This window comes from Gavia stellata, chromosome 5 (genome assembly GCF_030936135.1).
Source record: "Gavia stellata isolate bGavSte3 chromosome 5, bGavSte3.hap2, whole genome shotgun sequence".
Taxonomy (NCBI): domain Eukaryota; kingdom Metazoa; phylum Chordata; class Aves; order Gaviiformes; family Gaviidae; genus Gavia; species Gavia stellata.
The window spans coordinates 29607831-29880591 of NC_082598.1; the positions used below are offsets into that span (position 1 = coordinate 29607831).

General features: G+C 38.5%; 5 protein-coding genes across 6 annotated transcripts; 4 read left to right on the plus strand and 1 right to left on the minus strand.

The window, feature by feature from the left end:
• The first annotated feature begins 508 nt into the window (after positions 1-508).
• SLAIN2 (SLAIN motif family member 2) lies at positions 509-37553 on the plus strand. Of its 2 annotated transcripts, XM_059817675.1 has the most exons (9): positions 509-864; positions 10278-10426; positions 16202-16366; positions 17816-17977; positions 19227-19586; positions 21949-22086; positions 27161-27238; positions 33058-33376; positions 34917-37553. In XM_059817675.1, the coding sequence occupies exons 1-9, from the start codon at positions 509-511 to the stop codon at positions 34981-34983; spliced, it is 1794 nt and encodes a 597-aa protein (XP_059673658.1). In that variant the 3' UTR covers positions 34984-37553. The 2 variants fall into 2 exon arrangements, with proteins under 2 accessions (XP_059673658.1, XP_059673659.1); XM_059817676.1 differs by lacking the exon at positions 27161-27238.
• A 15143-nt stretch (positions 37554-52696) lies between these two features.
• On the plus strand, positions 52697-54925 carry SLC10A4 (solute carrier family 10 member 4). The gene is made up of 3 exons (XM_059818147.1): positions 52697-53097; positions 53478-53688; positions 54410-54925. The coding sequence occupies exons 1-3, from the start codon at positions 52712-52714 to the stop codon at positions 54923-54925; spliced, it is 1113 nt and encodes a 370-aa protein (XP_059674130.1). The 5' UTR covers positions 52697-52711.
• A 634-nt stretch (positions 54926-55559) lies between these two features.
• ZAR1 (zygote arrest 1) lies at positions 55560-56987 on the plus strand. The gene is made up of 4 exons (XM_059818110.1): positions 55560-56438; positions 56515-56607; positions 56695-56769; positions 56844-56987. The coding sequence occupies exons 1-4, from the start codon at positions 55611-55613 to the stop codon at positions 56985-56987; spliced, it is 1140 nt and encodes a 379-aa protein (XP_059674093.1). The 5' UTR covers positions 55560-55610.
• A 3077-nt stretch (positions 56988-60064) lies between these two features.
• FRYL (FRY like transcription coactivator) lies at positions 60065-221605 on the minus strand. Its single transcript, XM_059818101.1, has 62 exons — positions 221592-221605; positions 163159-163358; positions 155919-155972; positions 149407-149546; positions 148869-148965; positions 146333-146412; positions 145762-145842; positions 145118-145286; positions 143934-144026; positions 140831-140929; positions 139230-139331; positions 132968-133071; positions 132224-132332; positions 131160-131246; positions 130321-130492; positions 129476-129608; positions 129122-129229; positions 127589-127826; positions 126759-126944; positions 126575-126661; positions 125533-125801; positions 124924-125119; positions 123906-124030; positions 121042-121099; positions 119958-120049; positions 118205-118377; positions 117567-117727; positions 116921-117031; positions 115871-116025; positions 115550-115649; positions 114216-114384; positions 113213-113472; positions 112155-112295; positions 110144-110312; positions 108743-108827; positions 106919-107031; positions 104542-104692; positions 104081-104184; positions 103350-103535; positions 101446-101650; positions 100353-100474; positions 99686-99876; positions 98885-98979; positions 97023-97630; positions 96292-96389; positions 94900-95070; positions 93746-93886; positions 91405-91602; positions 89990-90151; positions 89634-89708; positions 87910-88086; positions 84996-85199; positions 83946-84116; positions 80358-80611; positions 78002-78209; positions 75967-76116; positions 72851-72949; positions 68142-68210; positions 64784-64801; positions 63729-63839; positions 62159-62355; positions 60065-61788 (listed from the first exon to the last, which is right to left on the minus strand). The coding sequence occupies exons 2-62, from the start codon at positions 163276-163278 to the stop codon at positions 61530-61532; spliced, it is 9060 nt and encodes a 3019-aa protein (XP_059674084.1). The 5' UTR covers positions 163279-163358; positions 221592-221605; the 3' UTR covers positions 60065-61529.
• Positions 221606-242115: 20510 nt separating this feature from the next.
• OCIAD1 (OCIA domain containing 1) lies at positions 242116-259444 on the plus strand. Its single transcript, XM_059817696.1, has 8 exons — positions 242116-242180; positions 242999-243083; positions 246822-246875; positions 247341-247388; positions 251611-251740; positions 253941-254146; positions 255526-255675; positions 258509-259444. Exons 1-8 carry the CDS (start codon positions 242130-242132, stop codon positions 258544-258546), a joined length of 762 nt encoding a protein of 253 aa, XP_059673679.1. The 5' UTR covers positions 242116-242129; the 3' UTR covers positions 258547-259444.
• The last annotated feature ends 13317 nt before the right edge of the window (positions 259445-272761 follow it).

Below are 272761 nucleotides of genomic sequence, written 5' to 3' on the forward strand. Positions count from 1 at the left end.
TACCCCGGGGTTTCCCGTACAACTCCTGGGTGGGACCTGCAGCCCCCAAGAGACGGGACGGGAGGCCAGGCCAGGCCCGGCTGTTCCCTCAGGAGAGCCCCCCCGGTGAGGCAGGGCCTCCGCCTGACAGGGCCGCGAAGAGGCGACCGACGGCGCCGCAGGTCCGGCAGCCGCCCCAACGGCCCCAACCGCCGCAGGAATCCCACCCGCGGCAACGTCACCCCCCCCCAACAGAGGGAAAACCGAGAGCGAGCGGTGACGCTTCCGGGTTACGCGCATGAGGTCAGGGCGGTGGGCGGGGCCGGGGTTGGTGGTAAGATGGCGGCGTGGGCCGGATGTGCGTCCTCCTCCACCCGCCGGCGCCGCTGAGGAGGCAGTGGCAGCAGCGCCCGTGGACCGCCCCGCCCCGCCGCCCCACAGCCCTCCCCCGCCGCGGGCCGCCCGGCCATGTAGACGGGGCGGCGCGGCCGCCCTTCCCCGCGCAGCCGCCTCTCTGCCGGCGGGCGCCATGGAGGACGTCGGCTCGGGCGTGAACGCGGACGCGGAGGTGCGGAAGCTGCAGGAGCTGGTGAAGAAGCTGGAGAAGCAGAACGAGCAGCTCCGCAGCCGCCACGGCGCCCTGCCCGCCGCCCCCGCCAGCCCCAAGCGCCTCCTGGGCGGCGGGCCCTCCCCGTCGCCCCCCGCCGCCTCCCCGCCCGACGGCCGCTGCCTCAGCCCCAGGGCCGCCGCCCGGCGGCCGCCCCCCGAGGAGCCCGGCGGCGGCGCGGCCGGCGAGGAGGGCAACGGCCTCCTGGACGACGCGGCGCTGCTCAGGCCGGAGGAGCTGGAGCGGTTGGCCGGCTGCGAGGAGGACGAGACCGGCTGGTGAGGAGGCGGTCGGGGTGGGGATGAGGTGGGGGCGCCCCTCTCCGCCGTCGCCGGGAGGCGGGGAGGGCACCGTCCTCCCCTTACCCCGCCGTCCCCGGGAGGAAAGGGCCGTTTCCAGACGCGTGCTTGGTGTCGGAGGTGGTCTCGGGGCTTTGTGTAGGGAGGCAGCCTCGCCCTCTGGGCCCGGGTGAAGGGATTAGCTCTCCAAGATGTACCGAAGCCTGCAGGGGAAGGGTGTTTTGGTTTCTGCACATCACATCGCACCTCCCTGGAGGCCTGCAGCTCTGTGCTTTTGTTCGGCCGCGGTGAGAGTGTTACAGCGGGTCACCTGGAGACCGGAGCAGGCTCCAGTTCTGCCGCAAAATCAGTTGTCAGTGTTTTCAGAAGTTCAGAAGGTGTGGAGGTGTTGAGAAACTTGTGGAAAATTTCTGGGGTAGTGCAGAACTAGCCCACAGGTACTGCTATACTTTCTTCAAACGTGCATCGAACGTGTTTTAAGCCTTGATTTCTTTCAGCTGTGAAGGCAGCAAGCGTAGCAATATTTCTTCATCTCATTAATGTGTTGTCCTTAGGTGTTTACATTTATTGCTAACAATGTAGGACCACGGTTTACCTTAGGTGGTTCCTCTCTTTTTAAATGGACTGCTTATCCTGCTGCTCCAGCAGAAACACCTGCAGTTGGCGGTTCACCTTGTCTTTATTACACTTGGATGAGCTTCTACTGAGAATCAGGAAGGTTTGCTCTCTCTTAACATCATGCTGTTCTCCAGCTGTCTTTTTGAAGTTTCCTATGACACTAGTTGAGGAGCAGTATTGGAGCTGCAGGAGAGATAGCGGGGAGGAGCACAGTGTCAACAGAGAAACACAAGGGAAGCATGTACAGAGAGGAAAAGTAACAAAAGCAGGCTAACTTGGGTCAGAACTGGTCGTAGGTTCATCTACAAAGGTCTTTTTTGGGAGCTAACATGCAGACAAATTTAAAAAAACAAACAAAAATGCCTTTCAGAGTTAAAAACACTTTTAAAAACACTGGAATGATTCCATGCATGAGCAATGTTATAGTTCCTCAGGGAGGAGACAATGTGTGCGCTTCCTCGGAGAAGTCACTTGCCTGACATCCAGCCTGATCCACTGGAGAAGTATGAGAGCATAAGTTTATTCTCATCCAACACGAGCTTACTAAATTAACACAAGTCGTCATCTTCCAGATGATGAGTCTGTGCAAGGCAGCTACTCTTTGTTTCTCAGTTTATGCTTTGTAATCTACTGGTTTATAGCATTTGAGGGAAGTAGAATATACTAAATTTGCACAGTAAGTTTGGAGTGGGATGGCCAAATTTGTAAATGTCATGAATTCTAGTGACAATAGATGCCTGGAAAAGAGCAATTGTTAAAATTTACTTACTGTTGTACATATCAAGAAATATGGCTACGTAATTAAAAAAAAAATTGTCTTTTCATGCTATAGTTTAATATGCACATAATGGTAAATGCGGTTTGGCTGGATTGACTGATGGTTTTTTTTCCCAAATTGTTCTGTAAAAATAGATATCAAACTCCTGGAACTTCTGAACACCGTGTAATTCAACTGTTGAGGCACTAAATACTCTAAAACCATTTTTTTTTCCTAATTAAAGTAGGATGACTTTGTATTTGTGCATTTGATGAATGGAGGTTGTTGCTCTAAATGAAGTTGGAAATTTTCAGAGGGCTAGTGGAGCAATCAAAAAAGAAACAACCATGTGAAAATAGGAGGGATGATGTGTGTAAGTGGATTTCTCTTAAACTGTTTCATAAAGATCCTGCTCTTAAGGCCCTGTTATGTTGAGGTTGCTCAAAAAGTAATTGAATCAACTGAAAGAGTGAATGTACTCAGTGAAATTTAAGCCTCATGTGAATTCTTTCAGGTTCAGATGGATTTGGATCACTACTGCTTAACCCAAAATCCTACCTAAACTATGGGATTATACCACTGTAGAAATCAAAGACCACTCACCAGCTGAGGAGACCTCATGTGGAAACAAACTAAACTTAAATCACAGTTTGTGCATAGAAAATGGATTCATCTTGCCTGTTTTGATTGTCTACAGAGAGAAGCCTAGATTTGTCTTTACTGTTGATTTCAGAATGACCTTTCTGTGGGAGATAATAGATAATGAAGGATGCTGGTTATCTGTGTTCTCTCTGCTTTGTGTAATAAGGGCATTTTTTTCAGTCCATGTATTTATATACCCCATTATGAAATTGTCCACAGCTTTGTAATGGCAGAAGAAATAGTTTTCTTCGCTGCTAAAATTACATTGTTTTACATTTAATGCTTACATGACATTAGGGCATGTGAAGTTTGGCTATGAATTTAAGGTGGAACAGTTGATATTGTGTCTGAAATTGATACTGGAATGTGTGGGTTTTTTTTAAATCTACATTTTTTAGTTGATTAGCTCATTTTTAGGTTTTAATTCTTTAAATGCTTTTAGGACACAGGACAGAAGTGTAAAGTGAAAAATGTAAGGAGAAGGTTGAGCTAGCCTAAATTACAAACAAGTGAAAAGAACTTTGATACTGCTGCTTTAGTAGCAGCATTAGCTATTAAAACAGCATTACAGTATTAGTGAGCTTTGGGATTGTTTATATTTTTGCTTATTTGTTGTTCTTTGCTGTGGTTAGTTAAATCCAGACACGTTTTCTTTTAAACAGTTTAGCACATGAGACAATCTTCAAATCATATGGTAAATTACTAAAAATATTTCAGTGAATTTAGATTGAGTTTCTTGGCCATATGCTTCTGAGTCCTTGTTAACATGCTGAAACTTTCTTCCTAATAGGGTACTGAAGGTTGCAAATAGGCACCATGTGCACATGCAGACAGTACTGAGCTGTACCTAGTCCCATGGAGACTTTGCTTTAGGCCTGCTAATTACTTCCTCAAGAAGTTACCAGTGACTTTGGTAATATGTTCTATGGGTGTTCCTATTTAGCTGTTATTGAACCAGATTGGACCAAATTTGAATTTTTTCAAATTTCAATCTGAACAGGTCTTTTTTATTTATTAGTTAAAAAGGCAAAACAGCAGGAAGGGGGACCGGAGTGCAAAAATCTTCAGAGAGACAGGACGCAGTATACAACTCCTTGCCTGACTTGCTGGGTAAGGTTGGGTGTGAATGTGTAGCACATTCGAGACAACTTGGTAACAGTACATAAGGTGGCTTGCTATGCTTCTTTTTAAAAGTGGGCTGTCTCAAGTTTATTGCAGGATAAGTGTGCACACGTGGGCAATTACTGTAGATTAGTTAATGGGCTGTGAATCCACTGTAACTTGCTTTGTGGTAACTTGTTACATGGTCACTTACCTAAGCTTTCTGAGAAGCTTTCTTTTAAATGTGAGTAAAACATACAGTGCTTTTTGCTTCAAAATTTATATGCAGTATGTGCATAAGAGTATAGAGCTTGCTGTGTATCCATTTTGTATGTATAATTGCTCAGCAAACTTCAGAACAGTTGTGTCCTCTTTAAATGACAGTGCTATAAAAGCCAGCCTAGCACTTATCCATGTTTTCATGTCACTGCAATCTAAAGTCTCCTTAGTAGGGCTGAAATAGCTAACAGCTGACAGACTTCATTTACAAAGAAAAGGCAGTTACTGTGTGTTTATAAGTAAAATTATTGGTGGGTTGTTTATATTAACCTTAATAATTCAAGGTAATATTTTCAGTGTTTTTGAAGACTGCAGATTGGTTGTGTATCCTGTTTAGTTAAAATGGAAGGCAAGTACTTTTACTATTATACGCACCCTCATTCAGCAGCTATTTCTATTAAATTGACACCTATTTTTAATAGTTTACACTTCCATTCTAGCCATCCATTACAGTTAATTGGCTAAGTGGCTGTTCTGAGATACAGAGGATAAAAACATGATTGTCACCTGTAATGATTGTCTTTTGTCTCATATTGCTTAACATCCCTTGAGCAGTAACTGGAACCCTAAAGTTTGCCATAGTGAGCTAGTAAAGTGTAGGATGAGTGTTTTAGGATAGAGCTGCACCTGAAATGCTGCACCAGCATTTGACATTACATTGCAGCATTTCCTGTTCAACTGCTAAAATTTCATTGTATTAATGTGGTTTAGGCCTCTTGGAAACCGGACAGGTTCTGATCAATTCCTGCTCTGTGACCTACGTAAAAGAGAAATTGATGCTTTTCATTTTGTGGCAGATTAAATGTCAGTCTGATTTAAAGTTGTTGTTTTTTAACCAAATTCAGATAATGTCTTCTCAAACTAGGAAGATGATGTGAAGAGAAGCATGTGGGAGAACTGAGGATTACAGAATTTACCAGTTTATCAAGTGAAACAACTGGTAACTTCAAATAATATTCCATTTGACTAATGTCTTTGAGATATCCATGTTTGTTGTGAAACAGATGTTTGAGGACTGGAGGAAGAATCCTGAGGAAGAACTTTTTTCCATTTCTAACTTCTTGTGTGATATTTGTGACTTATAAAGGTGCTTGATATTTGGATATCATGAAAGCTTCGATACGCATTTCCTTTATTGTCTTAATGGTATTCCTGAAATTAACTTCATAATCGTGTCTTGTTTAGGCATGATTCACATTTCTACTTCTTGTAGGTGTTGGTAGAGGTCTCAAGCCTAGTCATTAAGCAAAATTTTATTTTGGAACACATTTAATAGGACACAGAACTTCTCAACTTTTCTCTATTCCATGTAAGTATCAATGTTAGAGCATATATGCTCTAACAAATTCTTTCTGAAAAGCTTCTCAAACAGTGGACAGTTGTACAGAGTTTGTGTGACAGTTCTAGGGAAGCTACATAATGGTATTAGAGGAGTCTTCCAAGCTTTTGAAGGCCCCATTTCTTGTTCTACAACATCCCTTTCAGACAGCAACATGTTCTTTTGAGATGAGGAAATGAATAATGGCTATAATTTCCAGCAGCTAGCCGGGGTACAGCTAACTATCTTTAATTGTTGGTGACAGGAAGGTGGTTGTGTTCCCAATTGCACTTTGCAACCTCTCTGAATACTCTCAATTCTATTTGAAAATTGCATCATGTAGTTGAGATGTGCTGCTTTAATATGAAGGTTTAATGAGATTGTCAAAGCATTTCTGTAGTATTCATATCCTTATTTTTGAGAGACGTGGAGTTTGCTGTAACTCATGCATCTCTCAGAACTAGAAGCATTCAGTTAAGTACACCAACAAATCAGTAATTACAGGCTGAGCCATGTGTCTCAGTCAGTTACAACTGCAGGATAGGAACTTTGCACGGGTGGGGGAAGAGGAAAGAGGAAATCTGTGGGCCAGATATGTGCAGGCATGTCACTTAGTTTTTGGATTTTTTTTTTCTTTACAACCAGAGATTCTCTTCAGATCTTACCTGTAGCTGTTTATTCAAAACCCATCTTTAAATTTAAACTTATTTAAATTGCTCCAGATAGGATCTCCTGAAAGTTTTGGATTAGTCTAAAAGAGTTTAGATTGACACTGTGTTCTAAATAATCTATTTCCAAGACTGTCCAGTATTATTGTCTTCTGATGTATTTGTTTTTAGTAGATTTTCCTTGTGGGATTTCCTACCTGTATTTTAGGGGAATTTCTTAATGATCTAGCCTTGGATTTCTATTTTTTTCTTCACATCTTTTCTTCAGGTTGCTTTCCGGATTCTGCTTTTGTCTGCAATGTTTTGTCTGCTCTCTTGTTTCATTGCTTCTATTGTACCTGCCAATTTTCCCTTAAAGTGAATGTGGCTAAAATAAACGAGCTTTAACTCTCATTCCTTCCACTTGCCACCATCTTTCTAATTCAGATCTGTGACTTCATGTTCATCTGCACGTTTTTACTTCCACTCTTGTACTGGAGCAGTAGAAGGATTTTGGTACAAAAAGACTCCTCCTTTCTTCCTGGTTAGAATCTTGGCTTCTGGTTTCATGCCTGTGGCAGCTAGCCTCTTGTATTTTAATGCACTGGGAGGTGTTCCTCAGGTGAGGTTAACCCTATGTAGGTATTCCATTCCTACATCAATGTCCTGTCCTCTTTCTTCAAAGTCTTTTCCGACTCAGCTGTGTCCCAGCGCAGCATGCTTTGGCTTGGCTCATTCTGCTGATGTTATCATACAAGCTTGTAGTGACAGTAGTATTGCTGCAAAAGCTCTACCCTTTTTCTGCTGCATCTTCCTGGAACTAATCAGTAGAGCCTCTGGCTGCTGTAAACTTCAGATTGGCGCTGCTGTGGCATAGGTGACTAGTGACAGCTGAAGGAGGGAAATACTATTGTGTGCAGCAGAATCATAGTGTCTGGGCTTCATGATGTTTCAAAACAGATCTACACTCCTTATGATACACTGTTTTCTTTTACTTGACCTTGTGTCACTGAATTGTGGAGTCTTTAGTCTCTTGTGGAGAAATTGGAGTGGAGGTTTCTGGTGTGTTGACATTTGTATTATGGTTGGTAACTGTAAGCTGTCAGCTTCCTCAGTCGTTTTCAGCTTCCTGTTTTGAGAGGGTGATTTAGTAGTATTTAAAGTTGTATGAAGTCCTACTGGTAAGCTTCAATCTTGAAGTTGCTGTGCTGCCAATCAGTGCTGTTGCGTTGCTGCAGAATGCATTAACAGGTCCAAATGGGGATGGATCTCTTCTGGAGAGCTCTTCAGCTAAGGCAGACCTGTATCTATTGGGCCAAACAGTAGTTTGACAAAGATCACTTAGCTGTATGAAGTTATTTGTACATGCTTCATAGCATCCTTCCTGTTCTTTTCCCCTTCCTGCTGTAGGGGAGAGAGGAAGAGGTGGTAGAAGCATCACTCCAATCCTTAGCCTTGCCCTTGGTCTTTTTTTTTTAATCCAAATTGGGCAAGGCAAATAGAATTACATCAGTTTTTTGAAACTTGAGATTGGCTGTTCTTTGTCAGATGGAGAATTAAGATCACTGCTTTATAATAATGAGACTTCATAGTTGTACGATGCGCAAGAAACTATCCTGAAAGAGTCATTGTATATCGCATCGATGCACATGTGTTTGTCATGAGGTAGTGGAGTTGCATGAAATATGTATATTCTAAAGTTCTGTCTTTTCTTGAAATGTAAGGTGTGAAACAAAGGCTGTTAAAGGAAAAACAATTGGCTGGAAAGTGGTAGGAGAATCTGCAATATGTGTTTGGTTAGAAAGGGAGGTGGAAAAGTAGGAGCTGCGTGGGCCTGGATTGCTTCAATAAATAAACTATTTGTGAAACAAAGGCAACAACTGGAAACTGCAGAAAAGAATGTGTTGGAACTTAAAATACCAGGTGCCATTTTGATTAGAGTAGTCTTGTAGGTTTGTTGAAGATATCAGTTTTGTGTGTCTTTCAAAGAGAACATACACTTTACTTTCCTGCCTGTTACACTGGGTATTACTGTAAACACTTCAAATGTGCATGGAACTTCTCAAACACAGCAAGGCATGTCAGCTACCCAGAGAGCTAAGAGTGAGCCTAGCCTGTACAGCACAAATGTTGGCTTTGTTGCCTTTGACATTTCTTTGTATTGTGTAAACATACCTTAGGATAGGGAAGAGTACAAGCAAACAAATGCTAAAAAAGACAGTACATTCAAAGTGTGAGAGAGCTAGTAAATGCCAAATGTTGCTTTTAACAATATGCAGGTAATAGCATAAAGTACAGCATTTTTTGTAATTGTTTACGTAGAACTGTAAAAATCAAGCAACTCTTGTGCTTTCCAAGGATCTTTGGGGATATAAGTGTGATGGGCTCTTAGCTTTTCTTGTGGGAAGAGTGCTTGTAAGGATTCCTACAAAATCAAATTTAATAACTAACATGAATACTCGCCAGAGTGTAAGCCACATGGACTATAGTATGTAGCAGTGGCTATTTGAGTTGTTAGAAATGGCTTCATTTTTTGTTTAAAAACCTGGCAGCTGATTAAAAAATCCCCTCTCCTGCATTTGCGAACGTAGGTTTTTTTGATTTCAGTGTTTGAGGGAAGAGTGTTTCAGAGCATGCTCTAAACAAGATGATCAGTGTTTTGGGTGAGATATTAGTGGTGGTTTTATAAACGTGCTTCTTGGGAAGCTTTTGTAAGAAGTGATCTTAAGGGTAGTAATTAAAACAAACAAACAAAAATAAAAAAAACCAAACAACTTCTAAAGCTGTTTATAAAACAAACTGAGTTCAAATTCCAGAATTACAGAGAAAGCATCAGCTAATAATCTCGTAATAGAGCTGTGGGAAATAACTTCTGTGTTGCTGATGTCATTGGCATAAAGGAAAGAAGAATTTTTGCTCTCTTTTGTATGGAAGCATGGCTGATTATGGTTGTACACCACACACTGTAACTTAGGAACATTTGACAGCCTATTCACTTGGAGTAGGAAGTCTGTCATTACTTTTAGAAGAAACACTCATTTAACCGTTTCTGCATATGCATAAGCTCTAGTTAGAGCTGCAGATCTTGTAGTTCACTGTTGTCTTATGCTAAAGCACATTTCCAAGTTTGGTTCTAGTCCAAAGATAAGGCTTAAAAACCCCAACTTAAAGTGTGCGATTGGTTATGACTTTTCCTTTAATCTGTTTGTTGAGGGAAGAGAAGTTTTCAGCTAAATTTCTAGAGCCTTTAAACTGGAGTACTTCTTTCTTCAGTCATGGAATGCTGATGTTAAAATAAATGAATGGAGATGCTGATGGGCAAAGGCCTCAGTATGTCCTGCAAAACAATATGGTCTCATTGTTTCTACTCTCCTATGTGCATTATCTCTTGTTCCTTGTTTTTAATGCTTGACTGTATACCCCTTAGGACAGATATAGTCCCTTTGTTCTGTATTCAAAGGAAAACTAAAGGATCAGGTGCTAGGATACAAATGATAAGTAAAAATCAAATGTTTATTGTTCAAGGATACTGAAATAGTAGATGTGTTCTGTGGCTTTAGCACTGTTCCTTGGCTATTAAGATGCTTATCACTTGCTACTTCTTTGTGTTTAGGAAAACAACAGTTGCATATTGCATAGTGCTTTATTTCCTTCTTTCAGGTGAATGTTATTTAAATCTGAAAAGATCAATCCTGATTTCTATGTTTGTGTCATAGTGAAATTGTCCATATACCTAATGTGTCTGAAAAGTGAAGACATTTTTGTTTCTGGCAGATCAGTTGGTATATCCCAGTGTAGCAATATAGGCATCATTTCTTGCCAGAATTCCTTGGGTAGCCGTATATACAGTATTATACTGTACCCAAATTGTTAATTTCAAGGTAAAGCTTATGCTTTCTTTATGTTTTGGGAATGTATTATAGATACACTATAAAAATAGAAATAGCATAGTATGTGGTACTTTGTTACATGCCTGATCTTATGCTCATTTTGTCTGTCTTCATAGATTTTTTTTTTTTCTCCTTTTCAGGTTATATACGTCCCCAAAGAAGAAACTGACTCCAGTGCAAAAATGTGTCAGTCCATTAGTTTGGTGCAGGCAGGTATTGGATTACCCAAGTCCTGACATTGAATGTGCTAAAAAGTCACTGATCCACAGGCTGGAACAGACAATGTCAAGTGAGTTCCTTCATGCTAACACCACTGGGTTGTGCCTATTTATTCTGAAACAGTCAGAATTAGCTGATAAATAGTTGTGAGAGAAGAGGGGGAGATCCAACAGTTACTTCTGTGTGAAGCTTTCATTATGGTTTGCAAACATTAGTTCATTCTACTCATTTTCTGGACTGTATGAATAAAATGAAAGGAAGCATTAGACAATGAATCATGATTTCAGAGTTTTATACTACCCGCATAGTTACAATTTGGTCAGAAGTTTTCAGGAAGAAACAATGTCCTTGGCTTGGAGGTTTTCTTATTTCAAAGTAGAAGCCTGTGTTAAACTATCGTAATTGTTAGGTGCTTGTCAGTATATTAACACGGAACTTAGTTTTCTCCTAGATGAGCTATTTTATTTCATCTCAGGAAATGGACGCTGAAGTTCTTTGGGGAAGTAATATTGATTTATTTTCCTCCCACCCCCTGGTAACTTAAGATCTTGTCACAGATTAAAAAAATCCAGAGTTCGTGATTATTCCTTGATACAAATGAGTTGGTTATATTCAAAACTGGAGAAGGACTGAGCATTTGGCCTTGTGAGGATGAAAGCCTATATTCTCCACCCTTTTATTCCCAGCCTTTTTGATGTCAAACTGGCAGCAAAACACTGAAGGTCTATTTAGAATTCTCTGTCCATCTGGTTTCTTGCTTTATTTTAATTTCTTTGTTACGGCCTATTTTTATTTTTTAAAAGTTATGCTGAGACATAACTTGCTTGCTCTTAATATCTGTTTTCTTCCTGTGTTTCCATATTTTTGCAGTCTTGTGGTATGTGTGATCTATCTTTTTTTCTTTAACTGTTATCTTCAGGAATTAGCAGAATGGCTGGACTTGAGCTAAGAATATGTGAACACAGTTCCAGGAGGTTCCCAGCTACCAGCTCCCTTACATGGTTATACAGAAATTTTGTGCTGAGTTTATTGGACTGTAACTTTTCTCCCCTCCTTGGATTCTTTTCTGGATCAATTCAGTGTTTATTCTGGTTTGTACTAAAACAGTTCATAATAAAATTTGAAAACATTGCTGGTAGATCCCATGAAAAGTCCATTTCTTATAAAAATTGTGGGCATAATGGTGAAAGTGCATTCAGTATGAGTCACCTTTGATCTTTCCCTATTTCTTGTGCTTTGCGTATGCTGCCTTGACGAATGTCTATTAACAATTTTCCTGAACAGTTAACATATATGGCTTGCTACAGGCAAAGACGCAAATTCTGAACAACGAAAAGTACCCAGATCACAGGGATTTATGAACGATGATACAAGTTTGGGAATTTGAATACTACTGAATATTTAGGACTGGATAGCAGTTCTGTTAAGTATGAACATTTCTGTTCATGGTTTAACTTCTTTTCAGAACTGAGTAGAAATCTTCCAGAAATACCCCAAATTCTGTTACCCTTAGGGTATCTTTAAAAATTCAGTCATAGTTGAAGCAGAGTGGCAGGAAGCTTCCCTGTGAAATGGATGAACTTGGAAGTTTGATCATTCAAATGATGTGTCCAGGCAACTTTACCTCTTTTTTTTTCCATAGACCTGAGAATCTGCCTCTGGCACTGATACTTGCAAGAATACCGCAATTCGTCTGTAGTGCTAATAGGGAAAAATATTAGCGGTGGGAGAGATGGGCACTAGTACTGCTGGTTGGAGCAGATTGCATGGAAAAATGAATTTGTAACAAAAAAGAAAATTGTCCTTTAGAGTAACCAGCCTACTTACAGACATAGGGTATCAGGAAGCTCCACTTGAGAAGGCAAGTAGTGCTGCTTATAACCTTGTATGTGTTTCCTACCCCACAACTTCTGGAATGTCTTGTGACTTGTATTTTACATAGTATTTCTACCTTGTGGACCCATCACTTAACCTATTAGTAGTTACTGGTTCAGTTTATCAATTTCAGTTCCAGTGTCTGTGGATAAGGCTTGTCATACTACTGTTACTTTCTTTCCTGAATCCTTGTTGATGTTTCTTTTGCCTTGACTATTTTCTCTTTGTCAGTTGCTGTTGTTATGTCTTTCTAATCTAGTATCTTTTTGCTGTTTCTCAGTCTCAAATGCACTCTTGTATTCCACATTTTCCTCTTCCTTCTTATAAAGCAATTTTTTCTATTGCATGATAATAAAGGAGGGAAGAGCGGCTTTCAGCTCCACACTGCTGTGGGCAGTTACTGAGAACGCAGGATGCACAGTGCCTTGTTGCTAGTTAGTTCAGGTTTACAATTGCAGAGCAAGTCCTGCTCAGTGTTGGAAGCATGTTCAAGCTAGAGGGAACCTTAGGTATATTCTGCTGAAAAGATCTCTCTTAGCCATGCCTCAGGTCTCTGGTCCAAAGTGCAAGAGTGCATTTCATGTTGGCTGGAAATCATGGCTTTCCACCACATGGTGGTCTAAAATCGTATGGGGGTAGAGCACATCAAGAAAGCAACTGCAGGAACAGAGAAATACTAGGCGGAAGAATTTCTGGAAGCGATGCTTTCTTAAGACATAGTTACACAGAATTAGAAAAGAGTAACTTTGGTCATATTGCAATTTTTACTGAGGCAGCATTTTTATTTAAATATTTGAAATCAAACGCATGATCAGTATAGCTGGTAGGAGAACTGGGTGGCTGTATGTGTAAAAACTGTCGTATTTTCCATGCTGAGTGAGTTTGACTTTCAGTTAAGCATTGCACTTGTTAAAAACCAACCGTTATTTAGCTAGCTTTGGTCTCAGTGATAGACTTTGCTAAAGATGGGTTTCAATTACTTTGGGAACTGCTAGAATAGATTTGTCACTTAATCATAACAAAAATAATTATCAGGTATCTAGCATTTGGAAAAATTGGACCTGATTCATACAGTAGATCTGTATCACCTAAGCATGAGTTTTCTGCACTCGAATTTTTCTATTCCTATTTTCTAGAGCAAAAGAGAGATTCAAGACCAATTTAACCAAATGTTGACTAAAATAAATTAGATGCTGCATACTGTTTCTGAATGTTATAAAAGAAAATTTACATTAAAATGAAAATGTTGATCATTAACCCTCCCTTCTGGTCTTTTGAAAGCTAATGTGTAATCTTTTGTAAGCTAATGTTTCATCTAAGATAGCATCATTTTAATGTTAAAGTGAGTTATTTATCTTAACTAATGTTGTCTGACACTCTTAATAAAGGCCATATCTCTAGTTGTTGTAAAAATAGTAATGTCTTTCTAAGTTACAGAAATCCCTGTTGGAAAAACTTTAGGAATTCTAGGCCAGAAAAATGGTTTGAATCCAGCTTTTTTTCTGGGGAAAAATACAGAGCTGGGGAAGGTAGAAGTTCACATTAGCTAGGACGGAAACTTGCTGTGCCATATAAAGTTTCATCATGTACCAGAGCATACTTTTTATATGTAACAAAAGTATGCTTTCTTTCATCTCAAGAAATCTGTATGTGATCAAATATTTTTGTATTGTTATGGATATGTACGAAGAGCCTGTTTTGAAGGTTATACAGTAGTACAATGGTTTTCTAATTTGTGGTTAATACTTGTCTGTGTGATGAAGTATGAAATAACTGTTGTGCAGACTTACATTTTTAGGGGGGGGTTTACTGTCATTTTCGGCAAGAGATGAAAAATAAATTTTTTTGGCATGAGAACGAAGAGTCAGTTCGAATAGATGCTTTGGCGTTCCTATGTGAATGCCAGAAGAACTTGCTGTCAAAGGAGTTGTCTCATCAGAGTCAACCAGAATACAACCGGCTCATAATTATTGGTTTTGTTAACTGAGTTTTGTAATAAAATGGAGATTTCCCTTCTGAAACTCTCAAAATAAAGTGGCAATACCTCAAGAATACTAGAATTAATTGAATTCACTAATTGCCGAAATTAGTGCATATCATATTATCGTATCATATTAGTGCATATCACTTGCAGTGAAAGCTGGAGTATAAACTTTCCATCCTCTATCTGTAACTGTCTTTTCACTCTAATTAAAAACACTACTAATATTAAGTGGTTTAGACACCAGAGAGAATCTTTACATGAGGTGCAATTTAAGTAATCTGCTGCAAAGTCAACTTTAATTTCTGCTGCTTCTGCCTCTGTGCTGCATTCTGCCGTCCATTTGGTTGGATGATACGGTTTTTTGGGCGTTGTAGAAACTAATTCACTGATGCAATCAGTTAAAATACTCCAGATGTTTTTAACTTAAATCCACTTCAGTAGGCTAGATGATAGTGCAGCCCCACCATTGCTTGTACTGAACAACTGAGGAGGTGGTGACCAAGAGCAAAGTGGGATGGGAGGAGGAGCTGAAGCAGGCTTTGCTGCTGAAAGCAGCATTTTATGCATCTGTTGTCTCTTTTGGCTTCTTGTAATGTAAAAAAAAAAAATCTTACACTGAATAAAAGGATTTTTAGTAAACAAATTAATGCCAAGTTGTCTGGCACAGTAGAATAGAGTTCAATTCCTTTTTTTTGTCCACTACTATCAGTAGCCTAATTATTACTGCACTAATTGAAGTCCTTTTTCAGTAATAGAAATATCACGCAATATTCTTTGAATAGCTTAATTTCTGCTTTTTTTAAGAACCCCTTGAGTGTATTGCCATACATTTGCCAGGCCTATTCTTGTCAGTTTGCAATATATATGCATAGTTTCAATACTGTCATGCCTTGAAGAGCGTTTAGTTTCTAGCAGCTAGGTAGGCTGCAACTTAATCTAATCTAGATTTACATACTGTAAAGTTTGAATCTCTAGCTTTCAGTTTAATGTTTTGCAGTTTAATTTGTTCTTTATTAAAACACGATTCTATTTGGCACAAAATACTTTCAGCAATGAAGGAACTGATTTTACCAGAAGTGACCAAATTTCCTTTGGTTCCCACTTCCCCCATTGAAGTTCCATTTTCTATTATATTAAAATGTAACTTTCTGAATAAAATAGTCATTTAAGTAACTATACAAATCATATACTTGGCAACTAGGGGAATTGCAGTATCATACTGAAAATGTTTGCCGGTGATCAAAATTCATCTGAAAATACTTCAGCATTGAAATATTTACAATAAATAGCAAAGGAAAGTACACAATTTTAGATCTTATCTTGTATCTGGGGTTGAAGCCCATGGACATAAAAATCCCAAAGCATTAGAACAGGAGGTATACAGAAGGGAATAATGCTACAGTCAATCTGCTTTATTGTGCCCAGTAGGTTTATGGAACCCAGAAATATAAACAGAAGCATTTGCCATCCTTAATGGTTTTTCATTTTAGTGTATGGTTTGGGGAATTTTGTAGGTGGTATTGCTTAGTTCTGTGGCGCCAGTCTTGGTGTTACTGTTGAAATATTGTGTGATCTAGACAGGTCTGTAAATTCTGGAGAACTAGACTTCATGGTGTGCTCTGGTTTGTATGCAGTTGTGCATAGGATGTATGTTACTGTAGCTTAGCTACTACTGTCTTTTGAGTTACTTCCCTCCTCCTTCCCAATGCTTACGTTGAACATCTTGAAGACATCAGTTGTAGTGTTCTTAGATCTGATTTTTATAAGGAAAATATTTGTTGCCCTCTTGTCTTGCCCTCTTGTCCCACTCCTTCCATAGTATGTGTATCTAGGAGATGAATAAATCAGTTAAAAAATTCCCGGTGACTGAAATGTTCTACTTGAATTGTATAGTATTAAATCATACTGAAGATATCATGTAGTATTGTATTAATTTTTCACTGGTTCTTTCAGTATAATTTGTCACTTTCCTCCTCTTTCATACAGCTCTAAAGAGACAGAGTTTGTACAGCAGTCCTTTCAGTGCAGTCGGTTACGCAAGCTCCTATAGTCCAAATACTAGTAGCCCCTACAGCAGTGGTTTCAACTCTCCCTCCTCAACACCAGTGAAATCTGCTTTAGTGAAACAGCTCATACCTCCTGGTACTTCAGGTAAGCGTGTCTGTGAGTGTCTGGTCTCTCCCTTTCCTCTGCCTCCTCTTCCTTTCAAAAACTTGTGCTTAAATAGATTACATTTGCATTGAACTAGAGTAAGAAAGACATCAAAAATTTGTCATTCTTTTGTAGGGTGTTTGCATCATGCAGTATTTAAGCTTTTTAGGAAAGACTTTTTTACAGACTTTTCAGCATGAGATACATTTAAAGTGTTTTCTCTGGATGTCCCTGTCCCTAAGATCACTGATGCATATTAGCAATTAGACCAAAACATGTAGCATTTATCCTGTGGAGTCCCAACATATGTAAGTGGCTTCTAGAATTGGCCCTGTAATTGCCTGGGATGTAAGTTGCATAGTAGGTGTTTGAAGGTTAGGTGTTGGTAGTTGTAAAGTCTTTGCAACTACCCTATTACTTACTAACTGAAACGTTTGGTATGCAATGTATCCATCAGTACCTCTGAGACACGAACAATATAATCTAAGAGCATGTATTTTAATTAAAGGCATTCCTTGGAGCTTTGCAGTCATCAATGTAAACACTAACTTCTGGCAATGTTTTCTGCCTTTATTCTGTACCATAGACACTTTGATTGCATCAGAAGAATTGATGCCTGGAACATATCTCTACTCTGAAGTCAGAATGTTGGCTTGTTATATATACTTTAACTCAAATTAGCTTGGAGGGAAGATGAAAAAATATTGCGTTGACAATCAAACTCTCTAGTTTGCTGTCGACCTGTAAAGAGAAGTCTGCACTGCAGTATATTCACCAGGGCCATTACCCAGGTTTTGTTTTATTCTATGTAGCTCTGCTCTGCATTGTGTGCTACAATGCTGTTACTGCCTGCAGGCCAGAAAGATGAAATGTAACTGGCAATGAGGTGTCAGCCAGAAGGCAGTGAACGGGAAGAGTTTTTCTGGTATGTTATAGTTTAGCAAAGGTGTGTACATAAAACAGGTAGTATTTCCAGATAAACTGTTATTTTAAGCATTCCAAACTGAATCAATATTCATTGGATCTGTAAGTCATCATTGTCAAGAAAGATACAGTCAAACTTACGTCTTACAAGGCAGTGTGCAGAGATAAGAATTAAGGCACAAATGGAAGAGATATGCAGTTCCTCTTTCTGCAAGAGCTGTGCAAACTTCAGAGCAGTTGAAACTTGGTACACATAGACCCGATTATATGTCATGAATTTGTTTTGCTGTCATTATAATGATTTTATAAACTTGCTCATTTTTAGAAGGTAATAGCTAAGCTCTGCTTGTGTAAATTATATTTTCAGCCTAATTTCGCAATCAAATGTTTGAAATGGTCTGTCAGACTCAATGTCTCGGTTGTAATCTGTTTTCAGATTGGTGGTTCTTCTACTAGGAAAGGAAATACAGCTTGCCTTTGTAACCTTTTTTAAACATTTCCTATTGCTTTATTTTCTTTATATAGGTCATCTTAAAAGTTCAGCAGATAGAAATCCTCCGCTAAGTCCACAGTCCTCTCTGGACAGTGAATTAAGTGCATCAGAGATGGATGAAGACTCTATTGGGTCTAATTACAAGCTAAATGATGTTACAGATGTGCAAATTTTAGCACGAATGCAGGAAGAAAGTAAGTGTTTTCCATCCTGAAAACAAAGTGGAACAGTTGATTTTTTTAATTTTTTTTTTTATTGAAAGCAGTAGTACTTGCTTAGCAGGAATGGAAAAGGGGTGTAGATTCTACTATGGATGTACAAATGTAGTCTCCTGAGAAGGCTGGCTAAGGACTTCTGCCTGCGGGATAAGGAAAGGCAGTTGCTGAGCAGAAGTGTTTTCTATCAACAGTGGACAAAAGAAGTGCTAGAGAGAGTATGAATTTGTAGCATGTAGTATATGCTAAAAGGATCGTCGTTAGACTGGACTACTGCCAGCCACCAGTCTTGGGAGGTATGTGCCTTCCTGTTGTAATCCAGTCTTGTTGACATCAGTGCTTAAACCATGATTTAAATCGCCAAAATGTAAAGTCAATATGGCAACGAATAGTGAAGAAAGGCACCTATGTAGATGTCTCCCTTTTATTATAGGTTTAGTTGAGATTGCCTGTCTTTTTGTCCCTCTGAGACTGCAGAAAGTGGTAGTAATTTCAGTTGTCTAACTTAGTGGTCTTCAGACTTTTCTATTGCGTACCCCTGTCAGTGGAAAAAAAAAACCCAAACCCTCAAATATATGTATATTTTTTTATAAATTATATACATGTACTACTCATATTACAAACACAGACATACACAAATGTACACAAAAATAGAAATGTAAAAAGGTTGAAATAAAGATGAAATAAATGCTATTTTTAAAATACTGTTTCATTAGTAGTACAAAATTTTCTTCCTGCATACTAGTGGATTGTTTTGCATACCCCCTGGGGTGCATGCACCCCACTTTGGAGATCACAGGTCTAACAACTCTGGTTTCTCTAGAGGTAGCTTATCATATAGCTTTTTCGTTACATTTACCAATACATTGCAAGAGACATTTCACTGTGGCTGCTATAATTGTTATAGGATGTTACATGATACCAAAATTAAGGTGTAGCCTGTGTTGCTAGTATCCAGCCTGGGAGAGGAGATGAACAAGTAGACAGAACACCTATATTTATGATTGCTGTAGTAGAAAAAGGAATGAGTTCACCTACTTATTTCAAGACATTATCAGCTGGTAGATAACCTTTTTGATACTAATCTGGAATTAATTTAATGCCTCAAATAAAAGGAGTTAAGGTGAGCCAAATACGACTTCGAGCACTGGGTAGATATTTGTATGCACTGTCTCTAGTTTGAATCATTTGTGGGCTGGAAGCAAATAAACAATGTTATTGTTGCCAGGCCTCCGGCAAGAGTATGCAGCAACTGCTTCTCGGCGTAGTTCTGGTTCTTCTTGCAATTCTACAAGGCGAGGCACGTTCAGTGATCAGGAGCTCGATACGCAAAGTTTAGAAGATGAAGAAGATGGCACACATCATACAGTGCACCCTGCTGTTAACAGGTTCTCACCATCACCTCGCAGTTCTCCCTGGCCTTCACCAAAACAATCGCCAAGGAATTCACCTCGCTCCCGATCACCTGCTCGAAGTATAGAATACAGTAGAGTGTCACCTCAACCTATGATTAGCCGTTTACAGCAACCTCGTCTTTCGCTTCAAGGCCATCCTACAGATTTGCAGACTAGTAATGTCAAAAGTGAAGGTAAAAAGCTCTGTCTCAAATTCATTACACAAGTAGTTGTGTAGTTCCTGTAAAGGATTTTGCCCAGTGTGTAGTGCTAAAACTATATGCCTGTGTAACACCACGGTTTAATCTCAAGAGTTGTTGAAGAAAAAGCAGAGCAAGCAAATCTTAAGTTCTTCTGGGGAACCCTTACAGTCAGAAAAGTTGATAGGCTTGTATTTATTTTAGAAGTTATCTAGTCACTCTGGGTGTAATTGAGTTTTGTGGTGACTGAGTTCTATCTTTGGCAGGCAAATGCACTATAATAAAGCAGAGCCCAAGGGAAACTATCATTCACCAGTAGGGTTATGCCTTGCAGATGACAGAATAAAATGTAGAGAAAGTGTGGTCAAATAAGAGTAACATGGCAATTTATGCATGCCTGTAACGTGTGAGATAGCTGAATGCTTGCTTCTGGCAGTGCAGGACTCTGAACTCTTTGAGCATGAACACAGGCTTAAAAATATTAGTACTTAAGTCATGCCTTTGTTGGATACTCAAAGCTGTGCAAACTGCTGTGTAATAAAAAATAAAGCTTGCATTAGACCTGACACGATTATACTATATTGGCATAGAACAAAATACTGTATCCTGATACGATTTTCCTTCTTGAATGTACTTTTTCATGGTAGCAATCTGGCAGAAATTCCTTTAATTGGGCTGAAATTTTACAAACGTATTCCTGTTTTAACAAATGTAGTTGTTATCTGGCAAATAAAAAAATTAAAAATAATATACATTTAGATATTAAGAATTCACCTTATTTTTTAATCTTTCAGGTAAGCTGGATGCAAAGTGTCTGCAGTAGAGATGATGTAGAAATGGTTTTTTCAACAGTTTATTTTCTGGGTGTGTTTTCCCCCTAATATAGCAAAGAGGTCTATGCCACTTACAGAATTTCATTGACTAAGACATTTTAGAATTTTAATGAGGAAAATCAGTATGCTAGGCTAGAGCTTTTGGGGAAGGCGATCCTGCAAGTTTGATTAGCTATTCAAGAACATCTTTGGAAGGGTTAGCTTAAGTCTCATCTAGTAATAGTAGTTTGGGGAAGTTTATGAAAATGTATATGAAAATGTACAATACAAAAGCTAATCAATTATATTGTGGCTTAGTTGAGAATTCCTTTCCCGTTCTTTTCCAGGGTTTCATGAAAGTCTTAATTCATGCTAGATGAGTTACAACAAAAATATCCATGACAGGCAAGGTACCAAAACCTGGTATCCCACATACCAGAGGGATCAAAATAAAGTGTGCGATCATGTGTTTCTGAAACACTTCTAAGGAATTCTCTTGCAGTGTTTTTTGTGCAGTTGAATGTTGCTTGGATATTCAGAGTTGATATAGCAGCAGCTGAAAAAAGTAGTTTGGGATTTTTTTTCTCTCAAATGATGAGAGGGAAATTTGGTTGACAGGGTTCAGCAACGTACCAACTGCAATGCAAACTACTAAGTGCAGAAAGTACATTAGTAGGAATATTCAGCCTATGAAGACTCTTACTTTTGTTTTCATCTTCAGTGCTTGTGCATGGTTAGCGTACTTCTTTCCTGCATGCCTTTTACAGAATCAGGTTGGCCACTCATCCTGACAAGGCATCTACGGTCCTCTATCCGAAGTATGTCAGCAACCCAGCTCTGCATGGGTTGGAGATACACAGAATGTCGTTAGACTTGAGAGATATTTAATGGCATCTTTTTGTATTCTGTGAGTGGTAGTATAAATATTAGAAGACCCTTGAAGAACCGGTATTAGCTGAATAGATAGTCAAGTCACATGTGAAAGATGAAGCATAACTGGATACTTCAATAATTTTTAATGCTGTGTGCGAAGAGTTTCTTTCCAAGTGGGTGGTTGTTGTTTGTTGGATAATGTGCTGATATGGGACTGGGTAGTCTCAAAAATTGACTCAAAAAATTACTATGTGTTTTTAATCTTCAGGCAAGCATTCTATATTATAAATAACTTTCTAGGTAAAGACTTCAAAAAGTGTGCAAAACTGCAAATTAGGTTTGCCTATTCAATTTCCGTAACGGTAGAACAAAACCCAGAGAATCATAATCCAGATATGTTTCAATTTCAAAACATGCTATGCTTGACTTTTTTCACCACAGGTGAAAAATGTACATTCTTTTTTATGTAAGTATTTTGTATGTGATAGATCTGAGAATAATATAGAACTTTAATTCAAGATAATGGAAGAACTGTAATGTAACAAAATACGCTTTTAAATTGCGGTGTAGTTTTATATGGCTAACATTTTGTATAACTTAGATTTGGGGTTCATAACCTGAACTTTGTTCAGCATCAGACTAGTGTGGTATCTCTGTATTGTTTCATACAGAAAAACTAAGGCGTAGTCTTCCAAACCTGTCCAGGACATCTAACATCCAAGCTGAGTCTGTGAAAAACAGCAGAAGTGACTCAAACTTCCAAGTGCCAAATGGAGGAATACCTCGCATTCAACCTCAAGCCTCAGCCAGTAAGTACCTTTAATGACACTTCAGTGTATATTTCAGAATTGATGGGACTCAGCGGTCTTCCAGTTTCGTGGCAAAGAGAAACATTGCATGTCATACTGGAGATGCTAATCTTGATTTTTAATCACACCTGTGTGAAAATCTGCTTTTTTGGTACACGAAATCTCGTACTGAGTATATTCAGAGAATTCCTGATCTCTTATTAAGATATTGTTCATAGTTTCCTAACAGCATATGTAGAAGTACTATAGTATAAATACAGTAGTGTTACACATTTCACAAACCATTTATTTTTTGTGATTTATAGAAGGTATAATGCTTTGTGTTGAATTTTATTTTCAGACTACTATTTTTAAACTTACTAGACTATGAAAATACTTACCTAGATTATGTTTATTGCTTTTTTTAAACAGCGAAACCTGATCTGAAATAATTCATACAAGTTTAACCCTTGTTTGCAGTTTATTTTCTTCTTTTGTTTTGTCACCTGGAAATTGCATATTCAGTTGCAGATTTTATTTACTTTAAGTGTCAGTATTTTTCAGAAAATGTTTGGATGAACCTGTGTCCTGTGAAACAAATTAGCCCATTGCTGGGCTAATGGCTGCTAGTTTGTCCAAAAGTGAACCGCTGATGTGAGAACACTGCTAATCTCACAAGTCTCTTAGAAACGGTGACCTTAAAGAAGCCAAAGCAAATGAAACTTAAATATTCACTGCTTCTTTATATGTCAATATTGACAGTTCCTGTTGTTTAAATGTTTCCTGACCATTTTATTTTAAAACAGGTTTCAGAATTAATAACCTTGTGTGACATTTTCAAGGGAAGAACACATTATGAATATTATATGTAGAGCTTTGAACTATAAAAGTTCTATGATAAAAGTTCATCAATAATCTAAATATTTGGTGGGAAATGTAAGAGAATATTTTTTTTTTACCCATTGAACAGTAAAGGCATACTGGCATACCTAGTTGGCCTTGTTAACTAGTCCTTTCAAAACAGTGTGTTAATGCAACCAAATACAGTTAAATACAGAATAAGGAATACAGACCATGACAATGACTACAAGGTTTCTATCTTTGTAGTGACTCAGACCAGATGTAAGGGTTGTGTGGACAGTCAGTCCCAGGTGTGTAATACTGTAGCCAAAGAAGTTAATGTGACCTTGTGATTGTTCATATTGGTTACCCCCTCATCCTTTCACCTTGCCCCCTTCTTCCACTCTTCACAAATGCTCAGAAGGTGGGATTTACAACTGAAAGGGCATGTGTGTAGTTCAAATGCAGGACTGTTATCTGTTAGGCAGGCTTATCAAACTATAAAGCACTTGGAGCAGTTGTACAGCAGCTCTCCAACTGTTATTTTTGTGATGGGAAGAAGAATCAAAATTACCTGAAAGAAAATGAAGGAAAAAATATTTTTAGTAAAAATATGTACAGATTTTATTTGGTGTTTTAAAATTGAGTGATCTGGGAAGGGAAGAGCACAGAGGGCAGCTTAGTTGGCTAGAAGGCTATTTCCAGTATTAAAAGTATATTCACAGTGAAACTTTATGGAAAGATCAGACAACAGAAGTCACTAAATATTGAATATTGAGGGTTACTTCATTGCAGGAGCCAAAGTAGTGTGACTTACGTTTATACATGTATAATTTCTTTCAACTTGTGGATGGATTGAGGATCACAGAAATTATTAGGTAAACTTGCTTCCCTTTCATGGGAATCTTTCCCCAAATGTGAACCACTCTAGACCAACTTACAGTTAAGTGTAAGTTAAGTATCATTAATAAAGCCCAGATTCCTAGCTTTTACAGTTTCCCTGCTCTTACAGATGTTTGTCAGAGTCTTGCTATTGACAATCGTAAAACGGTTTGTGTATGAAGTCAATGAGTAAGTATATTTGCTTAGTCTGGATTAAAAAAATTTCTGCAAAACTGTACATTGTATAAAAATTTCCAGAATTGTGTCCTTTTATTGTATACTTTTTGTTTTGTTGGTTTTATATTTTGTCACCTTGCACAAAGCACTGTTAAATTGCAGCAAATTTTTGTTTCCCTTTGGCAATGACTTCTGGGTCTTGGGATTCAAAGCTTCCTCATATACCTGCTAGTTTTGCATGAGCTTACCTTTGCAAGGATGCTGGCTTGCCACCCGAGGTCACTACTTTTCTCCTTGTCAAAGATCTGCTGTTCATAATTTACTTGCACATTCGCTGTGGCTGCAATACTGAACTTGCTATGGTTGCTGGCACTCAAAAATGAGTTAGGAATCCAGTAAGTTTCTGAAAAGACAATTCCTGTTATGGTTACATAGCCAAATTGTACATGCTTGCTTAAAAAGTAGAGGGAAGATACTTATAATATGTTTAGAGGTACAACTGTAAAACATGAAAATACTTGGCATTTTAAGCTTTAGCTGTAAAGTGGTGAAAAATCCAAATTCTTTTTGAAAAGAGATTGAGATTGAGTGAGTTAAATAGTAGCTGTAACTATTAGAATCTTCATGTACATCTGTTTCTCCATGCTGTTATGCAGAAAGTACTTTTTTATATGAAAGCTATTAAATATTTTACCTTGAAACACTGGAAGATACAGTAATACTTGTGTTCTCCGAGGAATAGGTCTCTTCTAGCCTTTAAAGTGTTAGAATGACGGGAAGTCTCTGTATTTGCATCCTACACCACATAGATTGTGAAAAGCTGTAGAACTTCTAGGGTGGCTTCCACATAGGAGCTACGTGCTTTCTAGTGGATTGTGTGTGTGATACTTTTGTACTTACCTGGCACTATTAGCATATGAATGTTAAATATAATACTTTTTCAAAGAGCTAAACTGTAGATCTGTAGATTTTTCAAACTATCAGTAAAGTAACTAGTCTGCTTGCCAAGATCCAGCTGCTTGGCATGGTCAGAGTAAAAGAAGAAAGTGTATGTTTTGAGGAAAAAGAGTATTTCAATTCAGTTGATGAGAAGTAAACCTAACTACATGTATTCAGAATGCACCATTTGTGACAGGTGATGTAATAGCATACAGAGCACTTCAAGAGCAGCAAATAGTGTGGATAAGCATGTGCTCCGTGCTTATCTCAGACTGCATGTTTCCTCAGCATTGCTCAAATTGCAATGTCTGAAGTTCTTTTCAGTGATTCAGCGCATAGAATTGTTTAGCTATTGATTCTCCGTTTCCTGGAGTCTCCATTGAGAAGGAAGGAATTTGAGATACATATTTTTTAAATCCTTTCCTTATCATCCCACATCCCTGACTTACTTGCAAGTAGTGTAAATAATGATGGAGGAAGAAACTTAGTGCCATGTGCAGTAGCATATTTAAATCTAACTGAACAAATTAGGGCAAACTAAATTCAAGATCATAAATATGAAGGAAGAAGCTATTCTTGATTTTCTGTGGTATAACAAAACCACTGATTCAGTAAAAAATGGTGTAATGGAACACTTGTGGACAGAAACACTCTGGCCAGTGTTCTCCCTCAGTAAATTCCTAGGAATTGTGCTCATTTTTAAACATCTTACTGTGCTTAATTGGCTGTTTATGGGTATGCCTTAAAAAAAGTTTATAGCAAGACCACGTGCCAGAAGTTGAATAAGAATTGTGTAGTGCCACATGCTTTTTTGCATTAGATTCTAGTTGGTAGAAGGAATCGAAATTGTTATTATTCTTAATAGCCACAGGCAGCATTTTATCATGTTTATAAACACTTTAATTCCTTTTTGCTGTTTCTTGAAAATGACAGGTTTTAGTTAGTTATTAAGACGAAAATGAATAGACCACCTAGTCAATTTTCAGAATGAAGGTAAAACACATGATGAACTTCTTTCATAATTCACAAAATACTGTGAATTTTGCACTTGACTGAAGGATAGGAAAGGTGATGGCAATGATTATATGCTATCAAGTTTAGAAAAGGATTAACTAATATTATTAGGATTCTAAATGCTCTTTTCCTACCTTCTTTATAGTGATATTCACCAATTGGTGAAAGGATTACTGAGCTTCCTTACTCCGAGTCAGGATCTTTATGCACAGCTGTTCCCCCATCTTTCTTCCTTCTCACTATGGAAATAAGCCTTGCTAATGCAATCATTTTTATGCTGATACAAAGCTCCATACGCTGGGCTGGGGTGAGCAGAGGTGTTTATTCATACATTATCATTTTAAGAAGCCTTTGTAGGCAAAGCTTTATTTCATTGACTACTTTCCTCTTCCCCCCTCCCTGCCCTTAAATATGTTGCAGTGAAAATACGCTGAGTCGATGCGTTCCTTCTGGCAATAGGTAATTCTCTCCTTGCCAAGATTCTGCAGTTCTTGGGACATTGGCTTCTCTCTTGGTAACTGGTAGGTAGTGAGGTCATTTCAAGGCAGTATCAGTCCTTGAACATTACTAGAAAAAAGGCAGGACATTGGAGCAATAAAAACCAATTTTTGTCATGCTGTCTACATGCTGGCAGATGATAATTCTTAGTGTTATGTCTTTTGTTTTAAGTTCGAGTCCTCTTGCATACCTTTTTAGGGGGAAAAAAACCTAGACATCTCTCAGAATGACTTATGTTTGCTAAACTGAAAAATACAATTTTTTCATACTATGATCGCATTTAGACAAAGATTTATGCTTTTGTGTAGTGTTAGAATATTTTTTTTGAAAACTCCTTTAAAATGAAAAGTTTTAGTCTTGCTAGGTCGAATATGACAGTTTAATTTTCATCTTTGTCTCTAATCTTGCACTCATATTGCTGTAGCATGTTTGCTAGGTGGCTTGTTCTCCCTTTGGTGTATTAATTTTTTTTGCCTTTTGGGCTTTTTGCCCTGCAAGAAGCTTTACTCTTACAGAATCTGCGCGTTTTGCACTGCAAAATTTCTGACATGCTCCTCTGTAACTCTTTGCCATTAAGAGCAAGCACCATTTTAAAAAAACCCATCACTTTCAGAGTCATAACAGCTTTTTGAGTGTTTTACTCACTCTGTTCCTTGATGCTTCACAAGTGGATGCAATTCTGAAATTCCCAGTAAATTTAGTTTTCTTATCTTAGACAAATATAACACTTCTTGTTTTTCAACAGCTCTGCAAAGGCAGAAAAATTTGCCTCGTGCTGCCTTCAAAACCAAACAGTTTCTTCAAACTCCATCAACAAAAGGAGGTAATTAACGTACAACCTCTTACCAAGCTCCAGCAAATATCAGATAATTTTTCACCTGCATTAAATCTCTCACATTCTAGATTAATAAAATTGCTGTTGCATGTCAAAATTAACCAAGTGGTCCTTGCCGTATCAAAGTATATAACATTTTGGTCTAATCATTAAAAATACATCCCTGCATCATGTAGGAAAAAAAGTATTAAATTGGATTTTGAGAAAAAAATCTAAGGGTTGGTGAATTCTAGCATTAATCAGGAAATCTGGATTAGAAAAGTAGACTCTTGAATCTATATTTATTAGGGCTACATTTGGATAGGATTTTTAATTGTAAAATACTGTTTTTTAAAACAAATGGTAAAAAAATTTTTGTGGAAAAAAATATGCAGGCAAGTGAAAATATCATCCTTTTGTGCTGGAAACAAAAGCTACCGAGTTTATCCTTGAAAACATGAGCACAGAATGTCAACTCGTTTTGTGCATACATGTGCATGTGCTTGCACTTTCTCTTTTCCTCTCAAAACTAGAAGATTAAGCCCAACATACAGTAATTTAGATTTTTATTTTTTTCTCAAGGAATTAGAGACTATTGTATATAATAGTCCAGATTGCTAACAGCTGAAGTTGGCTTCTTTTTGAGAAGAAAATTAAATATATTGTCTCTAATCCAATTAGACATGTTTTAACTGATTTTTAATTTTGGCAGCCTTGTATGTGACACTGCCTCAATTTCACTACTAAGACAAAACAAGTTCATGATTTTGGTTTTAAGCATAGTTGGTCCTGTTGTCTGTTACAGTCTAGAAGATCTCACTAGAAGGTCGTATTTCACTTGAGACCAATTCATAAGCTCTATATATGCTAGAATCCTTTAAGGATGGTAAGAGTCCTTCATGCAGATACTCAGGGTCGCTGACAAAATGCATGTGTTTCTCTCAGTGGTTTAACAATGCTAACTTCTTTCAGTCAACTTCGTTCCATGCAGAAAGTTTTAGCAAAGCATAATGACTTTGAAACAGATTCACATGGCTTAATAGGAGGTCTCTAACAGTCTTTGTAATATTTCATACCAAATGGAGAAAAGTTCTCTCAATGTTCTGCTTTGGCATAAGACCACCATCTCAATTCCTCTGCAAAGCTTTCCGTGCTATCTTTCCAGTTGGCTATGCTTTCATCTTCATCTGGATGTCTAGAACACATACTAGGTCAACGGTCTTTTAGTTTATATTATTCGTAAAATTTTATTAAACCCTAGAGACTGAGGAACCAAGCACATTGCACTGCCAGTTGTGTATTCCAATTTATAGTTGCTGTCACGCCTCACTGCAAATAAGGACCCAACATGTCCTTTTCAGTTATTTGCTATTTTACAGTCCTTGATGTGTTGATTTTCTTGCTTCTGAGCTGAGATTCTCATGAGTATAGAAGTGTTATGCAGTAATGAAACAAGACTTCTGTTTCAAAAGAATAAACAACTATGAGCAACAATTGGTTTTAGTTTCTTAAAATAGTGTTCATTACACAGCTTGACACCTTTCACACACAGATGCTGGCTTTTTTCCTACCATTTTGTGTAAAACAGTTCAAAATACATTCAAATAACTAACTCTTTACCTCATTGTGACACTTTGTTAAGGGTTATACAGCAATCCAGTATCAGTCAGATCGTAGAATCATAGAATGGTTTGGGTCATCTAGTCCAACCCCCCTGCAGTGATCAGGGACACCTTCAAATAGATCAGGTTGCTCAGAGCCCCATCCAACTTAACCTTGAATGTTTACAGGGATGGGGCATCTACCACGTCTCTGGGCAACCTGTTCCAGTGTTTCACCACCCTCATGGTGAAGAATTTCTTCCTAATATCTAGTCTGAATCTATCTTCTTTTACTTTAATACCACTACCCCTTGTCCTATCGCTACAGGCCCTACTAAAAATTCTGTACCCATCTTTCTTATAAGCCCCCTTTTAAGTAGTGAAAGGCTGTGATAAGGTCTCCCCAGAGTCTTCTCTCCTCCAGGCTGAACAAGCCCAGCTCTCTCAGCCTGTGCTCGTAGGAGAGGTGTTCCATCCCTCTGATAATTTTTGTGGCCCTCCTCTGGACTTGCTCCAATAGGTTGATGTCTGTCTTGTACTGAGATGACAGAATAGTTTATTGATTCCCATTGTTTTACCTCATCTGTTCTTTCATATCAGTCTGAATCATGTCATCACAATGGTTATGATTTATCAACTGCACCAGAATTGATTCTGGTTTCAAGTCAGTGTGCAGCAGCTGGCTGTGGGGTGCAAGCCAGGTAAGGTTGTATCACAGAATCACTAAGGTTGGAAAAGACCTGTAAGATCATCAAGTCCAACCATCAACCAACACCACCATGCCCACTAAACCATGTCCCACAACGCCACGTTCACATGTTCCTTGAATACCTAGGGATGGTGACTCCACCACTTCCCTGGGCAGTTTATTCCAGTGGCTCACCACTCTCTCAGTAAAGGAATTTTTCCTAATACCCAGTCTAAACCTCCCCTGATGCAACTTGAGGCTGTTTCCTCTTGTCCTGTCACTCATCACTTGGGAGAAGAGACCAACACCCACCTCTCTGCAACCCCCTTTCAGGTAATTGTAGAGAGCGATGAGGTCTCCCCCTCAGCCTTCTCTTCTCCAGACTCAACAACCCCAGTTCCCTCAGCCGCTCCTCATAAGACTTGTGCTCCAGATCCCTCACCAGCTTCGCCGCCCTTCTCTGGACACACTCCAGCACCTCAATGTCCTTCTTGCAGCGAGGGGCCCAAAACTGAACACAGTACTCGAGGTGCGGCCTCACCAGCGCCAAGTACAGGGGCACGATCACCTCCCTACTCCTGCTGGCCACACTGTTTCTGATACAGGCCAGGATGCCGTTGGCCTTCTTGGCCACCTGGGCACACTGCTGGCTCATATTCAGCTGGCTGTCAATCAACACCCCCAGGTCCTTTTCCTCCAGGCAGCTTTCCAGCCACTCGTCCCCAAGCCTGTAGTGTTGCGTGGGGTTGTTGTGACCCAAGTGCAGGACCCGGCACTCCTACTTTGCCAGGTGGGGACCTCTTGCTCCTTGCTCAGAATCCAGGACAGAATCTAGAGAGGGTGAGAAGTCTAAATGTTGTGTTTGCAGTGTGCCATTTATTTTATTGTTGCCAGATGTTTTAACTGTAGTCGGTTCTAGTTGTTTAGTTTCTAAGGAGGTGGAGTTGCATAAAGTTGTTTAGCACTACCCTTGGGCGTTTATGTGTTTTTATTAAACATGGATCAGCGCAATACTGCCCATGGGTATACAATTATCAATTAGACTTTGACTAAGGCAGTACCTCTCTCTTTGTGATCCTGTCTTACAAATAGGCCAAACTGAGTTTTATTAAATATTCAAAATTGCTCTAAGATAAAATTATTAGGTAGTTTGCCAGAGATTGCATCATGTGGACTGCTTTGGAGATCATGGCACATTGGAAGACAATTCATTCCTTTATGTACAAGAATGAATACAGCTCTCAGCAATGTCTGCAATGCTGTGCTGACAGGAAACGTTTTATGAATTGTCAGCTCAGATGGGAAGCATGGTAAAATATGGTCAACAGAAAACTGGAGAGAATGGAGAGGACTAATTTACTGGATGCTTACTTTCACTGGGAATGTGACAAGCTTTCTTCAGTTACAACTCTTCGTTGCTTATATTCTGTACCTAAAAACCTTTTCCCTGTTATGCCTCTAAGAGGCCCAAAGCTGTATTCAGATTTTATACACTGGCATTGCTCTGTTGGTCAGTTGCTAATGTGATACTGTATTTGTGTTCCAAGCAAGTGTTGTAATGAGAAGTGTAGTGATAAAAGCTCCCTATGTTTACACTGTAGAATAACTTGGAAATTCTGCAGATTCGATTGCACCAATGTTACACACAATGTCACATTTTAAAAACTTTTAATGTGTAATCTATTTTAGACCTAGGAGCACTTCACTGCTCTTCTTGTCCAGTCATTCTGCTGCTAATGCCTTCCTTAATCCATCCTCTGGCTTGATGCCAAGGTTTTTATTTTAAGGGGGTTGGTTTATTCTCTTTGCTACTTACCAACTGTCATGTATTGTTGACATCTCTGCCACCTTTTTTGTCAGCTTTTCCCATGAGTGGCTTCACGCTGTGTTTGATATCGCTATCGGAATAAAGGCCCTCTTGGATAATCCAGAAAGGAATCAAATCCACTTCACATATGCAATGAGGCACCTATTAATCTTCCTAGACATCCCCTATAAGGAATGGCTGCAAAATACAATCTGAAAGCTACCACTTCCTCTGTACCCCATTTAGGATGTCATTACTCATCCCTTCTCTCATTTCTCATGATCTTAGTGGATCTACCTTGTAAGATGATAATAAGAGCTATGTGAAGGACCATCTTTATGTACAACATCTGTCAAAGGGGACTCAACTTTGGTCTCTGTGTAAAAAAAACCAAACCAAAAAAACCCACACCACCACCACAAAACCCCCAAAAACCACAAAACAAAAAACCTAAATGTTTATTTAGTGGAGGAAAGAATAGTTCATGCAAATCCACTAAATGTAAATGTGACTTTGTTTTACTTTCCTGATTATCGACTGTTACTGACTGACCCTAATCAGTTTGAAAAGCTGATGAAATTCCATTTAATTGTTAAGATGATGGATTAGTTTAAGTATTCTGTTTAGTGATACATTATGCATATTTTGAAAATATTTCTCATACTCATGAAGGTTTGGCATTATCAAAGAACTGTTGAATATTCTTTTTGTCAGTATTTTTGCTGTGAGGATCAGTTGTCATTCACTGCTAGCTGTCTATTAAAATTCAGAAGTAATTCCTGAGTATATAATAAATAAGAATTCTTGCTGTTGCATTAATAGCATTTAGTATTAATAGCATTCAGCTTTTAGTAAAATAGATATCGTACAAAAATAAATTTAGTGGAGTACATTTGCATGTGCACCTTGTTGCACAGACAATGTGCTGTACTGTAAGTCTAAGCCTCTGAATGTATTTTCACTGGCTTATTAACTTTTCCAGAAAGGACTTGATGAAAGACCTATATTTTACATACTAACTCAGATACAGAGTACTTGAATTCAGATCTTAGTTATACTGATGATTTAGATAATGTTTGTGAAAAGAGGAAGGCTATGAATTGTTACAGTTGTCTGGTTTAAGTTTCACAGCAGCACCTTAATCTTGTTTGTGTTGGGGGTTGGCTGACCCTATCTTCTGGCCACCCCCCTGCCGTCAGCCAATAAATCTGGGATGTGACCATATCTTTAGGTTAATTCTAGTTCAATGGATTTAGTTAAAAAGAAGAGCATAAAAGAAACATTAAGATGCTCTGTGCTCAGAATTTCATCATTGAAAGCTAATAGACGCTTTGAATCTATTTAAAGACTGTATCACACCAGAATCCTGTATTCTTCAACGTGTTCTTTCAGGGATGGGAGTTAGGTTCACATGTTTCTGAAGCAGCTAAATTTCTTAACAAACATGTTCTCTTCTATTTCTTTTGACTTGATACAATGGTTAGAGCCTTACTAGTATTACTTATAAATCCAGATAAATATTTGTAGTAAGCAAATGGGGCATTAGAGTTATGATATCAAAAACACATGACAAAGAGGACATCTGAATTCCTGTTTCTCATTGCTGCTTGATTGGCTGTATTCATAATACATTCCATATTGTTTGAATTTTCACATAAAGTAATTTCCTGTTTTTAATTTCAGTTGTACTGTAACTTAAGCTTGAAAGTAACTTCTGTATTTTATTTTCCAGTACCTTCTTCAAGTAAATTCCGCTCACCTGCAGCACCGTCTCCCCTAGCTCTCCGACAACCAGTGAAAGCATTTAGTAACCATGGACCCGGTTCAGTTGCTTCTCCAGAAGCCACACAGCTGACGCACAGTAGTTCTTCACCAGGCCCTCTTGCAGCCCAGAGTTCAGGCTTGCCAAGCCCTGCCAGCAGTATTAACAGTACTACTCTTACCAGACCGGCAGGAACAGCAGGGATGAGGAGCAGTTTGCCCAGACCAAGTGCCCCTTCTACGGGGGGCATCCCAGTGCCTCGTAGCAAACTTGCACAGCCTGTTCGCAGGTGAGTATGTGACAGGCAGTCTTAGTCTGAAGTTTTCATAATTTATTTTGTACATTGTGTATTTGTACTGCAATTCTTATTTTGGTCTCAAGGTATTTAGACTGGAAATGGAGACCTCCACATGAAGTATTTGCCTGTTTTTCCAAAATAGATTTGAAGCAAAATCAAGAGAAAAATTAGAGAGTGAAGGTGAAAGAGTGAAAGTGAAATGAATAATGAAAGATAGAGAACCAAGTAAATAAAGTGTCTTAGTCTGGGCTGAGAAGGCAATAAGAATTTGACTGCATGTAGTAAAAAGTTATCACAATATAGCGTCAAGTGAAAATTCATTTGTACCACTGAGTAACGTGTTCTGAAGTCAGAACTATTGCAGTGCCTTTTGTAATCCATATAGCAAGCAGTGGTACCATGGTGAGAACAGTATCTCTCCTTGGGCAGCTGGAAACTTTAGGAAGGAAGATGCATGAGGACAGAGGAGGCATCCATAGCATTTGCTAAATTTAATGTAAAAATAAATGCAGTTAATCCACAGGACAAAACAGAATTTTCAGCTCAAACATAACCTCTGTGCTAGCACCCAGCTGTAGAAGTTGCTTAATGTCAGAATGCTTTGGAAAACAACAACAAGAGAGACTAAATATTAACTGGAAAAGCTACATGGACAATTTGTTGACAGGAGAATCAGAAGGAAGCGATGCATAATTTAGAACATGTGCTTTTAATGCTCTGCTAATGTGGATTTTCACTGAAGGTGTCAAGTGGAAGCCAGCTGATGTAAAGAAGCAGTCATTCATGTGGAATATTAAGAATCCCCTTCAACATAGAGGATAAACAGTTGGTCTTTAGTACTGTAGAAAAGATGAAACAGCCATAAATGGCAAAGTGAAGGAATTCTGTTCTGCAATGAGTGCTGGGCAGGGGAATGACAAGTGACTGTCACAGTATTGACTGTTTTGCACTCCGAGTCTGCACTGTCAGCAGTATGAAACTTGACATAATAAAAAGCAGTTGGTTTTGACAGGAAGTTCTTAAGAGTAGCGAGGTGTGGTTGTCGAAATCACAACTTGTCTTGTAGAAAAGGGTTTCACTTATTAAACTTATACAGCTTTTTTGAAAGTTTATGTACATAATGCAGTATCTGTACACAATACAATAATGAAGTATCTATGAACATCAAGATTTTGATGTAAGCAAAACGTAATACTCTAAACAAGGATTTCCCTTTTTATACATCACTGAAAAAAAAATGGCCTTTTTCAGATGGCAGCAGATTAAGTTTGTATTCTCACAGAGTATAATAGCAAAAAGTTTTCTGTCTATTTATGCAGATGTTTTTCTGACATGGTAGTTGCCAAATAAAACACATAGAACCTGAAACTGAAAATACTTTGGGGTTTATCTTAAGTAAACTATATTGCAGAGAAGAAAATGAGTGAAGTGTTTATTTCAATTATTTGTAAAATGTTTAAATTCTTATGTATCATAGATAGAGACTTCAGCAGTTACGTATGAAACTGAAAAATATCTCATTTTATTTTAGATCGTTACCCACTCCCAAAAGCTATGGCAACGTGAAAGACGAGAGTTGGAAAGATGGCTGCTACTGAACTGCAAAGCTTAATACAAAGTTCCAGCGCTCATGGATGCTTCCTCACCAGGCTAAAAGACAGCTTGATTATACAAACTGTTCAGATGTGACTTTTGGGATTTGTAAAAATTCCAGACCTCTCTGTCTAATTAGCACAAACTGGCAGAGATTATAAAGCAGCACTTTAATGACATCTAACATCAGATGTTTGGTGATCATACAATCACTTCTACATTAAATTGCTATCAGTTCTGGGGTTTTTTCTTGCTTGCTAAAAATGTATCAATATGAGCATTTATGACAGTGGCCAACGTCTGGGCAAAAACCTAATGAATGCCAAAGAAATGCCCATCTTGAAAAACAGCAAGTATAACAGCCAATTTACATTGTCCAAAACTTCATTTTCAGCCTGTTTTAATTCAGCAGAAAGAATGGTGAATGTGTACTATTGAAACAAGACTGCATTAATCAGAGCTAATACTCTGATTGCAGACTGCTACAGTGCTAGCAAAACATTGCTTTTAACAATTGTATAAGATTCTCATTGTGGAAAGTGGTACGTAAATCCTTCAGAAAGAATGAGAAGTTACTCTGGAGGATTAGGCAGAACAGTAAGTAGTAGCCATGACTTTTATTAACATTAAAGGTTTGAATGTAGCAGATGCACACAAATGCAATAGTATAGATTGCATCTTTCCTATGTTGATTTATCAGCTTTACATGCTCTAATATATTTGATTGCCAAAAGGGCTTAGTATCAGTTGTACAATCTTTCTAACCTTAAAATTCCTGGCTCAGGAAAGATGGCCTTTGCTATTGTAGCCACGTTTTTATCACATGGCTTGCTATTTGGGAAGAACTTTTTTTTAAAGCAGGTTTCCTTAAAAAAGAAAGAGCAAATCATAATGTTCATTTGTTCTAATACCATACCACTATGCTTGCAGCCTGGAGCAACTGTAAATGCTGATAGTTAAGGAGAAGGAAACACAACTATGCACTTGTAACATACAAATTTTAAGGTAATGAGTTGACTCTTGATGCCAAATGATACTCATTTAGGTAATGTTCCATGGTATGAGGGAGTTTTCTGTATCCTATTTTTTTACTTTCATCCATTTCTTAAATTGGTTTATTTTAAATTGTAAATATTTTTACAGAAGATACTGCCCATGTAAGTGTGTTTAAATACGTACTTTGCCTTACATATGTGTATCTTACATTACTGGTAACAGAGTATGAAACCTGCTATGTCTGTTTACAAGCTATTAAATTTCTCTGGTGGCTCTGACTTATTCTAACACATTTTGCTCAGAACAACGCATTCATATAACTAGCATTTGAACCATTGTTTTCTGTTTTGGAAGACATCATGCAAACGTGTAACTAAAGTTGTATTGGGTGGGACTAGTTAAATGGAAGGGATTTTGTTTGAAGCTTTTTCAGTATTTTGGATGTAGAGTTGATGAAATAAGAGAATGTGAATGGTATATCCTTTGTGCAATGACCAACGAACACTACAAGTTGGATTGGACGGTAGGTAGCCTTCAACCCCATTAGTATCTGAGTTTGGAACTGCTGGTGTATTTTGACTCCTACCACTAAGAGGATAACTAACCCTGAAATTCCAGCACTTGAATTTTATGCCAGCATTAACATATTCCTGGATAAAAAGCCATGCAATACTACTTGACTTGGAAGAAGCCAAATAGGAAGGAGCGGAGACTTAATTTGCAGCTCTAATTACTCAAGCAAACTTTGGGTTGATGAATGGCTTCACACTCCAGACCAAGATCTGTGCTGAGACTTTGAAGTCAGGGTATCAAATATATTGTAATTCAGTAAGATCTCAGCAGGGGTAGAGAAACTACCTTGCACCAGTAGCCCAGTACGTACCACTAATCTAGCTTTGTGTCATTTGCTGGCACAGATAATGGATGTTGGTATCTTATGTCACTATTAAGCAGAAGAGAGGACTAGATCAAATGCGCATATTCTCACTAAAGCCTGAATTTTAATATTTCAGCATCTTACAAAGCAATGCTGCAGTCTTCATTGAAAAAAGGTGAATTTTAATTGGTGAATTTTATCAAACACTTAATTGAATTTTAAATTTTGAAAGTCAGTTTAAATGATGATACTGGGTGGGGGTTTTACCGTGGCTGCATCAAACTGTTGTGTACCTTTCCTTAAGTTAAGTAATTCATCACTTGGGTAAGTTCAGCTTCACTTTTATAAGGTTTCTTTTCTCTGCTGTTCTCCCCCTGAAATACAGCGAACAACTTCCTGAAAAGACAAACTGTCTGTTTACTAGAAAGCCTTTGTGCATTACCAGTTTATTGATATCAGGAAATCATGGGGCTCTGTGTTTAGAGATTTACTGCAGAAGTGTGGAAATACGGATTTGACAAACTAGTGCCTATGATTTACTTAACTTATGTTTCATATAGTAGTAAGGGTTTTATGAATGTGGATTACTTTTTGTGCCAACAGCTCGGAATTGTTGTATGTGTGTAGGCAGAAGGACTTGTTCTGCTTCCAAAGTTATTTAATTTTTTTGTGTTTGAATGTTTTTGTAAGTGTTAAAAGTGTAAAAAAAAAATAAATATATAAAATATTCTTACCACAAAATACTTCTGGATCATTATTTTTATAACAAATTGTTTTTAAAAGCTTTTAGAAATTTAGAGGGTATTGTTTTAAGGCTTTTTTTGGTTGGTAGGGTTGTTTTTCAAGAGCCATATTCACTTTTCCAGAAGTTACCAATATCAGCTTCTGCTCCCTGTAATTCATGAAGTGAGTACAACACTGTACTTGGGTGACATCTGTGATTTCATTGACAGACTGAGATAGACTTGTGTTGTGCCTCTGCTCTGGAAGGACGATGCATAATTCAGAGTTATGTGAAAAACTGTATTTTGAATTTTCATCCACAGTCATTTGTTTGTGCAATTCTAAGTACATAATCTGCCTTTCATTTTTACAGGATTTGTGCCCACCTCAAACCACCACATGAAACAAATTTTTCATTTTGAAGAATCTGGAATTTATGCAGAAAATTGAGCAACATGAAACTGTATTTAGTAAGCCTTCTTTGAATTGTTAAGTACATGTTTTATCTAACTCATATATGAATGCCTCTATCTTTTGGCTCACATACAAGCAAGAGGTTTGTTTCAAACTTGGTACTTCTGTAATCTGCATTTTGCTACAAAGCAACATACCCAATAGTAATGTGAATGCATCTTTTTCTTCATATTAATAAAGTTAAGCTAGGTTTACTTCTATTTGGTGGCCACTTAATATTAAATCTGTTTAACAAAATTCAACCTGTGAAGCTTACTATTAATTGTTTATCCCAGCATAGTCCCCTATCTTGTAGTTAAGCCAGTAGATTAAAATGTTTCCCCCTAGTTAGCTGACCTACTTATGTAGACCTGGCTTCACACCTACCGCTTCTAAAATGCAATCCACTCCCCCTTCCCTCATTGCTTTTTAGACCAGCAGTCAAGCACCATTTGCCCCACACCCCTTCAGGAAAATAGAGCAGTGTCGAAACTAGAGGCCATTAATAGCCTTTCCCGTGTCTCTTTTAGTAGGTTTCTGTAACACACTCTTCTATATTAAACTATCGTTTATATTTAGCATTATCCTCTTGCAAGACTCAAGATAGGAAATACTGTTTCTACAGTTCTCATTTTGAGCGAAGGTATGACAATCCTTTGTTTTTTGGTATAGAAGTGCTAGGCCATGTTGTATGCAATAGTGTGTTACCCTCTAGGAGTCTTGATTGCAATGGTGAAGAAAAATAAGCGATGAACATGTAAGGAGGTAGAAGGTTGAAGCTGCTTATGCTGCTGAAGTCTTGGGGTGGCTGCAGAGCACGCAATTTTGATCATTTAAAGCTAACCTTTTAATAGAAGTATTTCTGAGAAAAACAAATGTGGGAAACTTAAATATAACAGCAGTATGTCTTTAGTTCTCCCTCTCTTGATCTGTAAGAACAGGAGTAATCTTGAGATTTATTTTTTTTATTTTTTACTTTTTAAGTGAAACAGGTGTGATGTGAGGTTGCTTTGACTTAAAAGTAGGTGGGGTTTTTGGTTTTTGACTTGCGTATTGGCCATTCTGTTGTACAAGGCCGACACGTACAGACAGTCTATCTGTAGAAGTCTTGTTTCAGGAAGATGAGGCTGGATTCAGGCGCTTTCTGGAGTATCCAGGTTTTACGCACAACATTGCAGTAAGGAAGATGCTCTCTGCTCAAAGAGTTGAAGAACTGAAAGAAGCAGATTCCATTAGACTCGCTTTCCACAGGATTGTTTTATAATGGTATTTTCAGCCCTGGTGTGTCATACAGCTGTACTGTATGTACATGATAAGCTCTGTTGCAACTACATTAAGCACTTACAGGACACAAAACATAACTGTAGTGATTAAACTAATTTGCAGATCTTCAGCAGGATTCAAAGGAACAGGTAGCTAAAATGATTCCTTACCAGCAAAGTTATTTTTCAACTTGATGCATCATCCACACCTGTTACAAACAGTGATTTACAGAAAAAAAAAATTACTAGCTTTGAAAGCTGGAAAGCCTGAGATTGTCTGTGCGGTGTGGCACTCTCATTTAAGACAAAAGCGGACTAGAACTTGCGCAAGACTGAGACTCAACAAAAGAAGATACTTCTATTGTAAGCTGAGTTGCTATCATCAACATAAACATAGGTAATCATGTAACTCCCTTTTCTTTTGGAAAATTATTTTAATACCTTACAACGATAAAGCTTAAAAGAGAATGGACTGTGATGCCTTCTCCCCCAGAGTGTTCAGCCCTCCTTGCTGCTTTTAAATTATCCCTGAAAGCTTACTTGTGTTGTCAGCTACAGCAACTGAGATTCAAAAAATAAGCCTATTAGGGATGAGTGGTACATGCCTTACTGAGAAGGTGACTGTGCAGTCCAGCCCCAGTGTTACCTGACTTTCGGTCATCCTGCACAGCATGCAGAATACAAACTATGAATTCTTCTTTTCTGCTCTTTTCCATTCTCTTTGACATGATTTTCTTGAGACTGTAGCCAAATTGCAACTTCTCAGAGCAGGGCTGTTAGAGGCTGTTTAAAAACCTTACTAGTACAAACAACATGGTTCGATGTCAGAGAAAGTACTCCCCCCACCCAGCACATGGTCTCAAAAAGCCTGACGTCAGCTCAATTTCAAAGTCAATTTGGGAGATACTCAGCGTAATATATTTTTCAAGCTTTCTTACAGCTATGTCCATTGATAAAACTGAAATCAATGGAATCAATTCTTATGTGAACGATAGCTCATTTCTGAAGACACCAGTATTTCTCATTCTGACATAGCTATTTTCTTGCTAAAAATATTTGGTTCAATTAGTCAAGTAGTACACTTTTCTGTCGGTTTCTACATAAGCTTGCTTTCCTGCATTCAAGGAAAAAGCATTAAAAGAGCAATTCAACTAGTTTCTCTCTTTAAGAAGGACAGTTAATGTCTTCAAAAACACTGAAGTGGTCCATGTTAGGCTTTGGGGTTTGTTTGCATGAAAACTCTCTATACAGTAACAGGAACATGAATAAGGACACTCATGTCCTGTGTTGTTCCCGCCTCTGTCCTGCCCAAGAAAAAAAGGTGCTTATTAATATGGGAGTAGGTCAGCAATGACTTGACTTGGTACTCCCCATGACCTTAGCTGCTTAAAGCCACGTAGGTGAACAAGAAGTGGTGTCTGGGTTGTGACGTGCTGGTGGTGGGAGTGTGGTCAGGGGGATGGGGATGCTGGGGTTTCCCCGGCCCTGAGCTCTTCCCAGGCATCCTGCTTTGGCCACAGACAGAAACAGGCTGCTGGGCTGGACCAGGAGCCCCCTGCTCTAACCCCAACTTCACTGCACTTGCACTCACTCCCAGCAGTCTCCCATATTTGTCTCAAGGCACTCTTCCTAAGTTTTTTGTTTCCCTTCAGATATTATCAGCAAACGAATCTGTACAACCCATTACCTGACTGGTCCTTATTCACCTCCATTTCATTCAGCAGGGTTAATACTGCTGTATCATTTCACAGCTGCTGCTGCTCTCTCTGGGCTTCAGATGGGTGCCAAAATGCTGACGGCAGAAAGCGATGCTGGATCAAGCTCAGGATTACAAGGAGTTTGGTTTGCATCCTGTTCAGGGCTGAGGGTGAGGCCAGCTGCACTGCTGGCTGATCGAACCTGGTACATACCGAGCTGAAGGAGCACTATGTAATCGTTCTTCTTCAAGGAGAGCTGTTTGTCTTAGTGAAGATTAGCATGACAGGAGTATCTTGTGCCATCTTAAATATATCTTCGTCACTATCCTCCTTTAGAAATGAAATTTTATTGAAGCACATGCTGCCATTTTGAGTCCCCTTTCAAAGAAAAGGGAAGTGGGGGGGGGAGATCAGACAAACCCTTTGCTTGTCATGCTCTGCCTCAGCTCCTGTCTTAACCTCGAATTTCTCAGCTCCACAGTCGTCCATTTACCCTACATTTACTCAACCAAACACTGAGCCCAGAGCAAGGTTGTATTGTTTCTGTTCATCCACTCCCCGCTGGGCTAATGCAGGCACATAAAACCACTGTTAATGCTGCTTCAACTGACTTGTCTTCAAAGGAGTTATGAAAACCTTGTCCTGATTCTCGTCCTTTTAAAGCCATGCCTGGATATTGGTGACAGCAACGTGGCATCACCACCATCACTCAGCCTCAGGAAAGCAGCCTGGAGCAGCCTCCTCCATCCATGATCCATCCATCCATCTGCCTTGCTGGCAGAAACTGGCAGCTCCTGAGCCACACGATGCCCCTGCCTGCACAGGCAGCACAGGCAGCACGGTCACAGCTGCTACCCCGAAACGCCTTGCTGAGGGTGCAGCCATAGCAGCCATTGCTAACATGATGCACCTCGCCGCCCAGGTTGCTGGTGCAGAACTAGCGCTGCTGATTCAGTGCCCACAGCCCTCCTGAATACCTGTGGGATGAAAAAAAAATTCATTATGGTGCAGGACGGGGCTACAGGAGACCCTCCTTCAGTTCGCTGCTCTGTCACACACTTTCAAGGACACCTCATTTATTTTCTTGAGGCTCAGTTCATCATCACTGAAATAAGTACCAGTCTTCATAACTCATGTGCTGGGAGCGAGGGGCAGGTGCGCTGCTATTTAGAGAAAGGGTCAACCAGTCAGTTCATATCTTGTCTGATGCAGCGGGGTGAGTTAAGAACAGAAATTTGGTCCACCTCAGTTTATGAGCCCAAATGTCAGGGAGCAGATAATGTCTGTTGTAAATGTCAGAGTGGAGGGATTTTTCTTTTCCCTTTAAAAAAAACCCAACAAATATTTAGTTACTGTATTTGTGCTGCCATTCACACAGGCTCAGCTCCACTGAGCATGAATGGTATTGCCCGGGTACACAAACGTACTATGGGAATATTAAAAGAGACTTGCTTAATGGCATGGGTCTGGTAAGGAACCCAAGCCCAGCTCAGCCCTCTCCTTCAGCAGTAAAGCCGTTTTGGTAGCACAAGGCTTTGCTAAGGGCTGGCAAATTCAGGCTACTTTCTCCTGAGCAGAACACAGGGTTTTCATCAATATCTGGTGGGCTTCTCACCGTTAGGATTTATCTCCACATGACAATTTGCCCCGGGCAGTGAAATACAGCCCTCTGCAGGCACTGGCACCCCTCCAGCCATCAGTGCCAGCCTTCCTGCCCAGTGGCCCACTGTCAGTAGAAGAAATGGAAAACTCCTTTTCCAAAAACACCTTGCAACTTACTGCTCAAGGCTGGCTACCGTATAGTAGGCTCTACTGAGTTCTAACCCTTATTTTCCCAGCTTGACAGAGGTGCCATGTCAGTTTAGGGCTCCTTTACCTGGCTGAGTGACTCAATGGTAGAACTGAAGTACAAAAAATAAGGGGTTCAGAATCACAGAATCACAGAATCACTAAGGTTGGAAAAGACCTGTAAGATCATCAAGTCCAACTGTCAAACACCACCATACCCATTAAACCATGTCCCACGGTGCCTCGTCCACACATTCTCAGCTCAAACCACATACCCTCTGCAGCACCTTGGCTCAGCCCACCTCTCCCACTCCTCACCCAGCCCATTCTTCTCTGCTGCCCCCCCAAGTCCCTCAAGGTTGTTTCATTAGCAGATTCTTTCTATCAGTGTGCTCCCACTTTTGGTGTCCTCCTCACTATGAAGATAATTAAATAACATTAATTACCAAAGCAAATCACTGACATCTGCCTAACAGGAATCTCTTTTCAAAATCCAAAACAACAGGTAGGTTACATTTACAGTGCATTTACACACTCTTTTTAGCCCTTCTCTTTCATTGCCTTTTGTGCTTTTTTACTCATAAATATTGCTGGGTTTTCTTTTTTTTTTGCTCTCCACTTCCTTCCGAGGACTCTCCAGACACTAGAGGGAGGTCTTGCTTTCTCTGTGCTTTTCAGTCCAAAGTTCGGTCTAGTTCAGCTTCAATTCACCACATCGTCCTGAACTTACACTAAATTGTCCATAAGCTCCTGAATTAATTTAACAGCTGCATTTATGCCAGGAAAGCCCCAGTCCGAGGGAAGACGAAGCTGTGCACAGCTGGCCATAAAAACCACCTCACATACAGGTATGTGACTTTATCTAAACCAGAAGACATAAAATTCAGCATATCTTTCCTGCACGTCACCTTCCATTTTTAGAGGGGTGACTGAGCCAATGACAGTTTTGATATTTTAATCTTCCTGTCTAGATTTTATGGTTTAGGACTTTTATTTTTCATACATATCACAGAGTCTGAAATATCCCTGTTAGACTTTACTCAGTGTCAGGTGGATTTAAACCTCCTGAAATGTTTAAGGTTTGCTATTTTCCCACCGGCTGGGTTTTTCCAACTAAATGTGTATCATCACACAGCACTATCTGAGCACTGCGGGACGTAAAAAGGCTTGTATTGAGCTACTCACAGCTGGCGTGGATTACACAAGACATACCCCTCTCTTCTCTCCATGACAGGTCCACCTGCAGTTAACACAGCACTCGAGTACAGCCGACCTCCAGAGCAGCTCCTCTGAGCAACCTAAGTGGAGCAATGAACCACCAACTCCCACCACCACTGGCACGACTGTGAAATTACGGGGGTAGGAATTACGGGGGTAGGAGCCTGTGTCACACAGAGACTGCCTCAGCCCTGGGGCAACAGCAGTGACTGCAAACTGATGCTTTACTACTCTGCAACAGGGAGGATGGACCAGTCACCTTTTCTGCAGAGCCTGGCTTCTCAGGGCTTCCAGGTTTGGGCATCTGATCCAAGAAATCCACTGGGCAGAGCTCAGCTGCAACCTGCATTTTCGCACAAGCAACAGTGGAATTTGCATTTGGTATATTAGTGCTCAGTACATTGGTTGCCCAACTGCTCTTACTGTTCGTTATGCCCTTAAAATTGAATTTTTGGTTACTTAAGGTCTTTCTGAAATCCACCCCTTAGTTCTCGGATAATAGCTTTCATTGTCTAGTAAAGGTTGAGATCACTGCCAAAAATCTCTTGAATTTGAAAAGGAGGGGGATGCGAACAGTGAGTGCCGGCATGCTGCGGGGACAGGTGAAGGGACAAAAGTGCTTGGACATCTGCGCTGTGCCACTGACGCAAAGGGTTTAATGAAGTCCTTGCAATGAAATCCCCCTGCTTGGTTATTGCTGCTTGCTGGAGGAGAGCATCAAGTTGTTCTGGAGCCTTTCTGGGAGCAGAATTCATACATGTCTGTAGAGACTAGAAAGTGGTTGCTCATGGCTTATGGCGTGTCCTGCGGAGGGTTTCGGCAATACCACTCAAATACTTCAAGAAACTACAAGTGGAAATCGATTCTGTGGATGTTTAGCAGTTACAGAGACACAGAGATTTTTTTTTTGTGATGAAGGGATCACGCTGTACATGCTTACTCCTCGGGAGTAAGGTACCTGCTGGAGGTCAGTGCACTTGTCTCCAGTGTGCAGCTTTGCCACTATTTCCAGTGTGATCTCAAGCAAATGAATTAATCTCAATGTATTACTTCTCCGGCTGCATATGAGCAAGATAATGTAAAGATCCTGCACTTGATAACCAGGTCTTTGAGGAATGGGGACGGACCCAAACCCCTCCCTAGCTGGTTTTGCCTAGCACCTAGCATTTTGGGACCTGTTTTTCCTTGGGGTTCTTGGTGCCAGTTTGAAGCAATATGCTTTGCGAGAAGGTGTTTCTGTATTTCCACGGGAAGTGCCAACTCCGTTACTTCCCTCTCCATCCCAGGATCCTGTCCTGCGCGGGGCTCCCTTGCCTGGAGGGGTTTGGGCAGGATTTATTTGGGTGGACTTCCGTTCTGGGCCTGGGATTACTGCACAGTACCGCTCGCACCTGGGTGGAAACGCTGAGCACTGGTACCTTACACACCTCTTTGGGTAGCTACTCTTACGGTCCCGGTTTGCATCGACTTCATCAGCAAGACTGTCCTACTGATAATTACTCAGCATTTAGGCTACCCATGTATACATGGGGAAAATCTATTTCAAATATTTTATTTAGAAATTATAAGTAAAAAAGTGTATATGTAATAAATGTTATATATTTGATACATGGAAAAAATTCAGTAAGATTTCTAATCTTTTGCTTTCTGATATTATCATGGACTGAGCAGAGGTAAGGAGCTCTTAAGGTGGCTGTTTTGTACATGTTCATTTCGACCTTTTTGTTTCTTGAATTCTTTCGCCCTGAAATAAAGGACTGAGGGCTTTTTATTCCTTCTTCCGACATTCCAACCTTAAACAGCTTTGTCCAAAGCCCGTTATCTGGCAGGCAGCACGCAAGATGCTGCCAGCTTAATAAAATTTGCAAGCAGTTCAGGCTGCAGACTTCAGTTCTGGGCTGTGAACCCCTCTTGACGTTTCCAGCTTCGCCAGACCCCCCCGATCCCCACGTGCTGCCAGCAGCTCGACCGCAAGCGCAGTTACGTCACAGAGAGACGTGAAGTTTCATCGATACCGGCAAGAGTCACCGCAGAGGACAAAGCTTCACACACGCCAGCATCCTTCTGGCTTCACACCCGGCATTTCTGCTTACACACCCCAAAAAGGAAATAAAAGGTCTTGTTGGCTAAGACATTCACGCTTTCGTCTTCCTGGCAAATCAACAGGTATACAAAACCCCAGGCATGTCTTCCTCAGCTGCAGCACCATGCAAATTCTACTGATACCATAGGTTCAAAATTCAGAAGATTTTTTAGGTTATTAAAAAATGTCCTACCTTACTTTATCATGGTTTTAAAAGTGCACATAACAGAGTGTGTCAAGGCTATTTTCATGGGATTAATATACAACATTATCTCAGACAAGTATTAAGAGATTCCTATTGTGTTTGAGATTTATTTCTTCCCATTTGTCTGAGATTTCTTTGTAGACAGGTTGAGATTTCATTTAGGTAATAGTGCATCTATTTTGGAGGGCTTGTGTATTTGTTGATCAGCGTTACTGATACTCATTTTTGTTACTGTGCAAAAATTTGGCAGCAGGACGAAGAACATTTTTATTCTATGTTTGTACAGTTTCTAACACAAAACAGTCTTAGTCCACATCTAGGCACCTTAGATACAGCGATACAAATGACAACTGAGTGCGAAGATTTTTTTTGCGTAACCTGAGATAGAGTATCGATGCTTCCCCAAGGGGCTTACCATCAACATCCCTTTTAATATGGAGAAAGCTTTGGCGAGAGAGGGATGTAATTTGTCTTTCGGGTGTCTTTGTTCCAATTAAGTTAATACTCTATAAAGCAAATGCTGCTGTAGGTATTATTAAATTTATTTCTGCATTTTTGACATTTAAACTATTCTGTGGGACAATAGAGTCTCAGTGTCATTTACTCTGATCTGACATTTTTTTGCAAAACCCAAAATATTATAGATTTTATAGGCACACAACCACATTTGTGTGATCTACCTCCATATTACCTCCCTTGATTTATGTCCCTAACCCTGACCAGGTTCCTGCATAGGAAATTAAGAGGGGGCTGGAAGCCTCAATGGGCAATGGAAGCCAATAAACCCAGCTGGATCTGGGCCTGCGACTGCACATGCATCCTAAAGCCCCACCATTTGGCAGATTGTGCACATCCCGTTTTTAGTGTGCTCTCTGGCCTCAGTGACACCGCTGTCCCCTCACAGCCATCAGGGTCCCCCGCACCTTCCCCCCGCTCCCACAGATGCTGAACGGGCTGTTTGCAGCACTTGCGGGGAGGTAAATCAGAGCTGCAACGTTGAAGACGTGCCTGTCTCTGAGGTACGACTAAAACCGCTTGCCTGCGAGAGCTCGTGTGAGGCGAGACCTGCGCCCGCGGTGCAGAGTGCCATTTGATTTTTAAAACCGAGTCCAGTGCCTTCAGAGGCAGCCTCATCTCACCTCCTGTCCCTGCCTGGCTGGAGAGAATGCTAATTTTGGCTCTTCTGGACCAAGGCATGCATTAGTCATCAGGTCATTTATTTTATTATAAGTTTTCATCTAATCCCGATAATACTCCAACTCCAGAAAAAGATCACATGGCAACAAAAGGGAACAGCGTCTGAGGCAGAATTAATTCTTATTTGAATTTGGGTAAAGGTATCTCACATAAAGGCATATAATTGCTCAAAGAAAAAACTGCTGCTAGTAATTGTTTTACAGTTGTAGGGTTACAACTGCCTCAACAAATGACTGTCAGCAATCAATTTACAAAATTACTCTTCAATGATCCCCTGATTCCGTCTCCTTTCAGGGACCAGAAGCCTTTTTCTAATGGGATGGGTGGCAACAGATCTCTTCACCTCCTTTTTAAAAGGCGGATCATGCAGCCTTAAACACTTAGCTCTAATTATGAATTATTGGAACATTGCGACCCGAGTCGTGATGCACTTACTTGTTGATTAATGGTCTTCAGACATCTTAAAAATAAACATGGGGGAACACCATGTCTAATGGGAGGGTTTTATTATAATACTTTCTCCCCTTGACTGCTAACCCAGAGCTTCAGTGAAAGGATCTGTTTGTCCCCAGTCACTCAGAGAGTCTGAACAGATAGCAGGGACACAAAGGAGTCAGTGCAGCCGAGTAATGAGGAGGCTTACGCTGTTGCCCTTCCGCACCACTTCAATCTAATAAAAGCTTGGAGGCTGTGAGCTGCAGAGCACTGCTCCCAATGGAGGCATAAATAGAGAGTATTTATATATGGACCGAAACAGGCATCATTTGGAAGAGGAATCGGAGGGATAAGGGGACAGGACTCCCAAGAACGGAGAAATCACAAAGGCAGCAGGGAAGAGGAGAGGCAGACGCAGCACAGTGGAGGAGGGAGGAGGAGGAGGGTGCCTGGATGCCTTTGCCACCTGGGCCAAGGGGAAGGGAAGGGTGATTTGGTGGGATCCTGCCTGTAGAGGAGAAAACAGGGATGCAGCGGGGACTCCTGCCGAGGAGGGGAGGAAGAGACACGTGTCTAATTTTCCCCACCCTGAAATTCAAACCCTGGTTTTGGTCGAGGCCGCTGGCTGTGGGATAAAAGATGCTGATTATTTTGGAGATTTACCAAGCAGGATCGAGCTGTGGTGCCGTGCTAAGGACAGGACAGAGGGGAGTTTAAGAAAAGCTTGGGACGAGGCGTGACAGGGCTGTGATGGGGCTAGATGTCATGTTGAAGAGTAGCAGAGAACCCTGGGAGGCAGGGAAGGCAGGTCTGTCCCGGCCCTTCCGCACTACGGACGGCTGTGGGAGCGATGAACTAACGGGAAACCCACAGCTCTTGCATGTTCTCCACCTACGTCGTCCAACTGCACTCTGCCTTTGTGCGAAACGCAAGCAGTTTTCTGTCCCAGCCTCTTTAGTAGCACCACTGCTTAAAGGTGCTGACCGACAGCTTTCCATCCTCCAGGACTATCCTCTGGAGGCCTCTCTTCCTCTGCAAATACCCAGCACAGCTCCACAAATCAGCCCGCGTGGACATGCAGAGAGGCGAAGCATGACTTATGGGTGGATGACGCCATCCCGTAGCAGCTGAGCTCCGCCGCTTCCCCCAGACCTGGGCACAGCACATAATGAGGCAGGGCAGGAGGAGCAGGGAGCTGAAATGGATACCGAGCTGAAACAGGAAGAGCGGGAAAAGAGGGGTGCCCGCCCTTTCCTTTCTCCCCCCACCCCATCGTCCTGCTCTTACGTAGTGCTCATAAACACAGCACGCATGCGCCTGAAGTGCAGCGCGGTTGGGATTTAGGTTTCCAAGTCCAAGACTATGATTTACCTGTGCCTGCCTCATCCATAACCTGCTTGGGATTTGCAAGCCAACCCTTCTTGCCTGAGGCCCCTAAGCCTGCGGAGCGACAGGCGTAACAGCTGCGCACACCGCACCTCCTCTTGTTGCCCCAAATTCAGCACAGCGCACGACACCCACAGTGACTTCCCTTGGGGGACGCTGAAGGGACCTCACTACATATATGCAATGATTGCAATTTTGTAATAATGCTGGGCTACGCCAGATGCTTTTAGTCTCTGGCAGGAGAAGCAAGTGATTCAAACTGCATCTCCACACAACGTGCTGGAGCAGTCACTAGCTGCATGAACAGCAAGGTTGCTTTGCTCATTTCTTACAGGACTGTCAAAATTCCTTACAAGCCTATCCTCTATTTTTCACCTTTGTTTCCCGTTAAATAAAGGGAAGGCACAAAAATTCCTGTTATAAAGGAGCAAACACAATTCCTAACATTTGAAGCACTTCTGCTACTCCAGAGCGGTTTATAGCACAGGTGCTCTCCTATGGAAATCAAACCCCTCCTAAGAATAATGTAAGGCAATATTATTTATAAGTTACAAATTACAACAAGCTCGTATTTCAAGGAGTCCTTTCCCTCCCTCTTCTTGCTCTCTCTATGTCTTACCGTCTCGCCCATTTTTCAGCAGAAGGACTAATGAGGAATAATTTGAGAATGATATACGATCGGTTTTATTTGCCAAGTCTTTGTATACCCAAATAGTCAATCTGTTGCTTCCAATAATAGCAAGGCAGGCAGTATGAGTTCTCCCGCCTTCCACAAAAGAAAACATAGAAGGAATTAGCCACTGATTTAGATACACTGTGGTGTGCACTACGTGTGAGCCGGCCGCCTCACAGCCAGATGCTGCAAAACTACTTAGCATCACTCCAGACTCCAGACTGTACCTTAATGATGACATATTGTGAAAGCCTGCAGCAAGTTAAAGAGACAAAAACCATGCTCAGCGGCAGATACAACATTTTTTCGCTCTACATGCTGGATGTGAAAATATGCTGGGTGCCGCCCTCAGAGACGGGACCTGCTGGATGGACAATAAGTGAAGCACATCAGCTGGGGTCAGACTTGGCCTTCCCTGAAGTCAGCAGTACTGCTCTTGTTTAAACCAAGAGTTAAGTTTGAATTTCAGCTGATAAATTTTAAGAAAAGCCTCAAGAGGTCTTGATTTGTTACGACGCGTTCACAACATTTTCCCGTTAGAAACGCTGTAGGTCAGCGTCCCTTGAAACTGAAGTTTACGGTGACTGGGTGGGCTCTGAAACAGGACGCATCCGCTTCACTGTGTCTAGGTTTACTGTACTGCTCCTATAACTGCCTATATGATAACTTATACGTTATGACACAAAAATATCTTCCCACGACCAGCCCTGTTCCAGCGGGGAGTTTGGGGAGTGACACTCGGAGATAAAACAGGAGGCCTGGCCTGTGCCCTTCACACCTGCTCGATAAGCAGCTGCCTTGTGCTCTCCGCAGCTGACCCAGCCTGGGCCTGCCCACGATGATCCCTTCCTGGTCCCGCCGCAGGGAAACCGCATGGGCATTACTTACAAACCAGGGAGGGTATGATAAGGAAATGACCTGCATGTCGGGAAGCCAAATATTGGCTATATGAAGGGTGGGATACGATATGGCAGTGGTAAGACTTTAAGAAGCACAATAAATACACCGCAAGCACTTTTCTGCATACGCAGACCTGAAAAAAAAGTCCAGAGGATGCTCTTGACTCAGAAAGCCAACCAGACCCCATGCTCCCCTAGCCTAGCAGCACAGAGCCCAAAAATATGAATGAACTAAAGCAATCCGGATCCTATTTGGTTGTTCAGCTCTGATGACTCATCTTCCCTGTGCTCTCCTCAAGCTAATGACAAGGAAACAAACGCAGGCAGAACAATATTAAACTTGGCATAATTTTGGCAAAGTGGCCACGACCGGGACTTCGTCACTAGGTACTACTTGCACTTCTTGTGCTGCCTGTGCCCCAAGTAAGAATTAAAGGTTTCATAAGCAAATAGTCTGTTTTTTCTCGAGTCACCAATAATTTCTGCTCGAAACCTGGGGCAGCCTAAAATTTTACCCAAATAAATTTTTGAGAAGCTTCCTGTCCAATGGAGCTTAAGGCAAGCAGTTGGTCAGGGCAGCTCCTATGGGCTCTCTCCTTAAATTCAGTGCATCCTCCTTGAGCTGCGACCCGAGATGCTCCACACAGAGCAGAGCAGCAGGCTCAGGGTGGAAGCCACGGGGCAGCCCCTGGGGATGCTGCGCGCTGAGCTAGCTGCTCCCAGCCAGGAGTGGTGATGCGAGGCAGAGGCTGCGAACCCTCTAAATCCTCTGGGTTAAAGAAGAAAAGACGGTTACGCTCCTGAGCCACGGCCAGTAGTGGTGCCAACCACACAGAGTAAGAGTCACCAATGTCCATTCTGCGCTTGGAGGCTGCCCTCCTCCCTCGGGAGCTCCTGCCCTTGTGACCCCAGCCTGGCAGCCCATAATTAACATGAGAAAATTAAATGATTAGTACGAAATAGGGGAAGCGTAACTGTTTTAAGCACAGTTTTATGACTGACGACACTATAATCACTCTCGGATGTGATTTTTGGGTGATGGACAACATTTCTTACCCTGGTTTGAATACTCGTGCGCCTGCGAGCTTGTCTGCTTCCTCCACCTGCATTGACTGCCCTATAAAGGTACTGCCCCTCCTGACAAGCTTCTGGGACCCCACCAGCAGAAAGCGGTGCCTCCCCGAACTCCTGAAAGAGCTGTTCATGCTTCCTCACCCATTCCTGCAGCCTTCACGGCAGCCAGCAATTTGCCTGGAAGCGGAACGAGCTTGGCTGCCCCCCAGCAGAGGGGGACTGACGCTGCCCACCCACATCGGGCGACATTGCGACGCCGATGGCCTTTTTGGTGCTGACGCCGAAGTAAATCCCCCGATAGCACAGCTCCTCTGCTGGAACAGCCGGGCCCTGCCCCGGCCCTCGGGAGGACGCCGGCGGCTGTGCCCGCCGCAGCAGCGGGCTGCCGGGGGTTGCAGCGGGGAGGGGGGTCCGGACACGAGCCCCCGCCGCCGCCTGCGCTTCCCTCCGCCGGGGCCGGGCGGCGCTGGCGGCCGGGCGCTGCCCGCCGTCGAGGCGGCGGCGAGACGCCGCCCACGCCGGGGGTGGCCCCCCGTGGGTCCGGGGACGCGCGGGCGGCGCCCGCAGCAGACGGCCGGGGCGCAGCGGCGGACCGCGGCCGCGGCACATCGGCAGCGCCCCGCCCGGCTGAGGCGGGCCGGGATGCGGGCTCGGCCGGCCGCCGGGGCACGCCGCCTCCGCACCCTGCACTGACGCGGCCCCCCGCCGCCCGCTCCCTCCTCCGGGGCTCGGCGGGGAGCCGGCGGCTCCCGGGGGCCGCGCAGCCCATGGCCGGCTCCGCGCAGCCCCCGGCGGCGGCGGGGGGAGGCGGCCCCGACGGCGGGTCGCTGGTGGGGGGCGGCGAGGCTTTCGGGGACCGCTCCCTCAGCCAGGGCTTGAGCGTGCTGGTGGGGCTGGCGCTCTGCGTGACCATGCTGGGGCTGGGCTGCGCCGTGGAGCTGGGGCAGCTGGGCCAGCAGCTGCGGCGGCCCGTGGGGCTGCTGCTGGCGCTGCTGGGGCAGTTCGTGGCCATGCCGCTGCTGGCCTTCCTCCTCGCCCTCATCTTCGCCCTGGACGAGGTGGCGGCCGTGGCCGTGCTGCTGTGCGGCTGCTGCCCCGGGGGCAATCTCTCCAACCTCATGTCGGTGCTTGTCGACGGGGACATGAACCTCAGGTAGGCGCCCCGCTCCGCCTCACCTACAGCCGGCCGGGGGCTGCGGCGGCCCCGGGACGCGGGGCGGGGGGCTTTGCTGGGCACCTCCCGGCGCTGGGGCCGGGCCGGCCACGGCGCGGCTGGAAGCCCCCCCAGCGCTGCTCTCTTGCCTCTCCCGCGGCGGGCGGGTCTTACACGGCACCCCGACACACGCCTCCTGCCCCGTCCCTAAGAAGCCTGCCTGCCCGCGCCCCGGCCGGGGCGGGGAAGGGGGGGCTTTTGCCGTGAGAAGCGCCCCGGCCGGCTGCAGGGCCCCCTTCCCGCGGGGGCTGCGGCTTCCCGGGGCTGCCCCCCGGCCAGCCGGGCGGTGACGCGGTGTCTCTTTGGTTCCCCCGCCGCAGCATTATCATGACGGCCTCCTCCACGCTGCTGGCCCTCTTCCTGATGCCCCTCTGCCTCTGGGTCTACAGCCGCCACTGGATCAACACGGCCCTGGTGCAGCTGCTGCCCCTGGGGGCGGTGAGCCTGACGCTGGGCAGCACCCTGCTGCCCATCGGCCTCGGGGTGCTCATCCGCTACCGGCACCCCCGCGCCGCCGACCTTCTGGTTAAGGTAGGCACGGCCCCGCGACGGGGGGCGGCCGTGGGGGCTGCCCGAGGACGGGGCCGGGGGGGGGGGGTGTGCTCCGACGGCGGGTCCGTGGGGGCAGCTACGGGACCATCTGGGAAAGGGAACGAGATGTGGGGAAGCAGTAACCTTTCTGGTCCCTCCGAACCGATGGTGGCTTCACACAGGCATATTCCACCACTTAGGTGGAATATAAGGATGTACAGTCTTGACGTAGAACGGTGGGACAGGGATGGAAAGCGCGGGGAAGGGCAGGTCACCCCCCAGTGCAGGGGAAGGAGCGTGGTGCAGTGCTGCACGTGGGGGGCAGCCTGGGCCCTGGAGCAGAGGCATTCCCGGCATCCTGGTCTCTCCCCACTCCCACTACACCCAGGGCTAGCAAAACCAACCCGCAGGCATGGCGACGCTTCCATAAAACGCGCAAACAAATCAGCTTAATTACAAAAGGAAAAGCGAGGCACAAGCCCTGGCTCTCTAGTTTCACAGCCAGTCACCCCAAAGCAAAATGATGGAGAGCAACCTCAGCCCCTTCCTTTCCCAGGACATGATCAAACACCCCCAAAGTCCTGAGCCAGGAGCAAACCCAGGAAGGGCAGCGCAACCGCAGTTCGCAATTTAGACTCTACCAAGCCTCTACCTGCTATGATTATCCTTTCAAACTAATAACCCCCGTGTTGTTTATCAATGTCTGTTAATCTGTTGCCAGATTTCCCTGTGGTCCCTCTTGGTGACTCTGGTGATCCTGTTCATCCTGACTGGGACCATGCTAGGCCCAGATCTGATGGCACATATTCCTGCGTCTGTCTACGCCATTGCAGTGCTAATGCCTCTAGCGGGATATGCCTTGGGATATGGCTTAGCCACGCTCTTTAAAATGCCCCCACACTGCAGGAGAACAGTGTCTTTGGAAACAGGGTGCCAAAACGTCCAGCTCTGCACCGCCATCCTAAAACTCACCTTCCCTCCGGAGCTCATAGGGAGCATGTACATGTTTCCCTTGCTTTACGCGCTTTTTCAGTCGGCAGAAGCGGGACTCTTTGTGCTGGTATACAAGATGTGTGGGAGAGACAGCTACAAACAAGATACGCTCGGTGAAGAAGAAGACACAGATATTTCCTACAAGAAACTGAAGGAAGAGGAGGTGGCCGATACTTCCTACGGCACAGTGACCACAGGGGAGCACAACTCCATTCAGATGGAGCCGACACAGACGGCGCTTTAGGCGAGATAAGGAGGCAACACCCGGGGACGTGTGTTGTGTGTTGTGCTTTGTGCTTGCAACCAGGCTGGGGCTGCCCGGCCTCCACCATTTCTCCAGCCGCTTCCATTGTACAAGGTGATGTAAGTTTGTTACCGTGATAGTTGTATTTCCTCAAAAATACTTACGAAAAAAACTTAAAAAACAAAGGAAAAAGTATCACTGTGATGCAAATAACCATACGTCTTCAGGCAAGGAGGCTCCAGCCCACCTGAGTGCAGCAGGAATGGGTACGAGGAAGGAGACCAGCGTTTTGCAGCGGCGAAGCCAACGCGATGCTGTGCCAGTGCCAGTTGCCAGAACGGGCAAACCACCTTGCGCGCATGTATCTCCGTGCCTCCCACCCGCTGTAAAAGCATTGTGCTCGTTGTTCTCACCACAAATACATGGCGAAGCTGAACCAAACCCGTGTTCCCCCTTGATTAATCCCGCGGGGGCAATTAACCCCTGACTGACCAGGGGAGCTGTGCTGGGGGGTGGTGGGGGACGCCCTCCCCGAGGCCCCGCACCAGGCGGGGATGGGAAGGGGCCGCGAAGGCCGGCGCCCGTCGGGGGCGGGGGGAAGCCCGGCCCCGGCCCCGGCCCCGGTCCCGCCCCGCCCCGGGGGTATTTAAGGCCGCCCCCCGGCGGCTGCCCCGGGGCCGGTGCGATGGCTGAGGAGGCGATGGAGAGCTACCTGTATGCCGCCTACCACCCCTACTCCTACCGCTACCCGCCGCCCAAGGGCAAAGGCGGGGCGGCGGGCGGCTGGCGGCCGCGGGGCGGTGGCTACTTCTCGGGCTACGGGGAGGCGGCGGCGGCCGCCGAGTACTTCGACAACTACCAGCGGGCACAGCTGAAGGCCATCCTCTCCCAGGTCAACCCCAACCTGACGCCGCGGCTCCGCAAGGCCAACACCAAGGAGGTGGGCGTCCAGGTCAACCCGCGGCAGGACGCCTCCGTGCAGTGCTCCCTCGGGCCCCGCACGCTGCTGCGCCGCCGCCCCGGCCCCCCCGCTGGGCCGCGGCCCCGCGAGCCGGAGCAGGAGCAGGGCAGCCCCGCCACCACCAGCACCCGCGCCGTGCGCTTCCCCCGCACCATCGCCGTCTACTCGCCCATGGCGTCCCGCAGACTCACCGCCTTCCTGGAGGAGCCGGAGCCGCAGCCGGAGCGGCGGCCGCAGCAGGAGGGGGCGGCGGCCGTCGAGGAGGAGCCGGCCGCGCTGCGGGAGCAGCGGGAGGCGGAGGCGGCCGCCGTGCGGGCGAGCTGGGAGAAGCCCCCCGAGGCCGGCGCCGAGCCGCTGGGGCAGCGCCCGGCCGAGCCGCTGGGGCAGCGCCCGGCCGCCACCCCGGAGCCGCCGGCGGCGGGGCCGGAGGAGAGCCGGGAGGAGAGCCGGGAGGAGGAGGCGGCGGCGGCGGCAGCAGCAGCGCGGGCAGAGCCGCCAGCTGCCCCCCAGAAGCGGGAGCCGGCGGCGGGCAAGACCCGCCTGCGCTTCCAGGTGAGGGGCGGCCAGGGGGGAGCAGAGCGGGGCCCGGCAGGCGCCTGCCCCGTCGAGTAACGGTTGTCCCCGGCAGTTCCTGGAGCAGAAGTACGGCTACTACCACTGCAAGGACTGCAACATCCGCTGGGAGAGCGCATACGTCTGGTGCGTCCAGGGCACCAACAAGGTAGGGTGGGCTCGGATCATCCCGGCCCGGCGCGCCCCCAGCCCCGCTCGCCGCCCCCCCCCCCGCTCACCCCGGCCTCCCCCCCAGGTCTATTTCCGGCAGTTCTGCCGGACCTGCCAGAAGTCCTACAACCCGTACCGCGTGGAGGACATCACCTGCCAGGTAAGGGACCCCCGGCCCGGCCCGGCCCGGCCCGGCCTCGGCCCGCGCCCGCCGACCGCCGCCTTCTCCCCCAGAGCTGCAAGCAGACGAGGTGCACCTGCCCCGTGAAGATGCGCCACGTGGATCCCAAGAGGCCCCACCGCCAGGACCTCTGTGGGAGGTGCAAAGGGAAACGCCTCTCCTGCGATAGCACATTCAGTTTCAAATACATCATCTGAGTGGGATGGGGGGTTTTGTTTTTGTTTAGGGCTCTTCTAGAAAACTGCGAGTAGAGCAGATTTTTTTGTTGTTATTGTTTGAAGGTACTTAGTGAAGTAGCTAGGAAAGCATGCAAATAAAAGTATTGCAAAGCACGCTCAAATGATCGGGTGGGTTTGTGCCCGGCTCAGAGGGTGCATGTTGCAACTTCTGTAACTTGCATAAGGGGAGAGCCCGCAAATACTCTTTTGTAAATCAGTGATGGTCTTGGCAGCAACTGACTCAGGACCTGGTAGAATCTCAGGTGGGAAAGGATGTTTGTTACTGCTCCTACCCTTGAACTAATCAAAATTTGAAGTTAACATCAAATTGACATCTACAGTAGGTGTAGAGCGTCATTCATGAACAAAACTAATAGTATTCACTTGGTGTGCACACTTCTATTCCATGTAGAAAATCTCCTGCACCTGCTCTTCATCACTAGAAAATGACTGAGAAATGCTATGTAAAAACTAGGTCACTTCTGCTGGTACAGCTGGTCTGCATTTAGCTAAGCTGGTGTTCTTGTCTTGTAGACTAAAGCCAAAGAAAGCTCGAGGTTGATGTATCTTCAGGGACAGTTCTCACAAACTGCTGGGGAAGGGAGTCACTCATGTTATGGTCTCTTGGTAAATGAGTTGCCCATCTTCACTTTCACAAGGTGATCAAGAGAAGTGATACTTCAAAGGCTTGAAGTAAGATACTGCATCTGCCTGGCCTCCTCTTGTACCTGCAGGTGATGTGATGCACAAAGAGCTGTGCACTTAGTGACTTACACTTGAAGAGTTTCATCTAGTTATGGTTTACCTGTCAGCCGTTGGGGAAGGATCAAACTCCCACACCCTTCTGGGATTGGGTTTGCAACTAGGAATTGTACTTCTAGTGTTGGGTGGTAGTGGTAGAACCAGCGTGGTTACTCACAGATGATGCTGTCCAAGGCCTATTGGTGCTGTCAGTGGTAATGGCCTCTGTAGGGACACCACACTTTGGCAAAGTGATACAAGCTGACTCCGAGACTACAGCATCACCATCTGAGCAGGTTCACAAGCTATAAAACCTCCACCCCACTAGTCCACCCTGTAGCCAAGAATAAACTTAGAGGAAAACATACATTTTTGAGAACGCCAGTCTGTTAACTTTGAAACTGAGCATAATAATGCACAAAGCCTTTTGCAGAACTCTTGAGGTAGCTTCTAGTTGGAAAGACTGATTTATCTTGGCTATAACAAACTTATCTACACCTGTACCCAGCTTGAGACCACTCTATTAAAGACTAGAGGGGAACCAGTCTGAGCCCATGCTGTATAAGAGCTTCAGTGCCAGGTGGTCTTGCATGTCTAAACAGAAGCTAGTGTATGGCAGGGTAGGCGAACATTGTTCTTTGTATCAACAGATGCCCATTTAGAGGGGCAGTGAGTGTTAATTCTGTAGGCTTAACTCATCTTGCTGTAGATTCCTGCTTTATTTTAACATGCCCCTTGAACTTGCTGCAGTAACTAAGGCTTAATGCCTCAGCACCAATTTACTGCCAAGTAATTTTATTTTGCTCCATTCATTATTATAGCAGCATGAAGCATTCCGGGAACAAGTAGACCTGCCAACCCCAGAATGAAGTACTGTTTTATTTCATGCTTCCACCTCAAGCATTTTTTTCCCCTGTATCACAGTAAAAAGAAATATCCCTTGCTTTACCAGCTCACTCAAAGACTTTCACAGGAAGTTCCATCCTTACTCTGTTCAACTTGAAAAGTACAACTGCAGCTGAGAAGTTTTCTGTTGTAGATGAGTGTGCCTTGTGCTCACCTGTAGTTACACTAATGAGCAGAGGGAAGCCTCCAGCTTGAGGAGGAACAGTCCGGGCTGTCAGTGCAGCCATGTGCCTGGTCTGCCTCAGCTTGCAGCTGCAACTGTGATCTGGGATGTCTTTATTTATGAGTGTATTTCCCTCTAAAGATGTTCTTCAACTATCTTTTTCCTGTTTGCCTTCCCTATTCTAATGGCTGTAGTCTGGTCCCAATGGATGCAGTGTGGGAGACTGACTGTGCACCTTGGTAATGAGTTTGAGAACTTAAGCTCTCTGCCTTGTCAGTATGAAGTCATATGGCGACTTACAGCAGTATGAGCAGTTGAGTGCTTCCTATTTACACAGATGTCCTCAGAAGCATTGCTTTGAGGATTACTTGCTGTGAATATGGTGACTCTTACACAGTTATCAGTAATAGCCCAAAGTGAAATTTAGTCCAGCTTAGGGCTGTCATCCCCACTAACTACAGTAAAAGCAGCAGTTGCTTCTGTTTGATAAGGTGTAGAACAGGCCTGGCTGATCTGAACTGTATGGCATATTTCAACAGCAAACAAGCAGTTGATGAAGGCTCCCATTGGCAGGTAGCAGCAAAGAGCCAGCCCTGCTTTCATCAGCTACTACAAGGTTTTGAGGTGTGGGGGGCCATGGGCAGCGATACTAAACAAGCTTTCCTTCATCCTGTAGCATTCCTCAGTTCTGTAGGAGCTCTACATGTCATTTCTCTTACATAAGTATTCAGTGCTTTTACTGCTCTATGCCAAAGCACAGTTCTGTATCCTTTTCCATTTTACTGCTCTGTCACTTCCTTGACAGCATACACTGTGTATCTGTTTAGCTAAAGTATTTAAACTCTAGCTTGTAAAAATACACAAAATGACAGATACAATGTCTTTTATTTTTACAAAAAAAGCTGGTAAAAGATGATGTAAATAAAAGTGTAATGCGCCACTAAATAAAACTACTTATCCCCAGTAAATACTTATTAAATAATTAAGAACACCACCTACAGAACCACAAAACCATCAAAATAATTCAATTTTATCAGGGACAGAGGAAAAAATACAGTGATTATGGATGTGCCTTGACCAGTTACAGAGCTTGTTAGGATAACATAACTACTGTCAGCAGTCCAACAGTGTGCACAGTGCCTTCAGTTAATGCATTTCAGCATAATTACATTTCTAGTGGGGTCCATTTCCCCCAAAAAGGCAGAGCTAAGAATTTCAATTCTACATTCTAAACTCTGGAATTAGAGCCCATTAAAAAAAAAAAAAAAAAAATCACAGTGGGTGAAATACGTATATAAAAATACTGGGTGTTCCTTTTCCTTTGAAATCACAGGAATCATGGGACTACTTTTTTTTTTTTTTTTTTTTTTTTTTTTTTTTACAAAATCTATTGGTTTCAACAGAATCCAGTTTGGTTTATGCTACAGACTTTGACACTGAACTATGAGTATATTGCCTGTTTTGCATGTTTTGGTAGTCAGTCTTTTTTTTCTATATATTCCCGATTCCTTAGGCTTAAATTGAGTCATGAAGATGCATGTACGTGCATTCAAACTCTTAGAACCCTGCAGACTACTCAGACTGCAAGTAATGTATGTGACTACCAATAGAGAGAACCCCCCCTTCCCCTCATAGCTTTATACACCTACTGTCTTAACAGTGCATTGCACAAATTTACAAGAAAAATACTGGTTTTGCACTATACAGATTCTAGAATATATACAGAATAAAATAAGTTAACTTCTAATGAGAATTGCTGATGGGCAGCATATATCTTTAATATACATTTTAAAGTCTCTGCAGGCAGCTACTTTTTGGTTAGTTGTTATCAATATTTGTAACATAAGCACTGATCAGAGAACTGAGCAGCATTCCAATAAAGTTAACAGATATATTATTTCTTTTAGAAACACTGGGAAATCCCAGTTTAAAATATTATTAAATGTCCTAACATTTACACACTATGAGGATTAGATCTAATAAAATAAATTTTCTTCAAAAATAATCTTGCAGCTCTTTTAAGCATGCTCTGAGACCTTATTTAACAATCATCCATACCTTCAAAAAACAACTGTCACATAGCCATACATTCTAACTCACACACATCATTTCCTTGTTACAGACAACAAAAGTAAATAAAACATTGAGAAGTCAATGGTTTTTGCAGTCATAAGTCATTCTACTCATGTTTGACCACACATTCTTCATGACATTGCAAAGTGTCTCATTAGGTATTAGTTGATGATTATAACTACTACTGCTGGAAAGCCAGGAAGCCTTGCAGGTCTTCAGCCAAAATAAATCATCCTTGATTTTAGCCTCATCCCACCTGCGATATTGATTCAACCTTTAGAGGCTGTTACTGCAAACACCATTTATAGTTCTGTTACAACAGAAAATAATGCATATGTATGCATTACATTTAAGCCCTTTTCCTTTCATGTAGTTTTTATACATAAATTTAATAAAAAAATACTACTGCCACACAGCTACTGTGTAGAAAGAGCAGTCAAGTCAGATGTTCACTTCAATTTTCAGATTTTTACTTTTGATGAAACAGTTTCTTGCTGTGATGAAACTGTGTTGGTTGTCAGGATTGCTGGAGGGGTTTTTTTGTTTGTTTGTTGTTGTTTTTTTTTTTTTTTAAATGAAAGGTGCTCAATAATAGTCTGAAGCGTCTTCATGATCAGTTCTTTTCTAACGACAACTGTTCAGAATCCAGCATGCGCAAGATTTATTCCGGGTTTGATTTTCCCTAGAAGCTGATAGGATTGCACCATGCGTAGAGACTCTCGAATTTCTAGATTAAGTTCCATCAGCTTTGAGCTGGCCTCAGACATATCTTGGTTGGAGCCTACTACTGCGAAGCTACCAGTTTGACCAAGCGTCTGATGACGGAAATATATGTGCAGCAATGTTTGAACTGGGTCATCTTCAGAACTGCCAAAGATGTCGTGGGGCCAAATAGATCTGTAAACACACAATTTGGATTTAAACATTAAAAAAAATAAATTTAAGTGTTTAAATATTCTTGTTCTTTAAACAGACATTTGAACAGAAGACACGCAAATGCAAGAGAAATGTTTTTTCTGTAGAGTCCTTATAGTTAACTATCATTTTCTCAGAGATAAATTCTGAAGAACAAGTACTACCAGAATTGCTTTTTTTTAAATTGCAAAATGCATACGAACAAGCTGTAATGAGACAACAGTGCTTGTCCTTTTCAATAAGGACATCTAGCAAGAGCTGGAAAAATCCTGGAATAGTGCCTATCCCTATCTTTAAATTAAAAAGGCCCATTAGCACACTCAGGCCTGAAAGCAATCTTTGTAACGCTTACCTGAAAGCCTTGACCTGTGCTACAGCTGACACAAACTCCTTGTTTCTCAGGGTTTCAATGAGAGAGTGAATAGCCGTTTCTGTGCTAGCTTGGGAAGCCTCTGCAATTTCAGTTTCTTCGATGCCACTGTCGGATGCAGCCTCAGCCTCTTTCAGACAGCTCTCCAAAAGAGCGAGTTCTTCAGACATGTTTATGACCTAAAACACATGTAGAAGTGAGCTTTTCTAGTTTAAATGTATTTTCACCCAAATTAATTTTCAGCAGATCAGGCTTACGTTTTTCCTCCTCTTTGCAATCATAAATGAGAGGCAGAAAAAGCACATCCAAATATTTGCTGCATTTGCTTAACTATACAGCTAATTTAATGGCCCAAGTGTGCATGTCAGGTATTTGGGCTTTTCCCTGATGAAGTTTCCATCTTAGTTCGCTCTTTTCAAATTTGTTTCAAAAAATAGATATTTCTCCCCACATCACTTAAGAAGAATTAAACACTTTGGAAAAGTACAGCAGCAATTGTGTTATTACAAGGAGAACATAGATATGAAGAAAAATATCTGGAAGACTGGTAACCAAGCAAAATAACTGTAGTGCAGCCCGTGTGTATAATACTATCTTTGGCTTTAGCTCCAGTGTACGAGTAAAAGACAAGGCTATCGGTCAAAATACGATTCTACATCTGACTAACTTAAGCAAGAAGTGGGACTGGTGTGATGCTGACCTTCTACAACATTCTCCAGATGGAAATGTACTCACTTATTTGCAGCCTCTACAAAAATCTGGAAATCTAAGTGAGGAACATGCATAATTTTTTCCTAAGCTACTCAAAAACCAAAGACTTTCACCCCACTTTTTCATTTTCCTCCCTACTATACCAAGCAAGACCAGGCCTATTTTTTTTCCTGCTACCTCTATTTATTGCATTACAGACCTAGGGGAGAACTTTCAGAAGACATTATTAATAGCATAACACATTCATATTAACTCATTTAACATCACATATGTACCACAAGTGCACAGCTGAAGGACACATTTTACTCCCTGAAGTTAGTACAACTAAAAATCAGGCACAAGATGTCTAAAACACATTACTAACTGCACTTAGGATGGGGACTAAAGTTGCCGAGTAATTGAATGGTGGCTGAAGTGGCACAGTTATAGAAATCAGCTGGTAGCAAGTGACAGTGTTTGCAATAGCAAACATTGGGGTGATGGAAAGGGGCTTCATCACAGAATTCTGTTGATTGGAGTTGATGTGCCTTGATTGTAGCTTGATTAGAATACACCAGGAGTGCTGCTGAAATATTTAAAATCCTCATCACTGGACTCCCTGTATTGCTGTTTATTTAAGAGCTTTCAAGCTGCACAAAAATTAACACAGATAATTGAACATCGCAGAAAATTCTCATGAGCTCTACTTAAATCTTTTATTAATTGGCTATAAAACAGCTGGTACCCTCCCTTCAGTTTCTAAAATGATGTCCCACTGACAAAGATGTTATCAAGATGTATTTTAAATGGTTTGGCTTTAAAATGTCAACAATTAGTAGCTAAATGGCATGGTTTTCATTACCTCTGCTTCTTTTTTGATTGTTTTTACTTGGCTGATAAGTTTGCAATAGGCTTGGAACAGAAGCAGCAACTGGAAATGCAACTTGTACAGCCTCCGACACAACTCCAGCTCCTACAAATGTAAACAACATTATTATATTCAGGAAGTGCAGAACATCTACTATCCAATACAAGAGACAATAAATGACAACTTCTTCAGTATAGAATGTGCAAAATTAAAAGTAGTTACTTGGTTACTGAAGAAAATGCCAAAAAGATTTAGAAGCTAATGTAGCAGGAAGCTAATGAAAAGCAGATGAAAGCTTCATTCAGTTCTAGATTTACAGGTAGCCTCTCTCACATAGGTTTAAATTTACTTTTTAATAAGAAGTTACATTTCCAAGAAGAGTTGGGATGTTAAAGTGATTCAAAAGGCATTTTGAAATGTCATGTTCCAAGACAGAGTTTCATAGATCACTTACTTTTATTGTTGATATTTTACTGTTTTAAATTCAAGATCTAATACCCAAAAGAAGCAGTTGTGGTCTGTAAGTATGGAATCTTTCATAACCATTAATATAAATATGTAAGCACAGTATATAACCTGGCCCTTCGCTTACAACTGCCTGATGGAGTAAGAGGAGAATAATTCCATTCTTGGAGGCAAGAATAATGTTTCCTTTGTAAAAGGTAGCTCTGATTCTATTTTAGAAAATACCACATGATATATTCTTAATGAGATGAAACAGCAACATTAACTTATGCACTGTCTTGCTTCCAATTTTATGCCTCTAAAACACTAGTCAAAGTGCAGACAGTATTAATACTGCTTTACATACAGACATAAAAGCTAGTGCTAATAGAATAATCTTCTATAACATTTTACTAACTACAGGATCCTATTATCTACAAAGGGCCAACAGTTCAATGGGTTAGATGATGCAAAATTGAAGCACACAGCATTTTTGTAACAGTCTACGACGAGACATCACTATGTCACGAATGGACGAGACAGATGGAGTCCAGTTTGGTGACTGGCATGGTTAAGTATTTGATAAATTAAGAATCGTCACTTACTGCTAGAATTTCCATTTGCTAAGCAAGAAGATGAGCAGGTCATAAAAATACAAAGAAAGAAAAAAAGATCAAGAATTAGTGTAGGAAATTATTTTAATCAGGGTAAAAGGTGTCCCAGGTAAAATGGAGGAAGAAATACAAGTAACATGCTCCAAATATACCCTGAATGGAAAAAATTAACAGACTGAATTTGAAGTGAAATTACTTGCTGCTATAACTAATGATAGATAGCATTGGCTTTATTGTCCCACAACATGAGTAACATACTTCACTTACAACCCTGTCTGGTCTTCATACATTGTGTAGTCTTAAAGGTATGCAGATTTAAGGAAAGCAAAACCAAGGACACTTAAGTCTGAACATCATCTTGTTCTGTACCACTATAGTTTAAGCAAAAATAATTCCTTTTAAAATTTGAGATGTAATGTTAACTTTTCTGAATCAGTTTAGAAAAATCTTGGTTTTGCTGAACTCAATTCTCAACACCTCATTGTGAGATTTCTGTAATTTAATTGCACTTGTTTTTTACAAGCTACTTCAGAAAAACGTTTGAGAAAGAGGGTCAGGGAGAGAAATCATCAGAAAATATATTTGTCAGACTAGGGACAGGAACTTCATTTCTGTGATTTGTACAGTGCTAAACATACTGATAGCATTTAAGCAAGTACAATGGTCATAGTAAACATGAAGATGCAACTGAGGTCTGATTCCAACTGGCAGAAGCAGTTGAGCTTTACTAAGCACATAATCATACACTATGTGGGTAAGTTATACACTATGTACTTAACAGGCTATAAACAACATTGCATGCTTTTGTTCTGTACTCTGTGCTATCATATACATAGCACAATTATTATATAAGCAAAAAATTCTGATGCACAGAACACTGCGAAGAGGTAAGATCTTTAACTGCCCAAGTTGACAAGAATCCTATGACTCACTTTAATGACGTACAGAGAATCAGACTTTGAGGAATGGCATTTTTTGACATTAAGTTCCAGTGTTCTTTAAGCCAAGTCTCAGTATTACAGTAAGCCATAAATAATCCCTCTCCCCCAAAATCACACCTTGATAGCTATTCTAAAAATTCAAGAGAGGATTTCTTTTAAAACTGGCTTTTTACTGCTTCAGTGTCTTTCACATACTTGCTCACTTGAGAAATAATCTGATTTTTCTACCTGCCAGTCCTGTACAAACAGTCTAGCCAGAGTCCAGATGCATTCTTTCAAGCTTGCGTGTAAGTATTAACAGCAAAAATCCAATAATTAGATTTACTTGCAAGTCTGCTGGCAATGCACAAGCCAGAACAGAATTCATCTCACTCTTCCTTAGCTGTATTGACCACAGTGTTAAAAATTAGTAAGAAAATCTTATTTGTGTTAGTGAATGAAAAATATATGTTGAATGAAGCAGCCCTGTTTTCCTGAGCAAGACAACACATATATTTTTAGCATTAACTGGTTGACGGGATAGACTTATCAGCCTCACACTCCATTTACAAGGACTTCTGAAACAATGATCTTACACTTGGTAACTTCTCAATCTCCTTCAAGTCACTATAAGCTTCTGTGAATAATTCAGAAGTTTTGTAAATTGTGTATATTTATGAAGCAGGATAACAGGACTCTGCTTCCTCAATGGATAGTACACATTAAAATTATTTTTAACTGAACCTGCAAGGAGCACATAAAGAAAAAATTGCCAGCATGCCTTGCAGGCTAGGATTGAAAACCAAAATCAGAACAGGTCCCCACAAATAATCAATGTGAATGGACACATAACTCCTTTTCAGAGGGGATCTTCAAACCCTGCAGAAACAGGGAAGAACAGACAAAACTGCCTCACTTGGAATCCTGCGTTCTCTCCATACAAGCTAAATGCAAGCCTGCATGTGGCTTTCCCTCCATTTCTTCATTTCCCTAGCTGTACAGTGGGAACAGTAACATTTATCTTCATGGTAAGAACGGTTATATTCTAACAGTTAAATGGTAGAACAGTTTCTTGGTGTATATAAACATTCTAAAAAAAGCAGCATTTATGTATTTTAGTCCATAGTATTAATATATAGAACATATAATGTATTGTAATAGTAAATGTTGTTACATATTTCTAAACACGTACCAGTCAGTATACGAAGATGTAAACCAAGTGTAAAATACACTAAACACTGTGTTCATGGGCAAAGCAAAAATCCTTGCAAATGGTAGCATATTATTTTGCTGTATTACCTATGCTTATCCACATTAAATATTTTTTTAAAATGTGCAACTTTGATGCAATATAAAAATCAACAGTATATTATCACACATTTCACTACTCTAAAAGTTCAGGCGCGTTTTGTGATTGAATTAAAAAAACCATACATATATATATATGAGAGCAAATGAAAACTGTATAAAAGAAGAAACAGTCCATGCACACAGTAGACATTTCTGTTGCTGAACGCTACATTTTCAACAGCAGAAACATGACCAAGTGCATCCATGAATAGAGTTCGATTGAATAAATGGAATAAAATTCCTCCTTTTTCAGCTTGGATTTGGGATTTTTGTCAAAATGTCATTCTGAAAAGGTAAGTTAATCTGCTACTTGCAATTCTACTTTTTTACATCTTTCACTGTTCTTATTACAGGATTCTAGATGGCAGATTCCTTGTACCTAACTAATGATGGTTTTTGGGTTTGCTTTTTTATCTACAGTGTCAATATTACGCAGCTATTGTTTAAAAAAAAAAAAGTCCTAGTCTACTTGGGGAAAAGCTATCACCTACTAGAGCAATTAGTAATATTAAACATGGATGACTGCCATGCAAATACATACAAAATATTGAACTAATATTAATAGGTTACTTCACCTATTGTTGTTAGATGATATTTTGACAGAAGTGTTTCATGAGATTTTTACCATACTGCTACTTTACTCCCTGTTGCTTCCCACCCAAATAATGGCTCCAGAAAGGTCATATGTATTTATATAGTACTAATTATATTAAATTCAGTAGAGATTTTTGGCTAGACAGTTTGTCTGAGCATATAAGCAGAATGCTAATCTTTTTTCTTCTAGAAACAGCTGCAGAAAAGCAGACTTGCTGGTACACAGATGTTATCTAGTCTGCTTATCTACTGAGTGTTATTAAGTCTAGAACCCAAGATGGGTTGCCAACTTTTATTAAAAAGAGCCCTTTTTATTAGACTGCTACTTCATAAGAATCTGAGTTTCCAAAAGATAGTATGATAACTGAAATGAAAAGCTATTCATACATTTTTAATCTCTCTGCAAATATTGGAATTTTTGTGCAATAGATACAAAGATGTTTTTTAATCTCATACCCAGAGTCTCCCAAATGACGTTCACCTACCTGGGCATCTGTGTTAGTGCCATGGATACCATCATCAGTACCAAATGTTCTTTTGCAGTCTTCTAGCCACTGCAAAATAAATATAAACAAGATTAATCGTCTTCTGAAACAGAGCACACTGAAGACTGCTAAAACTGCGTAAGACACTTCATCAAGTCTTGCATGTTCTCAGATTACGTAAGAAATTGTGATACAAAGTCAATTGTTTACCAATGTTATTTCCACTAATGATTTCCACTCTGATATATCACTTTGTAGTTTTTATGGTGTCCCTTCCGTTGTAAATTTCCTGTAGCCTTCATTACCCCAGATGGGGAAGGTACACTTTAGCATAAATACTAATCTGTGATTGAATTTGGGTACTGTTATAGAGAGACATGTGGGAGGGTGGAAGCAGAAAAATCCCTTTCATTAAATGAGATCATATCTTCTCTTTACTTGCTGCACAAGGTTTACACCAACATGATCTCTCAGCATTTAAAATATAGCACTAAATCAAATTAGATAGTAAGAGTAAGCCTGTTATATTTCTTGGGACTACTTTAGAAACGGAAGGAAATAGAACTCTCCTGTGTAACTAGATGCAAGTGCAGGTTTACTGGATGAAAAGAAAAAAAATAAATTCTTTAATGGGAGTTTAGCATCACCTCCAGTTCATACAAGCCAGGGAGATGAAGTATTCTCACATTACACAATGCAAACATGCAGTTTCCACTCTCTTTCATGAATACAGAGATGTTCCTATGGCAGACAACAAGGTTATTAATTTCAGTGTGTAATCTCTTCTAGCTTTAACCAATCGTGCAAATTTAAAAGTGTTACTATAAAACATTTGCAGAATCAAACATGCTCTTATTGGACAATATGATCTGATCATCTCATTGACACAGTGCCCAGTGTATTTTTCTGTACAGTGCAAACAACTGCAAGCATGAGGTAATTTGGGTATTACTGAAATGGGAATGCGTCATGTTGAGATAAAGTGCAGATTATCTTCTGAAATTAAGAACAGGCTCTATACATCCAAGGAAGAATAATTTAGCATACTGTGTGCATGATATCTGGAGTCTCACAGGAAATCTTAGTGACCTTTTTCTAACCTTTGTCTGATGCAAGAAAAAGAAAAATATGATTTCCCATCTGCTCAATTTAATAACGGTTACTTAGTGAATTAACTAGGCCTCTGTGCTTATCAAGAGGAGAGATGGAATTCTCTAAACACCGTGGTGTCAGTTTCAATTAGTGACATGGATACCAATGTACACAACAAATCTCATTTTTCTTTTTATCTGACAGCATCCATCGGTAACAGTGGAATAGGTTTGCACTGGAACAAACAGCATCAGCAATTGGGAAGCTAGTATTTATTTTCACACACTGCCCTTTTAAGATCTTTTTTAAATCTTAAAACCAGTCTGAATAAAGGGTGTGCCTGGAATGTTATGATTTACATAAAATCTTGTATTTTCTATTACATTTATCTGATTCAGTATCTTTGTCCCTAATACACACATGAAGTCAAAGCAGTTTCCTTGCAAGGAAATAAAACAGTAGCTCCAAAAAGGTGACAAAATTTATTTGCTGAGAATTTTTACAGAATATATGTTCAGCATGGAAGAAAGACCTAAATTTTCTCTTTGGGAACACCAATAGATTGTGTGACAAAATAATCTTCTTTATATGTTTGCCTTACATCAATTTATGTTTTCCCCATATATCTCCTACAAAGATATAGGATGAAAAGCATTACTGAAAGCATAATATAGGGAAGTCTGTGGTTGGTCTTGATCATTGCACAGGTTGGTTTGCCAGATTAACCCCAAACCAGACATCCCAAACCACCCCCTATACCATAGGTACCTTTCTCTCTCTTATCTCAGTGCATAGGTAAGAGTTTCAAGCAACTGCAGCCCAAGCCTCTTACTTTTTAAATTCGATTCATGTGAATGCCAGTACAATACACAGCACTGATGGTGACAAACATCATCTATTAGGCTAAAGGTTAAACAACATTTTTTCATTAAAGAAATCAATGTACAGAATTTTCCAGTGGTTGATTCTAGAGGATACCAGATTAACATGAAAATTATATTTATTTCAATATCTGTTAATTTATATTTGCTTTATTATACAATAGCCCAACCAGCTTAGTTTGATCACTTTTCCACATGTTTATATGAAAAAAGCAGGATCGGAAATTCAGATTTGACTTGAGGAATTCTCTTTCAATCATTCCCTATACTCTGTTTAATAGGACAGAGAAAGAAAACCAGTAAAACATATCTGAGAAGTCGTTTCAGAAGGTTCTTAGTCTACACATAATATATAATACACACACACAAAAAAAATTGAGGACCAACAGCTGAAGAAATACTTTTAAAAAAAGTTTCAGAAAAATAAATTAGCTGATATAATTAGTCATTACTTATAAATTAAAATGCTAAATAAAAAATAATGCACTAAATTAGCTAAAATGCATGCTATCAAGAGTCAGAAATGATTGGTCAAAGCTACACATTTCTTCCTCCTCAGTACTACTTCCTTCTATTTATAAATGATTAAATAAAAATAAAACCCTGGCAAAACGCTCTCAGTTACTTCAGAACAATTCCTTTCATCCTGTGACTCTTTTTCCTGCCCCAGTCACTCACAAATCCAGCGGCAGAAGACAGGCTGACCACAGAAACATGTTACTGGACACCCTTTTGACAGCTGCACTATAGAAAAACAACACTCTTTCACTATGATATAATGACAGAGGCCATCAAACTGATACTCATATTCCTTTATCAAGTAAAATAAAATACAAACAAGCTCTTAATATCCATCATGGATTTATGTCGATATGATACGTGGCAGTGCAAAGTTAGCTAAAAATACATTAAGTGAATTCATGGTCATCTGACAGGGACACAAATTTAACTCATCATACTTGGACAAATCAACCCAACAATACCGTTTGTTATTGCTATGATAAACTGTAGGCTAAATGAGTTTATATAAGGAGAATTCCTTGATGTTTGGATAGCCACCATTCTAAGCACACAGACACCCCCACTCCCCCGCTTCCTGTCTGACCCTGGGGCAAATCAGTTAGCCTCTCTGTGCCTCAGTGTTGCTCTCTAAAATGAGGAATAAAATACATTATTTTCTCATAGGAATGATGACAGCATTACGCATTGCAGATTGTCAGACATTAAATAGTACATTGAGCAAGGTAATCTTAGTGATTAGATGAGCACTTTGTTTCTGATTAAGCCTAAATGGTAAAATGTAGCTCATTATATTAGACCTCACGAGTTAGTTTACAAATAAATCATTATTGCCACACAGCAGGGCAAAAAATGCAGCAACTCTTTAGCAGAAATGCTGGCTTGGATCCTAGAAACAGTTTATCTACATTAACAGTGCTGTGCAGCATACTTTAGCATTGGTTTTGAGGAAACTGCATTTCTTTTGAGATCCTTTCCACAAAGAAGTGGATGTCTATTCTATTCAACAGATGAGCTGCCAGCAATCTTTGCAAGGCAGAGGCCATCATTTCCTAATAAACTCAGCATGATGAAGAAACATGGAGCCACTTGTGCTGCAAAATACAGCTCTGCCAAGATGTCATGGCTTGAATTCTGGTTCTGTTTCTCATCACTCAAACTTGCCTATATGGCCATTGTCATGACCTCACAGGCTGCTGAGATCAGTAAAAAGTTCCTTCAAATGCATATTTAATTTTCCTAGGAATCACCTTCTCTCTACAACAAAAGCCCCATGTATTCTCTCTCTCGCTGTACCTGCGAAACTGATTGTAGATCCATGTTTTCTTTTGGCTCTTGAAATAGAAATCTTACCTATTTCAGTTTTCTGAAGTTACTATCTTCCTTCCAGAACGTCACACAAAGGTTCACAAAAACAAATATACATACCCTTGTTACAGAAATTTTCAACTTTTAAAATTTGTGTTTCTTTGCAAAAAGGATATAACCACTAACATATACCATGAAAACTAAACTGTATTACTCTAAATAACTGACATAAACATCAGTCTCAATGGGATCCAGTTGCAGGATGAGATAACTAAATTTATGTGTCTATGTATATGACACAGCTGTTTAAGCCCCCATTACAGTCAGTGGAGATCCAGTCAACAAAAAGAAGTCTAAAGACTTATACAGCTGAGCAACAAGTCAGTGTCTACATTAGGATAAAACACATTGCTTTCTTGATTTCTTTTATTGTATTAACTTGATCCTTGAATACTATGGGTGTTAAGGCACTTAATTCACATATAGATAGTTATCTGTAAATGTCTTAATCTGGAGGTGAATCCCACCCTTCTAGTCTAATAAAATAAGCCAGAACGTTCATAAAGAAAAAATTACCATAATTTATTGATATTAATGTTAAAAATATGTGAACATTTTTTAAAAAGGATTTTTAAATTAGGAATGCGCTCTTCCCAATGCTACTGCATTTGTGCAATGTTACATATTCAATTTCAGAAATATGTGCAACAAAAATTAATTACATATAAGAAAAACCTCAGGTTCAGATTATACATATAGAATAGTAGTAAGAAAAGGAAACAGGATTTTATTTCAGAATTTTTTTTCCACAGTTTACTTTTAGATACCACTGTTGAGAGATAAAGACCTGCAACATTTTCTTGATGAGTAGGTTCTAATATTTTTTGTTCTGAAATACGAGAGACTCACCTGTTCTGCTGCCTCTCTTTTGACATTATAGGTATCCAAATGTTCTTGGAGTTCTAGAACACTGAACTTCAATGTTTCTAGCAGGCCACAAGACATTAGCTGGAAGAAAAAAGCAATCACCTTTGCAAGTCATGTAACATCTGACTATAATCCACATAGTCTAATATCTAAATTATATAATATGAAATTCCAAGTCCACATTTGGAAAAACAATCAAATTAGAATTAGTTGGGTACAGATCATATGTGACACCTTTGAGTTAGTAAACTAACACATGTTGCTGTATCAGTTAAATCAGTGAACAACAGTTTTGATGCCAAAATAAGAAGGGCAGTACCTAGTTAACATCTGAAAGAGAGGTTTCAAGGGGATTTTTAGATCTTTCAAAAAGAAAAACAATATTTGATATACACACAGCTAGTGTAAATAGAATAGCCTGCAGCAGGAAAAAAGGTACTGCTAGATTGCTCCTGTAGCAACCTAAGGAGTGTCCAGTGAGGGTTACTTGCCCTTCTCAATATGCAAACTATACCATCAGCAAAGGCTTCAGTCTGTAGGAACCAGGAACTGTCAAAGCAGGAACTGTTGGATATTTGAAGAATTTTCCACCATTAATGACACTGCGTTTTAGTTTCAAAATCTCTTTTTCCCTCAGGGGCTGCTACCTCAGCTTTGCTCCACAATATTTCTCCCTGTAGTTTTATTTCCACTTAGGTTTTTCTTATTAATCCTTCTCCTGTCACTTCCTGTAACAATCATGCCTCTAACATGATGCTTCCTCCCTCACACTGGTCACTCCTTGCACCCATTAAAAGCTCTGTACTTCTGTCCATTCCTTGTTACCTGGTACCTCTTGGTCAGCTTGAAAGTGCAAGCGCAAGACTGTGATCACAAAATTGTGGCACGGAGAGTCACAGTATCCCACGTTACTCAGGCAGGGGTGGGAATGATGCTTACGTGTTTTTCCAAGTGCATCAAGATTATTAATCTACCACTGTATTAAGACACTGCTACTCCCAACCTCTATGTCCACATCAACCAAGAAGAAAGTTATGGCTCTGTGGCACGATTCCACTCTGCACTCAATGTGTGCAGTAACACCGAAGTGCAAAGAAGTCAGTGGGCATCTTGTATCAGCAGTAGGCCATGAGCCACTCCCAAGTCGCATGTGAACCCGTGCTTTGACGCAAGAGGGCATCTTTCTGCGGAAAACGGCTTTCTGAATGAATCAAAGGCCAAATTTGAATCAAATGCCAATCTTGTACACATGAGTAGACACCACAAAACCCAAGATATGTGCATGAACGTTATTTTGGATTAGCCATTCTTTGTTAGTGAGAAGTAATTTGATAAACAAGTAGGATAATTTCAATTAAATTATTTGGAGAGGCAAGATTTATCTACACAGTATTTGCCAACGTAACAACACTAATGTATGTACGTACATACATATGCACGTACACATAAACACAAGTCTGTATGCTTGTGTGCATATATATTTATTATTCCTTTTTTATATTTGTATTTTTTTATATATATATTTACTTACTTGTTTTTTAAAACACCTATGCTGTTCTAGCTAGACACTACTAGTGTAACACTTCTTGTAGCTTCTTATCCCAAACAAATTTCTTCTTTTGGTTAATTTCTACTGCTTTTAAAGTGGCATAAGTTAAACAAAAAATATTACACATGGTTCCCTTGAAACACACTCTCCATATCATGCCTTTTTAGTCCCCATAGTCTAAAGTGAGAGTGTAAGAGCAGAGTTGCTCCTTAGCACCAAGGGAAAAAAGAACAGGTCAGGAGAAGAGCCTCACACTATGTCAAGGCCAAAGATCCATCTATCTCAGTCCCCCATCTGAGAACGTCTAACAGCAGTTGCTTAAGGAAGGGCAAAACGGGGCATGCATGTGGTGATCCACTTGCTCCAGAATGCTTTCTTGGCCTCTGTCAACATGTTGTTCTGCATACTCAAAAACCTATACATGGCTATTTCTTTCATGAATCTCTTCAGATGCTTTTTGAAAACATGAACAGACACTAAAAAAGGACAGGGTTTCATAGTTTGATTATATATCACATGAAGGATCACCTATCTTTGGTTCTGTATGTTTTGTAAGTCAGTGCTAGCTTAATTTGATCACCCTTAACATCAAGTAAGACTATACAATAATTTCTATCATTTTTCCATAATAATCAAGACATCTATGGACAGATTTCTCTCCTAAAGGGCTGAAAAATCCTAGCCTGCATACTCCTATCTTATATGGACGCCACGCCACGCATTTCATAATCCTTGTGATCTTTCTTGGAACCTCTTCCAGTTCAACTGTATTTTCTCTGAGAGCAGGGGACCAGAAACGCCCCCAAAATTCAGGATGTAAGTGTATCGGAGATATGTACATTAGCTCAATAATGTTTTCTGTTCTGCTGTCTCTTTTCTTAATTACTCTACCACAGCTTTTTTTGACTGCTGCTGAACACTGAGCTGACTTCTCTCATTAATATTTATTATAACGCAAGACTTCGACGTGCATAACAACAAACAATTGAAAGCCTTCATTGTATATTTGTAACTAAAATGTTTTTCTCATGCATTGTTGAATATATACATAAACAATACAATTTAAAAAGACAAAGTTCTGCTAGATAAGTAGTCTTCCTTTTTCTTCTTTATGCAAAGAATATAGAATAAACATGAACAAGCAGGGAAGGTAAAGAATAGCAAGGGAATTTAAGTGATATCTAGTATCAGGAAGTTCCCTCATTGTTCATTGTTACAGCTGGAGATTATTTTTTGAGAAAATGCCGTTCTCACTTGTGTTTTCAAATGTTTATGATAACATAGTGGCCACCTAACATTTTAATTCCTTTCTGATTTCAATTATAAAAAGCATCTTTTTTTACATCCCAAAATTATTCAGATGTTTCAATTAGTGACGTTAGAGAGTAACCTTTTAAAAGGCAAAAATAATTAACACATTTTATTCAATCATTTGAAAATCTTCCCAAGCATTGCTATTTTCCAAATGTTAAAACATCATTTTATGTTACATAAAAATGTTTAAGCAGACAGATATCTATTTCAACATGCAAGTTTATAAGATTTTTACCGTTTCCGCATCCACAAAGACTGTTGGACATTCTGAACATAACATCATCACTTCCAGAGAACTTTTAAATTTCGTTCCAATGCGCTGCAGACTTTCGCCAAGAAAGCTGACTGAATCATTTGTTATAGATACAAACTTTTTTTGAATGGTCTAGAAATCAAATCAGAAAAACATTTATTTTACATTGCATTTTACCACTCCTCCTCTGGCTTTTTAGATTAAGGATTTCAGGGCAAATTTCCATCATGACAGCATATATTTTTGTCATTAAATTACAAACTAATACATAACTTGCTCTGAATATTTATGTAAAACTAGCTCCAGAAAATGCAATCAATCAATAAATAAAACCAGCCTGTATCTATGAAGACAATTACTCCTTTCAGATCTAGGCTGTTAGCATCAGTATAGTTGGATGACTATTTGTCTTTACGCAGTATAGATAGTCGTTCGATCCATTTTCAAGTGTTTGTGTTGCAGAAAATTATACACAGAGATTTACGAGCCCAGAATACAATCTGTGTGGCACAATCTGTGTCCAAAACTGCCACCTGCAGGGTTTCTACCTTCTTCAAAAATCAGTCCTATGTTTATCATGTTCAATTATGGAGACTGTCAGCTTGGCCTAATACAACACTGCACTTTGCCACCTATTATTTCATAAATCCTAGAAAGTTATACGTAGAATAAAACTATAGAAAGATGATATTTACAGCTGCAAAGTTAAACACGGTGTAGGAGCCGGAAGGCAAAATGGAAAGGTCCAGCCAAACAAGGCCTCCAGGGTCTCATTAATCATTTTAACCCTCCTCTGTACCCAGTAACAAGTCCTCAGGAACACTTCTTTGCTCAGGCTCGAGCCGTGGATTGCTATTGCCCCTTTTCCCAGGGTATCCACCTTTCCAGCTGATTGAGGGCTATCCTGTCAAGCCAAAAAAGTTTCACCTCTTTTTCTAGCTCCCTCTTTAATCAACACAAGAGAATACGAACTCCTGTTTTCCCACTTTCAGGAAATGAATGAATATGTGAAAAGCAACCGCAGCTAAGCTTTGGTATAATACAGAGAAACTAAACCCCGATGTTTAAATGAAGCAAAAAAACCAGTAACAGTAATTGCACAGTGCTGTGGCAAAATACTTAGTTCAACTGAAAATGGAAAACGGGTATAGAAGCACAAATGAGTTATTCCATGGATAAGGTAGAGTATGAATTCTTCCTGTGTAAGTTACTTCATGGTACTAACCCTAAACCTGCCCATACATACAGGATAAAATGCATGCTAGTGTGGTAAAAAAAGTGAGGCTTTCACTGAGAAATGTATTATGATAAACCAAACAACAGGCAAAATTAATATTGGAGATATAAGAAAGGGTTGGAGTCATAAGGTCTTAGTTTGTAGTACTGAATCTGCTCTTAACTCATTTGGCACGTTGCCTGTAAATAAAATGGATTAATTGTGTTCCTCCTATCCCATAAGAAGTTGCAAAGAATAATGTACGTCCAAGTGGTACCACTTTGAAAATGTAAAAAATATCCATCCCCTGCATACAGGGAGGAGGGAGCCAGAAAAATTAAGCCATAGGCATTTTGTGTTGGATACCAGATCTATGAGGTAAATATAGTTAGAGAGGCATTTGAAACTTGCTGCTTTAGTGGATGTCCTGGTGTTTCAATTACTTCTTTGCAGAAAAAACCCCTTTTCTCACAAGACAGATGCAAGATAAATTCATTAATGTTTGTCATGCTGTGATCCCATAATAATGAATTCCACAGAAAACCCACAAGGAAGACATTAATTCTGTAATCAGCACAGAACCTGGGTGACGTTCAGAAAATAAAAGAAGGGACACAACCTGAACTAAGAGCTTACAAGAAACACTGAACTAGTTTTTTTGAGCTGTTCTGCTTTTGATTTGCTTTCTAAGGCTTCTTGCTACCATAATCTTGCAGCTTTTGCAGTTACGGAGGGGAAAATAGTTTTGAAAGCAGGAGGAAACGATTTCAGACAAACAACCACGCACTGCAATTCACTGACCTGAAACAATCTTGAGAAGACGTGAAATGTATAGACAGCACAAGATCCATCTGTATCTGACAGCATTTGATTGACGTGGCAGCGCCAGGCTTGCTCTTCATCATCGTATGCCACTGGTTGGAAAGCTGCCAATATGGCTGAAAGAAATGGTGAGGGAGGTGGGGAAGTTTGCACTTCGGGGAAACCATCCTGTTCTTCTTCATCTTGGCTATGAATAAGAAACAACAGAAATTAACTCCTCAGTACATTTTTCAGGAAAAACCCCTTCATTTTGGTAAGAAGAAAAAATAAGAATTTGGGCTTCAGAGTAGTGTTTTGTAAAATAAATAATCAATCAACTAAGGTAACTATGAGAACCAAGAAAAGAGTGAAAAAACCAAAACCTTTTGCTACTGCAATATAAAAATTGCTTATACTCTCAAATACCTCCAAAGTTTATTAAAACTTGTTATTTCTACGCATATCTATGGACAAAGCTCCATCTGTAGGTTATATATAGCTATATACAGCACTATTTATATACACCACTCAGGAACTAGTATTTTTTTCTTGCCCCCAATAACTGAGTTAACATTCAATTCTTCAAATTTTTATTTATCTAAACATGGTTCACCAATATCTATAACAAATTTTAGCTTTCCTTAAAAGGAACACAAGAGCTCATTTAGCAGTGTAATACTACTTTACAATGTCTTAAGTAACATCGTAAAGTGAATGGAGGCATTGGAACACTTTCATTTTTATGGGCAATCAATTTAATGGGTCTTTGTTCAAAAAGCATTCTGCAGCCATACTTTCCAGGAGGCACCAAACATTCAATAAAAATATTAAACTATAAATTAATCAATGCTACTACTTACCATCATTAACTTAATTGTTAAAATTTTTTGTACGACAAGGAATGATATGTTTTGACAGCTCTTCTTGTATAATTGTACTTAGGCAGCAAAAATATGTGGGAGGATTCCACTTACAATTTATTAAAATAATTTGTTAAACACATACTGTTTTTCTCTGTAACAACCACCTCATTCACAGTGGCACCAAGTATGTCTTAAACAAGAAGTGTGGGTGCTGTTTTTAGGTACATTCATTTTAGTAGCACAAAGCTCAAAAGCTAACATGCTATTCTTTTGAATACTATCTATAAGCAAAGCTTCAAAAATATTTTTAGGTATTTTCTAACTAGTGTATCAACCCTATAAATAATCACCTGTCGTTCTTCAAACGAGAGCTATGGGGTTTTTTGTTTGTTTGCTTAGTATAAATAAACTAAAACCTTAAGAGATTTTTCCATTGCACATTAGGAAATAAACTGCTATTAACTGGTACCAGCCTTTAATTCTTGCAAAGCATATTGCAGTGGGTTGTGTATGGGATTACAAGATTCAATTTCTTTGTCTCAGTAGAACCTTCTCAAATGACTTGGTCTTTTACAGCTCTTGTGTCCTTTTCTGTAAAAGGCTCTTTAAATGATCTCTCTGACAGAATATACACTAAATCTATGTTCTTATATACACTGAGTCTACGTATTATTCAGCCTAAATTTCTAAACAAATTTTAAGTATGAACAATTTGAGATATTTTTGTTTGTTTTGGTTTGGGTTTTTTTGTTTGTGTTTTTATTTGTTTGTTTGGGGTTTTTTGGTCTGTTTTCCCTTCTCCTTAGACTGTTACCTTAAATGGACTTAGGGTTTCACTTTAAATATGACTCAACCAGCTAGGACTAACTATAACTTTTCCTCTCAATAGTTATTTTTGCTCTCCATATTAAAAAATGGAAAACTGTTATTTTACTTTAAAATGTCTTACAAATATACAAGAGACTGATTAACCTTAACACTGAAAATAAAACTTGGGCAAATTCAAAGACAAACTGGCCCATCTCCTACAGGAGCTTTGATTAAAAAAAAAAAAATTAACATTTTTTTCCTGTCTTTGGGTGCCAAAATAGGTTCTGCCGTAATTCAGAGCAGTTCAAGGGCTTTTCCATATTATACTGCTTGCAGCTGGTGGCTGCCAAGAAAATGCTCCAAAATACCCTCTGACCTCTTTTCACATTTCTGTCCTATTGATGGTGATGAAATGTGCTAGATTTCTTTTATTCAAGAATTATCATCTTTTTCTGCATGGCTGTTTTCCCTGTACCAGAAATAACTGCTGAGCAAAGTGGTGAGTTTATTTGCTATAACAGGCAAAACCAAATCGGCCATTATTTCAGATATGCAAAACATCATTTTAGATACTTGTATTACGGGATTCATGGAAAATCCCACACAATAAGAAAGCCTACTTTGTTTGATTCATGCCCTGATAAAATGTAATTTCTGTTACTTAGAACCAATATTAATCTTACCTAGACAAACCAGAGAAGTCAGCTTCTTCTTCTTCACATCTCTCATCTAGCTCTTTCAAAGCAAGAGTGACATCCTCTTCACAGATAGATTCAGAATAACTCTCAGGAGCTGCTGCCTCTGCCAGTTCTGGGGTCTCTTCCAACTCAAGAGATTCATGACAGACCAGACAGTCTTGTTGTTCTTGTAGTAGATATGACCCAGTGTCTTCACTGGCAGTGCTAACCTGTTCATCCCTTACTGCTGAACTGCATTCCTGTGAATCAAACATGCTTTTATTATCAGGGCTTATGTATTCTTATCAGTTTTTATTATGGTAAAGTAACAGAGTTATAAAAACTTGTTTACAAGTATCCATTTATACTTAAATCATTCAGCTCTTTGGATTGTTCACACAGTTTTACTCAAGCAAAGACAGGCAGTCTATTTGTAATGTTTATAACTTCTGGTTAATGTTAGTATCCTAGAACATGACATTATTTATAGCAATTTCTCAAATACACTCAATTAAATCTGTTAAGAGAACACTCCCAGAAAAATATCTGCAAACAGCCTCAAACATATTTAGATTACAACAAACACAATCAAGACTTTCATATTTTACTTTTCTAGGTAAGGACCAAAATGACTGCCTCATGCTTGTCTTTGGGGTCTGGAACCAGTACAGAACATTTCTTCTCCTTTCCACTCTCCATTTTAACAAGTTTCTAAAGCATAACTGAGCAACAGTGTAACAGATGAACAATGGAAAAAGGACATTCCACTGTTTTTATTATTTTGCCATTACTGTTAATATGGGGAGCTTTAAGGGTTTGACCCTGAATCTCTAAATGTAGGCTTTCAATCACTGGCAATTACAAAGAGACGATGATTAAATCAGGTAGGCAGTATTAGAATGACCCTTTCTCTCTTCCCTCTTCCTCCATTAGCGTTGCTGCACTCATTAACATTGCTATATTGAACAGAGGAATTGAGATTTAGTTCATTTACGATGAATCCATTCGAAACCTTTTACTGGATTTTTCTGTGGAATAAAAATAACACTTTCTTGTACTTGCTATTTCCTAAAGGCACAAATTATCACACATTTTCATTCTTAGTATGGTGGTCTTGGCATATCCAAGACTGGTCAACAAACCTTTAGACAGCTTCTAAGCATACACATCAGTCTAAACAGATCCTCTGACAGATAAATAACTGTACACATATTAGAAAAGACAATTCAGCTTTAAACAGAATGATATAATTTTCTTTCACAGTGATCCTAACCTTATCTCACTTTGACTATGGTACTCTGCAATGTGGCAATGCTGTCATTTGACACAGCTAGTGACCTCACTTCTAATGCCTCTTTTGTAAAAGTTAAATCTGGAATTTTATTGCACGGAACAGCCATTTTGTCACACTGAGCAGCTAAGGCACATGGGAATGCAAGACACTTCGACATTAGAAACATTTTGATAACTGGCACTTCGCAGGCAATGAAATGCCTGTGTTGAAAGAGTTATAAAGTATATGAGCACAGGAAAAAACAACTACACTATGCTACGAGTTGTGCAGTGTAACAATTCAGGACAAAATTAGTTTTAGTGGCTTAACAAATTTTTCTGAGTTGATAGTGTGCATATTTTCAAGCTCATTCTGTTAAGAGGCATAAAGCCGACTCTTCCTTTTAGCAACAAAATCCAACTAGATAGCTAACTCTTGCAGAGAGATAACTTTGAGTGTTTGAACTGTGCTTGAAAGAAGCATATGTATTTGAATCCCATACTCTAACAAGCACAAAATAAACCTTGAACACATCACATTTAGCAATTGCATTTATATGCATTTGCAGTCTTTTTATTTTTTTTTTGATATTGCAATTTTTTCTGGATGCTGCTCAGTCATGAAATTATTTTACAGCCCAGTTTAAATGTTTTTAATATTTTTAATCACATTGGTGCTTTCTTTGTGTGAATGTTTTCACCTGGATTATTAGAAGTATAGTGATTTTATGAAGGGAGCTGCAGAAGAACAATGAATCCAAATATAAAGGCAGTCCCAGAAAGAACTACGAAAATGTAAAAATGAATTACAGCTGAGACTGTACCCAATCGAACAACAGAGAAGATGAAAGTTCTACCGTGGTGAATTTCATTCTATAAAATCCCAGCTTATATATCACTTCTCCCTTTTGAAATCTTAACATAAAACATCTATCCTATGTGGAAAAAAAAATCATCCAAATCAGTGTTCTTCCTCACCCAAAATTCTACTGGAACAAAAATGCATGTTGTAGACAAGCAGATGAAGTGCTAACAGAACAGTTTGTTTGACAATCTACGCACAGGTGCTCTACAAAAGTTGAGACAATTTATCAATTCCAATATAACCAAACACTTTTTTAAAAAAAGCATATAGATAATCATAATGGGAAAATATGAAAAATGTGAGAAAAAGCTGTTTTATAAAAGTCACAATATTACACTTTTAGAAGGTGAGAATTTTATCCCAGGAAACCAGTCACCCATACTTTCCTTTTGTTGTACTCTGTCTTTGTTCTTACAGTTATCTTCATTAAATGTTAGCTAGGTGAGTGGTTTGCCTGTTAATAAGGGTGATTTTTCTATGTAGCAAACAGGAAGACTAGAGCCTTTGTTCAGAAACTCCAGTCACTTCAACCTGTCAGTTGACTGTTGAAACCAAGTAGGCTGAAGACTCATTCTTAAGTGTAAACCATGCACTGGTTATTCAAATACACACAGGAATAGCTTAATTTTCTGGAAAACTCAATAAAACTACATTCTGTTAAAGATGGGATTAGCAATGCTTATCCAAATAAAAATAAGATTGCCCGTAGCATCAATAATTTTAACTGAAGAGGTAGAAAGTCCACCTAAACCAAGCCACTTCAAATTCAAGAAAAAACCCAGCATATTGAGGTTTTAGCTACAACTGCTAAATATTGTAGGAATTGTAGCAGATGAGAGTTTTATTTTAAATGAGGTTTTTAATTTTAAATTATGCAGATAATTTTAAAAACCAAGAAACTGAAGTACTCACAGATTTGCAGGCAGCCATTAGCTTGAAATCTGTCTCAGTCCACACAGGCCTTTCCAAAAAAGTATATCACTAGCATCTGTTGTCCTTTTTAAAGGATTATTTAATGGAACCAACTGCTAACACAGCTGGCCTGAGGTTTTATTCCCATATAGCACCAATCACATTAACCCAAAGAAAGCAAATAAAAAAAAGGGGGGGGAGGGAATAAAAAAGTATTTGAAAGAAAATGTTGCTCAGGAAGAATTTCAACCATATCAGGTAAAAGCATCTTGAATATTAGCCTATTTTCATTCTGCACCATGAAATGATCATCATCCGCCCTTCAAGAATATTTTTAACCTGTGGTAAGTTCCCTCAGTCCAGCCCAAGTAGTTTTCATACTGAGGGAACATTTTGTAAGAACATTCCAACAGGTTAGAAATATTTAAAGCAAATCAAATAATCAGTGTAACAGATGAAAATTCAGTTGAAAAGAAAGCCAAAGTTGCTACTAAACACTAGAAGGAGCCCAAATCAGCCATGCACCAGCCCACATTTCTCCCCACCTCAGGCAGCTGGTTGCTAGAGTTATCTAGAGAAGAAGCCTCCAAACTTGGAGTCTCAGTTCTGATTTGAAGCACCTCTTCTGTTCCCACACTGCTAGTGGAATCTTGAGACTGAAGTGATAAACCAGCATGATCTGATATTGTTTCCTCTATGGCAGAATCGCTGTTTAACTAAGACAGAAAAGAAAGAAACATGAAATTCTTCATAGTTTATCGAACATATAAATTAAAGGGAAAAAACACATTAGTTTTGAAATAGGCTGTTTCAGTATGGTTAGCCATTTGAATTTATTTACATATTATGAGTTTAACAGCTTTACACTAAAACCATTACAAGCATCACTGCAACAATGAACTCTGAAGAGAAGTTTGAAATTATCCTTGGTATCCAGAAAATTATTTCCTTTCTTGTTCTTAAAGGTCTTTGGCACTGGTGAAATGCTAGACCGAAAACACTGAAGAGCAGAGCTCTTTGTTATGGGCAACATTAAAACAAACTTTGCCTAAAGTCTGAAAAGCAGCATGCTATCCCTGCTGCTCCCCACCCAGTCTATTTTTTCCTAATTTCATGTATGTAATGCAGAGAGACTTCTGAGTGGCCAGCATTCTTGATTTTTCTCAGTTATATGTACATGTGGTTCAAAATTCATAATTAAATTAGCAATTTCAGTGGTTAAACACAACTGAGGCTCCCATGGGATCACTTACTGCTCTTGTTCTTTTTTAGTATTTTGGGGTTTTTTTTGAAGCTAGGAATCCACAAAGACACACTTTATATATAACATATGCAGTTTTGCACTTATATTTAAACAAATATAGTAAGTATAAAGACACTGAAAAAATGAATGTTGTACTAGAATTATAAACCTGCTACGTACCACCAGTCAGTGGTGGTACCCTTCATTGATGTTGTTATGAAAAAGAAGCTTAGCCACATTAATTTAGTTCCTCTCTAGTTCACTAAGGCTGAAAGTGTGAGCCGTACTTATCCATTAAAAGTGCAAGTGAAAGCTGAAATTCTCAGATTCTTTTCACAGAAGAATAACCTACCATCTGCGAACGAGACAGTATCTGACTTGCAGTCAGGGCTGCTTCTTCTTCTGAAGACTCATCAGTGTCTTCCTGGTTGGTCAAATTCAAGCTGGGTGTGCTACCAGAGTACTGACATTCTTGAAGAGACGGTGTGTCTCCTTTGTCAATACTGTCAAGAGAGCGCCTACGAACACCCCAGTTGAAGTTGTCCATGCTTTCACCCTGTAATAAAAAAAGTTTGCACACATATGTATGTACGAATTTCAACATAATAAAATTAATACACAAATGCAACACAGAAAACACAAGTAGTGAATTAATTATGAACAGAGTTTCAATCAGCCCTTTAATTTTATTAAAATTTTAAATACCTTGTTAAATGATGTTTGTAGATAAATTAAAATATATGGCAAATGAAGTCAAAATCTTTTGAATAACTTCTTGGAAAGTAAGTCAATATATAATCTAGAACTATATCAGTATCAATTTTATATATCTGACTAGAAAGTACAAACACACCACAGACAACAACAGATGAACAAGCCAGGACACCAGGCTGCAACTTACCTGCAGCTCCTGGTTAGCAAAAAGGAAAACACATATAATTAGAAAGAACGAGGACAAACACTTAAAGATACTCTAGAACCAGGGAAAAATGTTTTATTACATAAGATTTGCCAACAGTAAAAGACTGATTCAAGCTCTGGAAAAAAGCTTTAGTCAAAAAGCTAGGATTTAAAATAATTTCTCTTTCTAATGGGAGATTGATTAAAAAAATAAACAAACTGAAGACAAAACAGTAAAACCAGCATGCTTATGATACATTTTCTCTAGCTTAACATGTAAAGCAACTGTTTCAACAAACATTAGATGAAATTCTTTAACTAACAGACATGAATCTAACCTGACCACATCCAACCGACAAAGCACCATCAACGTTAATTATATACAGGTTGTAGAAAAAATGACGTCTTCATTAACTGTTTTACCAGCTACTTTGTGTCAGTTTTATGAAATACACCCAAAACACCAATAGCTGGATCCTTTCTGTTTGCACGTTTTGAAGCTGGGAAACTTGGGTTTCAAACATCCAACACGCTAAATGAAATCCGTATCTTGAAAACACTATTGTTTTAATTCACAAATACAGTAACGGTCTTTGATTTTCTCAAGCACTTTGTCAAACTTCAACAATTCATCTCAGCAGGATGGAAAACCTGATCAGTTCACTTCGCTAGTCTACAGACAGTTACTAAAATACCACATCTAGCCCCAAATGTGCAAGTATGGGTTTGAAAACTGCTCTAACAGAGTGAGTATCTCTTGTGGTGACTTAGGAGATCATCATGACGCATTAAATAAGCAAAGCAAGCTAAACATTTTGTAGTCTCTTGCTCTCTTAGTGATTTGTTTTGCTCCAAAAAAGGTGAAAAGTTATGGCAAAGCAAAAGAATCCCAACTACAACCAAGAATACTACTGTGGGCTGAAGCACTTAAATTTATTCTGAATATTACTCAGATTTTAATGTAAAAGCCCCAGTTCATAGTGTTGACATTTAATTATTAGCAACAAAGAACATTCTATATTTTTGGTGCAAAACTAGGCAGCTCTTATATCAAGTGCACAATTTATATGTAATGCCCTAAATTTGTATAATTCTGTGCTGCTGCTTTTTTTTTTTTGCAAGCATAGGACTACACATTGCATATAGGCAAGTAATGAGAAAGAAACTGTCTTTTCTTCATTATGATCTGCTATTAAAATAATACAGAAAATGAAGTTAAATGTTAACTTGGTTTGGCAAAGTTTTCAATTTTTGGCAACCTACCTGCAAAGCCCCATCAAGTATTAAAATAATGTTTTACTACTACTGAGCCTTGATTCTGAACTGTTTGACTACTTGCATTCAATACAGGAAATTTTATCTGTATAGCGTGTGGTCACATATATGCAACAGACCATAATGAACCTGTATTTTTCCTAGAAGATGCAAATATTGGCTGAAGTGAAGCAATACACAGGAAGCATGAAGAAAGTAAGATAAAAACTGAAGTATTAGGGGAAAAAAAGCAAGATTTTTTAAAAAGGGCTAGATTAATCAGGAGAAGAACAATCTTAGTGTTTAGATAGGCAGATATTCTTCTTAGTAGATTGTTGACTCACAACCTGCAAGGGTCTCCATTACTAATTCAGTATTTTATACAGACTGTAACAAAAGCACTGAAAGAAACCACAAAGCATTTGATTTCTTCTCCCCAGTCCTTTTACAGTCATACTTTTAAGCTTCAGCAAATTCTGGTCTAAAGCCTTTTATTTATCCCAATCAATCGTTAAGAGAATCTTTACTTTTTCTTGATATTTAATTTTGTTTTACCCTCTCCTCTCTCCTTTTTGATAGGAGAAGTGGAGGAAATGTAAGAACTGCAATCAACCACATATAATGTAAAAGTCAATGCAAGCAATTATGGCGACTAAGTCAATCGTATATAATGAGACAGTATATCATACAGTTTGTAAGTTTGAAAGCTATTCTTCATGTTTTCAAAATGCAGAAACATATCAGGAACAAAGATTATGCCATTTTCTTAACATATTGTTCCATAATTAAGTTTTCTACTGCATGACACCCAGGTGTTCATCCTGTCATTGGCTTACACTGTCATATCACTTCACTTGCAGATTAAGTCACTTACCCCTCCAAAAAAAATCCCAACTCTCCCCCAAAAAACACCCGACAATTTGCAACAACTTAACACTGCAAAGTTTGTGACACAGGTTTCTTTGTCAAGCAAGTTAAGTTCAATCATGTCATAAATTCTTCCCAATTGGACTAGTTAGAAGAGCTGCCAATTCCTTAGAATTGCACCAACATAACCTAATTTTTAAAATGTTCTCAAATGGAAAGACACAGAAGAAATCCCAAGGTCTCACCTCTGCATCTTCCAATTCAACATCTAAAAAGTCAAAGTCTTTAAAAACTCCAAATTGTTGTTCACTGGTATTGTCTTCTACAGCCACTTCCTCCTCTTGAATTACTTCTTCTGTTGTTGAAATAAGGCTAGTTTGTTGATCTCCAACTTCCAAGTCTTCATTAGAAGAAAACACAACCTGCAGATATGGGTAAAAATAGAAATAAAAACTTCCAATTTCTGTAACTCCAGAAGTCAGCTATCCTGCTTCCCGCAATTTAATGGCATTAGTGTCAGTTAGCGTACCACTATCACGGTAATACTAGGGCAAGCGCAGACTGCAATTTGTTTCAAGACTAGTTGGATTTTAAACTACATCTTTAAACTAGTGATACCAATCTCTCCTTACTGTAACTGAGAGCTGCAAAGGTACAAATAACGAGAAAAATATATCCCTGAACCTCAATTTTCATAACCACAATATTAGTCAAACTTAAGAACAGAAAATCCACCATAATCATCATACACATGACACAGGCCATATCATTTTCAACTACCAATTTCTGTGGAAGGACTGTATACCTTTAAAAAGGCATCCAGTGCTGGCTTCCAGTGATGATAATCCTCACAAATTACAATTTGCTGTTTATTTCCATTTGAATTTTTTAAAATATCTTCAGTTTCAGCTTTCAGGCATCTAATTTTATTTATTTTAACCTCCTCCACTAGATTAAAGATCCACCTCCCATCAATATTTTTCTGCAGCTAAGAACTTCTACGTCACAATAAAAAACTAGATTCTAGATGATAACTGAGGTAGGCTACTTACTTTATTTTAAAAGCTCTTAATGTCATCACCACCATTAACCTTAGTATGCCAACGGGGGTCTTTTCTGTGCCATACACAGAAGTAACACCATCAGCTTATTTTTACTCAATAGTTAAGACTATTGTTCCTACTAATACCCATGTTAGTTTGAAGGTATGTGATCCATTGGTCATTTTCAATGGATCCTATGGCATTTTCAATACAGCATCAACACCCTTGTGGCCCTCAGCCACCACTGCCACTTCTCGCTAAAGCGCCTCTTATTTATAATGGACTAGATAGAGATTTACTCAGAACAGGAGAGACCTAGTTCAAGCCCCTCTTCTAGGCAAGACAATTAAAATTCATGTGCAGCCTCAAACATACAACACGCTATTTTCTGGAGTGACAGTGTAGTCCTGGCTCTTCTGTGAAGAATGTAAAATGCTGACAAAAAATATTAAGTATTAGTCTGATCAATGGAGCTTCTTAGTAGTCAAGTAATTTAATTTGGAGACTAAAGATTTGAGTTCCAATCCAAAGACTTCAAAAAAATCTTGTTTTGATAACCACATAAGATAAAAATTAAGAATTAATCCTAGTAATTTATCTTTGCTTTAAAACATGTAGTCCTCCACCTATAAAACTGACCTAAATTCATTGAGATGGCTACATTAGTTTTGGCTGAATTTAAATAATGCTTTGAAACCTGTCCAGTAAAAAACGGTGCCCACTAGACTTGGACTTCTTGAGGAATAATAGTAATTCATTACTTATGAGTCCATCTCTTTTTAATTCTTTGATTGGATTTGTGAATGACTGAACCAAAATGAGTTTGTCAAAACCCACTCTTCATAACTTCACAATACCTGAAAACGCAATAGCATTCCAGCACTACTGGAATTTAAAAACCAAAACAAACCACCATCACCACTTACTGAAGGATTCTTGGGAAGACCTGATTCTGGACCACACAAAGAAAGCACGTTCATTAGCTTCTCCCTCGTTCTTCTCTGAAAAATATACCAAAGAAAATCACATAGCAAGGCATCTGCTGGAGGTCCAGGTAAAAATGTAAAAAGTCTGCATTTTTAACTAGTCATCTCGCATGCTGACATCTCTGAAAAGATTCTTACCATTTTTTCTTTTCACCAGTATTAGCTTTTAGTTTATGCTAATTATTTATTGTTTTCCTAAGACACAATATAGATGTCAAATTACATTTCAACAATTTTTTTTATACATTCATAAACAGCAATTAATATATTTATAATGTGCTTGAGACACAACGTACCTGAGATAGTTGTGGTCTCTTCCAGCTGACAGGAACTAATGCATTTGAATTGGAGCCCGATGAAGTGGAAGAAGTGCTCCGGGTGACAGCGATGACTTTTGGCTTCCCATTTCTACCAGCTGCACTGTGTTGATCACCATACTTATTCCCAATAATTGGTGTCTATCAAAGACAATAAATACTTTCTTAAAATTCACATGCATATTAATAAAGACTACACATTTGATTTCAGAACTTAGTATTATATAAAATGTAGGAGGGTTTGTCTGTTTGTTTGTTTGTAAGCACTGTATGAAGCCCATGCCTAATCCACTGAGCATGGGTACACTGGCAAATACAAAGCTGAACACTTCTACTCTATGCAGCAGACTGCCATTCTGCTGACTTGTGGTTTTTTGAATTATGCAAGTTTTATGCTGATGATCCAGTTATATTTTTTAAACATGCTTTAAAAACAACTGTCTTCTAAGTTTAAAAGATGCAAAGCTTCTCTATGGAATCATTCACAGACATGAACAAATTGTTTTCACAGACCAGCAACTGCACTAACACACACAATTCTGAAAACCAAAGATCAAATTCAGCCCTTTTGACAGCAAATGCTACTCCAGTGAACTCTGGGGGAATTCTTGTCTCTCAGTTATCTGCATGCACTGAAATTACCAGTAAGGAATTAACTTACCAATTTAAGTAATGCTCTTAAGACGTCTATATCTCCAGTTATTGTCTAGGGTCAGCTTCAACCAGCAGCCCTTAGTTTTGATTACTTCTAAAATTTCTACAATTTTCACATCCCTATATTACACTGCAGTCATTTGGCTATGCTCCCCTTTTCAGACATGGAATGAGTATCAGCTGTATTAATACATAATTTTCAGTTCTAATGAACCGTAATTGGGGGTAGGGGGTGTTGGTTTTAACTACAGGAGGGTTTTTCTCCAGTTGTGTCCACCTCACACTGAGGTTTCTATATTCTGTATCCTACTCCCTCCTCTAAATTTTCTCTCCCTTCCAAAGTCATGCCAAAACTGCAATACAGGGTTTTAATCCTCTCAGTCCTTGAATGCACAACCCTTCATTTGATGAAAGCCTGGAATTTTCAGCTGCAAGCAGCAGCCAGCTGCATTAGCCTGCTCTCTGACACAGCTGAAGTATCTTTGAGAATAATCCTATTGACATTTAGTAATTAACTCTCCAGACATTCAAAGGGGGAAAAAGGCAAAAACACAACATAAAAGAATTCAAAGTTTATCTTTCAGTATGACTCTAATTATATGTATGTAAAACTTCAACATCTGCCATTCTTGAAAATGATACTTATTTTAAAATGTATAAATGCAGAAGGCTAACAGAAAACAAATCTGAGTTTGCAACAGAAAGTAATTATTGCATTGTAATTTAAATATCATAATTACCTCTGATATATCAAAATGAAAATCTAAGGTCTTCCCTGGTAGCTCCTTGGAGACATTGTTAAAAATTTTTGTGAAAGATATTTCAGGAGAACCTATGTCACCTCCATAAGACTTTGGAATATCATTAGGTACAACAAGGCTTGCTGATCGAGACACCACCAGTTTCAAAATATTAAGGGCTTCCTTCCAATATGGACTCTAAAGAGAACATGCAAAAATCACAAAACAATCACTTCAAACAAGACAGTAATTTTTAATGTACAGTAGGATTTTGCACTGATTCATTTGAAGATTCCCAAAACCAAAAGCTCTAATCTTCTACACGCGGCTGCAAAGTGCAAGCACAGGTGAGCAGCTTTGGACCTTGAAATGCCAGGAAGGCAGCAGCAAGGCACCAGGTCATCCCACAGCGGGCTGTCAGGTCCAGTCAGGTTCACTAGCTCCAGGTCACAGTGCCAGCCACACCAGGTCCTGTACCACGTCCCTCACTCCCTGTGTTTACACTATGGTTTTTACCATTGTCTGAAGTATCTGCCCTTCATGCCAGTGAAGATAAAAATTGATAGCATTTAAAAGCAAAACAACTTTCACCTCCGGCATCTTTCATTATTTTACACTTATGGGCAGAGTACACCAAATTTGAAACAGAAAAAATATTTTGTGCTTTATATTTCCTCATGCATTTCGAAGATCTTAAAAAAAAAAAAAAGGCAAAAACATTTACAAGGTTTTTATATAGTATCAAACCGATGGAGTGCTTAAAAAAGCCAGGGCAAAAGTATGAGAACATAACAGGCAAAGCCTGAGTTAAGTGCACTTTCCTTAAAAAGGTGATTAAGGTAATGTAAATAATTCAGCAGTTTCAACTACAGAGATTGTGGACTGGATCACAGAAGAGACCAAAAGCAGCACCTTGGGAGGGGTAAGATTTATACTCCTGAAAATGTTACGATTCTACCTGAAACTTAAATCTTCCAGTTTTTGAAATCTGCAGGATGTCTGGTTGTTTTTTCGTTTGTTTGTTTTTAATTAGGATGCCATGTTTGTTAAAATATTTTTTTAATTGTATTAAAAAAATAAACACCACTTTCAATGCTCTAAGTAGTATATGCTTCTGTCTATGTAATGAGAGCCTTCAACAAACTCCTGAATTTCTATCCATTATAAAAATAAAAAAGTAGTCTCAAACTTGAAGCATCCTGTAGCAACTTACATTTATTAAGATGCATTGCGATTGCAGAGGACAAAAAAAAAATCAGCTTAGTAGCACCACATTTAAACAAGGCATGTTCATTTATGATCTCTTCTTTTGTCATCTATCGTAACATGTTTTACTGTATCAAAAATATATAGGCTTCTCTGGCATATTTTTTGCGAGTACCATTATTTTGATAGCTAACATCTTCCAATTAAGATTACATTCCATGGTAGTGTGGGCTTGCATAGAAGGCTCAGAGAAAGGTTAGAATTGAAGCAAGCAGCCGTCAGGCCATGAAAACTATAGTTATGCTAATCATTCCATGTTGCCTAATGCACTCTGACAGGAGCACAATATCTAAAGTACATATCCATCAATAACAAAACATCCAGGAACACTACTTTTCCTGGTTAATTATGATTAAACCATTTGACTGAAATACATTTGGCTGTAATGGAATTCATGAAAAAGAAAAGGGGGGGGGGGAGGGAGGCGGGGGAAGAAGAGAATGTTGTACACTGAAATGGTTTTACGCTCCAGGCCTTTTCATAAAAATCTTCAAGCAAGATGCTAGACCTTCTTTCGCAAAATAGATTTTCAGTAAATTGTGTTCCAAGTACAAAGGATCAAATTACCTAGGGCAAAACACTATTGTTCATCTTTTGGGGACTTTCTTTAATAAAAAATGCACTTGAATTCATTAAGATGCACCTTAATGTTCCTCACAGATACATTAGTGAAAGTGATTTAAACATGCATTTGACTGTAAAACTTCCTTTTGAAAACATATACACTTAAATAAAACATTTGCACAGTATTTAGCAGTAAACTTTTCCTTATATTTTAATAGTTCAAGGATCATCTGCTATAACTACCTATGCAGAGTTGCCCACATCCATAACTAGAAGCATATTCATCCAGGTAACTTTTCCCACAAGACGTAAATCAAATTGGACAAATATATAAGCATATAATGAATTAAGTGCATAGAACAAAAAATAGAATACTATGGAATCTGACTTTGAACAACTCTTTTTTTTTAACTGAAATAAATTCATTCTCAAAAAAAAAAAATCGAAGTGTAATCTCACTACCACTTTTATGGTAAGTAGAAAGGCTTTTATAGTTTTTCAGAGTACCTACCTGAACATATTTACCAATAACTTTTATGATTTCCAAATTAAACTGCTTCACTGGTGCTGTGGATAGGTCAATATGACTCAGAAGACTGTAAATGAGCTGCAGTAATGACTGTTGCATACTCGATAACCCTTTCTCTAACAGCTAAAAAAAAAGTTTAAAAAAATACAGAATTTATTTAGGGCCTTTAATGGTAGCAAAAAGTGAAAACAAACATTAAAATACAGTTAACTTCCATACATATTTATTTTTCCTTTCAAGAAACTTAAGTGTACCACTTCATGTTTTTCGAAATTTTATTTTAGCATAAAAAAATAATGTAATGCAACAGAACAATGTTCTCCAGCCTAAATCAGATTGTTCCCTGAATTTTGACATGTTAGCACAGATCTAAAACACCTAATAATAAAATACTTCTCACTAAATAAAAGCATTCATACAAACTCAAAATCTCAAAGCTGCATGAAAAAAGTTACACCTACACCTTAGAGAAGGCTAGTATACACAAGCTTACAAACAAAATAAGTACGTATAAATTCATTCATGAAAAGGATAATAATATTTAAAAAAAAAAAATCTTCATCAATTTGAAGTGATATACTTCAAGGACAAGCTCTACCAAACTTTTCACACGAGGTACTTTTTCAAAGGTAGTAACAGTTTTCCTGTATGAATGGCTGGCAGAACCATATACTGAATTCTATAATTTAAATGATCTTTGATTATATACTGTGCAATACTTGCAAATTGAACTTTGAAATTAGTTTTTAGGTTGTGATAAGGCCACCTTTAAATGCATATATGGCTAAAAACCATCTCTTAAAATTTGCACCAAGTATATTTTGCTAAAGCCAAGACAGTGTGCACATTTTATTCATGTAGAGCAGAATATAAATATCTATTACAAAACACTACTATCATAAAAAGGGATATTTTATTAGAGGGATTAGTATTTCAACGCACATTTAAATTGTTGCACTCCAAAATGGTAGCAGTCATCCCTTTTCTATATCCTAGAACATTTTATTATTATTCTCCCATTATGGAAGATGTGCTTTCTTCCCCCCAATATTCAGAATCACAAAAAATTGGCAATGAGTAAATATAATGTTGATCACAGATTGTCAACATGAGATACACTTTTATTGAAAACTTACCTCTGCAAGATAAGTTACAAGGTTAAATGTGGCATCTGAGAAAGAGTCATGCAAGTATCTACACACCACATTAATCCAGTTAGAACAGTCTCTGGAATAGCTGTGTGTACTATATAAACTCATCATATGAGCCAGATTGGCAAGAGTTGGTGATTTCTCCTCTGCACAAACCTGAAAAGCAAAAAGCCTATTTAATTGTATTAGAAATGACAAATTTTTAAGCTAAGCATTCACAAATCATTATGAAGTCTTCCCAGATTTCACTCTATTTTCCAATAACTGAAATCAAACTAGTCGTACAAGCAACATCTACAGTTTCTGTTGAATTTTGGAGCCTGGCAATTCACTAAAAAACTAGTAGAGAGAATTAGTTAAGAGGCTTGAGTTGCTTTTTCAAATAAATAAATAAATGCATCAGGTGTAAATAACAAAAATTTAGCTCCATGTTCCTGAATGGGCAACTGCACTCAATAGGCATTCATAAGCCTTGACCTGTCTTTCCTTTTTCTTTTAAGCCTAGACCAGCCCTTGCCTACCAGCTTTACATTTATCAGAGCTACAAGGGCTTGGCAGTAGTACCTGCAATAGCGGTACTGTGGCACCCATGCTCCAAGTTTATCTGCTACTCATATCAAATGTACTTTAACTAGCTCCCCTAGCTAGTAGTGCATGTATTTAAGGGACAACAGTAATTTTTGGATTTGCATCAGGCATGTAGTCCTTCCAGGTGGCCTGCACACAGTTAAGTGATTTACATTATCACAGTTTGGGAAGCCAGAGGGCTATGACTACATCTCCTACGATAGACAGCACTTTCTTATTCCCCTTTCCACATTCTTCCTTAAAATGCAGGCTGTCAGGGCAGCGTACCACCAGCCTGGCTGGAGACTGTTGGTGTGTACCATGTACTGCTTTAACGGACACTACAGTTCAGAAATATTCCAAGGTTAATCACTGTGTACAAGTAACAGAAAGAACATAGTACCTTTTCTTCTCTACCTACCAGTCCAAAAGGTAAGGATCACCTCCTTACCCTAAGTAAATTAGAAAGTGTGCTTAAAAATTGATTAAGTTTATATTTAAAATTACAAGCTGCAAAATCAGACAAGTAAGAAAAAGTAACTGATATCATTAATAAGTAAATTTGTTCTTTACATCTAAAGTTTATAGAATAAGCAAAATGTGTTTTTTCATTGACAAAAGGAAACTCAGGGGTTGATATGAGGACCAACTATATAAATCAGGACTGGATCACATCTTTAAGATACAACATTTTATAGTTATTTCTATGGGACTATTAGAATCACGTGAAAGTACTGCAAAAGTGAGCAGAAAAATACAGCAATGCAGGTAATAAACTCCTGGATACTCCCCAAGCATCATTGTACATACCTTTGCTATCCTGTCCGCTGTTTCTTTACAGAACTGAGTTGGGTTATCAAAATGTTGGATCAGATGAGGAAGTAGGCACAAGATGTTTAGAGGAAATCCTGAACACATACACAAACACAGTTATGTGAGACTTAATGATTTTAATATGACTTAATTTGATGTGGAGTTATGTGAGCATGTAACAGCTTTCTGGTATTTAATAAACCTGAAAGCATGATACACATACGTTCATACAGATATATAAATTTTATATGCACACATGTACCTAAGTGTTTGTGTATTTAGAAGTTATATAAATGTGTCTGTGTATAGGTATAAATATGCATAAGATGAAAATAAAATCATCACCGGTCCAATTAAGCAAAACTATCATGAAACTGAACAGCTTTAGGCAGTATAGTCACATTGTTTCAAAAATGTGCAAATGTTTGAAAAAGTACTAATTGAGCTACTTAGCACAGTATCATGAAAGCTAATACATGCGCTCTTAAAACTTGCAAGTAAGTTTAAAGTTAATAGTCAATATACAAAGTTTTTGTGCAGTATTTCTTGGCAGATAATCATAGTCTGTAATGTATTCCCACTATCTAGCACTGCAGTATTGACAACTGCAAAAAGCATTTAACTGAAGGGTGTTTTTTAAAGGCAAATGCATAATCACTACTGATTTTGATTACACTTAATTTGATGAAAAAGTAAATTTTCATTACATATACAGTTACTGAAGATACCTGCTAACTGAGAAGGATCCACTAAAGCATGCCTGGAAATTGTGATGAGTTTACTGAGGAGATGAACTGTCATTTCTTGTGTGGATGCTGAAGTAAAGCCTTTTAGGAAAAGCTGCTGAAGGCCAGGAAAGTTATTCCATTTCAGTTTATTCTGCACCTTTTCTATCTTTTCCCGACTCTCTGATTTATCCAGAGGCAAGTGAATTAGAAGCTTGTTGAGTAGCTTGAGAGCCAAAAGGTATTCATACTCATAATCTGACTCTAGCAACGAAGCCGCAATCCAAAATATGGTGGCCATCAAGTTGACAGGGTCAGTAGTGGGCTGCACATCATACATCCCTCCCTCTCTCAGGGAGGAAAGGCTTCTAGTCCTTGCCAAACTTCCACCATGATTTATCCTTCCATCCATTATATCCAGTGTGTTGCTCCGTCGACGGTCGCCTCTCCGCTCACTGATTAAATTCAGTCTCAAAGAATTACTCCTTGTATTACTGTAGTATCCCAAACAACTGCCACTATTAATGGGACTTGTGCTTAGATTTATCTGTCCAGTGCTTTTCCTATTAGCTGCATACTTGTTTCCCATTACAGAATCATGATATGAGGCTCTAAAATAAGAATCAAGATTACATGTTATTCTATGCAAAATACTTCAGTAACATACAGTTTAGAAAAAGGGAAGAAAGAAAAAAGATTTGACAGTAATCACATATATACACACAGTGAATACTCCGCTTCATCATTGGAAGAGAATTATAATATATAGAAATTCTGTATTTTCATATATTACTAAAATATCCTTACAGCATAAGGACAAGACTGTAGCATCCCATTATGTCTGCTACCAAATGTATTTGTTACAATCCCAGAATAGCAAAATAATTATGTAACAATTGAATAAAATCAGGAAAATTAGCCTATAGCATGTAAAAGATTATCTGCAAATGAAGATCTAGCATTCCAACTTACTTACAGATGTGATAAAGGTAGAGAAATGAATGAATTAATAAATGAAATTATTTACTTATTACCTTATATTTATCTGAAGTATCTGACCTAGAAAAACCAACACCTTCCAGTTCTGATACTGAGAAATTGAAGATATTCCTAGAAATCTCAACATTTTCAAAAACTTTGCCATGAAGTCAAACAAATAAAGATGTCTGTACATTTAGGGATGTTTTTCAGTTTGACAAAAAGTCATTGAGCTAACCGCTCAGACTGTAATGAGACACACAAATGACTCAGACTGTTCAATTACACTTCTCTCATATACGGACAACAAATCTGAGGCCTAAGACAGTAGCATTTGCTGTAACTGGAGAAAGTTCTTCTGTATTAACACTGGAATAAATGTATTTATTGCAGTACAGGAGTTTTCATCTGTGAACCTTAAATTATCCAAAATTATATTTTAAAGATCGGTGCCATTACCTTCATTATACATACGGGGAAAAAATAAGACCCCAAAAAAATTACACTATTAATCAAGGTCAGTAGGGCCTGATTAAAAAAAAAAGTTCTAAATGCACTCAGAGCCTTGATTTTTGAGAAATTTCAGAAGAATTGACAACATTTCAGAATTGAGGAACACCTTGAACACCCTTTTCTTTTTTAAAAATTGGACCCAAGAGGGTAAGTTGGAAAGTTAGCAGAGATTTCTTTTCAGAAAAATCTAGATTCTTCTGAATTTTGCTTGAGGCGGAATGATAAAAACATAAAATAGCAAGCAATTTTGCTATTAGGATACAACTATTCTGCAAAGACAACAAGAAATTATTTCATTACCTTTGTAATACAGATCTTTAATAATTCAAATGTATAAAAATGTGTAATGTAGCTTGACTAATAAAAGAACTTACTGAGAAAGGGCAGAAAGCAGATCATAATGCTTCATGGTTTCAGCCAACGTATCAATAGCAGACTCTAAGGTCAGCAGCAGTTCTATGACAAAACCCTGGGGAAAGCCACAGGTCATTATAAATTATGCAATACGCACAGGGAAGATCACAGAAAATCTACTGAGTAGTGATATAAAAATATAAAATCAGTATCAGTAACTAAATTATTATTTCATGCTTCAATTAGAACACAACCCTGATGAGACAGGTCAAATTAGCAGTATAGATTCACGACAGGAAAGAACTTCAATTTATTTTTAAATATTCACAAAATTCATTCTGGTTTGCATTATTTTAAGGACGGACTTAAGGATGGAGTCATTTAGACTCTCATTTTGCAATGTTAAAAGATTACATCTACTTCTTTAGATGTACAATGACACTAAGTTGGATGGTTGTTAACACTTTATCAAGTTAAGTTCTTAATAAAAGAAAACCTAAATTATTTTTTATATGGCTGATCTCAGGATTCTCTATGAAAGAGAAGGTGTTTTCAGGAAACAGATGTATCAAACTCTCTGAAAGTTCCTACTGCTGTAGAAGAGAATGTGCAACAGCTCATCTTTTCATCATTTCATTAGGTGAAAATTCAGGAAGTGTCACGATTAAAACTGTTTTGATATTTGAAATATCTTTATTTAAAAATAAAAAGCAACTGAATCAAAAATGCTTTTAAATTTTACTGTCATTAAAATAATAATGTAAGTATGTCATTTAGGCAAACTTAGCTTTCTAATAAACTGGGGGGAAAATTTCAAATACCTGAGCTTCTTCTCCTGCATCTCCAACAGTTTCTACTAGTCTGGAGAGAACATCAGAAAGTGTAGATGCAGTAAGAGGCTGCTTCAGAGCCCTGAAAATCTGAAAGGATCTCCCAGCATAATGCCGAGAGGAGCACGAAAGCGCAGTTTGCAAAGCAACTTCACTGAGACGGTGTTCCAATTGAAATCCTCCTACAAAAGCAAATAAATACTCAAGCAACACAATGCTTTATAAAAACCAAACCCACTTGAATTTAATAAAGAGTAAGTTACCAAAGTAATTCCTAACTTTAAAATACTATAATCTTCTACATTTTTTTCAAGCCGTATTACTCTCAAAAATCTTCCCAGGCATATGAACTTGTATTCCATAATACTTAACACTGGAGAAACTTGCAGAGAATAAAACATTTATGATTTGAATAGTAAGTGTCCACAATAAATTAATAAGATATTTTATCTAATTCCTAAAAGATTATATTTAAATCTGTTGTAACAGAAACATGAACTGAAGTGTGCTATGCACAAGAAAAATCTATTATTTATAAGTAGTAAGTGGTCACCTAGAGTGATTTTCTAGATTATCTCTAAACTTACAAGCATTAAAAAAAATTCATTTTGAACATTCTGTCACACATCTATCACACATCGACTGTTTTCTAACATACCTGAGCTAGACTGTTTAAATATAGAGACCACATGCTTTAAAAACACAGTTAACTGTTCAGCACTCTTTATATTAGGGTTCTTGGCCGAAACATCTTCATGATTCCAAAGTGGCCCTCTTTTCCTAAAAATATAAAAATAGAGTAAACATAGCAGAATATAAAACATAGCCTTTGTCATCAATATTACTTAAATGTTAATTTAAACTTAAGGTTAACTGCAAAAGAATCTACTACCTACTGCATAAAAGAAACCATTTAGAACTGCAGACACAAATTGGAAAGAAGTTTGACAACTGTCCAATAATGTACAACAATATGCAAGAAGTTAAGACAAGGTGAAAAGCAATATCAGACCCAACTGAAATAACAGCACAAGTTTAGGAAGATATGTTCTCTGTTAGATAATATTTAGTTATCTAACAAAGAACCAGTACAACTAACACCATTAGACACTTCTTAAAACAACCTCCTTTCTTCCCATTTTTTTCAGAGCAATACACCCCACTATTCTAAATTTAGGCTGATGTAAAGGGTTTCTTCTTGTTGGCATAATTAATCAAAAGCTTTGAGAAACAAGTGGGATTTCAGATTTACCCAATCTTGAAAGCTTTATATAAACTATCACACCAACTGCACAAGTGTTGCTTGTTTTACAGATGTTTTTTGCCACTAATTCATATTTTCTGAATAGCCAGCTCTCTACTATTAGGCAATCTGTAAACTCCACACAAATTGTGTGGCTCCCTAAACGTCTTTATATACTCCAGCCCTAATCCGTCAGTATAGGAATCCTTTAGATGGAAAAGGGAACTCTATAATAAACTGTGTGGCAAGCAAAGATAACAGACCTGTGCAGAACATGGCAAAAGACCTTTAAACACTCAGGACATGAAAGCAGAGGCAAAATTCTCTGAAATTGTTGGAAAGATAGAGTTGTTCCTAAGCTATATCACATAAAAACACTTCAGGATTAAACTGTCTCTTATTGGTGATAAAACAGAGACAAAATTAGACAAAAAGACGCTAAATAGTAAGGGTTTTGCCCTATTTCCACAAAAAACATGTCTTGACAAAATGAAAATTGAAATCTTACCTTGAGGTAATAAATTCTATGAGAGTTTTCACTTTTTCATCCTGCTCTACTGAAATGTCAACCTCATTGAGGATTGTGGTGTGCAGATGAGAAATGGCAGCACTTGTATTTCCTAAACTGATGCTAGAAGAGGTAGAACTTGAACTAAGCCCTGAGTCTGTCATTGGGGAGGGCTGGTAATCAGGTATAAAATCATGAACACCTGCTGAAATAAAAACAAGATTATTATGAGCTGTTGACTGTTAATATTAAATATATAAAAAGAAAAAATAGCCCTCTAAAAATCAATAATTTAGCAAATGTAATGAGAATAATTTCATGGATGCAATAATTTCAAGGAAATCAACAAGTCTGACATATGCAAAGTCTTTACATGACTGGACCCTTAATAAGGAACTGCTAGATACCTTTTTAAAACCACTATATTATGCTTGATTTTGTATTGGTAATACAGTGAAATAACTTCATTGGTCTCTGAGGCATCTCATCTTAGTAAGTTGAGACAAATGATATAAACTACCTCCTAATAATATGCAGAAAATCTTTTTTAAGCTCAGTCCCAGTGTAACTGACAGCATTTTAAACCAGTGCACACTAAGTATTAACTAGTGAATCAATTTTAAGTAGAGCCTCTCTGGCTGCACAGTTTCTCTAAAGTTAACTTAATTTGGCTGCTGTAAGATTTTTCTCTCCATGTAAAAAATTATGTGGCAATAAAATACAACTGTGATAACTCCTCACATTACACCTACATCTACCTACAAGGTGCTAGGAGAAAGTAAACCTGCAAGGAAAAGAGAGTCATGAATCTTTTACTGTAACAACTGTACATAAGTTTGAGACTTACTGACATCTACCACAAATTTTCACTCTACAGAGCTGGATTATTAGCTCGTTCAAATAAAACTGAACATCAGCTTGTCTGACCTTGTGCTAGGCATGCGAACCTGTAATCACCTTATCTTAATTCCCAGCTGGAAATGTTTGATGCTGATCTCATTCTAGTTTCCATCAGACATTTTTATTTCAATAATCACAAAATACTGTGTCACATTTACACAGTTTTACTCAAAACTGCAAAGATTAGAAATGGAATGGTTTGTATAGGTCACCACATAGTTCTGTGAATAGGTTTACACAAAAGAATTCCTCCACTATGCCCACTTTTTAATTCCTCATGGGCATGAATAAAACATTCAGAAAACAGACAAATATTTTCAGTTAGTGACAAAACCACTTCTGATGTGAACAAAATGGAATGAACAGATTGTATAGCAATATGCTGCCACCTACTGAAATAATATGAAATACTAGGTTTCAATAAAATTCAACTATTCAACTAGATTTCAACTATTTCACATTTCTTTAAAAGCTACAACAGGCTCACACCATCAAAATATTACTTTCATAAATATATACATATAAAATATGTAATTTCCTGTATAACTACAATATTGTAACGTTAAGGTGAACATTAAACAGTAATATCGCAAAAGAGTATTCTGATAGCTTATTAAACAACACAATTACAACTGACAAAAGTCAGAAATTCAAAGTTGCTATAAACAAGTGAGAGGTGTATCTTCTTGTTTTTTATTTTCAAGTGCATCGTAAAAACTGCTGTATTATGCAGAGCTCCCTCTGTGTTTTCCGCTATTATTTCATCATTCAATTGTGCTCACAACTCTGATGACTGGGCACAAAGTGGTAACGTGAACTGTCTTCATTTTGACTTAATTAGAATACGTTTTAACCAGCTAGACAGAGCTGAAACAAAATACATTTTAGCGCCAAGTGCTCAGGAAAATATTACAAACAACAGAAATTTTAGTAATGCCTGGAAGAAAAGATAACTTTCCATGACATTTTAACAAGCAACACTTAATACTTAAATTAAAGCATACCTGTGAAAGTATAATCTAAATGGGTAGTTTGTTTGACAGTAAGCACCCTGGACTCATTGAACTCTCTGTTTCTGAGTAGGACAGAAGCAACAGACTGGACATTACTGCCAGATCCCATCACTATCAGCAGATGCAAAAGCAGTTGTTTACAATGCTCATAGACTTCAGGGTGACAGTGGTCAAAACCTAACATAAAAGGAAAACGGAAAAGCTTTATTAAATTCAATGGGCACACTGAATTCAATTATTTAAAAAATAGCAGTATTCACACTGGTCTGTTATATTTTACCAAATAATAGATACATAATTCACTAAATAAGTGATGGTTTTTCAGTGTTTCAATATAAATCCAAAAGCATACCGTTTAACAAACATTAATACATCCTTCTGTTTCTCACATAACAGTAACAGCTTAGGATGTGCTCTGTATGAAAATTACTACACAGAGAAACAGAAAGAAAAAATTTGAATTTACTGTGTCTTCTAGAAGGAAAAAGACGTAAAAGTGGCTCCAACAGAAAGTGTCTTCAAATGACTCCAAAGCCCTCTTAATTATATCCCTATTAATTGAGCTGAAAGATATTTAGTTGAATTTTAAAAAAATATTGTAAATTTTAACAATTAATGAGATTTCAACACAATGGCAAACATTAATTTAAATGTGGAAAAGAACAGTTACATAAATAGCTTCAATTCCTAAGTTAGAAATATTTCTTTAAGAATTTAGTTACCTATAAAAATTGCATGAAGCAAAAGATGCAAGTATCCTCCCCATTCCACCTTCACACTGTGGTCAACTATCAAGTCAGTTAAAAGGATCACTGCTATGTTGCACCTAAAAACCAAAAAATAATTTGTTAGAAGAACATAATGTATGAACTTTATGAAGAGCTGCGAATAGCTTAATATGCTACTAACCAGTACTCTTTAAGTCTATAAACATCCACAAAGTTGTATTAAGGGAAAAGATGAATGCTCACAATGAAGACAGAGAAACTTTAGTCCTCCAAATTAAAAGGCTTAGAAATCTTAAATTGCTAGACCTGTGAGTAAAACCGCAGAAAATAAATCTACTATCTTTATATATTATCTTTAAATCTACTGTCTTTAGCCTCCTATCTTTAAACTACTACATTTGTGCAACACAAATTGAAATGTAATGAATTGCCACCAGCATTGTTACAACAGTTACCTGTGAAGAGACATGCCAGGAGGAGAAGTTTCAGGCAAGTAATCCACCAACGGTGACCAGCAACCTCCAGTAGGTGGAAAAGGTAGAGGCTCTCCTTGATTGTGCTCCATCACCTTCAACCGCCAGTTTGAATACAGAGGCATTGAATCACCTAAGACAATAGATAATTAAACCAGAAAAAATACATGTAATACATTTCTGTATAATGTAGTCTTCTAAAGAAATATTTTTAAATTCTTGAAAAGCTGAGATCTGGGAGAGGGGAAGGGGGAACCAGCCATAAACTGTAGCAGTTGGACACAATTTTAAAAAAACAACCGGTTACTTCTTTTAGCATAAGGATGATTCTACAGAAGCCACAGACATAACAGTAAGATTTTGTTGAATAGGTTCATAAAAGTGATGGATGCACATAGGGAACATCAATGCACATAAGGAAAAAAAGGCAAAGTTATTTAATATAATTTCCTTGAATTTCAAACCTCATGTCAGATAGGGAGCTGACAAAACCCACTGCTCAGAAAACCAGTAAATTTGTCAAGAAAGCACAGAAAGACATTTAGTTTTTGATTAAGCAAGCTTCAAAAGTGGAAGAAACAAATCAGCTATTTGCTATGAGAGTGTACTGTGTTACACATCCAAAATGTTTTTCTGTTTTTAAATTAGATGTCTCGGACTTCAGAACAATCAGTTAAGGCCAGAAACAAATAAGGAGACTGCCTCAAAAGTTCAGTGTTTCAGTGATTCTACCAGTTGTCCTTTTGGAAGTTTAGCTGCAGAAGTTTCAGAAGTTCACACATGTATCAGCTCGTTACCACCTTCTTGACTGGAAGTGACAAACTTCTTACTGATGGAACATGTGAATTATCATCTGCTTCAGCAGATAACAACTTAGTGTTGCTATCACAAATAGCAAACAAAGATGAAAATGACCTTGTACAACTATGATATTGGACATCACCCATCCAAGCAGTAACAAACACAATGGCTGCCCAGAAGGTCCAACAACCTGTTACCGACCCAAAGCTTAGCAGATCTGCATCAGCATGCCCAGCCTTTACAACAAGCTCTGTAGAGGACATCATGTTCCACTTTCTTGTAGGAGGTAATATGAATCACAAATTCACTCTAACCTTTATGGTTTGCACAGAATCAGTCATTAAGGAGTGAATAAGGACAACCTAATGGACTCTGTTGCTTCAATACAGCATGGGACACACTAGGTTCCATACTGACATGCAATGCTCAAAACACAGAAATTTACATCCTGTTGTTCAGTAGCACAAGAAAGGTAAGGAAAAGGCAGTACTGTATCACATGCTGTACCACACCCAAACAACTTAACTGGTAGCAAAATCAACTGTCAATAAAAAATTGAGTGAAACCTAAGAAGATAGTCTGTGGGAGCGCTATAATTATCTGGGTCAGACTAAAATCTATCTGATTATCTTATGCAGGGTTGAAGTACAAAGTCATTTTAATAACTAAGAGCTTGTCAGCTGAAACAAGAGTTTCAGTCAAACGAATACTCTGACAAAGTATACAGAACCCACCAACGTAACGCAGCATTTACTGTCTGACCACTGTCCTCATTTTTGCCTGATTACATGACCTGCTTAGCTTTCCCTAGCATTGTCACAATGATTTTATATCTTAGGCACTGGTGCAAAAGTAGCCACAGTTAATGAGCCTCTGTTAAAGTCTCCAAAAGTATATGGCGTTTCAGAAGAGAGTTCTATCTCTTTCCTTACCTCTGCACCTCAGAAAAAACAGACCATAGATCACAAAAAATAACCCAAAACACATTTTCAAAACAAGCTTGAAAATTAGAGGTACACAACAAGATCCTTTTTCCCTGCTATATTTTCCTTTGCTATGACTTCTCAGAAAGTTTTGTACCCTTTTTTTTAAACAGGCCAAGGACTGCTATCACTTAAAAGCACAATTACTTCTAATTTTCTATTTTTTTTTAACTTCTTTTCCATCATCTTTTTCCTCATTCATCTGATCTTACTGCTGCTAATGTCTCCCCTGTTTCTTCTGCCTAACCGTCTATCCACCTTTGGTGTTGGTACCGACAAAGAAAATAGAGTAAAACTGCTTCATTTGGGAAGATGTTCACAACTCATTCCAGAGGACAAGGGAAGGAAAGAAAGTGTATTATCTTCCTTGCACATTCTATCATAATCAAATGCATGCTAGACTTCAATAGCAGTACTAAGACTAAGGAATGTAAAAAACATGTATTTTTTAATAGGTTTGTGCAAAAACCACAGGTAATGCCTACTTCCTCACGTTCCACAAACTTCAGCAGAAGTATTCACTTGTGAAAATTTTGTTTTCTATCTATAGAAGTATTTTTAAATAAGAATATTACTTTTTTCCTCTTCATATGATCCTCCAGAGCTGCTGCTGTAGCGAGATTCTAGTCTGTGGTGCTGGCGGTTTAAGTTACTGTTCAACCCGCTGTAGATGTCTAGATGTACATAACTATAGGAACAAATAGAGCAGCATTAGTAACTGACATTCTGTGACAAAAATTAATCAGGGTCTCTCAGTAAAACTGTATTTCAACAAAACTGTTATGCAAAAATATTTCATCTTACAAGGACAATCGGTATGATGCCAAAGCACCTCAGCTGTATAAGACACACCTCCTGTAGCAATGCTAGCTAAGGGGATTCAAGGAAATAATCCACTCTAAGTTATATTTCTGTTAGATCATTTTCATTAACATTTAAGTACATTAAAATATTTGTTACCATTATACATAAGTAAGTTCTTCTCACTCTTGAGCAAAATAATGAAATCCCTTACTTGATCGAGAACAGACATACACATATATACACACACACAGACCAGTCCAAGATCCTACACCTTGCTAATCTGGTGAACTATAAAGAAATCAGAGAAATGAGAGTGCTAACTAAAAGCACAGTTTCCAAGCCGTTTCTACATAAATTTCTAAAATTCTCTCCTCCTAGCAAGTCCAAGATGTACATGGTATATCTTATCAAAAAGCATATAGCCTGGGGAGGTGTTATACAATCCTACAGTGTATGCCAAAACTTGCAGAGACTTTCAAAACTGCCTTCATTACTTAAAAAGTTTCTTCAGCTCTAGCCCCCATATCAGCCAAATACTTGTCTGTGCCTTGCTAGGCTGAATTCTGAATGACACCTCAGATTCCATAGTCTTCTGTGATTTATTTTCACACAGCACCCCCCCAATTTCACTGAAGTATTGGGGTTGTCTCTATGAATATATTTATTAATCTAACTATATTGACATAATTATCCTAGGGAAGAAAAAAGTGTCCAACTGGGAAAGTATATTGGAAATATAATTACTAAGACTCTCAAACAAGTCATCACAAAATAAACTGGTTTGTGAATTTACCACATAGTAGCTACTCTGCAGTAACAGCACGCGTACCCTTTTTTCTGTGCACACTTTTTCTCATGCTAATTATAGAATCCCTACTTTGTTTTCACTTTAAAGTTAGCCATCTCATATTTAACACAAAATGAGAGTATGTTCACAGTCAGTTACTGCTGAGCTCCGAGTCCACACCCTGACTAAGTCCATGTCAGCTGTTTGCTTTCCACCATCCTCACACCAGTATCACTGCCTGGCAAATTTCTCCAAAAGATTATTCTTAAGAAGCTCAAAAATCAGGGGAGGAGGCATCTGTTTTAAAACTAGCTGGAAGGCATCTTGCCACAGACACCAGGCATCCAAATATCCCAACAGGGAGAATAAACTAGCTTTCAACACATGGGCGCTGTTGATTTCTAGTGAGCGAGGAAACCAATTTGCGAATTGGCTACATCATTTGCCCTTGATGTATCCATATCCACCTGCAATATACTTTCTCTATGTAAACATATACAGTTCAGTGTAATAGTAGCTAATTTAGGCATCAATAACAATATAGCTATAGCAATACTAAGCCTGACCTGGACTGGTCCCTTGATTTATTCAGTTTTCTCTACAGCTTTTTGAGTTCAAATTACAATTGAGGCTGCTACTGTTAATCCCAAATAGTATTCCAGTTCTGTTGTTTAAAACTTATAAAACTTAGTGTCATATATTTCCCGCAATGTAGACATACCTGGAATTATTCAGATGCATGTATTTATAGTATGTACCAGGAATTCCTGTAATTCAACTAATAACTGCTCTTTGAGGAGATACTTACTTCTCTTCAATATTGTCTTTTACATGTTTACTGTCAGGGTTGCCATCTGTGGGAGCTACCATCGTATTACTACTAGAAGTGGTACCTGTGAATTATGGACACAGAAAAAGATTAGGCAATAAAAAAGAAAAGCAGTCTTAAGCACTACATGATGACCCTTACTTACTTGTCCATACTAAGAGCCCTAACCAAGTTTACACTACAGCAACTGGCACAAATACAAACCGAGCCATAGAAATTACCTTCACATGCAAGAAAAAAAAATTGTTCTTTAGAAAAAAAGATTCTGAGCTGCTACCATAATTTTATTAACTGGAAAAAACCAAAAGAAACCATTCCAGGAATCTCTGAGTCTTCAGTGTAAATTAAGTAGAGAGGTTTGGTTTTGAAGCAGGATCTAGAGACCTGTTTCTTTCTTTCCTGTATGCTACACCTCATAGTAATCCGTAAAATGTAGTTGGACTTTGGTATGCAGTTAATTAAAACCACAAACAGATTAGGGATTAAAACGTAACAGCCTGCAATGAAGCTTGTATCAATTTTAAGAGAAACCTGCAAGCATCACACTGAATACATTATTACAATCGGAAATAATTTTGCACCCTCCCCACAGATTTTGCTACTCTCAATTACACTTAAGAGCAACATCTTTTTTTTTTTTTCATACTTTCTAAACACTTTCATGAACAAGTGCCAATGCATCCACCTTGTGATGCAAATGATCCCTATGTGATAGGTCTAGGCTGCTTCATAACATTGACAGCTTTGCAGCACAAAACGCAAATACTTGCTTAGACACCCTCCTATTCATGTCTTTTATGGCTCACTTTGAAAGATGCTTCACCAAAACCAGACAGCTTTTCCCCACGTTTCTCAGCATGTTCTTAGATTGAAGCATGAGGCAGACACTTTTTATATTTTCAGTGGGGTTTTTTTTTTGTGATTTATCTATCGTTAATTATTAATTACTTCTAAATAAATTCTCCTAAGATCACTTAAATCCTCTTGAATAAATTCCTATGGATGCAGCTTGTGTCTATAACAGACACAAAATATAACAACTTACATGGATTTAAAATTATATACATTTTCCCAGTTGTTTGACTGAATTGACATAAAAGTGCTATAGTGAGGGTAAACAGTGCAAGATCTGAACATAGACAAATGCTAACACATATACAAACCTGTTCTTTGTAAACCTATCAGATGTTCTTTAATAAGAACTCTGGATACACTAAAATCTGCAGATCTTGTAAAACAAACTCTGTACCTTAATTTATTTTTAGAAACAGAACATTGTACTCCTATTGAATATTTAGAGATGAACTCCAGTATTACAACTGATTGACAATAGCATGTTTATAATTGATATAATAAAAGTTTAAGTTAATAAATTCTCACCTGAAGTGACAGAGGGGATTTTGTAACTGGAAGTAATGCGGTAATATGGTGGATTATCCATATGCGTGATTCCTGAACTGACAGGATCTGTAACCTGAAGTTCATTCACCAGCTCTTCTAGTAGTTGCATTGTTTTATCTCTACCCAAATAAACAGTAACTTTCTTCACCTGCCATCAAAAACAAGTATATGTATATAAAACAGTAGGTACATAAATAAAACTCTTACTGCGGTGACTTGATTAAAAAAAAAAAAAGGAAAATAAGAGATTTGAATACCGCAAGTTGTTAGAATCAGTATCTACCTGCACTGCAAGTGAGGATACCTGAAACTTACTCTAGTTCTAAAAGCAAACAAAATTGCTTTCACAGCTGTTAACAGCAGCAAGCATCAGAAACATATCACAAGAGTAAGAAATTAAATCTTCTGAGTTCAATGACAGTTATTTAAGAAGCAAATTATTTTCTCACAAAGGTTTTAGCAACATCTGAGACAACATTGGAGCGAATGCATTCTGATATAATTTCTTTTTGATACGTGACAGTTGTGTTCTACACTATTTTTTTTCCAGCAGGTATCACATTTTTCCTCATGCTAGTCTTCAATGCTCTCACATATGCTTTGACAAAAAATAAAATTGGTTTTTAGGGTGCTTGGGGTAGGGTTTTTTTTGTTTTAATACTTGGTTATGTGAGAATAATCACACTGTCCTCCTGCTTTATTTTACTATATTATCTGTCTGCTTTTTAGGACTAACTATCCTAAATCATAGCATGGGAAAAAACATTTAATTCCCAAAATGCTCAAGGCCTTTATATACTCTGATAAGAATTAACACCTAACTATAGCAGTATTTTATTAAGCATATAGTAATTAAGGATTCTCCACTATATCTTTCTTCAGAAAAGTAATCCTGGTCATTACTAAGCAGCAGCAGATGGCTGCTAATCAGTGATTACTCTAGACATCAGTAAGTTCATATTTTTTTCTTCTGAAATTTTCTTGAGTCATTACTGCTCAATGATTTATTTCCATCCTTTTGAGAGAACTCAAAGATGAACGGTAAGCAAATGATCCAGGGCGTTTGACTCGTGGAATTACTTTGTCACCTTGTTCAAACCGTACACGCAAAGATTTTGGGCTGCAACGTTAAGCTAGATTTCTTGATTTGCAATGAAAATGATTGCCAATCAGTGAAGAACTTAAGCGCCAATCAGTGAAGAACTTAAGCTGCCTTTAGTAAGAACTTAATAATACTATAGGTCCTGATTGTTTACTTCATATCTTTTTTTTTTTTTACTATTAGCAAAACCTATAATAATTTTCTAATGAAAATACTATTTATGGAACTACCTTAATTCTTCTTAATGAACAGAGACCAACTGCTGCAGTAGATTTGCGTTTTATGATGGAAAGGAGTTGTTCAGTATATACTCCTAATAAAATAAATCTAAATTTAGCGATCAAACTCTTAAGTTTCCTCTTTATGACAAAGGAACAAAAGAATGCTAAGACAGAGGTAGACATTTTAATAAGTCTTTTCCATTTTTTATGATTTACTCACTAAATAAAGTCTGTGGTCTACCTAGTATACCCTGAATTTTGACAACTCGTAACTGATGAGATGGCTAGTGGACTGTTTCAGACTTACCACCCTGAGTAAATTGCAACAGTCAGTAAATTGTCTTAAGGAAGCTTCAGCTATCTTTAAGGCATGATAGCCATTCTGGTTTATTTCCTTTCTCAAGCCCATTCCATGAATGCCCCTTTAACTTAAACTGATACTGAAATTTCGATACAGATGTCCAAACTAACTCAAACAGAAGAACTGAATTTGATTTATTCGTAGTATTTAGTGGTCATAAAATTTGGGGTGAGACTATTAAGCGGCTGGAGATTTTTATACTAGAAAGCCTACCTCGCATTTTTTGTTCGGTCATCTTTGCTGCTAGACAAATAACTAATTTTTAAAATATCAATAGCACTAAGGAGAGATGTATCACATACTCACATAAGGCAAAAGGCTGGGTTCACTGTTCACTCCACAAATACTGATTAAGAAGTGCAAAATTATTTTCAGATTCTTTGGCCAGCTGTCTGCCAAAGTAGTCCAGACATTTTCTATCTCTGACCAAGCCACTTCATCACCATACTGGAAAACAAAATAAATATCTCTCCTGAAAACTCCAGTAGAAAACATTGTATTTGAAAGTGATCTGTATTGACCAAGTGGGACAGGCTCTAGAAAAAGGAGACACAAATCCTGTAAGAAGCTGTTGCCTTTTTAACATTCCAGAATGAAGCTTTTACATATATTCATTTTTATAAACACATTCTGGAAATAACTATTTTCTTTTATAGCTATAAATGTATAAAAACCTATCTAAACATATTTGTATATATTATATATTTTATTTATATATAACATATAGTTTTATACATTAAGTATACAGGTATTTATTTAGATGCGGATTTACTTCTATTTTTGTATATTAATTTACATAGAAATAAAAAAAAGGCTATCTAAATTTAGCAGAGACCCATTCTCCTAGTTGCTGACAATCCTGAATAAAATTCCATGGACCACAGGCTGTCAAGAATTTTTGATTTGTATCCTAAAACATGATCTCTCATCAGTAGGATTCAAAGATGTCAAGAATTGGCAGGAGCACTGCATGTGACCAATACTTTTTCTCTGTTGGAAGTAGCTATCACAGCAGGGAGGAGGGTCTATCAGCCTCTGGCAATGAGATCAATTCCAAAACTCCACTCTGAGATCACAGGTATACAGGTGACTTGGTATTATCTAGACATCTATATTGCAAAACAACAGTAATATACTGTTACTATATATATAACAATTACTGTAACATTTATATTACATATTACGTATTTCTTGTAATACCTCAAAACTTTATGGTATAGTTTGGGTATACATAAGCAATTCAACAAATATGAACAATAACTCTTGATGGATTAGTAACATAGTATCTCCGAACAGTATTTTCTCGCATTCTAAACACAACAATCCACTGGAACAAGATGGAGCACTTAAGTAATGAGTTTTACCTTTGCAGTCATATACATCAGATTGTTCAGAACCATAGCTGTGGCCTGTGGTGATCCCCAGCCTTCTCCTCGTAGCCATCGTCTACTGTTCACCATTATTTCTCTGTCTTTCAAAGGATCTTCTTCATCTTCATCTTGCCGACGAATGGTTGGCAAAGGTTTCAAGTCTACCAACTCAATATTGTTCATCCATGGCAGCAGATAATGCAGCATCACCTGTCTCCCAGCTGGGTGAGCCGTTTGGATTCTCTGACTTACTTCTGTCATTCAAAAATCAGGTACATACATGAATCGCAAATCAATAATGAGAATGTTTTCGGTAATAACAACAACCATGAGCTCAGTAGACCATACTGATATAAAATAATGCCGATACAGACAAAATTTTTTTTGTTTAGCTGACTAGCACTATTTCATAAAGTCTGCAGTCTTCAGTAGAGCTAACTGAAGACATTGCTGACAAACAGTATGTTGAAGAAACCATATATATGTTCCTCTAATTGGAGGAGAGAACTGAAAACCTAGAGCATGTAAAAATGTACCAACTTTGGCAAAAAAGCACTTAAAATTTGTTCTTCCTCATATTAGTCCTAGTAGTTTTTTTTAATTGATGTGAGAAGTTATTCTGCAATTGTTTAAAAATGCTATGGAATAATATTTTTAAGCAATCCACAGTAAATAAGAAAACACTATAAAGAACAATAGAAGAATAATTTTAAGAAACAGTTGCAAATCATTTCTCTAACGTGATTTTTCATGGCTATTAGAAGGTCAGTAAAAGTATCTTTGATTCATGTTTTTTCCTCTTGAATGTATTTCAAATACAAGTAAACAAAAACTACCATTCAGTAAATTCCATTTTCTCCATTCATTATGATGATGTTATCTTGTTGTCCTGATTTTAGTGAATTACATGTAAATTAATTATTGAAAAATAAGAATTACACATTTTGTACAATGCCTTTGACCCAATGAAGTTTTTTGTTTTGTTTTAAAAACATACCTGAGAAGATAGCAAGTGTTAGTTCAGGATAAGTCCTTGCTAATTCTTCTGACAGTTGATAATACGACACAGAATACAGGTGTGGTAAAGGAGAAGGCTGACCCAAAACCCCATCCGTCCGCTGAACTTCCAGTTTGTGAGCATAACGGAACATCTTTGGTTCCAAGATCTACAACAGTAATGTTCAGAATTTGAAGCTAAGTATAGAGCTACAATAGAAATCTTGATATAAAATCACCTTTTAAATTCAGGTATCTACTCTCATTTAATGTTTCCTATCTATGCAGATCTCTATGCATCTACAGTATTCACCAACACTGTGGTAATTTCATAGAAGACTAGCTAAGACTCCCTCCACTTGATGAGTTTCCAGCAATAAATTTCAGAAATCTGCTTTCACAAAACACTGCATTAAATATAAATTTCTCTATAACAAAACGTGAAATACTGTTGAGCACTTGCATTTCCAAACAATATCAATTTCTGCTCATCTGTGAGACATGGATAGGAGCAACGTAATTTTTTGATGTGGCAGAGATGCAGGAGGAGGCTAAAGCAGTTTGATACTTTAAAAGTCAGTTTTGGCTTATCTTAAGCAGTCGTGTTCACTTGAGAAGAAAGATGGGGCTGAAAGGGAGGGTGGTGTGAGTGCTGACATATCAACAGGGGTGTGACTTCAGTGGGGACTTCACTGTTCAATTTAGCTGACAACAAAAACCTTTACAAAAAAACCTCCGGTACTTGTGGTCTGAGCCACAAGCAGCACAGATTTATTTATTTTTCAACACTAATACTGCCTGTAAGATTAAGCTTACCCCTAAAATGACCTCAGAAAGGAATATGCAACAGTAAATTAAATGGCTGACAAGATTTTCACTATCATCTCTCCACACAGATGGATGAAAAAATGTTTGGTATTAATGCAAGAATCAGAAAACTGACTGCTACCCCAGCAGACAGTGTAAAGGGACAGGAAGCAATATACTTCTCTCCAAGGTGCTTTTGGACAAATGGAGTTATATAGCACTCTGTTTCAGGGCCAAACCAGAAGAATCTTCATTTAGGCTTTGCCTCTTGAAAAAACAAGTCTTATGAAAATACATGTCTTGAGTGTTTAGTTCATGAAAACACACACAATTCCACTCAAGTCTATTTGTGCCAAGTAAGTATCTGGCCTAACTATGCACTAAAATAGAGAAGAAAAAAAATATATACATTGTATTTCATTACTAAAGGGACAACCAAATAGTAACAGATTTTTTTTTTTTTTAAACACACAGGGACAACTCTTATTTTAAAAGAAAAAAAAAATTAATCAAAATTAGCTTACAAACCTGTAATAGTTGCATAGCAACTTCATAGATAGCCCTAGTAGAATCAGCTGCTTTAAATAGTATCAGATTCAGGAGGGTCACTGTATCACACTGGTAATCCCTAGGGAAAAATTGCAAGTGCGAAATAAGTAAAATTACATTTGGCTTTTTAAAATTTGACTTTATTGAAGTTTAATTTACAGGAGATATGGTATGGGATAACATAGTATCTTGAAAAGTTTCTCTAGTAACACACACACACAAACAGGGGTGATCTTTTCTCTTTGGGGGAGGAAAACACCTAGTTCTACACACTTTGAAAATGGAAAAATGCTGTAGTACCTGTTTTGGAACACGCTGGCTATGGCTTTAAAACAGCCAGCTGCTACCCGCTTGGAACCTGTGTAACACCGGTCTACGGCCCAGTACATGAGGTTACTCTGGTCAGGGTTGAGTTCCAAGAGCAGCATGACTGCCTCACAGCCTAGCTGGTGAACCTGTATTCCAGAAAAGAACCAATATCTATTTATAAATATAGAAAAAAAGACCACCTTACAAAAATGGCATAAAATAGGGAAATAGATATTTAATAACAAAATAAAAAACAACTGCAACACACAAAATTTGTTCCATCTAAAAACAATGAGACCACAGCTTAAAATAACAACAGGTAATTCTACCGAACAGTTTAATGTTCAACTTGCACACACAGTCATAAATTATTGAAGCAAATAACTAGGTATCTCTACTGACTTTTTTTTCCCCTCCATTCCAAGGCTGCCTTGAGCTATTTACTATTTTCACTTGTCTTTCTTACAAGCTGAACACTGACCTGAAAGCATCAGAGACAAAAAAACACTTAAACAAAAGCAGGAATTCCAATGGGATAAAAGGGACAGATCTACATGGAGACTGCTCATTCTCTTGAATTAAAGTAGCCCACTGGAGCTGTATTTTTATGTAGTCATAGTATTAGTGCAATGGAGGCCCTGTTTAGATGTAAAGCTTGGTCTTTGTAACTGCAGGACCCCCAATGGACTCTACAGCCTCACAAGAGTTCATGTTCAAAATCTCATCTCCTTTAAATTTCTAAAAGATCTGCTTATTACTACCACTTAACCTAGCTGATTAGTTTATAAACGATACACAGTGTTTCACTCCTTGCTCTTTCCTCTTCCATTCTGTTTTGTCTGTTCTTAGACTGTGATTAGGGACTGCCTTCCTCAACAGGGTGAATACACATATTAAGGCAATTGCAAAAATACACACTACTAAAACAGCTTTGAGCTTAAGCCACTCTAAAGCATTTAGGCAATCTGACCGTAAAACTCATTAAAGCATATGTTGAAGGCACTGATAGTTGCAAACCAATGTTGACATTGCCTGTATTACCTTTTTATCTTGTGAATCCAAAATATTATCCAGCCATTTGTATAAATAGCCATCAGATGAGAGCCCGACATTATCTGCAACAGGGCCACAACACAGTACAGCAGACATAGCCTTTAGAAAGTAATTGAAAAACACTACATTTTAGTAACTCAGATACAGGAAGTATTTTTACCGAGTCCATTAAAATGTCAGAAAACTAACTTCTCGGTCACGGGAGGAAGGCCAAGGCTAATAAAAAACTGTCTAACATCTTATTCAAGTAATTATCAAATCATATTTTTCTCAACTCCCAAACATAACGAACTGTCAATACTGAAATGCTGACATATTTAAGAGTTAATATGCCAGTTTGACTGTTAATGTACTTTTACATGAAAGCCTTCCTCCTTAGGCAACTGAGGACTAAAGTCATGGGAAGTGAACATTTAATAGTAATTTTAAGAAATTCCTATAGCAAGTGTGATAGTTTACAGTATGGAAAAAGCCAAGCTGTCATGAAAGTACATCTTCTCTTCTGCCTACATGTAATAAGTCACGAATGGCAACAAGAACGTGAAAAACACATCCAAAAAGCCCAAATGTTAAATTTGCATTAGAGAAGTCAACATAACAATCTTTTTCCAAAATCCAAAAAGTGCTAAAATACCTTTAATGCACAGTATTGGTGTCTGTTTATTCGCATGTTCCTATCACTGTATCTGTCCAGGGGAGTAAACATGATGCTAAAAGGACCTGCCCAATGACTGAACAACATAAATAGACTGTGGCGTAGACTCTGCTGCGGGAAGACACTTCTTCTCTGGTGTACTGTAAGTAAAGCACACAGTTAGACTCACTCCTCTTGTGATTCTTTAAAATAAAATATGTAAACCAGAAATGGTCCCAAACAATGAATATAAAAGGAAAAATCAATGTAAAGACACACTATTTCAACGTAGTAATAGCTGGATGAAGGTTTACTATTGTCCTGTTTAATGCCACTAGTGTACAAGAATAAGCTATTTAGTCTAGAGAATTTAAATGCACTGCCAACCAACAAGACTTCTGCTAAGTAAGAAAGTTACTTGTATGCTTCCAAACAGTACCAAAAATCTCTCTTAAAAAACTCATGCTGCTGAAGTTATATACAAAACTGATGGCATAAATTATTTTTATGAAAGTATTCTGAAACTTCAGAGAAAAAGCAGATTTTTGTTTAGTTTTTGTTTGGTTTTGTTGTTTGTTTTTCAAATGTACCACATATTGAAGACAGTCATCAGAAGATATTAAAGCATTTCTACATACCTGGAACATTTTGAATGATATTTGCCACTAAGGCACTAAAATGGCATCGGATATCTTTCAATGTATCAGAATCCTTTTCATTTTCTGCTTCTAGGAGTTGTCTCGTTAGATCGACATACTCAAGTAAAGTGTTGTTGAGGGAATGTGTTTCATTATCAAGGCCACCACTTGCACTTAAAAACAAATTTAAAAAAATGAAAAAGTATGATAAATACATAAAACAATTTTTTAAAACAATCCTTATTTTTTTCTCTTTAAAAAAAACCTACAACATCATCACTGCAAATATTTAAAGTAATTTCTTCACCCAACTTCTATTCCAGCTCCAGTGAAAGCAAACTAATAATCAACCCTCACTATCAGAAGTCACTCATCCTTCTGCGGAATTAGTTCTTATACTGGGAACAAGCGTTAAAAACAATAATGAAAAACCCCAACCAACCAACACCACCACCCCCCCCAACCCACGCAATTTGTAAACCAGAGAAAATAACTACTACTATTTGACTATAGACATCTATAGCACATACTGGTATTTGGGAGTCAGTCAAGACGTTCAGTACTTCATGACATGCTATTGACTATTAGCAGATGAAAGCAATTTATTCATTTTATATATTCATTTCTCATCTTCGTTGCTTTAGCATCTGACTAGATGTCAGTACTAAACTAAATAAGGAGATTAAAGACTGCATGTGATTCAAACCTGCCCTCCTTTGGTAAACAATTGTTAGAAGGGTGATTCCCTTCCTCTCAGCTCCGTCCACCATAGTTCCACATTTGTAGTGAAGACAACTAAAAAGCATGCCTTGCACACCAAAGGCAAGAGGAGTTTTATGATAAGCCTTAATTGCTTGCTAGCTTCCACCACAGAGTCAGACTGGCCTCAGAGAGAAGAGCTGACAAAGTTCCAGACTGTGGTTAAGAGTATTTTACATATGCTAATTAAACAGCAGTGAGTACCTTAAAAGATAAGAAGGGAGAGTACGATTTTAATGGCTGCACTCTGAAAAAACAGCATGCCGAAAGGAAGAAAGGCATTTTAGCAATGCTTCTGAGGCAACATTCTGAAATATACTATAATAGCTTGCTTAAAGATTAAGAATTTCACACTGATTACATTGCTAAGGTTGACAAATAAATATTTAAGTATCATTGTCTAACAGAATGGGAGGAGCTAGCCTAACCATCTCCTAGCCTGTTTGCTCTTATACGATCCCACCTACATAGAAAAAAATTTGTAAGAAACTTGAAAAACATATGCCAGAATTTTAAGTCTTCTTTCAAAGTGTCCCTACACAAGTAGGGTAAACTGAGAAAAAAACCCAACCCAGTTAACACTCTGCCTCCCTCAAAAAGGTCCAATATTAATGAGCAGTAGCCTTCTCGGCACAGGACTGGCTGACTAGCATCAGGACTCCAGGTGAGAAAGAATTTCAGACTGATTATAGAATACTTGTAACTTGCGTTTTCTGATTCACATAACTGGTGCCATGTTGGAACACGCACAAACAAAAAGGAACACGACACGCTGCCTGTTCAAAGCAATGTCCCAGGGAATAGTATCATTTTAAATAAAACGCAGACCATTGTGACAAAAGGCATGGGGGAGGGAGGGATTAGAAAGCCAGCAAAATTCCAAGTTTTATGAAATCATGTCTATCTATTATTGCATGCTTGTTATACTGGGTCATAGGAATACAGAGACAATTCAGAAGCATAAACAACATCATCTCATCAGTGCTGCCCCTACCTGTGACTAATGACACCAGCATCTGCCAACAGTTCAAATATTCGTACTAGTTGTACTCGTAAAATATCTCGACGCCTGCGCCGTTTCATGTTCTACTCAACAGAGGAAATACAGTATTAAATGAAGCAGAGAAAAACAAAGTATAAAACCAGCGTAGCATATAAAAGCATTATTAAATTTGTACTACAACTGGCATCAATTATCAGAGGTGCCAACCTGTTGAGTTACCAAAATGGCTAGCAATTTTAACAAACCAGACAGTGAATAAAATTCTTCCCTGTTGCAACTCCAAGATATATTAGGTTTGCTATTACATGTATTATCAAAATTATATGTTTTTTATCAGTCTCCTGTCGCAAAGTGCAACATATAAAATGATGAACTGAAGTACAAATGCCAATCTTTCCACATATTTGCATGCAAGCCTGACAAAACACTATAGCCCAGTAACAATTTGAAACAGAAGTGATGTTCCTTTCCATCATCTGTACTTAATTACAAATTTTTTTATAAACAAGAATATGACAGTTACCGTAAAAATACTGAGTAATCATCTCTCAGTTTGTGTTTGCAGAGATTATTTCTATGAATACCTACTGAGGCTTCTAAACGTGGCTGTAAAACATGATCTCCATCAGAAAATTTTTAGTCATAGCACTCAGTCAGATGAGCTTACAGCCTTTTTCACTTAAAAAAAATAAACAGTTGGTAAACAGTAGAACTCAATTCTGTGTCTTAGGTCCTACTAATTGTGGGCATGTTACTGATGACACAACAAAGTAACAACTGTGTAAAACTATGCTTATGTAAAAGGAATTAAAAGAATGTGGAAAAGGTTACAGTAATTTTTTCATCATTCGAAGCCTCTTTGGTACAAGAATAATAGAGCTCAAAACCAAACACAAAGCTCTTCTAATGTAAACACCTCACAATCATTTAAAAAACTAACATCTCACCTTTTCATCTGGTATACTGGCAGTTTTTAGGTGCAGAAATTAAAGAACATAATTAACATTTCTTTACTACCATTTGTGAGAAGACAGTTAAAACTGTGTACTGAATATAGTGGAAAATATCTAATTACCTCTGGCCTTCTTTCAAGTGCTTCCTTAATTATAGGATGTAATTCTTCTATTAGTTCCCTGAATTAAAATAAAAGAATTAAAAGGATAAAAACAACCATTAAATTAAAATCTCAACTGAAAGATGTTTCACAGCAACTAGTACTATAATATAACTTAAAACACCCTCAGGTTTTCCTTCTTCACCTGTAGCTTTCTGAAATAAATCAGCATTTAAAATAGATGTTTCCTAGAAAGGTATTTTCCTAATTGAAAGACAGACTACCAAATGGATGTCTCAATAATTACCACTAAATTTGCATTCACCAAGTATTATGGTGCACTGCTGTCACAGATTATTTTCATATTCAGGGTTGAACAAAGTCTTACGTTGCAAATAGATACTCTTAGGAAAAAAAAAATGTTGGCAGCTTATCATACAATGCTCTTTCAGTTGTCATGATGCATTTAGTTGTTAATAAAGATTGTTTAAGGCCAATAACGCTACGCTGACAGAAGTCAGACTAGTCTCTATGAAAACTGAAGAGCAACATGCTTGGATGCTGTGGTTACATTCCCTATTTGTTCTGATGCTGCACAGTCTTTATTACTCCTCAGTTCCTTCTGCCAAACTGAGACTCTTATGACTCCAAAAAGGGGGCAAGGAAAGGGGAAGGAGATCAGTAGTATGGATCTATGCAGACAAAATACTAAGGGAAAAACATACTGGTTTTACTTTAATATTTGATAACATAGTAATTACCGCCTCTATTTTAGATTTGTTGGAGTGTGACACATTTTTCTACTTCCTGTGCTATTGTAATTCAGGCATATCAAAAGCATAAACCACTTCAAGTTTTCATAGTAAATGACTGACTCCTCTGCTACATCGTTCAAAGGTCCTCCTTCAGAGAATGGGTCCAGGTGATCAGGAAGCTGCAGAAACTTTTGCGGTGCACTTGATTACAAGCATTGTTAGGGATTGTTTTGTATTTTCTTTCAAATGTAGAAAACACAGAAAAGAATTTGGAAGAAGCTTTATTTTGTGCTAAAACACAAAGGGTCAGCTTCCAATGGAGAGCAAGAGACACCTAGACAAGTCCATGTGATTAGTAACAGAAAACAAAAGAGAAAAAGAATATTCTAGCAAGTTTAAGTGGACTGCATATACATATAACCTATAATGAAAAAAGTTCCCAAGTAAAACATACCAAGTGTGGAGGAACAGTGCTTAAAAAACCAAAATCAAAACAACAAATCAGTGGAGAGCTGCAATGGTGAAGGATGGGCTACAGTTAGCATCTGGTGTGAGTATGCACATTGGACAGAGGAAAAAAGCTAGTCATCAGAAACAAAACATGTAATTCAGAACAAAAATCAGAAGACTGATGAGAATCAGATATATGTTTTCTTAAGTTTGCTGAATGAATTGTTTCTAATTTAGACAACAAGGACTTCTGATTAAATCCTTTCTGAAAGCATTTTCTAGACTTGTAGAGCACAATTACAATTTAAACTGTTCAGTAGATCTTCAGGGTCATGGGACAAAGTCTTATTTTACTCCTGGTAGGAAAGCAAAGTCAGATATGATATATAATTAGAAGATTATCAAAGGAGTAAGAGAGAATACTATAACTGAGGACTTCGTATTACAGTTTCAAATACATCTTTGGCTCCTCATCTGCCATAATACGGGACACAAGTGATTGGAGGGAAGAAGCATCTCATTCAAAACCAAGAGTGTTAGCGATCCCTGGTTTCTTCTGCAGAAGCAGAGTTGGTTGCTATAGCATGGTACAACTTCATAACTCTCCATTATATGAGGCTGGCTGCTGTCAGAGAACATCTGATGCTGAGCACTGGCCTTCCCAGGAAGTTTTCTTCCCTTCAGATGTTCTCCCTCTTCATCCATCCTCCATAAAGAGAGAGTTGTCAGTTGAGGACAGTGGCATAGACATGCATTTTAAAACTCATGGCTTCCTGGCATAGAGCTGCCTTTTCACCTCGGTGGATTTGTACTACACATTGACAGTACAGTATGTTAGGATCTGAAGAAAAGTAAATTTCAGTTGAGGTAGGAATGCCATGATGGCTAGATAGACCATTTGCAATTCAACATTTATATAACAGACTTGTCACAATAGGGTAAGCAGAAGTTTTGGATTATGAGCTGAATCCAAAAATGTTGAACATGATGTATGAAGTTAAATTGACAGAACAAGTGACTTGGCACAGATTTAATTCTGCTACAATAGATCACAGTTACCAGCACCCAAACTAATCCACATGGACTTGTCATCGGTACAATGTATGAGAAAGGTGTATTAGTTATGAAGTTACAGGAAGTTTACTCAGAAAAAAAAAAAAACAGAAAATGGGGGAGAGGATGTGCCACAAATTTCAGAAGCTTCAGCACTAATCAGAAAACAGTTGTAACTGGTATTTTTTTTCCGCTTGATCAAAAAAATCTCTTTTTAGAATACAGTTATGAATCTCCTACACAAAAAGAGCTCAGAAACGTATGTTTGTTGGCAATACCAATAAGGAGAGTTTAGTAACTTACAAACATGATTAAAATTAACATTTCAAATGTTAATAGCCACACAGCCTGTTCTTTCATGTAAGGGCAGCCTTTAATATCAATAAAAGGCAGTTGTTTATTGTTTCCACTAACTTACTTATCTTTATGCAGACATGACTTCTACACAGAATTATTTCAACCTCTAATAATCTGTATCACACCACTAAATGCTAGAAAAGAAAATGATAATCAGTTTTCACAGCTTTTTTAAAATTCTTGAAAGAAAAAGCAAACCTTTTTTTCTGAGTTCTGATTCCCCAGCTTTGTAATCAATTAGCATAAAAACAGATGAAACACAACAGTTACCTAAAAGCTCCTGGGTTGGTCCTGCCAAGTCCCAGCACAAGGGATTCTGTAATTTCCATGCTCTCAGAGCGCATCATTGGAACTATGTGCTTAAACAGGGAGGAAGGGGATGGAATGCCAATGATCTAAGAAGAAAACCAGAATAAACCAGAAAGAAGTAGTTACCAAACAATCAGGCGGTGTGACATTAAAACATCTGCTGTAATTTTACAGTCTTCTCACACTGATCCATGACTTAAAATGATAAAAATGAAATTTTTGATCTTTGACATGGAAAAAGACTTTCCGAAATAGTAAAGCAGTATTAGCTACTTCTCCATTCCTTGTATAATTGAATTTTCATTGTCAGGTGACAATGATAAACAGATGCTTTGCATGTTTAGTGTATCTGCCCTCCTTAGGGTAAGGAAGCAGACTTCTGGTGTCCAACTCCTTAGACTCCATAGCAGCTCTGAAAGAGAACAAAGCTTTCAGTCTACAGTTTCTCAGATTTAGGGAAAAAAAAAAAACACAAAACCAAAAAAACAACCCCCCAAAAAAAAAAACCCAACCAAAAACGTTCTGCAGGTGATGTGAAGCAAGGCAGACAGAAAACGGTCTGTGGTTGGGAAAAATATAACAAGGTACATCATGCCTGAATAGGTCACTGCTTCAGTTACTGAAATGAGATGCTATTTGCTCAAAATTGCAGAAGTCTATTGACAGCAAAAAAAGTCCTTAATGGTAAACAAAACATTTCCTCGTTACCACTAGATAAGACTTTGACATTGGGTTAATGTTGTCATGACACAATTAGATTTTGTGCTAAAAAACATAAGCAGAAAAGCCTCTACAGCACAGATTGGGAGAAGTGAGCAGAAAAATTATCCTAAACAAATGAAACATAGATGTATACTAAAACATCTTTTCAGACAAACTACACAAGTTTCTAAGAATCTTGATAGTTATTATAAGCCTCAGGTGTTTCTACTTCCAATAACATGTAGACTTATTTACAGTAAGCATTAGAAGAACCTACTCTTGAATCAATGCTATAACCACTGTCAGGAGTAGACGCCAGCGTCTCAGGAGGGGAACATCTCACAGAGCCTGTGGAGGTGGAGGAGTTTGAGGAAGATGCTGCACTGCAGCAAAGAATCAGGTAGTTTCTCCAGAGCCCAATATAGGAGTCACTGCTTGTAGTAGTATTCACTTTCTTTGCGTTGATAGGGCTGCTATTAAAAAAAAAAAAAGCTCATTATAGTAAATAAAGCTTACCAGGTTTCCCTTTGTTTTTCTACTGAATTTATTTTTCAGTTATGTATATGCCATTGCTTCCAAAATTGTTAACACAGTAAACTCTAAATAAATTATTCAGAATAGATCTGTACATCAATAATGTATGCTTTTATAGTCAAATCTGTTGAATACAATATGGCCGAAGGCATGAATTAATTATTCTTTACAGCAGATAACTTTTTTTCAGATAGAACTGCTTTAATTTTTTTATATAAAGCTGAATTAAATCCACAGAAAATATTAACAGTGCATATGTCCCCTCACTGAAACATAATGACATTACAATGATAATAAATCTTGACAGAATACTCAATATAATATATTGTATTTACCTAGGAAATTAACTTACTTTATATCCACTTGTGGAGACAGCAGCTGGAGTCTGGTATAAGCAAACGTCCAAGCATAGCTTACAGCTGTTGGGCAGTGTTTTGGAAGATTTTCCTGTTTCATAAAACTTGAGAGGCTTATAATCCATGGATCTTGGCCTTGAGTCACATGTGCAAATATCCATATATGTGATGGACTGACCACATCAAACTGGTGGCTGATTGGGGAGGAATTCCAGTCAGCCAGAGTCTGTAAATCTATTGAACTGGGACAGTACAGTAAAGTAGTCTGTGGGCATAAAAAAAGGGAACAAGGCAATATTTAATATCCGTGTATATTAAATAACAATCTCTTCATTGTTAAATATCTAATAAAGAATCAGTGTCAAAACCACATTTGGAATAGAGAGAACACATTACTTGATTTATGGGGTTTTTTTAACAGAGGTTCCTAATGTAGACAGTTATATAAACATGCTGTTTGGGAAGGAACTGGATATTAGGAAATAGTAAATTCTAGGAAAAGGCCCTTTCAGTCATGATGATTTAATTCTTTCAAAAGATTCCAGACTCTAAAAGCCTTACTACTGAATTCTAACTAGACCAAAAATCAGAAGAGCTTCTCCTTGATACTTAAGAGTTAATGATAAACATATAAATATGGAATTCAGTTGTTATTCATTGATAGTTATTATAACTTTCATCATGGATAAAGGACACTGTATTGCTCAGAAAAAGGCAGTGGTCTTTGCTTCAAACAAATTGTGATCTATGAGCAAGATGAGAAAAAACAGATGTAGATATAGCTGTCTGTGTGTATATGGAAGTCATAATGACACGCTATTGATCAGCTTCCAATGGTAGTGTCAGCCTCACAACATTCCTCAAGTTTTTTGGCTGGTTGGTTGGGTTTGGTTGGTTGTTTTTTTTTAAGGTGATAAATTGTTGATAAAGTTAGCATGAACATAGTGTCACTATCATTTAAAATATATACAATTTATTTGGGACAGTTTTGCAGGATTACCTTATCTTACATCCAACTTAACATAAAAACTCTCCTACCTGGTCAGCCCCAGTGAGATGTATGAAACTCTCCAGGATAGTAGCACTTAGTCTGTCCATTACATCTATAGCCAACTCGTCATCACTCTACAAAAGACAAAACGCAAAGCATAAAAAGCTCAAAGAAAGTAAAGAGAAAAGCAGTTTCATTAGGCAGTCACAAAAATGAGTCATCGACTCTTACCTTAGAAATATCTAAAAGTGTGAACAAGGCTCTTATTTCTCTGAGAATGCTGACAGCTAATCTCCTGGTGGCAGGCCTTGTGCTGCAAAGGATGACCAAAGCAAAGCCTTCCACCACGTGAAATACACTGGAATAAAGGGTCCTCTCCAGAGGAAGGGTATGGGCAGCCCCATTGGATACACCACGCTAAGAAAAAGATCACAGAAGTTAAGCAAATTAAGAAAAAAGTAAACACAACCAAGCTATAGTTCCATTATTGGTGACGGCAGAATTAATCATACGGTATTTAGATCTTGTTTGGTTACTAGTCAAATTTTGCATTATGAAAACAGCATAATATCAGCTACTTTGTTTTTTTAGTATCTCTCTGAATTCAGTCCAAAGAAAGATCACAAGAAAGTCTTTCTTATTTCACTTTCTCACGAGAACGATGCAGTGAGGGCAAAATTTAAAATAAGTAAGTAATACTCTTACGTATAGGATTGTATAAAATTAAATTATTTGAATCCTTTCTGTTTGTTAGTAAAAAACATTGCTTTTTTTTTAGTTCTGTTAAACCATGGCTACTTAATATCTTTCCAGTTACACATGATGACTTTTGATGTAAGCAAAAATGTGGCCATGAATTAGTGTTTAGGGAATACTTAAAAATATTTAAGTATTTTTTTGGCAAAAATGCTAATTTAAAATAATAGGTCTAAAAACCTTCAAGCACTGTAAGAAAAGTAAGCTGAATTTTTATTACTTAACAAAACCAATAAAGCCTACTAATAAAATTATATGTAGATTCAAACCACATTTTAACATCAAAGGACCTTATTTAGAAATACCTGAGAATCTTGGTTTTTAATGTGCATTTGGGCTGCTTGTTTCCACTGATTTATGAGCTGCACTAACATTTTTACTGCATTGTCAAGAAGCGTTGGGTGGACATCAGTCACTTCACGCACAATAAAATATACAAATCCTGAAAGAACATCTTCTCGCCAATCTGGAAAATCAAGCATTAATGCTTGGAGAGTATTGAAAGCCAAGGCACGAAGTTCTTCATCCATATGAATTGTCAGCCTGTTTAGAAAAAACACCGGCATCATCACCCTACATTGGCAGTTTGGTGTTAACTCTTCCTTCTTTACTGTACAATGCAGAACACAGATGCATTTTCTGCACTGAATACATCTGAAACTGGCTACTAACAGAAGGTGCTACTACTACAGCAAACTAATGTAAGACTTCACAAAACTCAGCATAAACAAATAATTTTCAAGATAGATGGTCAAGTCTTTCATATAGGCATATCTTTGCATGCATCTGAGCAACCACCTTAGAGCTCAGTAGGCAGCCACCCTGTGATGTACAGGTTGTTTTCTTCAAATTAAAATTGAAAATAACAGACTATTTTTGCAGATAAAGCAGCTTTACTTTGGATCTGAGAAAAAAAATCATCAAAAACATATTTGCAAATAGACTTAAAAATATGTCTCAGTCTGCTATGATAGAAACTTATCCAGTACTGTATTATTATTTAAAACTTTTTGTCTTTTGTGCCATTTTTGTCATTAAAGAAAAAGTGTTAGTCTCTCACGTTATTACTAATTTTTATATATATGTATCTCAACACATTATATGCAAATGAATTTATAATTTCAAAGTTAAAAGCTCTCCTGTATTCCTGCACCAAGACCATTCTTGTATTAAAACCAAGGGGGGGGAGGGGAGGGGGGGGGCGGGGAAAGAAGGTTTATCACTCAATATGTAAAGACTGTCTGCATGTACCACAACTACATAGTCTCACTGGATGCTCAGTTTACCCACCTGCAAACACCTGGTTGTCCAGTTGTCTCAACTACTTATCAGTACTGATAAGGCACATTCAATTTAAATTGAGATAAGAGATGGAAGAATATGGGTAGTGTTGGATCAAAAAAACGGAAAAAGGAAGCAGGATTAGTAGACAACATGAAAGAAGTTTCCCCTAAGTGCCTGCCTCATTTTGGTAATGTCAAACCAGAATGCCTTTATGGTAATTTACAGTATTAGCAACAGGAAGAAAAGAAAAGAAAAAAAGAAAAAAGGAAAAAAGGATAATCGTAGTAACAAAAAGATAAGACAAGTTCAAAAAACAAAGCAACAGAAATAAATTCCTACTTTTCAAAAAAATTCTCTCTAAAAGTACGAGTAAAATCTTCAGGATAAATTTACCTCCTGCTACGCTGGCCAGTAACACTTGACCAACTGCAGAAGGTAGGAAGGAATAGGAAGAATGGATTCTGTACGCAGTGGATTCACACTACACCGTGCACTGACACACACAGCATTTAAAAAGGAACATCCCACTAAGAGCAGAATTTCATTTCCCTTACCTTGCAAGCAATTCAATGAGGTCAGTCCTGCTCATGCCATCTGGAATCAGCCTTGGGATAGCAGCAATACAAGTTCTGAACAAATCTATCTTAGGTTTTCTCTCACCCCTACAAAAACAGTTTATAACCAACAAAACAGGAAAATCTACTTCAGTGCACCACAAATATTTTCAATTTCATGTCAAAACTAAGGAGCTAACAAAATTTTTTATCATTAATTAATGAAATTAGCATTCATTAAATAGTCAAGTAAAAAGCCAACAATTGTAATGCATTAATGATGGCATCTGCAACATTACAGCATAAAAATATGACGTAACTGTGACAGTGAAAATATTGCAATCCAGTACATACGTAATCATGTCTTCAGGTTCTTTATTGGACATCTGCACACTAGTCATGCACATGGGCCTTCCAACTTCTTTGTCCAAATGCCTAAGAATGCTATCCAGTGCTTTTCTGACTTGAGGGTAGTATATGGACATTCCTGAAAAGCCAAAGAGTTCTGATCACCTCGTTCATTTGTTCTCATTTAATTTTCACATTTTTATTAAAATATTTGCCACTTATTCAGCATAGGACAAATTCCTTCTTGCACAAAAGGTGACATGAGACACACACTTTCAGTGTCAAAAAAAATGGATGTTACATGAGGAGCAGTAGGAGGTATTATATGAAAATAGAAGTTTCTTTTAGAGAGAACATAAACAAGGAAGCAACCATTAGTTGCTTTTCTGTTTTCTCAATTCCAAGCATTTTAGTTCTAGTTTAATTTTTACACATTGGAACAGTCCTTTAGAGATGACTACCTCATCCACAGAAGATCAATAAAGCACAGGGATCAAAATTGTCTTACTCCACTTCAGCTGTGGGACATTTGGGACATTCTAGAGTAACATCAAGGGAACAAAATTGCCATGCTATTTACCACACTAATTGCACTCAGGCTTCTTTGTGCTAATTTGGCAGTGCAAAACACTTAAAAAAAAGCCATGGATTTGGTCTCAGACACCAGAAGGTCAATATGGTCTAGCAGTCCTCTCTAAAGAATCAAAGCAAGTTAAAACAGACTATCATTAGATTCTCACTAACATTTAAAATAAATACAGAAATAAAATTACACAAATGTACTGCTTGAGAATAATTGAGAACACATATGCACATATTGGAATGTCAACTTACAAAAGAATACAACATACCTATAACTTTTGCTTCCTCATCTGTCAGCGTTTTATTAAGAAAAATTTTCTTCACACGCAGAGTATTTCCTGAGGGAAGAACAACTCCTGTTGTTGGCATTGGTGGTTCACCATCTTTCTGCTGCAAGCTATCTGCTATGACAAGGAAGACTCTGAGGCCGATATTCATCCTCTTCAATAGCAATAAGGGGAAGAAAAAGGAAAGAGAAAACAGAAGAAGTTATAACATTAGAAGTAACACAGATGAGGCAAAACACAAACTGAATTTTTCCTCTTTTCATCAGACAGCAGTATGGTTCCAAGAGGACAGGCTTTATTTAAATGTTACATATTAGGGTAATGAAAGTAACAAGAATAAAGTTTAAGCCTTCAGTGCCTCCCCACAACTCTGATTCCAGTTAACTGACTTGGGACGGGCTAATATACCAAATATTTTATAGTACAGAGCACTAAAGGACTTAATATGAATCTTGAGAATGACATACTGAAGACAGACATTGCTTAAACATCTCATTTGTTAGACTGGGTCTTGAACCATAAGAGCTAGGTATGACTTCCCTGAAAAAACGCTTTACAGTTATACTGTAACAAAAAATTCACACATACTTATTGAAATTATTGTTGAAATTAGTCTGAACTGTAGTACTGCTGCTAGCTTACTCACTGGAAATGAAACAGCAATTGTACACAACTACAACTACTTCTTTAGTTTTAGCAGAACACCCCTTCAGATATTCATTCATTTGCTTTCATCCTGGCTCAAAAATAGTTAACCACTTCCCCCAAAAAATTCCCCAATGCCCTGTTCTCACTGCATGCAAGTAATGAGTTTTTTTTACCTCTGGATTAATAGTGAAGGTTTTAGGTGATTTTCCAACACTAAGAAGATCAAATATTATTTCTTTCATTGCAAAATCCAAACGTTCCTATAAAAGAAAATAGATTGATATGATCATCTCTTTTCTGTTAATATGCATAGTTTAATTTCTTGGCTTTGCACAGGTGCTGGGTATGTCTTAAAAGTTTAAAAAAATAAAAAAGTTTTAAAAGTATTCCTTTTTTCCTATTTATTCTTTTAACTTAATGTTCTTTTTTAAATATAGTACAATTCAACACAGCTTATCCTCTGATATGGTTGAACCATTTCTCCTGAAAAAATTTCCAGACAATTCTGCTCAGGTCAAACACATTTCTACAAATGAGCTGAACTGTTTTAGGTAACTAAAAATTAGTGATAAAAACAGGAGCCCTAGGAAACAAATATAAACAATTAAGGGTTGTGTGTCTTGCCTCATCCCTGTATGACCACAAGCAAATCATTTTCGAAGCTGAAGCACAGACAAGCTATCTGAAGACAGGAAAACATGTCTCTAATCTATAAGGTTATAGATAAATGAGAGTTTATCTTCTGAGATCATACCCTGCATTTTGATACTAGGACAACAGAAGCACCTAAAATAATATAAATCATAATGCAATACTAACTACACACTACTGCATGCATTGCATATTTTTTCTGTCTACAGAGGCTAGTCTCCAGGCTAAATACACACGGCTATTACTGTTCGAATGCTTTGTCCCTTGTAAAACTATTATAAAGGAATATACTAATTATGTAAGTGTATTTTTAATATTTATACACACACAAAACAGTGCAATACAAATGTAAATATTAATCATCATAATGTTCATATACAGCAGCCACTGAAGTTTAAGTAGAATAATTTTGCCACTAGTACAAACAGAATAAGTAATTTTATTTGTTATACCTATATCTTGAACAGAATTTCCCCAAATAAGACCATTACTTCAGTGCAAATATTTCCAAAACTAACCTTAAATTTACATTTCTTCCAAATAATGTTCATCCTATTCCTATAGCTCTACCCAAACGTATTCTTACCTGAGCAATGAACTGAATAATCTTCACAAATATATTCAGAGGTGTGTCTCGTGGGACCACACTACGTGATCCTTTTGGAAAAAGTGCTGATACAATGCTCATGAGACGGCTACAAGAATTTAGAAACAAAAAGAAATTAAAAAAACTTTACAAAATAACTTTTTATAATAGCATAGATGTTGCAGATCAAATCTGGAAAAGGGAGGGGACTACTAAATAATACAGAAGCATATGACAGGTAGGACCACCTACAGAAAGTACAGCCTTCTGCTGTCACAGGCAACAGTATCATGGGCTCATTTATAAAGTGACCAAGATCCTGCTTTAAACTAGTTAGTAAGAGTCAGGAGGAGGGGCAAAATCTGAATGACTATTCCAAATTCTCATGATGCTAATTTATAAAGAAAACCTTTTCATTTCCAGCCTATACTTAGTGATGGCCACTTCATACCCTATTTGTTCTGGTACCATTAGTGCCTTTTAACTTTAATAAATTTCCTGCTTCTTATCTCTCCACTCTCTTCTATCCCTGCATATCCCTGCAAAGACAATCATAGACTTAATTCTTTCTCCTTGTCTAAGTAATCAAGTTCATTTGGTTTTCTCTATTAAGATGAAATCTTTGTTCCCCTGTTTACTCAACTAGACTGTCCCTGAGCTGGCTTCAAGATCTCTTCTGATATCACTAGGGGGAAAAAAACCCCACCGATCAATAGTTTAAAATCCTTTGCATAATGAACTTACCTTTGAGTTACAGTGTTGCTTTCACATTTTATTCTAATAACATAAACCCACAACAACCTATACAAAGATTCCAGTGCAACTCGGGACATTTTAGGATCTTTATTCTGTAAAATAAATGAAAAATACAGTTACTGTTGCCTGTGAGATATCTGAAAATTCTATTATTACTCTTTTGACTTTTGAGAATATTTTCAAATTTTTTTAACAGTGAAAACTAGTATCTTTAACACTGACTAAAAGTCTTAATGTGTTTCCATAAAAGACTGTATTGCGTATTTCCAATACTACCTGAATATTTAGCTAGTAATTCCACATTATTTTACACGCCTTTCACTCTGAGAGCAGAGGAGTAACTAAAAAGCAGACATTCCTTGAGGTGAACACGAAAAACGGATTGCTTCCAAGAACCTGTCTCAGAAAGCCATTGATAATTAATATCTACTTCATAGCAAACTAAGTTATAGTTTGTCTAAAACATCGGAGTAGCTGCTTTGGATCAGTCACAAAGTCTAAGTCCATCATTCAGTTTATGACAGCAGACAGTAGCAGGTGCAGAAGAAAAGAATGCAAAACAGGGCAGGCACACAAGGATGCTTCTCCGGGTGCGCACTCCAGGCTTCACCCAACTTAGCCATTTCCTGTGGGCTGTATTAGTGTTTACACACTTCCAGTGGATTCTTATTGTAGCAATTAAGCTAGCTTTTTCTTGAATTAATATAAAATCTTGTGGTATCATTCAGTTTAAATTATGCACTGTATGAAAAACAATTCTTTTTTGTTTTAAAGCTGCTACTAGGAGTTTAGCTTTGCTCCTCCTAACTCCTAAACTGTGTAAAACAGTAAGTAACTAACATTCTTCATACCAACTCCAGCAATCCCTTTTCCAACAGGGGATTCTTAGTGTATTTATAATCTTGAAGCATCCAATGAGATTCTTGGAATTGGCCACAAGTATAAGCTTATGAACAGAATAAATGATTCCCAGTTGTCATCTTTTTAGGCATTCTCTCAGTTAAAAACAACAACAACAAAAAAACCCAACACAATCCCAAACAAAACCAACAAAAAAATCAACAAAAGAACCCAAAAAAACCACCTTTCCCATCTCCAGTGAAGTGTCTCTGTTTCAAGACATATCTATATGATGGCTTGAACCTAACTAATTCCACATTTTGTAGCGTCTACCACAAGCCAACAAGTCAGAATAGCAGACTACTTTATCCCCCCAGGACAAGCAGAGTGCAATTTCACAAAGGGCGTAAGGGGATCTAGACCATACTGTTCGAAAAGAGATGGTCTCATCCTTGGCTCCCTCCTCTGCAGGGTCACTGCTCCCTTTACATTGACTCTAGCAGTAAGAAAGTCCAACTCACACCAGTAAGTCGATCCAAATAATTTCATGGTCCTGTCTGTGCAATAGACTATACAAACAAGAGCAATCTGGATGGCTTTAACACAGGTGGGTTGGGACTATTGGTTTGGGCAGCAGCTTACTTTAGGAAAAGCTAAAAGGCTATCACAAAATCACAGAGGCAAAAGTGGTACTTCACAGACAAATAACATACATGACTGTTTATAAGAATGTTAGAGGGAAAAGCTTAACCCAGTCTACATCAGTGACAATGCTGTTCTACCCTCCCTTTACACTCATCAATGTGTTCCTGCCATTGCCTCTGAATTAGCACACCTGCAGCTAGGCTGTGTGTAAATTTAGGAAGGTGATCTGGACAAAATCTAAACAGTAAAAAGTTACAGCTGTCCCTGGTTAGTATTCAGACAGGTAACTGGTACATTAATCGGACAGTGGGACAGAAGTGCTACTGTGAGGAAGACGCAAACACTCATAATTGTACAAGAGTGTGAGACTGTGATAGCTTTGATTTTAATCAACTTAAACAGCAAAAAACCATGATATTATTACTTATCATATTTAATCTACAGGCCAACAGTTCTTGATGTTCGAAGTAGGCTGGTGAATTAATTAGTACACGCATTATCAAAGTCTATCTGAAATGCAGTGCCTAGAACTGAGTAACGCTTCAGTTTTCTTATTCCTTATCTTCCAAAGGGAAGCTTGATTTACAGGTCCAGGAGAAAACAAAAAGTTTACTATTGGCTTTCAATCATCTAATTAAAAAAAATGGTATAGGTAGCAGATATTTTAAAATGTGTTAACAACATTCCATTTGTTAGGAGGTTTATCATCCAATATAGCTACTTCTCATTAGTCATGATAAAGTTTGCTTCTTTGTTTAAAAAAAAAAAAAGGAGGCGGCATTCACCTTTTTAAAAGGGTTGCAATTTAAATACAGCAGTACTTCCAATTTCTTAAGCATTGAAAATTTCCATTATCTCTTCCTATAACTAGGAACTAAACAAATATGCTAGAAGAAAATGGCTTTTTGAGTCTAATTTATGGCACATTTCTTGTGTACTTGGTGTTAACATGTCAGTATTTCCTTTCCTCTTTGAGATTACTGCAACTAGAATACAGTATATATGCCTATGTAATTCACCAACCTGGCTGAATTTCAGTCTTTTTAGCTGATGCCTGTCAGATTTTAAAGCACTCTATCTGGGTTTTGTGGGTTTTTTTTCCAAACGTAGTTTTTTTTTAAATCCTAAAACTTTTAACATAAATTGTATCAGCAGACTACAGAATAAGCTGTCAAGAACTGTATCTCTGTTACAAAACCAAAAAATTAAGAGCAAATCTACAGTGGTCTTACACGACACATTAAGATGAGTCAATGAAACATATCTCAATGAAGGCAAGAAACAAAATAGCATTTTTTCCATGTTAGTCAAATGTAGTCACTTACTGAAGAAAGTACTTTTTAATACTGATGTTAAACTTTTCTTCTGTTCTGAACTAAAACAATTTCTACTTTTTAAAACCTGCAAAACCAACAGTGTAAAAGTCTTTCAAGTTAGTGCACTGCAAGTTGTTATAGTAAATCAGTTTCACATTTTTTTTTATTGTGAAAATGTTTTCAAGTTTGCTTGCATGCAAGACACTTTTTGAAATGAATTAACAGAAAAAGCCATACATCTGAATAGGTAGTTTACTTCCAGTGGAAACATGCACTGCTGTTCAGGGAAACCAGCTGTGACATTGATACTCAATCTCACAAAGCCACATTTTCACCCGCAAGGAAAAACTGACATTAGATAATTTTCTGATCTTTCTCCTTTACTCCCTGGCAAGAAAAAAAGATCTTTGAAACATTAGCTATTCTTAGTCCTCTTACTTCTTAACAGTACTAACAGCAATTTTACAAAGAAAGGAAAGCACAAAATACAACAATTAACATAAACCCCAAAGTATTTACATGAGACAAAGCAACGTTTCACTGAGTTATAACAACATATTAACTCACCTGCAGAGTTTCTATTTGTTTTCTGATACTGTTGTTAGATGGCATCTAAATAAAGCAATGTGAGACAGCAAAACATAACAAACATGAGAATGGAAGGCACATGCATGTTAGATGAAAAAAAGCACAAAAACAACAGATAGCTGTCTAGTAAGGACTCTATTCAGTAGAAATACAGGTCTTGCTATAGTGGCAGAAAACGTTCCTCCAAGTTTTTGTGGTAACAGACACTAAGGTTAAACTGTGAAAAAAAAATTATTCTTTTCCACCCAACAGGGGCACAGAATGAAAGACACTTTTCTCTCCCATTTCAGCAGCTTTATTAAATGTTCCTTCCTCTCCCCAGAAGAGGTGGTAAGGATACAACGACAACTCAGGTTCATCCAAGAATCTATCAGCTTTCTGACAAACCTGCTAAAATTAGTCTAAATACCAGGCAAAAAAGTAAGCAAAATGTTTTACAGTACTGACCCAGTGTTACTGTCTGCTGAACAAATTCAGAATTTTGCCTACACTACAGTGTGTAAAGAAATGCCCTGCTGGGCTCAATGCTGAAACAGCATCCCAACCACTTTGTGGGACAAGGCCAGCTATACGTATGACAAAAACCACCCTTCAGTACACTCCTGGTCTAAACTGACTCCTACAGCTCGCTGATCGGCTATTTGCATCAGTCCAGACCCAGAGTTATTTAATCCTTCCTCACAGCAGCGACAGCAGGAAAGAAAAAAAGAAAAAACCCCAAACCTAGGCTTCCTCCTTTCAGCAAGGCTAGATGTTTTCCCCATACAATAAGCCTCCACTGAAAACCAGTACAGAGTTTACAAGGGCAGTAAATATTGCTAATACTGGATTAGGATTTAGAGCACCCTCAGGAGCATTATTGAGCACAACATAGCACCGACACACTGCAGGGTAAGGCAGGGTACGAACATACTATGCATCAGGTACTATGGAGCAACGACAAAGATGTGAGGTTTCACACCATGGCAAATGGGAAATTGCTTATTTCTGTCACCAAAGTTTGACCACATGGCGCTTATTGCTAGGTAGGAGTTTGCACTGGGCAGTCACCAGGGAATAAACTGAGTACCATGAATCCATGACCTACGTTACCTCTTGGCAACTGGCTAATGGCCCTGTACGCTTCACAGAATATCCCTGTGACAGAGCCTAAGCGCTGTCGTTATTTCAGTCGTTAATTTGTTAATTTTAACTAATACGGTAGGGATGGATGAACCTTTTCAGTACTCTGAAGTATCTTCCAGTAACTCTCAAAATTACTCTGTTAAATAACAAAAGTCACTAGAGACAATGGATTTGGAATCCTTATTGCATTTTACATATTTAAGTAACTGCAAATAAAATAACTTTAGTCATTAGGAAATCAGGAAATAAAATGGGGAAGGGGAAATCTAAAAGACTAAACTGCTGTGAAATTCAGATTTATAAATTAATGAGATTAAATGCATGCACTCTGTAATAAGTAATTAGCTTCAGAAACAAAGGAACACATTAATTCATAAGACCCATGAGGACAATGGGGGTGTGTTTTTCAAGGTTACACTCAACAAAGTTTCTGAACAAGCTAGGCACCCAAAAAAACAATAGTATTTGGTGGGCCAAGCTAAACCAAGCTAGAAAATATCCTAAATAACTCATTGATGGCACAGCATCCTAACACTGCAAATTCTGAATTGCAGAAATTCATATGTAGAATTTCTGCTGAATAGAGCCTTACAGTAAATGTGTTAAGCTGTTAGTGGTTAACAAAACTAAGTAAAATATAAAATGCATGCTCAGCAACTACCAGTTAAACTCACTGGCATTTATAGTTTTAAGACATCCAGCATCAGCAATGGACATTATGCCAGAAAAATGCAACTCCTAGATTGTAAGAATTTTTTTAAAAGCTTTAAAAACAAAAGTAAAAGCAGCCTCCATAAGCAAAATAAACAACACAACAAAAATCAAAGCAAATATTGCAAAAGAACTGCAAATGTTAGATGAAAAATATACAAAAATCCAACAAGCAACAGAAAAGTGTGAAAGATGTAATGAAAACAAAATGACCCTTAAAAAACAATCCAAGCAGCTAAACCTGTTTCCTTTTGACTGCATGCTGGTGTACATGTTTTACTAATAAGCTTCGGAATTGTCACTCATACCTAACCAGAATGAATATTGTGAAGGCAGATCAAACATTTTATTAAAATTATCAAAATCAATACATAAGGCAAAATCATGAACTATGTTAATCAAAATTAAGGAAAGAACATGTACAACAATTAATGCTGTAAGAAAGTCACTAAAACAAATCCCTAATTTCTAAGTATCTTGAGCTCTTATCAGTCAACTCATGTTTACAATGCTATCAACTGAAGCCATCAGTTAAAGGGACACTGTAATTTTTATTTGAAAAATATATATCCCAGGCTGTAGATATTTCTGGACTCCCAATTCATTTTCTATTCCTTCAATAAGTGAACAAGAGAGAGAAATTTTGCACTTACTACACATTCTACTTAGAGGAGTAGACAAGCCACTTATTTTCTCACATATAATTTGCACGTGAAGAATTACAGTTGGTACTTCCTCTGGCATAAATAGCATTAGCAGATACTTCTCCTTAGTTTAGCAGATTTTACTCAGTAAAACTGATGGCCCTCAAGGGGGCCACATCTATTTCCAGCACTACATAGCATCACAAAAACTTAGTAGTAAGTTTAATACCAATGGAGACATTTCATTTTTAAAAAGTAAGTATTTCAGTGTCCTTTTAAACAGCCAAATATTCATTGTTTATTTGGCACGAGAATGCCAAGAACATATTGGAATAAATGCTATCGATTTGCGACAGTTCCTGAATTGAAAAGGATTCTTACCTTTAGATGTGACAAACAGTTCTGCAGGAAAACGTGCCAGTTATTTAAAAAAAACTGTTTCTGACTGACACACAACAGGCAGGTGATCAATGGATACAAAGCCTATGAGTAGGGGGGAAAAAGAATTTATCAAATTGCTCTTTGCAGACCTCCCAAGTCTTGTATACATTGAGAATGAGACACACAGTCGGTTCTTGTCTCTCACTCTCACAGTTTTAGCATGGCAACCTTTCTCCTGCACTAGGACACGCATGCCAGGCATAGTGTCCTGGGTGTGACCTATGTGCTGTAAGAGCTCATGGTGTAAGACCGGGGCAGTGGGACCATGGTGAAGCTCATCCCCTAGCAAGCCCTGATCTCAAAGAACGACTGCGAGCAGATCTCAGCCTTCAGACAGTATTTGCTCTTTCCCTGCAACCACATGATTCAATTCATGGGGTCTTACATGCTGGGAGAGGGAACTGCCTCCAAGAAGAATATTCAGGAAAAGCATCACTGACTTAGTGAAAACTGAGGCAGACTTCAGGTTGTCAGAAATGTTACTTCTCCTCAAGGTCTACTTTTAGTAAGGAATGAAGCACAATTTAATAAAGTCTGTGAATATGCAGACTAGCCTGACTTTGCTTTGGTAACATAAGATTTATTTAAACACCACATACTTTAACAGAATACATGATGGTGATTAATCTCAAATCTGACTGCAGATTATCTTGTTATGGAGCAGAATTAAAGAAAGAGGATGAATAGGTAAATTGTAATCTTGATGTAACAATGTTTCTGACTTCATAAATAAAATGACATTGTGAATACTAACATGAACTACTTTATGTTATTCTTACATAAGGAGTTTAACCATGTACAATGACATCTGCTTTATACGCTCAGAATACCAGAAAGTAAAACTCGTCCCTAACATGAAAGTGAGAATAAATAATTTTAAATTCATTTGCATTTACTGAACATGCCAATTGTAATGCAAAATTTAGCTCCACATCTCCAGCAAAGTGAAGTGAATGAACTTGAAACATGGCTGCCATGGTCATCAAGAATTACCAAATACTGCATTAATAAGAGATTTAAATCCTTGCTAAGATGCAGTCTTAGGGGGAAAAAACTCCACAGATACTTATATCCGAAAGAGATAACAAAAAAATATTTGAAAAAGAAAACTAAAGCGTATGAGGAAAGGAGAAAAGAGGCAGAGCAGGGCTATTAACAGGCTGTTATTTTGCTGGCAAAGTCTTGTCTGACACTTCTATGTTTTAATTAAACATAATTTAAATATACAGACTTCCTGAATGCAAGTTCTTTTTAGAAGAGACATTAGGTTAAATAACTCTGTGCTAAAACCCACTAAAATAATAAAAACCAAGCATTGATTTCAAGACAATCTCACAAGTGAGATAACAGAGCATGTATCTTGCACAAAGAAACAAATCAAAATCAGAGCAAATGCACATACAAAGTGTGAATTTAATTATACTTGAACTGAGGAGTTACGATTTAAATTAATACAGCTGTTAGCTTTTCCTCATATAATGTACCAGCTTAAAAGTCTAAGATGAGCAAAATGGAGAAGTTGAAATATTTCTGTAAAATACCAGCGAATGCTTCTTTCTTGAACTCAATTCAAAGGTAGTCTGATAAAGCATCTCCACAAAATTTTTCAAACATGGCACATTGACTTCATTTTTAACAGCCTATTAAAAAAAATACACACATACATGTGTTTAAAAATTTATACAGAAGGCAGTATAAAGATACATTAAGATGTCCATGAATTAACATTCAAAAGTTAAATCTCACATTAGGCCAGTATTTGAGTGTATTTATTGGAAATATAAACAGAAGCATAAGAAATCATGTCATACACTACAATCATACAGTAAAAAACCCAACAAAACAAACACAAAACCCGTTAAAACCCCACTATTTTAAGAATGTGGCCTCTATTCCGTACTTTAAAGAAGAAAAAGTATTTGCCACCAACTAACAAATAAAAATAACACTGAAACTCTTTAATAGTATAATTTCATATATTTAAAAACCCAACACGCCTAACTTTTTCACTGTTCCCCTCTTCAATGCTCCCCCTTGCTTTTATGTCCTGCAGTTTTGAAAACTGGCAGCTTAGGAAATGATACACAGGATTACCAGCCAGACAACTATGTAAGTGGTTTTTGTTTAGCTTTCAGAATTAATGGAACAGATACATGGAGCCCTACACCTTTTTTACCCACTCTAACCTTGTATACAGAATAGCCTTCCTTCCACAAACCAGGCAGCTACCTTTTTTATCAAAACCCCTGTAAGTCTCTTGGGCTTCTCTCTGGGTACCTGTGATGATCCATTTAAACATTTTTCTCAACCTACTGGTTTATACTGTGTTTCTGCTTTACTTATCAAATTGAGGGGTGGGGTGTTGGAGAGGGGGTTGACTTTTCTGGAAGAGATCCTCTATACTCATGATTTTCCTATAATATAAGGTAATTTTTTGTTAGTTTTTATTATGCAAAGTTATTAAAAGATATGTCACGTCCACCTTGCTAAGAACGCTCTCAATGCATTCATGATGGGGAAGCATAGAAAATAGTGTATAGTATCTCTGTAACGTGTACAAATCCAAAAAGAAAGAACTGAGAAAGTAATTACATTTTAAATCACTTCCTACATACTCCAAAATTATTTATCTTTTGCTATTCTTAAGCTACAAGTTGATCAGCACGCCGCTAGCTCCACATAAGAAATTAGTCAGTTGTTGCTTTGGGTTATAACCTTGGGTTTACAGATCAGCTTTAACTTCCCTGCTGTAAAATATGCTGTCATCCATCATACCTGCAGGGTCCAATCAGCTCCTATTTTTAAAAATGCCTGAATGACTAAGCAAGAGAATGACAGCAAAGAAGCCACAATGCTGAAACCCAACAGCTTCCTCGCTTAAGCAATTTTCTGTATCCAAGATACAGAAAAAAAACTAGATTCAGTTCATCTGCTTCAAAAAGATTCAAACTTGCATCTCACATCTTCCAAGAGAATGACTAAACCTCTCAACTACATCTCAATCTGGGATGGGGCTCTCCACTTCTATTTAAGAAGTTCCATTTGTATAAAATAATTAGAGACTCAATGAATCAGAAGGAAAGATCAAGCCTCTCTCACCAACCATTTAAAGCGCTGATTCAGGCGATGCTTATAGAAGCGATCCACAAAATAAGAGACACACTCTGCACAGCCGGTGTGCGTGCCTCTGCGGTTACCACCGGATAGTCCCAATTCCCAAATGCTGCTTCTGCCTCATGACTGTATGTGCAGTTTTCACTATATTTAAATTATGATTTTACAAAGTAATATTCATGTTTACCTAAATGCTAAGTATTTTCACCCCCCACCCCAACTGCCAAGCAACTATGGAGTTCAAAACAAGAAATGCATTCACTTTTTAACAGAACAGGTAATTCTTCTCTAGAAGAGTGTAAGTACGCCCAATAAACAGTTACTACTAGCACCACCTCTTTGTGGTCATGCCTTAAGAGGAAAGATTGCCTCCCTTCTAGGTTTTTTAAAAAAGTCCCAAGATTGAGAATGGTGAAGGGAGAGAAGCATTTCCCAGCAGCTCAGGGCAAGGCAGACTGTGTGAAAGAGGACACAGAGTTCAGAAAGATTCATCTTTCTTTTCCTATGAGCTTGCTTAGACAGGATTCCCACCCAGCGTGCCAGTCTTTGTAGATCCCATTCTACAAAATGGGATTTACACATCCCAGTTCTTATATAGCAAGATATGCCCCCACAATCAGTCATAACATGGAGCCATAAATGGACTTGCCATTTTTTGGGACAGCATGCCGAACACATTGTGACCTAGTGTTTGCTGATACAACTGTCATTTTAGATAACAGCAAGTATCCATCTTACTACGATGAAACCGTTTGAGGTACACTGAGCTGCTGTAACTTCTCGTTGACCTGTTGACCAAGCTTTACACAACTGAGGGAAGCAGCCTGGGAGGAAGGGGGAGAACCTGTCCTGATTGAAAGCATTCTCACAAGCAGCGTTACAGGCACTATAAATACAATACTGTGATGATATCAAGGCTTTTTTCTTGTTCATGGCTGCTGAGTACAATTTCCGGCTTTAGATTTAAAACACATATGGGAGGTAATTGACTGCTCTTCCACTTGAAGGATTACATCTAGTGGACACTCACCTCTATGAACAATTTTTATTTAATTAGCCAAAACCCACATTCTTCCTTCTTGCATAGGAATTCACACTCGCCCTATCAGACTGTAAAAATGTTACGAATCTCAGTTTATTCTAGAAGGAACTTAACAAGGTTGAGCTAATAAAGAAAAGTCAATGGGACCCTTGAGTGAACAAATATTAAACCAAAGAAATTTCAAATTTTTAGAGCAAATATAAGATTACACAGTGCTCTGGTGATAAAAGGGTCTAGAAAACAGACCATTTTAAAAAGTTCTGAAAAAAGACTGGAAACTAGCTAATATACAAATCACACTGACACTTTTCCCTTTAAAAGGTTATGCAGGTGCTTGTAATTTACTTAATAGTCTTTCTGAATCTGTAAAAGTGTAATATAGTGAGGATTAATGGAAGCAATTTTAACAATGAGAGCCTAATTGAAAGTGAGGGCAATAGGCAGGGGGGGCAGGGGGTGTGCGGGGAGATAAAAATAAAAGTACTTACAGCAGCCACAGGGATGAGAATTTCCACAAACAAACCAGCAAGTGCATGTTTTATATCTTTATCTTTCACTTCCAGGAAGTACTGAGCACATTCCTTAGCAAGGAAGCATTAGAAAAATATTTAGAAAAAAGACAACAAATGTCACTATGCCATAAAAAACACTAGCAGTATCACATTATTTGCCAGTTTGAATTTAAATCATGCAATGTATTTAAATTAGTCTTATATTGCTTGACAATATCAACTTTATAAAACATTAGAAACTTTAAAACCTGTTTCCCCAGCAATTAAAAAGAAATTGAAAGGAGAACATTTTTAATACCAGAGAGCTATTTAATTCCTACTCAGAATATAAAGAGTACTCAGAATATAAAAGAATATAAATATGCACATTTTTCCTCAGATTATTCTGAAGCTTCAAAAAAATAAACGGTTATCTCTCTTGAAATTATCAGAAAATAGTATTTTATTTTTTTTATACTAGTTTTTATTTTCAAGATGACTTTGATGCAAAGAAAATTTTACAGAGAAATAAAGAATCCATATACATGTATGCACACTCCACTAAACCAAACTGACCACTCTGGACACAATCTAATGCACCTATGTGTATGTTACTTTCTTCAGGAATGAGATCAATGTCAATGGCTGTTAAATAGTTCTAATAAAATTTATGACCAAATTGCAATAACTTCAGTTACTGTGCAGTGAGCAAGCTACTCATTAAGACAAATTTTAAATCCACAATCAAGAGAAGCAAACAAAGAGATTTTAAAGTCTCTCTGAAAATTAACTGAAGTGTTTTTTAAACAAAAGTGTTTCTTGGCATCTCAGCTGTTAAAACAAGATATATCAAGTAACTTTTTTTCTTTAACCCCCTGCTTTTATACAGAAAGAAAATTATTTGATTGCTACCCATTTTCATGTAGTCTTGAATAAATTCATATATTACAGGTTTGCCATATTACTGAGACAGTTGCGAACGGGTTCTCATTATGTGAGGTACTCACGAATTGCAGAGAAACAAATGATTCATACCTCTGAGAACTTATGAACTAAACAGAAAAGGATGAAGGATGACAAACAAGTACAGTGAGCGACTGATCACAGCAAGCATCATTGTAGCTTCATGACTTAAACAATCAAAATTATGCTCATTTCAGTTTTCTGTAATATTCATTTACCTGCATGAACTGAAATGATGCTTCAAAATCCTCCACGGGATACATCTTTACTCGAAAAAACTTCATTCCCATAATCAAACTGATGATACTTTGTACTACATGAGGACTCTGTTCTTTTTGTCGCAGTTCCTTTAATTCAGTGACAAACTTCTTCCTAACAGCCTGAAACCTGAACAAGGGATATAGATGGCAATTATTTGCATTCTTAGTTACTTTTGTATGATGCCTATAATTCTGAACTGATTTCTTTAGTCTGTTAATGATAACAGCACCTACAGTAAAAGCAACACAAGCAAGATGAACCCTGATACTTAAAATCTAGGTGTTTAAGAGTACCTGTGATGATCAGCACATTAGAATATATTTGTTAACTGAACAACATCTATTGATTGATACCAGGCCTCCTTCCCCTGCACCTACAAGTTGACAGCAAAGCAATTCAATATTGTACTAAAGATTATTTCCTGATTTGTTCAAATTTATTGTGTTGGAACATGAGACAGACATGCCAGACTACACCTGACTACACTTGACACTTAAGGGATTAGTTACTGGGGTCATTAATAAATGCTGCTATATTAAATAGTCTTTAAGTCTAGAGTAATTTTTCCCCAAACGCAAGAAGAGTCAGAGACTGAACTTACTTTGACTGAGCAAGAACCCCTGTCACTTCTGCATATAAGTCTGCAATAATATGCACATTCCCAGTGTTGGTTCCCGAATACCTAAAGAGAAGAAAAAGGGGGGGTGGGGGGGTGGAAGGTGTTAAATACAACTTTATTTTTCTAAACCCCAAGCATGTTCTCAACTACAAACAAAAACTTTGTTCCACAGCAAGGCGGATTATTACCATAAAAACAATTGAAGTCAAGCATAAAATGCATGGGTGACATTTAAAGTGATGTAGTTTTATTGAGTGGACGTAAGAGACATACTTTGCATAGGAAGTTTACTATAGTTATCCAAACTCAGACTTTTCTTACTCTGGCCAGCTATACAAATCATTCTGTATATTCTAAGCTAAATAAACTCAGCATTATATTGAACACAGCTGTGTTCTTTCAAGATATGTTTTCAGTTTAAAAATCACCCAGTGTTCATTTACAGTATTATCACCAACATGTTACATGTGAGGCAAGGGAGAACATCACAACAGTCAAGCATAGGCTGGTAATACACACAAAAAATATTTTAAAGTACATAGGTGAAACTTACCCTTCCTTATGTTTAAAGTGCTTAAAAGCCAAGTTTAGAACTTCATGTACTAAAGGATCTGGCACTGGATGAACAGGTATCTGAAATGCAGATAATCATTTATATGTATGTAACTACGCATGTATATATCACATATGTATGTATGAAGTAAATAAACAGTACTGTGAGATGCCCTGTAGAAATCTCTCCCATCACTGTCAAAAGACACATCCTTTGTTGGCATACGGTATCAAGTTAATTCTGCAATATATGAGCATTTACACAACCTGAACTGATATTCTCTTAAATTGTTTTGCATACTGGCTTTTAGGGATTAAATTCATAATAAAATAAACAACAGTAATGTAAACACTATGAATTTGTCATCAACGTTTATCAGACTAGGTTAACTATGCATCTTTCCACACTTTCTACCTTGTGAGGTGTTACTATCACAGATTTAACCTCAAAATGCAATTCATCTCAATATAAAGGGAGACAAAACCAAAAAATAAGAATGCAGAAGAGATCATCATCTCCATTTTAGACTTTCTGCAGATGAAAGCAGCCAAAACATATAAAAATCTTACTAGCAATAAGTAACAACTTGATGGGAAACTAAAACCAAGCATTGTTTAAGAAGGCCCTTTTCTTACTGAGGTTCTCTTTGACATCACCACTTTTCTCACATTTAAAAGAAAACATTTGCTTAAAAAAGAATACATTTGATTTTTAAAAGCACTATATGTAATTACAAAGTCATAATACCTTTAAAATTTCAAAGCAATTTAGGTAGGGACTAGGATAACCTTACTAAACATTACTGCTTAAGAGTGATTAAGATTTTCACTAAAATGTATTAGAAGAAAAGATTATTGTCTTGTCTACAGAAAATGAAGCACTTACTGCTTGAGAATTTCATACTCTTCTGCACCAAGAAAGCTATTTGTCCAAGAAGTTCCAGTTACTGGAACTGGCTATTTACATGCATATTCATACAATGAGTAATATGTAGTCATTTAAGCAAAAGATTTTTGTTCCTACATAGGTCATATCTGTCACCTTCTCTCCAGTTGCTCTGTGCATATTACAGAAATGGCTGGATCATACCCTTTGCACCCTCTAAAACCAGTTTCTAAGAATTAAATAATGATAGCGCTCCCAGGAAGACAGGAAGATGGATGTAATGTGAATGTAAATATGTTTAATGATAAAAGGCCATCCTTTCTGCACTTTGACTGCCTAATTGCAGATTCATATTACAGGCAGAACATGCAAACCTGCCTTTAGATAACTTCTAATACTAAATTGACTGAAGGATTCTCTTAAGTGGTGTATCTATGCTTAGTGGTCCATCACAGGTCTTTAGCAGAGGAAAAATATCCTTATCAGAAAAATACCTAGCTTCTCTGGAGTACAAGCATGAGAGGCTCACCAAGCATCACAGGAGTCACCACAGACTCTCTTCAAGACCAAAACTTTGGCACCTATCCTGACATCTGAATCACTGGCAACATTTACTCTACTCAACAGAAAAATTAGTACAAGTTCAAAATACAGAAGCTAACCATACACCCTGCAATCCTAAACAACCTATTCCATCTCCCTTTTTCTTTCGCACTGATAGAAAATTTAGGCAGGGATAGAGCATGCACTAAATATTTTCTGTAACACATAAGAATTTGATGGTTTTAATACTGTTCTCTGCATCTCTGTGCATGCAGTATAGGAATATCACTTTGGATGATTGGTCGGTGTCTCAGAGAAGGACAGGCGGCTTTTTTGTTTTACTGTTTTCATTTTTCCCTGTATCACAAGCATGCCATACACAACCACATAAACATAAATCTCCTACAAATTAGTTGCAAACTAAACCATAGTCCTTGCTTTACTTAGTACAGAAAGCCAGTTAATTTTCATGTACCTATAAAAGACGTAAACTACTTACGTATTTGAAACGTGAAATTTGCTTGACTCAGCTTCATGTTTCAAACCCTTTCTTACAGTAATCTTTTTCTCCTCCCAAAAAACGTGAGAAAAAAATGCTGCTACTTGAAGCCATACTCTATCCTCTTGTCCATACACCACCCTCTTGTCCATACACCAATGCAAATTTTATATTAACAGAATTTGTGTGTGACATCATCTAGCACTACACTGTAAGGCCAAGCAAAATTACACACCCTTTCTAATTTTTTTAAAAAGTGACACTTTAATCTTGTCATTCAATGATTTCACATTGTATTTCAAAAATGTTTAAGCAGACAAAAGGTACCGAACATAAATAAAATGTTATTTTTTCACAGTTTTGCTTTTTGCAGTACATCAGCAACTTTGACTTAGTGGATCCAAGACACGTGAACTGAGATAATGCAGGCGTGTAAAGAAAAGACAGGAGAGGCCAAAGGCTTTATGGAACTGAAAGTACAATTACAGCCTTGCATATGCTCATTATATATATGTGCCATTTTTAATAAAAAAAAAATTAAAGGAGATTATCAAAACTGACATTAAAAGCAAAATATTAAAAGAAGTTTGCCAAAGCAAAAGAGCTTACCTGTTTTAGAACCTCTATTAAAACTAAACAAAAAATGAAATCTACAGCTAAATCCCTCCTTTCAAGTAGATAATCTCTTTCACGTTGTTGGTCATCCCTAAAATAAGAAATCAAGAACACACGTATCATACACAAGACTGAACACAAATATTGCAGAGAAGGGGTATACAGGTCTTTCATACAATCATTGCTTCACAGGTATATAAAATGGATGGTTAGAAGACTTTGGGGTTTGGTGTAGCCCCTCCTGAAAGGACGTGCCAGCAACCAAAACAATTCAAAAAGGGACAAACTAGCTTGGAATTACCAGTGACCAACTTCCTTCTGTATATCAACTCCAAAATCATTAAGTCACTTCATGCATATCACCTACGCAAGTTAAACACACTAGCTCAAAGAAGCCCATGCTCTTTCTAGGCAGATTTAGGTAATGACAGATCCAAATACAAAATACTTGTCAAAAAAGTACAAAGCACACATTTTCTTACAAGAAAGCACACAAAAAAATCAAACAGACTTTTGCAAGGAACACTCTTACCCCTTCGATTTTGTGCTAGATCGAGGTCTATATTCATAAGATTCGTCTTCTGTTCCATTTTGACGCCTGTACCAGTCAAACAAGGTGCGTAATAAGGAGGGGAGACAGTGCTCTGCTACTGAGCTCATAGAGCTTATCAACTGAAAAAAAGTAAGAAAAATAGTTTAGCCTGATAAAGCAATCTAAAAATCCTAGATTTATAATAAATATTTCAAATTGGTTTTTAATGTTAAAAACCATATATCATATAATTTTACAGAGTGGCAACTTCATGTATCATTTTCACCCGGGACAATTACTGTAAATATGACACATTAAGCCAATTACTATGATAAATAAGAGCAACCCTCCTAAACTGAGCAAGTATGTAACCTTCAAAAACATGACACATTAAGCCAATTACTATGATAAATAAGAGCAACCCTCCTAAACTGAGCAAGTATGTAACCTTCAAAAACATGCTTCTTTGGTTATTATACAAACAAAAACAAGAGCTTTTAGATATTCTACTCTACTTTTAATACATTTGACTGGTCTAGATCTCAAGCTATACTTACTTTTAGCACAACTCCCATATCTACTGCTCTCTTTCAGAAAACCCATGAGAGTTGTAAACTTCTCTGTGAAACAGTGGCAATAGAAACCATTATAGAAGGAAGACTTTAACATGGTATGAAACTTAAACTCTCCAGGCTTCCTTTAACTTAAACAGAGCTCATCAGTGCCCAAGCTTGGAGAGAAGAATGACTGGAGAAAGACAGCATAAAGCAGCTTATAAACTCCCTGCCAAGTGGTGGCAGGGAGCAAGCCCATCCCCAAAACACTGGCTGGAAAAGGAAAGTTACCACATTGCTCACTGATGCCACATATTAATTACCTCTTGCATCTTTCAAATAAGAGGTTTCAATAGAAGCCATCCTCATGCTATAACTTATCTATTATTCACTATTCTGGAAAACCAAGATAACATCAAAGCCATTATTTCTTTTGTCCTCATGTCGTGGTTTAACCCCAAGCTAGCAACTAAGCACCACACAGCCGCTCGCTCACTCCCCCCAGGTGGGATGGGGAAGAGAATCGGAAGAGTAGAAGTGAGAAAACTTGTGGGTTGAGATAAAGACAGTTTAACAGGTAAAGCAAAAGCCGTGCAGGTAAGCAAAGCAAAACAAGGAATTCATTCACTACTTCCCATCGGCAGGCAGGTGTTCAGCCATCGCCAGGAAAGCAGGGCTCCATCACATGTAACGGTTTCTTGGGAAGACAAACGCCATCACTCTGAACATCCCCCCCCCCCCCCCCCCCCTTCCTTCTTTTTGCCCCAGCTTTATATGCTGAGCATGATGTCATATGGTATGGAATATCCCTTTGGTCAGTTGGGGTCAGCTGTCCCGGCTGTGTCCCCTCCCAACTTCTTGTGCACCCCCAGCCCACTCGCTGGTGGGGTGGTGTGAGAAGCAGAAAAGGCCTTGACTCTGTGTAAGCACTGCTCAGCAGTCACTAAGACATCCCTGTGTATCAACACCGTTTCCAGCACAAATCCAAAACACAGCCCCATACCTGCTACTATGAAGAAAATTAGCTCTACCCCAGCCAAAACCAGCACACCTCATTTGAAGCATCTTGGTTTTTCAGGTTTGGGGAAGGGATGGGTACAGGTTAACCATATGGAAACCGTAGGAGGATCTCTTACAAACATCTGAATACTTTACTCAGCTTGTTAACCAGTCAGCTATTCAAGTCACAAGAATTAATACTCTTGACTCTCTGAAAAATCCCTTAATTATCTAAACAAGTGGAGAAACTTCCTCAAAATAAGTAAAATCTTATTCTTATTCTGTAAGTTCATAAAATTTTAAATCCCAATATACCACACAAGCTACATATACTCCAAATCTGAACAGGAAACTAGGTTTCATTAGGAATTTTTACTAGAATAATGAGATTACTTTTTTTCTTATTATTGTTTGTCAATATGACGCTCACTAAAAAGGGATTCAATGGAAAAACTAGGCATGCCTGCTGCAGGAGAGGCACACAGGTTGAGCTAACCGCACAAAAAGATGAAGGCTGTTATTGCAGCCTTTGTTATACTCAAAACTGTATGAAGCCCTTTTAACACAGAAAAGAAACAGAAGCTGGAAATACTCTTTAGGCTTGCTATAATACCTCTCAGAACAAAGGCTAAATTTTAAGAATACCTTCATTCTTATACTGATATATGTTGAAATCTTTATGACTTGGAAACCAAGCATGTTGTAAGCCTGTTCCTTGTTCACCAATATCCATACAAAATAAATACCCAGTCAGCCAACCAACATACATCAGACTTCTAGAAGTGGACAGTAAAAACCAGCTCAATTTTACCACTGTAAAGTTACATTGTGATCTGAAATGAAGCTGTGCATGATGAAAAGGAACATGTACAAATTAAGATGTTGCTCAAGAGAATTTTCTCATGTGGCAGAGGTCTGGCAAACTTCCTTGGAAAAAAAAAAACAACAGCAAAAACATGTGAAGGAGAGGAGACGATGAAAGAAAAACTATGAGGAAATTTGAGACATTTGTGGGCTACTATTAAAACTATCATCCTTCAGTAAGAGGAAGCACCAGAAAAAAAACCTCAAAAGACTCATTTGTATGGATAAAGCTTCAAAAAGTCTTCACCAAGATTTCATGTGCAAGAAATGCCCGTTGCTTATATCAGCTTGGGGTACTCAAACATCTCTGTTGAACTCACTCCAGCCATGAGCAGAAATCACAAGTTAAAAGCATTAATATATTTTGTAAAAAAAAAAAAAATATTCAGAAAGCAGAAAGAACAAACCCTCCTCATGAGTTACGAAACTGAAGGTATTAGACTCAGCATAAAATCAATGTAAATGGTAATCCTTAGAATGAAAGCTAAAGCTAAACTTGAAGAAGGGGTCTACCACCAACCACGGAAATCCAAAATGTGTTTTGCCTTCAGAATTTACTGTCAATTCCCATACCCCAAATAACCTTAGCACTGGGGGAATATGTTAATTTCTCTTTCTCTAAAAATAATGATATCTCTAATACGTATCCACGCACCAGGACAGGAACAGATTAAGCAAACATTTAAGTTACCCTGTGCTGTCAATGTAAAATGACCCCACAAAGCACTTGTACTGTTTTGCCCTCCTTCTGAACTGATGGGTTTATTAGTAGAAGAAGAAGAAGAAAGCTGCATTTTAAGCTTTAGTAACTTTTCCTTAGGTTTTCCTGCAAGTTTACACAGTACATTAATACTACTACCATTCATAAATGTTCCAGCAGTTAGGCAATTTACATCATCTTCTACAGAAACAAGCTGTGTCACATGCATTAAAAAATTTCTCATCGGTAAAGTGCTAAACTCAGAAACTACTGGCATTATAAAGCATTTTCCTCTTGAAATGAAAAATCAGTTTTACATTATTTATTTCCTGCCAAGTTTTGTATCCTTAACATTTTAATGAAAAGGCATTGGAATCATCAGGAAGATGAAATATTTGCTCATATTACATAGCTGCTAAGCAGAACAAGAACTGTATGCTTATTCTTTTAATTTAAAATAATTACCATACTGCTTGGATACTAAATTTAATATCATCTTACATAAAAATTATAAGCAACCCCTTTTATTCTAGCATTAAATTAGGCCTAGGTTGAAACCAGCAATCCAGACAAAGAAAGATCCTGTAATGCCCAAGAGGACAGGGCTAGACCAGTCATCATGACGTGTACTTATATTCCTCGGAATGAAATAGCAAAGCGTGCTCCAGAGTCCTAAAGGCCATTGCTAATTGCTGCAAATTTCTACACTTAGCATACTCAACAACACATTGCGAGGTAGAGCGAGGTAGAGCAAGAGAGATGCAGAATTACTGTAAGATGCTAAAGCTCAAATTCCAACTATGGCCAAAATCCTGATCCTGAAAACATTGCTCAAGTTGTGCCTAATCACGAACAAGCCGGAACCCCAGAGACACATCTGCTTTCAGCAAAGTCACTGAGATGGCCAAGATATGTTTCTGCATGATCATAAGGTTTTGGTGTCTTAGGACAAGAGTAGGAAATTGCCAAGTATGAATCCTGCAACAAACAAAAGAAGAAAAATACGAGCTATTTCAGTTTCAAGCCGTACAAGCAAAAATATTTTAAGAAATGCAATATATGCTCTATAAAAAAATTCCTCTCCGGTAGCTTCTTGATGTGCTGGCAATGATAAAGGGAAAGCACTGGTACTAAAATGCTAAATTTTTTAACAGTTTAGAAGTGTATCAGCATAAAAATTTCCTTCTCATTTTCCAAAGTTTCATCTCTTTTAGCTAAATTTACATTTTTGTTCTAATTAAAACCTCAATGACAAATAGAAGAATTGTACTATTTGACAATTAAAAACTATTGATTTTGCACACTCGGATCTAATAGCAGCCCTCTTGGTCTGGTTACGCTTCCAACAGAAACAATTTATAATGCCATTAAACAGCTATTTTACTTTTTCATGTTAGGGAACAGCAACGCCACACACCTTCCTCCTCCATCCCTCTTCTCATCACTTACTGAGCTGAGAGAATTAGTGTTAACTAGATAGCTTCTTATTCCCAGAGTCCCTCTTGTGTTTCAGCCATGCCCTTTTTATTCACAAAGTACACTAGTACTATTCACTGAGTACTAGCTCAGCCACCATATCAGTACAGCTAAAGCCACTTTTCAGACTCGAATTCCTAACTCCATAAAGATCTCTGGCTGAACAAGGTTGGCCCAGTGACAGCTCTAGCTTCTCTGCTGTGTGCCACTGGATGCTGTGGCCGTGCACTCTGGATCCTCCTCTCTCCCATACTTCGCCAGTCTCTTTTCACTCTGCAGTCTTCTGCACTGCGAGAATTGATCTTAATGTGCGTTCCCTACCCCAGCAATGGACAGAGAGAAACAATCTTAATTCCTTTTGCCAAACAACGTTCAAAATTCCCTATCAAAATTCACAATTCCCATCACCGCAAGGGAGCCGTTCTGCCCTGACTCTCTAAAGTAGTTTTTCAGTACCATTAAAATTCAGATCTCGATGAACCCAAAGTAGATTACAAATAACAAACGAACAAAATAAGAACTCACACACATACACTCACACACATACATAAATACACAATCAAAATGAATTATTTTTAAAGTACTACATTTTCAGGAAAACAAGTTTATTTCTGTATTACAAGATTTCAAAAGTTATATGCTTTATTTTTTACTTTTCTTCACTCAGCATATTTTTAGAACCTCTATGCAGTTTAATATGTGACTACTACTAATTTATTAAAAACATCCCTCACCGAGGAAAAATGCGGGGGTAGGAGCCAGGGCCGAAGTTAGCAGAAAAATTAGTAATATTACTGATTTACAAATTTCCTTAGATCATCCCTATCATGCATATTGTTTAGCTTTTGGTCAGCTTTAAAACAAAATACTGTAGCTACCAAAGAATTTATGCTCTATCCCCCCTCACTTATTTCCCTTGCTTACAAGTAAACTTTCATTTAGGAGATAATGGCCTTACAGCAGGTTAGATTACATTAAAAGGCTATGTGAGGTTTTTCGTGGTGGTTTTGCTTTTGTTTTTGTTTGAAAAGAAAACTATACATCAAATATTACACACATTTGTTTCTCTTTTGGGAGGAGGGAAAAGAGGTGCATGGGTGGCTATTAATTGAAAAGTAGGGGCAGGTCCACAGATTTCACTGCAATGTCCAATACTATATCCGAGGAGTAATGGAAAGCATGAAACAAAAATCCAGTTACAGAAGATAGGGACAGAACACTAAACTTCATACAGTAAGATGCTATTCAGTAACAGTTAAGAACAGGAACAGGCAATTAATGGGGCTTCATCTGAATGCTGCCTCTCCGTTGCAAGGAAGTAGTTACAGGACAAAAACATGCCTATACTGTGAAAGAATTAGAAATACACACAATAAACATGAATCAATTGAGCAGAGTTACTCCAGGTACAGTTCACTTATAGTAAGTGAAACAGAATAGCCTCACAGTGTGACTATATACTCAGCAAAGGGCAAAGTATCATTTTCAATCTACCTTAAAATCTACCTTCTGCCTTCTGCCATAAAATCCAAAAGCCCTCAGTAAAAGCCAAGTTACTGAAATTACCACTATTTGCTTATAAAAGCAGAACCCCAAACACTGAAACAGTAAGTTATATAGGCTGATATTACAGAAAGCCTGTTAACAGGAACAGAAATAAATTAAGTCTTTTTGCCCCCTACCATATTTCAGTATCTTTCTTCCAGCAGCTTTCACTGCCACCTTTATCTATTCTAGTAGTTTCTTACTATCATCTTCTACAATGGAAAATAAAGTCTAACTAACATTCAAGATCTAAATCTTCTGACACTGATTCAGACATGGATGTTCCAAGTCATTACAACAGTGAAACCACTATTCTGCAAAAACAGAGGCCACCTTAACCCAGTAAAAACTGCCTTCAATTACGTGTCTCCTACCTGATCAAACTGAAGATCTTCACCTCTTTGAAGAGATCTGGACAAGAGCTTTTCCTGTTAAAAAACAAAACAAAAAAACAAAAAAAGAATTTCACAATGCAATTGACTGTTATTAAAGATAGATTCCTTCTTTCTCAGTTACACAGAACAAAGAAATCATTTTAATGTGAATATTTGCATTATTTTTCAGCTAGAACCATTTCTGAAAATGTGAAGTGTACTCACAAAATAGAAGAATACAGATCTAAAATTGATTTGGTAGCTTAATAGTAGTAACGTCAAAGACTGACAAACAGAAAATGTCAAACACCTCTCCCAAACAGCAGGGCCTACAGTGATACCAAAGACTTAAGCAATTTAGTTAGCATACAAAGAACAGACCCCTTTGTACAAACTTTGTACAGATGAGTTAAGAAGATACTGCGTCACACAAACTGAAATATGCATTAGTTTTCCTGGAAACAGGCTGCTGTGGTGACCGGCTGTATCAGGTTATGTTGATGTTGTTTACCTGGAGATAAACAATGTACTGAGATATAGCACCTGATATAGTCTCTGGGTCTCCTGATAATGGCTGATATGCAAACTTGAGACTTGGCATTGTTTACATACCAAACAGCAAAGTCAGTGAAATGCCCCAAATGGGTGCCCTAAGGCTGACCTGCCTCATTACAATGTTAAAAACCACATCTCCTAGCTAGAAAAGCCCCCAACCCAAATAAGCCCCCTACTCTCTGGGCATGCGTAGTGAATTAAAAGAGAACTGTATCTTTAAGATGAAGTAAGAAAGATCCTAACCAATAGTTAGCTAAGGGGTGGGACCAGTGGGCATAACTAACTTTGTTAACTGTTTAAATACTTGTCATGATTTCCACTGGGTGTGCATGCTAGGAGGAAAAGATCCCCCATGCACCCAGCGCTGCAATAAACCGATGTCGGCTTTCTAAACTATCGTTTGGTTTGGAGAGTTTTCTTGGTTACGATTTTCGGTAACAACAGCAGTGTGCTCAACAGAGATAGCTGGAGGTGGGTGTCAAGTGTAACTTAGAAGGAAAGCCATTCCCATCTGAATTAACAAGCATAATCATGTTCACATAAGGCAGTTATTGTAACCTACAGGAATGAATTTTAAAATGCTTTCACAAAGGTAGAGACAATTGTTCAATACATTTCCAATCTGTGCTTTCCCTAAATCGCAATGAAAAATAGCTAGAAAACCTAGTCCAAGAAAAGGAGAATGTCAATAATAACTTGCTTTACATTTGAGATAACTTTGTAAGGTACAGAAAAGATACAGTATTACTAGAATTTAATTATTACAATATTTCATAGCTACCAGTACCATAAGACATACTGCTCTGTTAAAAGCAAAATTAAATTATATTCCTGACAAAATATTTTTTGCATTAAGAAAACAAAACACTCATGAACTGTAATAGTAATTCTTACTAGTCACTGTTGAGAGTATCAAATTATACAGTTACAAGAAATACAACCTTTATAGTCTACTGCTAGCGTATCCTGAAAAGCAAAAAAAGAAAAGGGTGGGAAACAAAATAAAATAAAATTAAAAAAAAAAAAAACAAAAAAAAAAACCCCCAAGGAAAAAAAGGAAAGAAAAAAAAAAGACTAAGTCCCATGCACTGGCTCAGAGGGTCAATGATTTACGGCAAGCCAAGTGCCACAGTAACAGCTTTAAGGGCATACTACAAAGCAGTAAGATATACAAAGATGTGATGAACTACTTGAAGCTACTTCTTGCTACTTGAAGAAATTTTAAACTACTTTTCACTTTATCGAAAATAGTATCTTTGAGGAGGAAAGTAAATGAAGTACTCAAGGTAAGGAGTTAACAGCTCCCATTAGATTGCAGCAAGCAAACAAAAAGCTATTATGGAGCAAGTTAAGTCTAGTTGTAAACTGGAAGAGCTGTTAATTTGCCTGGTTTGGGATGTAAAGGCAATACTGACAGCCAGTACTGCTCTCAACAGGTTGTGCCTCAGTTAATACAAACTAACCGCTCACTAGTTTAGTAAGGGACAACACCCATGCTGTCAGGCTGTTGACAAAAATTTAAAGTCAATATTGCTTGGCAATTAACACTTGCAAGGCTGCAACAAAGAGGCTATATGTTAAACAGATAAAAATTGGGATTGTATGTACCAAGTCCAAGATTCAAACTGGCAGCTTATTTTTGCTTGTCCTAATCATAATCTTGAAAATACGAGACAATTTCTGGTATTTTCTGCTATGACTGTAGCTGTATTTGGTGTTCAAAAGAACACAATCTCTGGAAACTATTACAGCCTTTGAAAACTTGCATTCAACGTTGCCCAGACGGAAAGCATTGGCCTACTCTGAAAGTATAACTTGAAATAATATAGGTCCCAATTCACTAGTCAGACCATTTTCACTTTCTATAATCCAAAGAAACCCACTTAGTTGTCCAAGAAAACACTGTCATTTATGTACACTTCCAGTGTGCCTAAACAGAAAATATTTTTTAAAAGAAAGTGGTTTCAGGAAAACGCATTTAATATTCTGAAATAGTTCTATCTGTTCATCAACTGATACATTAGCCAATGTTCTTTCACTGTGTATTCAAAAGCAAGGGGGAAAAAGTTTCAGATACTGGCAAATAAACACTTTTTTGAATCTTACAAATTCATATAATTTCACATGTTAAGTCTGTTCAAAATACTGCTATGAGAACTGACATTTTGCAGCAGGTACTAAAAGCTCCAGAGAGCACATGCAAATCAGAATTACCTTTTAAGTAGAATTCCTCCCGCCCCTTTTTTTATAAGGAAATGTCTACTGTATGTGAATTAATGTTATCTGTACTATGCTTTTAGATAAACTGCACAAGTAATTGTAACCTTATCTATAAAGCAGAAACACGAGAAATGTTCCACCCTATATAAACATTGTATGTTGCTGAATAAGCTGAAGGAAAATAACTAGAAAACTACTTCCTGAGAAGATGGAGAAGTGACTTTCCTGTAAGAAAATGGTAAAAGTCAGGTTCCTTAAGTCTCCTTATGATACAATGCCCTAACACACCACATTTCCACCATGGTACTACAAAACTATTACACAGGTGAACAAACACTGGGTTTATTAGACCCATTGCATGTGTGTAAAAATCAGAAATAGCTAAAGAATTATAACAAATCAAAGAGAAGTGAAAAAATCTGCAAGTCTTTAGACAAAAAAGTTGAAATCCATGTCAACAGATAGCAAACTATTATTTCTGAAAAGTTAGCTTTCCCCCCATTCTATACTAATTGAGACACTTCTGTACATCAAATACTGTGATAACGTTTAAGATTTTTAGTATCAGAAAGAATGAAGACCTTACAAGTTCATAATCCTATTATTTTTCCTCAGCATTAAAGATCTTAACTGCTACAAGGTAAATATCACCACAGTTAATGTAACATTGACCAAACAGATGTGACATGACCAAATAATACTCTCTAACCCAGTCACAGGTTTATCAAGGCCTTTGAGTTATTTGTATGGCTTTAAAATTTATTTTCTTTCAATGTTGTCTTCGAACTCTGCTTTGTCATGGCTCCATTCGTCAAACATGACTTAAAAAAAAAAATCTATCCAACAGCACAAAGTAAAGGTCTGGAAACTTTCACTGAATTAATAATTTAAGATTTATTTTCCTGGCTTCCTGAAGTTTAGAGAGAGATGGAAATAATAGGTCTACATTTATCTTTTACAAGTGAAATGAAACAAACCCCCACTATTGAATTAACCAAAGAGCAGTTTGCATCCGTTGTGTAAAGCAGAAACGTCAACATATGGCAGGCATCAGAGATCAGGATGTAGACAGACGTATGTGTGCTGTGCAAACAACGGCATCCGTGGAAAAAGGTACCACCCATTGGCCCCCCTCCCAGTCCTCTGGTGGCTAGCACACCTCAGCAGGGTGGCTCAGGTGAACACAGCAGAACTAGCATACTTGTTTCTGTCCTCCAAGCTGCTAGTAAGAAATCAGACAAGCAATGCTCCTTGCCTCCCGTAGCCCAAGTGCTGGGCAGCACCTGCATCCTTGTCTCAGTGTCAGAGCAGCGTACGAGAAACACTGCGCTGAAGAAATGCAGCGTGCTAAATCTTACGGATTTCAGACAAGCTTTTGAAAGCGCCTAGGCAAGACTTGCAAAAGCATACAGTACTAGTCTGAGAAATGTTTAGTTCCTCCAGGATACAATAAAATAAGCCTGTTGCCAACACCAGCAATGAAATACTCTTGCTGGTTTTGACTTAAATGTGGGACTGAACTACAATTTAGTAAGTTAGCAGCTTACCTAGTTAACAGCTTGGTAACTTGGTGGTACTACGTTACACTGTCTCTGCTTAAATTCTAACCAACTATATTTACATGCAGCCTGACAAAAGACAAGATAACCGAATTTAGCACTGATCTTTTTCACTGGTACAGTTTGTTTCACATTTGGGGAAGACTGATATCATGCCTCACAGACAACCTTGCTCAGCTGAAGAAGAGTATTTTAAGCTACAATAAATTGTGTCTGAACCCTTTTTCCTTTAAAACTATATACTACTACAAAAGACTTAGAAGAATTTATTAAAAAAAAAAAAGGTGTTTTAGTTTAATTTAGTTTAATCTACTCACTAAAAGGATCATCTTCTTTCCCGTGGTTACACTCGCTACTTGAAACATTTATTTTAAGCATTTCCTGATAAGCTCTTTCCATAACTTTGGAAACTCTGCGGTATTAAAATTTTGCAAGCAGAGAATTCTTAATTAAGTGAGTGAAAGGAAACCACTTTGTTACTCACTGAGTATCATAAGTAAATACACAGCCAGAGAAACCATTTAGTTACTTTTTAAAAATCGCAAGTCAGTTACTTCTAAATGAAACCCACACATCTAGCCAAAACAGTACCATCCCCCTCACTCCCAGGTGTTGACTTGATCTGAATTTTCTATTTTTACTCTTTTTTTTTTTTTTTAATTAATTTTTGCTCCCCTGCTGGCATGTTCCTCTTCAAGTTTTATAAAGTGTCTAGCTCCTAACTTTAATTGGTCTGGCTCCAAATTCTCTCCAACAGCTTCATTTAACACCCTAGCTTCATCTAACACATTAAAGATTTATGTTAACACTATATATGTTCTCCACATTATTATTTGTAGCCAAGTCATCCCACAAAATCAAATCACACTAAAATGATAAAGGGCTTTCCTCTCTTCTATTAAAGCCTTTTCTCCAATGTCAGTCAGTGCCTTTCCTGTGCCCCTTCGGCCTTTTATCTTTCTTTTTAAATGTCATACACTAGAACTGAACATTCAGTATTTATAGCAAATACTATGTACAAAAATAAAACCACTGCAGTACTTTAGTACTGCCTTTCATTGAGACACCTAAGGACCCCCTTCTGCCTCTTTCTGTTATACAGGCTCAAGTTGTTTCACTTTTCCACAGCTTTTGGTACCTCTTTTAAATTGCTGGTTTTCTATATAATCCTTCCTTCCCACCAACACAAAAAAAGGAATGCTGGCTGTATGTGTAAATTTACATCTGATTGCACTGAAAAACATTTTGTTTAAAGGATTTCAACTTAGTAAATGAAACCAGACAGAACTGTTAAAGACCTTCACAAATAACTACTCCAGTAATATTCATAATTTCTTTTATTATATCCTGAAGAATTTTATACATACTGTATACACACAAAATACCAATTTCAGAATCTTATTAGCAAAAGATCCTGACTAAGGTAGACTTCATGTAATCACCATAAAACCTCACCAGACAATAGAGCTGGAAATCACTCTTCTTTGAAAAGTGAATGATTTCATGAGTTTCATGGGTTTTCTAATATTTAATCTTATAAGATGTTTTGATTTTGTAATCTGTATTAACAGATTTTAAAACGTTTGTTTAACTAACAGTCAGCAGCGTGGCAAGGAGACACAGCCTGGGATTGCCGTTGGAATATTTATTTAATCTGGTCTAGGGACAAGTTTTGCAGCATACATGAACTCCAGGGCTATTATATTTACCTTGCTACCAGTATTCCCGTTAGGAGATTTAACTCCAAACGGGCTGCGTCTACAGGAAAAGCCCTCTTCAGCTCATCTGAATTACAGCCAGTGTATGTTATTCTGGCCAAGCACTACCCTCCCAGTACGTTTAGCAGATAAATGGAAAAGGGGCCGAAGGAGCGGCATTCCCAGCAGCAGGCACGCAGACCACCCCAAGTAGAGTTATCTGCCTTTCCACCCACAGCATCACCACCCCTATAGCTCTCCTCTCTTTTCTTAGCCAGGTATCCTTCACCGTTTGTGTGCCCCTTTTCCTACAAAGTTTCTGTGCACACACCCTACCCAACACCCCCCCATATATACATAATGTATACCTAAGTAGGTGTGTATAAAGAAATGTTTCATTTTCCTCAGCCTTTGATCTACTAATGGTTTTAGTTGAAGATTATTCCAGCAATGACACCACAAAACATGTTTTGCCCCATTTTTGTGTTCCTTTGGACTGCTCCTTAATAACATTTTTCCCTGAAGTTTCAAAACTGGGGTGCAAGTGTTCACATGTGCACTTCTGCACACTTCTGCAAGCAGCAGGTGCAAACAGAGGCCTTCTGCAAGCCAGCCCTCCGCAAGCTCGCTGCAGCATCTCACTCGCTCAGCAAATTTCCGAGTTAAGAAATCTTTTTTTTTCAGAAATTCCCGAGTTAAAAAAAAAATCCATTTATTTCAAGATCACGTGGTCTAGATCACCAACAGAATTTTGCACTTTGCCTAATCTGCCATCTATGCTGGCTGCTATATTCTTCCAGGTGTTAGTGTCACTACTTAGGAAAACAAACCAAACACATCTTTTCTTTAAAGTATATTGTTGAAGTATTATTTCAAAGAAACATCAACCGGAAACACACTTAGCATTGTTAATGAAGGAACATTTTTTGTTGCCACTGTTTCCTTTTGTAATTTTACAGAACTTATGAATACTAAGAGGTCTTGTTTCCAGTAACCACCACATAACAGTTTTAACGAAGTCAATAAAACATAATCCAAGTAGCAACCCTGTTTGCAGAAGCCTATTTATTCCTGAAGTAATCCCTTTGAAAAGTCAACAATAACTGGGGATGGTTTTTTCAGTAACCATACATATGATAAATCAGCCTATTTTAGAAAAAACAAAACCACAGGACCATTTCAAGGCATACTATGAAAAAAAGGACTCACCAAAGGTTCAGCCATTACAACTTCAATTTTCTTTTCAGCTTGAATGGCAAATTCAGCAAAGAGGCTTTTGATGACATACTCGCCAGGTTTGACATCTGGATCAATAGTAATGTTAGACATGATGATGCCTCTCTTTTCCCAGGTGGAAACAACACTTGGAGAAACTCTGCGTTTATTTACTCTGCTGGGTGGCGTGGAGGCTATAGGAAAAAAAAGAAAAATAAAGAGCTATAAAAAAAGCAGAGCTTCTAAACACAGTGTGCCACTTCTTTACTTTCCCATCCACCACACAGACTTATTCACACAGTAAATTATGTAGACCAGAAGAAGGAAATAACTAGCTATAACATCCAACAGGAATATCTTTTTTTAACTAGGTGGGAAATTCTACACTAAATATAAGTTGCACAAGGGTTTCCAATGTAACTCATTTTTGTTAGTGATAAAATGCAAAACTTTCTTACACTGTGTGAACAGCCCCATTCTGAACACAACTGTATGATGATCATGATAGAGTTTACAACTGTTAATATCTGGTGTCTTCAGTTTGAGTATGACTAAAAATCAAAAGTTTCAATTTAAAGGGTTATCTCCCTGTATTGTGAGAAGCATCTGCTTGATCCGATTTTTATTAATCGTCCATGAAGTTCAAGTTTCTACTTAGTGTCCAAATATCTTCATAAGAAATATTTCTTTGGCTCCTCTTGGCACTTTTTGTCAGTAAGCTGATTTTCCTAACAAGAACCCAAACCTTTTCTAGACATGTCATGCATTTCTCCACTGTCTCATCACAAATCTGAAAGACTTGTTCCTTATCAGAAATATTAATTGATCAATCAATATAAATAACAGTGGATATACTAGTCTCCCTCTCTAAGGATTAGCACTTTCATTCTCATACTGAAATTGTCATATACTAAGTTTACATATATTTATCCACCTTTAATTTTTTTTCTCCCCAAGCACTCAAAAACATTTATTATCACAGCTGCCACCCAATATGAATTGCAGTACCAAAAAATCAGGTATCAGAACTCACTCATACATGAGTTAAACACACACATAACAATTAGAGTAAATAATTACAATTCTTGTCTTGCACACTGTAAATCAAAATATCTCCAATGATGCCCCAGATCTACCCAGAAAGGTCTGATATTTCTCTAGCATATTCCATGACTGGGTTTTCATTGATATTAGGAATTGATATTAAGAATTCTTACCTATTGATATTAAGATTTTATTTTCCTAAGATAGTTGTATAGGGAGCCTACTTATTGTATTACATATCACAATTTGTTCAGGTAAGCTTCTTTAAGGCTTTTTGCAGTTAAAGTGTGAGGAGATGCACTTGGCCAATTTTGATGAACTTTCAAAAATTTTGTGTGTTTTCAACTTGTACATGTGCAATTCCTGTTAGCAAAATATTATCCACAACTTCTACTCAAACATTTTTTCAGTGTTCAACTCATTCATGCAAATGCTGGTTGCCATGGAGACCAAACCTTTTGGTACTTCACTTCGCATGTTCCCAAGTTTGAGTCTCAGCCATTCATAATTTCTCCTATCAGCTCAGAAAGTTACATTTTACATAACTCAGACTTCCTCAATTCCCATAGAAAGTACTCATTAATCAAATGCATTACTGAAGTGAACAACAATTCAGCATGAGTGAAAAAAGAACGGTCACAACTACCTTAGCTTCTAATCAAAAAGGAAGGTTACCTTGCATAAGGTTGGGAGTACTACATATGACCTGTGTTTTTTCCCCCAAGTATTTTTTGTACAAACTTGCTGTTTAGTTGGAGTAATGCTTATTTTTTCCTGTACGTACATTGCAGTATGCCATCTTCGAGGCTGGAAGGACTTGCCAAGGTCACAGATTTGAGTTCCCAGCAACCGGGGACAACATCACGTGACATGCCAGAATGACATGCATGCGCACTGCATGCCATAAAGCATTTCTGAACATCCTCTAACACTTTGATCTAGCACTTTGATCTCGGTAACAGAGGTCCTAAAAGATACAGAAGAGCATGTGCCACACAGTGCAGGCAATGAGAGATCAAAGACACTGCTATTTAAAAAAATATGTCATTTCTTTACAGTGTCTACATTCTCCAGCATCCCTGCTCTTGTCATTCTTAAGACCTGATGCTTCTGAAGGCAGCCAAGGAAATGAGACAGATTATGTGTCAAGAGCAAGAGCACAGAGGTTTGAGGAGAGAAGAGGTGAAAAGAAGGAATATATCCTTCGTAGCCATAGTAGGTAACAACAGAAACACCATGTAAAACAGAAAAATGCCTCAACACACAGATTTTGAACAACCCTCCTTTCATATCCATGTGCAGATGAACAAAATAAAAAAATCAAGTACCTAAGGTCTCCTAACAGATGCCACACATTTCTAGGTAAACAGTTGTTTCTATCCTAAATGTAAGAGTTTCTAAGAAAGCTAAAGCTTTGTTCTACTAAACAGACAAATTGGACTCTATTAATTTTAAATCACATACTGAAGCTGACAGACTGGAAAGAAATGAGAAGTTTAAATCTCCTGTGGAACATCATTAGCTGCATCTGGTCAGAAGACATTTAGCAAAGCAGCTGCTTTGGCTCCTTCTAAACTTACTTACTGGAGTGTGCCACAATCCCCATATTATCAGGACTGGGGACTTAAGGGAACATGCCAGAGCTCCGGTCCAGTCCACGTCCCTGAACAATGAAGCTGATACTCAACCAGCTCTTGTCTCTCTATAGGGAAAGAGAGGACTAATGTGCTCCTTAACCCAGAACTACATCTAGATTTGCTTTATGTAGACAAGTCTTAATAGTTTGCTTACACAATACATTTCTGTCTCCAATTTTCAAGATATCACCTTAAAAATCCCCTGTCATTTAAAAATCAGGAAAACCCTGAGAGCTGATCATCTTTGAAGTACTATCTATCTTTGCATTAGTAAACTAATCCTCACTAAGAGACCATCTTAGTATGTTAACTTTCAAAGCTACAAAACAGCCTCCCTCACGAAGGGTGAAACTCCAAGGCTGTTTAGACTGATCTAAACGCAGGCATACTGCAGGCAAATCCTCCCCCCAGGCTCATGCAACAACATAGGAAATCATCTCAAAATGGATAAACTGTACAAAAACCTAACCCTGGGAAGAAAGAAAAGAAGCAACTGGACTACAACCAGACCAAGCTCCCAGAAGTGTTGCAGAAATTTCAGGGCAAGGCGGAGGGCACGACCGCGAATCCAGGGAAATGTGGTACCAGGACAGCCTTGCATCAGCCTGCAATGCCATGGACCCCGCTCCTTGGCTATAGTTTCACACAGCCCCCTTCAGATGGCATAAACTGCAGTATTGCCAAAGGATGCAATCCCTCCCAGCCAGCTATCTCCCCCCTGTACCATCCTCCTTCCTGTGCAAGCAAACACAAGTGTGCAGCTGCGTAATGAACTGAACTGGAAAAGCAGCATACGTATTAATTTTTTTCCCCAGGTTAATTTTGACACAATCCGTGGTCCAATTCGCTCACCACCTGACTGCACATACACTTGCACCAGCAGAAAGAGGAGAGTCAATGCAGGGACAGCACTTGCCTTTCTACTCTTCCAGCAGCAAAGCACAGTTTACATATAGTCATACATGGTACTAATCTCTGTGTTCACATGCACAAACTCTTCAGTTGGTAATAAACGTCCCCAAAAAAACAAGGGAAAAATGTCAAACTGAAGCAGTTATAAACACTGCCATGAGAGGATTACAAGTACCTTGGTTTTGCTGAGATGTCAGCGTATTCAAAAGGCAGAATAAATGACTAGGATTTACTTTCATCTATGAACTTGCTGAGGACTCTAATTCATGGCAGCATTAATGGTTCACATTAATGACTCTTGCCTTGCATATGACAATGTTCGTAGTTTTATCTGCTATGTAAAGACAGTAAGTTAGTTAAACACACACCGAAAAAAAACACATAGGAGGGAAAAAGGGGAGGGCACTTGACTGTGTTTAGTGAGAAGATACATAGTAGTTCCTTAAGGAAAAGCCAAAATCTATTATCAGGTTTCTTAACTAGGTCAAACAACATTATTATCTGGTATAAGTACGCTCAGTGGGATTCTCACAAACTTGCAATTGATAACACTGTAGGAAGGGTCTACGTGAATTTTAAATAGCATGTTTAATGGGAAAAAAACCCCTCATTACAGGACAGTATTAAATAATCTTTCTGCTATTCTTTGCCATCAAAGCATAAGCCATTCTCTGCTCTTAGCTGCCAGAGAAAATATAAGTTTCCAACATTGTTTTGAAGCTTCAAAACATGGACCATTCTACAGAACTTCAGATGAAATCTGGAACAAAAAATCATATCACTCGCAACAGTTCAAAAACAAAAAACTACTGTCATAAATCGCTTGAAAACCCTGAATGTTATTCACTTGAAACAATATCCTGTTTGTTTGCTCTGATGTGAGCTAGCCCTACGTGGGAAATCTGGGAGCAAGTGCTGTAGGAAACCTCTGTTAAACAGTATTGTTTGGTTGCTAGGGCCACATCAAATTGTTTGGATAGTTTCAAGGAACAGTAAAACAATACAAAGGATAATTAGACAGACAACATACTCCTAGGTCAAAAGGCAACATGCCCAGATGTATGCTAAATTAGAAACAAAGTTGCTTCATGTTAAACACAAGTGTCCAGAACTAGGAAAGGTTACTTAATACCCAAGCTGATACTAAAGAATGCTATTTTTATCATCCTGCTTCTCTCTGTATAGCTCAAACACATCAAGTATTTGAGGATAAGTAGTGTCCTATTTACCAATGAGATTAATCAGGATTCAAATATACAAAGCAGATACCAAAAGGTAACAAATGCACCACAACCTGTGACAGTCTATGAGTGCATTTTATTCCATGGCTAATATGAAATGATGATTACTAGTTTTTGTATACTTTTTTTGGTACTACTTTACACTTAGACAAGTGTTGATACTTCATATGTGCTTTACATAGTACTTTCTAAGTTTTTAATGTCTTTTTCTTTAACTGAAATTTGCTTTTAGTTGCTGTTGTTTCTCAGGAAGTTGGAATGGTCGGACTGAAGCAAAACTTCGATCAAGTATCTCCCCTCTTTCTAGATACCTGAAAATATATCTAGAATTATTTTATGTATTTTAAATAAGGTATCCAACTATAAAATAAGGATACACAACAAACTTTTGAAAGGGCCTCCACAGTTTTCATCAAGCAGATCATATACTTGGTTGCTATTTTCAAGCTCACTGCTAAGGTAGTAAATAATTTTACACAGCCTACAGTTAATGATTAAGCTTTTTATTATTATTATTGCAGCACACATAATATCACAGGTACTTTAAATTTCCTGTGATACTTGTTGCAGAATATGATTTGCACGTCCAACTGACAATATGAAAATTCCCAAAGACTGAAAATATTATCTTTGTGGTTACTTAAAGGAATTTTAATTAGGCACCTTATCTCTGATAAACATCTAGAACATTTTATCCTACCTCACAGAAGTGATATTAATATACATGGAAATGTATCTGTAACAATTGTTAAAGTGCTTCACAGCAACTAATCTTCAGTTATTTTACTAAAGGAATCATTATTTTTTCCTAATAAGGATGTCAATGCTCAAAAGAGATGGCAACCTATCCAGTATCATCCCAACAAATTATGAGCAGAGCCATAAAGTTAAACCTAGGCTTCCTGTGTCCCAGACCAGCAGGCTGTTTTCTAGAGCAGACAACTTCTTCAATAACCTTATCATTATTTCACAATTCTGTAATTCCTGTAGACCATCAGGTTTCTATTGTTTCCAAAGTCTCCTTACTCATATCAGTGAAAAAATCTCATTCCATGAACACACCTCATGATTTGAATGAGGGAAATGGTGAACATCTTTATGAAGTCAATGAAGTTCAACATATACTACTCTAATAACAGATGCACCTTCCAAATCTTAGCCTCCAGTCTATAGACGAATATAAAGAAAGAGTTATTCTTCACTTAAATCTCTTGGATTTGCTTTCAGAGTAGTGATGGGAGGATGCAGTTGCTATTAATTTATCCAGCTGGTTTACCTGGGTTGCCGAAGCATGTGACAGCGCAGTAGACCAGCCAGGTCTACTTCCCTGTTTTTTGTCCAAACTACATACCACTAGTGATAGTGCATGGAGTCTGTCCTTAAGTTGGATTTATTACTGCCTTACTAGCCCTTGCTGTACTGAATCCCAGCTGAACTCATGCACAGCCAGCACCGCTGCACACACAGCTCTGGCTGGTTCTTTGGTTCGCCTGCATCATGCAAGTGCTGGAGTCAGCTCACACCAGTCATCAGAGCAGAGTCTGCACACCCGTCAGGAACAGGAAATGGTACGCAGCACAGTATGGAGATGCCCACTGCTGCCCAGATACAGCAAAAATGGCATTGAGCTAGCTGTAGTAACCCACTGGGCTCAGGCTGGCCCTTTGCAGAGATGGTGGACACTTCGGCATTACCCTGCATTTATCCAGATTTTTCCATTTATTTCATTAAACACTCATTTACCAGCAAAATGTTACTCACTTTACACTGTGCTAATAGATTACAACAAAAGAGAAGAAATTGCAAACTTATAAAATATACATACATACTTATTTTAACCATTTCAAGTTATATATAGATACCATTCCAATCTTTTCAGTGATGTATATTGTTCTCTGGAACGTGCTTAGATACACTAAGATGATAAGTTTCTGCTAGATGCCATTTTTCGAGGCATTCTTAGGATGCGTTTAGACAAATAGTACCTAACAAAAATATTATTCTTAATACTCATATGAAAACTTGAAAGTGAAGGGAGAGGCATAGCAGCCTCCTGACACCACAGTCATGCCACTTCACAAGATAACCTAAATAACGTCAATAAAATCCACAGTTGTTGCCAGTGAAATTATGTATCTACTAAGGGCCACTGACCACACAAATCTTCATAGACTGTGTAACATAGATATTCCTTCATTTTACATAATATACACCTACTGATCAGTAACACCATAAATATAAACACAGTGGTTGAAACTGAAATCAGTCCAAGTACATTAGAATACACATGACCAAGAAAAAAAAAGTATCTGCTCTTTCTCCCGTATTTCTCATATCTTAGTCTGGATACATAGTTCCTGGTGAACAAACATCCTATTATTTTTGATACAGACTACATGACCAATTCATCCAGTGACACAAGGTATGGCATTCGCTCTTCTTTCTCTGCAGTGAATTCTCTATACAGTGAATTATCTTTGGAAAACGTTTAACGAAGATCATGGCTCCACATGTCCAATTACACTACAAGAATAAGCAAAGAACCACCATCATCTCATGAACAAGCCATGTGGACTAAGAGCCCAGACTGCTAATTCTTATTCACCTCTCTCTTTCACTGATTTTAAGTGAATTTGATGAAAAGAATGAAACAACCAGCAGTCGTAGCTGGTAGTTCTGTCATGAATTTATGAGATGTCACATGTTAAAAAAGTGAATGGATTATTCACCTGTGAAGTTGAAACAGGCTTAGAACTGGCTTAGTTCAGCGGTAGGATTCAGTGCAATGTTTGTAAAGCCAAGTCAAACCTTTTAGTGAGAGGAAGTTATATGTGTATTGATAACTTCCCCTCCATGTCTAAATCAGAACTTACACTTTACTTCTGCAGTAGAAACACTTTCCTGTTGATAACTGATCTAAGGAGCTTCAGATATGTTTATATTACATTTTAGCCAAGCTCTGGAATAATGATACATAAATGAATGCTGCATCAATAAATAGAAGATACGTTTATTTCAACAAGTAGCTAATTAAGCATATAGTTAAAATGTGAAGGATGTGCTGGGAGGGAATATGGAAAGTTTTTTTGAGTGTATTGTGGGAACTGGTACTGTGACAGCTGAGCTTTCATTTGGACTCAAAAAAACACAAAACAAAAACCTCACAGAAATCTTCTGAAGCTTTATCGTACAAATAATTTTTCTACCCCCAACAAATATGAACATTCTTTCTTTATGGGAAGTTGACTCAACTAGGAGAGGAGCTGCCAGTTTGTTTAGTTACCGGTACTCACATGAAGCTTGTTTTCTGCTTTCAAAGCCTCTGAAAACACAGGCAAGAAATTTAATCTTAGCTTTCCCCAAAATGCAGGCTCCTTTCCTAGTAAACGGTAACAGAAACATCACTTCAGGCCAACACAGTGACACAGCAGAAATTCTAAAGCATAAAATCTGAATCTGGCAAGATCTAGTTTTCTGGGTATCTGGGCCAGATTACAATCCCTTAGCAGATACAGTCTTGCTGCTACTCCTGATCCTCAAATTTGAAGTTCTGCCTTACAAGTAGGTAGAGTTTTGTCCTTATGAAGATTCAGTAGTCTTTTTCCCCACTGCTGATAAAATCTCTGACAATTTCATTCATAAACTGTAATTTTTAGATTTTCATTTGGCATAATGCTTTCTAGAAACCTAACCAAAGAGTCTCCTATCAGGGAGAAAGTGAAAGAGAAATACGTTTCAATAATATTGCTTCAAACTTAAAAGTGTTTTTTTTTTTTTTATTATTTAAAAAAAAAAAAATTAAGTTTAGAGGAAAATTTCTCATCCAGCTTTTCCACACCTATGAACATGGTCTGAGATGTATGAAGTCAGTCCCCTACGTGTCAAACACAGACAAGTACTTGAAAGGTCTCCCTCCCCCTTCTAAACTCCCCATCACCAAAATCTTCTGGAGACTTTTTGCTATGTTCTCGCTATATTCTCAGCCACACAGCACCTTTCTCCCTTTTTCGTACTAATATTCAGACACTCCTTGAGGAAGTATTGTGAAGAGAACAAGAAATTCTTCTTACCTAGCTGCTTTAATGACTGAGCAAATTCTAACCAGTAAATATTCCAGTCTATGTATGGGACTTCATATCTTGCAGTCTCTTCCCTACTTTATTTTAAGACATTTCAAAATGAAACAGGTATATTATTTCTTCCCTGAAACTCTAGGACAGACAGAAAAATAAAACAGATAACAGATAAAATCAGGAAAATTATTTAAAAATTTTTTTTTTTTTTTCCTAAACTCAGGTACATGAGAAGAGAGAAACTGGGCTACGATTTTCCCCAAGTAAATCCTACTGGGTTTGCCACTTCCTAAATAAGGACTATGCTAGTCATTCCTCTTACCTTTATATATAGGTGAGAAGTAGCAACCTGGCAAAACCACCTTTCTAAACCTCTCTCATCTGTGGAAAGGAGCACCACTAATGAATTGCAAAATACCAGTTTAAGTGTTTATCCCTGAGCAAAGCTCCCTTTCGGGTCAAAAAAAAAAAAAAAAAAAAATCACAGCAATCCTTAAAAATTGTTAGCAGAGTAACACATCCTCATACTGTATATAGAGAACCTGCTTCTCTATAGAATTGTGACTGAACAGGACCAACAACAGCTACATGCATCATGTACAATCACTTAAATTAGATGGACGGAAATTTTATATCTATGGAAGGTAGAAAACACAAACACTTTTATTAAGAAATTTAATGGTTGAAAAAGAGGTCAGATCTGACATTCAGCCAAGGCAGCCAGTCAGAAACAGACTATTAGTCATTGCTGGGCTTACTCTGTCCACTGAGAATGTTGGACTCAAGAGCAGCAAAGGCTGCTACAAGCTACAGTCTCAAAGATACTTGCTAAAGCTCATCTGATCTCTCATACTATGTAATTCTAACTTAGTTCCTATGGGATGGCAGGGCAGAATGTCCCATCTATAGTGCAAGCAACCACCTCTGCAAACAAGAAATTTAAAATTAAATTTAAAAAAAAAAAAACACACTAAGATGTAAGTAAGACCAATTTTGCATATTTACATTTTAAAAAAATCCTTAATAACATAACAGCTAGGACATAGATGGGAAATACTGGCTGAAATTGCTAAGACCATATGCAAGAAGTACAACTCATTATGTGCATCACTTTGCAGAGTCTTCTATGGTAGACCAGGCATGCAGATTGTTATCAGACAAGGGGAAAAAAAAAAAGACGACATTAAAAAATAATTTTGATCGCACAAGATGCCAAAAGACCAAACCATACACATTGGAAAACAATGTGGTAAAGCACAAAAATTGGAGGGGGAAGAGGAAATCGGTTTGAACTCCATTGTCTCAAGTCCTGCCCAGTCATTCTTGATTATGGCATGCCATCAGGAAATCCTGACCATTAAAGTGTCAGACCATTAAAAATGTAGTTTATGTAATTCCTTTTCTAGAACAACTGCCAGAATAGAAAACCTCTTCAGATAAACCATTTTAGTTAAAAATCGTATTTTGAATTTCACAGAAACCTTCACTGAGAAAGACATCAAATTTATTTCATAGCATACTTCCAAACTGCTAATATATTTAACATGCTTTGCTTCACTGTCAGAAAGCCGTTCTCATGCAAGATCAGCTTAAAAGAATATAAAGGATAAGTCTTTCATCTGTCCATAACCTAGAACACAATCCATCACATATGGAAGTAGGATAACAGCAGGAATGTAAAGATTCAGGGCTGTAAGTTAAATTCCCAATGGTAATTTTCAATTCAATTTAAAGCTGCATATATAATAAAGCAAGTTAGACTTAATATATGAATTTCTGCTGGAAAAGAGTTCTGTAATCAAGTTGCAAATTTCTCAGAGAAAGGATACCACTCCAAGCACGTATCTGTTACCTACTGTCTTCTTTCCCAGTAGACTTACTGTGAAGACTTAACATGACCCTACTGTCAAAATTCTTCGCACAGCACCAGCAACGTAGTACTGCTGTGCTGTCAACTAACAGAGGTACATATACTGGTATCTCAGTTTCCTTCAAAACACTGAACTGTAATAAATGAGCATATATAACTGCCAAGTTTCACTCATTTACAATTTTGTATTCCCTCAAAAGAGTAACCACATAAGCATAAAAACCCCTAAACTTGTTTCTTTACTTCCTATAACTCAATGTTAGGCTTCTACAGCACTTTAAGTCATACCTTCAGAAACGATGCAAACAAAGAAGCAATTCTATTCCAGCATGATTAAATTGAAAAGAAAAAAAAAAGCTTACACTACTAATTTTAAAGAGCAATATCTGATGCTTATTTTTTATTTAAAATTATTGCTGCAACAGCAGTAAAGATGACAACTTCTTTTTGAGCTTGGAGAGCAAAGATAGAATTGTGTAACTTTGGCTTGTTCTGTTAGTTCTTCTGATCCAACTGCCCTTAGGAATATGTAAACCAAGCCACCACTGAGTCTGAGCTAGTAGTATTCCCTGGCTTTCAAGGGGACCTATAAACTCAGGCTCATCACCATACCAGTCATGGTTATCGTGCTTTTAGACAGTACTGTGCATTCATGCAATAGCCTAGAGGTCATAACCTGTGAAAGCACCACACATCTTTCCTTACTCCCTCAATTCTAGCTCCTGGAGTCAGAAGAACAACTGGAAGGAACTCAGCTCAGATGTCTAGCTATCTAGCATCAATTCCCATGATTCATGTCACCAACTTCTTCTCTACAAACACAAGCAGTTACGGCCTTCTCTGACAATGTAAAAGCTGAAAATGTTGACACCATCCCATCCCATGGCTCGCGGCTGGATTCCCAGCCTGGCTGCAAGCGCTTACCCAAACTGCACCAATAAGGATCCAGAAATAAGGTATCCATTTGAACTTAGCAGGTATGTATAATCCTATCACCTGTATCAATGTTTCCCAGTATTTTGCTACTAGAGGACGTTTTCAAGGGGGATGCAGATTCCTACTGAGCAAATTTAAGCTTGCTAGGGGCAGTTTGGTTTCTCTCCATTCCCTCTCCCAGACGACAGACTGCAGTTTGAGAGCCACAGAACGATCTTCAACTCAAGCGACAGGTAAGTCTGCAGGTAAACTTGCACGTACACATTCTCCCCCATGCCCTTTCTGCTTAGGATGGAAACTGTGCCCTGTTCAGCCCATGGGGGTGGGGGAAGTGGGGCAGAGAACAGAACATTTACTGCTAACAGAGAAATCCATTTTTCCCTTCCTGGGCTATCAAATTGAAGGCTGCAGCAGGCTGGAAAGCATTGATGCTCTGAATATTAAGCATGATCTAACAAAGGCAATAAAATTTTATCAAAGCTTGGCTAAGTGATGTTAAATTAAAAAGCATAAGGAAGGCAAAGGCAGCAGTGGGAAGATACACCAGTCAGGCCTGGGGACTGGAAGAGTAGAAAGAGAAGGAAACAGAATTATATTTGGTAGTGCTTATTCCAGATTTCCATATACATTGTTCTACAAGTTAAGGAAGCACACATTTCCACAGCAGTGATGAAAATGAACTTACTCTGAATAACATTTTTATGGTATGCTAATCACACGAAGAGAATGAAAAGCACAAACCAAACCCTAAATCTAAAGCTTTAAGAAGTAGTACCTAAAAACCTAAAACTAAGGCAAGGATATAGCATCAAAGGAGTACAAACACACTGATACATGGGCTCCACAGACAACTTAATTCTAACACTTGTCACTGCAAACGTATCATCTATGATGAGGTTTTGTTTCCTTTTAATATATTAACAGATCCATATATACCACACACAAAAAAATGCATCAAGTAACAAGGTCAAAGTGATCATAAGCATGCCTTTATTAACCAGCAAACAGAAAAAGAAACTTAAATACCTTCTCTCATCTTTCCTAATCCACATTTCTCTGGAAAAACAAAACTCCACATCCTCAGTTTGAAGAATTAAGGATATAAAAAACCCCTATTGAAGCACTGTACTGAAAGAGAAAACAATGACAAAATGCTCAACAAATTTACGCTTGATATTATTTCCAAAAAGATAGTGTCAGAAGCCAGTAGCTTTTGCAAAGAGTTCTCTCGCCGAGCACAACCTAAGGTAGTCTGTTTAACCCACCCCCACTGCCACTGCCTGCTTATTTTTTCCTTGTGAGAAGGCGGCAATTCCAGCTCCCAGTAGAAAGAGGAAAAGACTTTTCCTCATTATCATCATTATGCTCATTATCATCAATTATCCTCATTAACGTCAAACTGATACCTTTCCCGAGTAAATGCAAAAAATAATGAATACTGGCAGCTTTGCTGTAAAAAGCTATTTTGCAAAAAGACTCTAGAGGATCAGTCATAAAGTAACCAATAACTTCAAATCATGTATCATTAAAAAAACCCCAAATCCTATTTTTAAAAATCTATAAAGAAACCAAATTAATTTAATACACTCCATACAAGCATATTAATATTTCATATTAATATTTCTACAAGTTAAAGCTCAAAAACCATTACATTAACACAGACTGGGTCCATTTAAAGAGCATTTTCACATCTTTGTAAGTAACTGCCTAGTGAAGTACTCAGAAATACTATAACAGTATTTCTGATACTGAGGTATGGTTTGAAAATTAAAGTGTTAGATGTACACACAAGGATTAAAAAAGAGAACAAATACATTTGAGCATTGGAATATGCTCAAGCATACACAAATCAGGGTTAGAATAAGTATCAAGTATCAATTAAGTATCAATTTCAGGAAAGAACAACTGCTCTACACTCCGATTCTGCCAGTTTTGCCTAGTAATCCTCCATAAGAACACAGGAACTAAAAAGGGAAATAAGCCTTTGAAGACTAACTCAATCTGTCATGTTTAACACAAACATGCCAAGGAGGAAAAAAAAATAAAATCAACATTTTCAAAAGTATATTCTTACACTAAGTTTGCTGACGAGTGAAAACAAAACAACAAAATGCAATTTTTTGCACATCCGGGTAACTACCTAAATTTAATTGTTAAAAAAAAAAAAATCTGAACATATTTCCTAAATTTTATTGCCCTGCACTGGGGGAATCAGCTCTGCTGAAAATTCGACTCTGATGGGTTTCAGTTCCTAGTACAACTAACCAAAGAGTTAGGACATAGCAGAGGTTGACTCTTTTCCAACTACAGCACAAATTTCCTTGTGATGGCACACACATATCTTACAACGTTGTAAATTCTCTGGTTTTAAATTAGCTATAGTTGTCTGTGTTTTTCTGTTTACCAGATGTACTCTTCTGAGCCAAGCCCTTTTATTCACCAAACTCTACAGAAAAACAACAATGTCAACTGCTGAGTTGATGGTGGTCTGGGATGTCTTTTGATTTTTTTCTTGGGGAAAAAAGTTTGATGAATATGAAAATTAGCAAATATCTAGAAGATTCAGGATTGTTCACTGGTCATTTATCCAAACTTGTTCTGCTTCTGTGGTTAGTGCGGGAACTCTGTTTTGAGGCTCCTCAACACTTTTTAAGTCTTTACCAGCATAAGGTAGCGCTGAGTTCACATGAAGCCCTAGTTAACAATAGTTTTTTAAAAGTAAGCATGAGACACTTGTATTTCTAACCAGACCTTCTGAAGAAATTTATCTATGCTAACTGCAAATAAAAGTAAACTAAACTAGCAAGAACCTGAAGTTGTGCAATTCCTTAGAAAAACAGACGACAGCCTTCAGGGCTTTAAGTCTTCAGAGAAAGTGCAAGGGCACAGCACAAACCTGGTGAAAAAATCTCACGTAGCGTGCAGACATAGCCAGCGCTTAAACTGGACTTCTGTAAGAAGACAATACTAGGTGCCATGCAGTGCTATTCTTAGCCACCATAAACACACCAAGCTTTCAGAGTTAATAGCTTGTCAGTTCCAGGGGAGGAGACTAGTCACATCTGAAATAAAAATAGGTTATCATATGCTTGTCCATGGAACTCCAAAATACATGGCTAAATGGTCATTTCAAAGATTTGAGCTGTATGTATTGGAATTCAAAGGAAAAAGAAAAAGCTCTTTTCTCTTACCTTCCTTAACTTTCATTTTAACTTTTTATCTGATTCTAATTTACTTCAGAAAGTAGTTTGCTTTCTCTACAATAAGAGCCTTTATCTGGTTTCAATAGATCCTCACAAGCTCTAAAAAGCATTGCAGAGAACTGTAACTGAGAGGCTCGGACTGGTAATGAACGGGAAGGTCTGGCTGTGGAGGCACCGGGAAAGTGGGGCTCTCAACATGGCCTGTGTGAACGGCACCCGACCACGGAGACCCCCGCACATCTACCTGCAGTTTCACAACACACCCAGATCTGGAGACAAAGATCCAGGGTGACTCGTAACGACTCACAGAGGTGAGACAGGATGGAGACTCTGATCACTGTCAGCTCCAGAAACACATATCCAAAATCTGTTAGCAACCAAAGATGAACCTAGTACATGAGGAGAATGCAGCACCTGGCATCCTTACCTCCCATACCATGGCCATGGATTCCAGACCTAACAGCTGGACACAAGCATCGTGGTGCCTTTTTGCTGGATAGACACCTTGAACACCCCTGTCCTGGTGCCCGGCTGCTGGACGGCCCTCTTGGACACACGCTCTGGGGCTTGAGAGACTGTGAGAGTAAGTGAAAACTCTTTTTTCCCCTCAGTTCTTATTTTAAATAATATGTCCTTCCCTCTTATAAGGTCTCACATTTACATTCATATCTTTGTAGGAAGACACAGAAAATATACACAGTCTATCAGCAAAGTAACAGAGAAGCTCGCCTACAAAATGAAGTACGGTAAAATCTGTTCTGAAGTCTTCCATGCTGATGGACAGGAATAAAAATATGTTTATATATAAAACCATATTCTAAAAAGAGCAGCTTGTAAGGAGGTAGGACAACTGCATCACAGCTACATTCAGAACTGTAAACATTTGAATACTAACAGGTTCTGAGACTTGAAAAGTAACTAAGCATCTAACTGCATGCACTGACACCAGCTATGGCTTGGCCAGCAATGACAGGAGCAGTATTTGGGTGGTATTTAGGAGAGTACACAGTTCACCACAAATATAAAAAGAAGAAAAGAAGAAACATACTGGAAGATAGATAAGAAACTATTAAGATTCTGCTTTAAAAATTCTCCAACACCCGGCCAACACTTCAGTAACAGAGGGTAAAACTTCCTAGTAGAGGATATCACAAAAAAATGGTTGTATAATCCATAACGCTCCTTACTACTGCTACATGAATAAAAAAAACAAGGTCACGTAGGTTACTGACCAGAGTTAGCACAGATAGCTAACCAATGCCACCATCTCCCAAGTTGCAATATAAAAATATACTGGTAGCATTATTTTGAAAATGGAGCAGTACTTGCTTCATCCTTGCTCAGGTATACTATTACCAAAATTGTTTTTATGCATTGCCCAGCTATTCCCACTCAACCCTGGCGATCTCATTTTCTCTGGTGAATGTTTTGGACCTCAAGCTTCCTCAGTATATCAAAGTTACATAGGCAAAATCTGTATGTGTCCTACGAAAACATTACCTTATTAATCATTCTACACAGTAAAACACAGATTAGATTAACAACTGAACAACTTTTGAGGGGGACAGAAGCAGAGAGCAGGGAAGCAGTCGACCGCAGTGGGACTGTGCAGTGACCACAGAGCTCAGTTGGGGGTTAGGGCCTCAAAGCAGGGAGTGCTCTGGTCCTGACACCTGGAAGGAGACCAAATGCAAACCACAAAACGGTAACGAGCTCTGGCCTCTGCAGAGTTACACTCTCAACCAGTGACCTAGAAATTTGAGTTTCACATACAGCGCTCATTGCTCATAATTTTCCCTGATGATGTGATATTTAAGTTTATATGGTCACTTGTTAACAACACCATGAAACACCAAGCTGTTTTAATCAGGCTATAAAGGCGCACTTCCCTTCTGAGCTGACTATAAGTTTGCTAGACCCACAGAAGAACGAGATTAATTTTCTTCCTCTGCAGATGGAGAAGAGGAGGCAGTCTGACCAGCAACACACTGCTACTCCACAGCCACAACTTAAGGGGAGGAGCAGTGTTTAATCTCCAGAAATATGTTATCAATACCCTGCTAAAGCAGCTGCGCTTGGCAAGAAGCACAAGACAGGAAAACAGAGGAAACTCAAGAGAAATCTATCAGTTTTTTTCCTAAGTGTAGATGCTCATGAAAACTTGCGACCCTTCACAAGGCTCTGCCACATCAATGGAGTCACAACGCAGACCGCACACAAGCAAACATCTTCAAGTTAACAAGACAGACCAATACATTTAAAGGTTAGAAATATCCCATCCCCCTCTCAGAAGACTTTTTAGGTAAGACACACGCAAAGCACACACACATTAAAGTGTCATTAACTCAGGAAGTTAACTCAGGCCCAGCCTACAGCTTCTCAATAGTACGCCCCGTCAGCAGGAATCAGGGACTGAGGCTCCTGAGAATTATAACCCTGCAGAGAAAATCCTGTCAAGATGGCACAGCTGCTCTTCCACACTTTTATGGGTCTCTGTCACCTCTCCCAGTCCGCGAATAGCTAAAGCTATCCAATATTCACAATCACAGAATGACAGGGGTTGGAAGGGACCTCTGGAGATCATCTAGTCCAACCCAGCTCCCTCAGCACTCGCGGGTGCACCCCATCAGGACCCATGGACTTGTGGATGTCCAGCTTACTTAATTGATCGCTAACTTAATGCTCCTCAACCAAGGGAAAGTCTTCCTTCCTCCAGACTTTCTCTGTTACCTCCAAATTCTGGGACTCCTGAGGGCTGGGCGGAGCAGTAAAGACTGAAGCAAAGAAGGCATTCAGTAACTCTGCCTTCTCTGCATCCTCTGTCAGCATGGCACCTGTCTCATTCAACAGTGGGCCCACATTTTCTCTAGTTTTCCTTTTGCCTCCGATGTACTTGAAGAAACCCTTCCTGTTGACCTTGACATCCCTTGCCAGGTTTAATTCCAAGGAGGCCTTGGCTTTCCTCGTTTCATCCCTTTTTGGCAGTCAATCTTCTTAACTTAGTCTTAAAACTGAAAATATAAACCAAAGCCAAATAATTCTCAAGGACTTGACACCATTTTTCTTGGCACCATTAATGTAAATGGTCTTAGCAGAAGTAAGGAAGTACAGAAGATATATGAAAGCTTGAGCAAGAATATATATAATAAACCAGTATCTAAACTAAAATTAACTGAGGAATCATTACTTCCTCGCTTCAGGTCTTCAGAATAACCAGGGCATGCTATTTTTTTATTCTGAAAACTTGCATCTCCAGGAGGACACCGGTTTGGCACAGAGAGATTCAATTTTATTGAGGTTGAACTTCAGCTCAGTATGTTTCAAAAAGTTTTCATGCTCAGTAGCGTCGTAATTCACATCCTTCACCACATTTTAGATAGTGAAAACCTACAGGCTTGCTTCCAAAAATACAGAACCAATGTCTGCGCCCTCGCTAGGGCCCTCCCCGGCCCTGTCCTGCCATCCTCTCCCCTGCTCGATTAAACAACTTATGTTCTTGTTTCCCTTACCCTTTCCAAGATGAGAACTTTAGTTTTCCAGTTACAGTATCCCCTTCACGGATAATGTGGCCATAAAAGATAGGCATAAACTATAAATTAAGTAAATAAGTAAAAATTATTAAACAATCCTTTGAACAGTACTACAGTAACAGATGCTAGGAAAACTTCTAACAGTGGAATCACTTTCCTTTTGGTCACCTTTCGCCATATTTGTGAAACCTAGTTTTGCTCATATTGTTTTGCTTAACATAATTCTTTCAGAATTAGTGATACACTCTTAATTTCTTTCCTGTGGAAGAAAAATTATAGCTTGAAGTACCCTTTCAGGGTTTTTTAAATTATTATTTAAGAATAAAAAAAGTAAGAGAAAAAGACTCTAAAATCTTTCTCATCCACGCACTTCTGCTAGGGAAGTTTCTAGGTTTTGGATTCCTCCTTCCTCTTTTCCTATCCTGTTAATTTCTGAAGGGAGAGAGGTTCAAAAATAAGAATACCCCTACAAGCAGAACAATGCATGACTCCACCTTAATATCCCCTGATCAGTCTATCATGGGTTTCTGGCCACAGTGTCTCGAAGAGCTATCAAAAAAACTTTGAACTTATCAGCCAAACCTCAGTACGCCTGGGTTAGCTTCCTTCTTGCTTCGCTTTGCTGTCATAAAACCAAAGTGTCAGTTGCCAGCCTCTCTTTTTTCCAGGACAAGACCTCATTTGTAGCTGAAAGAACAGTAAAAATCTGGCGATATTTGGCCCACCTGTTATGACCTGCTGACAGCCAGCACAAACAAGATGTTAGAGAGAAAAAGGAGGCAGGTTTCCACTGAGATGTCAGACACTCAGTTTTCTAAGCCTAACATTGTCTGCATTAATAGCACCTAAGTTGTTACTGATCAGTGACCCTGGTGCACCGGCACCCTCGCAAACATCACAGTTCCTACCTAACCTGAAGATCTTAAGTTCTAGTTCAGCAGCATGAACAAAGGAAGCAAACAGGAATGATGAACAAAAGAAGCAAAAGGCAGAAAATCATCGATTCCTATGCTGCTTTGATAGCACTGTGAATACAACAATTCTCTCCAATATCCATTAATTAGTTAGTATTGATTGATTTGCAAGGGTTTAAGGCATTCATACATCTTTCTAGACCAGCATTCTGGTCTGTAGCAAGAGTCTACAAAGGAAACTTCAAAAAATAAAGTTGAAAATATGCCTGAATCACATGCCAGCTGTGCCCGACAGGCAGAACCAGAGAAGTCATTCATACTTCCCATGCTGTGCTTTCCTAAGATCTCTTTAAGAAATTACTTCTAGAACTTGAGCTAATTCTTGAGCAATAAACCTATAAATATTAATACTTTAAATTAATATTTTTATTTTAGATGCTTGAAATCGTCGTTTTTTTAAACTCCTAGCAGTCCATTTCTGAGGCTATGTAAATCTGAAGAAAAGTACCCTTCCTCCCCTTTGGATTTTCAAATTATTGATTCTTAAGAGAAGAATGAGAAAAGGCAAAGAGCGAGGAAATAATTTTATATGCCTGTTATTTTGTACTACTACTTTGAAAGCATTATATATTTGTTAGTAGTATTTATTCTGAACTGCGTAAAATCTGTCCTACATGTATTGTTTTACTTGTTTGTTCTAACTGTACCTACTTAGGGCATCAAGTCTAAAATCTGTTGAAAATAATTAAAGAGTCATAAAACATGTAATTCTGGAACTGTACTGAAACATTTTCCACCTCCAGCTTTTTGACCATCACCGTATTTTAAATACTCCTTGATTGGTCCATAAAAACTCCTGGATTTGTCTAATGAGAGTTATCAATGCAGTCAATGATACAAAATTGATTTCTTTCTATACCTTAATTTTTCAATAATTAATATTCTAATATTAAAACTAATTAAAATGAAGCAATTCTATGCCTTAACATTTTATTTTCTTCTGTTATTGCAGATTGGCAGCCTATTATACAAAGCCTATTTCAGTAAACTCCCCTGAAATTTCTCCCAGAACGTAATTTCTACCAGACCTAGTAATGTAAATCTTCGCTTGTGACATTCACACAGGCAACTGGGAATGTCAGAGTTCAAGCTCTTAATTCATATTTACAGTAGCATGGCCCAGTGTCTTTTAGGTTCCAAGTGACCCTTTTGAGTTAAAATGGCCTCTTCCTCTTTAAGTTTAAATTCACCCTTTATTTTGCACTGTACCTAAAAGGATTTAAAAGCTCCCTTTGACTAGCATCATTACTCTTTGTAGAGGAATGAGGAAGAATATTTCTTTCTACACAGGACAGGGGAAAACCCGTAACTATATGCAAACAGGATATAATACAGCAAACAACAGTTTTGCTCCACAGAGTGTTCTAAAGTTGGCAGTCACCTTTCTAAATAAATAAATACTGTTTTGTCAGTGATCTCTTACATGCTATTAAATCTCTAGTGTCTGAACCTTTCCCCTTCAAATACAAAAGCGCCAGAGCTAGAGTTAAAAAAAAAAAAAAAGTCAGCAGAAATGGGGTATTTGATATGGGTATTTTGCAATCAGTTTATCTGGAGCTTTCCTGAAGTCCATGCAGAGCATGCAGTTTATTCTAGCAACAGTAGCTGACAGAGTGGTTTGCATTTGGGGCACTTTCTCCTTTCACTAGCACTCCCTCCTGCAATTTGAATCATTACAGAATTTAGTTATGGGTTTAGCGAAAAGTATATTGCTTTAATAGAAAGAACGCATTTTTAATAGAAAATTAATATCAAGAACGTCATGCATAACAATCTTTAAAAAAAAATTAAAATTCAAAGTTCAAGGTTTTCCATGTTGATGTGCAGAGAAGTCCAAAGTAAGGCCCAAAACATCATATGTCCATACCTACTTATGACTGGTAAAAATCTGGTTACATACACTTACCTAATGAGCACCCACACCCTTATGCCCAATCTATATGAAAAGCATTACAATACAGACTGTACGCATCAAACAGATAAGGCAGGGAAAAAGTATACATGTAGACATGAATGTTTAGCAACAGTGAAAGCTAGACCAACCCAAAAATACCAAAAAAATAATGACACAGCTTCAATCATGCAGAAGAAAAATGAGCAAATATGAAGGCGGCTTCTATGCAATATAGGTGAGAGCAAGGCTCAATGATCCAGCTGAGCTGAGACACCCATACACACGCACCAAAAGAGGCAGTCAGCCTCTCACTGCTAGGCAGGTGGTCCCGACCCTTCTTTTATACCAGCCCTCACATCCACCCTCCTTGCCTCGAGATGATACAGTTGGATAATTTAACAAAAAACAAACAAACAAAAAAATCCACCTTCCCAAAAAAATTTTTGCTGATGTAATGACCCAAAACAGCTCACTAAAAGGATGAGACAAGTACTGCAGTTGGCAGGTGAAAAGGCTGCACTGCTGGGGGCAAAGCCATCACTTTTGGCAAAAGCGATGAGCTCAGCCATCTTATGAAACGTCCCTCATCTTCATCCTGCTCACTTGACCCACATCTAATGGAGTGGGACTGAAAAAGTTTGACAACTTCAGAACTTTCACTTATGTATACTGGGTATTCTTCAGCTCAGGGTGGTACATCAGTGTGACTCGTTTGGATGATCTACTTATAGCCTAACTATCTCCTTTCAGGCTACATCCATTTATAGACCTTGTTATTTCAACCCCACCCTGAAAGAAAAGAAAAAATAAAAAAAGTTATCTTCTTGTTACATAGCAGATTTTACTACACAGAATGTAACTGGCATTTCATTTAATTGAATGTATGCCAACACACCATATGTCAGGAAATGCAGTGACTCATGATCTTATATGCCCCAAGAGGTACTGTACAAGTGGCCATCATTAAAGACCACCTAAGTTCATAAATAGGGCCAAATATGAAGGTTACACTCCATAATCCCTTTAAAAAAAAAAAAAGAATTTACACACTTACATTTTATTGGGTAACTAACTACTAAAAAAACCTTGCTTTTCCCGTGACAACTGACAGGCTGTGGAGAAGCCATCATAAGCACTATACCCCTTCTACAGCAAACAAACTTGCTGCTCCAGCAGCATCTGTAAGTACATTTACTATCACAAAGTACGCTTAAATACATTAAAAAAGAAGAGCGGAATTTAGTAGCTTTTTCAAAACTTAACATAAATTTGGATTCACTTTCATTTAAAAATTTCAATTTTCAGTATGTCAAAACAATTTTAGAAGATATAATCATAAGAAAAAATTGGTACATTCTCTGGAGACAGTCTATGGAGTTTCAGTATGCAAGACAACTACTAACTGTCCTGTTTTTTTGAAGTCAAGGTTACAATTAACAAAAAGTTTCCTACAAAAAGACTGAACACATTAGTATTTGGGATGTTTAATGTTGGAGAAATAATGTTAACACCCTACTTAATATTGTACTTATTTAATTAATATTGTTGTTTAAAAAGGTACCAAAAATAGAATCTCATTAAAATAAGATTTCTCTTGATTGCGAAGTAACACTGATTTTGCCACTGGAATATAAAACTGCCATTAAAAAGATGCCTGAAAGTTCTCTAGAGCACTGAACTGCCACCGGTAACTGCTACCCCAAAGGACAGTGTGGAGGAGAAGCAATCACGTAACATCTCCCATGATTTTTTTTTCCCCCAGGTTTTATTTTTCTTTGCAGTTTAACAGTTGCTGGGAAAACAAGCTGAAATTTATCATACAATAATGATTCCTAAAATATTAACAAATTGTGCTTTTTAAAAGTGTAATCCACTAGCAAACTGCAACAAAAGGAGCAAATCTGTCCTTTTGCTAAAGCCATGCACACCTCCGCATACACTCCAGCTCACCCCATCTCCTTCCAAAGAACAAGACTGACAACAAAACATTTGTTCCACAATTCTTCATATGGTCCTTTTTCATATACATTCCTATCGTGGCACTGTAAGGGTATCTCACCTTTCTTATTTAAATTACAGTTTCATTGCTGTCATGAAATGAAAAGCCACGGGATAAAAATGAATCCTTTACATCTACTTTGTTAAATACTGTATTATCAGAGCAGAACCTCTCTTGAGAGCCAAGAGTTCATTTTCGGTTGGTAAAGGAGGAAGTAATCTTCAGTCAAGCTGATCCTATGGGAAGGTAAGTGATTCTTCAACTCCAAGTGCTTTTTTCATTCACAGAAGGAATGATTCAGAAGTATCTGCCAGGCAGCTCCCCAGTTTTCACACACTTGTCAGCACCTGGCAGCCGTAGCTCCAATACTTCCCTTCCATTTAAAGTTGCTCCATTTTTTTCTGATTTTATAACACGTTTTCAAAAACAACTGCTGTGCAGGCAGATACAGCTCACTCTCCTGCCATGACTTTGTTCCCAGGTTCACAAGTCTAAGTAACTTTGAAAATCACTGTCACAAACCCTTACCAAAAAGAGACCCAGGACAATGACCTCAATGTAGCTTTGGCAGGTGTGACGTTAAGAGGAGTCCTTTCTCTTCAATGGTATGAGTTCTTGAGAAACATGCATGACTTCTGAATCAAGCTGAAAAAGCCTATATGAAAACCTCATAAATGACCTCCAACACTGATTTACCAGAAGAAGGCAGGGACAAGTTCAAGGACAGAGAAGCACCCACAGGACAGGTGTACCCTTCTGTTTACCAGACAGAAACACCACAGCTGTAGCACCACAACAGAAAGCTGTGTATTTGTTCTTAGAAAGACAATAGATACATTTTTTGTTCCTTTTTCATTATCCAGAAATAATTATTTATTTCTGAACCAGACAAGATTATCAATACTGTAAATATTAAAAACCCAGAAGAGCTTTTAAGAAAGCAGTAACAGGTCGTACTCATGTTTACTGGAAAGCAGTTGTTCCTGACTAGACTGTAAGCCCCAGAAACACATGCATAGTTTTCATTATAACATATATGATATCTTACAGAAAGGCACTCATTACCTAATGCTTTTTGTTGTAAGCAGCACGACATTTGGTTTTTGGATGCATATATTGCATTACTAGAAGTAATCCCTATGGCATCCAGACCTCCCTAACCTTAAACAAAGGTTTTGTGGACAAAATATGAGAGCTTTCTTATACCAATCGACATAAATAACAATCAAAATGAATATTTTTGCTACAAAATCAGAAACCTCAGAAGACTGGTTAAACAGACTACACATTAAAACTGCAATGGACTTAACAACAGAATCTATAACTTTAAGAATATTTAGTTACATGATCACAACTAAGATTCCTTAAATACTATAGAGTCAAGGAACCTGAGGACAAGCCAGTATAAAGCCTCCATTCCATCCACAACTTCAGTAAACAAATAATTCTTAACCGGGAACATCCTCACTTCACTGTTGGATTAAAAGAACATTCCTGACTCCATTTAAAACAAAGTAATGCCTAAAATTGTTGGCACAGAGACAGCATTCTGAAACTAGGCCATATGAATGTCACTTCATTGTTGTTACTGAAAGAAAAAAGATCAACCACAATAAAACCTTAGCCAGCACTGCAACAACATTATGCCAGCTAAGCAAGCCCTTAACCAGACCCATGGAGCTTTGCTGCCTTTCTGTTATATACTTAAACACTCTCTACAGATGCTTATTTTTATGTATATGGAAATGCATACAAGCATACACACTCCTGACATTCTTTAGTATACAAAATTCTTAAAAGTAGCATTTGCATATAAAAATTTTATGAAACACAGGAAAAACCTTTCTCAAGTAATTTCTCAGCATATGCACATCTATTGAATTTCCAAACAGACTCAACACAAATATTGTGTAATTCCTTGTTCTGCACATACTGCATCACTTGATTGGAAAACGTTTTAACAAAAAAGCAACTGGCTTGCCCGCTCAGCCCAATTCACTAAGGTATCCATGCGAACCACAATACTTAAACCCAGGCATCACAGGCTGCATAGAGAGGTGTGCTCCTGGCCGGTTGGCACAGTGGAAAGCCATCAGAACGCGACTCACACACACTTACAGAGCAGACATGCAGCTATGCCGTAATCACGGCAATTTTCAAAAATGGAGTGACAATTGTGGAAAAAAGTGACATAAACCCCAGCTATCTAATCAGGGAGCACAGAAAATTAGTTTGTTGGCAGATGATCCAAGTACCACTTCCTGACAAAAGAGTCAGGAAGATCTTCCTCTGTTGTGCTTACATAACAGAGGACATAAAGGAGAAAACATAGCATTGTATATACCCTCAGACACCCTTTTTTATTATTATTACTCTCAATCTTATTACAGCTGACAATTGTCTAGTCTCAATTCTGCAATTCATCTCCTTATCTATACAGCAATTATTTATCTAGTTGTAGGTTAAATTTATTGTAACAACGTATCCTATGGTTTAGTTTAGTTTGGAAACAATATACATTAATAAAATCAACTTTAAGGATTTTTAACAATTTTCATGAGACACCTTCAAGTTCTACTATAAATTATTAGAAAAACCCTTTTGATTATCTTTAGTTCAGCAAGATCATTAATAACTATCAAGTACCATCACAAGGCATAATTTGGCACAGATGCAGTTAATCTGCAAGACACAAACCAAAGAAAGGGAAAAGGAAAACCTATAAGGATGCCTGTTTTGAAATATTCATTGCTTCAACTTCTAATTCATAAGTCTAGCGGTTATTAGGCCAAAACATGAATTACAGCAGTTACTGCAAAAAGCAAATCTCACATCTGAATAAGCTATTAGGACAAACTAAGTATCTGCATACTCTCCTAGCACTGATTAATAATACCATTCAATAAATAACTTGCTACTAATTCCTTCAAACAAGACAGGTGAAACAAACAAGGCTGTATTGGGGTAAAAATCCCCACGGAAGTATTTTGATGGAGTTTTTGGTGAGTGGAAACTGCATCCCAGTACACCTCAAGCAGCAATTAATGAGACATGACTTAAAGTTGAGATACCAGATACCTCCTTCTTTTGACTACTTTGATTTTTTACAAATACAAGAAACTTAAGACATAGCTGACGTAGAATTACATCATCTTTATCACCTCCTGGCATCCTGTCATTAAGCTGCTGTGCTTATGGTAGCAGAGCCTACTACACAGTGCAAGGCAGCTCTGGGGCCCGAGACCCTGCATTGAAGCATGTGTGAAGGGGTGATCTGAGGACAGACTGGTTGTCCTTACCAAGAGCAGCATCCTTGCCTTCGTTGGTTCAATTAAGACAAGAAATCCTTGTAGAAACTCTAGATCCGGGCCATTTAGAAGATCAGGGTAGGCACTTTTTGCAGGTATAATAATGGGTTTGAGGCACAAAAATAATACCCCCTGTAAAACACTCAGTCTGAGGACAACTGCTTTTGCTTTAAGGCAGCATTCAGAGCTTGGCAGAACTCAGCCACAGTGTCAGCATCTGACAACTCCGCAGAGATGAGCATCTGCTTGTCACCTCTCTTGGACAGCAAAGGGTGCAAAGAACTTTATCAGACTGAAACTGCAGCTTAAGAAAATTAAAATATATATATAATGTTTTACATGACAACCAAGACGCAGATAGCGCACTTTGCTCGCCTCTCACGCTGGCTATACCGAGTCGCACCAGCACGCAGGACGGCTAAAAACCTGTTTTTTAAAGCATAATTTTACACAGCCTCATGCAAAACAAATTAAAAATCCGCTATGACGCTGTGGCTCTCGGCGCCAGCAACATACTTACTGCTGCTGCTGCTCCAGGATTTCAGCAGAGACTTTATGTTAATTTCGAAGAAGAGGGAATCCTGTAGGCTGAGCATGGTGCCGGGGGCAGGGCAGGGCGGGAGCGGGGCGCCGGCAGCGGCACCACCAGCAGCAGCAGCGTGCCGCCGCCCGCACCGCTGTCGCGCGGCCTCCCAGTGACGCAGGGCCCGGGGGGCGCGCGCTGAAGGCGAAGGCGGGCGCGGGGCGGGGCGGGCGGCGGGTCCCCTCCTCGCCCGCTCGGCACCGGCCCCGCCCACAGCCACGCCCCCCCCCCCCGGCTGCGCTCTGCTCGGGGCAACGCTCCCTCCCGCGCTTTCAGGGTACGACGGCCCCGCCGCGCTCGTCAAGCGAACCGCCCGACACAGCGCGGTGGGCGCTTGAAGGAGGGGACGCGGGGCCCCCACAGCGAGAGGAGGCCGAACTCCTCCCGAGGCGTGCTACCAGATGACACAGACCGACCGACCGACCCACCCACCCCCAGCAGCCAAACCGCACAACTACTTACGCTTAAAACCAAAAACGACGACAGAAGGCTGTCTGCGCTTCGCTGAGTTTTACATAAATTTACTACCGATCTGTTACAATCGTAGCGAATTAAATAAACTGCCCAGCACTACTTTGCACAGTGCCAAAAGCACGACAAGCTTTCTACACTAAAAGATCAGCAAAATAAAAAAAAAAAAAAATCCCAAATGTGAAAAATAAGCACGCAGTGGAGGGCAGGAAGGTCTTAAGTAGCGTTCCCAGGGTGGATGCCTGCAAGAGAACTATGGGGTATTTAGTTTTAACGCTTACAGGTAGTGGCAGTCTGGGTTTTTTTCTTACTATCTTTTACAGGACCTAACAACATAATTTTGACATTTCTGATTGTTCACTTTGTTCAATATCATCTCAAAGGCCACGACAGAAAGTATCGTAGGTATGAAGTCTGGACTCCCAGGGATGCAATCCAACACTGGCTTTAGATAGCGCTCAGCATTTACCACCATTCTTTTGGTATTAAAAAAACCCTACCCCATCAATAGCTTTTCCCCATTTCGGCACAGGGCAAAGCAGTTTAAAAGAAACCTCCTCCACTCTGCCCACACTATCGGGAATGATCAAAAGGTAGTGACCCTCTGTCAGCTTGAGGTGTTATCTTTACACAGGTCACGAACATACGTGAAAGTGTCTCCAGATTTTAATGGACAAATCTAGACGTAGTTGAAAATTTCAGAAAGATTTCTGCATACTGACAGGAAGAAACGATAGGAAGAAAATAATGCTTCTTTCCGTAACTGCCACCAAGCTATAGATATAACATTACCCTTGGGTCAAATACAGAAAATTGAGACAACTGGATACTGAGATTACTGTGATACTGGCTGCTAACAGCAGTTAATTAGGTCTATTTAAACTATAACCTGACCCATACCATACAGATGAACTAAACATATTAATCATGTGGGTCCAAGGTACACTAACTGAATCTGCTTTAAGTTAATTTTTTAAAAAAATAAATAGTTTCAGAACTGCCCCACACCCTGCACTAGAAGTAAACCAGGCAGGAGGAGGAAATCATACCTGTGCCTTCAGATAAACAACTTCAGATAATTCTAGTTTAAAAGATTTGAGAATGGTGTGCATCAAATACTTTTAAGGTTTGGTTTTTGTGGTTTGGGGGTGGGGGGGGGTGCTGTTTGTTGGTTTTTGTTTCGGGTTTTTTAAATTTACACACACATGCCCCCTCCCAAAAAGACAGAATTATCATCACTACCAGGGAGGTAACGCAGAGCAGTCGATGTCCAGCTAAGCAGTTCTAAACAACAGGCCTAACACAGCGGTGGAAGGACGCTGGAGGAAGAGTGGGAAAAGCATGTGGCTGCACTAGCCCATTCAACCACCATGTCCAGCAGCCATTCAGGAGATTAATAGTTTTATTAAAAGAGAGACTGGTATGATCACCCAGTTTTCATAGATTAAAGCACTCAAAATTTCCCCATGCAACAATATTTTTCTATAATATGATACTAAATTGCCACACGTATCTGGATAGTCCTGCACTTTTCTTCCCAGAGAGAGTACAGAACATGCATCCACACTGAGTAAACTTTTCGGGACATTGCATCAAACCTTCTTTCATAAGCCTGTTTCAGGTAATACTGCCTATGTAGTACCTCCAATTACCTCATACTCCTTTTTCATCACTTCTTTTATGAATACATTCAAAGTTATACTTCAAGCACTCCTTTTTCCTTTTACTATATAAGATATAACAGAGGTTGTATTTTGTTATGAGTAGGATATAAAGGTCAGATTTTGGAACTGGTTGATGAATTTCAACACTAATTTGAAAGACTGTATTAATTATGGTTGGTCTCTGACTGCCTTTAACACTGGGCTACAGAGAGTTCTTCAAAGGAATCCTTGTTAACAGCGTGCATTCCAAAATCATGAGCCAACTCTCCCAGCACCTCAAAAATAATGACTTTTAAAAATACACTTTGGGTTCTTTGTAGCTGCCCTTTCCCCCCCACCCCCCCTCAGCTTTTATTCTTTAAGTTATTAGCGCCAGAGACTTATTAAAAAACAATCATCCCAGACACCCCAGGAGATATCCCAAAAACTCCACAGAAATACTAATCTCAATGTTCCACCTCCTGGAGTCCTGGTAAGAAGAGTTTCGACAAACAGAAGAGCTGCCAGTATTTCTGTACAGCGGTGTTTCCAAAGTTAATGAATGTTAGGAAATCTTTTTTAAAATTTGCATTTATTTACGATATTGATGTGTTTGGCCAAGTAAGTTACATGGCTTTCCCTCACAGCATCTGAGATTTTGTTGCATTATTATTTATTCATAATATCAACTACTGACTGTTGTCAATAGGGCTTCCTCAAAGATACTAGCAATTAATTTTAAATGCAGTTAGCTCAATAGAGAATATTAGCCTATTAAGAAATTCTAGGATGTTAAGAATATTTTGAGAATGGTATGTACCAAGAGTATAAGCTCTTCCTTCCGAAGATTTCAGCAGAAGTATGGAAGACTAGGAATATTTAGTATTAGAAACAAAGTATTTTGAAAAGAACAATCCTATTTTAATACTACATGAATATACATAATTTGTATGTTTTCATACATACATGCACAGCCACAAGAAGTTGGATTCAATGGACGTCATTAATTTACAAGATTTAAGAATGGCATATGCGCCAAAAAAAGAGAGAAAATAAATACCGGTACAAATCCATTTAAAAAGAGGAGTAATGGACCTGTCAGTATCTTAGCATTATCGTATAAGCATCACTGTCATAAGCATTATCAAATTATACAACTGTGCACCAGTCTTCTAACATTTCTTCTTCCTCACAACCCAATGTACATGCTTCTATGACCAAAGATGTATAGATGACAACTACTGCCATTCTGGACTTTTTGGGTTTTGTTTTGCCTTTGAATTGAGTTAATGAAATAACCTGCCAGATACTAGAATAAACAGAAGATTTCAGGATAAACCACAACGTTTAAAACGTAACTTTCTTGGTTTATTTTTAATCAAACCAAGAATAGTAGAAGCAGGAAAGAAAAACCATGGATTACAAGCTTCTGAACCTTGCCAAGTGCAGATGAGGCTTTGATCTGGAGCTGGTTTATGTAAGAAAAACAACCCAAAACCAAACTCTCAAACTGAGGATTTTGTGCATACTTACATTCATAGGCTGGACATTACAGAATTTCAGTAAATATGTAGTTTATATACTGATCCCAATAACTGCATACCTTTTGATTCCAGACCAGTTACACATTTCACTATTAAAGCGAGCAGACTGCTATAAAGTCTATGGTTTTGATACTTTCTCAAGAGTCAAGGTGAGGTATGTGTGAATGAGCACGCTGGCAAAAGAACAAGACAAGAATAGGACTGTAGTGTAGTAAAGCAGAAGTGCTCAATCTGCAAACACAAGCTGTTTACACTCTACTAACATGATTAATGCAAGTGCCCAGTCCACAACATGCTTTTTGCTCAGATATGAAAACCTTTTAGTAAAGGGGATGGCTAGCAGTAAATTCCTTGAGCCGCTTCAGTGACGCAAGCCCGTAGACTTCAGGCTGCAAACAGACCTATACATTACCAGATTCACGAGCAATAAGCCCAGCTGCTCTGGGAAATATTAGACCATCCATTCGTGGTACTGTTCATTCATTGTACACTTGACCTATACAAGCAACGTCAATTCTGCAATTCAAGAATGCATACCTTGTAGATATAAGATCCAGTATATGTACAGTAAGCCCAGTCACATGACAGGGAATAGCTGCCCTGGGTGTTATAAGTAGCTATAGGGCCCAAGCAATGTAAGAGATCAGGCACTGCGGTGCTATAGTACCCAAAACAGAAGTTTTCTTTTCTTTATTTGTAGACTTTGGAATTTAATAAAAACATTTCTAAAAGTATTGCTATACTTACTAGGATCAATACATTTACTACAAATGTGTATGCAAAGGTTGTTTGTACAGCTTTTCTTTAATTAAAGTAGCATCATGCCATTTTCTTGGAGCTGCCCAGAAACATCGCTAGCAACTATTTTGAACAATGTACATAAAATAAGCGCAGTGCATAACAACTGCTGTTTCTGCAACTGCCAGAGCTCTGGTCTGTGGCAGAGACCAAGAGGCAAGACAAAAAAAAAATTCACACAACGTTGTTTCAGCTTCATCTCTACAGGCTGAACAGGTAGGGGGATCTTCATGACTGAAGATATTGCTGAGTAAGTTAAAAGAGCAATATTTAACTTTAAAAAGTTTGCTTTTAAATGACAAAGAAAAAACATTTTATATGTCATTCATTTATGTTTCATGGGTTTGAGGGTTTTTTGTTTGTTTTTTTTTTTTTTTTTTTCCATTTGAAGTGTTATTCCCTGGTTCTACAATAGTTCTATTTCTCTAGGAATATATTCGTATCATACTACCTCCCTCCCCCTCGACCCCCCCAATACTGTTCTCGCTCTTTACTACTGGGATAGCCGAGATAACAAAGTATGATTTGTCTACTTATCCCTCTACAAAATAGTTTGCATTAATCATTCCAGCATAAATATTCCATTCAAAAAAACCACAGATAAAGGCACTCTTTTAAGTTATGTAAAAAACATGCAGTCACTGATGCTTCCAACAGCTTCTTTGAGGTTTTCAGTCCTACTACATCTTCAGGATGATATGGACTGACAGAAAAATGCATTCAGGCAAAGAACTACAAATAATATTTCCCATTTAAAGTAAATCATGAGTTTTCCAACTAGTTCTGGAAGGACACCGAAGATGCACAACTTTCTTGTAGAACACAGTCTTCGAGTAAGATCAAAGAGGATACTGTTAATATGTAACTTTTTAGTAAGTTAACATTATCTTGATTGAACAGTAATCATACCTTAAAAAACAAAACAAAACCCAACCAACAGCCCCCCCCCCCCCAAAGAAAGAATTATTAAATCCTGAAAAATCAAATAGCTTTCAAGGTAGTTTAACATAGACCTTACCAACTTTGTAAGGATTTAGCCTAAACAGATTTCATTCTAGCCCTTCCTGAAAATCCAGCCTTCCAGATCAGCAAACATTACAAGATTACAAGGAAATGAATCAGTAATAAAAAGGTGAAACATTTCAAACAACCCAGCAGGCAATTCTGAGATGATATTTAACCAACCTCTCTCCAACAGGAAATGAGACAGGTAAAGCCATACACAAACCTACAGCTGTAACCATATCTCATGAGCCTGACAAATCCAAGTTTCTCGATTTTCAGAGGCATCCCTGCAGTTAAAATTCTAGAGAACTCAGTGATTTATTCTCTCTCAGATGCTCAACTTCAGCCTTCCACGACTGCAAATAAACCTTAAAGGTATAAAGCCTAATTGTTACAGTTCTGTCTGTGTTGAACAACTTGAAATAACTGTCCTAAGATCTGATCTGCTCAATTCTGTACCATGTCAGTCTCCTTATTGTGCTTCAGCATTAACATACCAAAGTACTGGTTTTGGGGAACCAGCACTGCAGTTTTCATGAGCCTTTTAAATGGAACCTGGAAACAGTTACGGAGCTACATGGAAAAATCCCAGCTTAGTTGCTGGGCATTTAAATGGATAGAGTAAGGAAAGGCTTAACTCTGTTACCCTACAAGGCCTTAAGACAACTGGTACGAATCAGTTATGTTTCTATTTTTGTTGCTCCTCCCAAGCTGCTGGATGTTTGTGCCACTTTTACAAAAAACATCATATTTGCATTATGTGAGGATCACCTACTCTATCCCTATACAAAGCATTGAGGAAAAAAAAAAAGAATTTAGTACTCATCCAGGAAAACTTAAAAAAAGTTAAAGCGAATTAGCTACAGGAGTAAACTCAGAACAGAAATCCCAAGTCTGTTAAGCCTCACAAGTGCAATAGTACTTGGGTAGAAAATGTTCTTGTCTGCAGACTCCCACTAGACTTGCACAGCAGCTGAAGGTACTCACATATTTGCCTTGCCCTGCACCAGCAGATAAAATTTCTGCCTTCCTCCCTCTGCCATAAGCAAAGTTGAACATTTGCTCCTGAACCGCTGCCATTGGCAGCCTGCAGCCCATTTCTGTTTATACGTTAAAGCACTTTACAGCCCCACATAGTGCCGATATACGTGTGGTTCAGCCACCTCTGCCATAGAGTGCTAATGGTAGGCAGGGGGATGAGGGACTGCACAGCTTCAAGTGGGAACTACTTCAGGTGTCTCTGCTAAACCTCCTCACAAGCACACACCTACCAACTTACTCCACTATAGCTTAAACCCCTATGTAGGTATGTAGCTGGCAGAGCAGTTTTACAAGCTATGCACACACAGTAAAACGACTTTGAAAGCTGTAGTTACAGGCAGGAGAAGAAAAGTGAGCTGGGTCAAGGCATGGACAGGCAATTTTCTCTCGAGGTTCCAACTCCTGAAATTGCCATTCCCAATGTTTCAGTTACACAGGGCAGGAGCATAAAGGAGCTCCGTTGCCCAATATCATAAATAAATAAATAAAATAATTACATTAACATAGCATTCTTCATAGTTGAAGTAAATTGGCATATTTCTTCACTCCAAAGCCAGCAAATGGTTAATTACAGTGCATCTTTTAATGCCTTAGTTAGCAGGATTTAAACAATTAACTGCTTTCAATGCTGTATTTTACAGCTTTCCCATCTCTGTGAAACAACAGATATTCTTGTAGGAACCTGAAGCAAGAGTACAAAATAGAAATGCTTTAAGATTAAAAAAGGTAATTAATACATATACATTGATTTGCAAGTCAGAATTAATGGAATTCATAAAGTGTCATTTAGAATCATAGAATCATTTAGGTTGGAGAAGACCTTTAAAATCATCAAGTCCAACCGTTAACCTAACAGTGCCAAGTCCACCACTAAACCATGTCCTTAAGTGCCTCATCGACATGTCTTTTAAATACCTCCAGGGATGGTGACTCAACCACCTCCCTGGGCAGCCTGTTCCAATGTCCGACAACCCTTTCAGTGAAGAAGTTTTTCCTAATATCCAATCTAAACCTCACCTGATGCAACTTGAGGCCTCTTCCTCTTGTCCTACCACTTGTCACTTGGGAGAAGACACCAACACCCACCTCTCTGCAACCCCCTTTCAGGTAGTTGTAGAGAGCGATAAGGTCTCCCCTCAGCCTCCTCTTCTCCAGACTGAACAACCCCAGCTCCCTCAGCCGCTCCTCATCAGACTTGTGCTCCAGAGCCCTCACCAGCTTCATCGCCCTTCTCTGGACACACTCCAGCACCTCAATGTCCTTCTCGTTAGTGAGGGGCCCAAAACTGAACACGGTATTCGAGGTGCGGCCTCACCAGCGCCAAGTACAGGGACACGATCACCTCCCTGCTCCTGCTGGCCACACTGTTTCTGATACAGGCCAGGATGCCATTGGCCTTCTTGGCCACCTGGGCACACTGCTGGCTCATATTCAGCCAGCTGTCAACCAACACCCCCAGGTCCTTTTCTGCGGGGGAGCTTTCCAGCCACTCGTCCCCAAGCCTGTAGCGCTGCATGGGGTTGTTGTGACCCAAGTGCAGGACCCGGCACTTGGCCTTGTTGCACCTCATACAATTGGCCTCGGCCCATCGATCCAGCCTGTCCAGATCCCTCTGCAGAGCCTTCCTACCCTCGAGCAAGTCAACACTCCCGCCCAACTTGGTGTCGTCCGCAAACTTGCTGAGGGAGCACTCAATCCCCTCATCCAGATCTTGGTAAAGATATTAAACAAAACTGGCCCCAATACTGAGTCCTGGGGAACACCACTTGTGACCAACACACCACTTGGGACCTTTTCATTTCTGAACCTTTATCCTCAGCAAGCATGCTGTTACATTGAAGAAAAAAGTGAGAATAATACAAAAGTCAGGAAGGAAGAAAATAAGAAGCAACAAACCCAAAAGCAGCTAAATGCAATAGCTGGATACCAAACACCTAAACACACACTAAAACTTTACAAGGCCACGTTTGTCTGGAAGTTCTGCAAATAGTCCACAGCACAAAGTTCCCCAAAGTGCCTCAGCTGGTGGAGTACAAAATAGCCTTGGCCAGCAGATGCACCTGTGCCAGCACTGGGAGAGACTACCCAGCAGCTACAAAGCTCATCACTCCACCTGGAACACCACACACAGCTCTCCATCCACACACCAGCATCTGGCAGAGCAGATCAAATAGAAAGGGACAGTATCACTCCACTGCAATCCCTACTAGTTAAAGACAAATGCAGAACTGAATCAGGTGGTAGAAACATGTCCAGATAGAAATGGAGAATATGCTTAGGCTTTTTCTATTCGTGGAACTGGCTGCTCTCTATTTGTCAGTCATGTTATTTCTTGATAGAGCACTACCATACTGTTCATTTCTCTCAGTAATTAACATGAACATGTTAATGTTCCAAACATACAATCTACCTACAAGTGTATATAGTATAATTTCATCAACTTCTGGGCAAATTGAACTAATAAGGTTCTACCCTGCTCCTTCCATGAAGTAAGAGTTTATGGAAACCCCAACCAAAGAATAAAGAAAAAATACTGTAAAACTAATTCTAGCCAACAGAAAACAACATACTGGATGAGCTGCTTTTATGTGTTTTACTTCCTGTTTCCTGCTTTCAAGTTAGAAAATATTTTGAAATTAAAAACATTCTTCCTTCAGCCAGTCATCTTCTCAAAGTGAGACAAAGCTCACCCCAGTGCATCCTAAAAGATGCCAAGAGACACCAGACATTTTTGGGTCAGTGTCTAATACAACTGTGAAACAGCATCCTGATGCTAAAGTACCTAAAGCTCATATTGCCATACTGGTCTTATCAATGAGCAATGAAAGTCTCCCAAGCAATCGGGGTCCACCACAGATGCTTGTCACTACAGACCTCACTAGTACTAATGACCTAAAGAATTATGATTATTAATTGTGTAGTATCTCTATATAAGGGGTATTGCACAACTTACGAAGCGATGGTATACCAAGTCCTGAACATCCAGAGCATCTCATGAAAAACTGCTGCAGACAGGAACTTAATCCCTTTAGAAGGTACCATGGCTAAAGTGATAAGGCTTTCTGAAAGTTTCACATATCTCTTCAAATCAGTAGTGCATTTGGATTTCTCACACAAAAAAATCTTTCATTTATAAATAAACATGAACATCAAAAACCTTAAAGCACGAGCCAAGAACCCTCTGTCTGGGAGGGTTCAAGTAAAACAGCTGAGGCCACGAGCACTACTTCCCAAATCAGAGGTATTCTTCAACAGCACTTACTAATTGAAAAAAAAACATATTCCCAATTGAAGAAAGCACTTGTGACATTTCCTTACTTGAAGGGCACCTAAAGGCTATTCAGCGCTAAGTTAGAGACACAAAGAATGCCATTTACTGAAAATGGAAAGGCTTTCCAAAGTAGCCCTTGATTAAGATGAGATAGTTGAAATTATTTTCCCTGAAGTTTGGATCCACATAATACCTTTTAGAAGGAACACATACAAAGTTAGCACTTACAGGGTAAGAATCATTCTGCTGTTGAAAAGTTTAAAACAAAAGAAACTAAAAACATGGAAATCTACAAATCAAGACATAAAACAGCTAACAAGTGCAGCCAACAGAAATTGCCAACAGCCATCAGAAGTACCACAAATTACCGAAAATGTCATGTCATAGCTGCCCCTTCCATTTACAATTCACATTTTCATTAGAAACAGAAAAAACAGCCCTAGAGGAGACTAAGACTTGTTCAATCACCTATAAACTAAAAGTTTTGCATTTGAAACATGCATTTTTTTTCCTTTTCAACTGAAAAGCGAAAAACTGTTTAACAAAACATTCAAATTCTAATCTTTGTGCAACTTAAATGTGAATTGCTGATGTCGCTAGCATGGCATCTTCATATGCAACTGCTGATTTAATCCTGCTGGTAAATACTATATTCACCTTCGAAATACTTTCTTGAGTATTAAGGGGGTGTTATTTTGGATTTTTTTTAGCCCAGTGATCGGTTTTAATGTGTTTTAAAGGGTAACAGTTTTTTATTTAAAGGAAACTGGATCCTTAAAAATACAATGAGGTTTTGGTTTTATACGCTGTCCAGCCTCTTACAGGCTCTACCTTGGATCGCAGACAGACATTATAGAAAACAGATAGCAGTGTCACAGGTAAGTTTTAAAATCTGTTCTACATGCAAGAGATTTGTTCCATTTCGATTTACACTGTAACATGCTAAACCCTTCTCTCCCTCTCAAAACGTCACTTTCAAGACCTGTGGACAATGTAGACACAATGAATTTAAAGGAATACTTTCATGTCCTTGTATTAGCAGCATATCATAGAAAGAATGGTTTTACAGTAGCATATATAATTATTTTTGCAACGAGTTTCTCCACATCTTGTTGACTTCAGCACGTCACAGCTCCCCTTAATCGGCTATTGCAGGATCTTCTGAAGACTTGCTTGTTTTTCTGGCTATGTTAAATTTTCTCTCTTTCTCCCCTTACTATCACCTCTCTCCCCCTCTCCTTCAAGTCAAAAACTTTATTTTGTCCCTCTCCCAACTATCTTAGTGTAAAGTAATTGCGAATTCAAAAGGTAAAGAGATATTTGCTTTTTTTACAATCCCCCCCTAAGTTTTAACTGCATTATCTCGAAGAATTAGCCTTAAGATAATGTTTTCAAGAATATTGGCAGCTAAATATTATCCAGTTCCACCTCTAATTTTTTTTTCTTTAATAAACTGGAGTTCTCATTACTTCTGACTTTTCAGCTTACTATCTGCAGGACAGAAAGACAAAAAGAACAGAAAAAAGCCCAAACACCAGGATTACGGACATTGACTTCCTAAATTTGCTGTTGGTTCTTTCTCACAGTGTTCCAGTTTGCTGCCGATCCACTGGTATTGGGAAGGAAGAGGGGTTTCCTCCTGGTTCAGCAAATTGAACAGTCTCACCAAGAACAGACATGCACCAGGACCACCACAAATGAATATACAAGACAAATATACAAGTGGAAGGGTACAATCTCCTTTCCGCAGCACTAAGCAATTACGTCGGTGCAGCTATCATATGAAACCTTACACTAACATACTTAAGCCACAAAAAAACTAAGTGCTTCAAGTCCAGAAGCTGCATACCCCCCCCCCCCCCCCCCCCCCGCAAATGTGATGCAGAGGTAATCTATTAGGTGAACAACAGCATTAAAAAAATTCTAAGCTTTGTTCACCATAGCTCAGAGGAAAACAAATAAATTACCTCCTCATGAAATCCATATGAGTAGCTGTTGTGTATGAAGAAAAGGCCCTTCTAGATCTACCTTTGAGTTGTACTGACACCCACCTTGCAGGAACCACTAAGTTACAATTACTTTGTCACTCTTTGGGAAGAGGTAAAGGTAAGGTTTGAGGAAAAAAAAAAAACACCAAACAAACAAAAAACCCAAACACAGACCAAAAAAAAGCCCACACCAAAAAAACTCCATGAACACTGCAGGAAAAAAGTATATTAATTGTAAATTCCTGTGTGCTTATTCTTCAGATGAAACCCTACAACTACAGTAAAAGCATATTAGACATACAGCCAAGTACACAGCACAATTAAAAATAATCAGATCTAAAAAAAAAACAGGGCCAAAAATCACAATTGAGGTATCTCCTAGAACTAAATCATACCATCTCTTTTTTTAACAATTAAATATAACTATAGTAGATTTTCCATATTAATGGTAAAATGAACAAGTTAGAGGCGTACTCACTTTGCACTCAGGCTTACTTTTAAAAAGACTTGCTGGACTTTATTTCAGTTCATTATTGACTCCATCGTAGGCAAATGCCTTACTTAAAAAACATTTACCCAACAGTCATTGTACCTGCTTATAAGCAGTAATAATAAAACATATCATCACTGCACTTAAAATAATCTCTCTGGAGAGATGCTTATGTTTCCACTTATCTAAAATATTAAACAGTTCATTTTCCACGAATCAATATATTTAAAACAGAGGGTATCCAGAAGATGACTGCTACTTTTGATGATGGTAAGACATGTAATGCTACCCCCACTACTGACCAAAAAGACCCTCGCAGTGAGTTGATTCCCCTTGCCAATTCACCTCAAAAATACTGTCCCAAAAATACTAGAACATTTTGTGCTGGCTTTGTGAAATGAATCAGCTCAGGGAAAGGCCACACCAGGACCCAACAGCAGATGGGGAAGGGCTGCACAGCTGGGAGTGAGACTGCCCTTTTCACTGGCAGCAAACTGTTAGATCAGCTTGATCCGCTTGTAAAATCACACTCAAAAATCTAAACAAAATCCCCTTCCCCTACCTTCTGTTGCAAAGAGCTTCAAGAGCATGTTCCAGAGGCGCTTAGGAAAGGTTCCTTATTACTTCTTATGGAAAATACACATATAACAATTTCCTGGAGCATTACTCAAGCAAAACAATGCTATCTGCTGCGATAAGAAAACAGGAGAGAGGGTTACAGATTTTTATGTAAATAGTATTCTGGATCCCAAACAGCATTATGGAGCCATCTCTGAATGTAAGTAAGAAGCAAACAGGGACTGGAGGTGGGGGGGAAGCCATGGTACTTAGTTACCCACTAACCCTTCCAGTCTTCTCTAACTCAAATTCAGGACTCAGGTACAGAAACTGACTTTTATTCCAGAGAGATGCTGGGCTTTCTGGTCATCCTCTGCTGTACAAGGCTGATCAGAGATGCAACACAGAGCTGAATATACCCTGCAGAGTTGCTGGTATTACAGGGAAGCAGTGCTCGTAGGCAGTTTGTCTATCCAGCCCTTGCTGTTAGCCCCCTGAGGCAATTACAACTCCATTACTTATTTCTTTACCACCAAAGAACACACTTCTGTTGGCTTATTTCTGCTCCCCTAGCAAAGGCACTTAAGGGAAGCAGGTTTAATGTTTGCAAAAGGAGATGTTTTCCATACACAGAAATAACATGGACACTGTGAGCAATAAGAATACTCACGTCACTTCTTTAATGCTACAAGCAGCGAAAGGGAGACTATGAAATAGTTTATAGACAAGTCTGTACGTATACACATTTGTATGTATTTTTTGGTACATGAAAATACTTTCTCTGGATCTTCCAAGCTCATCTTTCTATGTTTGACTTGGATTGTTGCTTTTTCCGAGACAGAGATTTTTAAAACTGAGAACATATCAACTCTTAAATGCTACAGCAAATTTAAAAGAACTACTTACTAACACTTACTAAGTGTTGTGATGCAATACAATCATATGCAAATACTTCAGCAAGTAAGATTTTTTTTTTTCCTAGAGTTCTAGTAGTCTTATAAATCCAAAAGGACAGTTATGAAAGATTTCTAAAATACACTTGAAACCAATCTGATGAGAGCTACGTATTTTAAAAGATGTGTCACAGAATGTATATTTCAAAGGTCTTGTTTTCAGCTATAAAACAAAGTACATACTTATTGAGTTAACGATTTGAAAGGTGATACTGATAAATGTTTTAATAAAAAAAAATCTCATCACTTGCATTCCATACAAAATATTTAAGATATATGCAAACCCAACTAAATGGTATTATCAAAATACTTTCACACTTTGGATACCAGCAATAGGTTTTTGGTTGGTTGAAGACCTTCCAAAATACTTTTATACTTTAAAATAGTTGTCAGACTCTGTATTTGACCTAAATTCTCATTAATACAAAAATTAAAACAGCAGCAATAAGGAACAGAAAGGAAAAAGGAAGAAAAAACCCCACCCACTTTCAAATTCAAACATATCTACAGTACAAACCACCTTACCTTTAAAAACCTACCAAGTTCCTGAACAGCTTCATTATATTTAATTCAGTGGCGCATTAACACCACATCTACTGACATTAAGAAAGTAAACCTTTACAATTTTTTCTTTCAAATCACTCTGTTGTTTTATTACCTGTTTTGTTGACACCTGCCTTCTGCAGCATACCCAACTGGCAAACACAGTAGTTCTTTTGCTCTATTCCAGCAGAGCAGTTCATTCCATTACCAAGATACAAAAATAGAAATAAGCAGATAATTTAAAGAGGATTCAGCTACTATCTGCTATTGTAAAAGCATGATCCCAGAACAGACTATAAGTCCGTATTTCACAAATTATGACATCACATTATTAAGTGATACTAGTTCGGCACTACTGATTTCCACAAAATCACTCCTAATAATCACCATTTGGCAAATATTTAATGAGCAAGAAAGGAGAATTCATCTTCAACAGTAGGACTAATGTATTCTATGTTTATTATCCTCATTTGCTTGAACTATCCACAAAACATTGAACAAGGTTAGATGAAGGCATCTGTTTTGACTATAAACTTCAGCCTAAAGCATTTTCTTTTAACCTGGCACAAAACCAATCCACTTGTTCTGAAATTATTACATTTGAGATAAAATATTATTTAAAAGTGAGAGCTATAAAAAGCTATTTTATCCATAATACAGGATAAAAGCAGAATTGATGAGATATGCCTATGGAGGTATTTAAGCTGTGCACATCACAGTGATATCCAACTATAAACTTCAGGGCTCTTCAGCATTCAAAGTTAAATGAGGACACGAACCTGGCTAAAAAAGCATTACCCTTTCAGACACCAAGAGCTTCTGATCAGAGTTTTCTAGCGTATAGGTAACAACAGTCTTAACAGACCTTATAATGTAAGAAGTCTGTAGTAGTCCATACCATTACAATATTAACCATTCTGATTTGTTATACACAGGAAGAATTTTTAACAAAATAGAACTGTCTCTGCCTTCCCCAGCTGCTAACATTACTCAACCTGACACATTAAAAAAAGTGGTTTATATTACAATCAGAAAAGCTAAGGAAAGTCTTTCCAAGTAAACCCCTTTCACCTACCACCACCACAAACTTAATTCCATCGTTAAGGCTATAAGTTCACCACCCAATAAGATGAACGTCACCATCTCCTATCTTTGCAGTTAGACACATAAGGGGAAAAATTTCAAGGCCACACTAATTCCTGAGAACAGCCACCACATAGCAAAGGGTAAAAACTGTGCATCTGATAGCCATCAGGATCCAAGACCATAAAGGCTCAAGACCTTACTATTTTAGCTGAAAGTAAAAAGCAAGAAAAAGTAAAACTGAGTTTTGCATTGCAAGCCAGCCGAACTGTCTGAAAAAGGAACATTAACTCTTTCTACTTCTTATTAGCACAATACACTGTAATATTTAGGCACTAACCAGCAGTAAAAAAAGAAAAAAATTTCATACAAGCAAGCTTACCCATGCTCTTAAGTTAAAAATTCTCTATACAATGTCCATATTTTTACTTGACTAATTTAATTTACGTATTATGTTTATTTTAAAAAATCTGCAATCTTCAAAACACTAAAAAAGGAAAGCATTTAAGATTTTTTTCATTTAAAAAGCGTTAAAGGAAAGCCTTTGAAAACTTAGGAGATTTGAAAAACAAGGAGAAAAGATGACAGAAAACTTGAACCCCGCACTGCAGTCAGAGGTCTGTGCAGCATACATCTGTCTAGACAACTCTTAGTGCCTAATCATAGCTACATTACAATTTAAAAACTTAAATAGGGATACTTACGCCAAAAAGGGGAAAAAAGTCACACAGGCATGCAAAGACAAGAAGCACATTAGAAATCCTGTAAAATTGCTTTCAAACAGATCACTAACTCATAATACTGTGTCAATGATAAAATAGTTCTAAAACTGAAGACACCATTATCAAAGCAACTCTGATAAAAAGACCTTTTATAATCAAATTCATCAATTTGGCAAAATAATCATGATCTGAAGAAAAAGCTTAGTAATCAGTTTTTACCAGGTTGATGACATGGATACATACTGTAATCAGGATGTAAAACATGTGTCTCCTCGCCTTCATCTATTGTTTGTCCTAATGAAAATAGCCTGACACGTCTCATCTTCAGTAGTCTTGGGGAGCTTTCACGGGCAGCACTCCCAACATCCAGAACTACATCTCCAGAAACGACAGTGGGAACAATTTTTTTCAGGAATTCCATTTTCACATGCCCTGCGTGTTCTCAGCATTTACTAAATTCAGTAGTTTAGCTACATGTTACGGAGCGTGGCTCCCACATCAACTTCCTTGAGCGCCGAGGTAGACTTCTCCTAGTAATGTCACGTTGAACCTGGGTGGTGCCAACACCAGCACGTCAGCTGCCAGCTGCTCCAAGGCAGATTTTAAAGACGTCTAACTGTACAGACCGATAAGAAAACCAAACAACAACAAGCCTATATATTAACCAATGTACGCTAACCTCTGCATTTGTAGAAGACACCGTATTTAGCACTGCAACAATTTTAAGAACTAATAAAATGCACGGTACATTCTCAAATTCCTATCTGACAGAGTTCAATAGCTCTTAATTTTCATGAAGTGCACAGAGAGCGTTCATCTGCATTTGAAAGATAACACTTATCATTCAGAAAGTCTATGTACCAGCTTTATAAACAAAGTGTCTAACAGCACCACAATTTAAACCATTTGCATTCTCACACGGTTTTAACTACTAGCTACGAAGATACTAACATTTATTAAATACTAAGTTCTGTTTTGCAGAGACACTGATGCTATATTTACCATTTAGAATACTCAAACCACCTTCCAGAACACACCAAGTACAGAAATAACCTGTCTCATTTTGTCCAAATATCCACTTTATCCCTAGGGCTACTTCTCCATACGTGCCTGGTTTGGCCGATTTTTTTGTTTTTATTTGGGAGAAGTTTAAATGTTGTTCTATATTTAGCTTAAAGAAGACATTATGAAAGATGCCTTGCGTTTGGAGCAGAAAGCTCAACGGGAAAAAAGAGACATTAGCACAGAAGAGTGTTCCTTAACTCTTTCTCCATTTGGGAATATGTATCACTGTATGATTGAAAGTATTATTTTATTTACTAGACTTGGAGTGGAGATCCAGAGATGCACTACTAGGTAATATTCCCACCTCATTTGCCACCGAAGTTTGTACATATCACTCAGAGGAAATGCACCAATACTCACTCTGAATGTCTGAGAGGCAGCCTGCACGCTTCTGTTATTTTTATGAAAGCAGCTGTGTCCAAGACATTTCTGAATGCATTCAACAGTTATCCAACCTACGTGTGAAGTATACCACACTACTATACATCCCTTAAAAGAAGGTATTTAATCTGAAATTCACTACTGTGTCTAGCTCTTTACCGGGGGGGGGGGGGGGGGGGGGGGTGGGGGAGGAGCAGAATATATGAAAGGTACATGGAGTAACCTGTTTCAGGTCTCAGAGTTCCAGTAACTCAGTACTCACAAGGGGTTGCTCAGCTGGATTACGCTGTCAGTTCTTTACTGATGAACTCTACTGTCACACTTCACAAGTATTAAATCTAGTTAAGAATGCCACAAATTGAAAAATTTGGTACAAGTTCATTAAAGGTGCCACCTAAGACATTTTTCAAGTTCTCTATAGACTGAAAACACATGATATCTTTTGTATTCAAATCTGCATTAAAAATCCCAAATATTCAAGTTAGTCTCTATTTCCCTTGAAAACGAATACAAAACTCTACACATTTTTCCCTGTAAATGAATACAAAATTCTGACCTTATCATAGAAGACACATTGTCAGAATATAATTTCCTGCAGTGAAAGATCTGAGAGATCAAGCAAAAAACTGTCCCTATAACGATTTAGTTCATAGTATTTTTTCCACCAACACAAAAAGGTTACACAAAGTGTATTTTCTGAAAAGTATTTTATGTGTTTTCAGAACAAATAAAACATCGTAAAGATAAATTCCAATTGTAAAAGATCATAAGTCATTACAAACTCAAGCAATCATTTATTCATAATAGCATTATTTTCTACAGAATTTCGGTTTTTGCCCTTAAAATCTTGCCACAAACCTACTTTGCAGTTTCTAGCATTTGGGAACAAAAGAGAAATTCAGACACTTCCGTGAGACTGAGAATCCTTCCAATCATCCACCTGCCAAACTGCAGGTTGCAAAGAAGAGGGTACTCAAATATTTCAAGTTGCACCTATCTAACTTAAACGCCCTCTGAAAGGTTTAGACTAGATACCAAACTGCTCTTAATCATGCTATGAAGGTTTTATTACGCATGTGGACACAGGGTGGAGATGACAGATGGAAGTGCAAGTACCTAGAGCATTGCTTCAGTTAAACGTAAAGGTGTGACTTTCTACACAACATGCAGCATACATGAATTGGCCATGAATGAAAAAAGTAAGGGTTGAAACTATACATTTTAACACGAAAGCATAACAGCCCTTCAAGTAATAAGATTTACAAACAAAACACAAATAAGGAATAAAACCCACCCACCATACACGATCATATTTCAAGATTAAACTTGATAAACTACTAAAGCTTATATAACACAGATGTATCCAAAAGCTTTTGATTCATTTTTTCTCTTCAGGATGGCTTTTGTTTGACTGTTAAGAAAAGGACATAAAGGAGTTTTCTACAGAAGATAGTCGGGGATGTATGTTTTTATATATTTACATATTTTTATTTATAGATATGCATGTATATGAATGGATGGTGGTTAACTTCAGGACATTCTATGACAGCAGCATTTCATAAATAATGAAGCCAAGATAGAAAGCTTATGTTTCTGCCTATGTCATTTCACATACATTCCTCTCACACTTGCTCTTACCATCTTCCTTAAACAGTACAATGTACAACTGTGGTTTCTATACAATCTCAGCAGTCTGTCAGGGGAAAACACATGAGAAGTCTTACAATTTTTGTAATCAAATTTATCTTTAAACAAAAGAAACCAAACCATGCTACAGAAAGACTTATTTGATAAATTCTAACACTTTCTCATCCTGGAAAAAGAATGGGAGACTTCAGCTTGTATAGAATTATTGTTTGTATTACGGGAAGTCCTTTGATGTCTTTCCATGTGTGTTCCACTTCTGTTACACTCAAAGGACGACTCCAGTTTTGCACTGAAGTGCTCGCTGAGGTCATTCAGGCTTCCCCTGTCACAATTCCACAGCTAGTGATATAAACAGCAAGAAGATAACGTCCAAGCTCCACATCCCTCACTAACAGGGATCCACATCAGCAGGCCTTCACATCAGAAGGGAACATGAACAGATCATGAAACATGTAGAACTACCACACAGAGACCCAGTGAGTGATCAGAGGGTAACAGGACTTCTCAGAGCACTGTCCGTATGGATTAGACCTTTCAGGACACAAAACAGCAAAGCTGTTTGGCAGGGGTACACGGGAAGAGCGGCTACATGGGAATTCTGCTGAAGCAGGTGAACCTGCTGATGCAGGAACATCCTAACAATGAGAAATGCTGAAAAAACAGAACATAGTCAATGAAAGAAAGATCCGTGTGAAAGAAGACTACTTGCAAGTCCCTCGAGTTCACACGTCTACAGGATGTTTAGAATTAGCAATGACAACAGTAAAAAACAACTATGAAACAGACAACATACTGGGATGTATAACTTTAGAAGAGAGACTAGATGCTCTATAACATGCGTTATTTGATGGGTCTCTTCACGAATAAGCGCGCATTACCAGCCTTCAGTTTTGTAACACAGAATGCTTTCAGAACTATCCCACACCCTGCTAGAGCAAACCCACCGCAGTCCTTCCTGCTGTCGCTGAGAGGACGCGAGGCTTCCTTTATAGCTAACGCGTAAGCTGGCAAGCCAGGCCCTGCGCTTTTTGGAGGCCGGGAGGAAGAGCGGTGCCCTTCGGCCCCAGCGGGATGACTGCGCCAGTAAGGGCGTAACAGTGTTCTGGAAGGGGAGCCGGGCTTGGCGCGGCGGGCCTGGGCCGCAGCGCCCCCAGCCGGCGGCGGCGCCCACCGCCGCGCCGCCCCCCGCAGTCCTCCTCCGCAGGCTTCCGTGCGCCGCACCGCCAGCCACGCCAAGGCAGGCCGGGGCCGGCGACGTGGTGAGGCTGACCTCGAAAGCGGGCTGGTCTTAACCTGGATTCGTCTGTCGGTGTCGGACAGAGGAGGGGAATTGCGCGCGGCTTCACGGGCTCCTCCCACACTGGCAGGAGTCAACGGTTAAGGGCAGCTTTGTTGGCATGGTGTTTTCCAAAACTCTTGGCCATTGTGCTGCTTAGCCATTTGCCAGTGTGCTGGCAAAACAGCCCAATAGTACAACCACACTGGCAGAGAAGGCAGCTGGAGGCGTTCCTGTGCCAGCAAGGTGGAAGCATGCACTGCGAACTTGCTGGCATTGAAAGATCATCTCCCTTAGCTACGGTGGCACCGCTGCCGTGTGTCACATCTGTTGGCATGCAGAACCCTTGCTTGCTCCCAGCTTCTCAGCAACATGACCACGTTGGTAGGACAAAACAACACAAAAAAACCAAAGCAAAACTATCCCCTCCTGCTGGGACACTGGTACTGGAGGTTCTACCAAACCAGTTTCAACAGCAAAGATCCAGTAGTATAGAAAGGGCACAAGTTCTGCCTTTTGAAAAAGTGAGTGGTTCAGGTTATGCAAAATGGTCTCTACCTCAGTTTGCAGCTCTTCAAGAAATGTTAATATTCCTTGAGCTCAAGGGTTCTAACTGTGCATCCTTGAGCTCATATTGGACATAGCATTAATGTGCGCTAAATAAGCATCATTACTATTTTGTCCAACCTGCTAATTTAAACCTGACATCACTGTTTTAAGTGGGAGTGAATCTGCTAATGAAATAGATCAACTATGATAGCACCCAAGTATTTAGGGGAGGAAAAAAAAAAAAACAAGTACAGGAAGTTTTTCCTTCTTGAATCTCAGAATAGAAGCCTAATGTGTAAGAATTTGTCTTATCCCAATGAAAACAATCTGCTCTTCCCCAAAAAAGTGAAGATCAGAGATACATAACCAAAAGCAGAATAAAACAGGAGAGTTAGAAATTGAACCTGCAGTCTAACCTGTAAGTATAAGTTAACACACCTGCAAACTCACCAGAGGTACTGGACAGCTACATTATACTTGTTAGCCAATTAGCAGGACATTGTCATAATGTCACACAACAAAAGACTGTAGGGGTAGGGAAGACAATCCTCTTTCTTTCTCTGTATATGCTGCACTTTTAAATGACAAGCCTTTTTGCTCTAGATCTGTAACTTAATATAGTCACATAGATATATTTTTTCCTTCAAATACAGAAACTGAACAGACAACATAACCTCAAAAAATGTATGCATACAAAAAATGTATACAAAACAGTTTCTTTATCTTCTCGTGGAGTCATCTCACCTTTTGGCAGCTTGTACTAAACACTTTAAGAACCTAGTGGGCATGGTGCTGTTGGGTTGATGGTTGGACTTTATGATCTTACAGGTCTTTTCCAACCTTAATGACTCTGTGAACCTGACATATTTAAAGGAATTAACTTTTCATGTCAGAAAGTTTCAAAATGTGAAAGGATATTAAAGAGGCTATCTTTCACATAATTTAAAATTATACTTTACCAGTTAATTCCCAAGCGACTTAGCATTAATGGTTTCCTTGGTCCAGTTCAATTAATGCAATTTCACAGCAAAAAAACCTAAGGACCAGTGTAAGCAGGGACAAAGCAATGTACAATTTTGCAATGAACTATCTTCATATCAGTACAAACTTGTTGCAGCTATTATTTTGCATAAAAAGTACTTTAAACCTAAGCCACTAATCCTTCTATAGTTTGGCTTTATTGTTGTTTTTTTAATGTAAACACGCAAATAGTTTCAGTTGTCCCCATGCTTTTCTGAAAGTCTAGCTTTCTGTTTCCTGAGAAATGAAAGGAAAGTAACAACTGTCAGCTTTCAGTCAAGTTTTGATTTCCTTTCAGTCACTTAAGCTATATTTGCTTTGTATGGGGGGCTGGGTTATTTTGAGTGAGTTGTAGGGCTTTTTTTCTTTGGAATAGTGGGGAATTCTGGAGTGTTTCAGGTTTATAAGAGCATGGCTTTAATTATTTAGCATTAGTAGAAGTGAAATACAAGTAGAAATAAATACTGGCAAAATATATCAAATCAGAAACTGAACATAAACCACAACTGTAAGGTTCACTAACCGAAAGCAGTATTATCCCGTTTAATAAAAAAGCCCTGAAATTTTTACTGTTTATGTGTTAGGTAATAACTGTTCTTATCTTGAAGTGACATGCAAGAATACAATGCTTTCCTGAACTCATTAGGAATTCCCGAGAAGATCAAGGTATTGTCTTATCCCGCAGCTTCTACAATCCTCAGTCAGGAGAAGGATCTGGGCTTCCTGTCGCTAACCTCTTGCTTGTTCCAAGTACTGACGTATCAAATAAGATCTTCCAAATCTATTAATTTCTTCCACTGGCAGATTTTCTTCAAATAAGAACTTGCATTTGAAAGCAAATCCCAGAGTAGTACGTACTCTGAATCATACCCATTTCCATGCAACTAGGAACACCGAGAGAAGACGTCATTACACAATCCCGTAACAGAAGTGGCCAGATCTTTTCTCTTATAAAAGGATCAAAGTGAATGATAACAAGCACGATGTTGGTATTTCTACGTGAAGGACATTAAAAAAACAACATTTAAAAGACAAAGGTTCTGTGGAACAGCTACCAGTAAGTCAGACCAACAATGGCAACACTGCTATGAAATAGGATCTCTAAGGAATTAAGAGCTGAGAACCTTTACTGAAAGCTTTTTAAGTGCTTAACTGAAATACAAGGAATAGAGTTGCCAACCGTTAATGTAGGTTTGCCAATAGAAGAGCCAGAACATAGACAATAAGTGATAATCAGAGACCAAGCACACACACGTATCTCCAGAATTACTTAAGAACAAAGTTCTTCAACATACATTTCTTAAACAAGTATTTTGGCTATTTGGTTGATGGCTATTTTCACAGCCATTGTCGCTGTTTCTGTTAGAATCTTCTCCAGCACTACATGAAAGTACACATCTGTAGAAAAATTTCCTCATGTTTGAATGGCCAACTTTTAAAATCATGCCCAAAGCATAAAAGTCAAATGGCCAGGGAAAAAAAATTGATATTTTCTTGTTCAAAATAACCTTCATTTCAATCCCAAAAGTGCATACAGCACCAATTTATCTTGCCTCCCTTACCAAGCCTGAGCTAATCTTAGTTTACTGCTTAAAATTTTATACAAAGAAGATATGTTTAAAATGTCACTGACCTGCAGAAATTATCCTTATCCTTTTTTCATTGTGACTCTTCTCCATAGCTCTATTATTTAAAAAAAACAGGCTTACACAGGACAAGCGCAGTTTCCAATACCAATGAAAATCCTCTGGACATTTAGATTAAATATAGGGTCTGTCTTGGTTTACATAACATTCATCCACTCTAATTTGTTGTAGTTCTTCCCTTGCAAAATGGACAGTTTTTGAAACATGGTGACAGAAAGTTTATCTACACTGCAAAACAGAAAGTAGAAATTAATACTCAACCTAGTAAAAAAGTTGGATAAATTCACAAGTGGATAAATTCACAAGTCTATCCGCATGGACTGACATGCTCAAGTCTCTACTAGTTTAGGCGTACATTCTCAGTGCTCTGTTATACGGACCACACTATTAAAACTCTGAAACACTGTATATAGTGTTCTAGTGAAATATATTTGTATCACAAGATTTACATTAGCTGAGGAGAAATGTATTTTTAAATCCGATATAATATATAGTCCTCCTATATAAAATTTCATAGTGTGATCTCTTTCTCATAAAAAAAACCACAGTGCCGAAGAAGTATATACATCTGGAAATGAAGATTCATAGGTTAATATTAAAATCAATTATAGAAGAAATAAGAACTTCATTTTCTTAAGTTACATCTTCGTTCAGCAACAAGGGTAGCTAAATCAAGTTGCTGAACATAAATTATTTCTCACACAGAGATGCTATCTGTGGGACTTTAGAAGGTTGCTCTTAGCTAGAGGATACAGGTAGTTAAAATTAATGTATCTATTTTCTTAACAGAATATTATCAAAAAAAGTTAGGTATTGTGTATGTTTGCCCACAGATGTTGGGACAGTAACTTCAAAACTTCTCCCTTCTCAACCCTAGTATCTCAAGACAGAAATAATAATCTCTAAAGTGTTACAAGATTTCTCTGGTGGAAATACATAAGCTTACATTTTAAAAATAGTAGTAGTTTTCCTCTTTAAATCCTGACTGAAAGACTTCCTTCAGTGTAAAGCAAGCGCACTCCAATTCTTCTACAAAATAGAGATGTCTTTGCCCCTTCTTTTTACTTAATAACTTGAATGCATTTCCACTTGATAATCTGAACATAACCAGAAAGAATAAATGCCGCTGCCAGAACTATGTAACTTGGCTTAAATAGAAAACAGCCCAATCTATCAGTTCTTACAGTAAGTATAGTTGTACTAGGTACTCTGGGCTGAAGTCTTCAAAATTTTATGGCTTACAGAAAGATTGGCACCTGTATTAAAGGAAAACAAATTCACTCCTGCTCAGATCAAGATGCCTTCCTTACCTATTAGGGACATGTAATGATTGTATTACATTCAAGGCAGTGGAAAAGTAAGACACTTAAGGAACTTAATTATCAGATAGTACATGATCTGAGTATGATTTACTGTAGTAATGCATCAGATGAATACCAGCTATTAATTTAGAGCAAATATTTTATGTAAATTTTGTAATCCTAAAAGAGAGTAAAGGTTTTCCCATATGCAAACACAGAATGTTTATGGATATTCTTTCCATTGAACAAGTTTAATTAACATGCAATTGTCTCCTATCTTGGGGGGGGGGGGGCGGAGAAAGGAAAAATCAGTAACAATCACCAGACCCAGCAGAGGATGCTCCCGGGGAGCTCCATGTGGACCTATGGAAGCCCCAGTATTGTAACTTTAGTACATAAATATTTGTAAGATGTCATTCATGTTTAACAGAAAACAGAGCTATCCTTTCAATGCTATAAATGTTTGCATATAGCAGAACTAAAGTATTTTAAGTGACTATATTAATTTCTAAAAGGAAAAAAGAAAAAAAGGCAGGGAATTTGCACTTTTATAATTTCTAGAAAAGAAAGAGAATAGATGTAAATTTAGGGTTGTTTGGCAGGGTTTTGGTTTCAGGGCTTTGAGCACAGGAGAGAAAATACCAGCTTTCAGTGTAAGATGTTGGATGAAATCTCATTTACTCTTCCTATTTGAAAAGCTACAATATACTTGAGATGAAACAGAGGTCTGACTAAGTTAGGTACTAAATTAAGGTCAAAAGACATTTGTAGTAAGCAGGGGAGAAAAAAGAAAATAAGTTTAAAACCCAGCAATGTTGGATTGTAAGCAAATAAGAAAACACAGTTGCTAAATGCACTGCTAGAATAAATAGTTCTCAGTACATTAAAGTCACTAAGTAAACAAATATGTGGGAAGATGAAGGAACCTAAACCAACAAATTGTTGAGCCACCCAAGAGAAAGTTTCCATTTTTATCCTATATGGAACATTTATGTACTTACGCACGCCCATGCAAGTTTTCTCGCTAAAATTAGTCGTATCATCACAGTAAAGCTTATGAAATTGCAGAGAGGTAAACAAGACCGCCATAAATTTAAAAAACAAAACCAAAACAACACATGGCATACTAACTGTGCCACCTCAGAAGCTGGATAAAACAGACCTTCCTTAAAAGACAGCAATTAATGCAAAGGTACTGCTCCATCACACAGGCTCCACTGCTCAGTCATACTGACAGTGACCTGGGAGCAACAGAAGAGCTAAAAGAGCACCCTGATTTATTAGTTCTTCCCAAGTACCACAAATTAAGACAGATCTATAGAACAGACAAACACATCATGAATGATAACTTGAAAAATACAGATTAAGACAAAATAGTGATAGTGTACATTTAACTAACATATACCATCACATTAAAAAGGATTGTTCTAATTTCTAACACCAGAAGAAGCATATGTGAGATTACCATGTACTGTGAAAGAATTTAAGAAAAAATTCCTTATTTGGAAGAGACTTGCTGTATTGCACCTATCTGAAGGAGAGGTTAAGCCTGTTCCCATCAGGAGCAACAAGAAAAAACCTGCCTTTGAAGAGCACAGAGGCAACCACTCAAATTTAAGGACAGAGCTGAACATGATCACCCAGGAAGGCAAGGATTCCTTTAAATAAAGAGAAATTGACACTCCAGTTATCTGATTAGAATAGAAAGAGTAAAGACCTGCATACTTTCCTCACTTGTTGCTTTTTAAATAGACTAATAATAAAAGACTTCTAATTGTCATTGTGAAAGACAAGAGGATTCTTTTTCTAAAAAGTTTCAGAGGCTGGAATTACTTCCTCGTTAAAGAAGATACCTCAAAACAAACTTTACATTTCTTAGTAACTAATTTTCAAAAACATCCATTCTTTTCAAGTTAATGTGTGTTAAACAGGAAGAAAAAAAATCCTCTAAAGAGAATGTAACATACACATTTTTAAGTACACACAAGCCAGCTTATAGTACCATTTTTTCAAGCCATCTACAAATGGAAATACACAGAAGTGTCAAGACTGTCATTTTGTCCACGCTAGGATTATCTTTCATCATTCACACAGAAAAGCCAAAGAAATATGTTTAAAATTAAGACTATTAGCTAAGGAGATCATAGAGAGGGCCCCTTTCCTCATACAACATTGTTATTCCTTCCTTGACTCTGCTGTACATTTTAGCCTGAATCCTTATATCCTTTAAGATATGCCTCAAATCAAAGGATCAGAGATTTTTTTTGTTGTTGTTACTGTATTGTCTGCATCACAAGCGAGCCTTGCTGCACTTCATAAGCCATTTCTGAGCCAGAGATACTTACTGAGAAGGAGCTAAGGAGGATAGCAGAGGTGAGAACTTCATGATCAGTGGTGCACTGTAGGTGCAAAGTGCCCTGGGCCAAGCAAAGCAGGATGTGTCAAAGCCACGTTGGGCAGAAGCACAAGGGAGGGGAACCCACAGAGAGTTTCCACAGGAAGGCTGTGCAACTATGCAGGAGGTATCAGAAGTAGCTGCATCACTTGTGCTTTACCCAAACCTCTGAAAAACTACCCATCATGGTCTCCCCAGCTTTGAATTTTGTTTTGTATAAAGACATACAGCATTTTCATTAGCTACTAGCCAAGGGATAGGCATTTTCCAGTTCCCTAAAGACTTCTGGTTTCCATTCTATTATATATCATAGATTTAAACTGTAATACATGGTCTTTACTGTAACTTGTGCAGTTACTCTACACCTTGATAAAAAGAAACAGCAACTTCTTTAAATTAAGCACCTCTCCAAGTTAATTCTTTTCAAGCAAACAGTTGCTGGCTGCACATGGAGAACAGCAGCATCTCCACAACCAACAGCAAAATAGTTGTCTGACCAAAAAGAGTGTTAAAAATAAGATACATATTTGTATACAGATATCTGTATGCCTAAGTTTCAGAGCTATAATAGAGCAAAGTTAACCAAGATCAAAGTTAGTTAGCAGACGAGAGTGTCTTTCTCCACCATCTTCTTGCTGAAGCATAAGCAGACTTCTAGAAGAAATCCACAACAGTTCAAGCCCCTTTGAAGGCCAAATGTATTTCATTTTAGGTGTTAAAGAACACCACTGATAGTGCCTTGTATATTACATTCAATATACAAGTAGATTACATTAAAACAAATATATGGCCATGAAGAAATCTTAATCAAACTAAAAATTATCATTCACGATAAAGATACATAGCTGGTCTCCATGACAGAAAATAAGTTCAAAATGAAAAAGCTTTACAAAAGGTTGAAAACAGGAATTTTATGAATGTTGGATGTTGCTCAAAAAAAAAAACACCACACCACACAAACCCTGACCTTCTAGATTCGAGCAGCACAAAAAATCCCCAGAATCCTGGAGAAGGGAAATCCTACAAGACACGTTCAACAGGTTTCCCCCCCCCCAGTCTGACACACAGAGCTTTCCCACACCACAGATTAAGCAGCTCTTCTGTATCCCAGAAGAATGTGTGATGCATTTTCATCTTCTGTTTTCTTGCAGATGTGTCTCGGATGTTGCATGTTATTTAAACAGCACGAGGCACCAATTGTGAGGCATTCTGCAAGTCATTTGTCACTGCAAGTAAGGATGGTCTTCAAAGATCTTCAGCAGAAACAGATCTCTAGTCAGGCAGCAGAGGGAGAACTAATGTTCAAATGAGGCAGGAGGGGGAAAAAAGCCCACAAAAAAACCCTATTAAAAGTTGGTGAAGCCCACTGAACTGTGTAAAATACAAAACACATCTTAATAGAAACTTGTAATAAAAAAAGATCTTAAATGTTTCCATGTATTTCCCCCAATATCCATCTTACAATTTATATAGACACAGCTAATGAAACTGCTGAGCAGGGTAGTCAGTACCAAGTACTGCTTTAACCCTAAATGATTATTTAAGCAGGAGGGGAACCACACAAACCAAAAATCAACCTTTTCTCTTCTTGATGGTCCTTTATTTTCTTAAATACGCTGGAAAAAATCCTTACCCAAAACTTAAGTGCTACACCTGCAAAAACACTTGTAATATATGAACAGGTACATTAATTGTTCTGAATACTGTTGAGCAATTGCATTTACAGACAGAAATAGGTTTTTCAGCATAACTGATGCTCCAGACAATTTTTCAGAGAGTTCATGCAGTCTTCACCATGAGAGCTTTTCGAGACCTGACTGGATAAAGCGCTGAACAACCGAGTCTGCTCATCAGGGAACTGATTCCAGGGAGTAAATTAGTAACACAGAAGAAGAATGGCAGCTGGCACATTTTTCCAACTATATATTATTTTTCCTTCTCACACGTATTTTTAAAGGAAAGCACTTGAGATAAGACTCTCTCTGCATTCTCTGACAGGAAAACACACCCTGACAGACAGCTTGTCTTCACCTTTTGCTGAAGTGAAAAAAAAACGTGTTTATTGCCCACATACAACACAATGGGTTTTTAATAATAAAGACAGACAATAGCTACAAAAGCTAAGGACCCAATTCTAAGGATGTTTTTTTTAAACCTAATACCCGATTGCTTTTTAAACATCTAGCAGTAAGTACAGAAAGTACAACAATTACTGAGAAGTATTCCAAAAACTAGATCAGCACTGAACAGCCTCGTTTCCAGTAAGGAAAAAACTACACAATTCAACCTTGAAGACTCCATGTTTGTCACTGGAGCCTGTTTTCTATATAAACATATAGAAATGTAGAAACATACATAATCATTAAAACCTGTTAAAGTGAGGTAAAACTATAGTTGTCCAAAGCATGATAAGCACCCACAAGAGAACAACTCACAGTAAAAAAATAATGATACTGATGTCCTCAAACCCTCTACCTCCATTTTTCTGTTTCATTTAAAAGATCGTTCTGGAGTTCCTACTCTAATGCTAAGAAGTGTATTTGCCTTCCTTGAGCAACAGAAAGATATGGATGTTCAAGGTAAACTTCTCCAGCAACAAATTTATTATCTTTTGAGATAAAGAATACATGCATCATAACAAAAATAATTATGGTATAAAATTCTAAGAAAAGACAGTGGAGCAAGTCAGCATGTTCTGTAACTAGAAACGAAAGCCAATGATAGAGGTAAACAACAGGGATATGATACACTGGAGATGATCCAATGGCAGAACTTATGATACGTTCAAATTCTATTTTATTGAATACTTCTGCTGTCAATACATAGGACAGTGCAATAAAGGAAAGCAAGAGCTATGCTAAAAATATTATCAAATATATAATATTCTAATTATTAATGATAATTAGTTAACAACAGAAAATACAATATTCTGTTGCACTCTATAAAGTAATATTATAGAATATATAATATAGAATGTCTTGAATACAAAAGTCCACATAGCAAATACCTTAGAAACAACTGCACTTCAATATTTTCCTCCTGTCACACCAATATACTCTCTGTTCTCAAAGGCCAAAAGGAAGTACAGTCTATCAGTTTTACTACTTGACTATAGGGAAGCAGTACATTGCATTATTTTTGAAGGACAGTTTAGATGTTGGATTAGTTAAATCTATTCATATCCGTTTCAGCTCATAAGTGCTTTATCCACAATAATTGCCCTGTGCTTGGCAGCAATACGGATCTATTTACTACTGATAAAATCCTTACATGAAGAGCAGTAAAGAAAATAGCATCTATATAAAGAAATGTGACTGCCTTTACTAATTAGCTGCATTACCTGCCTTCATCCACAAGAGGACAGAGCTCAAGACACCTGCCTGCACATTGTAAAGGAGGACTCTGAGCACCAAGAAGTCTGATTTGCATTAAGCACACAAGTTTGCAAAAGAAAACTTGAGAGAATTATTGAACATGCAGAAATTATATGAGGGGATTACTAAATGTACAATTTGAGGATTACTAAATGTACAGGAACCACATCTGGCTTAGGAAGTCCCCGAGCTGCAGATGATTGGAAGATGCTTGCCCTGTTCTTCACCTCTTCCTTAGACATCCACTTTTGGCCATGATCAGTTACTATACCGTGTTAAATCAAATGTTCTTATTTGATTTAACAAAGTAGACACCCTTCTATTCAGATAATTGATATCTGAAGTAGTAGTTCAAAATGTGGTAAACAGTACAATGCAGATAACAAAGACCTAAGCAAAAAGGAAAAAAATGAGATGCATAAAAATTTATTTATGACAGAATTGTGAAAAAGGTCTTACCACTTAGAAGCCATTGTTAACCACCGATGAGAGCCGTTAGCATATCACACTTAGGATGGATCCATCAAGACATTTTCCCCCCGAGTCCAACGTGTGCTTAGAGATGTGAGAGCAGACAAAGATGTAAACAGCTACGAGTCAGCTGGTATATAGCCAAATATTGCAAAAAGGTCTCCAAACACAGTACAGACAAATGAAGTATAGAACGCTGAAACAGAAATGAGAGAAAAACATCATCAAACCTTAGACACTTAAGTCAATGTAGGTGTCAACATTTTTGAAAAGCTTTAGAATTCTGATTTTTCATTGGAAGGTCATAAACAATAATAATCTATTACATATGTCTTCAGAATTGCTCTTCTCCTCAGAAGCTAATGATTCTTTATGATTTTTTCCCCATGAAAAAGAGAACAATTAAAATTGGCACCAAAATAAAATCTAGCTTCCCACACTCAGCATATTTTATGTACATCCATTCTTTATGTAGTTTTAGTTGTACTTTAACTATGAACATACTTTATTAATCATATATACAGTCACTCTCAAATGCAAGTCATTCTGAATCAAAATTTTTCATATTAGTCCTTTTATTTCTTTTCTGATTTTTGTTGATTTTTTTTTCCCCTGCTTGGTTAGCATGAGGATGTGGTCAAAAAAAGAAACAAGCAATACTTCAGCTGTGTCTCCCTAACAAAGCCTTGAGAACTTCTGGAGATTCCTTCACAACAGAAATCTGTATGCAGCTTGCATACTTGTCAAAACTTGCCTAAGCGGCACAGTTTGTTTTTGTTCTTCTATATTGCCAAACTACAGCAAAAGCACTTTAGTATTTTTAATTTTACCCTGGAGGCAGACCAAGCACTTTTAACAACTCAAGTCTCAACATGCAGCAGCAATCCACTGCTCCTGATCATCTAGTTTGTACAAAAAAACACAAACTTTTTTTTTCCTTTTTTTGAAGGCACAGCCTGAAAAATTGCAGGTACATAAAAAGACCTGTACACCCAACATTACTTTATCCATGCTCTGATGCAACACAAATGTACTAGTTTCCTTTAAGGATGTATGAACCATTCAATCATCATAATTTTTTATGTACAGTTTGTTCTACTACTTAATTAGTGTTTCCAAAAATACAAGAGAGACCCACATAAGTGCAATCTAAAGGTAAAAAGCCACATCCTGAAGATTTCAAGATGTAAAAGAAAGGCTAAAAGTGGGACTTAGAGACAATCAGGAAAAAAAGATAAGCTTTTGCAAATAGGAAGCAAGCTGATGTTTATATATAAATTGGGAACATACTACATAATTCCTTGAAAAAACAAGTCAAGTCTTTTAAAGACTTGACCAGTTATAAAGGGAAGCATTTGAAGACAGATACAATTCTAACTCTGAATTTTACCTGATAAATTGCAACTCTTAATAAAAACATCAACTGCTTTCTGTAGTTTGTGCATTTGTCAATACAGTGCATCAAATCAGCATCACTTTTTCCTCTTTAGACAACTAGGGCAAGCAAACACTGTTTTCCATACAGCAGAAATGTATGGTCTTTCATCCTGCCTACCTGAATAAAATACACTGTTCACTTTTTTCTCTTCCTTTTTCCCCTTTTTTTAGAAAAGGGAAGAAGTAGTTTAAATCAACTCATGCAAAACCTTACATACACTCCAGTTTGGAAGCAAGCGGATCAGCTGTCCTGTTAACTCCTCCCCAGTTACACCCACTGTGAACAGCACTTCCAGGAAATCAAAACCATGCCATAGTACTCTCCATAAAATTTAAAGAATACCCAGACAGAAATCCACCTTGGCACATGCTGACATTTTAGCTCACTTTCTCAAGCGAAACATACATTGACAGATACACAATCCATTCTGTTTAGAAGCTTCCCTTCTCACTGTGTCTGGAGCAAACACATACAAACCCAGTCTGTGCTTCTCACTCATTTTTGTTCTTCACCACACCTGATTCAATCTTCCCCCCACCCTAACATACTACCCAATAGCCCAGCTGCTTAATGGAGGAAATAAAGTTAAGCTGAAAACTAACTTGACTGTCCAAGCTTTAGGACAAGATACTGATGTTTCTGTTCAGCTGGCAGAGTATTTGGAAAGAGCCTGGAGGGTAGGAGGCACAGGAAAACTCATTTGAGGTATTCAAGTTTTTTAGTAGCACATACTGAGCAATAATAAACTTCAAATTGCAGCTGCTGTCCAGAACAAGTACAACTAGAGTTGTATTTGAATACAACCTAAGGTATCCTACAGAATCAATTTGATCAGATTAAGTCTGACTAGAGGAAAAAAGGTATCAGTAAAGGTAGCAGTAAGGTCAAAAGTCTCCAACGGATGTGAATGAAGCTTACAGTAACTACAGCATATTGCTGAAGGGAAGTTCATTGGGCTTCATTTCCTAACTGCAGCTTACAACCTGAAGTTAAAATGTAACTATACTTTATCAGATTTGAAGTCAAAGGTATCACACAGAAGGAGGTTATTCAGTGTTTGGGGTTCACCCCATGAAAGACTTATGAAAAGCTAAAAAGCAGAACATGACAAAACTACATAATAAAGTTCAAAGTACAAGAGGTTAGCTATCATAAGGTTTACAAAGAGAATCCAAAGGACACTGCTGCTACCCCTAATTTTCATACCTAAAAAAAAAATCCAAAACTCCTCTAACATCCTGAATTGGAAAACAATTGCGGGTTTAAAAGAAAATTATCTCCATTATTTTCAAATTGATGTATTACATTCACAGAGTAGCTGCTATAATGTTGGCTACTATGCAAGACTGAACTCAACTTTACCTTTTAAGCAGCAATTAGATGCTGCAATAGAGCACACTTTTTGCCATTGCTAAGTGTAGGAGGGGTGGTACAGAAGACCACTTCCGAAAACTTCAGAGAAGGGGATTAAAACTAATGTTGCAGGAAGGTACCTGCAACCTATAATGTTGCGTAGCACCTGCATTTAAGAAGATACGTACAATGCACTAAATTAGGGCCTTTTAATAATTACTGGCCCAAAAGACTTAATGGGATGATGCCAGAAAGCCATCTGAGGACAGAAATACTAATAGTTTTAACCAACTACTAGAAGCAGTGTCTTGCATGCTATAAACCCTACGCAGGCTTCAATACACTGTATGTTTGCTTTTACAAAGGTAGAATAAAGACCAAGATGAATTGGGTCAGTTTTTAAGACATCATTTTAAAAATTACAACAGAAAGTTGCTAATAAGCCAGTTTAGGGGCAAACATTTACAGAATGGCATCATGGTCACTCAAACATATGACCGACCTGTACCTTCGGCATTTCATAGAGCTTGGGTAAGTAACTTGCTGTCACTAGCACTCCTAACATAACACACTACCCCTTGTGAGCTCTGGTCCATTGTCCCCCTTGTCCCCTCCCCAAAGTGATGGCAGATACAATAGGAGACCATAAAATGGAGAAACGTATCAGGCCACAGGGCAAGGTAAAGCCAGGCTTCAGCCCAAGGCTCACAACTTACACTACCCCTCATGCCAGGGGCGGAAGGGGAGCGAGGGGGGGAAACCAAAAACCACACACATGGTAGCTATAACCCAGATTTATTATACAACATATTGACCATATATGAGACTTTCCCATTACAGACCAATTATGCAATTTGTCCACTACAGCACTAAGAGATGCTATCAACGGGCTGAGAAATTTTCAGGGGCTGCCCAGTTCTTCCGTTCTCCCAACCTTATCTTCAGCAAGAGTCTGCACAGCTAGACTGTACCTAGCTTACTGCTTGCTTTCCTCCCAAGTACGTGATATTAGTGGCTGTACCAGAAAAGACAAAAAAAGAGAGTTTAAGAGCACCTGAATATTACAAAAGCCATTTCTAAGCTAACTACCCAATGAGACTGGATTTTATAAGAATAAAAAGGTTGCCAATATCCAAATTGCCCCCCTTTCATTATTGAAGCTTGGCACATTTTGTCTCAACAGAAGATTTTTAGTAACAATTTGGTTCTTTTGCTCCTTGAAAAGTTTTAGCTATATTAATAATTTAACAAAAATATAATGAAAACACTCAACACCACAAACTAAAAATGGTTACATGATGAATTGAGTGTTATTAAATGCTCCCAAGAACATGGGGGTCATGCAGTACTTTCCCAGTTTCACCAACAACCTCCTTATTGAAACACAACCTTTTTTCCACTCCACGATCTACAAAACCAGTGAGGCTGGGTGGCTGCCAATCAGTTGGGGTTGTGGTGAGGTGGGTGTTGGTCTCTTCTCCCATGTAACTAGCCATAGAACGAGAGGAAATGGCCTCAAGTTGCATCAGGGGAGGTTTAGACTGGATATTAGGAAAAACTTCTTCACTGAGAGAGTGGTGAAACACTGGAACAGGCTGCCCAGGAAGGTGGTGGAGTCACCATCACTGGAGGTGTTCAAGGAACGTGTGGACGTGGCATTGTGGGACATGGTTTAGTGGGCATGGTGGTGTTGGGTTGGTGGTTGGACTTGATGATCTTACAGGTCTTTTCCAACCTTAACAATTCTGTGAATTAACTATGGGTAACCACAAAAGTTGTAAACAGGAGAGAAGCAGGAGTCCCCAATGCAAAAAGCAACTCTTTTGGGGGCTTGGGAGGTGGGGGGGAGAACCTCATTAAACACAGATATTGCAACTGTAAGATGCATAGATCATAGGCGAGAAATTGAGGTAGGTTGAGCTTCTACGTAACTGATGTGGAAATGAGACCACGCTCATGAGGGAGATCAATATCGCGTAGGGGGAAGCATGGGAAAAGAAGAAAAGGATGCATATCTCCATCACACCAAAACTTTGGAATATAACCAAACATCTGCACCCGAGAACTACATTTGTTATACTGGTTCAACACTTTCCATAAGAATTATAATTAGCTCTCCATTTACAAACTGACAAACTTCAATTGAAAAGACTCCCGTACAATCCCCATACGTAGTTGAGAAGGATTTGTAAGATAAACTTCAGAGAAGGGCTTGGTGCCAAATACGTAATAACTTGACCATGATAACTCGGATTTAAAATGTATATTTGCATTCTCCTTTCCTTAGTTAGAAGGAAAAGGGACTAAGAAAAGTACGTGAATCACAGTCATGTCCATTGGGCCAGTGCCACAAAATCTGCCTGTTCTTTAAATTTTTATTATAACTTTCTATCTTTTGGAATCTCATTTCAGAGTATTGGAAATATGCCAAAAAAAAGATCAAACTGTGTTTTTACCAGAGCACAGTGGATATTTCCATCTAGGCATAAGATCTTTTAAGTCTGTTAGATGAGCCTCTTAATAAAAAAATGCCTTTACTAATGCCACAGACCAAGGAACCCACTGCCTTCAGAAACCAGTGATGCAAGACTTGCTCAGTTACACCTTCCCTTGATGCTTATGCACTCTGTCTCCCACCTTTACTTGCTATTTTCCGACTGTTGATTTAGAGGAGTGTTTCCTCAGCTGTAGTACAGAACCAGTGATTTTATTTTGGGCCCTAAAAAAGTGACCTTAGTTATTTTCTGTCATACAAACTACAAGCTGGGACTAGCTATCTGAGAGAAAGTACTTCTGTGCTGCTTTTCAAGAAACTGAAAAATAAGAGCGTCCAACCTGCAAGTGATCTGCGGAAGACCAAGAAATCATAGCTCTCTTCTGTTAGTACCGGAGGTTGTAAGCAATCCATATATTAAGATTACCTCAAACAGATGTTGCTTCCACCAGGAAAACAGCTAAAACCAAGTCTGTGCCAGAACAAATTTAAATATTACACACAAGTATTTCAAAGGGAAATAATGAATAAGATTCCAGCTTGCTTAATCTTATGTCACCTAGACATTTATCATCACTTGTTCTTTCTTATTTTATATGCACTGGGGAGGGGAAATGGCAAACTATAACCAACAGCAACAACCATCTTCCTCAGATGCACTGCTGCCTGCAACTATAAAAGAAAACAGTGCATCTAGAGCATTCAGTGCCTCCTACTAAAACTCTCACAGCCATTGATCTTAACACTATCATTCACCATATCTACATCAAAAAAAAACTTTCAGCAACAGGAAAAGCGAGAACTTCCATGAGTGCAGCATAGGCAAGAAGCCTCAAATTCTGACCTCTGCACCACCACCACTATAACAACAACAGGGGAAAACGCAAAAAATGCTCAATGGCTCTAGAAACTAAACTCCTTTTTTCCCTTTTTACAAAATAAATTGCAAGCACAGACTAAATTTAAAAATCAGCCTATAAGCATGAAACTAGATAATCAAATCTGAAGAACAGAAGCTTATATCACAACTTCAAACTGCTTTTGGCGATTTTCTACTTTTGAAAGTATCTCAAACCAAAACCAACAATTCTTTTTGATTCAATAAGCTTTTGGAGATCAACATCTAGCAGGGTTCAAGCACTTAGAACTACTAAATGAAAAATCAACAGCTTATATACTGCTTTTCCTCCCTTAACAGACTGCTAAAGCTAAAAATACATTCTTTCTTAAAAAGTGTCAAAAACTTAAATCACTGGCCACTTTTATTACTGTGCTTGTACAAAGAGAAAGAAAAATACATTGCAATAAAATTTTTCTTTAGCTATTATATACCATCAGGAAGAACCAACATGAACTTCATGCACATTCAGTACCAAAGTCTATATGGATTTAAATTTAAAAAAAAACAAACCACAACACACACAAAAACCCCTTTACTCCCTTGAACAAAGTAGAAAGCCACTTTCCCTGCTCCCTCCCCACACAGCAACTTCAATAGAGGTTAAACTCAGGTCCTATATATATAAAATGCTAGTAGTTCTTCAAATATGCTGACCAGACAATGTTGAAGTATAACAGCTAGCAGATATCTTATCTACTCAAGCAGCTGCAGAAAAACATGCTTAAATTGATATATCCCAATCTAGTGCAATATTCTCTGGCCTCTGGAAATCTGATACAAATGCTATGTAAAAGGCAGTAGTGCTAACTGCTTTTGAAATACAACGATTGGAATAAGGAATTTGTTGTACCTGCAGACCATCTCTACCCATTCTTTTTTCTTAAACCGCATTCAACCTGAAGAGTTCATAGAGTCTGTATTCACACGGGCTGAGACGTGAACTTGCTGTTTCACTTTAACAGAAGCCCAAATGAGGCCAGTCTGCATTCTCCAGCATGACAATAAAATAAACAGAAAAGTAGTTGAAATATTCTCTTGTTTCTAGGCACAAAACATTACAAAAGCCTTACTGATATTCTCTCTCCTATGCATTCTATTCTTCTCGTAACTCGTGCATACTAGTTTTCCAATAGCCACCTGCTAAATTCAAAATTTCTTTTGAGGACTTGTGTCACTAACATATGCCAATTCTTAAATTTAGAACACCTGCATCACTAACTAGAGTCACATAAAGATTTTATGCCTTTCAACTACATAGTTATATGCAAGAGTTATATATATAGTATATGGTTCCAAGGGAGCATGCAATAAAAACTACTATAAAGTTATAGGGGCTAGGAAATACTTGAAAAACAGAACTATTTATTCTTAATTTAAAAATAAAAATAAAGATAACAACTTGCACTACACCGTAACATGGAACGCACTATGCAGTACCTTCTTTACATATCCTTCCAGAAGATACAAGGTTGGGCTTCAAATTGGATCAAACCAGCTGCACACAATTTCCCTCCACCACCACAAAAATACAAGTATAATCTGTGCCTACCTGATGGGTCATTTACATGTTTTGAATAACAGACTATAATATCAAAGGTTGATCAAGACATACAGTAAGAGGAGTGTTCTTAAATGTTTTTATATCAGGTTCATTTTTCCCCTAGTACAGCAAAAGTCCAAAAGTACACAAAAGTATTAGAGAAATTTATACAGTGGTAGGTAACGGCTCTCAGATTCCCCCCCCCCAAAAAAGCTTGTGCTATTCATTTTGTGCTTGTATCTACCTAGCTTTCTGTTCCCATGCTTGCTATGCACCACTTCTCACTTGTACGAGCTATTCTATAGTTATTTACCTATTAAATCTGCAGGTAGGTACATGTGAATATATATGTTTGTGTGTGTATATATATGTATCAACTCCATCTGAAGAAACACCTCTGACCCCCAGTTTTGTATGCAACATCTACCACCAAGGAGGTTCAAATGGGGAGGCAGGGGTGAGATCGAAACCAAAGGAAGAGGGCATGGGGCAGCATCTCCATGATCTCTGTGTCTAGGAAACAGAGAAACAAACAGGTTTGCCATATCTGAGTGAAGGCATCAGGGAGACCTACCCTTACTGCTACTCCTCCTGAGATCAAGAGCACTCATTCCTAACTCCTTTCTCTTCGAGCTGAGGTGGGGTATCCAGGAGCTCCCCGAGTCACTGCAACAGCATCAGCCATCATGGGACCAGCTACTACTCATCACCCTACCCCAGGGAATAAACAGCGCACAAGACAGTAATTCTTCAGCTTTTTTGATGACATCTTTTTTGGATGATGTCTACAGAGGTAGAAATCTTACCATTTTTGCTTACAGTGATCTTTTTTAACATGATCAGCATTACTGGGAGATTAGATTAGTTCAATTTAAGATCATGAAAACTGTCAATGTCAAAATGCTCAGCTGCCACAGACACAACCCTAACAGTTCTTTCTGATTTAGCACAAAAACAGTAGTGGTGTTGATAAGGACTTTTCTCATGCAAGACAGATGAAAATGCCTAGGAACACTTCAACCTATCTTTCATGCTAGCTTCTCTACAGAGACAACCAGTCTTTGTCCACGTCTACTGTTAACTCAAAGTCCCCTTTAGGGCATGGCATTTACAAAAGAAGATGCTTCTTCATTTTACAAAACCGGGCAGCGTCGCTGGAGAAATAAAGTCAATCTTTGCAATATCAACTTCAAATGTGAATTCCTGAGACCTGGTTTTATCACAACATTCTCAAGCTTTATGGTATAGATATTCCCTCACTTTTTTTTAAATGAATTATGCTTCATTTATTCTCTTCTAACAGTCTCCCACATGAATTACTAGATCCTTATCTTTTGGCCCCCACACAACAAACTGTCTGTATTTGTAGTTTTCACCACTCTCCCCAGCTCTTATTTTAAGAACACATCCAACATTATATTCAGTTACTCCAAGCAAATAAATTTAACTGCATAGGGCTGGCAAAACCCACACAATTGTTGTCTTTGAGACTACTACAAAAAACAAGTAGTGAAAGATCAACAGCAGTAAGTCTTCTGTGAAAGGCTAAACAAGTGGGGTTGAATATTGCAGAGCAGGTCTTACCCATATTCTCATAAGGATCTTTTCAGCACATTCTTGCCTCTAAAAATGGTACCCAGTTTTTCTTTCGGCTCTTCTCCCTTGCCTATTCACACATTGCTAGGTATATCTTTGACCTACTTGAATACTTCCTGCATGAGTATGACTAACGTCACTCCCACCACGACCTGAGCTATGGTAGGCCCCAGGACTGCTGGCAACAGTGATACCTGTCAATGCTCTATATAACTTATAGCTTCTCTTCCCATTTAACATAACATACTTCAGTAGTAATATTTTTTGTTATAAGTTGCAGCTTGTGAAGACAAAGCAGAGAAACCTTGAGAGGACCGAGGAAAGAAAACAGGATCCTAATGTTTATCAGCAAGATATTTCTGCCAGAGCATTAAAAGACCTCTAATAAAGTCCCACTGGAACCTTCTCTGGAATACTTCATACAAGTCTGGTCGACGCATGCTGAAAACACTAATTCATATATGAAAGAAGGCAATGATGGGATTTAGGATGATCAGGTGAACAGGAAACAACTCACCCAAACAAGACAGAGTCTGGTTTATCTGGTTTAGCTGAAGATAAGTGAAATAAACATTACAGAGGAAGAATTGCTATTTAAGCTGGAAAACAATGTTGGCAACTGCCACTGACATAAACTGCTATTAACGTACAACCTGAAAATTACAAATACTCCCAAGTATCAGTTAGTTAATTCTGAAGCAGTCTTCCAATAGTTAGATGACAAGACACATAAAGCTTGGGTTTTTTTATTATCATTATCATCTCGTGTAACTTCAGTTAAAAATCAAAGAATAAAAGAGGAGAGGAAAAGGTCCAAGCCAGGAATCTTCTTCCATTTTCCGGAAAACAGGAAGAAAGAAGAAAATAGGTCACCACACTAAACTCCAAAGTGACCAGCAGTGCCACTAAAGCGTGCATATCAATAGTCCCAAGTCTCCTGCTACAGTCTCTGCTGAAAAGCTAATGATTTTAGACTAACCCAGCCCCAGCTCTGAAAAAATACAGTTCACTTACACTTGTACAGACTACCTCCCAAAGCAGCAGCTGGAATGGCACAGGAAAGGTTACTTGCACGCAGAGATCTGTGCAAACGCCGCACAGATCAGCTTTGTCTATCATCACTAACTGAAAAAAAACAATTTGTGTTGCTTACACTGAAAAGGGCAAGAATACCCATGGAAAGAACAAACCATTAAAACACCAAAGCTTACAGTAACAGCTTCTGGGCACTAGGCCATTGTATCAGACCAAATATTTAGACACTTCAGAGAACCTCAAACTCAACTTCAGAAGTTCATTTTTTAAAAAATATTTGTTCCTCTTCCATTTTTGCATACAAACGTAAATCACTAGGAAAGACTAGGGATAAACACAAAAATCCCTCAAAACTGAAGCCACGTCAAGAGCAGACACTGTTGTTCAACTAGCTTGAGGGGATTTATTCCTTTCTGGTATCTTCCAGCGACAGCATTGGACACTTGCTATCCAAGACTGTATTCTGTCATTTTTCCGGGGATGTATTCATATCCGGAGGGAATCAGGGTTTATAATAGATTTGGGGGAGGGGAGGGAAGGAAGGACAACACAAGTCTTAAAAACGACAGAGCTATATGGCAGAACACAGACACTTAGACAATTAACTATCAAACACTGAGGATAAGTGAGCTAAACACTAGAAAGAAAAACTGCTATTTTAATCAATACAAAAAAGCAGAAGCAACCCTAGCTGAGTCAGTCTGGCCAACATCTATTACTAGTGTTCACTAGGATTTGGAGTGAGACCGGACAAGAATAACACTGAATCCTAAAACCTTTGAACACTGCAACACTTCTCCAGCCCATAGTCATTCCTGGGAGGATTACTGAAGATGCAAAAGTCATAAAGGTTCAAAGTTGTTTGGGTATGAGCATGCAGAATCAGAAGGCGGCGGTAAACCACAGCTAGGCTGTGCGCTAGGCCAGCTGCCCTCCCACTGATGGGTAAGCTACATTGCATTTCCTACCGGTAAGGCAATGCAGGCCAATAACTACAGTTACAAGGTCACAAACCCTGAACTATTATCCTCATTTTACTCACAGTAACTCACATAATTCATGTGTCTATAGCACCTTCATCTCCCATTTTTTTGCACATGACACCTACAGTTTCTGTTAAGCTACGGCTTAAACATCGACAAAAATTGCTAAAAGCTCATGGCACTCTAAGCCAGAGGGAACATATTATACACCCATGTTCTGTATTATGCAAGTCCACTGAAGCGTAAAGTTTGCCTACATGCCTCTTAAGGAACTCAGATTAAAAAAAAAAAAATTGCCATTTAGTCCTTTGTGTAATAATGAAGTAGCCATCACTAGACAAGATGACCAAGATAAAATTCCCTGAAACACAGAGCTAGACATAAAATAGGCAACTCCCTATGTGGAACACACTGTTTTCCAAGTTGTTTTCCTTGATGCATAGCCACTGGGAGGGGGGGTAATTATAATCATCTTAGAAACTTCTTAGAAAAAGTAAATACAGACAGCATGTTCTCAATTGTCTTAGCAAAAACTTTCAGCATACCAATTAATTTCATCTCCCAAAATTAAAAAGACAAACACTCACAGTGAAAAGAACATGTGAGGACCACTCTTGAGCTGTTGAGGCCTAGCAGGATAACACCAGAAAGTATTAATACAGTAACGTGAAAAATAGAACAATTCTACTTTTTGCCTCGCAGCCCTATAACCCTCTGACTTTCCTCCTCAAAGGTACTATGCTACTACATGAGAACCAACTATCACCATGCTTTGGTTTGCCTAGGCCAGCCAAACAGAAGCAAAATTAGTTGAATATTTCAACTCCACCTTAACTAACCCCACAGAAGAATTAAACTTTTCTTTTGAAATGAAGTTCAGCAACAGTTTTCTATGACATCCCAAAGCAACATACCACCGCTCTGCTCCAAGGAAACCACTTCCAGAGAGTAAATCAGCACAGGCTTTAACCAAATCCATTTTGGAATATGAATAAGGAATCATTCACAGCAGCAATTCGCCCAGAGAAGTCAGTTGTCTACTGACAACCACCACCGTGAAGTACCACTAACCAAGGGCCTCTACAAACCACAGATAAAGGAAGCTTTTGACAGAGAGAATGTTGCTCTCATCTTTAAATACCTGACTTAATAAACCTGCAACACAATTTTCACCGATGGGTTTGTTTCCTTCCTGCGATAGTGTCTCAAGATAAGAATTGGTGTGTGGTTTCCCAGTGCTTGCTCAACAATCTTCCACAGAGATTCTGGAGTATTTGGGGCATATCCTCAGCATGACAATAACAACACAGAAGCAAAGCGACAGAAACAGCCTACTGAGGAAACAACACATTGAGAAAATACTTCTTAAGTAACTACAGTTAAGTTCACTCTTTGCTCAACCCACCACCAGCAAATTACCTTCTTTAATCACAGTACTCTGTATGCTCCATATTGCTTGTTCCTGCCCACCTGAGTGTCTCTCCACCTACTACCTCAATACTTCTAAACAATACTTCTACTTTTCTCCTTCTGGTCTGCATTTACATGAAGGTGGCTTCCCATCTAAGTCTTTCTCACTACATGAAATCTGTGCTTGGGAGATGTGCAGCACACAGAAGAGTAAAGAAGAACTTGCTTCCTGCTTTAGTATATACCTCTTTCCTAAGGCACGTTTCGGATTTGTAATTCTGAAGCAAGTCCAGGTTACACTCTTGCCACCTCATCTCTAGACTGTCTTACTATTCCTTAAAACTGTATTTTGTTGCTTTTGCAACTCATTTGGTATGAGTGACCACCAAAATATCTTGGGTTTGGGGTTGTTTTTTTTTTTATATTTTCCCTCTGATTCCTTCAGATGTTTTACCTGGAGCTAACAAGAAGTCACTGGTCTGGCAATCAGGATTAAGACACAAATTGAATTGTTCACTGAGCAGCTGAGTGTCCTTAAAGACAACAAAAATTATCACATAACCAAAATACTGGAAGTATATGTATGAAAAGGGGGGGGGAATTATTTAAGCCCCTACAATACTTATAGCCAGAGCAGTAATGTCTACATGACACTGTAAAACCGAATCTTTAAATCTTAAAGCGACTCCTTAGCGAAGCACTACACACTAAGCAAGGAGCGCACACACACACATCTTACTTGAAATGCCTGAGCGTCAAAGTAAGTTTCATCTAAAGGCGAGCGAGCGTGGCCAGCTGCGCGGAGGGCGGGAGGGGCAGACGGGACCGTCGCTGCCCGCCTGCACCGCCCTTTCCACCCGAAGCCGGGACGCGCGTTTCTCCGCCGGAGCTCCGCCGCGCCCGCGCAGCCCCCGGGCACCCCCCGGAGGCGGCGGTGGGGCGGGGCCGGGAACAAAGCCCGGCTCCCTGCCACTCTCCCCGCTCCGTCCCGCCATTCCCGGGCGGCCTGGCGCACGCCCGGCCCCGCCATCCCCCGCGGGGGTGGCTGCCTCGGCGGCCGCTGAGCGCCACAGACCGGCGGCTGCCCGGCCCCGCTGCCGCGGGGGACGACCGGAGCCAGTCGGACGGGTGCGGGCGTGGAGCGGGAGGAGCCCGGCGGCGGCGGCTGCTGCGGCTTTCCGCTCAGCCCGCGGGGACTGTACGAGCGTCGCGCCCGCCCCGGGGGCTTCGGGGGGCCGCCGACCGCGCCGGGAGGGGAAGGCCGGGCACGCACCCCGCCGCCAGCTGCCGCTGCACGGGCGGGGCCAGAGAGGAAGGGACGGAAGAGAGAGGGCGGGAGGAGACAGGGCGCGGGCCGCGGAGGGGGCCGGGGCAGGCTCCATCTCCCCGGAGCAGGAGGGCCGGAGCCCCGGCCCAGGGGGGTGGGCGGCCAGGAGGCGCCGAGCGCACGCCAGAGCCGCCGACCCCTCCCCGCATCTCCCGCCGGCGGCGGGCAGGGCCGCCCGGCGGCACGTTGCCCTCCCCTCCGTAAACAAAAGCGGCGCGGGCCCGGCCCGGGCGAGCGGCAGAGGCCGCGCGCGGCGCAACGCTCCCGCGCCCCCCGTTTCCGTTGGAGCAAGCGGCCCCCTCCTCAGCCACGACCGGGTCCCACCGCCGCCGCCTCACCTATCCCGCCGGTCGAAGCGCTGCCTCTCGCCACAGCCCCGGGCGCCGCCGCCTCAACGCGGCTACAGTCCCCTTCAGAGCGACTCTGGTGGGCGCCGGTGAGCGACTCGCGCCGCCAGCATCCCCCGCCGGCTTTATCCCGACGCCGCCTCTCCCCTCCGGTAACTCGACGGTCCGGCTCGTTCCTCCCGCCTCCCCCGCCTCCCCATTGGCACGCGCCGCTCCACCAGGAACCGACACTCACTGGGGCAGGCGCGCAGCACTCACGCAGGACCGCCCCCACGCCCCCTCCCCGTTGGCTCCCGAGCGCCCAGCCCGCCCTCCCGGCTCCGCCCCAGCCTGATACCTAGGCCAATCACAAGGCCACGAGAGGGGAGCCGAGCCTCCGATTGGCGGCGCCCGCCAGCTTCCTGCGGCTGCGATAGGCCGAGGTGGCAGCCAGTCCCCCATCCCTGCCAGCCCGTCCGTGGGAGCGCTCTGAGGTGTCGTCCCGCCCCCACCCCCCACCCCCCCACCCCGAACCTCCCCCGGTGGGTGAGGGACCGCGGACAAACTCCTGCCCGGGCAGACTGTCTGCGGCGGGGAGCGCCCCGGCCCCCACGGGCTCCGCACGGGGCGGCGGCGGGCCCGCCTGGCGGGAAGGCGGCCTCAGACGCCGGTGGGGCAGGTACAGCCGCCTGCGGCCGGAGGAAGCCTCCGCGCCACCGGTGAGAGCCGGACCGATCGCTGTCGTTGAAAACAGTTAACGAGGCCGGTATCGCCAAGGTAACCGGGAATAAAATGGCCTTCCGGGCATGCAGCAGTGCGGCTGGGGAACATCAAGGAAGTCTCCTCGCCGCTGAAGAGATGCGGCCTGGCGGGGGTCCCGCGTGACGGCTGCGCCGTGCCCCGGCCGTGAGGGCACTCGCACAGCCTCCCTTTCGCCCGTAGAAACGGGCGGAAAATAACGCCCTTCCCCCAGTGAATAAGGGCAAATAGTTGCGCCTCGGGCAGCTGCACAAATGCGCAGATACTGCCTATTTTGCTGGAAATTCTTCGCGTTGTTCTCCCAAGGCGAACCGCTGGGCTTCCCCCGCAGAAGCAGCCTGGCTCCGCCGAGACCGCGGGGCAGGGCAGGGCAGGGCAGGCCGCGGGGAAGCTTCCACCGCCGGGCACAGCAGATCAAACACTTCGGCTGCTTTCGCCCTTGGAACTTCACTTTGATTTCAAGTATTTCCCCCACAGGCTCCAGTCTGGAAGGTCTATGGTCATGCAAGTGACACAGACGGAAAGGCAAGGTAATAAGGTAATTCACAAGAACATCCTCAGAAAATTCATCTGGCCAGGATTTCACCGATACAACAGGTCTGGTGGCTGAATGTAACAATGTATTTCTAAACAATGCAAAGATTTGGGAGCTGATGGTAATAGAAACAGTACCAACATTTTAAGCAGTTAGAAAGTAATTAAATTGTCTGTTGAAGTGCCTCAAAACTTCCAGGCTCGAACAGAAAAAAAGAAAAGAAAAAAAAACGAAAAAAATACATGTCAAGCATGATGAAATAACAGCAGATCTGCAAAACACTATTAGAAAGAATCCTGAAATCACTATTTTTCCACTGTCAAAGATAAGCCTGTCTTGCAAGTACTGTACTATAATAAGCATATCCAACACAAACAGAACGGAGTAAAAAGTATGCTTTTTACAAACAACAAATGCACCAGCACGACAGTTGCCAGTCTCTGTAAAAGAGAAGCTCCAAGCTCTTATCACATGCTTTGTACAATTTTGGTTTATCTGGAGTAAAAGGTCCCCTCATGCCCAACTACTCGTGTCCATATGCTGCACACCCTTTAGACAGATACTGTACATCAACTTGCAGAAACCAGTAGGAACAAGAAAGCAGGAGAGGAAAAAAAATAATGATATACTGGTAGCTGAGAAGAGTATTTCAGGTTAACTCTTTCCTGTAAATTTAAGAATTTTGTGAATGGAATATTTTTTATTCTGTTTTAACAACTGTACCACAGTCTAAATGTTGGGTAATAGAACACTTAACAAGAAAAACAGGATTCATTGCCACTGGTGTTGTGCATAATTTCAGACAATTGGTTGAAGCAAAGTATGTCACAAGTTGCTTCTTACTTTGAAGTTATCCTAAGTTAGGAGCTCAGCCCGATCTTCCCAATAAATGCATATACAGCCCTGTAATTGAAACAAGAGTGACTGAACCTCACACGGGCAATGAAGATCAAACATTGGTATTTAACCCTCAGCACGTGAACTCTACAGGATGCACAATCATACCACTTTCAGAACCCTGATTCTCCTGCTACCTGCCTGCTTTACAAAATAGCCCGAAGGATTAGTTAACACGTAAAGTACTTTTCAAAGTACATTACAGTACCAGTTATTATTAGTAGTAATTATTATCAGTGTGGGTAAAGTCCTTACTAATTGAGGCTTTGCGTATTTGCTCCACAAAGACACCCACTCTTGGTTCTTGCTGATGTGCCATAGTGCTTCAGGCAAATAACTGATTCTTTGTTTGCCTCCAGTTGTAGTAGTTACAACAATCCTCTTTTTTGATACGAAGTGCTGTTATTTCTTTATTAGGCAGAGAGTGATTTTTCCGAATACAGTCCTGTTAACTCTTGGCAGCCACTGAAGAATCAGCAGCTCTCAGCTGTTGTGTTTTACTCTATTGTCCAAAGCACCAAGCAAAAAACAACAGCAACAAAAAAAAATCACCATTCCAGCTATGTACTCGAGCACATAAACTTCCAGTACATGTTTTGGTGTCTTTCCTTACCAGATCAGCATGTACTCCAGCTCTTTCACACGTCTACTTGTTTCAGTTATGTCTTATGCAATATTGTAAAACTAAACTTATTTGCTAAACCAACTTTCTTTTGCAGTGGATCTGTACAAAGCCTGTCACTAACTGTTGAACAAGGGGATAAAGAATTTATCCGAAAAATAAGCTTTTAAACCACTTAATATGGTGAGTTGTGTGTAGACTGTCAATTTTTGAGCTCCAGCTTCAAGAGTTCTGAATATTCACCAGTGACTTTGTTTTGCAAAGTACTGCAATTAGAAACCATCTGATTTTCACACCTACCAACTTCTTGTTACATAAGTAATCAGTTCATTTTAAAAGAATCTTATTTTTCTAAAGTTTTCCTTTTTCCTTCTTTGAGGCATCTCCTTCAAAAGAAATAGTTTCAAATTTCTGAAGGTTAAATGTCAAGTTTCAGTATTATGCTATTTTGAATCTCAAATATATTCCTCACTCTTGGGTGATACTAAGTCATAAAAGAGAAAACGTTTAGAGTCATAGATAAGTGAGTTGTAATATATCCAAAAATATTTTTTTGCTCCTGAAGCAGTGCAAAAATACATAACTTTATGCTAGTCCTCTTTACAAATAATCTATCAGTTTTGTAGATTGTACATGTTTAAAAACACACACAAAACAGCTATTAGAAAACAGTTACTGAAACATCAGACTGTCATTGTGCACGTCATTAAAACAAACAGCTCAAAACCCCCAGAGAAATAATGTTACTGTGTCATCTCTAAAGGACTACTCTAGTGTATAGATTTTTAAACAAAAATACCATATTGGATAATGGCACCTATCAAAGAAGAAGGTAGGGAAAATAGTATTCAAGAGATTAGATTTACAGAAAGGGGTTAAAAAGCTAGCCTTAAGCCTTGCCGAGGATAAGGTTTTATGTAATGCATCAGAAGGACTTGAACATACCATCACTGATTTTAAACTCGAGTTCTCAGTAGTTGCAAGAAAGATGGCATGAGTATAAAAGAAATGGTAGAAGTAGACCAGATGTCAAAAAGGGTGTCCTTGTTAAGATATCTTTACATGGGTGAACTTAAAAAAAAGAAGGCTTGAGGATAGAGAACGAAGTGCAATGGATGTGGATATGCTCTACCATCTATGCTGAATATGGCCCTACAACTGCAGTTCTAAGCCAAAAAATGGATGTATGTAACCAGGTGAAACTTTAACTACCTTTAAGTATCTCACAAGCAGACTGTATTAGGTAAGACTTTTGACAGGATGGTAAACTCACCGCTTTGCTACATGATTTTACTTTTTTTTTCCCCCGTTGGAAGTCTAAGAGACCTGGGGATGACAAAGTGAGGCAACTGAATGGATAACTATTAATTTTACAATAGAGAGGCAAAACAACAGCTCAGAGTCATTGTTTTCTTCAGTGAAGGAGACTGATACCATTTCCTCCCCACTGAAGCTCCATGTATAGTGAAGGTGCAGTCCATAAACATGTCCTACCCTACAAAAACACACGCTTTAACAAACCATCGTACTCTTTGCCTAGAATATGCTGAAAGACAAGTGGGAAGAAGCATGAAATAAATTGCCTTAAAAAGTGTGCTACAGTCCCATAAATAAAACTATTGTGAGCTGATGAGGCCAAAATCTTTTGCTTTCCAGTTGATAATGTGCATAATGTGCATAATTGATGTCCGTGTATTGGAGAGTGCTTCATTAGGGCAGGCCCAGATGATTGGCAGAGATGAAAGTTGGAAGTAATCTATGTTATCAGACAGACCTATCTCATGGAAATTAGGAATTTCTTTATTCTATGATGAAAGCTATGAATTAAGAACCCCACAATACATAGTTTCTGGTTCTATTCTCCCAGCTTATTTCAAGAATCCAATACTCAGAAACCCATGTCCTCTACAGCTTTCTTGGTGCAGCTGGCCACTCCAGGCAGCCAAACCTATCACTTTACACACTCCTTAGTCCATTTGTCCTAGGTCCTTCACATGCTCACAGTGTTCATTTTATAGTTGTGTCCTCTACTAATTTCAAACATTTCGCATCCACATTCCCTACTGATTTCAGACACCTTCAATCTCTAAAACCTTCCCTCTCCTAACTTCAGGCATGGCCTTTTTTTGTACAGCCATCAGCCAGTAGTAATTTAAGCCTCTTCATTTGAATTCCAGGGTGAAGACACAATGGCTTGCTCCAGGAAAGGCTGAAAGGGAGTGGTGCATTCCAGACAAGTAGAGGCAGATCAGGATATGGTGAATTCAAGCCACAGTACTGAATGTTTACAAGAAAACACCACAGCATACACTGCACTATCAGAAACATCTTTTTATTTTTTTCTCAGCTTTTCCTGATTTCTGATAAACTGCAAGCATCCACTAATGCTGCCATTTCAACAGCATTAGTTAGAGGCAAGCACACAGGCTCTTTCTGTCTCCCACTTCAATACAATCCTAACCACTAAACCTCTACCACTTTCAAGTTCAGACAGTTGCCCATCAGGTCCTTGCTTGGTCCTAATTCAAATAAACTCTTTTTTAGGTAACAGGCATCCTTTCTTTTTAGTCAATTCTGGCCATGTATCTTTAGCAACCAGTTAACATACCCACTGGCAACATACCTAATGTTCAGGCTAGGCATGGCCAGATAAAAGCTTTTTATTAAGAACAGCAAGTTACTTACAAAGCAAAGAAGTACCAACACAGGTATTAACGCTGTGCAAAACAAAACCAACCGTGTAAGGATTACCTTTAAAGGGAATCACCACTTCTGAAGCACTGCCTTGCTCGCAAATGCATTAGAGGGTGGCATTCTTTGAGCAGGCAGGAAACAAGATAAAGCACAGGAAGGAAACATTTGCGATTGAAATGAATGCTCTGAGCCTCAGATGTTAACTCTAGGTCCTTCCACCGCCCTCGACTTTCCTAGCGAGGAAACACACCCTTGGCCACAGCACCGAGTTCACCAGCAACGGCGTTTATGGCAGCACCGCGGCCCCCACGGCCTACCCCGAGGCCCGCCCGCCCGCAGGGCCTCTTCGCTGGGTTTCCACACAGGGAAAGGCCACGGAGCGCGGGCTGGGGGTTTAAGGAGCGTCCGCCGCCCAGGCTAAGCCCCGAGCAGGGGCCCTGGGGCCCAACGACACCCAACGGGGGCGTCCGGCCCGTGCCGCCAGGGCAGGGCCGAGCGCCCCCAGCGGCTGCCCCTCCGCCGCCGCCTCCACGCATGCGCACGGAGCCAGCGCGGCGAACAACGTCGTGTCGACTTCCGGGTCAGCGGTCGTTCGGAGTACTTTCCCCGCCCCGCCATGGAGGCCGGGCAGGGTCCCGGCGGCGGGGAGGTCGGCGACCCGGCCGAGGTACTGTCGTTCGCTCGGCGGTGCTGCCTGTGGGAAACCGCGAGAACTGTGTGGGAGCCCGTGTGGGGCTTGGGGTTGTTTCTGCTGAGGGTGTAGGCGGCAGGCTCGGGGCCTGCACACACCCTCCGCCGGCCGGGGAGGGGGGATTTGTGTCAGTCTTTCTCCCGCCCTTGCCGTGAGTTCCCTGGCGGCCTGCGGAGGTGCGGGGACGGTGCCCCTGTGGCCTTTCCGGTGGCCTTTCGTGTGTGGGGGGGGCTGGCAGGAGGTGTTCTTCCCGCTCCGGGTGGCCTTCTCACATCTGCCCTTCTCCCGGTCGGCCATCTGGCAGGGAGCCTGGTCGCACGCCTTTCACGACAGGAGAGTGTCACGCACCTACCTCTGGTAGAAACTTCTCACCTGCTGGCAAACCAGCTGGTCAGCTTTCACTGAATACGTGCATGTAAACGGACAACACGCATTGTGTAATTGAAACCCTGACAAATATTTAAAAAAGGGATTCAGTGAGCTGTCAGAGTTCATTAATGTGGAAGACTGGTTGCAAGGACCAAAGCAGACTTTTCTGAAGGAAAAAGGAGTGGACTGAGTTGGGGTTTGAGCATGCAGAAAATATTTTCTGCTCTCTCATGTGTTCTGTAGAAGCATCGGATTTTTTTGATGATATATTTCATGTGACATAGACAAAAGGTGCCAGTTCCTTAAGAATAGGTGCCTGAAAGTACAGGCATTACAAGGTGTGAAAGTTAGACAAAGTTTTTAAATGAAAAACCCCTCCAAACTTCTTTTCCTCATTCTTTTCTAATTTATTTCCTTAATGAAAGAGGGAAGTACCAAAGCCTTATGTGCCGACAGAGGAGGAAAGAAGACTCCTCAAGGAATGTGCTGAAGAGAGTGCCCGGTATAGAGGTAAGTTCAGTTTGCTGGTAAACTTGGTTTGCTTTTCTTCCATGCTTAGTTTTTGTTATCTGAGGCATTAAGGAAGGCAGGCCCGGGTCAATGTATCACAACAGTTCATTAACAAGCTTCACATGGTCTAAAATTGCATTCCAGTAAATGCTGATCCACGTAGGATTTACATTTATTATGAGTTTGCAGGACGGGAATTTTGTAAAAGGTGCAACATATTTTGTAAGGTTTATGCTTTATAACAAGATCCCTTCGTATTTTAAATTAATATGCTTGTTAAAAGACTAGATATAATTAATGGAGTCTTTATGTATCTGAATATTATTTTTGTTATTTCTACATTTTTATTTTCAATTTTTATTGTTATTTTTAGAATGGAAGAATAAAATAGTTTAGCTTAGAACCATTGCTTTCTGTCTTTCTAGAGACTTGTGAAGAGAATGGTGTATAAATAGTTGCTCAGCTCAATTTTTGGAGAAAATTTCTGTGTCTGTGCATGACCAGGCATTTGGGCTTTTTTCCCTGTAAATAAAAGCTAAGATTCTCAAGCATGATTCTGCAGTCAGTAATGATTTCTGTACTACAGCTAGTATACAGGAATAATAAACTTGCATTTTTTTCACAGAATATTTTGTGTCTCAATTTATTTGAAATATCAAAGTTATGTTGGGTTTGATGGCATTAATTGATGGCATTCATTCTTAACATTGTTTCTGTAATCCAAAGGTTCAAGACATATCCGGTTTTTATACACCTGGTCAAGAGGCTTGACCAAGCCTTCTGATGTGATTGTTACCCACTATTTTATCACACACTAGTAGATGACTCCTGATGCTGATAAGTGGCTTAGCAGAAACCAGGATGGATGAAGAATTTAGCAGCTGATTTGCTAAATTTAGCACACAGGGGCTCTGATTTCTCCTGGCAGCCAGTGCTTTCAGGGGCAACTTCTTAAGCATTGTGATTTTGAATAAACGATTCAAAGTTCTGCTTTATCTTTCTCCATTGCTTTGCATTCTCCTTTTCCACTTTTATTCAAATACCTGGAAACCTTCAGCTTGTCTGCTAAAATCTTGCTATTTTCCTTATATTTTTATAAGTGAAGAGAGTCAGGTTCATTAGTAGTAAGATGACGATTCTTTATGGATTATTGCTAATATCCCTCCTGGAAGACAAGAGGGGAGGGAGTTGTTTGTTCTTGTTCAGGTGTTCTGCTGTGAGTTCTTGATTGGCAATGTAACTTACTGCCCTGTTCATCTTTATACAGAGACTGAAGAAACAACACGAAGGTATTGTTGAGAAGCCCCAAATTAGTTTCTTCAGTAACTTCACTTTAGGGAGCTACACAACAGTAACTGAGAGGTTTTTTTCAGGAATTGTGTACTGTGCAGTTATCTCACTGGGAGAGCCGAAAGCCCGTCACTGTTTTCTAGGTCTCCTGTCTTTGTGTTATCGTTCTGCCTTATGTGTATGTAGATTGTTGTATTCACTGTATTAAATACATATTATTTGAATGCCCCTTTGCAAGAGGTATGGGCTGCCTGTGTGACTGCCCTCATATCCTCACTTCTTACTGTATCAGTTCTTGTTATTCACAGATACTACTATAAATCTGTGTATTTTCAGTTTGTTTATTCAAATTTCAAGCTGTAGCCAATTTTTACTAGTTCTTACAAACCCTCTCTGTTTTGCAGTAGTTTCTATTGACCGCTTCTATTTCAGAAATGCTTGCTAGTCATTTCATAATTCAGTGTAATATATGCTTTACTGGTATTTCTAATTGTTAATCACATTATCATATAATCTAAATTCTAATACTGTAAAAATTTACATTACAATCTACAACTTTATCCTTCGCCCTTTTAATCTCACTAACAAAATCAAACCAGATCAATATGATTTTTTTCCCTAGAGAACCATTTTGACTAGGTTACATTACATTCCCATCCTTAATTATCTGCTGCTGATATATCAGCCTTCCATCATTTTTCCTAGGATTTATTCTGTTTCTGAAGCAGGAAAAAGTACTTTTTGCCCATAGCAGTGAAAAACATTGATATTTTCTGATTTATTGAGCTGTTTTTGTTTTTTTCTATGCTTGAATAATTATTCATATTAATTTTTATGTATGAACACAATTTTCATTTATATATTACTCTTTTAATTTCTAGTTACCATTTTAGGTCATTTATATGCTCACATATTAGCAGCTGTTTCAAATAAAGTGCTTAACCTGTCTTTGATGTCTGGAGTATTTGTGTTGGGCCTATAAATCATTTCAAACCTCTAAGGGTTAGACTGAAGTCCTCTGTAATAGGTTATTTTGGATTTTTTTTTTTTGAAAACACACTCAAACACCCTTGTTTCTTTTTCCTCTTACAACTTAGCTTCAAATCTGCACTACCATTCTATATCTCAGAAAATCTAGAACTCTAACATTTGGAAAATCTAGGTCTAGAATCTCTAAAAGCATCAGGATTTTAATCTTTAATAGACTGGAAGATTTTATTCTCTATTTTGACGTGTTACTCTAATCTTGCTTGTGAACCAAGGAGCCAATACTTTTTCTTAAAAGTGGATGTCACTTTTACCCTAAAATGCTGGTTGGGCTCCTAAGCTAGTTTAGACCCATGAGAATAAACTGTTAGTTTGCAAAGTATGTAATACTGTGCTGTCCAAATTCTAAAAAATACCATTTATCTTCAAATATGGACTTAATTAGCAGATTGTGTGCATCAAAGCACTACAAACATCTAATGCTGTTGCAAAAATTTCTCCCCTAGGTAAAGTTTAAGTTATTGAGCCTTTTTGTAACATCTACATTTTCAGACCTGCTTGAAATATAATTTCATTATGACACATCTAAATCTTTAATGTAATCAACTTTAGTCTGTCATGTTTGTTATTTCAGTGTCACTGTATCTTGTGTAGGCATGGTGGTCTTTACAAATAGGTTAAAAGTTAATATTCCCAATATCGTAATTATCATTGCTTGAAATAAGCATTCCTTTTGTTTCTTGCAATCTTCAAATGCTTCCTGCCACCTGAACTCTTTCAATATGATAAAACTCAACATGAACTGTTAAGCTGATTGCAATAGGCAGTAATGCTGTTCCATGTTTGTCGTCTTCTCTGCATTCCTCACCCTACCCCTGAGTTGTATAGTTTGATCCATAAGCTACAGAAAAAGCTGCCCTGTTCTTTAATTTGCTGGTGAATAAAACAGGTTACCTAATTTTTATCAATGTAGTTTATATCTCTAAGAGTTAAGACTTTTTCCAAAGTTCTTACATTAAAACAAAGTCAAGACTTGTGGTTATCAAAAATTTTTAGAGGCACTGGCCTCTATGTAACTTGCCTTCCATCCTGAAGAATTGTGTATGCTTCTCTGGTTTAAAGTTCTGCATCCTGATGCTTTAGCAGTTGTAGCTAGACCTGGCATCTAGTCCGTAGAGCTTTATCCCATCTGGCATTGGCTTTTGTATTGTAGGAAGCATGAAGTCTAATGAACACAGGATGACTCATTAACCAGTACTGCATAATTTGTAGTAGGTCTTAAAAACTGGAATTGAGAATGTTTCATAATTTATATACAATTTGTTAAATACATATATATACTTGCATTCTTATACAAATGAGCTTAGTAAGGCCTAGCAACTCATTGTATTGCATATTTTGTTAAATATGGTTGAAAATATTAAAAATCATATTTTAAGCAACTTCTCTTCTTCTTCACAGCTTTTCCTTTGGCTGCAGTGAGCATGCTTGCTACTAGTTTCTTAATTAAGAAAGGTAAAGTATAAACGTACTTTGGGTTAATTTGGATTTGCTCAGATTAAATATATTTCTGCTGTTAATAAAGTTACTATACTAATACAATGACTAATCTACCTATAATTCAAAGAAGTTCAAACTCTTCAGCTGCGTGACTTGCAGTTCCTAAAACTAAAGAAGAAAGAAAACTTTAAATTAAAATCAAACTCATGTTCATTTTATGTTGTTTGACAAATGCAATATCTCAGTGATTATGAAACAATATATTCTATAGTGTGTAGTAATACTGTGTGTGATATGATTAAAGAGGTAATTCTTAGATTTTTATAATTTTATGGGGAATTCAGATGTTATGTTTTCTTGAATTTTCTTCAACGTTAAGTGTAAAAGAGTAACCTGCTACCGACAAACATAACTACAGTTGATGTTTTCCAGCTTAATTGTTAATAACTTCTTACTAATTACTTTGATCCTCATTTTCAGGTGTTCTAAGAGATAGCTCAAGATTTGGCTCTTTTACGAAAGTTGCATGTAAGTAAAAGTTACATATAAATTTAGCTTGTATTCATGCCTTAGGTTCTGGTGTCTGTTACGCAGATGTAATTCCCATGAGACTAGCTGGCTGATTCACTGTGACTCCACGCTATAGAATTATAGAATCATAGAATATCTCAAGTTGGAAGGAACCCATAAGGATTGTTGAGTCCAACTCCCTGCAAGTCCATACGACTAAGAGCATTGTCTAGACACTCCTTGAACTCTGACAGGCTTGGTGCCATGAGCACTTCCTGGGGAGCCTGTTCCAGTGACCGATCACACTCTCAGTGAAGAACCTTTTCCTAATGTCCAATCTGAGCTTCCTCTGATGCAGCTTAATTCCATTTCCTCGTGTCCTATTGCTGGTCACCAGAGAGAGGAGATCAGCAACTCCCCCTCTGCTGCCCACCTTGAGGAGGTTGCAGACTGTGATGAGGTCACCCTTCAGCCTTCTCTTCTCCAAGCTGAACAAACCAAGGGACCTCAGCTGCTCCTCTTGCCCTGGAGACCTTTCACCACCTTGGTCGCCCTCCTCTGGACACACTCTAGTAGTTTGATGTCCTTATATTGAGGCGCCCAAAACAGAACACAGTGCGCGAGGTGGGGCCATGCCAGTGCAGTGTAGAGTGGGACAATCACCTCCCCCGACAAGCTAGCTGTGCTGTGCTTGATGCCCCCGAGGACATGGTTGGCCATTTTGGCCTCCAGGGCACACTGTTGACTCATATTCAACTTGCCATCAACCCAAACCCCCAGATCTCTTTCTGCGGGGCTGCTCTCCAGCCTCTTGTCCTCCAATTTGTATGTCTAACCAGGATTACCCTGTCCCAGGTGGAGAATCCAGTACTTTATAGAATCATAGAATCAATGCTTACATTGGTACAATTGTGCCTGAAGATAGGAGTAAATGATCTGATATAGCCGATGAATAAGTTTCACCTTGCTGCAGTTAATTCTATCAGTCAGCAACTTTTTAGATATGTTTCTTAACTGCAACATCTCATACTGCAAGAACCTATTCAGTGTCAAGAGGTAGAGCATTTTGTTTATTCACCATCTTTGAATTTGTGCAGCATGTTTTAGACAAGTTTTGCCTATAGGCTTTCCATAAAATTGTAAGATTTGAAATATGCTTGACAAGTGTAACATAAGAATTCAAGATAAAAACATTGTAAATAGATAAGGTACATGCTTACTTTAAATTACTTTGCCAGAGTACGCCCACCCCTCCCTTCCTAATTTGAAGGTCTTTATTCATGCGTCTCACTTGTCCCATTCAGGCTATTTTAGTGCCTTTTTTTCCTGGACATTATGTATGTACAATTGTAGGAAAACAGCGATTTCATGTGAATGATTTTGGATTAAGTATAATCAAAAAAAAAAATTAATAAATTAACCTTTTCAGTGTAATACATGACAGTAAAAGAGGAAGTTGCCATCTTGCCAATCTGCCCAGATAGAGCCAGCTACTCTTACAGTTTACTTTGGTGGGAAGAAGGTAAAACCCATGATTTGTGGTGAAGGAAGTGTTGTTTAAGCAGATAAATGAATGTGAGAGACTAGGGCTGCCATTTGTTTATGCTAAATTCTACTTGCTTTCTTTGCACGCCAAGCAATGTTATAACACAAACGGTTCTAATAAATAATAGAATTACTATTTCCCTAATATTTCCTACACATTTCTAGTTAAGGACTACATTCTTCGTATTTAACAGAACTAAGTTTTGAAATCAAGGGAGAAAATAAGGAGCAGCTGGACATGACCAACTGTTCTTGATGTTAAGGTTATAAGCCAAAATACATCTGGCTTCTCCTTTTCAGTATACACTGGTAGGCATATGGACTTTCATTTTATACTAAAATAATTTTCCATAAAGTGTGTGTTTTGGTTGTTTTTCAATAGGTAACTTTTTGTGATTTATGTGCATTTTAATTAGGGGGATTTTTCTGGGACATATTTGGAGTGTAAAAGGCCTGACTTAAGGAGTTCTCATTTCATCCTCATATTGTTTAGGTCAGATGTCCCTACTGTCTACAGGATCTTCCTGAAAACTACTGCAAGGGAGGTAGTTTACAGGTCCAAATTATGTCTCGTAATTTGACTGCACGTTCCTCCTGCAGTGAAATCTGATTAAAGGAAGCAGTGCAGTTGTGGTTTTGGTTTGGTTTTTTTTTCCTCCATGAGTTCTGAAAGAAGAGCATGTGCAATTCCAGGCACTGCTGCTAGTTCATAGCTAATTGATGTTAAACCACAGTAAGACAGTTCTTGCTTTTCTGGTGTCACTGATGTGAGCATACTTTTCTGTATCTATTGATTACAATAGTCTGTCTTTGGTAATGGTGTGTGTCACTTGTGGTTGTTAGATTCTTTTTCTGAAGAGTATCTATGCCTGCTTACAGTAATTGGTCTTTTATATATAACTAACATAGTTGAGTCAGGTTTTTTTTAGTCTCTGTGTTGCATCTTGCCCTGCTTTGCCCCTCTTGGTTTTATCTGGAAGTTGAGAGGTGTTTCATTGTCTAGATGGGATTTTTCAGATTCCAGGATGTTCTTCTGCTTATAGGAATTACTCATAACTTTTCTCAGTAGTCTTCTAGGCACTCTGACAATTTAATGGAACTTCTAGTTAGTTGTGACTGATACACAACATTGACAGCATCCCCTTCAACACAGTATAGAGCTATTGGTCTTCTATCGCTCTTTGGCAAAGAAGGGTAAGATCCATATGGCCTATTTCATGTTAGCCTGCAGTGGGACCTGGCCTCTTTTATCCATCTCTGATCAGCTTCTCTAAGGTCTTGTCACAGTGAATACAGAAGAAGCAGAGAGCAATAATATCTAATTTACTGTGCTAACTTCGAAAATGTGGATCATCTGGCTGTTAGTCCTGTAATAAGAGAAACCAAATATTTTAGACAGTAATTACTTTGGGTGAAACATCTTCCAGAGAGATGCTTCCACTTTTCTTGACTGCAGGGCCTCAAGAAAAGGAGACTTTCTCATTGTAATTTATGCCAAAGATTAATCACCTTTGCTGCTTAGCTTTACTTGGCTAAATATTTAGTTTGAATTCTTTTTGGGCCATTTTTCCTTTTAGGGACTTGTAATTTTTCCCTTTGCGTGTATTTATAGTGTTTGAGATGTCTTCCGATTTTTTTGACCTGCTAAACAGCTAAACCCTTACATTTCCCATTTGTAAACTTCAGTCATAATTGTGGCTGTTCTTGTCTTTTCCCTTGGAGAAGGATTTTTAACCTCCTTTTGAAAATACAGACATTAGAACAGGAATCACGATTTCAGTACCAGTACAGCAGTGTAGGATAAAATCCCCTTTTAATATTGATTCCCAGGCAATGTAATCTACAGTGCAAGGACCTCAGAGGATTAATGTTACTGGTAATTAACTCTTTCCTGACTTAAAAATGATTGAGATGATTGTTGCGTATGAAAGAAGGATCTAGTCCTTTTCTCCTACAAAGTCAACAACAAAACTTCTATTAATTGCCATTGAATCCTTCATGCTCTGACCCACTCATAAAACTTGAAGGAGCCAGTTGATGGAAATTTCAGTTTTAAGCTCGGAAAGTACTATCATGATCGTTTATTCTTATGTCCTGTCTAGCAGGTGAAAATATCTCATGCACTAAATTGAAAGCATTTGTGTAGAGATTGCAAGGGTTCAGCTAATTCAGTTGTTTGCCCTCCAGCAACCGTATCATAGAATCCTCCTCTTCAGAAGATACTGAGCCTAATCCTAAGTTAATTTAGACTTTTTCTCATACCAGTGAAAGCCTTTTCAAAATCTGACTGTTCTGATGGATTAAATTAGCAGAATTTACTACCTTTGTTTATTCCTAACTGTTTCATCATCTTTGATAGTTAATTGTTATTTCTGGATCTTCATCTGGAACTGATTGCAAGTATTTTCCTTTTTTTGTCACCTTTCATTCATCAAGTACTAGCTGAAATCATCTGATGCTCATGCCATGTCTAAATCATTGCTCTATGTCTTTTTTCAGCTGTTACATTTGGTTTTAGCACCCTTTGTCTGCAAAAGAAGCAGAGAGATGATTACTGCATGGTTTTGTTTTAGATCTGAACTGTTTTTTTTCTTTTATTCAAGATACTGTATAATTTATTTGAAATTATTATTTTAAAACTATGTTGAATGTTATGATACAGCATATAAAACCATCTTTTTTCCTTTTAAAAAAGTTGCTGGAATGTGTGGATACCTGGCTGGAAAGATATCCTACTTGCCAATCTGTAGCGAGAAATTTAAGAAACTGAAGGATTCCCCAATAGGAGATGTTCTACGACAAGCTCAGAGACATAGTTCACATAAGTAAGAATTTAATTCTCTTTTAAATTTAAAACTTATTCTTGAATAGGACATTTTAAACACTAACTAGGCTCCAGTTTTAATACTAACAAGGCTACATTTGCAGCTTTCAAAGACCTTCAGAGGTGCACCTTCCCTCTGTCCTCTATTACCGCAAATTTGCCACTTTCAGGAAGCTGTGTCTGTATCAGTTGGCCAGCTACAAAACACACATTTTGAGCTCTTTACATACAACTGATCACTTTGAGGAGCAGAAAAAGAAACATTTTACTTAGCAAAATGTATTCCTTGTAAATTAAGATGTTTTCCTATGGAATTTACTTAGAGTAGTGTGACAGCAGAAGTTGCCTCCTTAGTTTAGAAGTAAACTAAGTTGACTGAAGTAAAATAGTGTTACATTCTGGAAGTTTTCCCATAGTTTAGTTTGATTGAAGTAGGAAGAGGGTGGAAATGATTTCAGTGTTTATCAAAGGAAAGAGCTCAGTAAACAATATCAGTGCAGGAAGAAGCATGGTGGTCAAACTTACTGCTGTTTGTTTAAATCCTTTACATCTGTAACAGCATTATGCTGTACATATGAGAAACTCATCAGGTTCTTAAAACTATTTCCTGTTTTGTTCCCAAATGTTTTCTACCTCATGTGGTTTTTAATTGCAAATGACTTTTGGAATATCTCACTTAAACCCTTGATTCAAAACTGGGAGAGTAGTGTTTGTACAGTGCCTAGTAGTCCTGCTATGTATGTGCTAAGATTTGTTAAATGCTTATAAAGGGCTTGATTAAATTCTTAATTACTTTATAAATTCAGATTTATGAGAGTTTTGTCTGCAAGATCTACCTTTATTCTGAAATGTTTATGTTTTTATGACATCAAACATAATTTTAGGAATTACCACTTTACACATTTACTGTATAAACTCAGCTGAATCGGAGCTGGACTTTTACCTTCACTCCCCTCCAGTTTCTAGCAAGAAATTGTCGTGATTGTTAACTGTGTTTACTCTGGGTGAGAACCTGTTTAAATGCCATCATCTGGTGCACCAGTAAGTCCCTTCAGCCTTTAATGACCCACTCTTTTGTGTCTGTAAAATTTTATTTCCTGAGTGATAAATTCCAGTTTTATTTTCTTGATTGAATGATTAATTTAAATTCATTCAAATCGCATTATTGTCCATACGTGCTACTCTTTTAAGCCAGCAGAAATCATTACACTTCCATGGTCATTATACATCTGCTAATCAATGTATTTTGGTAATTCTGATTCGCAGTTAAAAATAGGTAGGGAGCTAAAAGATTAGATAGTTCTTTAAAGCTGTGTTTGCATATACTTGAAAAATATAATTAAGGCAATAAAATGGCTTAGCTCTGTACATTTATTGTGAGAATAAACTGAAGACTAGTTGCAAATGTTTTTCCATATGAAACTCAAAGTACAGCTAAACAGAAATTTAAAGTAAAAAATGAATAAATACTCTAGAGACGTTCTAGTGGCACCAAGTGGTGGCATTCTTGATGAGGAGACACGTTGTGTAGTGGTTTGCAGGGTCATTCTGAGTACGTTGCGAATGCTTTAGAGTATCAGGCATCAGTTTCCAGAATATTCTTTATATGATCTTACCTTTCTTTCTTTATAGAAAATTCATTAATGTTTCTGCTGAATTCAGCAACTCAATAAACCTTCATAATTCAATTTCCCCAAGATAGCTCTTCATTCTCCCTTTCTTCTGCTGTTCAGTACTAATCAATTACAGCAGCTTCTAATGATGAAGGGTTTTAAATTGCAAATTCTTCTTAAAAGGCCTTTAAAAATAACTATAGTTCATGCTACCACTAGTTACATAGAGCACACCTATTTGTGTCTGGTGTGTTTTTTTGTCTGAAGACTCCCTGGGGGAAGGGATTGTCATTTTCGTCTTATAAAGTGCAAAATACTTTGTCTCTCTTGTTTTCTGTTCTGGAGATTTTCAGGTATGAGCTAAGTTTCTGTGAGGAAAGGAAGGGTGTTGGGGAAAGGACTATATAGATCTTTGCAATGTAAAGGAAAAAGAAAACAAAACCCCCCAAACTTTTCTTTTAAGACGATAATTCATGTGGAAACTGAGCCATTTAAAATAAGAATATTTTCTTGAACTGCATATACTGTTACTCTCATAGCTCCATTTTTAACTTTAGTATTTCTGTATTTAATTGTATTATTTTCCAGCCGTTCCAGTCGGAAATCTGAATTTTCAGACATGCCTTCTCAGTCATTTACTGAATCTTCTCCAAGAGCTGGATTCCCAGTTTCTTCTAGCTATTCAGATGATTATAGTTCAACAGATAGAGCCCTCTCAAGTTATGATCCTGTTCCATTCAGTGCTTCCCTGAATGAATCTTCACCTACAGGAATTACTGATTACACTGTTCAAGGTGTGTTTTGTCTTAATATTTAGCAGTTTGTAGTACAATGACTCTTGCCTTTCTTTTAGATACTTCTCTTACTAAACTATGTGTTTTCATCCCATGCAAACATACATGGTACAATATAGTGGTTTTGAATGAAACAGCTTGAAGTTCCCAGAGTTGTTTTTACACAGAAGGTAAATACATGTATTATTTTGTATTCTAACTGTAAACTAAACTCAGGGGTTTTTCATGTTTTGTAGCTCTAATTGCAAGTAAAGATCTTAAATTAACTTAAAAGGTTTAATCTGTTGTGAAACTAAACCTGCAAAAAACTCAGCCTGACTTGAAGTTCTTTTTTTTGTTAAGGTGAATATGCCATCCTTTCACTGCACTAAATAAGCCATAGTCTCTACCGTTTGTCTGCTAGCCTTTCTGAGGTTGTTTCATTTTCACCACCGTTGGTGCAGTAGCTGTATGCCACTATAATTCAGTGACATTAAACTGGTTTTTACAATGTGACAAACATTTAAATCTTCTGACAACTGAATGCATACTGTGTTGTGTCTGGCAACAGCTGATTTTCTTACAGAGAGCTAAAATGGCTTTCAAGTACTGTTCCATGCAGCTGTTCCCCTCCTTCCAGTTTGAACTCTGTCCTCAGCTATTGCAAGGGAAACACACAATTCTGAATTCAGGTCTCTCTGGTACACAAAGGAGGAAGTTACTGTCAAATGCAGAGTTTTGTACTTGGAATTAATTTGGATTTTTTAACTCCTTTATGGAAAAGATTTTATTTCACAAAAAAGCCCTTTCATGCAACTCTGTTTTAGTTACGTAAAAGTATCAGATGTTAATGTGTCAAGGAAATTGTAATTACACTTTATCACAAATATCAATAGTTCGTAGAACCTTAATTATAGAACGAAGATTCTGCATTATAAATGTGCATAAAAGTATACAAAGTTTATCAGGTGCATATGATGGATGTAGTCCTAATTCTTTGAAAGCGTGATTTAAAGCCTGAATGCAAATCCTTGAGCTTCACTTAGATTTCTCTTCAGAAATCATAAATACATGAAATGTATGATTATCATATATTTTACATATAGTGACCAGAACTATTTTATCCATCAACAACACATGGTTGTTCAGATTTCCACGGGGTAAAATGAAGAAAAGGAGTTAACTGCCAATCTTCCAAAGTGGTTTGACAAAATGAAAAGGATAAAAGGAATGGATTAATTAAAGACCACATACATTCTCAGTTGCATTTAGCATTGCAGCTGTCATGCTCCTTTTAATTTGGGATTGAGCTGTAATTAACTGACATTCTAGAATAGGTTGTAGCCAAGTTTTGGGGTGTGATGCCATTTCTAGTATTTTGGTGTTTGTTTTGTTCTCAGATCCTGCTCCAATTCCAGAAGAAAATCATAAAAAAAAAGGCATCACATATGAGGAGTTAAGGAATAAACACAGAGAGACATATGATGTAATGCTACCACCAAAGGCAGAAACTCCAAGCAAGTTTGCACAGGAAAAAACAGTTAAGGAAGGTAATGTACTGATTTACAGAAATACGTAGTAAATTCAAGTATTGGCAATAATGTTAAAAATGGCTTAATTCTGCTTATCCTTTAAGCAATTTATTTTTACAGTATCTGCAGGTATCGCATATGTGATGTGGTCTTTAGTTTCATATTTCAAATTAACTCTTTTTTCAGAAATATTGAACTTCTAATAGCAAATTATAATTCCTTTTCTCCAGCCATATTGCTTGGTGCCAGACTGAAAATCTCATAACTTTTGCTTTATTGAATATATCGAGCAACCTCTTTCAACAAAGAATTCTCTGACCTCAGAGCTATACTGAAGAGTTTTAGCTATGGAAGGGGGTGTATGTTTTAGATAGCATTGTTCTCTCAAAATAGAGCACATGGTTGATGGTTTTGAAGGGGGGTATTTATGAATTGTTTCATGTGGAATTAGAGGATTTCTATAGAGGCATTGTTTGTAGAGGTTCATTTTCTACATTAAAACTCAAAGGAAGGAAACAGTATTTGGCAGCAATATTGAGATTTGTTTTCACAGTGAAAACCAAAACTTTACACAGCAAAATAAGAATGCAATGTCCTGAAAAATAAGATGCCATTCAGTGAACTTTTTTACTCAATTTTTTGAAAAGGAGATACAGAAGCAATTCATAATTGCTCGCTCTAGAACTTTTTTTAGTGTGACATCTGTGAAAATGATGTTAGCAAGAGGAATGTTTTACTGCTTAATACACTGCTGGACTAGTCAGCTTGAATCATTTGGGTTTGTATGCAGTGTCCAGTCTTGTCAATCACGTTGCAAAAAGATTTGTAGGAATAGCTAACGTCTCCTATCAGGCATAACAGGTGGTAATAAGTATAGAAAAGTATATTAATGCAAAAAGTTCTGAAGCAGTAATAGTAAGCTTTGGAACAGTGATGCTTAAGAGTGTTGGTCTATTTCATGCTTGTGAATTACTTTCTCCAGATCATCTGTCTTTGGACAGATCTACATGGTCTTGAAATAAAAATTATAAACAATTATTGGGTAATGATTTAAATCTGTTATTTCAAGGATGAAAGCCTTTTTCTCTTATTATGTGACTATGCCAAATGAGACATTAAAAAACTGCTGAAGCTGTGGTTTCAGATTGCTTCTAAATTCCATCAGCTGACACTTCATTGATTTACACAGCATTTATTTTTCAAGATATTTCTCCACAAATAGAAAGCCTAGACATGTCACTTGAAAACCATACACAGAAATCTTAAGCAGCGTTCCGCAAACCTTGCCATATTCCATGGCAAATCTTGTGGCTGTGAAATGAGAATATGCATTCATTATTTTATTTTTAGTTACTTGAGGTCTATGAAAGACCTCTGTAAGATGTTGATCAAATACTGCATTCTGTCTGTTACATTTCTGTGTTCCATTTGATGGTTATACTCCAGCTTCGCTCAGTGTAGTTCTAGTCTCAGTGCATGAGATATATAAATAAACTTTTAAGAGTATCTCTCTGTATTTTTACGGAAAAGAGTAAGGAGGGAATACAAAAGTTCAGAAATGTTTTACAAGTGGAATTACATTTAAATCTACAGTTCAGGGATTCTACTGATGTTGTGGGCTAAGATCTGATTTAGCTTCCTGTGTCGCACTGGACATGTTACTTGTTGTATGCATATTCATACGTCCTGAGTCATTACCCATTTGTTCATCCTCTTATCTCTATGTCGTAGGAACCAGACTAGCACTTAGGAGACAGTGGTTTCTGCCCTCTGTTCAAGGACATAAGGGAAAACAAACCATGTTTAAACCAGTTTTAAGCAGCCCCTAACTTCCATCTGCTGGTGCCTTCTCCGTTTGTTGTAGCTGTACAAATATGTGCATCTGCATAGTGATCTGGACTGGACCCTTTTCCAGGGAATGAGCGCAGCCTACTCAGCTGCCATGGTTAATACAGATGGAAATCAAATTGTAGTCTGAGAGAGCTTCTCATCGTGCCTCACTGCAGTATCAGTCAGCTTAAGAGAGATTTGTCAGTGCATTATGCTGTTTGCTGACATCTCACTGAAACAAGGACTATACATTCTGCTTTATTCCACTGGCTGTACTGCAGATAGGTATTAATAAACAGTGGGCTTAGTAATTACCTGCAAGTAGATTTATAAAGGGAAGCCTGACTAGTGTCAGCATTCTACTGGGTTGCATAGATCCATCCTTTACCCTGTCAGTGATTGCAGTCAGTTACAGACTACTTTGCAGCTCACTTTCAAGAGAGCATCTTTTCACTTTCTGGTCATTACTCAGTTACATACAACATACTTCTGAATAAATCCATTAAGAACAGTACCCTGTTTTTTTTTCCTCTCTGACTCACTCGTATACTAAAGGAAGCTGCCAAATAATAATGGCTGAGTAGTTTCCTAGTAGGGATTACTGATTTTTGTTTGTCTTTGAATGTTTTTTTAACTATCCTGAATCCATCCAATTGTGCACGTAACTAGATTATGTAGCCACATTATTTATCATAACATTCCTTGCCTGTTTCCTCCAATTGTCTTTGTTTCATCCACGTTACATTTGTTTCAAAGTAATTACAGATTTTGTAGAGCAGGAATTAGCACAATAGGCCTCTTGACTGAATATTAATTCATTAAAGAATAGTGATTAACAAACTCTTCTCCCCGTTTATTCAAAAGTAGCTTTAATTAGATGTCTGTTGTTCTGTGACTGACACTCTTCCCCACTCACCACTTTAAATGTTAATGCATTTCATCATACTTTTCGGCACTGTATAAGAGAAACTTTTGCAGTTAAATTAAGTCATATGTAACTACTTTTTCTTCTTTTCTGTAGTTAAAGTAAATAAATATGGAGATACCTGGGATGAGTAAGAGCTGAATGAAGAACTGAAGAAAATTCTCTCCTGTCAGCTAACTTGACCTTCATCTAGATTAGTCATGAGTATTGGCACCTTTGGTGTGTTTTGCCAGGCACAACTATTAATAAATGAGGAGAAAATCCTGACTTGCCAGAAAACTAAAAAAAAAAAAAAAGTATTTAGGCTTAATTTTTTTTAATTTTGCATAAATGGCAAGCGAGGCTATTGTGACATGTCGTGACTATAAACCATCTGTGCTATTGTTTAAGAATGAAAAGGGTAACTGGCAATAACTAATACAAGTGTAGCAAAAGGTAAAAATATATGTAAATAAATGCAATCACATGTATTGGGAAGGGAAGGATATCAGAATCTTCTCAAATTTTCAAGACTTGCATTAAAAGTTACCTGTAGAACTAACTTCTTGCTTTGTTTTGTCTGAAAGGGATATGCTGGAAACCTCACATTGTTGTCATGCTTGGTTAGTAACGTTTGGAATAATACTGTGAACTATTCAGGAAAAAAAGGGCTGAGGAACCTAGCCAAACACAGAAGTAAGCACACTTAACTGTTTTTCAAAACTGTTTTCATGGTGCCAGCTCTATCTTTAGACCGTTGTTCTGACTTGCCCACACTAGGTCTCTTAAGACAGTCATTTTGGAAGAAAATGATTGAATGAAACTGCAGGTATTTATAATAGCTATATTTAAACACAGAAGGTTAAACCTGACAAACTTCGATAAAAGTTTGAATGGTATCTTCGCTGTTAATATTAGGTTTTGTGTATTTAGCCTTATTTCTCAGTTTGTGCATGTCATGACAAAAACCCCATGTTTATGGAGAGAAGATCTGGATCAATGGAATATTGCATTATTATTACCTGTAAGAAAAGAGCTACATTGGCAAAACTACTGAAGAGTATTTCCTGATGTTTGCATCGCCTGTTCTGTCTCAATCAAAATGTTGTCTTGCATTAGGGATCCTTATATTCTCAGCTGTGCTGTTTCATCTCACAGCATTGTGTTTATTTTGGGGTTTTGGCTATAGGGGAGCAAAACCAACGATGAAGTTGATAGCATAAAAGCATTCCTGACATCCTTGTTGGAGGTGAAAAAAAACCTACCAAGATGAAAATTCTAAAGGACCTTATTGATTTAGTGGACTAGCAGCAGAGCAGCATGAATGAGATTATTCTGGGGGGGTACAGAGCAATCAGCTGAAATGAGGAGGAAAAAAGCGGGGGGAAGATGGGAATGCTTAAAGAGTCAAATACTACTACTAATAACAAACAAAACAGGAAGATTGCTTTCAGAAAAGCTGATCTAAAAAAAAAAAGATGAATGTGCTAATAGGATAATCTTGAAGTTGTATCAAAAATTTAACTTATAGAGAGTGCTTCTCGTGGTCATGATGAAAGAACTCTGAAAATACACGAAGTCTGCCAGAAGTACATTGCTGTGGTTTTTAGCGTGCTATTCCAAAGCTGATTATATTTATCATTAAAATATTCACAACATTTCTTAGTTGTGAGTTATGTAAGTAACAGGAGGCAGAAGGTTTAGATGATAAAACTGGAGCAGATTCCTATGGTGGTCGTTTTCCATCTGTAAAAAGAAGGAATGATTTTTCTTTTGAATGAATGAAAATTTTGGATGAATGAGAAGTCTCCAAGTGAGAAAACACAGGAGCAGGGTTACAACATTGAGGAAATAGCAACACCTAGAAGACACAAACTAGTAAACAATAAGCTTGCCAATAAAAATACTTCTTTTTTTTTTATTTATTTTGGAGGATTTGGAATAATACTGGATTTTCTCAAGTAAAAGAATATAAGGATATAGTAACTTTTTTTTCCTCAGGAATCTTAATGCAGACTTATCCTGCAAGTTGTTTGTTTGTATAAGGGAATGTTCATCTCAGGAGCTGACTGTATGAGTTAATGTAAAGACCTCTGCAGTGTGGACACTTCACTGAAAAGTGAGACTCCCTCTATTTCTCGACATTCACTGCAAAAGTGCTGGCATAACAGTAAAACTTACTTATGTGTGATCAAGTATTTAATGATACACTGGACTCCTGGGTCAGGTTGAAGGCCTTGCTCTCCTGTTTCTGGCTGTTCTCTGGTTCTCAATCTCAGGGCATTTGCTGCGGTGCACACTTGAATCAGTACTGTCAGTACTGATTGCTGTATACGTACTGCTGTACATGTTTTGTCTCATTGTGTGCTTCTAGTTATTTGTGTGTTCATCTTCCTTACAGAATACTGACTGAGGACCAGCTAGTACAGAACAGACACAGGGGGCAGAGTATTTAACCCTATGCCATTTAAGTGCTGAAAAGGTAATGCCTATTTCAGACCTAGCTCTCGCAAGCTATAACGTTTGGAGAATGCTCATTTTGTATGCTGGTAACTGTTAATTAGCAGTTAATGTGATTATCACAGTTCATGTGGTTATCGGAAGCCCATGATCTGAAAATGAGACTTCCTTCAAAGCGTCTTGACTCGAATTAATTTTTTAGGTGGGCAAACACAGCATTTTATATAAATTGTATTGGAATTTTTTTTCCTTTCTTAGAGGAGAATAAAAAGGCATATGTCATATATAATTAATGTTGTTTTCAAGGTTTACTGTCTCTGCTTGAGGTAAAGTGTATACATAAGATTTTCTAAATTGAATATAATGTTTTCATTCTGTTGCATCTAGTTAATACCTCTCAGAGGACATAGATTTTTTTGTATTTGGGAAGAAGTTGGGTTTACCATCAAACAATTTAAAATTCTTCGGCTTTCCATCACATCCTTAATAAGTATTAAACACAGGAGAGTTCACAATCATAGCTGTTAATTTGGTAGGGTATTGAAAACTGGTATTTTGTCTTAAGTTGGATCATGTTCAGTTTCCTGTAGCAATGTGTGTGTTGACTAAATGTGTGTATTCACTAAATAACCGTGGAAATTCAATCTTCGTCCTTCCCTTTTCCTCCACGTCTTCCATTAATACCACATTCTTCCAGAGTGTTTTTTCCCCAGTCTTGTTATTTCATGGCAGCAACTCGCTCATGCTGCACTTATGTGACTTTTGGGGATTTTTAACTGCATCCAAGTGTCTTAGAGCTGACAGCAGGGTTATTGTCACTGAAAACAATGTGTCTAGATATAAAGAACTAGTAAGAATGGTGAATGTGTGAAGAAAGAAAGAAATGCATGACAGACCCTCTTGTTTTATGTTTACATGTATTTCCAGCTAATACACACCATATTTTTCTTAATTCATTAACCAGGCCAACTGTTTTCTTGGAATATAGGTCCCTCACTACTCTTCAAAAATCACAGTAAGAATTTCACTTTGCGTTACCAGTACTTCCAGTTGGGTATGTTTGCAGTCTGACCTAACTACAAAGACAGTGGCATTAAAAAAAGACTTGAAGTTGTCCTATGGGCCATCATACCTATATGTTCATTAATAAATGTGAATTAACTTAATATTTATTGTAAAACTAAGTAAATTTTCTTTTATTCTGCAAAATTTTAACTACATAAAAAAGTAACTTAAATCAAACACCAGGAAAAGAGTCTGAATGCTTCACTGTGAACATTTCTAAAAAAGCTTTAAAGTAACTGCTTTCCCAATTTCTTAAAACTCTTAAAAATAAGCAGTTGCATGGCCAGTTTAAAGGAGCTAGTAGCATTATCCTGAGGTCAGTTGTTAATAACATGCATGACTACAGAGAGAGGGTTGTGAAAATGTGCGTCAGCTCTTTAACAGCTGGTAAAGCTCTACCAAAAATCCTGGTCTGAATGTTTCTGTCTTTCCCTAAATTAGCAGGCATGTTTAGAGTCCCAAGTAAGTACACAATCTGACCTTCCCAGGGATTTGTTCCTACTAAAGTTGTTTGGAACACACCTACATTAGCGAGAAAAGTGTAAATGAAAAGTAATTTGATTAGCTTAATGAAAGTTAAGCAGATTTGCAGAAGCCTGGGGAAATCATGTGTATTATTCCAAACTGAACCCACAAATTTCTTGTCTCCTTGAGATTCAAGAAGAAATCCTGACTCGTCCACTGTTTGTTGGAAGCTAAAAGACTTGTTTGTATTCCCCACACTGGACTCTTCTTTTGGTGGTCCTTGGTGAGGAACTCATTCAGCTTGTGCACACTGCAGGATGCATGTCCAGCTCAGTTCCTCGGCTGTGATACATACATTAAACATTTCATAGTAAGGCTTTGCTTGCAACCCCATCTTTCTGACTTGCAACCAGAATAAGTTATCTCTGTAATCTCTTAAGTGAGACAATAGCACTACAAATATCCCTTTACTTTTTGCAGTTTGTTCACCTATTAATTTGTTTGTAGAAATCAAGAAATCCTGTTTGGATTTTAATCTGAAGGCAATAGATGGGACAATTTGCATCTTGATACTATTTCAGGCTCTTGCCTCGAGTCCGTTCATATGGATTTGCACTAGTTCAGCTAAGCCAGTGCAGGTCTGGATACAGCTATGCATCGAGTTTATACTTTAAGTATTTTCTTTGCTAATGTAAGAACTGGACATAAACCACCAGCACCAGACAAAAGTTTTGAGGCATCTTTGAGTTGCTGAATTAGAACCCTGAACCCAGGAATACCAGGGTGTCTTCTACATGAACAACCTTGGCCAAGGCAGAGATTTCCAGTTTGTAAGACCATGAAGTGAATTATTCTTTCCAAATAATGAGGAAAATAAAACAAGTAGCATTTTTATTTAACTGAAGTAAAGCAATACAGCAAAACCAGAAATGCCTAACTGTTCAGGTTATAGGATGTGACAAAAAGTAAACGGATTCTTGGATGTAACAGTTACTGAGTAAGCTGCTGGACAATAGATGACAATCCCTCGGGGGCATAATTTGTATATATTTACTTCAGATAAATGAAAACATTGTAATTCTTAAAGAATCAAAACATTAACAGCCATGACTTAAAGCATTTGTTTCTGTTTGCTCTTTTTAATGCTAATGAATACCAGTTACTATGCTACTTACATATTGCTGGTTTAATACTTACCACTTGTTTACTGTTACTTTTTTGATTGAGCGATTCAAAATGTCCTGAGATTTTAAGATACATGACAATACACAGTAATACATAGTTTCAACATACAGTCATAATGTCTTCTGTTTAGCAGCATAGCTTTGCAAAACTAGAAAGCAAGTGTCTTGTATGAGCTACTTTCATAATGTGATACTGCAGTAAACAAAAAAGGTTATATGATAAAGACACTGCACAATCATCTGATACAAAGAGCATTCAATCAAATACAACTTTCACTTATCCTTGAAATGAGAAAAAATCTTAAGATGAAAGAGAAATTAAGTTTGATAGATTCCCTTTGCCAAAACTCAAATTATTCAGGATTAAAAATCCATAGTGTATAATCTCTGTGGTAGTGTTTTTCCAGTTGCTTAGTGATAATGTAGGACTCTATTTTCAGGATATGCAATCTTGGCATGAACAGCTTCTAAACCCAAAAATTTTCAGTTCATTCCTTAGGTGGAATGCTATACATTCTTTTCTACTCTGTCCAGTCCCCAGTAGAAGCACATTTCTAGTGCGTTAGTTTTTTTTTAATTAAGCTAAAATTAGGTTCTGTATAAATCTAATGCTAAAATAAATAATTTTGTTTGGCTTAATTCTGAAGTTTAAATATAATTGCTAATCTTAACTGTCTTAGGATAGCTAGCATTTTAAAACAGTGTAACTGATACAGGAAAGGGTGAATTTGGTTGCAGTAACTGATGCCTAAATATCAACAACAGGTTATTAACAGTATCTAAATCATCTTCTACATAAGCCATGCTAAGTAGAAGACATTTCTGCTGGTAGAGTTTCCTGCAGTCAGTGTATATATGGCTATGCACTTGCATTGAAGAGCTAAGTGTGTTTTCTAGGGTCCCCTTAGATTTTATGAAGGACTGCATTCATTTTTTTTCTCTTACCCTGTACATGCTAGACAACGTGCAGCTGTCAACCAACTTTGAAGGCTGCCTTGTAGACACAAGTCATGCACCATGCTGCGAACAAGAAGGAGCCCGTTCAGCCCGTGCAAGTTCTCGCTGTGCAGGGAGAAGCAGTGGAGAGTGCACGACGGGACAAGGCCGGGCTGGCAGAGCAGCTGTCTGACCGGTGGCCACTCACCGGAGCTGCCAGCTGCTCAGCCGCATGGTGTGAAACCGCTGCCTAGACAAGGGCAGGCTGTGTGTCTGGCAACAGCCAGAGGCAGCTCCCAAGATAATTACGATCTACGGGATCCATGGAGCTAATCAGGAGAATGGGAGTGATTAAATGGCAAGCATTTGCTGCTGGCTAATGTTTCAGATTTGTATTTTGAAGTATCGTATGTGCAATGGTACAGCAGGAAGTAACCTTGGGCATGTCCAGTTCAGTCATCACAGACTTCAGCCTACAGCTGGAGTGAGTGAAGAGCAGGTTTAAAATATGCCTTTGGGAGGAAGCTTTAAAGCTGTTTTTTGCTTTGAAATACCTGAGCTTGTCAATGTGCCTAACCAACACAGCATCGCTGCTGAACGCTCAAAACGCACGTATGTGAGAAGTAATGCTTAGAAGTTCAGGTAAGTGGGTTTTTTACTGCAGGGTTCTAGCATCTGCTTTGAAAGTACCATTGCTCTCAAACAATCTGTATGTCACAGACAATGGGAAGAATCTCCATTCCCACCCTAGTATTTTTTTACACTTCATCAGCAGAGAAAAGCACTATATTGTAATTAAAATTATTTAAAGGAGTGTTTTCTCAGGAATCTTAAATCTTGTTCTCTCTGCACATGAAGATGTTTCAGTCTCCGCTCGTAAGTACTAGCTACTGGCTTTTATTTCACGTGGCAAGGCTCTTAACTTGGTTTTTCAACAGCTGTAAGAATATTAGAATCACCATTATGGTCACCCTGTTCCCACGTTGGCTAATGATCCTTCTAGAAAGAGGTCCTTCACTGGTATGCCCTCCTGTCCTTCTCTGATCACAGCTGAGGAGCTTCCTGAGACAAAGGTTGCATACGGATCGTGCAAATCCAGATGTTTCGCAGCCACCAAGTCTCTTTATGGATGGTGCCTTTTGGAGCCATTTTTTTTGTTTCCAGTATATCATGTGGCAAGAAGATCCACAATGGAATCATGCTGTATAATGAAGGGATTCTTTTCTGTTTAAGTCTGATTTCACCAAGTGCTGACTGTTTGTCATTTTACGAAAAACAGCAATTACTTGTTCCCCATTCATCTTTTACACTTCTACAGATACTGTATTCTTCATCTTGAGCTGTTTTCAACCTGGAAAGTGAGTTACCTAATCTCTTGTGAAGAAACCATTTTGTACCTCTGATCTCCCCCCACGCCTTTTTCTGTTTCTCAGCTCTATTGTATGCTTTTTGAGATGGAATGGAGGCACCGCAATATTCAAGATGAGGACATGCCATAGAATTACTCTGTAGTATAATCTGGTTTTTCCTATGAATTGTTAATATTCTACTTGCCTTTTGGCTGTCGTAGACCACTGATCTTATATCTTAAAACTATGCAAAAACAACTCCCAGATCTCTGTACTGAGAATGTCAGAGTAATTTAAAACCAACTGTGTGATGCAGTTAGTATTTTTCCTCATGACAATGAAGCTTATTACTCAGTCTCTCAGTACTGAGATTTTTTTCTTAGCTCTTCTATCATTTTGTCATCAAGAAACTTAGTCATGCTTTCCTTTATCAGATTATCTGCTAAAATGTTGAGCAGATGCCTCCTGGCATGTCCCCAGAAGCCCTCTCAAGCCTTCTAGGTTTTACAATGGTGTCAAGAACTGTCTCATTTATTTCTTGAGAACCTCATTTTCTTGAGAGACTTACTTAAAAAAAAAAAAAAAAGAAAAAAAAAGTCCCATAGCAAAGCATGTGCACAGCATGGAGTAGATCCCTTTGTTCCCATGTCCACTCTTTCAAAAAAACAACGTATTTAGAAGGCATAACATCCTGCTGTGAAAGCTGTAATGATTCTTCATAATGTGTCGTAGGTATATTTACAGCACTTTAGGACTTTACAAATCCACCTATTTTAGAGGTGATTCCTCAAATGAAGCACACACTTGAGAAAACAGTACACTTTATAAAAGCTAAGTCTGTAAGTAAAAGTGGCTTAGTATTTCCAAGATGTGGAACTACTGCAATGCTGATGCCAGAAGTTAGATCCCTTTTTTTGGCTCTCTCAGATGAAGGTCCTGTGTGTGATGCTAAAAATGAGTTGGGTGAGTCGGACAGATTACCAGCAGCTCTTTCACTGGTAGAAGTAGTCATGAGGAAGAAGCTGCTGCTCCCAAATTAGCGTTGCTGTTGGAGGTACTAGAGCCATGCCCAAGCTAGCTGCCCCCTTCAATACTTCCCACTTGGCCCGGTCCAGCATGCTCCTGTTGTAACTCCTGGCCCAGAGCTTGCTCTCTTCTTACCAGCCCACCCCAGAGCCCTCCCCTCCCATTAACTGTCGTTGCGCAGCATGCCCTATTCTCTCATTCCTCTCTCAAAATGTAATAAAATAAGCCCAAATCTTATTCTTGGTAGGGATTTATAAAAACTTGGATAGTGAGCTTACATCTCCCCTTCATTCCCAGTTTTGAAAGAGAATTACAGACCAGCTGGCTTGCCTAAAGTCCAGCTAAGTCAGGATTTATACAGGAATGTGTTTTGTTTTCAACCTACAATTGCTTTCTTTTCTAAAACACAACTTTTGTTTTTAATTTTGATTGAATACAGTATTTGTAAAATGATTTCAAATAGCTAGTAGGAAAGTCCCCAAAGACAAGTAATCTACTGCAGTTGTTTGAGGTTAACGTCATTATAGCTTTCCTCTTCTACTCTGACCCTTTTTCTATTCATAATTCCATAAAATGGATTGAGGGTTACATAAAGCTACATTGCATGCGTTACAGCACAAGGATGTATTTTGTTTCTTGATTTTAGCAAGTACGTGGACTTCAGCAAAGCTGTGATATGCCTCAGCACACAGTTAAACTTCCTCATCTCTCAGTGAAGAAAGCGCTGCTTTCCAGATACAAATGATTAATAGAAAGCTATGTATGTTCATTGGATTTTTTTTTTAGCCTTTTTGTAACATCTTCCTGCCAAAAGGGAATGTATGTCCTATTATTAGCACAAGAAAATACTAAAAAAAAGTTGCAGCACTATATATAAGCACTTTGTAAGGTCAACTATTTTTCCTCCTGGAGATCTCTTCCCCTCTTATTCCAGACTGAACTAAAGATTACGGAAGCAACTGATTACCTAAATCTTTCCCTATTTTTTTTAATAGGTCACCCCTAAATTCAATGTATTCAACTTCTGCTTCAATTAAAAATAAATTTTTTAGCCGACTTGTATGGAATGCATGATAGTAACGGTCAACGTAAGTCAGCTCATTAAATTGTGCATAATTACTACAAAATGGCCGTACTAACTTATAGTTCTTAGAGCACTCTTTGTTAATCATCAGGAGCTTATCTTCCCAAAAAGAAAAATCATGAGGGTCTGTCCATGAGAGCACATGAGGTTTTGTTCAGCTCTTCTTGTCTCCCTTTTGCATAAAGTAATAATGTAAAATAATCAGTATGCATTTAAACGTTCTTTTCTGCATCATGCAGCACAACTACTAACACCCCAACACCTGCTTGCTTACAGAACTTCTCCTGTGAACTACAAGGCACTTTTTCATAGTTCTTTGCCAAATCTTAAGAAGCTTAAAAGTTTAACTAGGTCCTGTAAATGATCCAATGCTAAAAAATCCAGCATCTGTCTGATTCCACCCCTAGAACACACATCAAGCCAACCAGGAAAATTCCAACACACCTGCAAGTCACAGCACAATGAAAGCCAGTTGGCTCCAATTTTATCAAACCAAGTAACACAGTACAGAATGTGTTGTGAGTCTTCCCTATTCTTTTGTAGCTTGTGCTTTTGGGAGAGTCAGTTAACCTAAATTTTACATTATTTTAAGTTGTATTTAAGGAATCATTACTACCTCATTATAAAGGCTTGTAGCCCAGCTGCACACTTACTACCTTGTTGGTTGAGCAAAGCAGGAGTAATTGTATTTTAAAAAAATTAAATAACAACCTTGCCAAAACATACCCCCTGTTATTTCTTAAATCAAGGAGTATTATGTGGAGCCTGACACCTAGCAGGCTTAAATAATTATTTGGCCATAAATCCTCTGAAGTACAGAAAAGTGCTTTTAAAAACCTTCTAAAGAACAGTTTGCCCATAAGCTGTGCTCATTTTTCCTTTGATATGCACAAATTTAGTGCTAATACAGCTTAGATTCACAAACAGCCTTTTTTTCATAACAGTATCATAGTAACTCATGAACTTAGATCCACACAATTAGCTCATCAGAGTATTGCCTCTTGGAAAGTATGGAAATAAATTTAGAAAAAAAGGAGACAGTAATTTTTATACAACAGCACATTTATTACAGCAAAATAATTTGACACCTGAACAAAATGACATTTAAAGGAAAGTTAAGTAGCTAAGTTGTAACGCCAGGAGGTAACATTGACCACAAGAACAACCTCTGAGAGTCTGACATGAAAGGTCCTCTGTCACATACGTCAGTCTCCTCCACATCACTTGGATGTAATGGCTTGCCTCAGATAACCCAGGCATGACTAACCTTGGTGCAGTTTGTTGCTATTATCTTGACAGCAGATGTCAGGTGAAGGGAAAGTAGCTAAGACATGTCACCATACAAGTTTTGCTGGCTATCAGAGTAGAGCTGTGATAATTACATTATTTTCACAAAGGAGGTTGACTTCTCTGCGCTTGTGTAACCCTCTCTCCCTGTAGCCCCTGTTGAAGGCTCCTCAAGGCTTACCTGCCTGTACACCAAGCATCAGCTCTGATACAGCACAGCTGTGTACCTGTGACTCAGACTACTGAGAAAGACCTATGGAAAAAGTCTGTAGAAAAGGTAAAAAGTGTAAAATTAAAGCCCCTGTTGAGACAGGGGTTCTTAGTAGCTCAAGAATTCAAGAGGATAAACACCAATTTGGAAAGGTGTGAAATCTTAAAGGGGAAAAAAAAAAAGGAGTCTAGTTAGTCTAACCCTTCTCCCCCTGCCTGGTGGCTGCCTGGCTAGGAAAGACTCCAAGCGCCTTGTCAGGGTGGTGAATATTTAGCCTAACACCTTGTTAAATCCAGAATGTCTTTTGTGTGTAGTAACCAATTAATAGTTACTTTATACTTTTACATTCTATATATCCTGCTTGCAGAATCTCTTTGTGCCCAGGTAAAGATGCCGAAAGAAGCTGGTTCAAAAGAGGATCCTAATCACAGGCATAGAATAAAAGCAAACAAACAAACAAAAAACCCCAGAGAAGACAGGCTTCATCAACTGACAGTGAAGGCCAAACTTTTCAGTAGCTGTACATTTGATTTCCATGTGAACACCATCACTGTGTTTAGAGGAAGTGTCTGCTTTTGATTTCCTGAGATATTTCATGGAAGTCTGTGTGTCATGCTGCTTGTAGAGAGCATGTGCCATCTCGTTTTTTCTCAACATCTACTAGCCTTGCATTGCGTGCAGACCATAAACTGTTCCAAAATATTGCATCTTCTTGTTCATTATGAATGTGGCATGCGCTTTTGATATCCCTGGCAAAGTGGGCTTTTATGTAAAACTGGCCTATTAAAAGTTGGTTCAGCACAGTAACTGCAGTGTGACAATACCCTAATAAACTTCTAGCTTAGTACTCTTAAACCAGTCCATAAACAAGCAGTCAGCTCAGAGACTAAATAGCTGCTTAACTGTGCAAAGTCATTTAAACATCCTTGCACTCTTTCCTTTTGACATAGAACACAAACATTCCAGCATATGCCATTTCGCTTGCTACACAAAGTATTGCCAGCATCTAAGTACAATAGACAAATTTAATTTTTCAGCACTAAGAGCTAAATTGCACTGAAGGGAGGAAAATAAACCAAAACATGCTGAGAAGAGAGAGAAGAGGAAAAACCAAGAAGTGCATTACAAGAAACTGGTATTTATTATGAACAGAACTATGTATCATTAAGCAACTAGTTCAAATAAGCCAATTTCCACCAAACCAAAGACATTATTTCTTCTTTACAGAATAAAGCCCTGAAAGAAAAAGCTGATCCATAACATTTTAATCATCTTCACCACATCTATAAATGGAATTAAAGGACCCGTTATTTAGTTGAGCGGCACCTTGTTTTCGATGTGAAATGTGCAGCTTCTTGGTGATGTCTTTGAAAACTTTGCAGAGTCCCTGAGGATAAAAGACATTACCTTTGGACTCATCAACATGAGTATAATTTTATCTCAGTGGTCCTCCTAGGCAATGCCAGAGCTTGCGATGTACGCTTAGCATAGAGAGTGGTGAGATGTGCTCAGTAGGGTCTCTGTACATTTTTACAGCATAGTATGCTAAATCAAGAATTTTTATTAAAACATAAAAGAGGTTATGAGGTTATTATTCTCACTGTTTAATAATACATTAAACAACACAATGCTTACAGTATTTATTTTCCTAAGTTTCTAAAACCTGTCCGTCAAAACTGATTTCTGGCAAATTCAAAATATTACACTGGCCCAAATATACTGGCTTTTTCCTTCCAGCAATTAAAATTTGAAAGCAATACACTTGTCTTACATTTGTTTTCAGACTGTGTTTCTGACTAAGCTTTCTAGCCCTTTTAAACAAACAAGTAGATCTAAGTGGCTGGTAAAAAGTGCAGCAATCAAGGTCCTTGATGAATATGTGAGCTGGAACAGGGAATAGGTTCCACAGCAGAAATTCCAGGACCCATTGCAGGAGGAAAACAAACGGGGGGGCCTGTGGCATCCTGCATTCTTCCTTTCATACAGCTGCAAGACTCCTTTGTATTTGAGACAATTTGGAATTTATTTAAAAGCTAATTGGTACTTACACACCAGAAAAAATACTGTCAGCTCAATAAGCTGACAAAAATATTGTCAGCTGAAAAAGGGAAAAAGCTGAAAATGAAAATGTGTTTGGATTTAAGGTTCAGCAAGCTCCAGCTCTGACAACCAGTGGAGGTAAAGCCTACCATCAACATTTGATTCCACTACACAGGTAATTGCCAGTAAGGGACCATCCTCAATTAAATATGCTTTGGGGTCCTTATTTGAAATAGGTGAGGATACTAGCCTACATAAGCAAACATTTATTTAAGAGGAAATCTTCAAAAGCACTTAATCAGCACAGTAATGCAAGGGCTTAATTAAGCTCACAACTGCTAATGGATTTAGAGTGTCATTCATTCTTGCTCCCTCCTTCATGCTAGCACTAGCAAGTTACCCCTCAGAAAGGTTTGATTTTTTTTTTTCTCCTTTCCTTATGGGTCTGATACCCCGCTAAAGCAGCAAGCTGATCTGGAGGGCCGCAGTGATTCATGATCTCTACAGCTGCCATGAGAGAAGCACTCTTATTTTGGCGGCAACCCTATTAGGTGAGCCTAAGGCAAAGTGCATTTTCTTGCTAGCGGCTGAGCACTTGCAGCTCTTCACAGAAAATGCTTAAGCAGTGGCAAAGTTCATTAAACCCAGGAATTCTAATGGCTTCTTTCAAGACAATGCTTACTGCCATGATGTGTTGTTGCGTAGTAAAAATCCATCAAAATCTCTCTTCTGGTTAAGTAAACAGGTTCTGCTAGGATACTCCTCCCTTGTAGATTGTCTGCAGCCATGCATTTCAGAGCAAGAAAGGGACCGTTATCAATATCCTTGTCTAAATTCCTACATAATATATGCCAAAGAGACTCAGTCCAACAATTGCTGCATCAGGCTTTTGTTCCAAGCTACAGTCAGAGCCATAACAAACTGGCATGGCAGGATTTCAAACAGGCCCGCTGCTATCCTCTCTTGCAGGCAGCCAAGCTATTTGCAAACACTTCCACACATTCTCCTGCCTGTGAGAAATGTAGGCCACAGCTTACCACAAGCAGAATGTGTGAAAATGCTTTTAAAAAGCCCAGCTGCTGGCCTGTTTTTCATAGACAAAGAGTGAAAGTGCTTTTAAATACTCTCCTGCCTTCCACCCTGTAACCTCTGCTTTTTCAGAAGAGGAACTTTCCCCTTTCCGGGATGAAAACATCCCATGGGCCATCTCCCCTGCCCCAGCATGTAGTTGCTCTAGCACCACTCTCATACTATCCTCACTAA

Excerpts from the sequence above, each read along its gene's own strand:
- SLAIN2 (XM_059817675.1), top strand. The coding sequence starts at position 509 with ATGGAGGACGTCGGCTCGGGCGTGAACGCGGACGCGGAGGTGCGGAAG. Across the intron at positions 16,367-17,815 it reads CATACCTCCTGGTACTTCAG|GTCATCTTAAAAGTTCAGCA; the intron begins GTAAGCGTGTCT and ends TTCTTTATATAG. Across the intron at positions 17,978-19,226 it reads AGCACGAATGCAGGAAGAAA|GCCTCCGGCAAGAGTATGCA; the intron begins GTAAGTGTTTTC and ends TATTGTTGCCAG.
- SLC10A4 (XM_059818147.1), top strand. The coding sequence starts at position 52,712 with ATGGCCGGCTCCGCGCAGCCCCCGGCGGCGGCGGGGGGAGGCGGCCCC. Across the intron at positions 53,098-53,477 it reads GACGGGGACATGAACCTCAG|CATTATCATGACGGCCTCCT; the intron begins GTAGGCGCCCCG and ends CCCCCGCCGCAG. Across the intron at positions 53,689-54,409 it reads CCGCCGACCTTCTGGTTAAG|ATTTCCCTGTGGTCCCTCTT; the intron begins GTAGGCACGGCC and ends ATCTGTTGCCAG.
- ZAR1 (XM_059818110.1), top strand. The coding sequence starts at position 55,611 with ATGGCTGAGGAGGCGATGGAGAGCTACCTGTATGCCGCCTACCACCCC. Across the intron at positions 56,439-56,514 it reads AGACCCGCCTGCGCTTCCAG|TTCCTGGAGCAGAAGTACGG; the intron begins GTGAGGGGCGGC and ends TGTCCCCGGCAG. Across the intron at positions 56,770-56,843 it reads TGGAGGACATCACCTGCCAG|AGCTGCAAGCAGACGAGGTG; the intron begins GTAAGGGACCCC and ends CTTCTCCCCCAG.
- FRYL (XM_059818101.1), bottom strand. The coding sequence starts at position 163,278 with ATGTCTAACATTACTATTGATCCAGATGTCAAACCTGGCGAGTATGTC. Across the intron at positions 126,945-127,588 it reads TTAAAAACCAAGATTCTCAG|CGTGGTGTATCCAATGGGGC; the intron begins GTATTTCTAAAT and ends TCTTTTTCTTAG. Across the intron at positions 88,087-89,633 it reads GTCTTCCCAAGAATCCTTCA|GTTGTGTTTTCTTCTAATGA; the intron begins GTAAGTGGTGAT and ends CCATATCTGCAG.
- OCIAD1 (XM_059817696.1), top strand. The coding sequence starts at position 242,130 with ATGGAGGCCGGGCAGGGTCCCGGCGGCGGGGAGGTCGGCGACCCGGCC. Across the intron at positions 243,084-246,821 it reads AGAGAGTGCCCGGTATAGAG|CTTTTCCTTTGGCTGCAGTG; the intron begins GTAAGTTCAGTT and ends TCTTCTTCACAG. Across the intron at positions 247,389-251,610 it reads CTCTTTTACGAAAGTTGCAT|TTGCTGGAATGTGTGGATAC; the intron begins GTAAGTAAAAGT and ends CTTTTAAAAAAG.